The 288,358-nt window shown below is 43.2% G+C and overlaps 1 protein-coding gene and 2 pseudogenes across 3 annotated transcripts; 1 reads left to right on the top strand and 2 right to left on the bottom strand.

Moving 5' to 3' along the window:
* Nucleotides 1-97,127: 97,127 nt before the first annotated feature.
* Nucleotides 97,128-103,783, bottom strand: LOC131822128 (large ribosomal subunit protein eL32-like; annotated as a pseudogene).
* Nucleotides 103,784-149,748: 45,965 nt separating this feature from the next.
* ADGRG2 (adhesion G protein-coupled receptor G2) lies at nt 149,749-288,098 on the top strand. 3 transcript variants are annotated; one of them, XM_059157978.1, is made up of 30 exons: nt 149,749-149,899; nt 199,752-199,798; nt 213,149-213,267; nt 240,270-240,305; nt 242,882-242,920; nt 243,040-243,063; nt 245,069-245,107; nt 247,009-247,050; nt 249,255-249,308; nt 252,776-252,828; nt 253,902-253,957; nt 256,743-256,782; nt 257,251-257,288; nt 258,568-258,662; nt 259,175-259,241; nt 265,621-265,726; nt 265,820-266,003; nt 267,695-267,866; nt 268,050-268,206; nt 269,081-269,224; nt 270,213-270,335; nt 270,985-271,030; nt 271,151-271,254; nt 272,788-272,909; nt 274,486-274,754; nt 277,396-277,495; nt 278,041-278,324; nt 280,609-280,710; nt 282,300-282,452; nt 286,349-288,098. In XM_059157978.1, the coding sequence occupies exons 3-30, from the start codon at nt 213,150-213,152 to the stop codon at nt 286,531-286,533; spliced, it is 2,952 nt and encodes a 983-aa protein (XP_059013961.1). In that variant the 5' UTR covers nt 149,749-149,899; nt 199,752-199,798; nt 213,149; the 3' UTR covers nt 286,534-288,098. The 3 variants fall into 3 exon arrangements, with proteins under 3 accessions (XP_059013961.1, XP_059013959.1, XP_059013960.1); XM_059157976.1 differs by having other exon boundaries at nt 265,621-266,003; XM_059157977.1 differs by lacking the exon at nt 247,009-247,050 and having other exon boundaries at nt 265,621-266,003.
* On the bottom strand, nt 273,074-273,182 carry LOC131822444 (U4 spliceosomal RNA; annotated as a pseudogene).
* Nucleotides 288,099-288,358: the final 260 nt, after the last annotated feature.

Raw genomic sequence — 288,358 nt, 5'->3', positions numbered from 1 at the left:
TTTATTGAAGAAACTCTCTTTTCCCCATTGCGTTTTCTTGAATCCTCTGTCATAAATTAATTGCAACTTCTTTTTTGAGATTATTTAAATATAGTAAAGTGCATAAATCTTTTTTTTAAAGATTTTATTTATTTATTTGAAAGAGGGAGAGAGAGCACAAGTGAGCAGAGGGGTAGAGGGAGAGGGAGAAGCAGGCTCCCTGCAGAGCAGGGAGCCCGATGCAGGGCTCAATCCTAGGACCCTGGGATCATGACCAGAGCTGAAGGCAGACACCCAATGACTGAGCCATCCAGGCATCCCTAAACTGCACAGATCTTAAAAGTACAGCTCAATGAGTCTGTACATTTATATGTACCTGTGGAACTACTACCAAAATTAAGATCTAGAAAGTCCAGCATCCTTGAAGTCTCCCTCATGCCCCTATCCAGAAGCAAACCACTATTCTGATTTCTATCGTCATAGATTAGTTTTGCCTGTTCTTGTAGTCCCTATGAATGGAATCATATAGAATGTGCTCTTTCTTACCTGGCTTCTTTCCTTTTGTTCAGTGTCTATGCGATTGCTCCACATTGTTAAATGTCCTCTGCTTCTAAATTTGATTTGACCTGGGTTGAAATTAAAATAGTATCAGGCTTATATTAACTTGGTTACTTATTTGCAAAATGAAGTACACAACAAGTATGTCTTAGGGTTTGGGTGATAATCAAATTTATATGTAGCTGTATCCATTTTAGTTTTGTGATTTGACCAATAACAGATAATAAATATAATTGGAAACATTACAGTAGCAGAATCAAAGCCTGCTGTGGTTCTATCAACAGAAACCAAATGTTATCTTGGGAAAGCTTTTCCATTAGGTTACTGGGCATGAGTTTTGTGGACTGCGTTGCCCCTTTTACTGAGAGAAAAGGATTTCGTATCCCCACTCAGAGCGCCATCGAGACAAATGTAGTTATAGCTAACGCTCAGTCAACTCATGAGAAAGATATTATTTTCCACAGATCTCTGTGATCTGTGTGGTTTGGATCTGCTGAAGGGATAGGCTCCCCAAAGCCTCATTCATGCATCTGAGCCTGCCCCACCAAGTCTTGGTCCTGTCATCTGGACCTCCTCTCTAGCTGGAGGAGGAAGGATCCTCAGCTGCCAAGTAGAGTTCCATCCTGGACACACATCTGAGACATCAAGGAATTTAAGCAGCTCCAGAAGGAATCTGTAATTAATTATGTTTCACAAATTGCCTTTAGTGTGGGACCAGCTCTTTTCAGGCCCTGGGCGAGGCACAATGTGTGTGACCTTGGCAGGTTTACTGGACTAAGTTACACATACATGGGGGGGGGGCACCAATGTCATTTGGAAGAACCCCACTTTTTGCAGGAGAAGAGAGCTTAACCAGCCAGGGCACTTGGCAGCAGTGTCACACCCTCCTCGGCACAATCAGCTCCATCTTTTAGTCATCCCCAGTGTGGAAAATTTGGCTGCCTATTGAAAACGATGGAATTAATGATTCTCTTGTGCTCTGTTGAACTGGGATAGACTTCTTACATTTCTGTTCCACCACAGACTAGCATCTTCCCTTAATAAATCACAGGCTCTATTCTGTGGGCTGGGAGCCAAAAGTGGGTATGGCTGCATGGAGGACTGGCTTTACGGATAGGCAGGTAGCCATCTACAAACATGGCGGAGGGGCTAAGCGCCCAGACTCTGGAGTCAGGCTGCCTGGGTTCAACTGTCTCCACCAGTTACTTGCTGTGTGACCTCAGGCAAGTACTTAATAACCCTTCTAAGCTTCAGTTTCCCTATTTGTAAAATGGGGATTATTTTACCTAAGTCATGGAGTTGTGAGAACAAAATAAAATAGTCATTATAACACACTCAGGAAAGCCTACATTTCAGTACACATTACTTAACATAATAGGAGTAACTCTGAGTCCAAACATTCAAATACAAAAACATCATTTTATTATTTCTTTTAATTTAAATTCAATTTTGGGCACCCACGGGGTGGGGTGAAATTTGAACTCCATTATTGAGTCTTTTTTTCTTTTAAGATTTATTAATTTTTGAAAGAGAGCCAGCACGAGTGGGGTAAGAGGCAGAGAAGGAGAGAGAGAATCTTCAAACAGACTCCCTGCTGAGCCTGATCCCCAAGATCATGGCCTGAGCCGAAATCAAGAGTCAGCTGCTCAACCAACTGAGCCACTCGGGTGCCCCATTACTGAGTCTTTTCTATGCCAGAGCTGTGCAATTTTAAGGTCATTGCCCATTTTCCTCATAATGGACAGGGTCCTAGTTCCCTTAAAAGGGAAAAAAGTCTAGCAGTTCTGCTACTTCCCAGATACACCTGACTCATAGGACTTAGGCAAAGCTAGAACCCCTGCCCCTGGGACCCAGTGTCCCTGAGTGTGCCACAAGGCCTTGCCCTCCAAAGTCTTGTGATCTTTGAGGCATCAACAGAACAGCAGGGGCCATGTGATTCTTCCCCTCCCTCAGGGTTTCATAAGAGAACTTTCTAAGGTATTCTATGAAAACTACAACTATTCTCAACAGACCAAGTCCTTCTATTAAGTTCATAGACTATGCTACCTAAATAAGAGAGAGAATATTTTGCCTGTGTGATCATGAACTGAAGGAATTAATGAATCTGTTAAAAATGATAATTCTTTCATTTTCTTGTACAGTGTGCACAAGATGACCATGGTTTCACATGATGTGATCAACAAATGTAACTTGATTTTAGCTGAAAATAATTTTTTCTTGAATGTTTTAGATTTTTTTTATTTAAAAAAATTTTTTTAAAGATTTTATTTATTTGACAGAAAGAGCATGAGAGAGCGAGAGAGAGCACAAGTAGCGGGGAGCAGCAGAGAGATAGGGAGAAGCAGACTCCCCATTGAGCAAGAAGCTCAATGCAGGATTCGATCCCACGACCCAGGGATCATGATCTGAGCTGAAAGCAGATGCTTAACCAACTGAGCCACCCAGCCGCCCCCTTCTACTAATTTTTCGAGAAAATCCTCCATTGACTGAAGTATCTGATGACCCCCTCCCTCAGCTTCTATCATCCAAGCCTGAGGTATTGCAACTGTGAGCTCAGGCGTTCTTGTTTTCTGCGTCCACACAATAGTACAGGAGAAATAAATCGCCTCTAGGGCCGACTTCCAAACTCCCAACCTTGAAGTGACTGCAGATGGCACAGCCTCTGGTCTGAGAGGCTGAGTCATCATCTGCAGACACTCGAAGGGACAGCAGGAGGAGACCAGCCTAACACACGTGTTTTTGTAGATGAAGAAATGACTAAGTGACTCACCTGAGGTCATGTGACTGGTTAAGGTCATGGTCTAGGTTGGACCCAAGTACTTCTGGGCGGTGGTTTCTGTTTCCTTCACTGCCCAGTTCTGGGTTCTCGAGGTCCTTGCTATCCAGAGCATGGCCCGGGCGCACAGGCTTCTCCAGCAGCTCATCAGAAATGCGGACTCTTCAGACCAGTGTTGACGGAAAATAAACAGTTTGTAAAAGTAGAAAAAAAAAAAAAAAGAAAAGAAATGCGGACTCTTGGGGCACCTGGGTGGCTCAGTGGGTTAAGCCGCTGCCTTCGGCTCAGGTCATGATCTCAGGGTCCTGGGATCGAGTCCCTCTCTGCTCAGCAGGGGGCCTGCTTCCCTCTCTCTCTCTCTCTGCCTGCCTCTCTGTCTACTGTGATCTCTCCCTGTCAAATAAATAAATAAAATCTTTAAAAAAAAAGAAAAAGAAAGAAAGAAATGCGGACTCTTAAGCTCCCAGCAGACCACAAGCTGGTCCAACAGGACCAGAACCACAAAGCTTCTGGAGTTTGAGAAGCAGTGGTTTCAGGTTCACTGCTGATTTGAGGGCGAACGTCTTGTCTTCCAGCCACACAAGCTGGGGCCTTCACGGGCCAGGATGAAGTGACTGAGAAGTCCTGGGATGGAGACCCATATTGGGCTCCCAGCTCAGCGGGAAGCCTGCTTCTCCTTCTCCCACTCCCCCTGCTTGTGTTCCCCTCTGTCACTGGGTCTCTGTCAGATAAATAAATAAAATCCTAAAAAAAAAAAAAAAAAACCAAAAAAAAAAAGCCAAGAAGCAAACTGGCTATTCTCACCTCTGAGCCTTTGCACGTCTATTCCCTCAGGCTGGAAACCTCTCCAGATCCTCTCAGGGCTTGCTTCCACACGTGTTTCTGATATTAGGGCGACTATCACTCTCCCTGTCCGGTCGGCCTGGCTTGCTGGTTTGTGCGGTGGCAGAAACAGCTCCCACAAGATGGCTGCTCCCGCCCTGAGTTCCTGCTGTCCCTCTCTTCTTGGGCCTTTCAGCCCTGCTGCTCCTTTCCCTGCGGTGCTGCACTCTCCTTGGGATTTCACTCAACCCTGACCACACCTCTGCAAAGCCGTCCCTTCCTTCATCACCTCAATGTCTCCTAATTGAGCGTGGTTTTTGTTTCCGGCCAGGACCTTGTTGATGGGTGCATGGGGAGTGGGTGGGGCGGTTGGTTGGCCCCGGGCCGGGGTGGGGGGTGGGGGCCGGCTAGTGAAGCCCTCCCAGGTGATTCTGATTCACATTCTGCTTCCCTGCCTTCAGGGGCCATTCTTCCCAGCCCAGCTCCAGAAGAGGAAAGAATCCCAAGTCCGGAAGAAGCGGTGGGGGTGGGGTGGAAGGAAAGGAGAGGCTGGGCCAGAGAGAGGAGCAGTTATGAGAGCCAAGAATGCGGGGGACACCACCATTTTCCTTTCACTTCAGGGTCTTTGAAAGTCCTGACTAGTCTGGAAGCCAGTACTGGACAGCAAAGACAAAAACTAACCAATTTGTAATACCAACTTGGATGTGGCCGCTCATTAGACTACCACATATTCTGCCTTAGAAGAGAAAACAGTCCTTTTCCCCTCGCTGACTATTTCAACTAATAGGCCTATGCATTAGTCACTTTGCTAATGAGTAGTTTTACCCTGGCTCCCGGTGAACCAGGCCAGAGAGGGGCCCTGCAAACTCTTGGAACACCTCGTGAAAAGGCCTGTTCTTGTTGACCCATTAGCAGAGAGGTGAGACATACCAGGGACCAATGTTTATATATTGTAGCTATATTTGGAAATGTAATTTTTTTTTCTAAAAATCGCAATTGAGAAAAGTGAAGGATTTTATAATAATAGAATCAAAATAGTACATTCTAAGACCTAACGTGTGCTTATTTTTCATTGGTCTCTGCCATTTTCATAGTCCAGAAAAGCAAGCAAGGGAAAAAGTGTTTCAACATGTCCTCTCCATCAGCGGTTCTCAACCAAGGGCAACTGGGTCCCTCAGGGCACACTTGGAAATGTCTGGAGACAGTTCTGGCTATCACCAGAGATGCTGCTCAACACCCTGTAACAGAGAATGATCTAGTCCTAAATGTCAAGAGTGCTGAGGCTGAGAAACCCTTCTCTGCTTTCCAAATTACAGCTTTATTTGCAAAGAGTTTGGTGTTAAACAATCTTCATAACTTTGTCACACTCCACACTCCAGCAAGGTTAGGTACCCCTGGTTTACTGATATTACTATAAACCACTCATTAAATATCATTGCCTGAGAGTTTGTGAAGTTTGGAAAATGGCAAGTTTATTGCATTTTTAGTATATAATCGATGTTTTTCAAAATAGAAACCAGGCTAATTGGTCAGATGGAATAAAATCGTTTTGGCACACATGGAATTTTATTTTTAATTGTCTCTCTAATCAAAAGCATTTTCCCTTCAGATTGTGGTTCTCACTAAAGAGATGCCCATCCCGAAAGGAAGTGGTCTGAGGTTCCGAATACCCAGGACAAGGGCAGTAGAATTAGCTTCTTAGCCATTAGCCACTGCAAAGAACAGAGGAGAATCTTGGGCTATTTGGGAAGGATTTTACCAGACAAAAAGGTCTCAAGTGTCCTGTCTCCTTTCCACCCAAAATAGTTCTGGCCTAAATATGAGGTGCTCAAGGTGCCTTGGAGTAAGGAGGAAAAAATCTGTTCTGGGCATTGACCACCACCAACCATTGAGGTTTGCTGGTGAAAGAAGACGCCAAGAGTGCCTTACTTATACTGTTTGTCACTAAAGGACCTGGCAAGCTTGTAAAAAAAGCCCTTTTGTTCAGTCTTATTCTGCGCTGGAGAAGCAGGCTCAGGAGGAATCAGAGAGCTATCAAAGAAGCTAAAAGCCTTTCATGGCAAAGAAAGATCAGCCTGGAATTAAAATTAATGAAGATGTTGGAAGAGCAGAGACAAAAGTGCTGGAAGGATGCGGATAGAGAAACTATTTTAAGGTCAGTCTCCAAGAAGATGGAGAAAACAAATGTGGCCAGGTAGAAGGAAATGCCAACTTCTCCAAATTAATTATCCAAAAGATGGACTACATTTCTTGGAAAAAGTGACCCTATGCAAACTTGCAGTTCCAAATACCAGTCTTCTGAGTCGATTGTAAGAATCGGCTCAAGGGCCTCACGAATTCAGGAGTTTGAAGAGCACTTGAGAGTTTGCTGAAATTTCTCCTCTTCTCCAAAGGAATGTTCCTAGAAGCAGAAATTGCTCTGCTTAGGCTGACAACATTAAAATGATGAAGATCTCAGATAGGCCGAAACTGCAGGAATTTAACAAGGTTGTCCGAAGTGATGGATAGATAGTGGATGTAGCTCCTTCCAACGTTGTGCAACTTGGTTTTCTTGACCATCCAAGCTCAGCTCCCTGCCAGGTGAGGGTATGGGGGAGTGTGTGGCTGTCGTGGCTGACTCTGTACTATGAAGCCCGCCAGAAGGAGTCTATTCCACTGATGCTTTAAGAATGTTCTCATTTCGGGGCGCCTGGGGGGCTCAGTGGGTTAAAGCCTCTGCCTTCGGCTCAGGTCATGATCTCAGGGTCGTGGGATCGAGGCCCGCATCAGGCTCTCTGCTCAGCAGGGAGCCTGCTTTCTCCTCTCTCTGCCTGCCTCTCTGCCTACTTGTGATCTCTGTCTGTCAAATAAATAAATAAAAATCTTAAAAAAAAAAAAAAAAAAAGAATGTTCTCATTTCGGAGCCAATGAGGGCCCATGAGAAGATGATGGTGAGTTGGGGTCAAAACACCCCAGCAAAGCCAATGATAACACTACACAGTAAGTAACTAAAAATGTTAACAATCTTTGTTATGACATCTACTTTTTGAAGGTAAACCAATCAGGGATTTATCCTAATCAATGAGATGATAACAAAGGGTAGGGATTAAAACAGCAGAAAGTATTGAAGTAGTATTTGGAAGCACCAGAGTAAATCAAGAGGGAAAAGGAATTTAATACAGTAGAAACAATTCCAACAAGGATTAGCAATAAAGTAAAGATGGTTATGGCCCAACCAGAATAAAGCTAATGATAATAATCCCCAACACTTAGTTGTCCCTTACTCTGTGCTAGACATTCTAGGGGCTTTAATTGACGTTATCGTAGTGAATCTCTCTCACAGATCTATAAAGTAGGTATCATTATCCCATTTTTTAAAAGATTTTGTTTATTTATTTGATAGAAAGAGATCACAAGTAGGCAGAGCAGCAGGCAGAGAGAGATGGGGGGAAGCAGGCTCCCTGCTGAGCAGAGAGCCCGATTCGGGCCTCGATCCCAGGACCCTGAGATCATGACCTGAGCTGAAAGCAGAGGCTTGACCCACTGAGCCACCCAGGCACCCTCATTACCCCCATTTTGTAGATGAGCTTCCAAGATGCAAAGACTTGAAATAACATGCCCAGGTCTCTGTAACTACAAAGCAGCAGAGCTGGGATTTGAACCCTCATCTGTCTGACTCCAAAGTCCACGCTATTAAACACTGTATTCCACTGGCATAAATTTTCTGGCTATGTGGGGGAGTAGGAAGCCCCAGGGGAACAGCGGAAGTTTCATCACTTGGGTTTCCAGACTGAACAAAATATTAGTATGTGTGTCATAGGAAGTAATCTCTAATGGCTCAGGGTGGATTAAAATAATATCTGCAACTTCCATTTCTGAATGTTAAGAGCTCTTGATCCACAGCTCCCGCCATATTGGTGCAGCCTATACTGCCGTTTGCAGAGGACCCTCCCGCCATATTGGTGCAGTCTATACTGCCGTTTGCAGAGGACCTTCACACACACTCTCTCCCATCTGATGCTCACGGAAACCCTGTCAAGTAGGCAGGCCACATGCTACCACACCTCTTCTCAACGATACGATAGGCAGTCCCATCAGAAATGAAGTGTTGCCAAGTTACTTATCGTCAAAAGTATGTGGGAGGAGGGAGAAATGTGATTCCAAAAAAGTTGCTTATTTCAACCCTGAGCAGTTCATAATTTATTTCCACAGCAGTGTGATTGCTTCCTTTTCAACAAGGCTTTGACTCACTCGGAGGAATGTATTCCATTACAAGTCCGCTGGCTTAGGGCTTTACGTATAACCCTGTGGTTGCCATGACAACCGGGACTAACAAAATACAAACCATGAACTCTTTCAATACTGGTCACTAGCTCACTTCTAACAGTCCACTTCAGAACAGTGGAAGCTGATGGTGTTTCCGAGGGACTATATCTCCCCATCTCCATTCATTCTGGAGAGTTCCTCCTTCAAGTTTGAGCATAATCTCAAGACATTTGGGTTCAAGGGAAACTTGGATCTACGTTTTTTTTTGTCTCTGTGGCTAAAGAGTATCTGGAGAGCAGTGTCTTCAGTCATGTTATTCTATTCTTTAAAAACTTGCATTTCGAGGGACCTGGGTGGCTCAGAGGGTTAAAGCCTCTGCCTTTGGCTCAGGTCATGATCCCAGGGTCCTGGGATTGAGCCCCACATCGGCTCTCTGCTCAGCAGGGTGCCTGCTTCCCCTTCTCTCTCTGCCTGCCTTCTCTGCCTACTTGTGATTGCTATCTGTCAAATAAATAAATAAAATCTTAAAACAACAACAAACAAACAAACAAAACCTTGCATTTCTCATACCAAACCAATTTTAGCTTGGGTTGAGGGGGAAAAACGTAATATACTGTAGTTTCCTAGCAGCTTGGTATAGTACACTCCTACAGCATTTATTACTTAAGCACCCAGCTCTTATCAGAAGGTGTTTATTCACTAATACCAAAAGGCTATAAGACAATATGTTCAAATTTTGAAAAACAAGATAATTTCTAAGATAGCACTAAACCTTATTGGTTATGGCTAAATGGGAAATTGGAAGAAAGAGAGGTGGGGAAGTTTAATTTGAAGTAGTTCTTCTGAATTGTAGTGAACCTCTGTTTTTCCTCGCTCAGTAGCCATCCCCAACTCTTCTGACAACAATCTGACTCTCTTTGGGTAACCATCCTCTACCCCAAACTCAGTCATGTAATTCAGGTACAGCTGACCGCACCCCAGTTCCAGGAACGTACATGTAACAAAAGCCTGGCCAATCAGAATAATATGTTCCATTGAATATGGAGACTGGTTCAAGGAAAGGCACATGACCAAACTCAGGTCAATCTAAGCCAATAAGATTCAATTCCACAATTTTGTTTTGTTTTGTTTTTAAGATTTTAAGATTGTATTTTTAAGTAATCTCTGCACCTTAAGGGGGGCTCGAACTCAGCACCCAGAGATCAAGAGGTATTGACTCCACCAACTGAGCCAGTCAGGCGCTCCAACTGCACAATTTTTATTGGAGTTCTTGGGACAGAGGGATGTTCTGGAGTATGATTTATGAAAGCCTAGACTTACTGGCAACCTTCTTGCTACCAAGAACAGATGGTCACCTGAGAATGGAACCTACTCAGAGGGAAAAGAGAAGAGAGATGGAAAGAGTAAGACCCAATTTCCAATGATATTGTTTCAGCGCCTAAATCAAGCCTTGCCTGAAGTCTGTCTCTTGACTTTTTGGTTATTTGACCAACAAATTCCTTTTCTCCTCAACTTGAGCTTAATTGGATTTGTTATTTACAACCAAGAAAGTCTTGATCAATAGAGAAAAAGATCTGTATAATTTTAAATGCAATGATTAAAAAGAGAAAAAGATCTGTATAATTTTAAATGCAATGATTAAATCTAAGCTAAAAAGTGCAAGAGATCTCCAGGGACCCTGTTTCAGTGGTTAGATAATTAATGCCATTCTAATAAGCCTAATTAATTGCCCTGAAATCAGTCCCTTGGGGAAAGTTTATTTGCTTAAATATTTCAGAGATCTCCCCTTGCAATTTTATTTATGATTTTAATTTGTGCTCCCGAGAAATAGATTGCTCAGAAAGGATACATCTTGACTAAAACATATGGTGGGATTTTATTGCAGAAGGCACATGGTGTCTTTCCTAGCCTGACAAATAACGGGACATGCTAATATTCTCATCATGGACAATCCAGAACCTGCAAAAGAAAAAACTGAAGACATACTATTTTTGAGTCTTCAGCTTCAAGGCATTATTACATTTAATTAACTTTTGCTCCAGTAGGCACTGCATTTTTTTTTAAATTATAAAACATTTGGAGCTCCTGCCAAAAAAGACTTTAACAACATATAATTATTATCTTGTTTTCCTTTAAACATCTCCAAGAACCTTACAAATTTTCCTATTCATCATCATCATCTATTTTAGGGGGTTAATATAGTCACTTGAGTCGATTTCCTGGAGTATTAATAAAACACTAAATGTTACATTATGACAGGGATTCTCAACTCTAGCTGCCCAGTGGAATCACCTGGGGAGCTTTTCAAACGTAGTGATGGCATGGCCCCACCCTAGGCTAATTGAATTTAGAAATTTTTGGAGTAGGGTCCTGGCATCAGTATTTTTTAAAAGTTCCCCAGGTGATTTTCATGTCCAGCCAGAGTTGAAGACAACCGCATTATTGGAAATATTGACTACAATCTATGAGTTGTTTCAGTAAGGAAGCATTAAGTCAGGAATCCTTTGGAAACACCCTTAATTTCTCAAAATGGAATTTTAAAAAAATTATACATATACATATACACAGACACACATGAAATACACTATGTATGTTTGAGAACTCACTCACGCTCACTTATGTATATGGACGTACCTCTCACCAAACCTGTTCCTTCAAAGTTACCTTTCAGAATAATGTGCAAGAGGCCGACTTCCTTTCTTCAGGGTGAATTATCTCCATTGTTATCCTTGACTATTGTCTACTTGAAATTGCATAGCTCTGCAATTGTTTCTTGGTTGACTTTCCTTAAGAGACAGCTTATTTACTAATCGCCAACTCCACTTAGTAGCATTTGTGCTTAGAGGAAGCCTTGTGATTACTGCCCCAGGTGATATTATCATCTTGACTCTGAATAGTACATAGACCAGGAATGGACCCAAAGAAATTTTCAGTGTTCTATCTTGAGATAAGGGTGACAGGATGAAGCCAATCACAGAATCCCTTTCCCTTAATCAAAACAGAAAGTGATTTTTAAAAATAGCAAAATTTACCAACAGCAACCACAGAAGAAAAGTGGTATGACCTTGCCAAAATGAGAAACGGTTGCCAGAGGAAGAAACTGATAATGTGGGCTTTTTTTCTGACTCAGCCTTGTGCTGGAGCAGGCTCTAACTGGCTCACAAGAGCTGATAGTCCAATTTTCAGGGATTTGTCAAGCCAGGTATTAAACAGAACAATTATTAAAAATTAAATTATATACACTCACAATTAAATAATATTTTTAAAAATAAATATTTATTTTAAAAAACATTTTTAAATGAATAATATCTAAAACAACGATAGTAAATGCTCAAAAATCACCATTCTAATTATTTCATTTCATTTTCCTACTATCTATGCTTTTGAAGTTATTTCCATCGACTCTCTCCAAACAGCGGAAATGCTGTATAATGATGTGCTAAGCTATATAGCACTGTGCGATCCAATTCCACACCTAGTAATGTCATATTGGTAGCTTGAAGTTGGTTATGGTGGCAATATTTACACTATGGAAACTGGCATACAATATACATTGAGGATTTTTATTTTTGAGAGCCGGTTGTTAAATATTTACCACCACACCACTGCTCTTAATTTCACCCCCGCATCCACTGATGGTCACCTGAAGTGATAATGGGAAGGGGGGGGAAACACCAGTCGACAAAAACCCAAATTCTCATGCGTCACTCTCAGTTTGGAGAGAAGTGAATTGATGAGGAAAGTAAGAAACCATAGGAAAAAATGAGGGGAAAGAATGGAATATTTCATCAGGGACAGAAAAAAGCACCCTTGAGTGTGTTATTTACTACAGATTCATACAAAATTGGGGGCATAATTCCAAGCCTAAGGATACAACATATTAAGCATAGCTTATGTCTCTCAGTATGAGATCTAAATTCCTAGTGCAGAACACGAAGAAATTCTTTAAAGAGAGCTTGTGTTCCCCACCAAAGAGGGCACAGACCCCAGTTGAACTCTATCTCTGCCTCGATAGCCACATCATCAGTGCAGAGAGAAGCATATAGAACAGCTCATTTAGGCCTCAAACTGGAGCTGTAAGAGGAAGACAAATGAGTTTGAGGTAAGTTAGAATGGGATCAAGATTTCACTCATACATGTCAGAGAAAACAAAAGGTCCAGTCAGCTGCCAACATCAGGAGTGAGAAAATAAAAAGAAGGCCAAAAACCAAGATGAAATGCTAAAAACAGCAGATGTGGCTAAAAAGGGAGATGTCAGAGTAAAGAAAACAAGCTGAAGACCAGTACGATACTATTACAAGTTGAATAAGATAATTAGAAACAGCAAGAAAAATGGACACCAGGTGAAATATCACATTATTGACAAAAAAAGGTCAGTAATACAAATGTTAAAATTTTAGAATATTAGTAACTAAATAGAATTTGGTAACACCTGGATTAGGAGATTTGGATTAACATTACAAATGAGGCTCAGACAGACATCGGACCAACGAGACACCCTGAGGACCCAGCACTTACACAGTATTCTGACTGTGAGTGTGTAACTGGAATGTAAGGCGTCTTCTATTAAAAAAAAGAAAAAGTTCTGTATTTTTTTTAAAGTTTTATTTATTTATTTGACAGACAGAGATCACAAGTAGGTATAGAGGCAGGCAGAGAGAGAGGAGGAAGCAGGCTCCCTGCTGAGCAGAGAGCCCAATGCAGGGCTTGATCCCAGGACCTTGGGATCATGACCTGAACCAAAGGCAGAGGCTCTAACCCACTGAGCCACCCAGGTGCCCCAGTTCTGTATTCTTTTAAGATGTCAGTGTCATTAGAGACAAATGCTGAGGAACTTGTCCATATTAAAGGGGACTGAAGAGGATGACGACTGTTATGGTTGCCAATTTCAAACCAATATGACATTACTAGGCATGGCATTGGATTGCACAGTGCTATATAGCTTAGCACATCATTATACAGTATTTCTACTGTACAGAGACAGTTGATGGAAATAACCTCAAAAGCATAGATAGTAGGAAAATGAAGTGAAATCATTAGAATGGTTGATTTTTGAGTATTCACTATCTTTGTTTTAAACATTATTTATTTAGGGCGCCTGGATGGCTCAGTGGGTTAAGCCTCTGCCTTTGGCTCATTTCATAATCTCAGGGTCATGGGATCGAGCCCTGCATTGGACTCTACAGTGGGCCTGGAGTCTGCTTAAGATTCTCTCTCTTCCTCTGCCCCTCCCCCTGCTCTCTGCCCCTCTCTAAAAAAAAGAATAAACTAGATGAAGATTGGGTGTGAGGACTGGGCCTCCTCTGCCAAGGAAGCAGAGGACAGAGGACAGTGAGAGACGGAGGGCGGCATGGAGGGTGCTGAAGGGGCTGGCAGACCCTGAAGCCTTCGTGAGCCACATTAGGAAGTTGATCTTTATTCCAAAGGCCACGGGAAGCTGTTGACAGATTTTAAGAAGGAGAGCTTTCAACTCACGTCTCTAGTATACTTTCCTGCAAAGTTTTCCCCTGAGTAACAAAAGCAAAACTACCTGATTATGTCATAAGTGGAGGTGATGTGGCTCCCTCACTAATAACATAATTTCCCAGCCCATGGTTCTTGGAATGTGGTCCCTGGGAAACAGAGTATCCAATTCCCAGATAGAGAAGGGAGGGGAGAATGTATGGAGGAACCCTGAGGAAGTTAAGCTGGGCCACATGAGCTGCGTTGAGCTCAGCCACCCCAGTAACACAATGATCCATAAAGACATATTGGCCTTCTTTAAGCTTTGGATATATGTGAGAGAATGAGATCACTCCCTATGACTCTAGGGTCTTGTTATTTACAGCTGCAATGCTAACACTGGCACCATAGGCACTTTATAAAATATGGGTGGAGTATCCCCTGACCTCTGTTATATATTGCCTGGTCTATGAGCTGGTAGCCTCAATTGAGCACAGGTGAAAACAGATGGAAAATAAATTATCTTACAATTCTCAGTGTGTTTTCATTAACTTAGCATCTGTTGGAAAATTTATTCTGAGAATAGCATCAAGGGGCTGATCTACATAGTGGGCAGGGGCCAAGTGAGGCCTCTGAGAGATGGTTTCTCCATTGGCCAAGGAGCGCTTTGCCAAAGTTCTTAAGGCTATGAGATTGCCTTGACAACACTAAGTAAAACAAGACACTGAAGTTCTTTAAATTTACCATAAGTCACAAGTTACACTTGCTCTTAATTCTGGATCTTGGAAATATGTGTTCTCTGGTTGGTTTATTTTAACTTTTGTCTTGGCTGGGTGTGTGTGTGGTGGGAGGGTGTCTTCCATGCTGTTAATGGCAACTTAAAACACTTTTTGATTCTCCTTGTTCTAGATCTTCCCTTCTTCTTTCCTTGTCTGCTTTTACTATGATCTTCTTTGGGTTTTTTTATCTCTTTCCTTTGAGTCACCTGCTAGAATTTTGAGCTCTTATATACAGGGTTCCAGCTGGATAAGGTGAATGTATCACTGTCAACCACCAAACAATACACTTCATTGAAAATAATTCAGAGGCACCTGGATGGCTTAGTTGATTAAGCCTCTGCCTTGGGCTCGGGTCATGATCTCAGGGTCCTGGGATGAAGCCCCAAATGGGGCTCCTTGCTCAGTGGGGAGTCTGCGTCTCCTTCTCCCTCTGCCCCTGCCCCAGCTCATGCTCTTTCTCTTTCTCTCTCTTTCTGCCTCTCTCTCTCAAATAAATAAAGTCTTTACAAAAAATAATAATTCAATTCTACTACGTGCAAGGTATGCATTCTGACCTCAATGCAGCCTTTTGACTATATTAGTCACTCTACTTTCTTCTTTGGCTTCTCTGGCACCCATCTCTCTCTCTCCTCTTTTGGCATGGCCCCAGTGATTAACAGCCCAATACTCATTCAAACCCAAATATGATTAGTCTGAGCCAATCACGGTATTTCTATTGTTTTTTGACAATGAATGATTGCTTGAAGAACTTCTGTAGCCATTTTCCCTCCAGCCTAAGGAGGAAGCCAACACTATTCTTGACAAGTTACAGAGAAGTGAAGCTGGAGTCCCAGGGCACATGTCTGGAGCCCAGGCTAGTTCTTACATGACATAATTAGTTTTCTTATTGTTTAAGCTGATGTGAGCTAGGATGTTCTATTGCTTGTATCTAGAAACACACTTACTGATGTTCCTTCTTCATTCTTTCACCTTCCTTCATTAATTTTGCTTCTTTCCATTTAGCGTTTTGTGCTTGGTCCTCTTCTATTGTTCTCTGATCTCCATGTGTGAGCTCATCCATTTCTTTTGCTTCAACTACAGTTTACATGTTGATGGCCTCCAGATCTAAATTTCCAGCTTACCTTCTTTCTCAAGCTCCATATTTCTATTTTGTGCTGCTTGGGGTGAATAATAAAATCAATCTTGACTGCACTTCACAATTACTGTAGAACCTCAAACATGTATAGGTGTCCATGCCCATCCTTGACAATTTTGGTCCACTAGTTTTAGACCAAGCCCAGGGATATCCACTAGAACTTTCTGAGATATTGGAGATGTTCTACATCTGCACTAGCCAATATAGAAGCCACTAGTCAAATGTGTCCACTGAGCACTTGAAATGTGGCTGGTATGACTGAGGAACACAGTTTTTACATTTAATTAATTTTAATTAATTTAAATAGCCACACTGCTAGTGGCTACCATAAGGGACAGTGCAGCTAGCCCTTGAGAACCTGCTTGATTACATCTGGGAATCTTTGGGAACTTAAACGCAAAACAGCTTCTACTTCTGTCAGATACTGCTTCCACTCCACAAGCAATCCCTTTGTGATTTAGACCATGACCCACGGGAAGAGATAGATTTTATGTAATGACCCAGCGCGTACACACATACACTCTCACATGTACACACACTCACATATACATATATATCTACTTACGACTTGTGAGAAACTGATGCTTATTATACTACTCTAGTCTATCCAAGAACTGCTGGCCATGACCCACTAATGCACCAGGCCCCACAACTGGCCAATTGCTACCACCCCTGTGGCACTATCTTACCCCATGGGGTGCTTATCTTTCTACTTTAGGCATTGACATCTTTGCTGGGAGCCACTGCTGCTCAGCCAGACTCATCAGAGCTCCTGTGGCCCAGAGCTGTGGTCTGTAGCAGCGGAGGGGAGAATGCCTGTCTCCCTTCTGCAGTTCAGTCCGTTAAAAGGCTTCCAAAGCACGCCTCTGATATCTGAGTCCGTTAAAGCTTCTCGCTGAAGCATCTCTTTTGGCTTCCGTTTATAGCCCTCTAGCTCAAGAAGCTGTGTTTCCATTGGGACTTTGAAGGTAAGAAAATCTGAGTAACAGACATCAAGCTGTGCTCAGAATTGCTTCTCATCCTTCGGCTCTTGGAGTGTCTCTCCTGCCTGATGACCAAGGTTTCTCATTGGCTTAATTTTGTGTCCAAGACTGAGTTCTCTCTCAGGAGGCTCTTTGGCCCGCACACAACAGGCACCTGGTGGGCCAGACTCCCACCTCACCTGACTTGCAGAAATTTCCTCAGACTCCAAAATCTTGATTGGCGTTAAACAAAGAAGTGTGTTGTGGGACCACAGTTGGATCCGTTCAGTGTGGAGCTGAGGGAGCCTCAGAAAGGGATAGAGAGGAGAAGATAAGGAGGAGGTAACGCGTGAGTTCATCTCAAAAGAGAAGTAGAAGACAAACCGTAAGAGACTCTTAATCTCACAAAACAAACTGAGGGTTGCTGGGGGGAGGGGCGGTATGGACAGGGTGCTTGGGTGATGGACATTGGAGAAGGTATGTGCTATGGTGAGTGCTGTGAAGTGAGTAAACCTGGCGATTCACAAACTTGGACCCCTGGGGCTAATAATACATTATATGTTAATAAAAAAAACAAAAAATTTTTAAAAAGAGAGAAGGAGAAGTTTATAGGAAGAGAGGGACTTGCTGTGACATCCTTCTAGCTTTCAGGTCAAGTCAGCTTCTCTGCTCCCACAATGTTTTCTTCCTGCCTGGATGATAGACTTCTCACACTCTAGAGGGGTTGTTTCTGTCTAGAATTTGAGATCTTCAGGTACAAAGGTCATATTTTCTCATCTTTGTATCCTTACCAACCAACGTGAGGCTTTCCCTGTTGTAGGGATGGTCACTGAGAGAACAGTATTAGTCGGGATGGATGAGTGTAAAGTGTCAGGTGAATTTCCATGAGGGAGTGGAGCTTTGCTCCTAATTACTTCCAGAGGTTCCAGGCCAACCCCAGGTCCTCTTCTGCCTAAGTGCCCTAGAGAGAATGGACAGATGAGCCCTTCTGGAGACTTCCAAGGTAAACTTGAGATTATTAAGGGCACTTTCAAAAACCACCCCAGTGTCCAACTATGTCATTTGAACCCAGGAAGTTCAGCAAGGAGGCTCCATTTCCTGCACATGGAACTCAGAAGACCTTAGTATCCTGCTTCCAGTCCAGATCCAAACCCCAGTCAGACGTGCAGGCAAGGAATTGAAGCATTTCGGGTCTGAATGGGCCTTTGAGATGAAGTAGGAAGGTCCCCTCACCAAAACTTCACGAGAATCAGACTTGAAGCTCAAAAGCAGTTCTCCAATGGACTTCCTTTCTTTTTCTTCTTCTAGATTTCCATGGAAATCAGTAAGGAAGGAATGATTGATGTCCTGCTTCCTGCAAACGTTCATGTTCTCACCTCTTAGTAATATCCACTGGGAGCACTAACAGTGAGGAAACCCAGGAGGAGGAGGTGTGGGCAGAGCTGATGCTATTTTTAGGGGCTGAATCGGAATTCTGGAGGCGGTTCTGGAGGCGGCCGAGGACCCCAGTCTGTGCAGCTAGCCCAGTGCACAGAGCCTCTGCAGGACACCACGGCCTCGGGAACCGGAGCCCGTGGGCAGTTGGAAGCCCGAGCGTAGCTTGGAGAAGCGTGGAAGAGAAGCTTTGGCACCAAGACTGATTCTGGAAGAGCACACGGCCGACCCAGTCTTGCTTTGTGCTTTACTTCACTCCTCAAAAATTCTGCGGCTGACCATGGAGTTTGGAAGTAGCTAAATCCAGGGGGGAACAGGCATGTTGGCGTCGGAGCCTAACAGTGTTTGCCTTGCAGCTGCGCTGCCCTCATAGCACAGGTGTAGGGAGCATGATTAAGTGACCCCAGAAATGTGACCGCCCGGGGTGCGGTGCTCATTCTTTCACCCTGATGCAATTAGCTCAGGGCGTGGGTACTCTCCGCCTCACGTCCCTTTTCTCCTCCCCGCCCCCAAACACTGACTTTAAAACGCTGGTGTCCCTGTGAAAAATAGAGACGCAAGGAGACAGGTTTCACGCTGTTCTTGATGTGATTTGATCTGGTGCCTTTCAGAAGTCTGCCCCAAAAGCAGGAAGAAAGGCAGAAGGAACTTTTTGAAAGATCTTTCAACACCTTCATTGATCCAGATTTTGTGTGATTTGGCAGGCAACGCGGGGTAACGTGTTCCAGTGTTCTAACTTGCGCATAATTGCCAGATTAGCTATTGTTTGACTTGTACGATTATTAATGAAATGTGGAAAAGAAAGGGTGGTGCCTGCAGAGCCTGCGGGAATGTCTAGACATGAGGGTGGGGGTGGGGAGGTGGAGCACCCGGGGACGGGACACAAAATTTCCTTGACTTTGGTTTTTTTCAGACTCAGCATTTCTGCCTTAGCATAACAACACGTGGCCCAAGATATTGATAGGTGAGAGATCATTTTTTGTGTTGTTGTTACAGTGAAAAATTAAATTTTAGGCTACATGCGGGAGATGTTTCTCACCTGACTGTGCTAAAAGAAAAGATGCAATCGCTTTGGCTGTAAGGTTCACACACACACACACACACATCTGCGTGTATGTGCGTGCACACAAGTACACACTGATGCTTAGGTTTTGAAGAGTGTCTGCCGTGCCCGTCCGGCCAGGAGAAAGATGTTCAGGGTAACTTGGTTTTTGGAGGAAGAAGATTTTTGGTTCAGGGGAGCTTACGAATGTCATGCAAACCCTTCGTAACCTCGTGTCAGGGTCACATCAGGGTGGGTAGTGCCGCATCAGGGTTATCGGGTAAATAGCACTACAGACTTTGAGAACTGGGAGAAGCCACAATATATGGGATCATGAAGTCATTTTTATTCTTACTATCTTGGTGTCTTCACTGCAGAGCAAATTCCCCTCGCAGCCCACAGTGGGGAGAAGAAAGCTAAGAGAAGGAATTAGACAAACACGCGAGGATTTGGGGTGAGACCCCATAGGCAAAACCCAAAAAGAAACCACTTAGGTTGTGTGTTTAGTTGCTTTTGGTGTAAGTATAGATGTATAAAGTGTGTATTAGGATACTGTACGTAAAGGATCATTATGTGCATACACGAGACCACATAATTTTTCTCATCCTGGAAAGACTGATTTTTATGTATGCTGGGAAAAGGCTTTCCCTTTGATTTTATTCCAAGCAAGGCAAGCAGCAGCCTCCCCCAGTCTCTCAACCCTCCTTAGGGACAGACCCAAGTTAGAAGTGAGCACACAAGCCATGGCTTTCAGAAAACAGACTTGTTCTCAGGCTCCCCCACTCTCGCTGCCCCTGACCTGGCCACAGTATCTCAAATGCTCGGGCTTGTTTCATTCACTCGTTCAAGTCCATGAGTAGCATGCCCCTGGGACCCATGAGAGTGAGTTTGCATTTGGGACAGGTGGCACTGTCTAGAATGGGTGCCTGTCACAGGGAAGAACCCCAGGCAGTAGGGCAAGTGGAGGCAGCGTGAGGTACAGGATCCTGGGATAGAAGAAGGGGGTGTGTGGATCCACAGGGGCCCTGCGGTTGGGGTGGTGGGGGTTAATGGAGCCACAGTGTTTTAGAGCTAAAAGAGAACTATGAGGATATCTAAGCCCAACCCCTTTATATTACAGGTGAGGAAACTCGGGCTCAGAGAGATGAATTGATCTGTCCAAAGTTATGAGGCATGTAGCAACAGATATGAAGTTAGAATTTAGATTTCCTGTCTCCAGCCTGGCTGACTTCCTATTGTGATGAGATATTAAATGCACCAAAACCACAATAAGCTAATATTGAATTAATTGGTAATTCAAACGAACTGTTGTTTCTCGGCAGACAAAATGCCCTATTGTTCTTCATTAAGAAATCAGATAATTCTGATTCCTGACCTTTCCATATTTCTCTTATAGATCCTACCCTTTAATGTGGTTTTATTGTAATCATGCCAAATATCATGGACAGATACTGAATTTACCAGGTTAAATCCCTTCCTTATATACTAATTTGTTTTATAGGATCACAAACTCTTTTCTTTCTTTGTTTTAAATCACCAGACTTGCTCTGTGATTTAAGTAGATAAACTTCAAAAACACCTGGAGAAATTATTTCTGGTATTTCCAATTAAGACTTGAAAAGCCTGGAGGCCGGAAACTGTATGAAGAAGTCAGGTGGTTCTCCCAAGGCTTCCAGTATAGTTTTGGCATTTGTCCTACAAGAAGTCTTTGTTTGGACTGTATGAAATTTCATAACAGTTTTTTGTCATTAGGAAGGAGTGATTTGCTAAGAAATCAGACATGAAATTATTATTATTACTAGAAAGGGAGGGGATCAGAGGGGCAAAAAAAAAAAAACTTCTCCTTCTCTCTTTTTAAAAATTTTTTGTTTTTTTATTAACATATAATGTATTATTAGCCCCAGGGGTCCAAGTTTGTGAATCGCCAGGTTTACTCACTTCACAGCACTCACCATAGCACATACCTTCTCCAATGTCCATCACCCAAGCACCCTGTCCATACCGCCCCTCCCCCCAGCAACCCTCAGTTTGTTTTGTGAGATTAAGAGTCTCTTACGGTTTGTCTTCTACTTCTCTTTTGAGATGAACTCACGCGTTACCTCCTCCTTATCTTCTCCTCTCCACGCTGGGTGTGGAGCCTGACACAGGGCTTGATCCCATGACCCTGAGATCTTGACCTGAGTCAAAATCAAGAGTTGCATGCTTAACTGACTGAGCCACCTAGGCACCCCTAAAATTATTTTCTTAAATGATCTTGGTAGGTCCTTAAACTAGAACTGAGTTGATCTGATATCCAGCATGCTAGAGTCTGTGGCCTTTAATTTCAGAAATGGGTCCCTGACTTTCTAACAAGGTAGAAAGTGACAGCTACCTCCAGCCTAAGACTATCTTCCAAGGACAATTGTTAATCAGCCCTGGTAGAAACCTTTATAGATGTATCCTTGCAGGGCTGTGAATAGTCCCTATCTGTCATGCCATCCAACTCTGTTGTGGATATGAGAAGATAATGTGACCAGATACAGAAATCCCCATGCTAGATTAGGTCTAGTTGACAGTGATTCTGAAAAATCACATGTGATCTGGGGATATACCATGATTCTGGATTACATAAACTTAATCTCTAATAAGGAGCACACAGACACTAATTTTATATATTGTTTTAAAAGGTGGAATTTTGGATGAAATATATTGTGAATATGCTCTGTTTCTCTTCATTCTTCTCCTCACCTCCCCCAAATCTTGGTGCATTCAACTGACAGTAAGATGACAAGTCCTTAATTGTGGTATAGAGATGCAGCTGGTGTGAGTGGTGAGTTTGTGTCCTGCTACTTAGCTGAATTCATTTATTAGCTCGAACAGTTTATTTTGGTGGGATCTTTAGTGTTTTCTACAAATTAGATAATATATTCTATGAGCAGAAGTAATCTTACTTCCTCTTTTCCAATTTGGATGCTTTTCTTTCTTTTTCTTGACTAACTGCTCTGGCTAGAACTTCTGGTGCTATGTTGAATAGAAGTAGTAAAAGTGGGCATCTTTGTCTGATTTCAAATCTTAGAGGAAAAGTTTTCAGTCTTTCACCATTGAGTATGGTGTTCGCTGTGGGTTTTTCATATATGGCTTTTGTTATGTCAAGGTAGTTTCTTTCTATTCCTGGTTTGTTGCATATTTTTATCATAAAAGGGTATTGAATTTTGTCAAATGCTTTTTGGTCATGGATTGCAATAATCTTGTGGTTTTTTTAGTCCTTATCTTCATTCTATTAATGTGGTATATTGCATCAATCAATTTCTGTATATTGAACCATCCTTGCTCTCAAGTAATAAATTCCCGCTAGTCACGGTGTATAATCTTTTAAATATGCTGCTGTATTCGCTTTGTTAATATTTTGTGGAGAAGTTTTGCATCGATGTTCATAAGGGATATTGTTCTGTAGTTATCTTTTCTTGTAGAATCCTTGTTTAGCTTTAGTATCACATTAATGCTGGCCTCAAAGAATGAATTAGGGAGTGTTTCCTCCTTTTCAATTTTTTGGGAAAAGTTTGAGAAGAATTGGTATTATTTCTTCTTAAAATATTTGATAGAATTCACCAATGAAGCCAACAGATCCAGGGCTTTTCTTGGACGAGATTTTTGATTACTGATTCAATCTCCCTACTAGAAATTTTCTATTTCTTTATGATTTAGTCTTGGTAGGTTTTGTGTTTCTGGGAATTTATTCATCCTTCTAAGTTACCAAATTTGTTGGCATTCAATTGTTCACAATATTCTCATAACCCTTTTTATTTCTGTAGAATCAGTAGTAACATCCCATTTTTATGTCCAGTTTTAGTCCTCTCTCTTTTTTAATTAGTCCATCTATCTAAAAGGTTGTTGATTTTGTTGATCTTTACAAAGAACCAACTTTTGTTTTTTCTGGTTTTTCTCCATTATTTTTTATTCTCTATTTCATCTACCTCTGCTCTAATCTTTATTATTTCCTTCCTTCTGCTGCTTTTAATTTAGGTTTGTTCTTTGATTTTGTAGTTATTTAAATTGTAAATCCAGTTGCTGATTCAAGATATTTCTTGTGGTTTTTTTTTTACATATTTATTTATTTATTTATTTGAGAGAGAGCACTGGGAGGGGGAGAGGGAGAAAGAAAGGGAGAGAATCTCAAGCAGACTCCCCGCTGAGCACAGAGCCCGACACAGGGCTCCATTCCATGACCCTGAGATCATGACCCCAGCTGAAATCAAGAGTCAGACGCTTAACCAACTGAGCCACCCAGGTGCCCTCAGATTTTTTTTTTTTTTTTCCTTAAGCAGACTCCATGACCAATGTGGGGCTTGAACTCACGACCCTGAGATCAGGAGTTGCATGCTCTATTGACTGAGCTAGCCAGGCGCTCCAAGATCTTTCTTGGTTTTTAATGCAATTGTTTATAGCTATATATTTCCCCTTTAGGACTGCTTTTACTGCATTCCGTAAGTTTTGCTATGTTGTGTATTTGTTTTCATTTGTGTCTAAGTATTTTTCTATTTCGTTTGTGATTTCTCCTCTCATCCATCTGTTGTTTAAGCATGTTTATTTATTAGTTTGTTTATTTGAGAAAGAGAAAGAGCATGAGCAGGCTGAGGGATAGAGGAAGAAGCAGACTCCCCACTGAGCAGGGAACCTGATATGGGCCTCGAGATCATGACCTGAGTGAAAGGTAGACGCTTAGCCAACTGAGCCACCCAGGTGTCCTTAGCATGTGTTGCTTAATTTCCTACAGATCTATAAATTTTCCAGTTTTTCTTCTGTTATTAACTTCTAATTTCATACTATTGTGTTTAGAGAAGCTATGATATGGTATGATATCTATCTTTTTAAATCTGTTGAGACTTAGTTTGTGGGCTAACATATGGTCTATCCTGGAGAATGTGCTACATGCACTGATATGTGTATGCTATCATTATTGGGTACAATATTCTGTTTATGTCTTTTAGATCTAGTTGACTTATATCCTCCATTTCCTTATTTTTCTTTTGTCTGGTTGTTCTACCCATTATTGAGAGTGAACACTGAAGTCTCTATTATTATTATTTTAAAGATTTTATTTATTCATTTGACAGACAGAGATCACAAGTAGGCAGAGAGGCAGGCAGAGAGAGAGAGGAAGGGAAGCAGGCTCCCCGCCGAGCAGAGAACCCAATGCGGGGCTTGATCCCACGACCCTGAGACTATAACCTGGCCGAAAGCAGAGGCTTTAACCCACTGAGATACCCAGGTGCCCCTCTAACTATTATTATAGAAATATTTCTCCCATAAATTCTGTCAATTTTTGCTTCTTCTATTTTGTTGATCTTTCATTAGGTATGTAAATGTTTATGATTATTATATCTTATTCTTAAATTAGAACTTTTATTAATCCATAATGTCCTTCTTTGTCTTTTGCAACCTTTTTTTTTTCATTTAAAATCTATTTTATTTGGGGCGCCTGGGTGGCTCAGTGGATTGGGCCACTGCCTTCGGCTCGGGTCATGATCTCGGAGTCCTGGGATCGAGCCCCGCATGGGGCTCTCTGCTCAGCAGAGGGCCTGCTTCCCTTCCTCTCTCTCTGCCTGCCTCTCTGCCTGCTTGTGATTTCTCTCTGTCAAATAAATAAATAAAATCTTTAAAAAAATCTATTTTATTTGATATTAGTATAGTTAACCCTATTCTCTTTTGGTTACCTTTTGCATGGAATATCTTTTTTCATCCTTTAACTTTCAATCTATTTGTGTTTGGGAATCTGGAGTGAGTCTCTATAGTTGGATCATATGTTTCTATCCATTCTGTCAATCTCTTTCTTTTTTATTGTTGTTGTTGTTAGAGAAATATTGATTTTAATTCAACATAAGGTAAACTCCAGGCATCTGTTATCTTCCAGCCTAGAAATTAGCAAAACTGTTGCAACAAGGCACAATTTTCTCCTACATTTGTTATATGATTCCAGTTACAAAAAAAGTATGAAAATGTTAAAACATAAAAACAGAAGTCTGTGATTTAAAAAAAAATATATATATATATATATACACACACACATATATATATATATAATTCCCCCCAAACCTGTCAATGTTACTCCTTATTCTACAAAATAGAACCAGTAAGAAGAGTAAAAGGTGTTAAAAACCATGACAACAGCATTTCTTTTTTAAAAAAAGATTTATTTATGAGCAGTATGAGGCAGTATGATATTAAGGGCCAATAAAATGGTAAAGAGGTGGCCCGACAATGTTTTAAAATACGGAACTTGAATTGGACTGAAGGGTGGGATTCAGGAAGGCATCAAGATGATGGTGTAAGGGGGTGGGATTATGGACATTGGGGAGGGTATGTGCTTTGGTGAGTGCTGTGAAGTGTGTAAACCTGGTGATTCACAGACCTGTACCCCTGGGGATAAAAATATATGTTTATAAAAAATAAAAAATTAAAAAACAAAACAAAAAAAAAGATGATGGTGTATTCTAGGCAAAAGTGAGGATGAAACCTGATAGGGAATTAGTATTTATTGTGTGTGATGTGTCAGACACACCCGCCATCTCTTTTAGAGTACTAAGATATCAAAGTAGAAGTAGGTACTCATATTCTCATTTTACAGATGAGAAAATTGGTGTTCAGGAAGGTTGAGAGACCTGCCCAAGCTCATATGGTTAATGAGTGACTCTCATGGTTAATTAGTAACTGACCAGGGAGTGAGAATTCACTTAATTCGTGCACCTTCCACTTTACCATCCTATGGAGAGTAATAGCACCAACCAAATCTAGAAGTGAGAACTGGTCATCACTCTGGAGTCAAGTAAATAGGGTTGGCTGGACGAAAGGGCAAGTGTAGAGAAGTCACATAATAAAAAACTTCAAATACCAGGCTTGAAGTTTAGACTTTTTTTTATGGATAAAAGAGAAGTACTGGCAGTTGAGGGTAAAGAATTTTTAGTTTCTTTCCAAAAGATGATGTATAAATATGGGATGACAGTAAAAAGTAAATTCCTTGAAATCACAGATGTCTTTTTGCACTAAATTAATGTGCCAAGGGTCATATCTTCACAGTTAGTCAACAAGTAAGGGATAATAGATTACACTCACCAAGAGCCTTTCATCTTCTGTTTATCTCTTAAGAAAACCTAAATCTATTTTTCTTTGTCTGAACACTTCATTTTCCTCCCCCAAACACAACTTCTGTTTTATAGATCGTTCTTGTTCTATTCTTCTTTTTGGCTTTATAAAATGAACATCTGGAATTTTCCTGGACTGTTATATTCTTGAAATAAAATTCTATTAAAAGATTTGTTGCGGTTCAAAGGAAAATTTATTATTTTGTTTGGTGTGCTTTTGAGTTGGTGGAACACTTACCGCTGTCATATGTAAATTTAGCCTTTGGATCCCAACTGAAGCCCTTCGACTGACAAATATAATCTTATTGGAACAAGGAAAACTCATCAAGCGTTTATGTGGAAATGCTTTCTTTACTGTAAGTAGTAAATTGGGTGGGTATTATCATTTTCGAGATGAATTACTGGGAAAAGTATTAGTCCATCTAGAAATGACAATTCTTTAAAAGTCCCATCTTCCATTAAAATGACTGAAATGCTTGCTCTTGCAAAAGGGCCTGATAAGAAATGTCCCAGAATTGCATTTGGTTGGTGGAATTGCCTAGTACTTTAGGAGGAAGTCTGATTTTTCTATGTGAAGCATCTCACACAGAGCCCAGTACACAGCGGGACCCAAATACTAATTTCTACCTTTTCCCCTGTGGGTGCGAAAGACTCACCATAAGGTCCAAATGTGTCCTAGTGGCTTATATTTTCAGGTGGTTCTTTTTTCTGATTAAAAAAATCAAGATGTAATTTATATATAATAAAATGCATAGTAGTACATAGTACATAGATTAGGGCTTTTTCCCTATTATATTCACCCATGTAACCAACACCCAGCACAAGATAAAGAAAATTCCTCTTCACTTTCTTATATCTCTATCACCCCAGATTAGTTTTGTTTCTTCTAGAATTTCATAGAAATAGAATTGTACCACGGATACTCTTGCGACCGGGTTTTTTCACTCAGGATAGTGTCTGTAAGATTCATCCATGTTATGATGCTGGGTAGAATTTCACTGTATTTGTTTATCCATTTTCCTGTTGATGGACATATGGCTGTTTCTAGTTTGGGGCTATTATGATTAAGGTTACTATGATCACTCTTGTACAAATATTTCTGGGAATACATGTTTATATTTCTGTTGAATAAATACCTAGCGGAGGAATTGCTGAGTCACAGTATAGATGTGCATTAAAATGTACTGAGGGCACTGGGTGGCTCAGTGGGTTAAGCCTCTGCCTTCGGCTCAGGTGATGATCTCAGGGTCCTGAGATCGAGTCCCACATCCAGCTCTCTACTCAGCGGGGAGCCTGCTTCCTCCTCTCTCTCTGCCTGCCTCTCTGCCCGCTTGTGATCTCTCTCTGCCAAATAAATAAATAAAATCTTTAAAAAAAAATTAAAAAATAAAATGTACTGGAACTGTAGTTTTCCAAAGTGCTTTATCATTCTCTACTCCCAAGAGCAGGTTATGAGAGTTCCAATTGTTCCACAGCCTTGTCAACACTTAGTAATATCATTCCTTTTCATTGTAGCCATTCTAGCAGGTGGTTGCCAGCAGGTTTTGACACAAAGACTAACTAAGTCTATGTGAGTGGGGTGAGCAAAAATATCAAGTTTTTCCGTTGGTACCTGAGTTTCTCTAAAAGAAGGAACCGTCTTTGGGGTATGGAGTTTCATGTGAGCCTATCTTTTCATTCCTTTATAAATTGTAAGGGACAGAGTGACATGAGCTGGCAGCCAAAACTAGTGTGACCATATGTCCAAGTATCTTCAGAACATCACTGACTTATTCTATGGCCGTGGGGTAATTAGTAATAGCATCATCTTTGACTTTTAAGTGTCCTGCTTTGGACCATTGTTTAACATGGTTGCTCTAGCTCAGCAGTTCTTAGCCCTGACTGCAGATTTATTTATTTATTTATTTATTTATTTATTTATTCATTTGACAGAGATCACTAGTAGGTAGAGCAGCACGCAGAGAGAGAGGGGGAAGCAGGCTCCCTGCCAAGCAGAGAGCCCGATGCGGGGCTTGATCCCAGGACCCTGAGATCATGACCTGAGCTGAAGGCAGAGGCTTAACCCATTGAGCCACCCAGGTGCCCCTTGACCAAATAAAGATTTAATCTTTAAATCACCCAAGGAGCTTTACCAAATCCTGATGCCCCAGTCCCTTGTCTAGAGAGTCTGGTTCATTGTCAGCTACAGAGGCCCTGGGAATCACAAAAGCTCTCAAGTGATTCCAGTGGGAGGCCAAGGCTGAGAATCATCACTCCTCTAGCTACAAGCCAGGAAACTAAGGGCCTATTGGTGAAGAAATTGCACTTTTGGGAAAACCAGTCAAATAAAGGCTAACATCAAACAGTGCCTCTTTGTTTCTGTAACATTCCCAACATTTGGATCTGAAGGAAAGGAATATTGCAAAATTCAACTTTATATTCAAAAAAATATTTAAATAGCAAATAATCTTTATAAAAATAACATACTAGCTATAATCTTCTGTATAGCATGACATTTTCATGGAAATTTATGGAGTTAGAAATTCTACTTAGGCATTTTTATTAGAGGCATTTGTATAGTAATACTAAGATCACCAACTTAGGCGGGTTTCTCCTTTATTTGGCAAAGCAAAGATAAAATGGGACTGATCTTTTGTTTTCGATGCATTGTTGACATCTCCAAGACACGCCAATGTGGGTCTGTATCTTTACTAGGGACACTATGAAGAGATTCGGGTAGGAATGGCTAAGAGTCACATTGACAAAAGGGCCTCTTGTTTTTGCCACCTGAAGGACGTCCATTAACTTAACTTATTTATGATAAACTGCTTCAGGCACAATTCTGAAAGACTACTCTGACTCCAGTGCTCTATGGCTCTCACTCCAGTCCTGCCTGGTTTCCCCACATGTAGGGTCCATTGTTTCTACTCTTTATTAGAACAGCTTACTGTCCCTGCCAATGCTGATGTCTTTGAGAGAGATTTGAAGAAACATAGCCCGCCTCTCTGGGATTCAGCATCAAGTAACCATGACAGCTAGTTTTTGTTTTTGCTTTTTTCTTTTTTTTTTTTAAGTGAGCTCTGTGCCCAGTGTGGGATTTGAACTCACCACCCCCAGATCAAGAGTCACATGTTCTACAGATTAAGCCAGCCAGAAACCCCATGACTTCTAGTTAAACCTCAACTTTATGTCTTGGTTCTGGTAACTGGGCTTCTGCCTGTGCCTAAGACCCATCCCCCCAATTCCTGCAGTCAGGGCGCCTGGATACCATGTGCCAAACCCTCATGCCCCCATGCTCCCATCTTGTATCTCAGTCATTCTAGCATGCAAGCCCACTTCTGGCCCCATGGCTAGCACGAGTCCTGAATGAGTCCTTCTCTCAGCCAAACGCCTGCCTCTCAGATTCCTCCAGAAGGCCAGAAGGCCATCCCTAGAACTAGGTCTGACTGGGCAGTGCCTGCCCCAACACAGTGGTCGTGTCTGGCTTCACACCCTGGCTTTTCTCCCCCTGTCCTGTCTCCATGCACCCTCTGAGCCATGCATGACTGTGATCTGAGAAAAGACAGCATCCATATGTACATCTTGTCTGTCAGTTCTCACCCTTACCTCCCTTGTCCCATGGCTACTACTGTCTCCATCTCCTAATACACCAGCATCTTCACACACCAACGGTGGCCTGGCATCTGACAAGTCTAAGTGCTTAAGGCCAGACACTCTCTACTTCGGGTAAGTGTCCAGCAAAAGAAACGAGAATGAAACAAAGATTGTTTCTTGCAGAAGCTTATTCCTAAACTAAAAACATCAACAGGCATTGGGATTTTGAAAAGTAATGCATCTTTTTGTTTGTTTGTGTGTGTGTTTTTTTTTTTTTTTTTTTTTTTTTTTTTGTAGAGACGTCAGAAAGTACATGGGGCACCTGGGTGGCTCAGTCCGTTAAACATCTGCCTTTGGCTCAGGTCATGATCCAGGGACCTGGCGTGGAGCCCCGCATTAGGGCCCCCTACTCGGTGAGGAGTGTGCTTCCCCTCTCCCTCTGCTCCTCCTTCCCACTCGTATTCTCTCTCTCTAATAAATAAATAAAATCTTATTTTAAAAGATTTTATTTATTTATGTGACAGAGAGAGATACTGAGAGAGACGGAACACAAGCAGAGGGAAGAGGGAGAGGGAAAAGCAGGCTCTCTGCTGAGCAGGGAGCCGGATGCGTAGCTCGAACCCAGGACCCTGGGATCATGACTTGAGCTGAAGGTAGACGCTTAACGACTGAGCCACCCAGGCGCCCCTAAATAAATAAAATCTTAAAAAAAGAAAAAAGAAAGAAAGAAAGTAGAGAAACACCCTGAGATAATCTCTATCACTATTTTTGGTACATTAGAGACCTATCCTTTCATTCTGTTTGCTTTCTCTTTTATATACACCAATAAACACATAGACATTACATCTGAAGGTACATATATATTTGAATCACACTGTACATGTCACTTGTTATTTTTTAACTTAATACTACTTCTTAAATCTTTTTAGCAAATTCCTTTAAAAGATAATTTTTAGGGGCACCCAGCTGGCTCAGTGAGGGACACATGTAACTCTTGATCTTGGGGTTGTGAATTTGAGCCCCACATTGGGTGTAGAGATAACTTAAAAAATAAAATAAAATCTTTTTTAAAAAAGATCATTTTTAGTGGCCAGATATATCCCATCACATGGACATGTTATATTTAATTGCTTCTCTATTTGGGAGATGGACTGTTTTCATTTTTTTGATATTGTAAACAGTGATGTGACAAACCTCTTTGGACAAAAGTACATTTTCTCATGCCTTGCTGATGGTGTTATTAGAATGAATTTCAAGAAATGGAATTTCTGGATTAAAGGTGATGCGTAGGTTTAAGGCTTTTGGCCCACTAGTGCCAAATATCAGAAAGGATTGTCTAGCTCCCATCAGAAGCATTGGCGGCTCATCACATGTTTTCATACCAATGGGTAGTAACATTTAAAAAGTTTTTTTGACAGTTACGTACTTCTAAACACATGTGTCAGCTAAAAGAATTGAGAGTAAGATATTGCTTTAAAACAACAATATGATAAATGTGTAATAGGAACAGAGACTTTCATATTCATAGTACTGAAATGACATTCTTTTATGCCTGTGACCCATTCTCTTGAGGGCTTCAATTTTCGAATCTGGATGAATTACATAATTCCTTGGACATAACTTTTGATTTTCTATAAACCTACTTTTTTTTTTTAATAAATCTACTTTTTATAAGAAAATCACCAAACCCATTGAGACAGACTCAGATAGTTAGGTGAACCATTTTACCATTTTATTGGGGCACCTGCATGGCTCAGTCCGTTAAGCGTCTTGCTTTCAGCTCAGGTCATGATCCCAGAGGCTTGGGATCGAGGCCCTGCATCGGGCTCCCTGCTCAGCAGGGAGCCTGTTTCTCCCTCTCCCTCTGCCGCTCCCCCTGCTTGTGCTCTCTCTCTCTGATAAATAAGTAAATAAAATCTTAAAAAATAAAACAACCATTTTACCCACGTGAGCCCTTACCTAATTTTCTTGCTATTATAATTAGATTTGAAAAAATTATGATTAGACAGTAGGCTACGTCCAAGCTCATTGGAGGGCTTGAAGCCGCTTTCAAAGACTTTTCACGTACTAAAAACTGGTCATCTTTCGCTTAGTTTGGCTGGCCGAGGAATTCTGGCTGGCGGCCACAGGAAATATTCACATTGTGGAAAGGATCTGAAGGAAGAAAGGAAAAGAAGCGGCAGTTAATTGTGGGATACATGAGTAAGCTTCACTTTACGGATTTACTCTGAAGTGGAAAATTCAAAAAACACAGGAAACCCTAGGGATGAAGTAGGAGAAAACTATCAGTAGGCGGAACAATTTTCCTCAAAGACAAGAATTCCTTGCTATAGGAACTGCCATGAGAACCACCCAAATGTTGAACGTAGGATGCGTCTGAGAAGGTCCTCTTCGCTCTGGGTGGTCTTCTCAATAAAAACAAACTAGGTGTGTGGCCAGAGATGCTCAGGGGGGCTGAGATTTTGGTACTGAGACAGACCAGAGAAAAATGCTTCAGATGCGATATGACAGTATTTCTCCTGAGATTATGGAAGTTATTTTTTGAGGGAATGATTTGTTTTCATTTAACACCACAAACGAGTATGTTAGGGCTTGGACATCAAAATGGGATTTAGGATTCCTTACCCTGGTTTGCCATTAGTCTTTTTTGGCGATATTAGGCAACTAATTTTGCTCTTTTTTCAGGTTCTGTAAAATGCTAAAACACAAATAAAGATCCCAAGAAGATTTTTACAAATACCTTACTGGCAGAGGACATGTGTGATGCACCAAACAGCTGAAACTTGGCTTATTGAAAACATCTGATGACTGACTCTCAAAATGAGAAAAATGATTCTGCTTTTATATTTAAACAACCTTTGTCCCACACCCTGGCTAAAGCAATTCAATACCATTTCTTAAGACTATAAAAGCTGTTGCATTTATCAAATGACTTTCTTTCTTTCTTTTTAAGATTTTATTTATTTGACAGAGAGAGACACAGCGAGAGAGGGAACACAAGCAGGGGAAAGGGGAAAGGGAGAAGCAGGCTCCCCAATGAGCAGGGAGCCCAGTGCGGCAGGGCTCGATCCCAGAACCCTGGGATCATGATCTGAGCCTGAGGCAGATGCTTAACGGCTGAACCACCCAGGTGCCCCATGGCTTTCTGACATCCATTTTTAACCTATGACAAGTGCCTTACTTGGCAGGCCCTCAGCTGTGTCCCTAGGGAATGGTATGCCAGAGTCATTTGAGAGTAAATATTTTGAGGTATTAGCACCCTCAAAGAGTTTTTATTAACGAGGTGCTTATGTATAGTACCATTTTAAGACGCTCTGAATGTCGCTTTAGCCTTCAGAATTAGAACCCAGTTATAGTGGGCGTTAGAACCCCATTAGAACCCAATGCTATAGTGGGGGTAGAACCAAAATTTGCCTCATTTGCAGGGAAATAATGCCCTAGCATATTTTCTCCATGTGGCTCCTGGAGGGAGATGGTTTGACTCAATTTTAGTATATGTGCTGCCGAAGCGAGCACGGGACATGGTTTGACTCAAAGCAGAATCCCATAGCTGTGCAAAAATAGTATTCGTTATATAGGGTACATTATATAGGGTACACATTGTGCTGGTGGCCCGGCATTCATTATCACACTGAGTGTGTACCATGCCCTGCAAGGTAGTAGTTATTACTCTCATTTGAAACACAAGGAAACTGATGCCACGAAAAAGGCAGGAAATTGACCCGGGGTCCCATGAGTGCCAGGGCTGGAACAGGTATGCATCGGTATCCATCCGAGCACTGAGGAAGCAGCGTGGGTCACAGCTGAGAGTGGGTCACAGCTGTGACCCATGCTGCTTCCTCAGTGTTCAGATGAACACCGATGCGTACATGGTGCTCTGTATCACAGGGAGCTAGTTGTTCTGTTTTTATTTTTTTTTATTTTTTTTAAAGATTTTATTTAATTATTTGACAGACAGAAATTACAAGTAGGCAGAGAGGCAGGCAGAGAGAGAGAGGAGGAAGCAGACTCCCTGCTGAGCAGAGAGCCCAACTCGGGGCTCGATCCCAGGACCCCGGGATCATGACCTGAGCAGAAGGCAGAAGCTTTAACCCACTGATCCACCCAGGCGCCCCTGCTTTTTTTTTTTTTTTTTTTTTTAATATTTTATTTATTTATTTGAGAGAGAGAGAGAGAGCACAAGCAGGGGAAGAGGCAGGGAAATAGAGAGAAGCAGACTCCCCACTGAGCGGGGAGCCCAACATGGGGCTCGATCCCAGGATGCTGGGCTAGTCACCTGAGCCAAAGGCAGATGCCTAATGAACTGAGCCACCCAGGTGTCCCTTACTGTCCTGCCTTTAAAGCCAGAAGTGCAATTGTTCTGATCCTGATGTGCCCTCATCCTTCCAATGACATGAACCAACCGTCAAGAATGAGCAACCAGAGTGTGGCTGGTGAATGGGCTATCTCCTATTGGGCCGTATGGTAGATAAAACAAGTGGCTCCCCAAGGAGGTTCATATTGCAATTCCCAGAGCTTGTGAGTATGTTACGTTGCCTGGCAAAGGGGAATTAGTGGTGAGGTGGAATTAAGGTTGCTATCAGCTGACCTTACAGTGGGGGAGTCAGAAGAGGGATTCTCCTTTATTTCTATAAACTTTATAAATAAACTTTATTTCTATAAACTTTATAAATAAAGTTATATTGGAACTCAACCACGCCCATTTATTCACATGTGGCCCGTGGCTGCGACAGTAACAGAGTTGCGTGGCCACTGCTGAGAGCCCTAGGCCAGCAGAGTCTGAAATATTTGTTGGCCCTGTGCAGAAAGACACCCCAATCTAGAGTACAGTTACAAATACAGCGCTGTAACTCTGATACAACTTAGGTACAAAAAATGTGCAAAATTAAAAAAAAAAAAAGTACCAAACTGCTTTGAGAAAAACAGCAAGTCTTCCTATGCTTTTTTGGGTTGATAGTCTGAATTCGCTCTTGAACAGAGAATAGGGCAAATTCCTAGTTAATAGAAGGTCCTGATCAGTTTCATGCTAGTGAGTTGACATTCCAAGGTGCACCCTACTATAGAAAGGTCAAACTGCCCGAATGTGAAGTCAAGGAACAAAAAATCTTGTGGGAGAGGACATTTAGGTTGTTGAGGTAGGTAAGACTTTAATTTTAATTCTTGTCTTTCCCCTTAGGGAAAAAAAAAAAAAACACACAACAGAATAATTTCCAGCCTAAAAAAAGGTTGTTTTTCCGTTCTTTTCTTAAATCCCTCCTTTCTGCTCTCAGCTGGGGAACTCCTCTCGGATTGGCAGCACGTCCAGGCCAAGAGGCCGCCGGGCCAGTGCTCCCTGCGCCGCCTGCCATCAGCCTGCCGTTCCCAATTAACTTCAGCTGGGCCACTGCCTATTTGGGTCAACCCCCTTCTGAAATGGGTGACAGAGGTTAGACACTGTTGGAATACTGTCGTCGCCTTGAACTTGACTATAGAACAACTTTTCCATTCATGCTTGGCAATGGTTCTTTTACTGCAGTGTTAGAATATTATTTTGGCACATGTCTCATTTCTACTAAATGCCTCTTTTTCACATCTTCAGCCATGGATCCTAACTAACGTTTGTTTGGAATGTTTGTGGAAATCTGTTTTCTTAAAATGCTTCAACTTTTTATCATGGGAAACATCAGCCATTTATCAGAGTAGATAGAACAGCCTAATGAACCCCTTCGCTAGCTGCCCTCGCCGTGACATTGACTCCTGGCCAGTCTTGTTTCGTCCTCTACACCCACCTACTTCCTCTTCGCCTAAATTTTTGGAAGCAAATCCCAAAGATAATATTGTTTCATCCATAAATATTCCAGTATGTATTTCAGCAAGATAAGGACTTTTTTTAGACAGAGTATAAGGGTATAATAATACCATTATTCAAAAAAATTTTTTTTAAATATATGTAATCTTCTCATCGCTTTTTAAAGATTTTATTTATTTATTTGACAGACAGAGATCACAAGTAGGCAGAGAGGCAGGCAGAGAGAGAGAGGAGGAAGCAGGCTCCCTGCTGAGCAGAGAGCCCGATGTGGGACTCAATCCCAGGACCCTGGGATCATGACCTGAGCGGAAGGCAGAGGCTTGAACCCACTGAGCCACCCAGGTGCCCCCCATTACCAGTTTTTAAAAAAGATTTTATTTATTTATGAGAGAGAGAGAAAGCATGAGAGGGAGGTGGGGAGGGGCAGGGAGGCGGAGGGTGAGGAGCAGACTCCCTGCTGAGCGGGGAGCCCAAGGTGGGGCTCCAGTCCCACCGCAACAAGACCATGACCTGACCTGAAGGCAGACATTTAACCATCTGAGCCACCCAGGCGCCCCACCATTCACTTCCTAAAATTATTTAGCACTAATTTCTTTTTTTTTTTTTAAGATTTTATTTATTTATTTGACAGAGAGAAATCACAAGTAGACGGAGAGGCAGGCAGAGAGAGAGAGAGGGAAGCAGGCTCCCCGCTGAGCAGAGAGCCCGATGCGGGACTCGATCCCAGGACCCTGAGATCATGACCTGAGCCGAAGGCAGCGGCTTAACCCACTGAGCCACCCAGGCGCCCCTAGCACTAATTTCTTATCAAATGTCCAGTCAATATTCAAGGAAATAGTTTTGTTTGTTTGTTTTAATTATCTTACCCTTGACTATTTTGAGTGGGTTGTGATTTTTATTTCCCTCGAGGCAGGCCACGATGAAAGTGGCAAAAACAATTAACATGAATTCACACACATCATCTTAAACCCACGGGTCCCCACACAAACAAACCCCAAAGACCAGCTAACCTTCTTCAATTCTGGAATTAGGTTTCCAGAGGGGGCAAGGAAGGTGGGTTGGAGGAAGGTAGCCACTGTACTTAACTTGAACTCTGACCAGCTGCATGCAGATAAAATGTGGATGATACCTTTGGCTTCTTTCGTGACTTTCTTCGTTTTATACCAGGGAAGTTCTATGGAGTGTTTGTAGATTTCCTTCCTACTCACATGCTAGCTTGTCTCATAAACCTTAAAACGTATTTCCAACACTGTGAAATCCTTTACTGTCCATCCTTGAAGACAAATGGCCTGCTGTCACTTGCTCAGGCAGGGGTGTGAGCAAGGAGGTATGGAGTGACATTCTGTTTATCACTGGTGTTTCTGGGGGGACTCACAGTGTTTAAGAAATGTGTGTGGTGACACAATGGAAAACAATGATTTTCTCACAAATGGAAACAATAATGATCCAAATTTCCTTTTTTTATTTTCAGTCTCTCTTGCCGAAGAGAGTCTGTTCTTTCCATTTAGGCCGGGTTCATGAATGCCTACATCTGTTCTGCTTCTGTGGGGCTGGGGCTGGGGTTGGTAAGAGAGGGAGGCTGGACAGGTGTGTGTGTGTGTGTGTGTGTGTGTGTGTGTGTGTGTGACTGCTTTATTTAAGCCTGCCATGTTCATACTTTTTTTTAACAGCTTTATCAAAATATAATTGACATACCATACAATTCACCCATTTAAAGTATTCAGTTCAATGTTTTTTTTTTTGTACATTCACAGAACTGTGTAAGCTTCACCACAATCTAATTTTAGAAAGTTTTCATCCTCGTCCAAAAGGATCTAAGCACCCATTAGTGGTCAACTTCCCCCAACCCCAATCCCATGATCCAGTCAGCCACTAATCTTTCTGTCTATACAGATCTGCCCATTCTGGACCTTTCATGATTGATGCTTTTTTAGTTTTCATGGTTCAACTTTTAGGTCTCTTTGGAAACTGGGGACTTACACTTTCCATTGATGGCTAACATGTAGCCTTTACCACCCCAAATCTACACTGAAGTGTGAAAAGGAAACTAAGAAAGCAGAATGCTAATTATATTTCCAGGGGAAAATAGAAATATGATATGTTTAATAGAAGCTGCTAGATTGCCCCCTCCCCTTGGCATAGTCTTAACAAATTTCTCACCAAACAGGGAACCAATGTGAAATGCTTTCACACAGATCTGGGTTTGCATATGAGGTTTTGCCTTCAGCTCCCCAAACTGGGTAATATTATCCAGGGTTTTCCTGAAATTCAACATAAATAGAAGACAAATGTAACAGTATTCTCATGCAAGAATATGAGGCTTTTTAAACATTTGAAGAGCGGATTAAGAATAATAGATGATATTAGATAACCAAGCATAACATAAGAACGGGCCAAAAGTAATCGTTTGGAAGTGGATGGAAATAAACATTAACCCCAGATAATGGGTCTTCTGACTTGTGTATGCATGTGTTTAATTTCCCTCCTTTAAAAACCCTGCCTTAATCTCTTTCTATTTATTCTATTTCCTCTAATATTTCTGTTCAGTGCCCCCAGAATATTCAAGAGAAGCGTACAAATTAAAATGTCAGTATCTCTAAAGAGTTTTGAAGAGCTTACCATTTTCCAAAAGACCCGAAAAGAAGGCTACAGATCCACAGATAAGTGTCTCAGAATAATTTCCAAAAACAAATGTGCAATTGGTCTTCTTACTAAAATGGACCCCGCACCAGAGCTCTTCAACATACTGTGACTTAGCCACATACTGTCCAAAAAAGAGATGGCATGATGTCTCAATCTTAACTACGTTTATAAAAATCACTTGCAGGGTTTGGAGTTTCTGTCTTTGCACTGTAAGACGTGAAGAGCAAAACAAAAATCCCCAAACACCTCGTTGTTGTTGTTGTTGTTGTTGTTGTTTTTAAGATTTTATTTATTTATTGGACAGACAGAGATCACAAGTAGGCAGAGAGGCAGGCAGAGAGAGAGGGGGAAGCAGGCTCCCCGCCGAGTAGAGAGCCCGACGCGGGGCTCCATCCCAGGACCCTGAGATCATGACCTGAGCTGAAGGCAGAGGCTTTAACCCACTGAGCCACCCAGGCGCCCCTGTTATGTGTTTTAAATGACTTTGGCCAACTGAACCCTTTGGAGCCTCATTCTCTGGGCTTGAAGTGTTGGTCACTACAACAGCACTCATGGAGAATGTTAATACAAACCTTAGATAAATAATGACAGGTAGGAGACAAAATTCACAGTCCCATGTCTTGTTCCACTGCTTAGCTTATACTGAAAACGATGCTGGGATCTTTTTTTCTCCTCAAGGAAGGAAACTTGTTTTCTGTTCCTGGGCTTCATGGTTATTTCCTCTCTTCCACTGTTGGAGCCCAACAGAGCCAACCCTTACATCAGAGGCATCTGTTTGCACTAGGAAACTTTTGCTAAAATACGACTGGCCCTATAAGGTTGTTGCAAGAAGCTCTGGGTTACTCACTAGGTTTTAAAAAGCTGTATTTTGAGCTTTGGGAGGAAAAGTGTTGTGTGAGTGTGCTCTGTCTGGGAAGGTGGGTTAACCTTCAGGCAGACAGAACCCTTCCTTGGGAAAGACAGGGGACATGAGAGGCAAGAGCTCCCGTTCATAGACCGTCAGAGGCTTTCTCGGCTCATTCTCTAAGCTCTTCGGATCCTTTTAATTTTGGTTACTTAGCAGGGCCAATATCCCCCATAGTTAGGGGCAGGGAGCTGTATTTCTAACACAAAATGGTCGTGTTAGGAAACATGGAACAGATACAGATTGTAAATAAAGTCCTGTATTGATGCAAAAACTTCTGACTTTTACCCATCTGGATCACTCGAAGACATAGGTCTAGGACTCCCTCCTGAACCATGGAAAACACTCCTCTTCCTATGGCCAAGGTCATCTTTCAATATATAGGAGACCCTTCCTGGGGCTGCTTGACTATGACATTAGTGGATGTAGAATTTACAACTGCTTCACTAGTCAGAAGTCTTCGACCCCTATTTCACTGAATTAAGAATTCTACTAAGCTCCCATGTGATAAAATCAAAAAAGTCGACATTAGGAGATGCCTGAGTGGCTCAGTCGGTTAAGTGTCTGACTTTGGATCAGGACATGATCTCAGGGTCCTGGGATCGAGCCCCATGTCAAGCCCCAAAGCCCCACACTGAGCCCACTGTTGAGCTCTGCGCTCAGCAGGGAGTCTGCTTCTCCCTCGTCCTTCTGCCTTCCCCCTGCTTGTGCTCTCTCTCTCAAAAATAAATAAAACATTTAAAAAGGTCAATGTCAGGTTGTCCTAAGGGAGACATGTTTGCTGTTGTAAACCCCAGGAGGAAAGCCTTCCCAGCCACAATTCCTTCATTTATTCCACAAATATCTACCAACCTCTTTCTGTGTACCAGGAGCTATTTTGGGTGCTCGGAATATGGAAATGAGTAAGACCAGCAAAGACCCCTACCCTCACAGAGCTCCTATTCTAATGGGAAGAAAGGACACACATAATAAATGGTTTTGCCCAGCAAAAACCCAGCCCTGGGATGGGGGCAGAGCAGAAGGACCCCAGATCTCTGAATGACTGGAGCAGAACCACCCCACTGGCCAGACTGTTCACTTCGACGTTCTTCAAGCCATGTTCTTAATGGAGTTTCTTGTTTCTAGTCTTTGGCAATACCCTAACACCATAAGTGAACAAATAACGTAAAACATGACAATTTAGATGTGATAAATGTAAGGGAGAAAAATAAAAGAGTAATGAGGACAGAGGACGCCAAGATGGAAACTGAGGCAGAATTCCCTGAGATGACATGGGTACGAAGGAGCTGAGATAATCCACCTGGGGGAGGGGGTTCCCAGCAGGAAAGAGAGCGAGTGAGTGTAGAAACCTGGAGGCGAGATGATGTCTGGCATATTCAAGGAAATGAAAGGAGGTTAGGGTTAGGACTTTGCCTTTTAATCTAAGTGGGAAGGCGAGCCACTGGAGGGCTCAAGTAGAGATATGATGTGGCTTCTGTTTTAACAGGATCCTTCCAGCTATGCTCTAGGAGATCGAGAGGGAAAGTGGGAGCCGCTACAAAGCTTTTGTCATGATCTGGTTGAAAATTGCAGGTGGCTGGGTTCAGGGTGGCAGCTGTGGGCGGGGGGGGGGGGGGAATGGTTGGGTCTGGCTTCTATTTTGAAGGTAGAGCCCATGGAAGCTGCTGATGCAACAGCCATGGGCTCTAAGAGAAAAAGAGTCGGGAGTGATGCTCATGTTTCTGGGTCGTCAAATTAGCAGAAGGGAGTGGTCACTTACTGAATTGGGGAAGACAGTGAAAATGAGGCTCAAGGGGGAGAGTGAGGGTTAGTTAAGCAAAGGTTAGTTCGTTTGTTAAGTTTGAGGTGCCTCTTAGACATCCAAATAGAGATGCCAGGTAGGCACAGATGGATATGTAAATCTAGAAGGAAGGGGGGGGGGATGCGTCAGCACACAGGTGATCTTTAAAGCCAAGAACTGGATGAAACCCCTAGGGGAGGGAGGGTGAATGGAGAAGTGGTTGGAGGATAGAGACGCGGGGCCCTCCAGTGTTTACAGTTTGGGGAGCTGAAAGGGAACCAGCAGAGGTGACTGAGACAGAGGAGGAAAGCCAAGAGAGTTTGGCATCCTGGAAGCTGCTTGAAAAGAGTATTTCAAGAAGATTATTTGGGGCTCCTGGCTGGTTCGGTTGGTATACTGCACCACTCTTGATCTGGGGGTTGTGCATTCGACCCCCAGATTGGGTGTAGAGATCACTTAAAAATTAAGAAAAAAATCTTAAAAAAAAAAAAAAAGAATGAGAGAGAAACGACCAGGAGAAAGAGCCAGGCTTCTATGAGAACAGAACAGAATCGGGAGGCCACAGAGAGGAGAGGTCCACGTGCAGGGCAAACACACCCCATCTCTCGCCACTTCTCGAGGCACATTTGTCAGCCAATGCCTGAAGCCACTCAGAGATGTGTCTCAACCTTTTTCCTTTCCTTTCTCTGTTGCGTTTCCATCACCAGTGATGCTAAAGAGGAAAGCAAAGCAGGCAGCCAGAGTGGAAAAGATCACGGAAACAAATGAACCAATAAAGCCATGAACTTCCAAGTGCCTTATTTAGGTGATTTCTATTAGTCCTTTAATGGGAAATGTGCAAATATCCAGCATGGGGATTACTTCTGATTAGCTGTGGCTATCATTTTCCCTAAGTATTTCCACCGACCAAAGCAAGGTTTTGAAGCAACCTGGCTTTTTGGAGGGGGGAATCTCTTTCGGGTTTGTATCCTACCACTTGACTGCTTTTATGCACACAGTCCAGAAGTGTATCTCGATGTTTCTCCCAGCCATTCCATAGTGTAAACATTGTCATCTTATAGTGTCAAAGGGAATGAAATTTATGAACACAAAGCCTTAATTTTTTTTTTCGAATGATCACTAAATAGCACATTGGTTTAGCCTTTACATCCTCAGCGTAATTTTTGCTCAGCTGTTGACCTCTCAGACATAATGAAAGAGATGGCAGAAATGCAGGCTATGAAATCATCTTAATCACAATGTTTTCATAACAAGCAGCGACCTAAATGATTTCCCAATAGCTTATTGTCAAAAGACAATAAAAACAAAACAAAACAGGGGACAATCAACCCAGAACACTGAAGGTTTCTTTTAAAAAATAAAACAAACTGCAGAATTTGTTTGTTGAAATTGGGTTTGGTTAATAATACTTAGTGGCCTCTTTTATTGTAACAGTTTTTTGAACTCAGCATAAACACAGAGTGATTTATGAAATCGTCTGACTTGGGCAACCTCAAGAAACTCGAGTAGTCTTTTCAGGAATAACAATGCTATGAGGGTATCTTGTTTTGTTTTGTTTTGTTTTTCTTACAGCATAGAATTGTTTTATTTTGCATTATTAAGATGTTTGCAATCTGCATGGGTACTAAAATGACACTTGAGTAACTACATTTATGAGGAAATCTGGGATGTCTTACTGATCTAAACCAAGTAAATGGCTTAAAACTATTTTTTTCTTTTTTTTTTTTTAAGATTTATTTACTTATTTGACAAAGAAAGAGATCACAAGCAGGCAGACAGGCAAGCAGAGAAAGAGAGGGAAGCAGGCTCCCCACTGAACAGAGAACACGATTCGGAGCTCGATCCCAGGACCTTGAGATCATGACCTGAGCTGAAGGCAGAGGCTCAACCCACTAGCCACCCAGGCGCCCCAAAACTATTTTGTCTATTGATGGCTTGTTCTTTTTCCATGTCTCACCCCTTTTGCTCTTGCTTTGTCTGGTCATGTCAACTCAAGAGGTATACGTACAGCCTGCATTTTTAGTGAGTCTAAGAACTGTTTTCACTACCCTTTGAAGCCGGAAAAGTGCATTCGCTATGAAATACACTGTTTCCTCTCTCTTTTGGAAATAAAGCCATTTAAAGAGCCATGGAACTTTGTCTTTTTCTTGCATCTTTATCTTGGTGATGATATGAAAACAAGATCTTTGCTATCGATTTTTAAGACAGGATATCGGTTCGCTTTCTAGCCACCAATATGAAAAAATCCAATTAGAAACAGCTTTAACTGGGGGTGCCTGGATGGTTCAGTTGGTGGAGCATATGACTCTTGAACTCCAAGTTGTGAGTTTAAGCCCCACTTTGGGTATAGAGATTACTTAAAATCTTTTTTTTTTTTTTAAGATTTTATTTATTTATTTGACAGAGAGAGAGATCACAAGTAGGCAGAGGGAGAGAGAGAGAAGCAGTCTCTCTGCTGAGCAAAGAGCCCGGCACGGGGCTCCATCCCAGGACACTGAGATCATGACCTGAGTCAAAGGCAGTGGCTTAATCCACTGAGCCACCCAGGCACCCCTAGATTACTTAAAATCTTTAGGGAAAAAATGAAACAGCTTAAAGCAGCACTTCTCAAACCTTAGCGTGGCTAGGAATCACCGGGGTCTACATATTCTGATTTAGTAGGTCTGTCTGCATTTCTAACAAGTCCCAAGCACGTTGAGGCTACTAATAATCATACCGTAAGTTGAGGACCAGGGGCTTAAACAGTAAGCACCTTTATTATCTCATATTTTCTTTCCAGCCACATACACTTCTCCAGGCTAAGTTTCAACCTCTGGCCAGTGTGGCAGAGGAGAGCCCTCCCCTCCAGGCGAGTAATTAATACCAACAGTAACATGGCTTCCAATGGATTAATTTTCTACCTCTCCAAACCAATGTCCATATGTGAACACAGGGTTTTAGCCACATAATCCAGTCTTGAGAACTGGCCTAGTTTTCGAGGGAGGGTGGCCTCATAGAACATGGAGATGGATAGTCACTTTAACATTTCAGAAAGAGACTGTAAATATCTAAGATTACTGATCACTAGATTTCATAATCTTAGATTTCAAATGACCAAAGAAGAAACATCTGTGTTCTCGCCACAGGGAGTAGCACCAGCCCTCTTTCTTAGTCTCGAAACTCCTTCCTCCTGTGACTCTCCCTGATACACGCACTCGCTCATTCATCAAACATGTATTAAATTCCCACTACACTACCCAAACAAACTATTCTTCATTTTCTCCTAAAAGCCCTACTGCTAAGTGAAAAATCCATGAAATAAAAAATATTTCCATTAATTTCAATTTCAACTTCCGTTAATTTCTGTTAATTTCATGAGATAGCCTATCCTGATTCCCAGATACTGAAACAATTTTTGCAGATAGAAAAATATATCGATTGAACAGTGAAAACCTGTAAAAATGAAACTTAATAACAATTTCACAATAAATAAATCTGAACTCATAACATAAGGGAGGTTCAAGAAGGTTTCCAAAGGAAACGAGAAGAGCTGTGAGTGGTCCTGGTGGGAGGTGTGTGAAGGAGCCCTTCTTTGGAAGGGTGAAGAGTGGTGACTGACTTCGAGGCAGACATTCAATACTCGAGTCAGATGTGCACGTTGCTAATTTTCACTTACTTGAGGCTTGGACACAGAAGACTTCTGACATGGATGGCCTGCATAACTACAGAAGATAGTGGGATCTCTGGATTGAAAAAAGACCAAATGGAAGTTCACCTGTCTTTTCGTAGTTTAACAATGGCAGTCGAAAATCAGATTGAGGGGACGCCTGGGTGGCTCAGTGGGTTAAGCCTCTGCCTTCAGCTCAGGTCATGACCCTGAGATCATGACCTGCATTGGGTTCTCTGCTCAGTAGGGAGCCTGCTTCCCCCTCTCTCTCTCTGCCTCCCTCTCTGCCTACTTGTGATCTCTCTCTGTCAAATAAATACATAAAATCTTAAAAAAAAAAAAAAAAAAAAGAAAAGAAAAGAAAAAGAAAAAGAAAATCAGATTGATTCTCTGTCCACCATATAAGATGTCTCAAGTTCCTCAAGCATGTCATGATGACTTCTCGGGGCACGACATAATTTCATAGAACATGCAACTGATTGAGAATTTATCTTCTTGTGATTTCCAAACACCATACACAGCAGAGTGAGCTCTGCCTTTTCATCTGACACCCACCACTAGCTGCTGGTTACCAAGTTAGCTTGCTGGGTTATACTTAATCTCTGCATTGTGTCTTTCTTTTATTTCCTACTTTGCATGCCCTCGGGCACTACATTGGTCCAGCTCTGCTTCTTGGCTCATGTGAACTCCTCATCTGCCCTTCTAAAAGGTCTCCCTGCTTATAGGTGGTATTCATGGTGATTAGGAGCAAGAGTGGAGGCGCGGTGTAGGCAAAGTGGTAAAGGGGCTCAAAACATATGGACTTCCAGTTTTCCAATAATGAAGTCATGGGGATGTAATGTGCAGCATGGTGACTATGATTAACAATACTATACCGTATATTTGAAAATTGCTGCGGCACCTAGATGGCTCAGTCAGTTAAGCGTCTGTCTGCCTTCAGCTCAGGTCACCATCCCAGGGTCCTGAGATGGACCCCGGTATCAGGCTCTCTGCTCAGCATGGAGCCTGCTTCTCCTCCTGCTTCTGCCCTTTCCCCTGGTCCATGCTCGCTCTCTCTCTCTCTCTCAAATTAATAAAATCTTGAAAAAAATTGCTAAGAGACTAAATCTTAAAAGACATCCTAACAAGAAAAAAACTGTTACCATGTGTAGTGGGGATGTCAACTAGACTTATTGTGCTGACCATTTCAGAATATATACAAATATCGAATCATTCTGTTGTCCACCTGAAACTCATCTAAGGTCATTTGTCAAGTAGATCTCAGTTCAAAACCAGAAGACCAAAGGCTCTGGAGCCAGACTGCCTGTGTTCCAATTCTTTGTCTGCAGCAGTTTCCTGGCTGTGTGGCCTCAAAAGAGTTACTTAATCTTTTCTGTTCTTCACTTTCCTCACCTACGCAGTGAGCCGATAAGACCTACATCAAAGGGTTATTGTGAGATTTTCTTGGAGTTAATAAAGAGAAAGTACTCTGAACAGAGCAGGCCATGGCACACAGTGAGCTCTCATTAAGTCTGTTATTTTAGCTTCCCTCTCCCCTACTAACCATCCTTGATGCTGCAGAATTATCTTCCCAAATCATCTCAGTAACTGCTACCGTGTATTGAGCATTATGTGCCAGACACTAGGCACTTTGTAGATAATACCCATTTAATCCTTGCACATTGTCCCTAGTTCACAGGTGAAACTAAAACTCAGGGGACCCTGGCACTAGGATATGCACACCAAAAAAAAAAATTAGAATCTTAGTAGTTAAAAAAAAAAATGATGTGGGGGTATATGGACGAGTTCTTTCGTTTGGCCTAGTCTTATCTGGTAAGCTCTTGCTAAAAAATGGTATATAACAAGTGATCCATAATTTCCAATGGTTTGCTATGAAAACATTTATTGTTTCTGGCTTGGGCATCTGTAGATTGGCTATGGTTCTGCTGGGCTCATGGCTCTGGAGTATAGACTACGTCATGTCTACTCCTGTATCTCCTCGTTGTGGGGGCAGCAGCTCCCTGGGTGTATTCTTTTCATGGAGGATAACAGAAGTACAAGCGCACAAGCCAACCATCTAGCACACTGAAACCCTTTACTTAATGTCACATATGCTGACATTTTATTAGCCAAAGCAAGTCATGTGGCAAAGCCCAAAGCCTTTGGGGGCAGGCAAGAACCATTTTGCTACTCTCCTGGGAAGCACAGTAAGGTTACTTGGGCGGGGGGGAGAATCAAGAATAATTATCCAGGGGCGCCTGGGTGGCTCAGTGGGTTAAGCCGCTGCCTTTGGCTCAGGTCATGATCTCAGGGTCCTGGGATCGAGTCCCGCATCGGGCTCTCTGCTCAGCAGGGAGCCTGCTTCCCTCTCTCTCTCTGCCTGCCTCTCCAACTACTTGTGATTTCTGTCAAATAAATAAAATAAAATCTTTAAAAAAAAAAGAATAATTATCCAACCTAACACATACATACATAATACATTTATTTATTTGTTCATTTACTTATTTACTTATATTTGAGGGAGAGAGAGAGTATGCACCCATGAGCAGGGATTGGGGAGTCGGGAGGAGCAGAGCTCTGAAAAGAGAGAGGGAGAATTTTAAGCAAGCTCCACACCCAGCATGGAGCCTGTCACAGGGATTGACCCCACGACCCAGAGATCATGACCCGAGACAAAATCCAGAGCTGGACGCTTAACTGGTTGAGCCACGCAGGCACCCCCACAACCTAGCACACTGGGGTAGCATCAGACTCATTCCTGGTGCTGAAGGGCATAGAAAAATATTGACCACTTAATTTTTAGCATGCTTGTCGCATAGCAGGTGTTCGATGAATTTGTGTTGGATGAATGGCTGGGTAGGTAAAAGGAAGGAAGGGGTGAGGGAGGAAGGGAGGAGCAGAAGAGGGGAGGAGCGAGCGAGAGAGGGAGGAAGTTGAGAGCCAGTTGCTGGTTATAATTCAGAAGAAGCCATAAAAGAAAGAAGCTAGAGATGGTGCATACAAGATTGTTCTGGCCCTTTGGGTCTACCTGGGGTTATCACCTGTGGATAATGAGATTTTGTGGCCCATATGCTTCCTAGTACTGGGAGATGGGTTCACAAACCTGGTACTTGGAAATTTGACTATTGTCATACCAATACATTAAACATAACTATTTTTCCCTTATTCTTCCTCAATACTTATCAAAGCTCTTGAAAGTAACAGCACGCTCCAACTTGCCCAAAGAAGCCAAGAAAGAGGCTTTTCTCCGGGAGTGGTCAGACTTTTACAAGGGGAGAAGGGCGGAGGCACGGGTGGGGCTAAGTAGTAATGTGACGAAGGGCAAGGGAGAACTAAGACAGGCTCAGGGGTTGACTTTCCCACCAGGAAATTCCCCCTCCAGAGCCCGGTGCGGCTGACTGTGTACAAGAGCAATGCCGGCTGCACCTCCGGGATTTGACCAAGCTCCCTAGAACAGGGCTCCAGCCTCTTTCTCCCTCTCCCTTCTCTCAGCTCTCCTACTCAGAAGGAATTACTAGCTAACACCGCCTCCTCCAGGGAGCCTTCAGTGATTTAAAAGGAAACTGCTCCTCCTTTGATTCCATGTTCACATTCATCTGTGTTTCTCTTATAGGACTTTGCTTGCTCTGTCTTTTGGTGGTGTTCTTTCTGTCTTTGCCCTGCCCTTCCATTCAAATCTATGAACTGGAGACCTAGGTCTGACTCATCTGTGTATCCCCTCCACTCCCACCCAGTGGCTGCCCGAACCCCCAGTATGAATGCATTGAGTTACGGGGGAGATAACACCCCATTCTCCTCTTTCAGGGTCTCTGCTCTGTGGGAGAGGCTGTACATTATGGGGGTTAAAAGTGCAATCTCCAGAGTTCCGGGTAGGAATCTCAGTGCTTCCATTTCTTGGTTGTGGCCTTGCACAATTTACTGACCCTCTGTGCCTCCACACCCTCATCTGTAATATGGGATTGGGCGGGGGATTTGCAATGAGTTTGCAAATGTAGAGGACTAGAACAGGGCCTAGCACATGGCAAATTCTCAGTTCACCCCACTGGGGACAGTTACACAAAATTTTACTTTTTGAAATCTAGTTCAGTTTCAGCTCAGCTCATGAATGAAAAGCTTAAGCAGAGAGTTAACAAGTGCTTGGTATGCATCTCGTCATGCTGACTTTGGGGTTCCTACTGGAAGCCAATGACCCGCTGTCCCTTTGTCCAGTGGGCTTGGCATAGCTGCGAATCTGTGAGCAGAACTGGGAGTGTGTCTTCTCCCTTTATTTTACTTTTGCCCTCACTCGAATGTTTTCAGATCTTGTAAATTTGCTTATGTACTTTCTGCCAAGTGCACATTAAGATGTGTCTACTGTGAAAAAGAAAAAACAAAAAAAAATCCCAAAAAACAAAAACAGTCTGCAGTGTGGCTTGAAAGCGCTTCTTCTCACTGCTAGCTGCACATTACAATCATCTGGGGAGATTTAAAAAATCTTACTGCCCAGGCTGTTCCCCAGATTAGTAAGATCAGATTCTCCTGGCATGGGGCCCAGGCATCTGACCTTGTTAGGGCTCCCCTGGTAATTCCAGTGTGCACCCAAAGGTGAGGCCTTGAAGGGAATTCTCTAACAGGTAGCCTGGCTTTTCAGACACTAAACTGAAGGTCACCAACTATTAAAACACAACCACCACCACCACCACAACAACAAAACATCACTAACGAACTCATGTAGACTTTCTACACCCCATAATATTGCAAGTAGAACTACAAAAGGTCCGTTTTCTTCTTCACCACGCTTTGTGGCAAACACTGAAGTGTCCCCAATGTGCAAACACACTTGGAGGCTCTGCTCATTCTCCCCTTCCCTCCCTCTGCACTTTCTGGACATGAATTTTGGTTTCTTTTCTCAAATGGCCTGGGGATGGTGAAGAGATTATCCCAAGAGTATGAGGCAATTCTGTTCATGGTGTTTGTTCCCTGCTGTTCTTTTTCTAGGAAATCCACTTGTGTTCTAAGAAGATGATTACACTCACCTCTGCCCCTCAAGCGAGTCACTGAAAAGCTGAGCCAAGGCCAAAGCTTCTCCAAAACAGTTTTGGAGAGATTCAGAGGCATAACATAAACACACAGCCTCTAAGTCCTAAAGACTCTTATGAACGATTGCTAATGTCATTCACTTCATGTAAAGGCATATTTATATCACCGCAATGCCTCACTTATCTGGCTTCTCAACGAAGGAGGACATTCATATCCCATAGTTTCCACAAAATTGAAGCTAATTCTTTTGGGTGCCCAAATCCTTCATTTTTGACCTGGCTGTTTTCTTTAATTAGAGATTTAATTATTTCATCCAGGGGTGTCTGTATCATCTCAGACTTCTACTCACCGTGACCCAGCCTGAACACATCTTCCTCTTGAAGCAAACGCTACCTCCATCCTCTTCGGTCACAGCTGGAGGCGCCACCAACCACCCAGCACCTCAGGGACCAGCCTCCACAGCTTGCTCACTGCAGTCAGTTCCCGGGGCCTGCACATTTTGTCCCCTGAGTGTCCCCCTCCCTCATCGCTCTCTCTAGAACCACTGCCCCATTTCCAGAGCTCACCACCGCCACTGCCAGGACTACTGGAAAAGTCCCATCTCCATTGTGCACGTTCATGATGGTCTATTTAAAATATGCTTCTGTTTGGGGTGCATCGGTGGCTCAGTGGGTTAAAGCCTCTGCCTTTGGCTCAGGTCGTGATCCCAGGGTCCTGGGATCGCGCCCCGCATTGGGCTTTCTGCTCAGCAGGGAGCCTGCTTCCCATCCTCTCTCTCTGCCTACCTGTGACCTCTGTCAGTCAAATAAATAAATAACATCTTTTTTAAAAAAAATTGTTTAAAAAATTAAAAAAAAATATGCATCTGCTCATGTCAAACTCTTGCTGGAGAATCTTCCAATGGCTTCCAACTACCTGCAGGATAAAGACCAAGCTTGGGAAGACAGGCTTTTCCTCTGACCTTCCCTGACTCTTTACTGAAGCTCTGCTCAGGCTTCTGCACACAGGAGCTTCAGGGCCTTGCCCGTCCTGTTCCCAGACCTAGAAAACCTTTTGTCCTTCTCTTTGCCAGCTCAGTTCCAGCTCTCCCTTTAGGGTACAGCTGGGCCTCGAGTCCCTTCTTTCAGGAACTCCTCCTTCTTCCCTGCCTATACTTACTGGCTGAAATAGATGCCCCTCTGCAGAGGTCCCAGAATGCCCTGTACATATGATGGGGTCAAGGTGAAGAACACGTTCACGTGTTCAATCACGTGGTGATATTGTTCAGTGTCCACTCACATTTTCCTCCCCCTGCTTGGCTCTCAATGGCCACTGATATTATCAAGACCATCTTTGGGCATGATTTTAGCTGCCCCATAACTCCCCTGATGTTCAAGATAGCAGCTTCCAATCTGCAGTAGCCTGGGAAATTGGATAACCAGGCTTACTAGAAATTGTAGATCCGGGAAAAAAAAAGTCAAATGCCGGAGATAGTGGTTGTCACCAGGCTCTCTGTTAATGCTTTGTGCTTTGTTCCTGAAACCAGTGATTTTCAAACGTAAGCATGCATCACAATCACCCAGAGAGCTTATTAAAACACAAATCACTGGGCCTGGGCTCAGAGTTTCTGATTCAGTAGGTCTGGGATAGGGGCCAACAATTCTTATTCCTACCAAGTTCCTAGGAGAGGCTGCTGGTCCTGGTCTGGGGACCACAAAGCCTTCCACTGCAATAATAAGACTGTTTTTGAGGGGCACCTGGGTGGTCAGTCAATTAAATGTCTGACTTTTGCTTTTGGCTCGGGTCATAATCTCAGGATCATGAGATGGAGCCCTATGTCAGGCTCTGTGCTCATGGTAGAGTCTGTCTGGGATTCTCTCCCTTTCCCTCTTCCTCCGCCTCTGCTTCTTCGCCTACACACTCGTGCGTGCCCCCCCCCCATAAATAAATAAATAGACAGACAGATAAATACTTTGTTTTTGAAGACTTTGTTAGGGGGCCCGTCAACAGTTTTAGGAAAATAAAACTAAATTCTTCCCACTGGTATATCATTCCAGATGAGAACAGATTGGGGGCTTTCTGGATGGTCATTTCTGCAATCAGAATGAGCCAAATCAATTCCTTGGGGACATCAATTTTCAGTGTCCAGTGCAGTTGTTTCTCTCCCAGATGCTTTGTGGGGCACAACCCCCCAGTTACCAGCACTAGGCAGGAGCTCAGGAAGCTTTCGGAGTCATGACCAGCCAGTGCGCCCAAGCTTTTTGGAGCTGGAAGATGCCTTAGAGATCAGTGACAATGACTGGCCTCCTGGTGCCTTTTGAGAGATAAAAGAGCTAAGGTACAGCCATATGAAATGTCTGAGGTCACACAGCTGGTGAGGGCAGAGCTGGGCCCAGGATCTGGGATGCCAGTCCCTAAAGTAGCAGTTCTCAACTTTATGGGTATATTAGAATCCCCTGGGGAGGTTTTAAATGTACACATGCCCATGCCCCACTCCACACCAATTAAATCAGAAAGTCTCAGAGGTAGGACCCAGGCATTGACTTTCCCCCCCACCCAAAGCCTCCATGGTATAATTCTAATATACTAGTAGCTGAGAACTACTGTCCAAAAGCAGTATCAGAGTCTCCTGGAGGACTGGCTAAATCAAAGATTGCCAGACCCCATCCCCAGAGCACCTCATGCAGTAGGTCTGGGGTCCAAGAATTTGCATGCCTAACGAGCTCCCCAGTGCTGCTGCTGCTGCTGGTCTGTCCTCTAGGCTATGATGTGGTCAGCTCATTTACCCAGTCCCAAGAACAAAGGCCTGTGGCTGTCCCAGCTTTCAGTACCTATCCGTCTGCTCACCATTCTTGAATTTCTTTCTCTTGAAAGGCTAATTTCAACAACTGTTTGTTGCAGATTTTGACCTGATTTTACCCATTGATCTGGGTGAAGAGGAGAAACTGTATTTGCTCTAAGCTGCTCATCCTTCTGTTTAGTGGAAGAAGAATGACCTTGCTCATTCTGAACACAGTATATCAATTTAAAGACCTTCACCAACCTCCTCCAGACCCGCAAGTGTGCACACATATTCTCCTCTGAGTTCTGTATATATGAATGAGAACATGACAATTTCATTTTCCTGAAAACACCCACTCAATTTCAAATTAATGACTAGATTCCACATTATACTTGAAAGGTCTCCTAGAGGTTTGCCAAACCAAATACAGAAGCATGGCAACCACATCATGTTCCTCCAATGGTTGTACTTTTCAAATCCAAGGAATGGCAAATTTGTGCACGATGAATCTTCACTAGCCCGTTTGAACTAAGAACCTGGGAATCCAACCTCCAGAGCTTCAGACACTGGAGATATGAATGGAGATGTGACCGAGGCAAAGGCAAAGGACATGATGATTTTTCCTTGCTTGGAGTGATGACTGTGAGAACAAGATTATGTCCACAGCAAGGACAGCAAGATTATGTCCACAGCAAGGAGGTTGAGGGAAATGGGCCACGCTTCTGAAAAGGTGGGCTATGGTAGAGAAATGCTCCCAACTTGAAGCATTGAGTGGGTCACAAGCCAGTGGAAGATCTTTATGCCATCTTGGTGCAGTGTCCGAAACTCCGGCCCCTTGCCTCAGTGAGGGGGGACATTGTGTTTCTGTGGACTACAGGCTGCAAAGGACACGGCCTAGGAGTCAGACCCTGGTTGAAACTCCCTTCTTGGGACACCTGGGTGGCTCAGTTGGTTAAGCAGCTGCCTTCAGCTCAGGTCATCATCCCAGCATCATGGGATTGAGTCCCACATCGGGCTCCTTGCTCCGCAGGGAGCCTGCTTCTCCCTCTGACTCTGCCTGCCACTCTGTCTGCCTGTGCTTGCTCTCGCTCGCTCTCTCTCTGACAAATAAATAAATAAAATCTTTAAAAAAAAAAAAAAACTCCCTTCTTGCCACAAATCACTTGTGAACTTGAACATGTTCTCACTTCTCACCTTGAAAATGGGCCCCTAGTTATAGGTTTGTTGTGACGGTTTAAGCATAATGCATATATAGCGCACAGTACAGTGCCTGGCACATGACAGGAGCTCAAGAGGCAGTAGTTTTTAATTGCATCAAAATCAAGTGCAGATTGAAGTTGGAAATACATCAGATTGGCAAGATATATCACTGGGATAGCTATTTCCCCCCTCATAATTCAGACAGTCTGAAGAACACATATAAATGTATTGGAAAGATTAAAAACAGACCATTTGGAGACTTGGATTACTGTTCCAGCTCCGACTTGAGCAGGCCATGTGACCTTGGCAAATCTGTCACTTCTGTTTCCTCATCTGGAAGAGGGAGAGCTGCAGCCTATGCCTTCCAAGGCCTCCTCCACTGCAACATTACATAGGTATTTATGAGGTCATCAAAATGGCTCAAAAGATCAACCAGTCCTTAAAGTGGCATTTTCTGAACTTACTTGATAAGAATCACTTGGGATACTTCTGAACATATAGATTTCTAGGCCTTTCCCTAGCACTGTGCTCTCCAAAATTGCAGCCACTAGCCATATATGCCTACTAAGCACTTTAAATGTGGCTGGTCTGAACTGAGATGGGTCCTAAGTATAAAATACACATAGAAATTTAAGATTTAGTATTTAAAAAAATGTAAAACATTTCAATAATTTTTTATTGCTCACATGTTGAAATGACATTTTGAATATATAAGATATTTATATTTTAAATAATAAAATATATCTTTAAAATTAATAAGTATATTCAAGTAAAATAAAGTCTATTTCAAATATATATTTAAATAAAATACATTACTAAAATTAACTATATTATCCTTTAGGTAATATAAAATACATCCTTGAAATTAATTTCACCTACTTCTCTCCATTTTTTTAAAGATTTTATTTATTTATTTGACAGACAGAGATCACAAGTAGGCAGAGAGGCAGGCACAGAGAGAGGGGGAAGCAGGCTCCCCGCTGAGCAGAGAGCCCGATGCCGGGCTCGATCCCAGGACCCTGGGATCATGATGTAAGCCGAAGGCAGAGGCTTTAACCCACTGAGCCACCCAGGTGCCCCCTCTCCATTTTTTAAAGTGTGGTGACTAGGACATGTAAAATCACATATGTCACTTGCATAATATTGCTATTCAATAGCACTGTCCTAGGGATAAGAATTCAGAATGTCTACTAAAGCTGATATAATCTATAATTTTAACATTGATTTAACATTTTATTAATTTTAACATTAATTTTAACATGACCTGGGTGATACTTTGGTGCATCACTATTTGGAAAACGCTCTTTTCTGGAGCCAAAACAAACCTCACAGCTTTAGGCAAACCTCACAGCTTTAAGAATTCATAGGCATTAGATGGCTGAAGAAATCATCTTGGACTAGGATCAATCTGGGTCGATCTCACTTTTTTCCACTTTGCTTTTAAGAACTCTGCCAGCGCTGTGGTCTTGCCATGGAAATTACTATACCTAATTCCTGAGAGTGGAGGAAAGTCATACTGAAGAGGTTCGAAAAAGGAGCCTTTCCCCCCTCCCCCACCCAGTGTTGAAAAAGGAGTCTTTCTACCTTGTTGTATGGTTTTTCTGCTCCTGGCTGCTGTAAGGAAATTTCAGCAGCCCAGGAGGGTCTTGTCTTTGGGTCCATATCCGGTGAGAGCTAGGTGGCAAATAGCCCAACTGGGAGATTATGAAAATAATGTCTCATATCTCTAAACTTTGAATGCAAGCTCCTGTCAGCCATGACTCCGTGCTTAGAAGTCTGGCCCCTGAGGGGGGGGAGTTGGAGAAACAGAAGTCATGGTTGCCTGGGTGGCTCAGTGGGTTAAGCCGCTGCCTTCGGCTCAGGTCATGATCTCAGGGTCCTGGGATCAAGTCCCGCATCGGGCTCTCTGTTCAGCAGGGAGCCTGCTTCCCTCTCTCTCTCTCTCTCTCTGCCTGCCTCTCCATCTACTTGTGATTTCTCTCTGTCAAATAAATACATAAAATCTTAAAAAAAAGAAAAAAGAAAAAAGAAAAAAAGAAGTCATGCAGGGCTAGAGCTTCCCCTCCAGGGGAAGAAAGGTGGGGTCTGTGTTCACCTAAGGCATGGATGGTCCTTCCCCACTCCTGGGTGACCATTCAGCACGTGCCATCTCGCTCTCAGCTACACTGGGCACCTGACACATCATGGGGGGATCCGAGGGGTAATGTCACTTCTCCTCCCCAACTTGTCTCATGTTTGTCTCTTGCTGACACACAAGAGCACCCTGACAAGCCTCTACTTCTCTCCGTTTACAAGAACTGTGGATTATTAAACTCCGCCCAACACTAAATAAAAACACTGTAAGCAAAATAGAGAAATTTCCAAATTTTGACAATTTGACACCAACAGAAGTCCCCATACAGAGTTCACACGGAATGAACTGTGGACAGAAAGAAAGCGATCTCGGATGGAAGGCTGGAGATAAAAGAAGAGAAAATGAGCAAATTAAGTAGCAGATGTGTGAGTAATCTAAAACATCACTGTGTACAAGTGCAGTATCTTAAGGTTAAAAAAAGAGAGTCATAATATCTAATTAAGAGTAACATGTAAATCAGGTAGATGGCGATGTTCAGATGCTAAGTTCTTGTGTTTTTAAACAGGAAGGCAAAGATATTAATGTAAATAGTGATGTTATTTTTGCATATCGAAATTCACAGGGTGACCAGTAAAGCAATGGAAGTTGTAAGGACACCTGGGTGGCTCAGTGAGTTAAGAGGTTAAGTGTTTGACTCTTGATTTCAGCTCAGGTCATGATCTTAGTGTCCTGGGATGGAGCCCCCCACCCCCCACCATCCGCCCCTAAGCGCTCTCTCAAATAAATAAATAAAATCTAAAAAAATCTTTTGTAAAAGTCCTATTAGAATTGGCTGCTTTACAAAATAGATCCAAAATCATAAAATGGCCAAAACACAACAGAAATGTATTTCATGCTCACGGGACAGTACTAAGCAGGCAGAAAATGTCCCTGGAGTGGCTCTTCCTCCACAGAGATCTGTTTTCTGGGCTGTCTATCCTTTTCCATGGGTTTGTATCACACCATCCTTCTTCTTCTTTTTTTTTTTTTTTTAATACAGAAAACTTTTTTTTTTTTTAAGATTTTATTTATTTATTTGACAGAGAAAGATCACAAGTGGGCAGAAAGGCAGGCAGAGAGAGAGATAGAGAGAGGAGGAAGCAGGCTCCCTGTTGAGCAGAGAGCGGGATGCGGGACTCGATCCCAGGACCCCGAGATCATGACCTGAGCCGAAGGCAGAGGCTTAACCCACTGAGCCACCCAGGTGCCCTTATCAAACCATCATAATTACTGCAGGTCTCAAATAGTTCTTGATAATGGTAAGATGAGCTCCTACTCTTAGTTCTGTTTTATTTAGCAGTGTTTTGACTATTTTTGCTTCTCTGATCATCAACAAATATTTTAGCTGGTACAGTTCCATGAACATGCCTTTTGGGATCAGCCTGTGTATTTACTTCTTATAATATTGAATTTGCTTCTCCATAAACATGGTATTTCTCCTCAATAATTTGGACTTCCCTTGCTTATTGACAATGCAGAATTTTTACTTTCTCACGAAAGACCTCTATTTTGTCATGTTTATTTTATGATGTGTTATACTTTTAGAAACAACAATTTTCTTTTTATGTTTTCTATTGATTGCTATTATATATAAATACAATTGCTTTTTGTAGGTTGTTTTTATACAGCAAAACTGCTAAAAAAAAACTCTAATTAGTTCTAGATTTTGTGGAGTTTTCTGGGGAAACCATAACATCACCTTCCATAGTAGCTAACCGTAGATAATTCTAAAATGGAAAACTTAAGAAATAGAAATAATAGCATTTTATACAAGGATATATATTATTAGAAGAAACATATAAAAAAATTTGAATGGCGTTGCCTTTAAGAAGCAGAAAACAGGATTGGGAGGAAGGGGCAGGTAGCCTCAGCGTTTCAGTTTAAGACTAATTATGCTACTGTATTTTTCAAAACAACATACGTAAAAATTTAAATGAAATAATAAGTTCTATGTTAGTTATCTTGATAGGATTTTTGCATTAGCCAGGTGTATGCATTTGTCAAAATTCAGTGAATGTACAGTTTTAAATTTGTATATTTCCTTGTAAATACATCTTACATCAAAAGAAAAAGTTGGTAAACAAATACTGAATTTGAATTAACAGCATGTGTGCTGATGTCTGTAGTTTACTTTGAAATCCTTCCAAAAATAAGATGGATCGGGACGCCTGGGTGGCTCAGTTGGTTAAGCAGCTGCCTTCGGCTCAGGTCGTGATCCCGGGGTCCTGGGATCGAGTCCCGCGTTGGGATCCTTGCTTGGCGGGGAGCCTGCTTCTCCCTCTGCCTCTGCCTGCCTCTCTGTCTGCCTGTGCTCACTTGCTCTCTCTCCCTCTGTCTCTGACAAATAAATAAATAAAATCTTAAAAAAAAAAAAAAAAAAAAAAAAAAAGATGGATCAAGGAATGGGCTGAAAGCTGGGCAAATAGGTCATAAAACAAGTAGTCTAAAATGTTGACGGTAGGGGAGCCTGGGTGGCTCCGTGGGTTAAGCCTCTGCTTTTGGCTTAAATCATGATCTCAGGGTCCTGGGATCAAGCCCCCTGCTCGGTGGGGAGCCTGTTTCCCCCCCTGCCTCTTCCTGCCTCTCTCCCTACTTGTGATTTCTCTCTCTCTGTCAAGTGGGTAAATAAAATCTTTTTAAAAAATAAATAAATAGATAAATAATAAAATAAAATGTTGACGGTAGACTCGAGGAGGCAGGTATCCAGGGGTTCTCTGTAAAATTCTTTCATTCTTGCGATGTGTTTCAAAAGTTTTATAATAAAATATTGGAACAAATTTTTTTAGATTCAGTCCTAAAAACAAATTCAAGAAAGAATGTTCTGTCTGCTGTACCAGCTAGGTAAACTTTAATCTGGAAATGCTGATAGCTTTCCAGAAGAATTCTATAGCCATTTGACCCACAGACGACTGGTCAAATGAATGAGGGCAGTGACACGAGAAAAGTGAGGGCAGGCTGATATTTCTTGTTGGCCTTCTTACTCGTTTCCCTATGGGGTATGTGTGTGGTTTAATGTTCAATATTTAATGTCTCTTAACAAGCTTTGTCCACTGGTTATGAATACCCCTCTTGTCACATGTTCATCTCTCTTAGTTCCAAGTGAATCATAAACTCATCCAAGCTATAGTTTGTAATCTCCAGGGTCACATACCCAGAGTGGTTCATCAACAGGGGCAAGCAGCTCTCTGGAATAAGAGATCTAGGATGAGAGTAACCTGCATTGTCTGGGGAATTGAATCATGCAATTTTCATCACAGTGGCTCTTAGGGTTTGGATGCAGTCTGGTTGTTCTGTAGATAAAGAAACTGAGGGCAAGAGAGATTGAGCAACGTATCCAGAGCTATTTAGCTTGTTGGCATGGTTATCTTTGGGTCTTTTCTTCTTTAGGCTCATTTTAAACTATTCAATAAGAGGCTTATAGGATGTGAATGCACCTATACTTGAATTAACACCCACCCTGTTCCCAAAGAGGCACTTGATTTGAAAGGGACTATGGGAGACGGAAGGGACTATGAGACCCCATCTGGCCCGTTTGTGGGGTGAAGCAGAAGCAGGAGAACATAAGCGATGGAATGTTCCCCCATACTCACTTTACAACCTCAGTGAACAGTATCTGTGGTAAAAGGACTAATGCATGCTACATTGCAGATGAACCTCAAGCACCTTATATGAAGAATTCACACACAAAAAGGTCACTTATAGCATGATTCTATTTATATGAAATGTCCCCAATAGGCAAATCCATGGAGACAAAAAGCAGATTAGAGGTTGCCGAGGACTGGGGAGAAGGTGACCGGGAATGACTGCTTACTGGGTACGGGGTTTTAGTTTTAGTTTTTTTATTTTTAGATTATTTATTTATTTATTTGACAGACAGAGATCACAAGTAGACAGAGAGGCAGGCAAGGCGGGGTGGGGGGGAAGCAGGCCCCCTGCCGAGCAGGGAGCCCGATGTGGGGCTCCATCCCAGCACCCTGAGATCATGACCCAAGCAGAAGGCAGAGGCTTTAACCCACTGAGCCACCCAGGCGCCCCTCGGGGTTTTATTTTGAGGGAATGAAAATGTTTGGGAACTAGCTAGAGGTGGTGATTATACAATGCTGTGAATGTACTAAATTCCGCTGAATTGCTCGCTTCACAGTGGTTCATTTTACGTTATGTCAGTTTCGCCTCAATAAGAAATGGCTCTAGCAAGAGGGAAAAAGCAAATGTGGCAAAACATTCACCATTGATGGATCTAGGTACAGGCCATCAGGAGCTCATTGTACGATTCTAGCAACTTTTCTTTTAGGTTTAAAATTTTTCAAAATAAAAAAACTGATAAAAAATATCTCTGGGAGACTAAGAAATAATTTAGTGAGATTGTTAAATTGAGGTCAGTAGCTGCAATTTGAAATTCATGCAGTTTTATATCTATCATTTGATCACTGGCCTGTCAAAATAGGAACAACTATTACTCCTTGGCCAGGAAAGTTTCTAGCAGCGAAAATTATTAATGTTTTTAAAAAGATTTATTTATTTATTTGAGAGAGAGAGAGAGAGCATGATGAGGAGCGGCAGAGGGAGAGGGAGAGAGAAACTCGAGCAGACTTGAGAAACTGAGCTTGGAGCCCAACTTGGGGCTCGATCCCATGATCCTGAGATTATGAGCTGAGACAAACCAAGAGTTGCACGCTTAACTGACTGCACCACCCAGATGTCCCCAAAATTACTTTTTAGGAGAGTCACAAGCCAACATTGTTTAATGTGGGAACCTATTAAGATACCAATTCCTGACATCAGTGTCTAAAAAAAGTTTATTCTGTGCCTCTGAACAGGGAGTAGTAACACGTGGTTTAATTGGAAGATCTGAGCTTCTGAAACTAGGTTGTGTACATTCTGGCTTTGTCACCATCAGACGAGGCTTACCCATCTACTGATAGCTAAAAGCAAAAGGGAGCAAGCTGACTGGAAATGTCACAGGAGAAACATTAGGGGCACAGGGGACCGTCCTGACCCTTGCAGAGTGTTCCGAGACTCAAGCAGTAATGCAGAAAGGATAACCTTATAATTTCCCAATGTCACCCCATCCTGTAATTTCATAATGATGAGAGAGGATGGCTCGTTTGCCTTCATTGCACGGCGGGTCAAACGGAGTTCCTGTCTCCCTGGTTTCTCACAGGCCCACGACCTAACTCTAAATCCCCCACCCACCCACCTCTGAGGCCTGAGACAGCAAACTGACCTGTTCACATAGGTGAGAGCCTACCGTTTCTCTAACTAAAATACTCCAAAAAAAAGTGCACAAAGACCTGTGGGGCTGCCCAGCAATGCGAATATACTTAACACTACTGAAACGTACACTTACTTGTAGTTAAGAGGGTAAGCTTAATGTTATGGGCTTCTTACCAGAATACTAAAAGACACGTAAGACCCAAGTGTCATTTTTCATGCAGCAAACTTCAGAATTACTTTCCTTTTGTTTAAAATGAAAGTACCCTGTCACTCAACCCCGATGCCCACTCCAGATGAAACACAATCTGCTCCTATGGAGGGAAAAAATTAAAACCCTAGAAAAACACTCAGGCTTCTGCACATTGTTTGTTGAGGAAGAAAAATGGACATAAGAATGGGTTAATGGCAGGACATTAAAAATAGAAAAGAACTATTGATTTGAAGGTGTTACCTCAAGAGATAAGTACCAGTAAATATTGGAGAGCAGTGGTCTACATACTTCAGATGATGATGGGAACTAATCTATTCTCCTTAGGGTTTGCTCATGCTCTTGAGAGGCAATTTATTGTTTATCTAGATGTAGCTTTGGAAATAAATCATTAAAGGGAAGGAAGAGGTTCAGTTCATAAATATAACTTTAATAGGGTGACAGACAAGAGCACTCTACTTAAATGAGGTTTTTTTTTTTTTGCAGAAATTTTGCATTTTCCCAGAATTTTTATCAAGCACACCAGAACAAATTCATGTCCAATCAACAAGGCCTAATGAGACCTTTAATATCTGTCTAGCACAAGCTCATGGTTGGGATTATAGAACTGTGCTGACCCACTCACTAGCCACTATAAACACAGGCTCTTAAATTGAGATGTGCCATAAGTGTACTATAATCACTGGATGGCAAAGACTTAATATGAAAAAAAGACCATACAATATTTCATTAATAATTTTTGTCTTGATTACATGTCAAAATGATAATATTTTGGACACATTGGGTTAAATAAAATATATTAGTGAATTAAGTTTACTGTTTGATTTTGCTTTTCTAATGTGGCTACTAAAAAACAAAATTACATTATGTGTTCAGCATCATATTTCTAGTGGACACCACTGTAAAGACCATTTGAATTTTCTTATTTTTTTATTTAAAGATTTTATTTATTTACTTGACAGACAGAGATCACAAGTAGGCAGAGAGGCAGGCAGAGAGAGAGAGGAGGAAGCAAGCTCCCCACGGAGCAGAGAGCCTGATGTGGGGCTCGATCCCAGGACCCTGGGATCATGACCTGAGCTGGAGGCAGACGCTTAACCCGCTGAGCCACCCAGGCGCACTCACATTTGAATTTTCTATCCCATTGTCTCACTCTTAAAATATGTCTGTGTGTCAGATATAATCTATCCATGGGAAAACAATATATTCCGGTTATCAAAGTAATGTATGCTCTCTTTTAAAAGGTGGAATGGGGCGCCTGGTCGGCTCAGTCGGTTAAACAACAGACTCTAGGTTTCAGCTCAGGTCATGACCTTGGGGTCATGGGGTGGAATCCTGCATTGGGCTCTGCACTCAGCGCAGAGTTTGCTTGTCCCTCTCCCTCAGCTCTTCCCTGGCTCTCTCTCTTTCTCTTTTTCTCAAATAAATAAATAAATAGAATCTTTTAAAAATAAATAAATAAAAAGTAGAATATGTAAGAACCACTAAGAAAGGACTACCCAGAGATAAACATTCTTCCTTCTGGTTTTTTTTTTTTTTTTTTAAGATTTTATTCATCCTTTTGACAGAGATCACAAGTAGGCAGAGAGGCAGGCAGAGAGAGAGAGACAGGGAAGCAGGCTCCCTGCTGAGTAGAGAGCCCGTTGCAGGACTCGATCCCAGGACCCTGAGATCATGGGGTTAAGCAGAGGATTAACCCACTGAGCCACCCAGGCGCCCATCTTCTCTCTATTAATTAAGATACTTAAGCCTGACTTTTATGAACATAATCGTAATTTATATTAAACATTCCACTGGTAATAGTGTTGGCACTGGAGCTGATTGGGATGGGCCACTAGAAATTGCTTTTGTTTCTCAGAAATTGTTTCCCAAAGGATTTCTCCTCCATTTAGATTAATTGGGGTGGAGTAAGAAATGCAAAAGTGTAATTCGTTGTACTTGGCCTTACTCATCTCAGAGATAGCTCGGAAATGACTGTATCCGTTACCTGATGAAGAGTGATCTCTGGGCGCCTGAGTGGCTCAGTGGGTTAAGCCGCTGCCTTCAGCTCAGGTCATGATCTCAGGGTCCTGGGATCGAGTCCCAAATCGGGCTCTCTGCTGAGCAGAGAGCCTGCTTCCTCCTCTCTCTCTCTCTGCCTGCCTCTCTGCCTACTTGTGATCTCTCTCTGTCAAATAAATAAATAAAATCTTTAAAAAAAAAAAAAAAGAGTGATTTCTGACCAAAAAAGGGATCTCTGGCTAAAAAATTGCTGAGGATCAGAGAAAAATTACACTGATCATCAGCACATCCACAGGACTGAGTGGAAGAAGTAAGGATCTTAAATAACACTTGACTTGGTAAAATGATGGCTGAGTTTTGTTTTTTGTTTTTTGTTTTTTGTTTTTTTTTGAATGCAGGGATTACGATTTTTAAAAATCCATCATTGTCTAGCTAGCAGTTGGTTAGCACGGAACTTTCCCCCTTCAGTTTCAGCTGAGATGTCACTACTGCATGGTCAGATATGAAAGTGAGCAAGGGAGCAAAACCCCGCAGGCAGAAGCTACAGGGGAAGTGTTCAGGTTCTGCTCCTGCAGCACTGGGACCCTCCGCCAGAAGGAGGTTATCAAAAGGGATTGGGATGAGGAGAGGGAAGGGGATGTGTGAAGAAGACGACTCTTGCTTGTGCTTTGGGGATGGAAGAATCACACCCTCCTTCATTTTTAACCTGGATCGTGAGAGACTTTCAGAGGGCTGCTTGGGAGCTTTGGAAAAGGTTTCCTCAGAGATATGGAGAAATGGGGCCCACATGCCACCTAAGGAAGCCGAGGGGAGGGCTAGAGCCCGGGCTGTCTAGGACACCGGAGAAGGGCTAGTCTACTGCACCAGCAACCAGCTGTGGAAGGGCTGCCGTGTTGGACAAGTTTGAAATCCAGACTTGTCGGGACGTCTGCGTGGCTCTCAGTTAAGTGTCTGTCTTCCGCTCAGGTCATGATCCTGGGGTCCCGGGATTGAGCCCCTCATTGAGCTCCCTGTTCAGCAGGGAGTCTGCTTCTACCTCAGCCTGCTGCTCCCCTTGCCTGTGCTCTCTCTCTGACAGACAAATAAATAAATAAAATCTTGAAAGGAAGGAAGGAAGGAATCCAGACTTGTCAAGTCAAGGGATATAGGAGTGTGTCTCTGGGATCTGATGAGTGCCTTATGGCTCTTCTTAGGTCCTATCCATTGGGATGCCCTAGAGGGAAGAGAGCAGTTTTTCAGCTCCTCAGGAGAAAGGGTGAAAGAAATCCCTTCAGCTATTGCAGAGGCTGACTGTTGCCTTTTAGCCAAATGATTTGTAAACTCTTTGTCCAAAATCATTTATGTATATGATATAACCAATATACTGAACAAGACTGACTCTTGTAATTTGCTTATTACATGACCCTTTTTCCAGTTCAAAAGCTCCTTTCTCTCCTCAGGCCCCAGATCCAGTCAGTCGGCCCGTGTCCCCCTGCGTGTTTCTTCCTGTTGATCTTTCCTGCAACTGTACTCTTTATAGGCTTCCCCCATCAGAGCTCTGGTGCTGGAGTAGTTCCCGGATAATCCTTCCTTGTCCCCTTGCTTCCACCCACGGCTCCACCACCCCAGGGCTCCCATGTCACTTAACACATCCAACACACCACTGCCAGTCTTGTTTTCCTAACTGCACACCTCTGATCACATGGCTTTCCTACTTGAAAACTTTAATTGCGGGGTGCCTGGGTGGCTCTGTAAGTGAAGTGTTGGACTCTTGATTTTAGCTCAGGTTGTGATCTCAAAATCAGAAGATCAAGCCCCTCATCTGCTTCTGCACTGGACGTGGAGCCTGCTTAAGACTCTCTCCTTTCCAGGGTTCCTGGGTGGCTCAGTTGGTTAAGCGACTGCCTTCAGCTCGGGTCATGATCCTGGAGTCCCAGGATCGAGTCCCGCATCGGGCTCTCAGCTCCACGGGGAGTCGGCTTCTCCTCTCTCATGCTCTCTCCCTCCAATGGATTAAAAAAAAAAAAAAGAGTCTCCCCTTTCCTTTCCCTCTGCTCCCCCCAAATAAACAAACTCCAAAACCTAAAATGTCATGGTTTGTAACCCCAGAACAACATTGTACCCAGGGAGCAGGGATATGGTGTGGAAGCGGATTAGACTGTGGGGGACTTCAACACTGTACACACACACCTTTCCTAAGCCATTCTACGGCACCTGTCCTCCTCTCCATATCTCCGTCCACCTGTAAAAAGTTACCAACAGGAATATGTTAGCTATGTGACTGGTGGAGAAGCAGAATCAACCAAGGCTGTATTAGTTAAAGGTAGCAATGGTTTTATAATAAATAAGCCTTGAACACTCACTGGATTTATTTCTCACACTCATCACGATCTACTAGGAGTGCTGTAGGGGACCCTTCCGCGACCCGGACTCCTGATACGCTGTGGCTCTGCCCTCCTCATCTGTGAGGTGGACATAGTGAGACTATTTTTGCAAAGGGCTGTTTTCTTGGTTGAGACGTGAGTGCAGGCTGGTTCCTAGGAGCCCTTGCACATCTCCTCCCCTCTTCGCTTTGTTAGGAGCTCCCTGGTAGGTCAAGTTAACTCTGTTGACAACTTGTCAACTCATCTTCCTGGAACAGTTCTGGGCATTTTGAAACGGGAAGTTAACCTTTAGAATCTTTTCACCTTGCCATTCATTTTTTTCTCCTCCTACTTCTGGCTTGTCTTATATCCCCCCCTTTCAGGGTATGGAGGCTCTTGCACTCAGTCTGATCAGAGTAGGAAAAACTTTAATACCTTCAGTATCTCCCTCCCCACATACTTCCTCTTCCTCTGTACTACTCCCACTCTAACACCCAAAGGATGAGATTAAAAAAAAAACAAAAAAAAAAACCTAAGATATTCTCTAAATGCTGTCTGTACCATGGTAGGCGATTTCTATAGGTAGAAGCTCCTCAGAACTCACTAGAAAGAAAAACCTTTACTGGAGTGATTTCAGGCACGGAAACAGATGAAGGGGGAGATACCTGGGAAGGTGGACACCTGCCAGGTGGGTGGATGACAGCTCTGCCCCTCATTCCTTCCTACCTTTCACCTAATGCAGAGAAATTAGTTTAAGTAGACCCCTTTCTCATGATAAAACCACTGCCTTAATTTTGGACCTAAGAATATTTCAGAATAAATGCAAAAAAAAATTTTATAGAAAGAAGAATTTTAGGGGCGCCTGGGTGGCTCAGTGGGTTAAAGCCTCTGCCTTCGGCTCAAGTCATGATCCCAGGGTCCTGGGATCGAGCCCCACATCAGGCTTTCTGCTCAGGAGGGCAGAGAGAGCTCCTGTGCTCTCTCTCTGCCTGCCTCTCTGCCTACTTGTGATCTCTGTCTGTCAAATAAATAAATACAATCTTTTTAAAAAATAAAAAAGTTAAAAAAAGAAAGAAGAATTTTAGAGAACATTTATTCCAGGGATGCTCAGATGGGTATCATTCATTCATTCATGTGTCCAGGGCTAACCTTGTGGAAGTTTTTTGTGTTTTTGTTTGTTTTTCAGAGACAGAGAGACAATGAAGACAGAGAGACATGAGAAATGCACAGAGAGGCAGAGGTGGAGGGAAAAGCAGGCTCCTCACGGAGCAGGGAGCCAGATATGGGACTTAATCCTGCAACCCAAGCTGAAGGCTTGGGTTAAACGTCTGTTTAACCGACTGAGCCACCCAGGCACCCTTGTTGTGGAAGTTTTAAAAGAAGGGCGCCTGGGTGGCTCAGTCAGTTGAGTGCCTGACTCTTGGTTTCAGCTCAATCCATGATCTCAGGGTAGTGCGATGAAGCCCTGCATCTGGCTTCACACTCAATACAGAGTCTGCTTGTCCCTCTCCCTCTATTCCTCCCCGCTCTCAAACAAACAAACAAACAAATAAATAAAATCTTAAAAGAAAAAAAAAAGATAGCCACAAATTCTTTTCACTCTCCTCTTAAAGTGGTGGGGTCTAATTCTCCCCTTCTACCGTCTTGAATCTGGGCTGGTTTTACTCAGAAGCAATAGAATGTATCGGAAGTGATGTTATAGGACTTTCAAGTCATTGTCAGAAGAGGCCTCGAATCTTCTCCCTAGTTATCCCTGAATGGCCGCTCTCCAGGTACTCAGCCAGCACGGTGTGAGAAGCCCAGACCACATGGAGAGGCCAGATGTAGGTACTCCAATAGATCCCTAGTTGCTCTCTCAGCTGACGGCCAGGATCACGTGCCAGACCTGTGAACGAGCCATGGTGGATGTCCAGCCCAGCTGAGGCTCTGATCACTGTGGGCACACAGATATCCGAATGTACTCATGTGCGAGACCTCAGTGAGGACCATTCCGCTGAGCCTTCCCAGAACTCCTGACCCACAAATTGGTGAGCAAAATGAAATGCTTGTGTTCAACCGCTAAATTTGGGAGTAATTTGTTACGAAGCAATTGAGAGCTGGAATATTTGTCATGTTCATTTTTCTCTTCTAATCTTGTCTTTTAAAAAGACGCAGTTTTGTTTCCAGCAAAGACTACAAGGCTTCTGACCCCATAACATGTTCATATCCTTTCAAAACTTTCTTCCTCAAGAGAAAGAGAAGAGGCAGGTTCCAGCTGATGATCCAAAAACACAGTCCTTGATTTCAAATTTTTACCTTTCTTCCAATGTCTCTAAGTAGTGACCATGAAGTAAGTCAAGACCCTTGTATTCTTTTAGAAGTCATACTTTGGGGATAGGAAAGGAACACCTAATTTCAATGGAATAAAACAGTGTTTGAATGACCTAGCAAAACATGTTGTAAAAGAAGCCAATTAGTTTTTCATTGAGCGACCCACCTAAAGTGTTAAATTTTTTGGCACATTTTGAGCATACCAGACCTGTAGTGAAGCAGAGTGTATCTTGCCAGCAGAGAAATTTCTCTTAAGAGTAAGAATTTTCTTGGGGCAGGTTCCTGGTTGGCTCAGTGGGTTAAGCCTCTGTCTTAGGCTCAGGTCATGATCCCAGGGTCCTGGGATAGAGCCCTGCATCGGGCTCTCTGCTCATCATGGAGCCTGCTTCCCCCTCTCTGCCTGCCTCTCTACCTACTTGTGATCTCTCTGTCAAATAAATAAATAAAATTAAAAAAAAAAAAAAAGAATTTTCTTGGGGCATCTGGTTGGCTCAGTCAGTTAAGCATCTGCCTTCGGCTCAGGTCATGATCCCAGGGTCCCAGGATTGAGTACTGAGGCGGGCTCCTTGCTTAGCAGGAGCTCTCCCTTTGCAGCTCCCCCTGCTTTTGTGCTCTCTCTCTGTGTCAAATAAATAAATAAATAAAATCTTTTTAAAAAAAGAGTAAGAATTTTATAGATTGATGGGGCCTAGAACTTGTATATAACAATCAGGGAAACAAAATGAGAGAAAACATAGTATCTTTTGAAGTTCCAATATTTATAATTGGCTGCTAAATTTCCTCCCAAAAATGCTCTTCATTGTGCTTTTTTTCAAAGTAAGTCTGACCCAAAGCAAAGGATATTGACAAAAGAGTTCAATGAAAGAAAAGAACAGAACATGAAACCTCGCAGCAGAAATTTTCATGCAAGAGAATAAAATAGAAAAAAACATGGCCATTTAAATGTGAGAATTTACAAATATGGGAACTAGATCCTACCCCAATTAAGACACAGGATTCTTCATGTTGTTTCTAGTACAATGACATGGATTCAGAAATTGTTATTTCATTAATTAAAACTATAGGTGTCTTCCCATAATTGATATGTATTTATTGTCAGGCATTATGCTAGAGACCAGCATAAATTCTATCCTCAAGAAACATATAGTCTATGGGGCACCTGGCTGGCTCAGTTGGAGGAGCATGTCAATCTTGATCTTGGGGTTGTGAATTCAAGCCCAATGTTGGGTGTAGAGATTACTTAGGGAAAGAAAGAAAAAGGAAGGAAGGAAAGTAGGAAGGAAGGAAAGAAGACAGAAAGTCTATTGGGTGAAATGGCACGTTAAAAAAAATCATGTGTTTAATATGCATAAAATGTTTGGAACATTGTCAGCCAGGCACATGGTAAGTATCATGTACCTGCTAAATAAGTAAATATCCATTCATTTGTTTATTCAGTTGATATTTATCTATTTGTCTATCCACCTATCTATTTATTTTGAGACTGACATCATGAGGTTTATTACAAGAGGTTTCTCCATGAAATTGTGGAGATGAATGCTTATTTTTCTTTACTTTTAATACTTTCTTTTTATCACTGGTTGAAGCAAATTGATTATGACATGGTTTTTAATTGAAGTATAACTGATCAACAGATATTTATTGATACAAGATACAGGGGATAGAGTGGTCCATGAGTTTACATTCAGACCAGAGGACAGATAAGGAACAAACAGCAAGCAGGGCATCCCAAAAGTGTTCCTTAAAGACTCAGGAAGCAAGTGAAGGCTGCTGGCCCCAGTGGCCCCAGGCTAGGCCAGCCAGGCTCAGGCTAGATGGACTCAGCAGCATTTATCCTAAGCCAACGTGAAAAATCTAATGTGTAGCATCAAACTTGGGAGAGGCTTGAAGACCAGCAAGGCAATCAAATCTGTCCCCAAATTCCACACTGGATCAGAGGAAAAGTCCAGGTGCAGAGACATGCACTGGACATCATGCACTGGCCCTCACACGAGAGAGCGAGAGCACAGTGTAGTTGGACTGGAAGACAAGGCATAGCCCTTGAGGCTCTGGTACTCTGGTGGCAGAAGTGGCGTCTGCCATCCATAGCGCAGTCTGCACCAAGACATGCTGGAGCTCAAGGCAGAGCAAGAATTCGGTGTACTTCAAATGATTGCCTTTCGATATTAAGGCAACAGTCATTCAGTCGGGGAGCAGAGCTGGCACCAAGATCATTGTTTTCATTTCCATTGTCTATTTGGTTGGAATCGGACCAATGTATATTTTGATGGTTATAAAAGTAGTCACATGCAGAGATCTGAGTTAAGTGGTACGGTATTTCTGATTTCCATTGGCAATACTATTGCCCTTATAGATTGTTGTTGGGAGCACTTATCCAGTTGGCTTATCTTTTTACTTGGCTCTGAGCTCAAAGGATCCCAGAATAGGAGTGTCTGCTGACTGCCCTGGTGTGAATGGCCAAGAGCTATTGTGTGTGCACACATGTATAAAAATGTATCTGTGTGTGTGTGTGTACGTGTGTATGTCCCTCCTCTTGAACAAGGCGGGTTCTGACACGTTTGGAAATGCAGCAGAAGGACTGGTCTTATGAGGATCATGTAGGTCTTACCACTTGTGAGTTTAGAACTCAATGATTTTTATATGGCCTTTTCCCTTTTTCTTCAAACCCTAGGGCCTAGATTTTGGAGTCCGCACACATGATACAGCCATTCCTCTGTTCCTTAATGGGTGTGAGATCCTGGACAGGTTACTTAATCCTGCTAAATGGTGGTTTCTTGGTCTGTAAAACGGGAATAATGACATTTAGCTCGTAAAATGGTTGTGAACATAAAATAGCATATTGACAGCAATTGATGTGATTCCTGGGTCATAGTAAGCACCGAGTGAGTGGGAGCTCTTACTGTTAGAATTAAAGGTACTGAGCAAGGGCAATGCACAGCCAGATGCCACCAGAACTACAGTTTATGGGGTGCCTGGGTGGCTCAAACCGGTTAAGTGTCTGCCTTTGGCTCGGGTCATGATCCCAGGGTCCTGAAATCCAGTCCCTCATCGGGCTCCCTGCTTGGTGGGGAGCCTGATTCTCCCTCTCCCTCTGCCTGCTGCTCCTCCTGCTTGTGCTCTGTCAAATAAATAAACAAAATCTTAAAAAAAAAAAAAAGTGAACTACAGTTTATGCTCATTTTACATGATGGGCCAAGTCCATAAATAATTAAAATATTGAGCAGGCTGCAGACTTAACTAAACCAACCCACTTAAAATGGTCCATCACTCGCTACTTCCCAAGATACTCAAGAGCTAGTGCATTCTCTTCCGGACAAACAGATGGCCTTCCCGCATCTTTAAAACAGGCAGAACGATTTTGTGGACCCAAGCTGAGCAAGCTTAAAAACCCCCAGCATTTCTTATTTCTAAATAAATTAATAATTCAAAACAAACTTTCTAAATAACAAACTTCCATTTCGTTAAAAACAAGAGTCCACTAATGGAGGCCTCTAAATTTAGCCACCACTCCAGATGTACTGTCAGTGGGTTTTTACTGTCTCCCTCATGATGCAGACGGACAGCCAGGCATGGGCAGCGCTGGGTGGTGTCAGCTGAAGCCTGGCCCCAGTGAAGAGCCACCTTCTTCCTGGGTGATAGATTCTAACACTGTTATAGTGGACTTTTAATCCATTAATTAGCAATGAAAAAATAAGAGGGCTATGTTCTGGCGTTAATAGTTTTAAACATGGGCGGCTGGGTGGCTCAGTGGGTTAAGCCTCTGCCTTCCGCTCAGGTCATGATCCCGGGGTCCTGGGATCGACCCTCTTATCGGGCTCCCTACTCAGCTCCCCTGCTCCACAGGGAGCCTGCTTCCCCAACCCCTCTGCCTGCCTACTTGTGACCTCTCTCTGTCAAATAAATAAATAAAATCTTTTTTTAAAAAAAATTGTTTCAAACAGCCTAATGAGATATAGTAGGACGCCTTCCAAACTTGATGAGGTCAGTCGCTGATGGGAGTAACCATAAAAATTATTCAGCACAGCTGAGATGACCCAACCGTTCTTTTCTGAGCTACTTATGAATCCTGAAACTGAATTTCATTTGGAGTTTTTCGGTTTGTTTTCCTTTTGGATTTAGAATGGGAAATGCTTCTAACGCTCTCAGAGCAGAAAGTCTTTATTTTTCTTTCTTTTCCGCCCTCCCACTGTCTGACATCAACAGGTTCCACTCAGGCTTGTCCAAGGAAGTGTGTGTTTTGGTTAATTGTTAGATCAATGATCAGGTTTCCATTTCTACACTTGGAGGGGAAAAAAGGTAGTTACTATATACTGCTTTACAAATGTGTTGCCTTTCCTCCTTCTTTTCCCTCTCCACCAAATACTACTCCAATATGGCAATTCAGAGAAGTCTTAGAACATCCCTGTCCTGCTGTTTGCTCCATCTGTGGAGCAAAAACCATTTAAAATGAGGAAGTTTTGCCCGTGCCTGAATGTTAGCCTGTATGTTTCAGCCAGCTTGGAAGGTGGGCAAGGCATATGCAGGAAGGCAAGAGTGAGCTGGAGAGAGCCCCAAATGGTTTAAATGCAAAATAACAAGATTTAGAACTTTGGGTTAGGATCAAGACCGGCAACCATTAAACTACAAATCTTTGCTCCTGGGGCACCTGGGTGGCTCAGTCAGTTAGGCATTTAGGCATCCAACTCTTGATTTCGGCTCAGGTCATTCACTGGGTCCTGGGATCAAGCCCCATGTTGGGCTCAGCAGGGAATCTGTTTCTCTCTCTCTGTGTCTCTCTATTTTCCTCTACCCCAACCACTGCCCTCTTTCTCTCTCTCAAATAAATAAATATATCTTAAAAAAAAAAATCTTGCTCCCACAGCCTATAGGAGCAAAGCATATAAGGGTGGGCTGAGAAGGGCCACTTATGTGCTTAGTGGACATGTGGACCAGCAGGCACTGTATCACTGTCTAGGCCAGCCTGTGGCAAGATGGTAGATCCGGCTCCATTTCTTTTTATTTTAACTATTGAAAATATATTCTGTAGTCTAGGGCCAGCTATATAATTTGCTAGACCTAGGGCAAAATAAAATGAAGGGCCCTTATTCAAAAAGCAGGAAAAAAGTATTGTTTAGGTCCTGAAACATAAAAATCTGTCCTCTGCTCAACAGTGCTTTTTGTTTTTTTTTTTTTCTCTCTCTCAGTTTAGTTTCTTTTTTTTTTTTTTTTAAGATTTTATTTATTTATTTGACAGAGAGAGATGACAAGCAGGCAGAGAGGCAGGCAGAGAGAGAGGAGGAAGCAGGCTCCCTGCTGAGCAGAGAGCCCGATTTGGGACTCGATCCCAGGACCCTGGGATCATGACCCGAGCCGAAGACAGCGGCCCAACCCACCGAGCCACCCAGGCGTCCCTCAGTTTAGTTTCTATTTAATGTCACACTAAACTCCCACAGGCACCTGGCGCTCTCGTTCTGTGATGGGGCACATGTGCTCCAGCTGGCTGCCAGGTGCGCCTCCCATCAGCCACTAGAGCCACGTTCAGTGTCCCAGCCCCAGCCAGGGAGTCAGTACCCCTTCCGATAGCCTGTGACAGACTCCCCAAGGGATTGCAACTTCCATATGCAGAGCAGCTAGAGGCTCACACTTAACCAACTGTCTGCTGATCCCACCAGAGTGCTGCCAGCCCATGGCTGGGTCAGCTCCCACCATGCCCCACCTGAGACTCCATGGGGGAGGCATGTGGCCAACCCGCCCCCTACCTTGACATTCCTGCACCTGTGCCAGGTAGAACAAGCATCTCCTCTCCCCACTTTCCCGCCAAGTCCCCTATCCCACTCGACCCACGCCATTCTACCCCCCCTCCCCACTGTGCTACCTGGACATGGTCTGTGTTAGAGGGTGGTAGTGGTCGCAGGGCAGAAAGGAGAGGCCAGATAGGGCTGGGCTCCAATGGGTGGAGGACTGGGGTTGGTCAAGAACCCACTGGGAGGGGTGTCTGGGTGGCTCAGTGGGTTAAGCCTCTGCCTTCAGCTCAGGTCATGACCCCAGAGTCCTGGGATCAAGCCCCACATCGGGCTCTCTGCTCAGCAGGGAGCCTGCTTCCCCCACTCTCTCTGCCTGCCTCTCTGCCTACTTGTGATCTCTCTCTGTCAAATAAATAAACAAACAAACAAACAAACAAATAAATAAATAAATAAAAGAACCCATTGGGAAAGGTGGGAAGGTGGCACGAGGCTGACTCAAGGTGGACCAGTCTCCAAACCCTGGCACCCCACATCCTCCACTGTCCCACAGGACTTCACTTACAAAACAGAAATTCAAAGATAGAAGTATTAAGAATGTCAATGTGTCAACAGTAGAACATGAAGCCCCAGTCAGGGCCCTTCGGCGCACAGGGCCTGGTGTGATCAGGCACCTCCGGAGCCCTCTGGGCTGCAGTCTCCAAACACGTTCCCTGAGGAGGTCCTCCAGGGGTGACACTAACAGATTCTCTTGAAGCCCCTGGCTCATCAGCTAGCAGCCAGAGCTGAAATTCAGAGTTGAAAATTTTGGGTCCCAGCACAGTTCCATTTTCTTTATACTTATTTATATGTTTCGACTGTTTTTGACTTTCTACTTAAGTGGGTTTTTGCTTGCTTAATGAAGAATAAATTCTCAGCAGATATGGACTGTATCCTTCACAGTAGCATTTTGTAAGTCTGCACACCCCAAATTCATACTTTGGGTCTAAAACTACCTGGCAAGAGTGAAGGGAAAGAAAATCATACACTGACAGATTCTCAAATGTTTTGAATCCTCTTCATGCAGAATTTTCTAGACCATAATTAACACTTTTCATAGGCCTTTGAAATGGAGAGCTCTGGCTTTTGATTTCATTGGTTCACAGAAAATTTTGACAACTCAAAACCTCCAGCACATTTGCTGATTTCCCAGCCCAGTATTCCATGGTGGAGCGGCACTAGGACCCTGGTGGCTGCTACTTTTACTTCTGTCTCTACCCCCCCACCCCCATCTATATCCACAAATCTCCCCCACACCCTCCTCAGTCTCAGGGCACAGCCCCTAGCAGGTTCTCAAATACCACCATTCTCTCAGTCATCATCGAAGGCATTTTAAAAGCATCGATCAAATTCTGTGGTAAGTAAATTATGGAATAAAATAAACCCGATGTTGTTTACCGACTGCCTGGCTCTTCTCGAGCATTTGACAGTCGATTGTCCTAGCTTTCAAAGACAATGAACTTGACAGAAAGAGAACATTTATCATTTGAAACATGACATCACATTGCAGAGAGCGCGTCTGGAATACAGTTAAGACAAAATACATTCATTTCCTGCCTTGTAAAAGTCATTTGAGCTCAGCAATATTATACATATTTTCTGGAAATTCGTTTAATTAACACCAACGTGGTCATGAAGTGCTTGATGTAATTTTGTAAAATCATCATGGAAGTAGGGTGCGCTCCTTCACTTATATATCTGCTCATAATTTAGAACCAAAGAGGGTCGTACAGCCTTGGGGAGCTATCCCTAATCCGACGTTTCTCTATCATTGTATGTGTCACTCAGGTGTAGCCGCCCATTTTTTCTGAACCTCAGTTTCCTTATCTGTAAAACAAAGGTAAGACTTACCCATCTTGCAGTTATTTTCAAGATGTAAGGAAAAAATACAGTGAAGGCACACTGCAAACTCTAAAATCCACTTCAAATGTAAATGATTCTCCTTGCCCAAGGTCACATAGGGTGCTTACATCAAACTAGATCAGATCGGAAGAGCCTGACTCTGGGTCCCATGCTCTTGACATTCCGTTTACAGAGATCCTGAGCCATGAAGAGGGAAGTTCCGTCTATCCATCTGTTTCTCCATTGTTTGTCCATCCATTCATCCATTCATCCATCATCCAGCCATCCAGCCATCCATTCATTCATCCGTCTGAACCACAAATACTTACTGAATGTTCCTGCTCTCGTGGGCTTTACCAGGTCTTACAGAGTGAAACATGAAGATACAATATGGATATGAAGAAAAATAAATGGGGGTGAAGGGATATAGTGGGATGCATGTGCAATGTCAAATGGGAAAGCAGAGAAGGCTCAGTGAGCTGGTAATATCTGGGCGATGATCTGAAGTGGGTGAGGGAGTAAGCCCTGCACGTGTGTCTGCAGGAGGGATGTTCCTTGCTGAGCGTGTTCTATGTGAGATGGAAGGAGAGCTAGCTAGGAGGCCTAGGAGAGCAACTCCACTGGTCCGTCTAGGAGACCAGAAACCTCTGATATTTACCCACACTGCTTATTCCGGGGGCCCTGGCAAACAGAGCCCAAGGCAAGGCTGAAATGCTAAGGCTTTCACAGGAGGAATAATCCAGGGCAGCCAAAGTGAGGACAGAGAAGCGCGAGACTCAACCACGAGATGATACCCGGTGGCACCCGCTTCCCAACAAACTACAGGAGAGACACGGCTGGCTCCTTTAGGGGAGGAAGCGACATGGAAGAAGCATGCCTCTTTACAGTCCAGCAGAGGGGATGCAGATGGGGAACTTATCTGTTGACTCTCTGCCACTTCTTATCTCCCCGCCAGGTCCACGTTCGTCCACGGACATTAACCTCCCTGCCCTTCTATATTAAAAATCATATAAATTTTAGGATTATTTGCTCCAGCTCTTTGAAATACCGGTGGAATTTTGATTGGAATGGCATTAAAAGTATAGATTGCTCTAGGCAGTACAGACATTTTAACAATGTTTATTCTTCTGATCCAAGAGCATGGAATGGTCTTTCATCTTTTTGTGTCTTCTTCAATTTCTTTCATGAGTGTTCTGTAGTTCCTCAAGTACAGTTTCTTTACCTCTTTGGTTAGGTTTATTCCCAGGTATCTTATGGTTCTTGGTGCTATAGTCAATGGAATCGATTCTCTAATTTCCCTTTCTGTATTTTCTTTGTTAGTGTATAAGAAAGCCAATGATTTCTGTACATTGACTTTGTATCCTGCCACATCGCTGAATTGCTGTATGAGTTCTAGTAGTTTGGGGGTGGAGTCTTTTGGGTTTTCCATATAAAGAATCATGTCATCTCTGAAGAGAGAGAGTTTGTTTGACTTCTTCATTGCCAATTTGGATACCTTTTATTTCTCTCTGTTGTCTGATTGCTGTTGCTAGGACTTCTAATACTATGTTGAACAAGAGTGGTGAGAGTGGGCATCCTTGCCGTGTTCCTGATCTCAACGGGAAGGCTGCAAGCTTTTTCCCATTGAGGATGATATTTGCTGTGGGTCTTTCATAGATAGATTTTATGAAGTTCAGAAATGTTCCCTCTATACTAAAATTTGTATGCAATCAGAAGAGACCCCGAATCATTAAGGAAATGTTGAAAAACAAAAATAAAACTGGGGGCATCACATTACCTGATTTCAAGCTTTACTACAAAGCTGTGATCACCAAGACAGCATGGTACTGGCATAAAAACAGACACATAGACCAGTGGAACAGAATAGAGAGCCCAGATATGGACCCTCAACTCTATGGTCAAATAATCTTCGACAAAACAGGAAAAAATATACAGTGGAAAAAAGACAGTCTCTTCAATAAATGGTGCTGGGAAAACTGGACAGCTATATGTAGAAGAATGAAACTCGACCATTCCCTTACACCGTACACAAAGATAAACTCAAAATGGATAAAAGACCTCAACGTGAGACAGGAATCCATCAGAATCCTAGAGGAGAACATAGGCAGTAATCTCTTTGATATCAACCACAGCAACTTCTTTAAAGATATGTCTCCAAAGGCAAAGGAAACAAAAGCAAAAATGAACTTTTGGGACTTCATCAAGATCAAAAGCTTCTGCACAGCAAAGGAAACAGTCAACAAAACAAAGAAGCAACCCACGAAATGGAAGAAGATATTTGCAAATGACAGTACAGACAAAAGGTTGATATCCAGGATCTATAAAGAACTCCTCAAACTCAACACACACAAAACAGACAATCATATAAAAGGATGGGCAGAAGATATGAACAGACACTTCTCCAGTGAAGACATACAAATGGCTATCAGACACATGAAAAAATGTTCATCATCACTAGCCATCAGGGAGATTCAAATTAAAACCACATTGAGATAGCACCTTATACCAGTTAGAATGGCCAAAATTAGCAAGACAGGAAACAACATGTGTTGGAGAGGATGTGGAGAAAGGGGAACCCTCTTACACTGTTGGTGGGAATGCAAGTTGGTGCAGCCACTTTGGAAAACAGTGTGGAGATGAAGAAATTAAAAACAGAGCTTCCCTATGACCCTAGGGCCCTAGTGAAAAGAAAGGCCATCTGTACTTCTGTTTATAGCAGCAATGGCCACGGTTGCCCAACTGTGGAAAGAACCAAGATGCCCTTCAATGGACGAGTGGATAAGGAAGATGTGGTTCATATACACTATGGAGTATTATGTCTCCATCAGAAAGAATGAATACTTTTGTATCAACATGGACGGGACTGGAAGAGATTATGCTGAGTGAAATAAGTCAAGCAGAGAGAGTCAATTATCATATGGTTTCACTTATTTGTGGAGCATAACAAATAGCATGGAGGACAAGGGGAGATGGAGAGGAGAAGGGAGTTGGGGGAAATTGGAAGGGGAAGTGAACCATGGGAGACTATGGACTCTGAAAAACAATCTGAGGGTTTTGAAGGAGTGGGGGGTGGGAGGTTGGGGGAACCAGGTGGTGGGTATTAGAGAGGGCACGGATTGCATGGAGCACTGGATGTGGTGTAAAAACAATGAATACTGTTACACTGAAAAGAAATTTTAAAAATAATCATATAAAATCTGTGCATTTTATTATATGTAAAAATAGAGTATTTCCCACAAACAAACAAAAACAAAAAACAGTCTGTTTCTTCAGCCTGGGTCCACATACAAAGTCGATGTGCAGAAGAGCCAGCAAGGAAGAAACTGTTGCTGATCTACGCAACCGAACTTCTAGAATCAGTTTTTATTGCAGGATAACCGAGTCTCTCTTGACCCATGCAGGGAATCACTACCCCATCAACACATTCAAGGAGAGAAGTCTTTTAGTAAAGGAATCAGTTTGACTTTATTAAATCGAGTGTTTCTCGAACTATTTTGACTATTGGATCCTCTTGTCACAATCTGTATTATCTTATTCAACGAGATTGGGAAACATACTCTTTTCTAGAATAATTAAAAATATTCCTAGCTCTTAGCAGTTTGGGGTATGAATGATGTCACATGAACATTTATGCTCAAATTATGGACTCCTAGCATATCACCAAGCACCCCCCACCAATCCCTCTAATTTCCCCCAGGACTTCATGAGACAAGCATCTTACAGGTATTCAAGAAACGTCCACATTCTTCTAAGCCATGCTTGCCGTCGAATATCTAGTTCCTAACAGTTGCCAAGTAGGTTCCCTTTTCTCTTCTGGGAACTGCATTCTCCATTAGTGGCTACTCTAGGCCCTGTAGTGCCAGTGCAGAGTAGGGCTGGAGGAACATGAGCCCTTCTTGGGCCCAGCATGACAAGAGAGTGTCTAATGAATGGAGTCCCTTCAGCTCTAGGCCCGACTCCTTTATTTCTAAGTTCTCAGATGCTCATCAGATAAGGCACAGGGTAGAGACCAGCCCAAGGGTCTGTGTCCCTTTGCCCCTCTTTCCTGGGTATTTTCTTCCTCTTTTTGCCCCCAAATGAAAGGCACCTTAAATCGACTCGAGTAAGATCAGGATGGCAGGAGTCGGTAGATCTACTGACACTGACTCCTGGTTTGGGGCTCAGCAGGGACACCTTCCTTCATATGAGGACCCTTCATGCCTCCGCTCTAGCTCCTCAGGAAGTCCAGTCCATAGTAATGTTGGGAGTTGAAAGCCACAACTCTGTTGTCACAGGGGCATTGAAGCTTGGCGATGGTTCTCATATCCAACCAAACCAGTAGGCTGAGGAGGTGAACAATGTTCCCAGGCAATAGCTCAGAAGGGACCAGAGGACTTTTTACAGTATTTGAGTATCCAGACTCACCTACAAGGAAATCTCTGGACTTCCTCCCACCACAGAAGCCATGTTGGAATTCTCAGCCTCATCCTACTAAGTCCTTGTGGGAAAGAAAGACTTCAGGTCGGCAGTGCTGAGTCTATGATGGAGAGAAAGGGATATGGATGGGAAAGGTGAGGAGGGGAACGAAGGGGGACTAACCCTGATTCTGAAAACAGCTTGAGATTTTAAATGCAACTGGAAATCAAACCTGGAGGCAAATTCACTAAATGATTGATGAGTGAATTCAGTAATTAAATCAACTTAGTTCCTTTTAATATGATTTTCCCTCGAGAATAATCAAGGAAACTCTAAAAAAAGTGTTTGCCAAAGTGATCTCATATTTAATTATCCCTAATTCTACGCCATGCACAGAGGAAGAGAAGGAAAACAGAGGCTTTGACTTTATGGCTTCTATTTATCCAATGAGGTGGCCGGATTCACTGCCTGGGAGGAGAGGAACCATTGTCTTGCCTATACTGAGGTAAATTTTGTGGCTGTTTTGATTATAATTTTTGACCCAGCTTCAAAATTTCTTCTCTATGGAACTTACTCGAAAGAACTTGGCCCAAGGCATCTGGAGTGATGAAAGTTTTTTATAGGCATGCTTCTTAAGCAAACAAAAGTTACTGCTTTCACTGGCAAAGCATTGCCTTTGTGACAGTGGATGAGGTCTTTCTCAAAGGCAGAAGTGGGAAAAACGGGGCATTGTGGATTAGACTACCCTCTCAGACATGTAGGGGTGGCTGATTGAGTCCGTGGGGGGTAGGCGAGTGGTGAGAACTCTTAGGGTAAGTCCTTTCCATTGAACACTTCCCAGAAGAGATTGCCCTTTGGCAGAATGTCACATGCACTTGCTTCTCACTCTAGATCTCAATTTCCTCATTCTTGAAGATTTCTACAGAAGAAATCCATCTCCTGCTTTCACTTGCTCTCCACAACCCCCCCTTAAATGGGTGCTCCAGAAGAAGCAGAGGCGAGCCAGCCAAGGACACTTTGTTCTGACACCTCCTACCTCCTGCACCCTCATACAATACTCATTAGTCAGTCTGCCTTTGAATTTCTGTCTGAAGGTGGGCAGAAGTACACTGAACCCATCTCATATGCCTGAGTGAGCTGATCATTTTCTGTTATTGTGGTTAACTCATCAGGCTGGCATTTGTGATAAGAAGTAGAAAACCATGGAAGACCGCAGACATTAGAAAGTTATTCTTTGATTGCCTGGAATGGCTGTTTTTCTTTAAGTATGCATTGTTTATTTGAAAAAAAATTTTTTTTAAGATTTCATTTACTTATTTGACAGACAGAGATCACAAGCAGGCAGAGAGGCAGGCAGAGAGAGAGAGGGAAGCAGGCTCCCCGCTGAACAGAGAGCCCAACGTGGGGCTCGATCCCAGGACCCCGGGACCACGATCCGAGCCGAAGGCCAAGGCCCCAACCCACTGAGCCACCCAGGTGCCCCTGTTTATTTGAAAATATTTACCTAAATCTCCTAACTCTAGATACTATTTGACCACACTTGGTGCCCTTCCAAACTGGTATCCAACCAGAAAAGCTTAAATTCCTACTTTATTATTTAGTAAGGTAGTTACCTTGGGCACCTTACTAAACTTTTCTGTGCCATCTATAAAATGGGGACAATAAATCACCTACCTCATAGGGTTAGGAATTAAGTGGGTTAATGCATATAGAAAGCTATAAATAGTGCTGGCACATAGAACATAAATGTTAGATAGTATTTTCTGTTATATGTTAGATAGTATTGTTAGATAGTATCTAAATATTAGATAGTAATTGTAGATAGTAAATGTTATGTTAGATAATGTAATGTTATCCGTAATGTTATGTTAGATAGTATTTTCCGTAAATGTTAGATAGTATTTTCATTCAAATGTCTTGAAATTAATTTAAGCCCCATGTTGGGTGTAGAGATTACTTAAAAATGGAATCTTACAGGCACCTGGATGGCTCAGTCATTAAGCATCTGCCTTCAGCTCAGGTCATGATCCCAGGGTCCTGGGATCAAACCCTGCATGGGGCTCCCTGCTCAGTGGGAAGCCTGCTTCTCCCTCTCCCATTCCCTCTGATTGTGTTCCCTCTCTCGCTGTCTCTCTCTCGGTCAAATAAATAGAATCTTTTAAAAAAAAATCTTGGGGAAAAAGAAGTAGAATGTTTCCCACATAACCCAGGGAAGCCATAAGATAAGCACCATGAGGGGGGTCTCTGTATAGGAGCAAGTTAGCATATGGGACCTCAGTCTCTTACTATGCAAATCAAAGCTAATTCTTGGGAACTCAAATGTGCAAATTAAATCAGAATTTCAGTGCTCTGAAATATTTCTAGAAGAGTGTGAGCCATACATAGACTCAATATAAATGACAGTCGTTGCTTCCACTTCTTTATTTGGCTAGTGATATCTTTTCCATTAAATTAACTGATCTCAGTTGTAGTGAATTTCTTACAAACTCTATAGATTTTTATAGTCCAGCTCTTGGCAAACACTGTTGTAGAAATGGACATGGATGTGGATGTCAGCAACTAAGTCTGGATTCAGTAAATACTCAGCAAAGGAAGAAGAGATGATAATAGAGGAGTCACCGTGAAGGAAGTTTAAAGACATGCAAAGTTGGACCTCACTCCGATCTCCAGGTGTGGGCCACTGACTGGAATTTTTTTCTTAAAGATTTATTTATTTGAGGGAGGAGGGGTGTGGGAGGAGGGAGAAGGACAAGCAGACTCTGTGCTGATAGCGGAACCCGATGCCGATGCCAGGGCTCAGTCCCATGACCCTGAGATCATGACCTGAGCCAAAACCAAGAGTTGGACGCTTAACAGACTGCGCCATCCAGGTGCTCCTGGAATTGTTTTTCTTTTCTTTCTTTCTTTTTTTTTTTTAAGATTTCATTTATTTATTTGACAGACAGAGATTACAAGTAGGCAGAGAAGCAGGCAGAGGGGAGGGGGGAAGCAGGCTCCCTGCTGAGAAAGGAGCCTGATGCGGGGCTCCATCCCAGGACCCTGGGATCACGACCTGAGCCAAAGGCAGAGGCCTTAACCCACTGAGCCACCCAGGTAGGTGCCCCTGGAATTGCTTTTCTTTCTTTTTTTTTTTTTAATTTTATTTATTTATTTGACAGAGAGAGATGACAAGCAGGCAGAGAGGCAGGCAGAGAGAGAGGAGGAAGCAGGCTCCCTGCTGAGAAAGGAGCCTGATGCGGGGCTCGATCCCAGGACTCTGAGATCATGACCTGAGCCTAAGGCAGCGGCTTAACCCACTGAGCCACCCAGGCGCCACCTGGAATTGTTTTTCAATGTTAAATGTTGGCAAATACATCTTCTGTGTCCCATCTTCTAGTTCAGTGCGACGCGACGCTGGCTTATGTATTAGAATCACCTGGAGAACTTTAAAAACCAGCAGATGTACAGAATACAGAAATTATGATTGAGTTTGTTTGGCAGCAGGCCCCAGATGTTTTTAACCCCCCAAGTGACTCTAATGTGCAGCCCCAGTTGGAAAATATTGTTCCTTCTGAGAGTCAACAGTGACAATACCAGTGATACCTTCTGCGTCGCTGTCTCCTCCAGTGTGGTCAGAGGAAAGGTCCTGAGTAGTTTCTATGAAGTCTGTCTGCTTTGTTCAAGAAAGGCTCCAAACACTGGCTCAGCTGTTTTTTATCTGGTACATTTTCTCTCATACCTATAACCTCAGAATATTCCAGTCTATTTTAAGCCTTCCTGTGGTTTCTAAAGCACAATACTTTCCAAACTGAAGATACCATTTCAAATCTCATGACTATGTTTCAATCTAGAGAAGAGCTAAACAGAACTACCCTGATTTGTAATGGGACATTTTGTTGTTAATATAAAAAGGCACATAAAAATGCATCAAACTATAAAGCCCTTCATAAAAGAGCAAAATTGTTTCTTATGTTGCTAAAGCCTTTGGTGTAAATGCAGGAAGGTAGGAAAGAACCATGAAATAATCACTGTATTTGGACAGTGGAACATGTAAATTTGAATTTCTGGCCCAGCCAGTTCTTAGCTGCAAGTCCTTGCCCTCTCTGGGCAGATGTTTCATGAAAGATGGGAGCATCAGTAGACCTCATAGATTTTGTAGATTAAAGGAGTTAGTGTAAATGGTGCTTGGCAAGTACTGAATCCTCAGTAAACAGCTGTTCCGCTCCTGTATTAGCCAGCTAATGCTATGATGCTGCTGCGTAACAGACAAGCCCCTCCCCTGATCATAGTGGCTTACTAAAACGACAGGTATTGTTCCCTCTCATGTGTCTATGGGCCAGTAATGGAAGTTCTGCTTAAGGCTATGGCTCAGATTGAGGCCTGTTCCACATGTGTCTTATTCTGAAATCCACAGCTTCCAGGGGCACGCCCTTCTCAGGGAGATAACAGAAGTTCAAGAGAAGTCTGGCAGAAATTTGCAATGCCTTACGCGTCTTGGATCAGAACCCATTCATGATCACCTCCGTCCACTTGCCCTTAGCCAGAGCAAGTTGTATGGCCAAACTCAAAGTCAATGGGACAGAGAAGCATAATCTACCGAGTGAAGTATACCACGGCAAAGGGAATAAAAGGAAGAATTGTGAATCAACAATACATTCTACCCCACTTCCTTTCTTTTCTGCAGGGTGCCAGCAGAGGAGAAAAGAGGGGGAAGGAAGTATAGTTGGTTCCCATAGGAACTCTGTCTTGTACCTGATTTGTGAGAGCTTGTCTGGTCTCCTTTGCAGAGATGGTCCAGCATTCACCCAAGGGAAGAAAAGCCATTCTCTGGCGCAGCTGCCTCCTAACGCCTCCCTGCCTCCAAGTGCTTGTGATGGGGGATAAACTCTTCAGAGGCAGTCTAGAATTCGCCAGAAGCCTTTTCAAATATTGCTTGAGTCAACACATCTAAATTGATGTAGGAAGATAAACAGAGGAGTGTATGATGAAATTCAGCAAAATAGACCATACTATATACCAGACGTCAAAATAGCCCCGTCTTTGTTGTAAATCAAGCCCTTTTCTTTACCCTTTCAATATCTCTGTAATGTTTAGGCACCATCTCTGAGTACCTGCTCTAAATGACACAATCACTTTTCCGATATATAATGGCGGTAGGCTAAGTGTCCTTTGTTTGAATTCTAACATTTCATTTGGATTTCAAAACTGGGCGACTAGGCAGCTCCACCTCTCTTATCTAACCAGAGGTTCTGGCCAAACATGTAGTGTGGTTAATAGCGTTACCAGATATGCCCTTGGGAATTCACTAATTGTAGAAGGATTTTAGTGAATAACTCAAAAGGGTTTAACCAAACATAGTTGTTATAACTGAGGATAATTCAGAATGTATTTCAAGATATTGAAACTGTAGGAAAGTCACCCCCCCCCCCGAAGAACTTTGTTAAGGGATATTTAGTAACAGCGGTGTGAGCAGAGGGTGCTGGGTAGGGCTGAGTCGCACCATTACAATCTCAGACAAACTACAAAACTGCCATTCTCCAGGAATGGCTTCCGGACCACGAACATCAGAATCACCTTGGGCTGTTTGTAAAAGTGCAGATTCCCAGGTAAACCCCCGGACTTAATGAATCAGAATCTGTAGTTGTAAGTGCAAGGCCCAAGAATCTCCATGTCTATGCATGCCCAGGCTTTTGTATAACATCAGATGTAGACAGGATGTCTTTGATTCCAAATATCAGTTATGGAAAATGTGAGGTTTTTATAATACCAGATTAATCACTCTCACAGATGAACACAGCCAAAGGATTTTCCCCATTATTATTATTATTACCAAGCTTTTTTAAAAAACCAAGTCTGTTAAAACTTTCAACGAGGATGCTACTATAAGAAGATTTTTGTGTTTTTTTAAAAATACAACCTAAGCACTAGAAACCTTATTTTTCCCTATGACCTATATTTTGATAATAGAAGAATCATTTTCCTCATGTTTTCTCAAATACTGATGGCTTACAAAACTTATACAAACACTGTTGGATGAAAGAAAAGCAAATTAAGGTAATATTATTGTGAAAGATAGGAGAAGGTTTTATCTGTGTGCTAAATATGGCACTTTTTTTCCTAAAGGATAAACGATAAACTGCCTTTTTATAGTGCTTTAGACACAAGAATTATCTATAGTGAAGGTTGTATAACCACCCAAGTCAGAATTATCCTTCGTTTTCCACTTGGTAAATGCATTTTTTATTTTTCTCTGTATGTATGAGATCATAAAAATCATTAGCTGCTCCAATAAATGAATGAAACGAGAGGATGACTTTGAGCAGCAAGAGAAATCTAGAAATCACAAGTAAGAACAACTCGATGGACTCCTTTCTCCCTTTTCTACCTTCTTCCACCTCCTCTTTATTGCCTTTAAGGTTCAAGACCTTCATCTTGATGGCTTCCCACTTCCAACTGTGTAGAAAATGAATTTGAACCATTTGGAAGATTCTGAAAGCTTCTTACTGCAATCACTGAACACAAAGATGCAAAAAAGTATAGAAACATTCATTTCCCAGATTAAGAATGTTACTGGTATATTGAAAAACAAAAACAAAAACAAAACCCTCTTCCATTATCTCACCTTTAGTCCAATTAGCACATACGAGTCATTCTATTCTAGAAGACTCTGGTACCCATTGCTCAGAGAGGGAACAATCCAGAAAAGAAATGCAAAAGGGACATTTTTAGCACCTTCTGTGAAATTTCAGGACTAATTTCAGAACTGCAGTAGTGAAGATCATTATAAGGCTCATGCATTTAAGCCTTGGGCTTGGAGGTTTTTCACTTCATTTTATGACCAGTAAAGATATTTTTTGAGTAGCAAAGGAAAAATCATGTTACCTCCAAAGTGATTTCAAGGGGAAAAAGATCTTCCCTGAGCAATGGGGCTGAAATGTCAAGGGGTCAAATACTTTCATCAAGCACTTATTGCTATTTTGAACTTTCCTAAACTATTTGCCTCGATGTATCCTCTAGCATTTTTCAGAGAGGTCAAGGGTTTAAGAGGCCCTGTGGTTTAAGCTAACATTTCTTGGTTTACAAACAGATCTCATGTCAAAGGTTGAGTGTGCTCTAGCTGAACATAAAAGGGCCACATCTGTTTGGCTACCCGGTGATTTCACCTGCAGCATTCAGCCAATTGGGATATTATTACAGTGCTCCTGAAGTAAGGATCTGATTGTAACCTGACTCTATTTTCTCTTGATAGCAATTAATACTCTGAAAATAGAATGAGTACCAATAAAGTGACACTGGAACCATTCAGACAGGTCACAAACTCTGCTTTAATGGCAAAAGGTATTAAGAATCATTTCTAGTTTTGGTACACATCTCCGCATAACTAAATACCATCTAACTATCAGATTTCTCCACCAGTGTCTTGATGTCTTTGATGTCTGTCTGTATTTCTCTTTCTTTCTTTCTTTCTTTCTTTCCTTCCTTCCTTCCTTCCTTCCTTCTTTCAATATTTATTTATATATTTGACAGAGAGAGAGAGAGAGATCATAAGTAGGCAGAGAGGCAGGTGGGGGGAGGGAGGAAGCAGGCTCCCCACTGAGCAGAGAGCCGGATGTGGGGCTCAATCCCAGGACCCTGGGATCATGACCTGAGCTGAAGCCAGATGCTTAACACACTGAGCCACCCAGGTGCCCTTGATGCCTCTTTTTTGTTGTTGTTGTTTTTGTTTGTTTGTTTTTGTTTTAAGATGTATTTATTTATTTATGTATGAGAGAGAGAGAGACAGAGAGAATGTGTATGCACAGGATAGAGGAGCAGAGAGAGAGGGAGACAAGGAATCTCAAGCAGACTCCCTGCTGAGTACAGAGCCCAAAGTGGGGCTCGGTCTAAGGACCCTGAGAAAATGACCTCAACCAAAATCAAAATCAAGAGTCTGATGCTTAACTGACTCACCCATCCAGGCACCCCAATACCTGTTTATAAAATAAACCCTGCACCTTGAATTTGGCAGACGCAGATACCTTACTTAATCAAAACAGTGTAAGATTTTTACCCTAATGTATTCATTTTAGAAAAGCTACTGCCCAAAGCACTCTGGACTTGAGCGCACAACTGTGACTGGAATAGATAGGGCACAACTCCTAACCCTTGTAATATGCTCTTGATCAATATTTGTTGAATAAATGGGAAAAAAAGAAAAGTGTGCTTTTAGACTGCACTAGGGCAGCAATTTGCATGCACACAGGTATACACACACACACAGACATATAACGGAGACGCAAACTTTTTTGGCCATTGTGGGAATGAACGAGAATTCTTTAAGATATAAAGCCAAGGGGCACCTGGGTGGCTCAGTGGGTTGAGCCTCTGCCTTCGGCTCAGGTCATGATCTCAGGGTCCTGGGATCGAGTCCCGCATCGGGCTCTCTGCTCAGCGGGGAGCCTGCTTCCCCCTCTCTCTCTGCCTGTCTCTCTGCCTACTTGTGATCTCTGTCAAATAAATAAATAAAATCTTTTAAAAATATATATAAAACCAAGTTCTAAATAGGGACACATCAGGTGATATTTAATTATTACGACAGCACTTCAAAAACCCCAGTGGCTTTCTGAATCTACTGGAGCACTTGTCCTCATCTGTCCTCATCGTGAGGCACAGACACTTGATCTCTGGTGTAAAATCTTTGAGGGCAGACACCTTGTCTTGCATCATCTTTTAAGTTTTCACAGCACCTAATTTGGGGCAGTGGCTCTGAGTACACTTGAACATTGGTTGACCTGGACAGTACAGGGTTTTAGAAAATCAGACACTAAAAATAAAATCCAGGGTTGTAGTATATTAGTGTAGTATACAGCAATCATCAGTGTGGGGCATTCAGCTTTGCAAAGCATTTTCTTTTTTTTTTTTTAATTTTTTAAAAGTTTTTATTTATTTATTTGACAGAGATCACAAGTAGGCAGAGAGAGAGAGAGAGAGAGGAAGAGAAGCAGACTCCCCGCTGAGCAGAGAGCCCGATGTGGGGCTTGATCCCAGGATCCCAGGATCATGGCCTGAGCCAAAGGCAGAGGCTTTAACCCACTGAGCCACCCAGGTGCCCCTGCAAAGCATTTTCCATCACTTCTGTTCTCAATCAAGCCCTCATGGACTGGGAGGGTGGGTAAAAACAATACATTTGCTAAAAACAAAACAAAACAACAACAAAAAACAATACATTTGCTATCCTCTGATGTTGTAGGCACACATGACTGTGTTGTCACACCACCAAACCATGGGACTGACTTAAAGCAGACAACTGATCAGCTGGTTTCAGAACCACATGGAGAGAACCCAGTGGTAGGTTATGTGGCCATGATCCATGTTGGGCATTTTGCAGTTAATCGAGCTGAATGGGACTAAAACAGTAGGTAACCTTCATCAAGCAGTTTTACTGTGCCAGCTAGTATTCTTTCAGACTCCCTCTACAGTCTTCATTATCTCCATTTTTCAGGTGAGCAAACTGAGGTTAAATGACTTATGTCGTCTTAAGTCAAGGTGAGACAGTTAGAGATGAAGCAATGCTAGGGTCTGAAACCAGGTGATGTGGTACCTCAAGTTTCTCTACCTAAGATAAAGTAGCAGAAAGGGAGCTACTACATTTTGTTTTTTAATAAAAGTAAGGGAAATGGTGAACTATGAAATTACAATTCAAAGAAAGTCAGGCACACCTGGATGGTTCATTCCGTTAAGCGTCTGACTCTTCAGCCCAGGTCTTGACCTCAGTGTTGTAAGTTCGAGCCCTGCATTGGGCTGCACGCGGGGTGTGGAGCCTGTTTAAAAACAAAAATAAAATTGAAACAAAGAAAGTCACCTACAGATCTCCCCTATTAGAGTAATGAAAAAACTGAACGTTCTAGATCTGCCAAGACACTGGAATGACTTGGGTGAAAATTGTGAAGTTGTATTATTTCTGTCTTGGGTCTACAAGATCTTGGCAAATGAACGTAATCCAAGAGAGAGATTCAGTCGGAACCATTTGCTTTTCCCTCTCTGCAGACCCCACATTCTTTAAGTGACAAGAAAGATCTAAAAGGGAGCGGACTCCACAAAACTAAATAGTGGATGTCAATCTGAATGTGGCCAGTCCTCTGGAATTGCCTGAAACTCTCCAATGAATAGGAACGGGAATTTTCTTCCTGCCAGCTAGTCCTCCACCAGCTGATGCCCTATCCCCAGTCTCTCTTAGCCAGTGTGCTTCTAGGAGCTGGATGGAGCACCCTTAAAGAAATGGGGCTCCTCTACCTCACTACTTCCAGTTATTAATATTAATCAACAAATTTGGGGAAGTTTCTGTAATCTGTAAAACATGGGCCAATTATAAGAGAGAAATTGAGAGAAAGACCGAGAGAGTGAGAGAGAGAGAAGATATAAAGTGACCTTGAAGGTCCTTGGGAGTGTATCGCCATTAGAAAGGCTTTTAAAAACCAATCACTAATTCAATATGATTAATTCTTTTAAAGCAGCTTGTAGAGTGTTTCCTGAGCAGCACTGGAGGTCACTTCAAACGAAGTAAATAAACCACAGCTCTTGTGCTGACATTTTAAAGAGAAAAAAACAATTGCTAAAAATGTCCATCCAATTTCCAGTACTTATTCCAGTCCTTAGAAACAGGGAATGTGTTTATTGATCTAAAGTAGCTCAAACAGTATTTTCTTTATTCAAACAGATTTAGCCAGAGGGAAATTCAAGAGTTTGTCTCACAAGAGAGAAAGAGGAGAGAAGGATTCTTCAGGTGAGAAGCTGTTGTGTCTCTACCATAGGAGCAGCCCGCTTCAAAGGGATAACGGGTGTTCTAATTGCAGCCAAGCCAGTTTGCCTCTAATCACAATTAGTGCAGTTTTAGGTCCTTGAGACTCAAAGTAGATCTGGAATTTGAAACACCAGCATCATGTGGACACGCGTCCTAAACGTAGACTCTCAGGCCACACCCCAGACCTAAATGAATCAGAATCTGCATTTTAACAAGACGTTCCACGATCCCCATCCATATTAGTGTTCGAGAAGCTCTGGTGGAGGCAAACACGAATGGTTATTGACACATTTGATAGAGAAGAGAGCTGGTTAAGCAAAGGAGAAAATGCTACGGGATGAAAGCACCATTCTTCAAAGATGTATTGGCAGTGATAAACTTGCTGGCAGTCCACTAATCCAGCCTTGAAGTAGAAACCACAGGGCCCAATGGATGAACACAAAAGCCGCGTGTGAGCTTGTTAAGTGATATCCAAAATGCCAAGTGGAGGCGGACTTCAAAGGACAAATCTTAATCTAATTATTATACAGAAATGATTTAAAAGCATTTTTAACGGCTACGGTTACCAGCCACACGGAGCTTGCCAAGGCGGTAGGAACCCTAAGGACTACAATGGATTTGCTCTCGGAGGGACAGAGTTTGGGGAAATTGAGCTAGAGTGAACAGCGAGTTTCTGCCAGCCTAGGCAAAGATGCCATCTCAGAAGACTGATGTGACACATCTGGACCAGCTTTGGCAGCCACGGTGCAAAACTGTTCTGGGGGCGGGGGGAGGCTGTGTGAAAACATTCACACCCACAGCATAATTGGGATAATTTCCCTCCACTCGTCTTTGTTTGGTATCAAGAGGCCCCATTTCATTTCTCTCTTTGGAGAGTTTTGTTCAACTGCCCTGTACGAGAAAATTGTTCTTCCCCCCTTGCCATGTGCGCTCCCCTCCAACACCCAATTGCTTATTTCAAGAGGTTTTATCTGGAATTGGCGAGAAGAGACTCCTCCTGAAGGATGAAGCAGGGCAGGCACTGGCTGAGGCTGCACAAATACTGCATGGACAAAGGAGGAGCACCCGGTGGCTCGGTCCGTTAAGCGTGGGGCTCTTGATGTCACCCGGGATCGTGGGCGCCGGGTCGGGGGATGGAGCTCAGCGTCTGCCCGCGAGGCGTCTGCGGACACCTTCTCCCTCTGCCCCGCCCCCTGCCTGCTCACGCATGCGCACACGTGTGCTCTCCTCTCGAATCTTTTAAAAAATAATAAAAATAAACATAGACAAAGGACCCATATCTCCAACCCTTCAGTTGACCATACAGGCTTGCCAACTAGAAAATCCTCCACAGGGGACTCCTTTTTGCCTCCGGCAAACTCAGCCCAAACCTCTGCAGCAAATTCACTTTAGATTTTTTTATGAAAGAGAAAGCGTGAGTGTTTTAAAACCAAGGGGGAAAAAATATTTTCCTTCCCTGAAGTAAATACACATTTTGTTCTTTGGAAAACACTGAGCACTTTTTTAAAAAAATTCCTGACTATAGTGACACTTTGCTTGTCTTTTCAGGCCATTTTAGAACAAGGGTTTAAAATAAAATGGACTACACGAGGCAATACTTTTTTTTAAATGCTGAAACTGGTGTCTGGTTTTGCGGGGTTGATGGAGACGGGCTTAGGCTTGAGAAATACAAACCCAACTTTCATTCTAGTCCAGGGACGACCTCGAAGAGGCAAACAAAAAGTGCCTCAAGGTAATTCATTGGCGCCAACCTGGGATCTTCGTGATGCAAAGGTAATTGTCGTTACTCCATTTACCTGCTGGAGTACCCTTTGCATTTGAGGAGCAAAGAAGTGATAGTGTTACCATGTTTGCAAAACTATGAGGGAAACGCAGATGAATAATTTATAGCCACCTTCACAGCAAAGAGCACATTTGTGGGAGCATCTGGAGGCTGCTGTTTGCACAGTCGGTTAACAATTCACAAGGTATGGTAGATTGCCTCCGGGAGGGTCCCCAGGGATCCCCCGATATTGTGCAATCCTTTTCCCTGGAGTGGTGGCCTGCCTGAGCAGTGACTTGCTTCTGATGAACAGAGGAGTGCTAGACGGATGATGACTTGAGACTTGGTGGTAAAGGGCAGTGAGGCCTCTCTCTCTGCCTCCTCTCTCTCCCCCTCTCTCCCTCATTCACCATCACCATTACCATTATCCGCTGGCTCTGGGGCTGCCAGGTGTGAGCGGCCCTGGGGAGAGGTCTGCGCAACTGGCCAACTGCCTGGTAAGTGTTTTTGGAAGGGGCTGCTCTGGCCTCCTCAAGTCTCAGATGCCTGTTGTCCCAGCTGACAACTCGAGGGTAGCCTTGTGGGAGACCATGAGCCGGAACCATCCAGCCAAACGATCCATTGGCTGATTCTTTACTCACAGGAACTGTGAGATTATAAATGTTCACTGTTTTAAGATGCTAACTTTTGGGGTGACTGGCTACACAGCGGTGCATAACTAACACACAGGGGTGTTAGGTTTAGGGTTTTTTCTAGATGATTCAGCTTGTAATTTATTGAGAAACTAGCACAGGCCAGACACTGCCTAAGCAGAGGTTAAAGATCCACTGAACATAAGAAACCTATATTAAGGGCGCCTGGGTGGCTCAGTGGGTTAAGCCGCTGCCTTCGGCTCAGGTCATGATCTCAGGGTCCTGGGATCGAGGCCCGCATCGGGCTCTTTGCTCAGCGGGGAGCCTGCTTCCCTCTCTCTCTCTGCCTGCCTCTCTGTCTACTTGTGATCTCTGTCTGTCAAATAAATAAATAAAATCTTAAAAAAAAAAAAAAGAAACCTATATTAAGGCACTCTTGGTTTCTGGGCATTATATACAAGCATACAGAGAAGGATTTTACCCTTGGAAATGTGTGTTCATGGTAGTCATCTTTGGAAATTCAACCTACCACCTATGGTTACTACTATCAATTTGCTATTTATATATTCATGGCTCAATAAATACTCATAGATTGAATGCTTCTCTATAAATTGTGCCCACTTATGTGCTTTGAAAATGGAGATGACACTACAAGCCTCTGTCCCTGCCGTGGACTGAATACTTGTGTCTTTAACTGCCCCCCACCCTCCCCGATTAATATAGTGAAACCTAACTGCCAAGATGATGCTATAAGGAGACAGGGCCGTAGGAGGCAATTAGGTCACGAGGGTGGGAGCCCTGGTGCATGGGATTAATGCCATTATAAAAGAGACCCCAGAGAGCTCCTTAACCTCTTCTACCGTGGGAGGGCACAGGGAGAAGACAGCCGTTATGACCTAGGAAGTGGGTTCTCACCAGATACCGAATCTGCTGGCACCTTGAGGTCAGACTTCCCAGCCTCCAGAACTGTACGAAATAAATTCCTGCTGTTTATAAGCCACCCCGTCTAGTCTATCGTGTTATAGCAGCCTGAATGGATCAAGACACTCCTTTACTTCATATATCCACTCAATCACTAGGTCTTTCCAAATTCTCCTTTCTGAGCATCATTCATGTTCTTTCCTCTTTGCCGTCTCTTTTCCACTGTTTTAAATCAGACCATTTCATGAGCAGCAGTGTCTTACTTTCTTGGTACTTCTGCCTCTAGTCTTACTGCCTTCCTCTCACACTCTCCCCACACTGCCAACAAAGGCATTTTTCTAATATTCAAATCCTATTCTGTTTTCATCCTTCTTAGAACCGCTAGATAGTTCTTAAATTTTTGTATGGATTTGTGAGAGCTCCCTGTCCTGATATCTGCTTTTATCTCCCACCATTTCTCCTGTTGCCCTTTATACTCCAGGAATATGGAATGATTTATAATTTCCTGAATGTGTTCATCAGGCCTCTGTGTTTTAGTCCATGCTATTTCTATTGCCTAGAACATTGGTTTGTCTACTGTTAGTGGAGAACTCTCATTCCCTACTACTGAGCTTCCTTTCCATGCAAAGGGACTTTTTAAAAATATGTTTTGTTTGTTTATTTGAGAGAGACACAAGCTGGGGTTGGGCAGAAGGACAGGGAAGAGCAGGGAGCAGGGGGCCTGACATGGGGCTCGATCCCAGACCCTGAGATCATGACCTGAGCCAAAGTCAGATGCTTAACAGACTGAGCCACCCAGGGGCCCCTCCGTGTGAAGGAACTTCTATTAGTATAACACTCCTGCTCTCTCCACCCCTGGGGTTGGGGAGGGGTTATTTACCTGATTAATGAATTTGGGAAGGAGGAATTGAACTGACCCAAGCCAATCTGGCCTTTTTTTGTTTTGTTTTGTTTTGTTTTAAAGATTCTATTTGTTTGACAGAGAGAGATCACAAGTAGGCAGAGAGGCAGGCAGAGAGAGAGGGGGAAGCAGGCTCCCTGTTGAGCAGAAAGCCCGATGCCAGGCTGCATCTCATGACCTGAGCTGAAGGCAGAGGCTTAGTCCTCTGAGCCACCCAGGTGCCCCCAATCAGGCCATTCTTTAGTGGTCAGGTTCTTTTGGTTCTAGCTGAGAAAAGTAGGAAGGTGAAATATACATCACTGCCACCACAACTTAGCTACTATGTGGCCTATTATAATAAAAGCAAGTCTTGGGACACCTAAGTGGCTCTGTCGGTTAAGTGTCTGCCTTTGATTCAGGTGATGATCTCAGGGTGGTGGAATCGAGCCCTGAGTTGGGCTCCCTGCTGGGCAGGGAATCTGTTCTCCCTTTTCCTCCACTTGTGCTCTCTCTCTCTCAAACAAATAAATAAAATCTTTATTTTAAAAAAGTCTTACACCAGATCCTAGCAGATGTATATGTATCAGCAAGTAGACACAAAAACAGTCATGCCTCCTGTTCTTGTAAACTTGTGCGGAAGTTCCATTCTCGGTCCTTGCGCATTCCAACAAGCACCTCACAGGAAAGACTCACTCTTAAGATGAACAACAAAATTCTGATGACGGGACTGGCCAGTCCTACGGTTTATCTCCAACTGAGTTCTCCGTGAAAAAGTGGGCATAGAACCAAGGAGGCTTTAGACCCAGGGCACTGTTCTAACAATATCAGACTGCTCGGCTTGCCAGATTCTTATACCTCATTTGTGCAAAAGCAGAAAAGCAGTTGGGTCAGTATCATCTTTCTAATCTGTCATATAAATATCTACAATCAGTCCTTTCATTGATGAAAAATTATTTCTAATGTATTTGTTAACAAATCCTCTGGATATAGCTTTAGATAACAATATTTGTAGTACTTAAACCTGTTCGGAATGTGCATTCCTGATTAGGTGTTTAAATGTAACCAGCCACCTCTAGGGATTACAGTTCATTTATGCATCTCTCTGTTTATACCATATAGACAATAGTGGACATGCTTCATCCAATCACTACTTCTTGGAAGCAAGCTGCCCCAAGGGAGCACCTATTCTCTTCCAAACTCCAGAGGCAAGCTCTGTCCCTGCAGCGACCAGGGTCTGCCTTGGTCCAGGGATGCTGGGTGGGTGGGTCCGTCTAATTCCGGTATTCAGCACTGGGAAGGCTGTTTGTTGGCAGGTGTAAGCCACATTCTCCAACATCCATTGTGCCAGGGATAAAGTTAATATTTTGGTCTTTAACTGCCAACTTCTTTGTCTTACTTTACAAGGAATTCATATCTCGAGTTGGGGAAAATTATTGACTGGGCCCTTTCAAACACTCTAACTCCAAACTGACACGCTCTTGGCCCCCTCTGAGAAGCCTTTCATGAGTCGTCTGGGGAGACCTATGAACTCCTGCCTATTGACGTCTGACAGAAACCTGCTACAGGGTAGGTACTCAGTGAATGTTTGTTTAATGAATGAGTCATTGTTAGCGGGTCAGGCTCCTCAAGAGGCTTTTTAAGAGGATTGGTCAATGGTTGTGACCTCATTAACAACCTGCTTGAAACAACTGAGATAGCCAACCTCCGATGATTCAGACAAACACAAAGAATTTCCTAGAAACAATGTCTCCCACAACTTTAGGCTTTGTTGATTTAACATTTGTTTCCATATTTGTCTTTTCCATTATTCATTGAATACCAACTATATATATTTTTTCACCTGCAAAATGTAGATACAGCATGTGAACTTCACCATTTATTCAATTGTGCATGGGGCCTGGACGAGGATGAGGCCCGTGAGGCACTCACCTCAGGAGGAAAATTTAAGGGAGAGGGGAGGAGACACCAAAAAATTCAATAATCAAGAAAAATAGCATTTTAATGTAATAATCTTAAGAAATCAAAATTAACGCAAAAAATCCATGATGATTACTAAAATATTTGTTTGTTTGTCTACTTATTTAGTTGTTTTAGACATTGCACGTGCATGAGTGGGGAGTGGTGTGGAGAGGGGAGAGGGAGAGAAAGAATCTTAAGCAGGTTCCCCGCCCAGTGCAGAGCCAGATGTAGGACTCGGTCTCACAACCTTGAGATCATGACCTGAGTTGAAATCAAGAGTCAGACCCTCAGTCAACCGAGCCACGTAGGCATCCTAAAATATCAATATTTTAAAGACTGGATCACTACTTCTGACCATTCCTTTTGCCTCAGGCTCCAACATAGCTCGTCAGGGCATTGCTACTGACCTTGATTTTAATTTTTCAAAAAACATTGCTTTAAAGTATTATCCATCTTGATTGTTGAGGCTTTTTTTTTTTTTTTTTTTTTTGAGCCCTCTTAAATTTTGCACTGTGGGTGAGTGCCTCCATCTCCTCACCTAAGCCCTGGTCCTGTCACATACATTGAGTGAATGTCTGTCCTTTGCTAGATACACACTGTCAGGACGTAGCAGCCTTTTCTTTCAAGGAGCTCACAGCTTCATTTGGAAAAACAAGAGAGTAAGCAGAAATTAATTCGGACTGTGTGAAAGTGTTGGGACAGAGCTACACAATGCAAGCAATGAGATCAGATGCGATCATACGTACAAAAATCCCAGCATTTCATCCCAAGCTAGATGCCCTGGGTTCAAGCCCTGCGTCTGCTGGCTATAACTAGCCACGTAATCTTGCACAACCTATCCTCGAACTTCTCTGTCCTTTGCTTTCCTCATTTGTAAGAGCGAGAATAATAATCATGCCTACTTTCTAGGGTTGTGGGGACGAACTAAGCTAAGCCACCTTGAGAATGGAGTCTTGAGAATGGAACCTGGCATGTGATGAGAAGTCAACCTTATTAGCTATAACTAGAAAAGGCTCGTTTTGCAGCATGGAGAAGCTGTAACAGTTAAAAATTAAAGCACAGTCTCTTCTAGGCAAGCTGGTAGGGATTATGGTGATTTTTATCTTTGTCTGACTGATCACTTACTGTCCCAAGCCACTTTTCGTTAGTGCCAGGCGAGCAGGAAAAGCTTCTTTCATCTTTGGCAGTTATTCCAAATTCAGTAGACTGTGACTGGATAATTTGGAAAGTTAATGGACAACTCCCGGCTCAAGTACAAATATACAAGTCCTCATCATTTTTTCCCCTGAGCCTTTGATACAAAGAACAACAGGTGGACGCTGTAATATTCCCCCCCTTAGAATATACAAGGAGAGGCGTCTGGGTGGCTCAGTGGGTTAAGCCTCTGCCTTCGGCTCAGGTCATGATCTCAGGGTCCTGGGATCGAGCCTGGCATCGGGCTCTCTGCTCAGCAGGGGGGTCTGCTCCCCCCACCCCCGCCTCTCTGCCTACTTGTGATCTCTCTCTGTCAAATAAATGAATAAAATCTCTTAAAAAATATATCTACAAAGAGTGTTTTATTCACATTGTTTCAGAGGGAGACTGATACGAGCCCTTTGAGGTGGGTAGAAATGGCTTTCTAGCACCTTACAAAATCCTGTGAACAGAAGCACACAGTGAAACTGGGAAGAACACTTCTACTTTTTATTGAACTGAAGAAGTACAAGAAGATAATTTGCTTTTTCAGCTTATCAAGACTCCACAACCTCTAGTTTGGGCCAACTGGATGTTCTGAGGAGGTCTAAAAGGACACAATTTCTGCTTCCCAAATTTTTTACTATAAACCTGTCTACTCTGGTGTTGTAAAAAGGTCCCACTATCTAAAAAGTACTTCTGTTTTCCCAATTATCTAAAAATCTACATATGGACTGAGTGATAGATAAGGTTTATGAATTGTTATTCATTTTATTAACTGTGATAATAGCATTGTGGGGTATAAGACAATCTTTTCCTTCCTTCCTTCCTTCCTTCCTTCCTTCCTTCCGAGATGCACTTTAAAGTGAAAGGACGAGAGATTTGCTTTAGAGAAAACTTGGTGGAAAAAGAAAAGGTGTGGGGTACTGGATAAAACAAGATTAGCTAAATATTGGTTGTTGAATCTGGGGTAAGTACAAAGTGATCACTTGTAGTCTCCACTTGTATGTAGTTTTGGAAATTTTCCCAATAAAAAGCACATTTTTCTGTTTTTAGGCACTTTGCCAGCTGGGCAACAGGCTGGCACTCTCTTCCTCAAAGGTGTAAGGTGGTTTCTCCTGACTGTCCACAGGTGTGGCTTCTCCTGACTGTCCACAGGTGTGGCTGAGATAAAGACCCCTCCGCCCAGGAAGCGCCCAGCCAGGCCCTGGGCAGAGGGCGGGGCTCTCAGAGTGGCCAGAATTCCTGCGCGGGTAACCTACCAGGGCCCCCCACCCCGCCCCCGCCCCCAGTAGTTTCCAGAGCCTGCTCTGTCCACCGACAGCAGGCTGGGAGTGCCAGGGAGTTAAGGCACCCCGCTCCCCCTAAGCGACCTTCCACCCATGATTGACAGAAGTTGGTGTATGACTTACTCCAGCTCCTTGACCCGTGGGCGACAGAACTCTGAGATGCATGTTCTCCGCCATTTCCCAGAGTTCCCTGGAGCGAGAGTAAACTCTGGTTGCCCATAGCGCTAACTGGTGTGATAACGCACACTCTGTTGAAGCCCTTCCCTTACATTTTCACTTCTTCGCTCCTTTACCTATATTTCCTGGGCTCATCTCCCAAATAAACGACTTACACTGAAGTTCTTGTCTTAGAATTTGCTGCCAGGGGAACCCAAAATAAGATATCTAGAAAGATAAGGCCTGAGAAACATCCACTGGATCAAACAGTCCGTTTGATTGGTGACTTGAATGAGGTATTTGCAAAGGAATAGAGGGGGGCCTGATGCCGCATTTCAGGGAGGTGAGGAATGAATGGGAGAGGAATGGTGAAGAAAGCAAGCCAGAAGCTAAGCTACCAACAGAAGATGCATAGTCATGACATTGTTTCAGTTCAATATGATTTCATGCCCCTCCCTAACAGGACTCTCCTAGTTTGGGGGCTGTTCTTTCTCCCACTCTGTCTTGTATTGGAGAGTGGTCGTGCCTGGCTGCCCCAGGAGAAGTTAACAGGCCAGCTCCCTCCCCCTGATGGAGGCTAGACCTAGGCTAGATCATGGAATACCCTCACCCAGGTCTTTGAAACCTCTAAGAATTTGAAGACTGGTTAGGGACCACTCAGTGTTAACCAGGGTTTTCCAAGCCTTCTTTTTGTCTCCCAAATCCTTGCAACAAATTAACTTTTGTTCAAGATTGCCAGAGGCAGTCTCCACCGCCAAGAATCCTGATTAATACAAGAGGGCTCTAAGTAAAGATTTGGCACAGTGAGAGCAATTTGTTCCTACTCTGATTTTTTCTTTTTTTATGATTTATAATCTAAAGCTAGTTTTGTTGTACTTTAGTGTTTTTCTCTTTTTTCCAGCTTTATTGAGAGATGATTGACATGTAATGTTGTGTGAATATATATAGTGAAATGATGATCATAATAAGGTTAGTTAACACAACTGTCACCTCTCCCAATTATCTTTTGTGTTGTCTGTATGTGTGTGTCTGTGTCTGGTGAGAATATTTGTGATTTACTCTTAGCAACTTTTAAGTATATAATACAGTATTATTAACTATAGTCACTAGGCTCTGATTAGAACCCCAGAAATTATTCATCTTATACCTGTAAGTTTGTACCCCTTGACCAACATCTCCCCATTTCTCCCACCCTTTGTAGCCCTTGGCAACCACCATGCTCTACTATTTCTGTGAGGTCAGCTTTTTTAGATTCCACACGTAAGTAAAGTCATACAGTATGTGTCTTTCATTGTCTGTCTACATTTCACTTAGCATAATGACCTCAAGGTCCATCCGTGTTGTCACAAATCATAGTATTTCATATATAAAGATAGATATAGATATAATCACATCTTTACCCATTCACCATCCATCAGTGGACACTCAGGTTATTTCCAAGTCTTGGTTTTTATTAACAATGTTGCCTGAACATGGGGTGCAGATATCTCTTTGAGATAGTGATTTAATTTCCTTTAGATAGATACCGAAATGTCAGATTGCTGGGTCATAGGGTAGTTAATTTTTTTTTTTTTTTAAATTTCTTGAGGAGCCTCCATATTGTTTGCCAGAGTGGCTCAACGAATTTACATTCCTACCAGTATTGCAAGAGGGTTCCCTCTTCATATCCTGGAAACGCTGTTATCTCTGGTCTTTTTGATAATAGTCATTCTGACATGTGTGAGGTAATATCTCATTGTGGCTTTGATTTGCATTTCCCTGATGATTTGTGATGTTGAGCATCTTTTCATGTACCTGGCTTCTTTGGGAAAATATCTGTTTGGGTATTTTGCCCATTTTTAAATCAGATTATTTGTTTTTTTATGCAATTGAATTGTATGAATTCCTTATATATTTTGCATGTTGACCCCTTATCAGATGTTTTGCAAATATTTTCTCCCATTCCACAGGTTGTCTTACCATTTTGTTGCTTCTTTCTTTCTTTTTTTTTTTTTTTAAGATTTTATTTATTTGGGGCACCTGAGTGGCTCAGTGGGTTAAAGCCTCTGCCTCCGGCTCAGGTCATGATCTCGGGGTCCTGGAATTGAGCCCCACGTCGGGCTCTCTGCTCGGCAGGGGGCGTACTTCCTCCTCTCTCTCTCTACACCTGCCTCTGCCTCTGCCTACTTGTGATCTGTCTTTCAAAGAAATAAATAAAATCTTTTTAAAAAAGATTTTATTTATTTATTTAACAGAGAGAGAGGGAGATCTCAAGTAGGCAGAGAGGCAGGCAGAGAGAGAGAGAGGAAGGGAAGCAGGCCCCCAGCCGAGCAGAGAGCCCGATGCGGGGCTTGATCCCAGGACCCTGAGATCAGGACTTGAGCTGAAGGCAGAGGCTTAACCCACTGAGCCACCCAGGAACCCCTATTTCTTTTGTTGTGCAGAAGTTTTATAGTTTGATATAGTCCCACTTGTTTATTTTTGTTTTTTATCCTCTTGTTTTGTTGCCTATAGTTTTGGTGTTCTATCCAAAAAGTTCCTTGCTAAGGCCTATGTCAAGGAGCTTTTCCCCTATGTTTTCTTCTAGGAGTTTTATGGTTTCAGGTCTTACATTTAAGTCCTTAATCCATTTTAAATTAGTTTTTGTGTATGGCATAAGATAGGGGTATAATTTCATTCTTTTGCATGTGAATATCCAGTTTTCCCAACACCACTTATTGAAGAGACTACTCAGATTTTTTTTCTTTTTCTTTTTTAAAGATTTTATTTATTTATTTGATACAGAGAGAGAAAAAGAGAGAGCACCAGCAGGCGAAGTGTCAGGCAGAGGGAGAGGGTGAAGCAGACTTCCCACTGAGCAGGGAGCCCGATGTGGGACTCAATCCCAGGACACTGGGATCATGACCTGAGCTGAAGGCAGACGCTTAACGACTGAGCTACCCAGGCCCCCTTCTATTTAATTTTTCATATGATGGCTGAAGTTCACGGAACCGACTTCATAATCCACTACTGGACTCCAGTGTGCCATTCGAAAACACTGAATGAGGAACTGTGTGCTCATGTGCTTTGAGAGTTGGAGTGAAGAGGGGTGATGTGGGAGTGCCTGGCTTCAGACACAGGCAGAGATGAAGGCTGTATCAGTCCTCTCGGGCTTCTGTAACAAAGTACCGCAGACTGGGTAGCTTAAACTACAGAAGTTTATTTTCTCACAGTTCTGGAGGCTGAAAGTCCAAGATCAAGGTGCCAACGGGGCTGTTTTCTGCCAAGACCTTTCTCCTTGGCTTGCGGATGACTGCCATCTTGCTGTCTATTCATAGGGTTGCCCATTTGGTACCTCTTCCTCTTATGATGATACCAGTCATAAGAGAGGAGGGCCCCACCCTAACAGCATCATTTAAACTTAATCACCTCCTTAAAGACCTTAACTACAGTTTAATATCGTCACATTCTGAGGTACAAGTGATTGGGATTTTAACAGGCATTAACTGGGGACCCAATTCAACGCATAACAGAGAGAGGACAGGAGGGCATGAGCCTCGATGGTCTTCAAGGTAATGGTGAGGCTGTGAGTGTTGGAGGAGGAGGGTGGCTCTTGTTGGCAGCACTCAGAGTTTGGGGGCCCCTCTTCTCTCCCACTCTTTGAGATTTAGAGGCCAGCAATGTACTTGTCCTTGGCTTATCACTATCTGGTCTCCATTTCAAGCTGGACGTGTTTTGTTGTATTGTTGTTTTAAGATAGTAGAAGCATGAATGTGTTTATGTGCTGGCATAAGGAGCCTATGAGAATTTTTAAAAATTGCTTTTTTGGAGGATTTTAATGATTTTATTAACACAAATGTGACATGCACAGAAGTTGTCTGTTTATTCATTTTCTTCACTGAGCTGCTGGCGTTGGGACTGGTGACTCTGATGGCCAGCTGGGCTACTCTTTCACAATGGCTTTGTGGTTCTTACAGGAGACACTGTGAGCAATCTCCGCACATTGAGATTTGTCACACACCGATGGCACCTCAAGCTCCTTGACATGGTGGACTAGGGACTTCCAGAAGCCACTGGGCCTCATGTGCTTTCTTTCTTGTCACTCCCATAACCACTTTTGGGCATCGAGATCTGGCCCTTGACTCTTTTGCGTACCCTGTTGTCGATGCCTCTGTGTTTTCATCTGTTGCACTTGATTTTGACACATTGGTCACGGTGGTGCCAGATGAACTTCTTGGTCCTCTTTTTTATACACACACACACACACACACACACACATATTAAAGATTTTATTTATTTATTTATTTGACAGACAGAGATCACAAGTAGGCAGAGAGGCAGGCAGAGAGAAAGGGGGAAGCAGGCTCCCTGCTGAGCAGAGAGCCAGATGCGGGACTCGATCCCAGGACCCTGAGATCATGACCTGAGCCGAAGGCAGAGGCTTTAACCCACTGAGCCACCCAGGCGCCCCTTGGTCCTCTTTTTTAATGATCTTGGGCTTCACCAGCAGTCTGAGGGCAGCCATGATGCTGAATAGGAGACGGCTGCCATCTCTGTAGGCAGTGCCAAAGAAGACAAAAATTACTTTTCTTTGTTAGCTATTCAAGCTACAGCAAATGAAACAATTTGGGGATTGGGAGATGAAGGGAAACAAAAATTCAGGGAGGAGAAATTGTACCATAAAGCTGGAGATGCTGATGGCTGTGCCCCAAATCTTTTGGTTCTTATATATTTAATAAGTACCTATGAGATACAGTGTACCTTTATGTTTAGGCAGAGGGGAAGAAGTGAATGCAATTAAAGCCATAATTGCGGGTGCCTGGGTGGCTCAGTGGGTTAAAGCCTCTGCCTTCAGCTCAGGTTGTGATGGGATGGAGCCCCACATCAGGCTCTCTGCTCAGCAGGGAGCCTACTTCCCTTCCTCTCTCTCTGCCTGCCTCTCTGCCTACTTGTGATCTCTGTCAAATAAATAAATAAAACCCTTAAAAAAAACATAATTGCAGTAATAGTTGAATGGGAAAAAATGCATTATTTTGACTTTGTGCAAAGCAACAATACAAAACTTAATATGTGCGTGGTAATGGTTTTTAGACTAAAGAAAAGATGAGAGCATAAATACGTTACAAATAAATTACTGCTTTAGAGTGAAAAGAAGTTGATTAGGTTCAAGTAGCAGATTCTGAATTTAGACTCTAAATGTATACGCTTGCGTATATTCATATCTAACAAAATCCTCACAGTTGCACTTGGCTTATAGATCAATTTTTGATTCAAGGTTCACTTCCAAATGAGAACTGCAAGTTCTTTTGCAACTGGACAGGGAGGCTGTCTGGTCTCAATAAGCTATTTTGAGAACATTTGAAGACCAGAACAGCATTTTTTTTTTGCAAACATTAATTTGCCACATCATACAAAATTATTCCTCTTGGACCACCTGTATCAGGATGGTACCATCTCAATTTTCCAGATATGAAATAGCTCAGTTCTCTCCCTGAGGCTGTGTAAAAGCACCAGTGGCCCAAGCTGACGCCAAATTAAGCAGTCCACTGGTTCTCATCCAACACAGCTAAACCAGATGGGCCGCTTCAGCGACTTCCAGGCCAATTCCATCTATTTTTCAACCCACATTTAATAGATTTGTGCATCGCCTGCCTTTTAGGAGGGAGAAAAAGAGCACATTTTAAATACCTCCCTCTTGTAACTATAAAATAAGACCTCCAAGTTCATAGAAAATGGAAAAGAAATAAAAATGAAATATAGGGCATTCATAACCCTGCTTTAAGGCTCTAACATATTTTTTTCCAAAATCTGGAAGGCATTTTTTTTAAAGATTTTATTTATTTATTTGACAGACAGAGATCACAAGTAGGCAGAGAGGCAGGCAGAGAGAGGAGGAAGCAGGCTCGGGGCTGAGCAGAGAGCCCCATGCGATGCGGGGCTCGATCCCAGGACCCCAGGATCATAACCTGAGCCGAAGCAGAGGCTTTAACCCACTATAATGAAAATCGTCTTCTATATACACAGATTCTTTTCATCCTTCATTACTTAAGATTATATCTAACACGATTCCTATTCCACTTAAAACTCTTCCCGAGCATTACTTTCATGGCTACTAGATATTTCTTTGTATGAATCCAGTAGAAAGAGGGAGACAGCTCCCTCTTTCTTAAGCTGAGAAGGTAGTCCAAAAACAAGCCAAGGTAGATGAGTGATATGTCAAAAGGCCAAGCTAGTCATCAGGACAAGAGCCTAAGAGAAGGTACAAAGCTGGTGGTTGATAAGCCATGGTGAAGAATGTCGGGGAGGAGAGAATTTGTTCTACTTCTCTCAGAATCTCTCTCTCTCTCTTTTTCTTTTTAAGATTTTTAATTATTTGTCAGAGAGAGAGAGAGAGATTGAGCACAAAGAGGGGGAATGGCAGGCAAAGGGAGAAGCAGGCTCCCCGCTGAGCAAGGAGCCCAATGCAGGGCTCCATCCCAGGACCCCAGGATCCCGACCAAAGCCAAAGGCAGATGCTTAACCGACTGAGCCACCCAGGCACCCCTTCTCTCTTGGAATCTCAAGCTGTGTTGCTGAAGCCACTTTATCACACCAAATGCTTTCTTCTCTAGGATCAATTATTTTTCAGGGGCTGTATGATCTCTCCCTACAAGCTGGCTTATGTTGGCATCCTCTTTCTCCCTACCACGTCTTCCTGTGGGCTTGAGTTAATGCTTTTTCTGCTCCAGTACCCATGAGTATGAGTAAATTCAGACCTATACTCCAAGGATGGGAACATGCCACATATTTGCATTTCTGTTCTGGCCCAGCCAGGGTCTCTGCTGCAATGATTTAGCTGTTTTCCTGGAAAGGGAGTTTAGAGCATTTCATGATTATAAATAATACTGTAATAGCATCTTTTTTTTTTTAAGATTTTATTTATTTATTTGAGAGAGAATGAGTGAGATAGAGCATGAGAGAGAAGGTCAGAGGGAGAAGCAGACTCTCCAAGGAGCCGGGAGCCCGATGCGGGACTCAATCCTGGAAGTTCGGGATCATGACCTGAGCCGAAGGCAGTCGCTCAACCAACTGAGCCACCCAGGCGCCCCTGTAATAGCATCTTTTTGCATTAATCTCTGGTAGTCACCCACATCTCAGGTAATTTCTTTCAGGAAGATTCCTAAAAGTGGAATCACACAGTCCAAAGGTATAAACTTTATTTTTTTTTAGAGAGATAGAGGGAGAGTGCACGTGCACATGAGCAGGGGTTAGGGGAGTGGGGCAGAGAGAGAGAGAGAGAGAGAGAGAATCTTAAGCAGAACCCCATGCCCAGCTTAGAGCCTGCTCCAGGGCTCCATCTCGCCACCCTGAGATCATGATCTGAGCTGAAATCAAGAGTTGGACACTTAACCAACTGAGCCACCAAGGCACCCCCAAAGGAATAAACATCTTAAAGGGTCTTGATACATAACACTAATTGCTTTCCACCAAGGTGGTTCTAGCATTCACTCCCACCTGCCACATGGGAGAGAAGAAAAGGCACATCTTGGGAATACGTTCCTGTGTTTCTTAGGGTAGGAAGTGTGGTGGCTGTACTGACTTACAGGCAGAAGCCTTGGTTTAAATTCTGACTTGCCAACTATGTGACCTTGGTGGGTCACTCACTAAGACCTGGTTTCTTCATATGTTTACCAGGACTTATGACACCTTCCCAGAGACGATTGGAATGAATATGTGAGAAGCTGCACACAGAAGGCTTCATTGACATCCCCTTTCAGCTCCCCTTGGAGACTAATCCTGGAACAGAATGAGAGTTTAGAATTTAATGGCCAATAATGGTCTAATGGACAACATTTCCCAGCCACCTTCGCCAGAGCTAGGTAAGTGAGAACAGTTCTCTTCCTTCCTTTCCTCTTTTTTTTTTTTTTTTTGTGACTGACCAGGCATGGAGGCTGGAAGTGGGGGCTTACCCAGAACCCCCAGACAACACGGCCCCAACACTGCCGGCCCTGCTTCCCAGATGTGGAGGGCCTTGCCAACCCACCTTGGTAGCATAATAAGCCACATGGCGAATGCAAAACTTTGGACTAATATTTCTATTTTACAAATAATTCCACAGTTTTGAATTCAGCCGAACACCACACTTGCCAACAATAGCAGAGTAAGAATACAATTCAGCACCTCATTAATCCCAACATTATTACGTGTGTGGTTTTCATTTCACATTAATATTTATTTATCTCAAAAGAAAGCCAGAACCAAGTTAGGCATGTTATAGTCATCCAGCCTTAAGGTCAGGAAGGTACTGGAGGAAGGGAAGAGACAGGAGTTTCTGGGGGAAGCAAAAACTACAGCTGACTTTAGTCCATGTCCTGTTGGGTAACGCTCATTGATCTTTTTTTTTTTTTTTTTTTTAAAGATTTTTTATTCATTTATTTGACAGACGGAGATCACAAGTAGGCAGAGAAGCAGGCAGAGAGAGAGGAGGAAGCAGGATCCCTGCTGAGCAGAAAGCCCGATGTGGGACTCGATCCCAGGACCCTGAGATCATGACCTGAGCCGAAGGCAGCGGCTTTAACCCACTGAGCCACCCAGGTGCCCCTCATTGATCATTTTTAAGGCCTTAAAAAATTAGGTGAATTTTTGGACCAATTAAACTAAAATTATGAGCTGCTTGAACAAATTTAGAGTAGCCTCTAAGCCTTCGAATCTACCTACCTATTCATTCCCAACAAGTACAACTTCAAATTATGATAGCTTGTTAGTAGCATCTTAGCTCTAGAGTGGATCTCAGGCACAACCTCCTGGTTTTTCAGATAAGGAAGCTGAGGTTCTGAGAAGTTCCCTGACTTGTTCAATGTCACTTGAGCTCTTACAGGCAGAGCCAGGTTACAGCCGAGGCCTGTTACATTGCTCAGTCCAACATAACACACTCCTTCCTTCTGTCTCTGCATCTGTGAAATATTTATTATTACAGTTCCTATTGTGACTTCAAAACAGAAGAGCGATTGGAAAATCAGGGGTTTAATTTTTCTGGAATTAAAGTTAATTCCGGTATAAGAAACTGCAGTAGGACTCACTCAGTAGAGCATGCAACTCTTTTTTTTTTTTTTTTTAAAGATTTTATTTATTTATTTGACAGAGAGAAATCACAAGTAGATGGAGAGGCAGGTAGAGAGAGAGGAAGGGAAGCAGGTTCCCTGCTGAGCAGAGAGCCCGATGTGGGACTCAATCCCGGGACCCTGAGATCATGACCTGAGCCAAAGGCAGCGGCTTAACCCACTGAGCCACCCAGGCGCCCGCATGCAACTCTTGATCCCATGTCGGGTGTATAGCCTACAGGAAGGAAAAAAAAGGAAGGAGGGAGGGAAGGCAGGAAGGAACTACAGTAGGGCATTCACGTGCAGCGTTTCCTTCTAAGAGAACTGATAGGAGCCCTGTATCTGGAATGAGAGAACTGGGGGAGGGGAGGGAAAGCTGTTGCTAATCTATTTACAGAAAATGCATAAATGCAAAAAGTACTTGGAAGTTCTCTTAAGTAGGATAAAGATACAAATATAATACCCAGCTGACTGTTCTCACCTTCCCTTAAGCTTTCTGATTCTACAAATATTTAGAATCTGTGAGCAGGATAGGTCAGCAGAGCCCCCTACACATTTAAGGGTTTGTGGGTCAGAGGCTAGGGAGAGGTATGGGCCAGATAATGAGAGGGGTTTGGATTTTGTTGTTCCTACTCAGAACATGGGGTAATAGTAGAGGACTTGGAGCAGGGGGAGCAGTACATCTGTCCATTGCTTTAGGATGAAGGAAGATCTAGGAGCAATGTGGGGTAACAAAGGGGGAGAAGAGATTGCAAGCTGGAACCAGTTGGCAGATGTATAAAACCATCAAAGAGAGAAGCAGGAAAGACAACTAGGAATTATCTTAGTTTGGGATCCTTCCAGAAGCAGACCCGGAGGATTCAAGTACCAATAGTTTCTTTGAGAGGTGATTCCAGGGAACACTGGTTGAGGAGAGGAGAAACAGGGAAAGAAACGAAGACAGTAATGGGTGTGATAGCAAGCCAGTTTCTAGTGTGGGTGCCTAGAGGTCAATCAAACTGTGAAACTCTGGAAGACAGAAGAGAGCACGCATCAGACTTTTACCCTCAAGGAACCAGAAAGGTGAAGGATTTACTCACCAATTCCCCAACCGCCCTTGCTTTAGAACTGCTTCCAGAAACACTAACTGGGGCTTGCCTTGCCTATAAGCCCAATGTACTCTAACAAAAAAGATGCTCTCAGGAACAGAGTCACTGGAATCCATGGGGGAAGGGTCAATGTCAAGGGAACATGGGTAGAGCACTAACAGTCTGATATGCAGACACTTGTTTCTCTCTGGAGCTACTCAAGCAGTCCTGGATCCTGTCAACAGGACTTAGTACTCTAGGAGTAACTGGGTGGGAAGACCTCTAACCCTACCTCTGAGCACCTTGTGCATTGTTGCCTGTGCCCAGTTAGAGTTTTTAACCAATGCCCCTTTTAAAATTCTCCTCCACAGTACAAATTTACTTGAGGAACCAATGATGAGTGTGCTATGCATCTTTTAGGCAATTATATTTTTAAAACACTTCTCTAATGAGATTATAGAAGACTGGGAATTATAGTAATGAAAGTATTAGGCATGTGATACCCAAGGTAGGAAAGAAAAACATATGAACTCAACTTGTCTTAACTTACTTCAGTGAAGCTGGCAACAAGCAAGCTATCCATCTCCATCATTTACTAGAATTAATTCGAAGTCCGTCTAGGGTTCAATCCAGAATAGACATTTGCCAGGACTTCAAATTGGAAGCCATTTGAAATTAAAACCAGCGTGACATATTTTCTTTTCAGAACTACATGACTCAAAATTGAAGAAATTTGAGGAATTTCTGGAAAATTCCATAATGGGTTAATGATGATTTCCTTCAAGAAGAGAGAAGCAACTTTCTTAGAGAAATGGTAAGTTGCTTACATTTGCGAACCTTAAAACTGATCTTTTTGTCCTCTTTCAGTTAGTTTATTTAAGGGGATAGGGGTGGGAAAGTGCTAACAGCTCCCAGGGTAGATTTTTGAGTGCTGAGGTCCACCCAGTGAACTCCAAGTAACCAACCCTTGAAAATACATTTACATCATGGAAATAGAAACGCCAAACCCCAGATGGCTTTCATGGGAAGGAATAAACGTAAAGCCCAGGATGAAAACGTAGCATCTCTGGGTGAGACAACTTTTCCTTCATTTTCCTTTGCCCCTTTGCTTTGATCACAGACCCTTGCGTACCTCAGGATTTGGTCTAGAAGGCAGGAGGCAGCTCCGGTTACTTGTACACCCAGTTGGAGGTGCTAAGGGGCTGACCCAGATCGGGGCGAATCCATTTCCTTGAAACCAGTGGATACTCATGGAGCCCCTAGTAAGAGCAGGAAACCCAGTCAGAGCTTATGCATTTTGTAAATATGTCTCCCCTGGAAGACCTTAGAATCTGGTAGGTAGGGGAAATTAGACTCCCAGATAAGAGGAGGATTAAATGCTTCCCCCCTGCTTCAATTTCCCTTCATACTTCTAATGGTTTAAATGATCATAACAACAATTATAACAGGAACCCATTTGCAGATCACGCTCAGTAGTCTAGACTCTATGAGGTAATTATCCTATTTTAGAGATGTAGAAACCAAGGCATTGGCTCAAGTTCACACAGCCAGTTAGTGGTGGAGCTGGGATTCAAATCCAAGCAATCTGGGGTCAGAGTCCACATTCTTAACAACTGTACTATCTACCACACAGCAATTTTTTAATATTAAATTGTTCGTGTACACAGCTGTTTCCCAGTTACTCCAGAAAATTCTATGAGGTAAGAGACTTGTGTTTTTATTCTTGTGTTCTAGCACTTGGCACAGAGTCTGGTCCTGGAAGATGCTCGATAAATACTTATTAAAGAATGAATGAATGATCTGGAAGCACAGGTGAGACTGTGGCTGTTTAGAGAAGGAAAAAAATGACATTTACTCACAGGTATGAAGGAAGGCGGCACAGAAGAAGTAGCATTTAGTCTACCTCAACTGGTCAGTAGGACCCAGGGTGGTGGAGAGATATTTTTCAATTCTATGAGGAAAATGCAGAGCTTTGGTCACTTGGGAAGTAACTGGCTGGTTGGAGGGTCTGAGGCGCGTGACCTAACAGGCCTGCTCTCTGGAAGGAATGGAGATCCCATTGCCAAGTACCTAGAGCCATGGGTCGGTCTGCCATGTTGGACGCAGAGATTTCTTAAAAAAAAAAAAGCCTGATTTAGGGATTTACAACTCTGTAAGGTTGATACAGGGGGTGGGGGGGATTATTGGGGTTCCGCTTGGTTGTTTACCACTCCGGTGCCAAATGTGGATTGTGTGAGCTCCTGTGGAGAGCTGATTCTCAGTGTTAAATGGCTGGCCGTGTGTGCGTAGGAAGCGGCAGGGAAAGGAACTGGAAAATCCCAGGCACAGAACATAGGCTACCTAGTTCCTAGTTTGAATTCCCTATTTGACGACATCCCAGCTTGGCGGGATCCGTAAACCCAGGCGGGGTAGCTGGAGAGAACTAGAGGCACTTACTCAGAATCTTAAAATCTTCACCTCCATGGTGCCACTGTCCGACAGCATCCCCCCCCCCCACCATCCACAGCAGCCCTTTCAGACCTTCACAGCACCCTTTGAGTTGTCTACACCGGCAGGTGACATCCCCACACAGCTCAGGGAATACAGACGCCCAGCAGAAAGCCCTCTCCTTCAAGCTTCCCTCCCAAGTCCCACACATTCCCTCTCTCCCCCCCTCGCAGCCTTCCCTCCATTTCTGACAGGGGATGTCCGCCTTCCATCCACCTGGGCAGGGGTACCCCCCCTTCCGGTGCTTCAGTCACCGGATTCTCCTGAATTTTCAACCCCCACAGCTCCCCCTGCCTTTTCTTGTCTAGGGTTAAACACTTTCCAATCAAACCCTCTTATCAATCCCTTTCTTAGCTCACCACCGCCCATTTGTTTCCTTCTCACCTGCCATCCATTATTCAAATCACTGGGCTTTTTCTTCTGTCCCCTGCAAGCACTCACCCTAAGGCCGTGAAGGGCCTCCTGGCCAAACCCAATTCACACACCGTTGGACCGTTGGCAACTGCCTCCTTTTTAGAGCTCTCTCCTCCCTGGACTCTCCTCCTGTCCCTCCAGATCTTGGCTTGCTCCTTCTTTGTCTTCTTCATGGGCTTCCTGTGGTGGCCTCCTCTCTCCTTAAATGTTGCTGTTCCCGAGGGCCCTGCACCTAGTCTTCTCTCCATAGATCTTGAGTCCATTCCCAAGATTTCAACTACCAGCCATATTTATGTTTTGTTTTGTTTTGTCTTGTCTTTAACCACCACCCATAGTTAAGGGGCTCGCTCTCTGGAAATCTATATTCTCCTGCCTGGAACACTCTCCTGAAGTCCAGACCCATGGAGTCCAGATCCATCTGGACAGTCTCCATGGATATACCCATGCTCAGCATGTCTGACATTGAACTGAACTTCCACAAAATTCTCTCTCTCTCCTTCTCAGTCTCCCTTCTTGAGGAATAGTGCTAGTGCCCAGCCAGTACCCCAGGCCAGAAAACCCAGAAACCTGGCAGTCTTTCTTGATGACTCCCTCTCTTTCCCACCTACGTACATTGAGCCACCAATGTCTAGAGGGTCTACCGGTCCCCTCTGTCATTTTGACCCCCCCATTCTCCATAGCTTCTTTTCTGGCCTGGATCCCAGCATTGATCATCAAGCCAGCTGTCAAGGACTCTTGGAAATGGACATCTGGTTATATCATCCCTCTGCTTTCTATCTTTATGTGGTCCCAGATGGCCCTCACGATGAAATCCAAACCTCTCACGATGACCTCTGAGGCCTCTCGTCTCTGCGCAGCCCAAAGAGGCCACACTTGCCTGCTTCCCTCCTCACTCCCCTGCCATTGTTTCTACCTGAAATGCTCTCACTCCCCATTCTTCCAACTTGATATCCTCTGAGAAGTCTTCTCCAGCCTTTCTCCCCTCCCCCTTCCCAACTACGCCGTCCTGCCTACAGCATCCATGCCCGTTTCCAGGGTGATACTCAGTACCCCGCACAGTTCCCTTGTCTGTCCTCCACCATCGGTCTATGTGTAACTTGACTTTCTTAACTTGTGTACTGTAGCGGCAAGTACAACACTTGACACATACCCCATTGTTAGATCCATGCAAGAAAAATCCCAGACACCGCCGTGCCTGGACACCACTGTCAGGAGGAATCCAGGGCTCAGCCTGGCACAGTGCGCTCTGTGACCGAAAACATTTACTCTCATGACTCATCCCTGGTCAGGCTCCAGGGAAATGCTTCTGCACACCTCTCACCCCACGTTCTTCACATAAAAGCCATCTGTGTCCCACTGCTGGAAGAGTTCGTGGTTGTGCAGCAATCTACCTAGAAGAACAGCTATAGCATTGGAGTACAGAGAAGATTTCAGTTGTGGAAGTGCTTGGATAAGAGAAAACCCAAGTACAATCCATGAATGTACTAGATCCTTTCGTAACGAGGTATCTCTCCCAGTACTCATCCCAGGCATCCACTTGTCCCCTTCCCTTCTTGTCACAACTTGGAGTTCCAAAGATACTCATGAATTACTGGTTGTACACAGTGGCTGGCAGACATTTTGCAATATTGAACAATTCATTAATCTTAACTTTGTGTGTGTGCGTGTGTGTGTGCACGCGCGCGTGTGTGTATAGACAGATGAAAAATGTGTGAAGCATGAATCATACTGAGTCCTTATATTAGCAAGGCTGAATTGCACTTTCTTTGTGGAGCACTCTGCTCTTTAGAAAAACCATTATTTTATTATTATCCTCAAAGCACTTAGTTGCAATGACTTCTAAATAATTCCGTTCATGTGCTGGTTTGTTATTAGTACATTTTTTAAAAAATCTTATTTATTTGACAGAGAAAGACACAGCAAGAGAGAGAACACAAGCAGAAGGAGTGGGAGAGGGAGAAGCAGGCTTCCTGCTGAGTGGCAGGAAGCCCGATGTAACGGCTCAAAGCGGGGCTTGATGCAGGGCTCGATCCCAGGACACTGGGATCATGACCTGAGCCGAAGGCAGATGCTTAACTGAGCCACCCAGGCACCCCTTCTGTTAGTACATTGTAATGTGCATGTGGTTAATGTGCATGTGGTTAATGTGCAATGTGTTGATATTAATAAATTTAAGAGTTTTTAGAGAATGGAGAAACAATAAAATCTGGTAAGTTTCTTAATGTTCTTTTAAAACATCTTCAACATGAATCTTTTTGAATCTGAAAGAAAACAAAGAAACAATTTCAATAATGAACTACAGCTTGTTACATTTTCTAGTAGTGACGAAAATCACAAACAGCCTGAAACATCCTTAGATACCGTGCAAGAATCCCAAGTTCAAAGTAAAATAATTTGTAATTCTACAATTAAAAACCAGCCTGATGGGACGCCTGGGTAGCTCAGTTGGTTAAACATCTGCCTTAGGCTCAGATCATGATCACTGGGATAGAGTCCAGCTTCCAACCACTTCTTTGTGGAGCTGCACTGCTGCACTGCTGCACTCACACCCTCCCCCCTCGGCTTGTGCTCTCTCTCTGTGGCAAATAAATAAATAAAATCTTCAAAACAAAAAAAACAGCTTGACTATTTCAACAAAAAATACCAGTAGCCTATTATTTCTAATGACATAAATGTTAGATGCAAATGGACTCAAAGTTGTATCACTAAAATCTGAAAGTGCCAAACCTGTGTTTTTGTCAAAATGGCAATCATACTCTATTCAAACTCTTGGTTCAGGGAAAAAGTTCGTCATTATCAATGAGGAAAATTTTGAAATAATATCAAGAATTATTCCCTAAATAAAGCTTTTGAAATAGCAAAAGTGTCCCCCAAATAGTCTATAAAAATAGCAAAAAAGCAAATGAAAAACATCTGGGAAACACCATCAGAATTTTAAACAATGTCACTGCGTAGTTAAAAGTAATCAAGCTTTTTCAGGAAGGAAACTTTTATGAGAACCTCAAGGAAAGAATAATATTGATATGAGCATATCAATGCAATCAAGGCTCCAAGCTCTTCTTATTATAAAACTGATCTAATAAAATGAGGAAATAATTCTCAAGAAAACATATGAAACAGAGACACAAATCTCAATAATCATATAAGAAAAAAAAATCATCTAAGATTCTCCAACTATTTTGCATAAAAGTATTTTAATAATGTATTTAAATTATGAAATTCAAGTCTGAATAGAGTTTAATGTGTTTTGTTGATATTATAGAACCAAAAGGAGTAATAATATTAAACTCCATTGTTGGTGCTCCCAAAGAATGATTTAAATGACAACTATTTACCAAAAAAAGCTTATTGCCTGATAAAAAGAAAGGAGCTTCAGCTAAAATTTTAAGAAACTTTCTAGATATTTTAATTTGGAAGTAAGTCACTGCATTCAGTTATCTTTGGATGATGCAATAAAAACGTAAATCGGTAAAATCTGGCTAATTTTGTATGGCCTACAAACTACAGAAGAAAAATATTTTGTAACACATGAAAATCACATAAAATTCAAATTCCAGTGTTTATAAATAAAGTTTTATTGGAACCCAGCCACACCCATTTATTTACATGTTATCCAAGGCTGTTTTCCCGCTACAAAGCAGAGCCGAATACTTACTACTGATGCTCTGTGTCCTACAAAGCCTAAAATATTTAACATTTGGCTCAGTACAGAAGAAGCTTAACAACCTCTGAAGCAGAACATTTAAAATCCTTTCTCCATAAATTTTATAATGTACTACCATACCAAAAATAATAATTGAAAAGAATTAAATGAAATAGCTGAAAATCTGGGGTGCCTGGCTGGCTCAGTTGGTGGAGCGTGCTACTCTTAATCTCAGGGTTGTGAGTTCAAGCCCCATGTTGGATATAGAGATTACTTAAAAATAAAAATTGGGGGTGCCTGGGTGACTCAGTCCTTTAAGTGTCTGCCTTTGGTTCTGGTCATGGTCCTGAGGTTCTAGGATTGAGTCCCGCATTGGGCTCCCCGCTCAGTGGGGAGCCTGCTTCTCTCTCTCCTACTTCCCCTGCTTGTGTTCTCTGTCTCTCTCTCTCTTTCAAATAAATAAATAAATTCCTTAGAAATAAATAATAAAAATAAAAATTGGGGCACCTGGGTGGCTCAGTCAGTTAAGCGTCCAACTCTTTTTTTTTTTTTTTTAAAGATTTTATTTATTATTTATTTGACAGAGAGAGAGAAATCACAAGTAGGCAGAGAGTCAGGCAGAGAGAGAGAGAGAGAAGCAGGCTCCCGCTGAGCAAAGAGCCCGATGCGGGGCTCGATCCCAGGACACTGAGATCATGACCTGAGCCGAAGGCAGTGGCTTAATCCACTGAGCCACCCAGGCGCCCAAGTGTCCAACTCTTAATTTTAGCTCAGATCATGACCTCAGTGTTGTGAGATCAAGCCCCTCATCGTGTCAGGCTCCCAGCTTAGCAGGGAGTCTGCTTTAAGATTCTGTCTCTCGGGGTGCCTGGGTGGCTCAGTGGGTTAAAGCCTCTGCTTTCGGCTCAGGTCATGATCCCAGGGTCCTGGGATCGAGCTCCGCGTCCTGGGATCGAGCCCCGCGTCGGGCTCTCTGCTCAGCAGGAAGCCTGTTTCCTCCTCTCTCTCTGCCTGCCTCTCCCTCTCCCTTTGCCTCCCCATTCTGTGTTCCTGTTTTTGTTCTCCTTAAAATAAAACCAAAGCTTTAAAAATAAATAAATTTTTAAAATTAAAATTAATATATAAATTTTCTTTAATCAGCTGAAAATCTGGAAATTGAAGTAATGAACATGAGAATATTTGGATCTCCTGAAGCAGTCTGTAGGATTAGAAGCTGTAAAAGCAGTTTGGAGACAATATCTAGCCTTGTACAGTCACTTTCATAGAAATTATTAAATAGGATTAACTAAATATTTGGAAAATATAACATTTTTGGGCACCTGGGTGGCTCAGTGGGTTAAGCCGCAGCCTTCGGCTCAGGTCATGATCTCGGGGTCCTGGGATGGAGTCCTGCATCGGGCTCTCTGCTCTGCAGAGAGCCTGCTTCCCTCTCTCTCTCTCTCTGCCTGCCTCTCTGTCTACTTGTGATCTCTGTCTGTCAAATAAATAAATAAAATTTTAAAAAAAAGTATTAAAAGAAGTGGATGATATTATTAGAAGTGGAGAATAAGAACATACCTTTTGAAACTAAGCAATGATGAATTCCAAGAAGTAATAGTATTCATTTGCCTTAAAAATTATTTAAAAATTGATTTGTTGCTCAATGACAAACATGAAGGAAAAAAAACACATAATATTTGAAATCAAAAATTTGACCAAACGATGTTTGTGAATGTCTTTGGATTGAAGGAGAACAAAATTTTTAAAAATAAAACAACCAGGGCGCCTGGGTGGCTCAGTGGGTTAAGCCTCTGCCTTCGGCTCAGGTCATGATCTCAGGGTCCTGGGATCGAGCCCCACAGCGGGCTTTCTGCTCAGCGGGGAACCTGCTTCCCCCTCTCTCCACCTGCCTCTCTGCCTACTTGTGATCTCTGTCTGTCAACTAAATAAAATCTTCAAAAAATAAAATAAAACAACCAATTTTATATAAAATTACAATAAGTGATTTTCAGGACTTAGTCATGAAGATAAGAAAGACGCTGAATCTACAAAATTCTCAAACAGAACAATAAGAGGCAGGAAGTCTTCCAATGTCAATGCTATAGGTTCAGCAGAAGCTGAAAGAAGCATCAGCACTATGAAAAATATGATATTAAGGTAAATTATCTATGAATTGAGACTACAAGCTACCTAATGACTCTCAAGTTAATGGCGTAGCTGTTAGCAGAATTTGATGTTTCTCCCTGCACCAAATCACCACTCCCTTGGAGGGATTATTTGGCAGTAACAGACCATGTGAAACAAAAGATGACATAAAGATTTTCTAAATCTCAACAAATAACAGAAATCGTTAAAACTATTTGACAAATGATTTTTTAAAAAGATTTATTTATTTGAGAGAGAGTGAGCGAGGGAGCGCTTGATCGACGGAGGGGCAGAGAGAGAGGATCTCTAACAGACTCCCCACTTCCTGCAGAGCCCGACACTGGGGCTCCCTCTCGCCACCCCGAGATCACCATCGGAGCCAAAATCAAGAGCCAGATGCTCAACCAACCAAGCTCCTCAGGTGCCCCTTGATGAATGATTTAGAAAGCAGTTTTATAATATATAGAGTTAGAGAATAAGAGGATTATATGAAGTTAATTTTTGATTAATATATAGTATGTATCAATATATCCAAATGTCTCTATCTCCATCTACAGATGTTGTATTTCTGTATCTGCATCTCTATATTACATACCTGTTGTTAAGTATTCTGACCATTGCCCTTGGGCATGACTCACATTTCACGCTGGTGTTCTGTCCTGGCTTCACCTTTTGGATGGCATACATGGAATTGACTTCCCAGCTCTGACCTTGGCTCCGGGCAGGAACTATTCTGGTTCTCCCCAGCAGCTGGCTGCACTGCCTCAGACTGCCTTGAGTCACACCCCTTTTAATTCAGCCCAGGCCTGGGGAAGCTTCCTTCCCTGGCACAGCCAGTGGCGAGCGTTCCCACTTATCTTGCCTCTGTCCGTCTCAGCACGGCCTGGGTAGTTCAAGGGAGACCGTTCACTCCCGTTCTGCATCTATCAACTTGCTGCCCGGGAAGCAGCCAAACTCCTGGCTAATATGCTCTTTTCCCTAGGGCCATTTTTATTTCATGTCTTGACTTCAGTTGCAGAAGGAAAAGCTTTATTCCTTTGCAGAAGAATTTCAGGCATCAGAGGCAGCTGGGGAAGAATTTTGGGAGCTGAAGAATTTCGAACACTAATGTTTTATGAGTCCTTCTGCAAATCAAAAGAGAAAAAACTTGGACTTTTAACATACGATTTTTCCAGAGGGGGAAAGAGAAGTTCCCTGCCTTCTTTGGTTTCTGTTTTATCACTGAATGGATCATGTGAGTACACAGGCTTAGATGAGATGAAGTTACTGTCTGATACATCACTTGTTATGTTATAAGATATAAAGTTATGAAGTTTAATAGTAAAAGACAACTCATGGATGCCTGGGCGGTTCGGTTGATTAAGCATCTGCCTTCGGCTCAGGTCATGATCTCTGGAGCCTGGGATCCAGCCCTGCATTTGGCTCCTCGCTCAGCTGGAAGCCTGCTTCTCCCTCTCTCCCTGCCCCTCCCTCTGCTTGTGCTCTCGCACACGTGCTCTCGCCCTATAAAACAAAAAGATAAAATATTAAGGAAAAAAAGAGAGCTTAAAAAGATATCTGTGTAAGCCAGTTCTCAGAATCATGTTCAAGAGGTCTTAGATCTTTTTTTTTTTTTTTTAAGTAAGCTCTATCCCAACATGGGGCTCAAACTCAGAACCCTAAGATCAAGAGTTGCGTGCTGTACCCACTGATCCAGCCAGGCACCGCAGGTGGTTTTAAATCTTTTTTTTTTTTTTTTTTAAGATTTTATTTATTCATTTGCCAGAGAGAGACACAGTGAGAAAGGGAACAGAAGCAGGAGGACTGGAAGAGGGAGAAGCAGGCTTCCCACCAAACAGGGAGCCCCGTGCGGGTCTTGATCCCAGGACCTCGGAATCATGACCTGAGCAGAAGAGAGATGCTTAATGAGCCACCCACGTGCCCCAGAAGGTTTTAAATCTTAACATCGATTGATCAACTGAATTTGATGATGAATTTGATGCTACCTCTATGCCAGGCATTGTATTAAGAATTACACACTCGGGGCGCCTGGGTGGCTCAGTGAATTAAGCCTCTGCCTTCGGCTCAGGTCATGATCTCAGGGTCCTGGAATGGAGCCCCACTTCAGGCTCTCTGCTTAGCAGGGAGCCTGCTTCCCCCCCTTCTCTCTCTGCCTGCCTCTCTGCCTACTTGTGAGCTCTGTCTGTCAAATAAATAAAGAAAAATCTTTATTAAAAAAAAAAAAAAGAATTACACAAGCACTGGAGTGGAGTGCCGCTGCCTCCCTTGCCAATGACAGCCTCTGTCAGTCATCCCCTCGCCCGACTCCAGCTCTCACTGGGAGCTGGAAATACCACTTGTTTTCCTCTTCTTTCCAGCCCAGGAGTCCTAAGAGCTTCCCACTGCTGCTGATCTCTGTGTGTCCTGACAGCAAGAGCTGGTTCCTTCAACCCTGTCCACACATACAGAAATAGTGTCTTCCTTGAATTATCTCCACAGATTCCAGCCCAGTGCGCTTTCTGTTTCCTGCTGGAACTCTAATACGTTAAATCTGCCAAAGATCCTGGTCCATTTAATTTCTTTCCTTAATACCTTCTTCTAAATGCTATGTTTTTGTTTGTTTTGAAATGGCTGTTTGGCTTTGTTTGAAGAGAACTAGCTAGTCTTACGCATGGAGTTACCTGTTTCTCAGGTGGGCACAGATTCATTTGACCTTCGACTGTAGAAACCGTCTCCTAGGGGCGCCTGGGTGGTTTAAAGCCTCTGCCTTCAGGTCGAGTCATGATCTCGGGGTCCTGGGATCGAGCTCTACATCGGGCTCTCTGCTCGGCGGCGAGCCTGCTTCCTCCTCTCTCCCTCTCTGCCTACTTGTGATCTCTGTCAAATAAATAAATAAAATCTTTAAAAGAAAAGAAAAGAATGATAAAACACAGCTGTTAATTTTATAGATATTAGGCTACATTAGAGAGGGGATCTCAAAGTCCCAAAGAAAATCTAAGACCTCAAAATCCTATCTGCTGATTTCTGCCTGAAACTTTGGGATAGAATCTCCTTTTAGGTTAAACTCTCAATGCCTGTTGAAATGCAAATACCATCATGGGAAGGTGGTAGTTTGTACTAGATCGGGCTGCAAGTAACAGAAAACCCAAAATAGCAGTGCTCAAACACAGGAGTTTACTTTTACCTCATATATAATACTTTTTGAAGGAGGTAGTTCTTTTTTTTTTTTTTAAAGATTTTTAAATTTATTCATTAAAGAGAGAGAGAGAGAGCACAAGCAGGTGTTTAGGGTCAGAGGGAGAGGGAGAAGCAGACTCCCTGCTAAGCGGGGAGCTAGACTTGGGGCTCCATCCCCGGACTCTGGGATCATGACCTGAGCTTAATCAACTGAGCCACCCAGGAGCCTAAAGTAGGTAGTTCAATGTTGGGAAGGAAGTCCCGTGGTCATCAAAAACCCAGTCTCCTTTAGTCTTTTTACTTCACCATCTTAAGCACTGCATTCTGCCTCCAAGTTCCACTCAGGGTCCAAGATGGTTGCTGGAACTCAAGCCTTATATGCACCTGCGTGGCTCAGTCAGCTAAAGCATCTGCCTTCAGCTCAGGTCATGATCCCCTGCTCCGTAGGAAGTCTGCTTCTCCCTCTCCCTCTGCTGCTCCTTCTGCTTGTGCTTTCTCTCTGGCTCTCTCTCAAGTAAATAAATAAATCTTTAAAAAATAAAAAATAAAAATAAAAAAGATAAAATTCACAAAGCATACAGTTCACCTATTAACGTGTAAAACTCCTTGTTTTTATATATTCACAGAATTGTGCAACGGTTCACCATTATAAATTTTAGAACATATCATCACAGTAAAAACTAAACTGCATCCCCACTAGCAATTAGTTCCCATTTTCCCTCCCTGCTTCTCTCAGCTCTAAACAACCACTAATCTACTTTCTGTCTCTATAGATATGGCTATTCTAGACATTTTGGATAAATGAAAATATGCAATATACAGTATGTAGTCCTTTACGACTGACTTTTTTCACTTAGCGTCATGTTTTCAGGGATCATCCATGTTGTAGCATGTCCTAATCCCCTGTACCTTTTCAAGGCCAAGTAATGCTTTATCCACTCATTTTGTTTATCCACTCATCGGTTGATAGACATCTGGGCCCTTTCTACTTTGGGGCTATTATTAATAATGCTGCTATAAACATTCATGTGCAATTTTTTGTGTGGATTTATGTTTTCATTTCTCTTAGGTGTATACCAAAGAGTAAAACTGCCTGATCATATGATGACTCTACATGAAACTTATTGAGAAACTGCTGCACTAGTTTTCCCAAAACAGCTGCGCCATTTGCCATTCCCACTGGTGGTATAGGAGAGTTCCAGTTACTCGGTATTCTACTCACCATTATTATTATCTATTCTATTAAGTTCAGCCATCCTATGTGAGTGTGAAATGGTATCTCATTGGGGTTTCAATTTCCATTTCCTTGGTGACTAAGGATGATGGGCAAATTTTTATGTGCTTATCATTGGTCATTTGTAATTCTTTAGAAAGATGTCTATTCAGATCATTGGCCCATATTTTAATTGGGTTATCTTTTTATTATTGGGTTTAATATTTTTCTATATTTGGGGCACCTGGGTGGCTCAGTGGATTAAAGCCTCTGCCTTCGGCTCAGGTCATGATCCCAGCGTCCTGGGATCAAGCCCCAGATTGGGCTCTCTGCTAAGTGGGGACCCTCCGTCCCCCTCGCTCTCTGCCTGCCTCTCTGCCTGCTTGTGATCACTATCAAATAAATAATTTTTTTTGAAAAAGTGTTTTCTGTATCTTCTAGATACAAATCTCTTGTCAGATTGAGGGGACCAGGATTTGCCACCCCAAAATATGCATCTTTGACATACTGATTATTTGGGGCTGATTATTTTTGAGAGACTGCAGACCCAGGAGAACATCTGGAATCAGAGTGGAAGTTGCCTTGTTTTCTTTTTTCAAAGATTTTATTTATTTATTTGACAGAGAGAGAGCACGAGTGAGAGCGCTCAAACTGGGGGTGGGGGGGAGGCAGGCCGGGGCGGGGTGGGGTGGGGTGGGGGGGGGAGGCAGGCAGAGGGAGAGGGGGAAGCAGGCTCCCTGCTGAGCAGAAAGCCCAATACGGGGGTGGATCTGGGGACTCTGGGATCCTGACCTGAATGGAAGGCGAACACTTAACTTTAGTATATGTGCTGCCGAAGCGAGCACAAGGCGAACACTTAACTGACTGAGCCACCCTGGGGCCCTGGAAATTGCCCATTTATTTATTTATTTATTTATTTATTAAAAATATTTTATTTATTTATTTGACAGAGAGAGAGATCACAAGTAGGCAGAGAGGCAGGCAGAGAGAGAGAGGGAAGCAGGCCCCCGCTGAGCAGAGAGCCCGATGCGGGGCTCAATCCCAGGACTCTGAGATCATGACCGGAGCCGAAGGCAGTGGCTTAACCCACTGAGCCACCCAGGTGCCCCGAAATTGCCCTTTTATAAGAAACATTTACATGTATCGGGGAAATCTCCATCTGTAAGGGTGTTTCCTTCTCTGTATGAAGAAGAGGATGACTAAATCCCTAGAAACTCTTATCAGTGGACAAGGTAAGGACTTGGGTCTGCATAACAACCTTACCCTTGTTTACTGTGCTTTTTCTGGTCACCTCCCATTACCAGGTCTTCCCACTGACAGCCCTCCCCCACCAACATCTTTTGTCTTTAGCTGAACATGTTATTTATTTTAAGATGGTTGCTCCGGCCATTTCTGGGAGTTACTCAGTTGTCTTGGGTTTCTCCTATGTGTACAGGAGGCATAAATGTTATTAAATGTCTGTTTGTTTTTCTCCTGTTAATCTATTTTTTATTACAGAGGGGGTCTCAGCCCTCTGTAGAAGGGTAGAGGGAAAATTATTTTTCCTCCCCTACACAAATATTTTCTATTGCTCTGTTGTTGTCTTATTATTTTCTTTCTTTCCTTTTTTGTTTTTAAGATTTTTTTATTTGTATTTGAGAGAGAGAGAGAGCATGAGCAGGGAGAGAAGCAGAAGGAGAAGCAGGCTCCCCACAGAGCAGGGAGCCCAAAGAGGGACTTGATCCCAGGACTCTGGGATCATGACCTGAGCTGAAGGCAGACACTTAACTGACTGAGCCACCCAGATACTCCTCAATTTGTTCTTCTGTTGCTTTTGCTTTTAGTATTATAACTAAGCCATTGCTTAATCTAAGATCAGAAAGATTTAGGCCTATGAATTCTTCCCGAGTTTTATGGTTTTTGCTCTTATATTTATGTCTTCCATCGTTTTCAGTTAGTTTTTGTATATGTTGCAGAGTAGGGATACAACTTAATTCTTTTGCATGCAGGTATCCAGCAGTCTTGGCACCACTGATTGAAAAGACTATCCTTTTTTTTTTTTTTTTAAGATTTTATTTATTTATTTGACAGAGATCACAAGTAGGCAGAGAGGCAGACCCGGGTGGGAGGTGAGCAGGCTCCCTGCTGAGCAGAGAGGCCCACGAGGGGACTCGATCCCAGGACCTTGAGATCATGACCTGAGCCGAAGGCAGAGGCTTAACCCACTGAGCCACCCAGGCTCCTGTGAAAAGACTATTCTTGCCCTGTTGAATTATTTTGGCACCTTTATTGAAAATCAGTTGACTATAAATGTGAAATTTATTTCTGGTCTCAAATTAATTCTATTCCATGAATCTATACATCTGTCCTTATGCCAGCACCACACTATCTTGATTAATGAAGCTTCGTAGTAGGTTTTGAAATTGGTAAGTTTGAGTGTAAATTCGTTGTTCTTTTGTTTCTTATGCTTTTTCAAGATGGTGTTATCTATTCTGAGTCCCTTTCATGTTCATATGAATTTTAGGAACAGCTTGTCAATTTCTGTAAAAAAGACAGCTTAGATTTTGATAAGAGTGCATTGAATCTGTTTGGGAACTACGACCATCATAACAATATTAGTTCTTCTGAATAAGGATAGCTGCCCATTTATTTGGGTCTTTAACTTCTTTTGACAATGTTTTGTATTTTAGAATATAAATTTTGAATCTTTAATTTTATTCCTGTGTTTTATTCTATTTGATGCTATTGTAAAAGAAGTTTCTTATTAAATTTCATTTTCTGAATGAAATCTTTTTAAAAGATTTTATTTATTTATTTGACAGACAGAGATCACAAGTGGGTAGACAGACAAGCAGAAAGATTGGGGGTGGGAACCAGGCTCCCTGCTGAGCAGAGAGCCCGATTCGGGGCTCGATCCCAGGACCCTGGAACCACAACCCGAGCTGAAGGCAGAGGCTTAACCCACTGAGTCAACCAGGTGCCCCTGATTGTTCATTGTAAGTATACAGAATTACAACTCATTCAGGGTGCCTGGGAGTGTCAGTTGTTAAGTGTCTGCCTTTGGCTCAGGTCGTGGTCTCGAGGTCCTGGGATTAAGCCCCGTGTGGGGCTCCCTGGTCAGCGGGAAGCCCACTTCTCCCTCTCCCACTCCCCCTGCATGTGTTCCCTCTCTCGCTGTGTCTCTCTCTGTCAAATAGATAAATAAAGTATCAAAAAAAAAATACAACTTATTTTTGTATATTGATTTTATATTATGAAACCTTTTAAAAATTTTTCATTTATTATTTATTTATTTATTTTTAAGATTTTATTTATTTATTTGACAGAGATCACAAATAGGCAGAGAGGCAGGCAGAGAGAGAGGAGGAAGCACATCCCCGCTTGATCAGAGAGCTCAATGCATGGCTCTATCCAAGGCCCCTGAGACTATGACCTGAGCGGAAGGCAGAGGCTTAACCCACTGAGCCACCCAGGTGCCCCCATTTGATTTATTTTTTAAAGGCAAAGTTCTTTTTTTTTTTTTTTAAAGATTTATTTATTTATTTGAGAAAGAAAAATCACTCAAGGAGGGGGAGGAGCAGAGGGGAAGAGAGAGAGAGAGAATCTTAAGCAGACTCCCCGCTGACCGTGGAGCAGATGTGGGGCTTTGATCCCATGACCCTGAGATGATAACTTGAGCCGAAACCAAGTCACATGCTTAACAGACTGAGCCACCCAGAGGCCCCAAAACTTTTTTTTTTTTTAAGATTTTACTTTATTTTTGTATTTCTTTCTTGTTTGTCATTGTTCTTTGGTATGTTTTAAGTAAACTCTACCCCAGATACTGGGCTCAAGCTCAATCTCATGATCCTGAAATTGAGAGTTTCATGCTGTAATGACTGAGCCAGCCAGGCACCCCATATCCTAAAATCCTTTTAACTGGTTTATGGGTTCTAGCAGATTATAGAGGATTATTTGGAATTTTCTATATGTACGGTCATGTTTCTGTAAATAGAGATGGTTTACTACCTCTTTCCTGGTCTGGCTGCCTTTTATTTTTATTTATTCATTTATTTTGTCTAAATTTCCATGGCTAGAACCTCCAGCGCAATGTTGAAGTATTGAGAGCAGACATCCTTGTCTGGTGCCTGATTTTAGGGGATGCCATTAAGTATAATGTTAACTGGATTTTCCACAGATGCTCTTTATCAGACTGAGAACATTCCCTTATATTCCTAGTTTGTTGAATGCTTGTATCATGAAGAGGTGTTGAATGATTTTGATGATTTTTCTGCCTCTTTTGAGATCATTATGTGGTTGCTTGTCATTATTTTATTAATATATTGGGTTAGGATAATTAATTTTTTATTTTTTTTTTTTTTATTTTTTATTTTTTTTTTTTTTTAAAGATTTTATTTATTCATTTGACAGAGAGAAATTACAAGTAAGCAGAGAGGCAGGCAGAGAGAGGAGGAAGCAGGCTCCCTGCTGAGCAGAGAGCCCGATGCGGGACTCGATCCCAGGACCCTGAGATCATGACCTGAGCCGAAGGCAGCGGCTTAACCCACTGAGCCACCCAGGCGCCCAGGATAATTAATTTTTTAAAAAAGATTTTATTTCTTTGACAAAGAGCACAAGTAGGGGAACAGCGGGCAGAGGGAGAGGGAGTAGCAGGCTCCCCACTGAGCAAGGAGCCTGACATGGGGCTCCATCCCAGGACCCTAGGATCATGACCTGAGCAGAAGGGAGACCTCTAACCAACTGGGTCATCCACGTAACCCAGAGTAATTAATTTTTGCATGTTAATGAACCTGCGTTCCTGTGATAAACTGCTCCTTGTTGTGGTAATATAATACTTTTTTTATGTTGCTGGATTTGTATTTTTTTATTTTTATGTCTGTATTTATGATAGATAAGTACTCTGTACATTTTTTTCCTTATGATATCTTAGTTTAATTTTGTTATCAGGGTAATTCTGGCTTCATATAATGAGTTGGGAATTTTTTGGAAGAGTGGGTGAAGAATTGGTATCAGTTACTCTCTCAGTTCTTGGTAGAATTCACCAGTGAAACCATCTGGTCCTGGATTTTTCTTTGTGGGTAGGGTTTTTGTGTTTGATTTTTTTGTTTCATTTTATTTTACTTATTCAGCCTCATGTTGTGAGTGGCTTAAATTTTTTATTTCTTCTTTAAGCTGAAATGTAATTGACATCTACTTCTTGAGTCAGTTTAAGCAGTTTGTGTCTTTCTACAAATTTGTCCATTTTACTTACGTTATTAATTTGTTGGTATATAATTGTTTACAGTATTCCTTTATAATCATCCTTATTTATTTAAAGTCAATATAATGTCCCCCTCTTATTTCTGATTTCCTTAATTTTATTTTATTTTATTATTATTATTTTTAGCAATTTGATATATTTTTAGAAGATTTTATTTCTTTATTTGACAGAGAGAGACAGCAAGAGAGGAACACAAGTAGGGAGAGTGAGAGAGGGAGAAGCAGGCTGCCCACTGAGCAGGGAGCCTGATGTGGGGTTCTATCACAGGCCCCTAGGGTCATGACCTCAGCTGAAGGCAGATGCTTAACGACTGAGCAACCCAGGAGCCCCATGATTTTAGTAATTTGAGTCTCTTTTTTTCTTGGTCTATATAACTAAAGATTAGTCAGCTTTTGTTGATCTTGTCAAAGAACAAACTTTTATTTTCTCTATTCTTTTATTTTATTAATTCATGCCCTAACATTTGTTATTTCAATGTTTTCTTTTATAGATGAAAAAACTGTGACTCTAAGAGACAAAGAGCTTTGTCCTAAAATATTAACCCTGGTTAATATAATAATATAACCCTGGGTGGCTCAGTCAGTTGAGTGTCTGCCTTCAGTTCAGGTCATGATCCCAGGGTCCTGGGATAGAGCCCCAAATTGGGCTCCCTGCAAAGCAGGGAGCCTGCTTTTCCCTCTCCCTCTGCTGCTCCTCCTGCTTGTGCTCTCTGGATATCTCTCTCTCTCTCTCTGTCAAAACACAGAAAATCTTAAAAAAAGGAAAAGAAAAGAAAAGAAATTAACTCATACATTTTATCCTTCCTTTTAAACATAAGTTTTAAGCTTTGGAAGAATAAAATGCATCAAGTATCAAGGTTCAAGATGCACCATTAAGGGTTTTCATGTAACTCTGTCCACCATAGTTAATTAACCTTGTATGAATGAGTGTGTTAGAGAGTGGCTAGTTGGTCGCTAAATCTAGATCCTCTCCCTCCTGTGTACCTAGGTAGAATACATTTCCCAGCCTCCCTGCAGTTAGGTGGCTATATAACTCTAGCGTAGCCAATAAAATGCAAGCTAAAAGACAAATGCACCATTCAGACCTGTCCCAGAAATACCCAATCTCTTCTCTCCTTTCCTACCATCTGCAGGGTGGATGTTTGCCCTCAGGGCATTCTTGAAAGCCCCAGATTGAAGATGGTAGAGTCTTTCTTACTAGTTGTGTCTACTTTATTCAATAATACTCAAGAGACATGTAACCAAGTTCCTTGGGGATTTTTGTTATAAAGAAAGAATTGAAATTTTCTAGAATTCAATCTAGAATTTCGATGACTCTAAACACTGTAGATGCAAAGTCCTCACACTTGAGTCTGCTGTAGTTGCTGTGTACCTGAATCTTTAAAATCTGCATGGTGTTAGGAGGTTTAAAGGGCTGTCATATATTATCTCATTTAATCCTAAAAACATTCTTAGAATATAGCATCAATGAAAATGGCAAATGTGTATGTGCTGGTCACCTTCTTATCCCCAGCATCTCCCACAGTATCTGGCACATTACCTACTCAGTAAATACTTGCTGAATGAATGGATAGGCAAACTTGAGTAGGCTGAGAGCATGGAAAGAGAGGTTTACAAGAACCCATCAGCAATTTAAACTACAGTTCTTATGTCTAGAGCAATATTGAATGTAAAACATTAGTGCCTGGTACATGTAGGCATTCAATAATATAAATTATTTATATATATATATATATATATATATATATATATATATAATATGTATGTGTTACATATTTCATACATTCTATATTATATATAATAATATTAAATAGTTTAATATAGCATAATTTTACTAAATTATTTACATAAATATATGTTTCTCATCATAATTGGCATTAGAATAACTTTAGAGTATAGCTAGAGTAAGCCTGACAAATACATAGAATCCAATAAGAGGCACTTCAGTGTTTCAGCCTTCTGAGCTAGGATAACATTTGGTAGAAGAGTGAAGCTGTAACTAGATTGGGTAAATCCAATCAGATGCATCTCAGATTTTCTATGACTTATCAGATGAAAAAGGTAAAAGCAGTAACAAATATAAGTAACCCTTGACTTGCATTTACTCAGGGGATTCTGAGAGCAAAACTAACCACACTTATGGAATCTGAACTTGGAGTTGCCCATTGAGATAGCCACTATGAAAAACTATGTGTGTAGCAAGAGGCACCGTAAGGCAGCTTGGGTTGTAAGAAAGATGCCTCTGAATGTCTGTAGCTCCAATTCTCACATTCTGATAAAATTTCAGTCAACTGAGAAGGTAACCTCAAAATTCACTTGGGGAGTAATTCTACATTGCTTGTTACCATGTAATTGTCTTCTTCTTTTTCTTTCTTTCTTTTTTTTTTTTTTTAAGATTTTATTTATTTATTTGATGGACAGCGATCACAAATAGGCAGAGAGGCAGGCAGAGAGAGAGAGAGAGGGAAGCAGGCTCCCTGCAGAGCAGAGAGCCCGATGCGGGACTCCATCCCAGGATCCCGAGATCATGACCTGAGCTGAAGGCAGTCGCCCAACCAACTGAGCCACCCAGGCGCCCCATACTTGTATCCTTATATACTTGTCTCCTCGTCTTTAACCCAGGGTTTCTCCCCCTTGGCACTGTTGATACTTTGTACTGTGGGACTCTTCCTTGTGAGGGACTATCCTACACATTGTAGGATTATTTAGCAACATTCCTACTCCTTGCCCACTAGATGCCAGCAGAACTTCTCCTCTGTCCCGGTTGTCACCAAAAAGATATATATATTTCTGGACATTGGCAAATGTGCCCTGGGAGGCAAAAATCACCCTTTACTGAGAACCACTGCTTTAACCCTAAGAAGATTTATGGTTAAGTATAGGGATAGATGAATAAATCAAACCCATAGTATTAGTATTTTTGCATTATGTGTGGGAGTTCTCCGTATGTATCTACTTGGCAATGTTTAAGGTAATTTTGAATATTTAATTATATAATAGATTAGCTTTTATGTTTCTAATTTAAAGTATGCACAGGAGAAATTGATTCAGGCTTGAGATGATCAGCTTACCAAGTTTGCAAACAGTGTTAGTGATGAGATGGTGGAATACAGGTAAGGTTCAGTGGGGTGGAGTCTGGAGCTGATGACCAAGAAAGAATTCTCAAGATGTCTTTGGTGCAAAATGGTGGTTTATTAAAACATAGGAGCAGGACCCATGGGCAGAAAGAGCTGCTGCCCCAGGGTTGTGAGAAGTAGAGCTGATTATATACTTGGGAGTTGGGGAAGATAAGGAAAAGGGAGGTTTCAAAAGGATTTTTGTATGTTAAAGAAGGCTCACAGGATACAGGAGGCCTTGCTATTGTCAAGTTAAGTTGTTTACCCCCTTGTAAGGCATGAATAATAAGATGGTTGGGAGCTTCCAGGAGGAACAGTACAGGCAGCTCAATCAAGTATCTGTCAATGGGCTGCAGATTATAAGGACATTAAACTGTATCTACATTCTTTTCTGGAAGGAAGGCCCTTGATAGAAATGCTTTGTTCTTGTAAATTGCTAAGATTTGTGTAAACTGAGGGAGCCCCATGTCTTGTAGGATTGTGATCTCTATAAGTTAACTATTTGTCGGGGTGCCTAGATGGCTCAGTGAGTTAAGCCTCTGCCATGAGCTCAGGTCATGATCTCAGGGTCCTGGGATTGAGCCCCAAGTTGGGCTCTCTGCTCAGCAGGGAACCTGCTTCCCACCACACCCCCACCCACCCACCCCCACCTCTCTGCCTACTTGTGATCTCTTTCTCTCTGACAAATAAATAAATAAATAAATAAAACATTAAAAAAAAAAAGTTAAACTATTTGCTTTTCCTTTAAGACACCCAGGAGTGGGGCACCTGGGTGGCTCAATGGGTTAAGCCTCTGCCATGAGCTCAGGTCATGATCGCAGGGTCCTGGGATCAAGCCCCACATCGGGCTCTCTGCTCAGCAGGGAACCTGCTTCCTCCTCTCTCTCTGCCTGCCTCTCTGCGTACTTGTGATTTCTGTCAAATAAATAAATAAAATCTTAAAAAAAAAAAAAAAAAGACACCCAGGAGTGCCTGAGGAATGTCACATATATCCCATCTTGGGGGTACGAGGTTGTGGGATGTCAGCTTCTGCTGTCCTCAGCTTGCCTTCTGTTTCCTCATCAGTAGAACATTTGAAAGGACTTACTTAGAAGTTTTTTTATTACATTTATTAGAATCAGTGGCATTCATGAGGAACTTGTTTGGTAGGAAACAACTGATGCACTTAAACAGAAAATAAAATATGTTAGATGTATAAAATTGGTTTAAAAGTATTTAAAAGGACTTCATTAATGAATTGTAAAAGTACTTGTAAAATTATTGATAAAATGCCGCTATATTTATAAAGAAAACAAGATTTGTAAGTTGAACTTAAAAGCTTAAGAAAGGGGCACCTCGGGGCACCTGGGTGGCTCAGTGGGTTAAGCCTCTGCCTTCGGCTCAGGTCATGATCCCAGGGTCCTGGGATCGAGCCCCACATCGGGCTTTCTGCTCTGCAGGTAGCCTGCTTCCTCCTCTCTCTCTGCCTGCCTCTCTGCCTACTTGCGATCTCTGTCAGATAAATAAAGAAAAAATCTTTAAAAAAGAAAAAAGAAAGGGGCACCTGGGTGGCTCAGTGGGCTAAAGCCTCTGCCTTTGGCTCAGGTCAAGATCCCAGGGTTCTGGGATCAAGTTCCACATCAGGCTCTCTGCTCAACAGGGAACCTGCTTCCTCCTCCTCCTCTGCCTGCCTCTCTGCCTACTTATGATCAGTCTGTCAAATAAATAAATAAATAAATAAATATTTAAAAGCTTAAGAAAGATGTTAAGTTTTAAATTTTGTTAATTTAATGTGAATGGAATATTAGTTCCAAGAACCAAATTAGCCTCTGAATAATATTTTCTGTGTGCAAAAGCCATCCTTGAGGACACACCTCCTTCTCACACTGACAGCGAGAAGTTAGTTGCCTCATAAGGGGTGCGACGGATGCTTTTACACATGGTCCCTGGTGGCTCTAAGGAACAGTCTTATGTCCTTGTAAGGACCTATTTAGAAACTGTGCCTGCTCCCCTTCCCCCAGGGGATTTACTTGGAGACACGTCCCAGAAACCAACTTCAGGTAACAAAGCCCAGATACAAAGGCTCAGTGGGTTAAAGCTTCTGCCTTCGGCTCAGGTCTTGATCCAGGGAGTCTGCTTCCCGGGCCCCCCCCCCCCCCCCCCGCCTACTTGTGATTTCTCTTTCTGTCAAATAAATAAAATCTTTTAAAAAAGAAAGAAAGAAAGAAAGAAAAGCAGAAGGAAATGTAGATAAAATTAAATTTCCTTAAAATCTGCAGCCCCATTGACAAATACTTGATATAGGCAGTTTAACATTCCTCTAGGAAGCTCCCAGCAGTCTTAATGACAATGCCTTGCTAGAGGGAAAAACAACCTGAACTTGACAATAACTATGCGTCCAGAGTCCTGTGTGTCATCTTTAGCATATGAAAGTACTTTTGGAAAGTTCCCTCTGTCTTCACCTCCCCCAACTCCGAAGTATACAATAGCCATTCCTCACAACCCCAGTGCCCCTCTTTCTGCCAATGGATCCTGTCCCTGTTTTGCACCAGACATCTCAAGAATTCTTTCTTGCCTGTCGGCTCCGGACCCCAACACTCCAAACCACATCAGTAATCATTTTGCAATATACAGATGTGCGTCTTAAACTTACACAACGTTATGTATCGATTATATCTCAATAAAGCTGGAAAAATGTAAAAATAAAGTTTACAAAAGTAGCACTGACAAGGGAACAGAAGGCTGGCTGAGGACAAAGCGAAAGCTGACACCCTCCAACCTTCCCCTACCCCCACTCCCGGGTGGGACAACCGTGACATTCTTTAGGAATCTTCCACCCATCTTACTGTTAATAGCTTGCTAGAGGGCAAAACGACCTTGGCATTGGCACAAAAGGAGTCTGGTATCGGGTATCTGGTAGGTCCTCTTTAGCATATGAAAGTTCTGTTGAAACCTCCCTTTTCCTTACCTCCCCCACCCCCATGGTGCACAACCTGTCACCCCTCACAACCCCGGGGCAGCAGCTCTTTCTGCCCACGGGTCCTGTTCAGAACCACCATTTTGCACCAAAGATTCTTTCTTGGTCTTCGGCTGCGGACCTCACCCCACCGAACCTCACCTATATTCTAAAACTTCATCAGCACAACCAATTGTCAAGAGCGCTGTATTTATAATTAAAATTGCTGGTTTAATTTGAAAGATGTGTATATGTTGTGCTATAAAAAAAAGAAAGTTCTGACTCAATAGGTTTGGAGTGGGGCCTGAGATTCAGCATTTCAAGTAAGTCCCCCAGTGACAGTGCCAACAATACTGCTCCCAGAACCACACTTTAAGAAGCAAGAAGTCAGAGGATTGGGCATTAGAATTCTGTTCTCTAAAAACGAGGTAAAGGGGAGCAAATATTGCCATCCCAAGATAGCCCTCCTTGCCAAATTGATCATTTTAAGAAACTGCAAACACAGGAGAAACTCGGAAAACCCAGTAGGAGCTATCCGTAAGAGATATCTACATTTATCTCCATTTGAATGGAGGGAAACCTCCGTTTGTAAGGATGTTCCCTCCCCTTCCCAGGAAGAGGAGGTTTACTCTCCATCTCTAAAAATTGTTATTGATGCAGAAAACAATGATTTAGATCTGCATAACAATCTAACCCTTGTTTATTGTGCTTTCCTGGTAACCTCTCTTAACTGATTCTCCACCCCCAAAATCTCCTTTAAGCCTTAGCAGAAGATGGTGTTAAGGTGATGGCTTTGGGTCTTTTGGGGGAGTTATTCAGCTTCCCAGGTCTGTCCTGTAGTTACAGGAGGTATACACGCTATTAAACTTCTGGTTTTTTCTTGTTAATGTACCTTATTGATGAAGTTCTAGAACCTAGGTGAGGTTCGGTGGGCTGAGGTCCGGAGCCGATGACCAAGAAAGAATTCTTGAGACATCTTTGGTGCAAAATGGTGGTTTATTAAAGCCCGGGGACAGGAACCATGGGCAGGAAGAGCTGCTGCCCTGGGTTGTGAGGGTCGGCATGTTATATACCTTGCGGTTGGGGGAAGGTGAGGGGATGGGAGGTTTCAACAGAGTTTTCACATGTTAAGGAGGGCCTGCAAGGTGCGGGGGGGGGGGGGGGGGGAGGCCTTGCCCTATGGCCTGATCAATGTCGTCTTTAGGTCAGGCATTAACATCAAGATAGTTGGGAGATTCTTGGTGGGGTGTTATGATCCTGCTATCATTTACATTCCCTTCTACCTCAGCCTCCTCCAGTTTATGATGGGAGGGAGACATTAGGACTTCAGGAACTGAGAGTTATTTGCCTCTGGAAATTTGTGCTATTGATAAGGTAACCTTCCTGTTTAGGTCTCTAGGACATCTGTAGAGCAAGGGAGATTCCTGTTCTGCAGGATTGCGATCCCTGCAAGTTAACTATCATTTTATGGTGGTCAGGGGTGCCTGAGGAATGCTACACATATGGAGGGGGGGCAGGTGGAGAGGGGGTGCAAGGCACCAGCTCTTGCTCTGTCTTCAGCCAGCCTCCTGCTCCCTCATCATTATGGCAATTCAGTTGTTAGACTGGCCAAGGAACCAGAAGGGAAGAAGGGGAAACTTTTCTGCTCCTACCGAGGACTTGCCTTAACTCGTAAGTCTATACCAAAAGGATCTCTGCCCTTGTAAGTGAGGGCAAAGGAATGAAGAGGGTCTTAGTTGGTGACCTTCATTCCCAGGGGTGCCCACAAAGGCTCCCTTCCTTCATCAGAGGCGTGAGTATCAGCAGCCAATCTCAACTCTCTTCTGTTGGACCAAGATTGCTAAATATTAACACTTTTAGGTCCTGAACTTTGAGTGTTCCAGAATAGAACAGGGGTAGGGGGTTAGGCCAGCAGGAAAAAATAGGGGGTTTCTCTTCTACCCACAGAACATCAAGGTCTTTGCTTCTCAGTGTTTGACTTCTCTTGCTACTTATTAGGTTCTAACAGGATACCTGGAGATGAGCAATGAGGAAGTCAAGGCTCGCTTTTGGGAAGGTCAGAGGCCCATCCTGGCAGCACTCCACGATCAAACCGGACAGGCCCAAGATGGCAGAAGCCGTGGCAGGAAACGCCCGATCAAATTAGGAAGAGAAAGCGTGAAACCCTGCTTACCAACCCAACTGATAAAACTTCCATCCCCTAGTTAACACAGTCAATAAAAGAGAGAAACTCAAGCCTCAGGGTGTGCCCTTCCCAGATCTCCAGAGAGTGCTTTAGACTTTAATAAACTTTCCCACTCATGTACTCATCTTCTCTGCTGCGTGTCTCTCCCCAAATTCATTCTTATTGATGAAGTTCTAGAATATAGGTGAGGTTCGGTGGGGTGAGGTTCACAGTCGATGACCAAGAAAGAATTCTTGAGACATCTTTCGTGCAAAATGGTGGTTCTGGACAGGACCCGTGGTCAGAAAGAACTGCTGCCCTGGGGTTGTGAGGGGTGGCAGGTTGTGTACCATGGGGGTGGGGGAAGTAAGGAAAAGGGAGGTTTCGACAGAACTTTCATATGCTAAAGAGGACCTAACAGATACCTATACCAGAGGCCTTGCCATTGCCAAGGTCGTTTTGCCTTCTAACAAGGTACTAGCATTAAGATGGGTGGGAGATTCCTAAAGAATGTCACATATGTCCCACCCAGGATGGGGGGGGGGGTTGCAAGGTGTCAGCCTTTTGCTTCATCCTCAGCCAGCCTTCTGTTCCCTCATCATTATGACAAGACCAGGAAACTTCGGGGCTCCTGGGAGGCTCAGTTGGTTGAGTGACTGCCTTCGGCTCTGGTCATGGTCCTGGAGTCCTAGAATCGAGTCCCACTTCAGGCTTCCAGCTCCACGGGCAGTCTGCTTCTCCCTCTGACCTTCTCCCCTCTCATTGAAGCAGACTCCCCGTGGAGCTGGGAGCCTGAAGCGGGACTCCATTCTAGGACTCCAGGACCATGACCAGAGCCGAAGGCAGTCACTCAACCAGCTGAGCCTGGACCCAGGCTCCCCAGGATCTCCCTAGTTTACTGGACAACCGTTGTGTCATGCAAATGTAAAAAAAAAAAAAAAAATGGATCTGGCTCTGCAAATTCATGTTCAATAAAAATATCTAACAACCTCCTAGGCAAGAAACAAAAAAGTCAAAGTGAAGTGTTAGAAGAATCAGGAAGTAACTTGATCAGGAGCTTATAAAACGAGACTGATTTGGTGAAGTCTCAGGTGCCCAATGCCAGATTCACTGAATGCAGGTTTAGGGTTGTGCTGATTTTTGAATCTGTTGGAGAATATGGGGGACTCAGTCCAGAAAACACAAAATCTACTTTTATGTTATTTTATTTTAAGATTTATTTATATATTTGGGAATGGGAGAGCATGACTGGGGGGAGGGGCAGAGAGGGAGAAAGAGAGAGAAAGAGAGAGAAGGAGACTCCCCAGTGAGCAGATAGCCCATCACTGGGCTCGATCCCACAACCTTGACATCATGACCTAAGCCAAAATAAAAAATCGAACACTTAACCGACTGAGGCATCCAGGCGTCCCTGAATAAACTGCTTTTAAACAAAATATGCCAAATACAGTAGTTTTAAAAAACAATCCTAGTTATGTGAAATGCATTTTTACTTGTCTGAACTGAAAAAGGACTGTGTGGCTATCGTGGGCATTGAAGATAAGCAGTGCTGAAATAGATTCTATTTAGTTTATCAAAAAAAAAAAACCCATAAGACGTAGTTATGGGTATAATAAAACATACTTGTATTTTACATCTTTAATAATGAGTGACTTTGAGACTACATTCTTACCTTAGTTAAAGAACAGACAAAGACTAAAACATTAATTCTAGGTCTAGAAAAAACTTGAGAAGCTGGGATGAAAATAGAATGATCTACCTTGAGAATTTTTTTCTTTTAAGATTTTATTTATTTATTTGACAGAGAGAGAGATCACAAGCAGGCAGAGAGGCAGGCAGAGAGAGAGGAGGAAGCAGGCTCCCTGCTGAGCAGAAAGCCCAATGCGGGGCTCGATCCCAAGACCCTGAGATCATGACCTGAGCTGAAGGCAGAGGCTTAACCCACTGAGCTACCCAGGCGCCCCTACCTTGAGAATTTTTAGTAGAAATATGAGTAATAACCAACGTTGATTGAACGTTTGCTTCGTGCTGAGTAGTCTACTAAATCCTGAACACCTATACTTCTCAGGTTGTAATGTACATAAGAAGTTTTCGAGGGCCTGATTAAAATATAGATTCTACTTTGGTAGGTTTGGGGAGGAACCAGACGTATTGCATCTAGGAGGTATGGAAGTGATACACATACCACTGGCTGGGTTCAGGTACCATGCTTTGAACAGGGAGGTTCTAGCTGGATCATCTCACTTAATTCTCACAGTAACCCTACAGGGCACTCACTAAAAGACACTAAAGAGGATTTGAATTAAAAGTGATTTACATTATTTTGAGGAAAAAAGGTTCATGGCTTTGTTTCCAAAGACGAAGCAGGATCAAAAGGAGCCTCAGAAACCCAGAAGCATGTAAAGGGTAGAGGATATACTGGGTCTTTGCAAAATTCTAATCTCTACTGAGGAAAAAAAAAAAAAAAAAAAAAGAACAAGGAAAAGGAAAGGAACAAAAAGTACTTTGGTTGGGTCCAGTAAAATTGTGTGAAAATCTCAAGAAATTTCACTTCTACCCCAGAGAGCATAGGATCACCAATTTTGGAGATTCTGGGTTCCCTAAGAAAAGTTGGCAATATTCATGAAATGACTCATCCGTTCACTCAAACAAAATTTGTTCATCACCCGCCATGTGCTAGGTCCCAGATCCCGAGAGTACAGCGATGAACATGACAGAGACAGCAGTTACATCTGAGAAGGGTGCTGCCCATCCTAACGCTGTAGAGCTCGACTTTAAGAGAAGGCACGTGACATAGGCTTAGCCAATCATAACACTTCATCCTCCCTACCATACAGTGGTCCAAGCCAGGCCAATGAGAACCTGTCCCTGGCGTTATTATCTGCCAAACCGGAAGTTCTCTTTCTTCTCTGTGATTGTTACCTGGGCTGATGATACGCTGGAAGGGTCTAGCCATGCCTCATGCCGCTTAGTATGGAAGAAGTCCTGTGCAGAAAGATTGGAACTAACTATTGAGAGAGGGAGAGAACGAAAGGGAAAGAGAAAGAGAGGGGGGAAATCTGATGACATAATTCGAATTCCTGTATGCAGAATCAACTCCACCTCTGTCTATCCCAGATATGCGAGCTGATAGATTCCCTTTTCTTTTTCCTTTTTTCCCCTTTTCTTACTTAAGCTGATTTGAGTCAAGTTTCTATCATTTGCAACCAAGAGAGAGCCCTGACTCAGACTTACAGACTCATTATATGAACAAGTACATAAACCTCACAGTTCGTCTAATACTGTGACTCTCAAAGTGGGGTCCCTGAACCAGAACCTTGGGGCCACTGACAACAGGTTAGAGATACAAATCCTGGAATTCTACCCCCACCCCAACCTCCTCAATCAGTAAGTGTGAAGGGAGAGTCCAGCCATCAGTTTTAATAGGCCCTCCAGATAATTTTGATCCGTACTGAAATCTGAAAAACTCTGTCCTAATACGTCTCTTGCCATGAGATGGGAAAAGAGAAGCTCAGAAATGAGAGGTAACTTGCTAAAGATTATCAAACTATTTAAAAGTGGTCTTAGACCCTCATAGTAATCCAAGGGCTATAGAGTTTGGAAAAGGAAGGTCACTTGGAGTTTTGAGGGAAGTAACACATGGATTGGCAAATAGGAGGGGGAAAATATTTTGGGTCAAATAATACAGTACGGTTGGAAACACTTGCTGTGTGTTTCCACAGGAGTTTGGAGAATATTTTACTCATCTTGGCTCCCCAGCTGAGCCAACAACAATGTGTTAAAGCTCCATGGCCAATGGCAGGAATCCAGGAGAGTCCTTTTTATGTGCCAGCAAAGAGGAATTTCTTAGAAAAGCTACAGAAATTACGCTACTATCACATTTCGCGTTGTGGAGTGAGGGAATGAAGAAGATGAAGCAAAAAACAAGGGACGACAGTTTTTCCCCAGTCCCACCTCTCCAGATGGGAGAAAAGGGTTTTATCGTTGTTCTGGCCCAGGCAGAAGTTCCTCGGAGGGAAACTGGGCACCTAACCTGGTGACTTGGAGAACAACTTGCGTTTCTTGAACTTTCTTTTTCAGGTGGAGGGAGAGATCAACAGTGTCCACAGTGTCCCTGGAAACTCTATTTAGTACCTTACTTTCCGATGATTTGTCCAGCCTGCCCTGGGGACTTGGTCTATCCAGAGGCAAACCTAAGAGAAGAAAGGCCTTGGCACCAATGTTTCTGAAGCCTTTCTTAGTTTCTCCTTTGCTACTCGTGAGTAGACAGATGGTCATGGAAGGTAGCAGAGCAAAGGATCAAGGGAGATTGCTGGTACTACTAATTGTAGAGAGGACAAGCTTTTATAGTCACTATATACTTTTCCTTTGGTACATCTACTCGGCTAAGGCCAATGCCCTCTAGGAAGATACCTGTTAAAAAAAAAAAAAAGCATCACCTCCTCTCATATAAACCCGTGATTCACACATTCATTCCTCCATCTGTTCGCTTGTTCATTCATTATTTGTTGGATGCAACCACGTGTCAGACACGTGCTAGGCACTGGAGACACAGCAACAGAAATAGTAACAAGCCAAGATGAAACATCCTTGACCTTATGGAGCTTGCTTTCTGTTTTTTGGGGGGAGACAGTTAATAAACAACACAAGAAAGTAACATAAGTTGGTTGGCAAGGCATCTGGGTGGCTCAGTGGGTTAAGCCTCTGCCTTCGTCTCAGGTCATGATCTCAGGGTTCGGGAATCGAGTCTCTCATCGGGCTCTCTGCTCAGCAAGTAGCCCGCCTCTCTGCCTACTTGTGATCTCTCTCTCTCTGTCAAATAAATAAATAAAATATTAAAAAAAAAAAAAAAAGAAGTTGGTTGGCAATTAGGGCTATGGAGAAAAAAAATAAAGCAGGGAAAGGGCAGAGAGAGAGAGAGAGAGAGAGAGAGCTGGGTGTGGTGAAAGAGGAAATTAAAAAATGTAAATAAATAAGGTAGTCAGGGAAGGCCTCACTGGAATCCAGTGTGGTCTTTGTCATCAGTCCTCGGGAAAGGCCTCTTGAAGCTGGAAAAGAACCTAAGAAAAAGATTTAAACTACTAATTAAGAAATAACGGCGAGCGGCACCTTGCTGCTTCTGTCCATGGAGCATGTGATTCTTGATCTTAGGGTTGTAAGTTCAAGCCCCACATTGGGTGTAGAGATGACTTGAGAATCTTAAAAGAAGAGAAAGAAAAGAAATAACTACTGATAACTACTGTGGTATAGACAAATGTCACCAAATATTCCATACAGTTAGGCTGGAGTCATAGGACTAATACTGGTCAATGAATTTTGAGCATCAATGACATGATCACTTCTGGGCTGTGGCATTTAAAAGCCCAGGTGCCTCCTTTCCCCTCTTCTTCCCTGCCTCTGCCATCTTGGTGACACATGTTCCTGACGGTTTCCCTTGAAATGGAGGAGGGTATCCTGTCCTGCCTCAGACTTCACATGAGGGAGAAATAGACCTTTATGAAGTTAAGCCATCGAATTTAGGGTTGTCGCTGCAGCCCGGCCCAACTTCACCTGACAAACACATCTACTACACACAGATTCAGTGGTGAACACTCTAGGAGAAAAAAGAAATACCAGGGCATGCTCTTAAGGAACTTCTATTCCAACTGGCAACTATAACTGCAACTTAGCTTAAAAGTTCAAGGCCATGAGTCATCAGAGCTTAATGAATGGTGCAAACAATGAGGATTTGGGCATTCAGGGGAGGGAAGGACAGCTGAAGCTGCCTGGCACCCTGGGGATGGGCAAATAATTGTAGAATCCATAGAAGGGAGGGCAGAGGAGGCTTTGAAGAACTTGCTCTTGAGAGAAGAGTAGGATTCAAAGAAACAGAGCATGAGGAAAGACAATTTAGGGGAGAAGTAGAGCAAGTGCAAAGAAAAAGTTATGGAAATGGGGCAAGGCACATTCTAGTCGGAGTGTGCAGGGATTCTAATCAGAACTGAGGATTCACATAGAAGACCAAGGTTGAGGAAAGAGCCCAACTGGGCTATGAATGACCAGTGAAGGATTCTGAGCTGGATTCTGCAGATGGTAGGGAATGCTGCGGACTGGTTTAAGAAGTCATTTGGACTGTTCACAGTTGAGACAAAGGAGAGTCTGTTAGGATGTTCCATAGATTGCATGTAGCTATGGGAGGTCTGAAACAGGGAAAGGAGGTGTAGTGTCTTCTTCAGAGTGAGGTCCGTGGACAAGCAGCATCAGCATTGCTTAGTAGAAGTGCAAACTCTCAGGTCCCACCCCAGACCTACTGAAATAGAATTTGCATTTTGACAAAATCCTCAAGCGATGCTTGCACATTAAAGTTGGAGGAACAATAGTTTGGCCGACAGCAGCTGATGGTCCGCCCTCAACCCATTCTTCTCTTCGCCTAGTTTCTTTAAGGCATTCATCCGTCCTCCATGCAGCTCATGTGATTCAGGGTACACGGATCCTACCCCCAGCTGTAGAGTTAGTCTTGTGGATCTACTCCTTGGTTCTCTAAGTGTCCTTCCCGGCATCATTTGGGAACTCGTTAGAAATGTACAATCGGAGAAGTAAAATCTCAGGCCCCACCCAAGATTACTGAATCAGAAATCCTGGGGCTGTCAGCCCTGCAATCTGTATTTTGGTAAACTCTCCAGGTGATTCTGATTCAGGCTTATATTTCAGAACCGCTTGTCCTCACCAGTCATGCGGATCACATTCCCGACGGGAGTGATTGTTTCCTGAATTCAGGCTTAAGCCAATCAGTTTCTGACATTCTTCCGGCAGCTGAATCTGTCCAGAGACGGTCATATGACCTAAGCTGGCTCCATCCAACTAAAGAGAAGGCTATTTATGTTGTTGTTTTGTTTCTTGTTCTTGTTTTTTCCTCTCCTTCCTTCCCTTACCCCTCCTGATGGGCACGAGTGAGGTAGCCCGTTGTCTTCTTTGCTGCTGACTGCCAACATACAACCACGAGAGAAACCAGGCTGAGGGCAGAGCTCAAAGGATCACAGCGAAGAGGAGCCAGAATCCTTGCACTGTGCATCTGATCTTCCTGTTTCCTGAAATAACACATTTTCTTATAGTTTAGTCCAGTTGGATTTGTGGTTTCTTGTACTGATGGCCAAAAACGTTATAACTACAGGTGAGGTCAAGGAAGTATGGGGCCAATAGGCATACCAAAAATATTCTAGGATGAAGGATGTATTTACTTACAATTTTTTATTTTTGTATTTACTTACAATTTTTACAATTTATTTACAATTTTTTTTTTCCACTAAGTTCCCCAAAACTAGATCCAGGTAGATTAACTGTTGTAACTTGGGAAAAGCAACTTGGGACAAATAAAATGGAGGATTACTTCATGCAGAGGATCCCCAACTGGCGAATTGGCTACAAATAAATAGTCATTTTTCTTTTAATTTTTAATTTTAATTTTTTAAAAAAGATTTTACTTATTTATTTGACAGAGAGATCACAAGTAGGCAGAGAGGCAGGCAGAGGGGAGGAGGAAGCAGGCTCCCCGCTGAGCAGAGAGCCCGACCTGAGCCGAAGGCAGAGGCTTTAACCCACTGAGCCACCCAGGTGCCCCAAACAGTTATTTTTAAATGAGAGGGGGACTTAAGGTGTCTTCTTAGGTGAAATTTAAAAAAAAAAAAAAAAAAAAAAAAAAGGAGTAATATACAAGAAGAGCCTGAAACATATCGTGGTTCCAGAAAGGAAGAAAGTGCTCAAAAAAGGAATGGATACAGGAGCCGACCTGAAAGAGCTGAAAAGTGATCGATAAGCCAAGAGAGTTTGACAACAAAATGGTAACATTGGATTATAACCTGAAGGCTAAAATAATTATCTATGAGTCCATAGTGATATAAATAAATTGAATAATTGAATACATAAAGTAACGGGAGAGAAGGCATAGCTCTGCCCTATAGAAGAATCCCAACCTGTACCCCTGGGGATAAAAATATATTATATGTTTATAAAAAATAAAAAAAAATAAAGGGGGAAAAAAAAGAATCCCAATGAATGCATGTAGAAGCTATGGGGGAAAGAGGAAGATACCATGAGCACACCACAGTGGTCACTCTAGCGAACATGACCCACAGATGGATGCTAACATTAATAAGAGAAGGTTTGAGGAAAAACAGGGTATTGGCACAGTCTCAAAGTATCTTCCCCAAGAGGGAACATGGACATGTAAGACAGACTAGGGGGCTCTAGGGGTGTGTCTGTCCTGAGTTTTCTCCTGAAATATGCCCTGTGGTTTCAGAGACAGGTAAACCAGAGGCTCGGTTTAAAATTGCGTGGCTGGCAGGCACCTTGCTGACTCAGGCTTGATCTCGGGCTTGGGGGTTCGAGCCCCATGTTGGGTGTAGGGATAACTTAAAAATAAAACTGTTAAGAAAGAAAGAAATTGCACAGCCAGGACCTCATGCGTTCTTCCAAGAAACAAACAGGGCCATCTTTGTTCAGAGAACTTTAGTCACGGCTGAGCCGAAGGTGGCCTGGCCCAGAGACTTGTTCCCTGTGTCACTTCGGAAGAGATGGGCTCATCCCCCGCCCCTCGGTCTCTACCCCAAGGCCCCGGATTGCTCATTGTCACCAGGGTTGTGGTGAGTTACACAAGCTAATGCCAGCGTGCAGATCTACTGGGATGCGTTTAGTTTCCTCTTGATTCTGGGATTATTTGTGTTGGCACAGGGCCATCCTCAGCTCTTCCTAAGTTGGGACACATTCTCAGAAAGGGCTGGTCCCACCATCCTCATCTTGCTAGAGGCCAAAGTCTGGTTTCATTTTTCATTAAACTGCTATTTGTAACTTTCATCGAACAGAATGACAACATGTCCAACTGTCTTCATTCAGTATTTTCACAGAAGAGAGCCTTTTGCCTCCCATGAGAACATGTGATTTATTTATCTCCTCCATTGTGCAATCGGTTCACCATCATGACAACTAACGCAATGTTCTAGAGAAAAATTTTGCTGTATCACATGGTGACATCACTCACATCGGCAGTGATTGGCTTTTCACCTAGATCCACCAAAGCCTGCACTACAGGGATGGAGTAGTGGGACCAGGGGCTTCTCTGCTTTGACTGTGAGTGCCTAGGGGGCTGGGATCACGTCTTGCTCACCTTCATCTGCCCAGGGGTCAGCCATGGTAGGTATGGTAGTATTTCTACCTCTCCACTTCCTGGGTCCTTAAGGGACTACATGCCCAGCCTTTTGTGCCTGGGGTCAGCTCTGAGAGTGGTTCCAGCTGATGAGTAGGGAGCAGAAGCGTTGCAGATCAAGCCTGGGCTGAAGCTTGTGGTCCAGGAGCAATTTCCCTTCTAACTGAGCAACCAGGAACATTTAAGAGAAGGCCCCTCAGTCAGCTTCTGTTCCTGAGCAACTGTGGTAAGTAGAGCTCTCCTTTCTAACTTATAATGAACATGTAGCATGAGTAAGACATAAATGGTTGTGTGGACTGTGGAGATTTTGAGTTGTTTGTTACTGCAGCAAAACGTAGGCTATGCTCACTGACACTGTAGGCCTAAAATAGATATTTGTTACTGAATGGATGAATGATTTAAGCCAGAAAGGCCTTCTGAACAGTGGTAGCTCTAGAATTTCTAGAAAGGAGAAATTCAGTCCTGGTAATCAGGTGACACTTGTGTGGGAAGTAGGGACCATGCTGGCTAGAGGACTTTTCATGTTTCGTTCATAGAGTACACTGGTTTTGTTAGATGCTGTTTATTTGGGGTGTTGGAATGTTGATGAGGTTATGAGGAGCCCAAAATACCCCAAAGCAGTCCTTGGCACTATCACTAGAGTTTAGACTGAACTTGTCACCTCCTATGTGTTTTACAGATGGGGAAACTGAGACCCAGACTCAGTGTGGTGTCATTTCCTGATTCTCTATCTAGTGCCTTTTTTTTTTTTTAAAGATTTTATTTATTTATTTGACAGAGAGAGATCACAAGTAGGGGGAGATGTAGGCAGAGAGAGGAGGCTCCCCAGAGAGCAGAGAGCAGAGAGCCCTATGTGGGGCTCGATCCCAGGACCCTGGGATCATGACCCGAGCCGAAGGCAGAGACTTAACCCACTGAGCCGCCCAGGCACCCCTCTACCTAGTGCTTTTGCCACCCCATCATTGTACCTTTTGTACCTGGCCTTTAGATAGCAGGAGCTTGAGAGTCACACTCTGACTGATTCTCCTCCTGGCTCTACCACTTACTAGCTGTGGGTCTTGGGAGAGGCTGCTTATTCTCTCTGTGCCTCAGTTTCTTCAGCTGGACAATCCTGAGTGGGTTGCCATGAAGATTTGGTAACAAAGTATAGACTAGGGAAGGACCTGACGTGCCTGGCATGTAGCAAGTATAATAATGTTTATCCCCATCAAGGCCATTATTGTCGTTGTGGTTTCTCATCCCACCGTCTTGACTTACCCCCAAGTCCCATGTTCTCTTTGTGCTCATTTCCCTTGGAAAATAATAAATTTGTTAGAGACCATTGTGTGGTATCTTTGTAGACTATTTGGCCCCAGGGGAAGTTGCAATTGAATTTTTTTTAAATAAAGATTTTATTTATTTATTTGACAGAGATCACAAGCAGGCAGGGGGGCAGGCAGAGAGAGAGAGAGGAGGAAGCAGGCTCCCTGCTGAGCAGAGAGCCCGATGCGAGGCTCGATCCGAGGACCCTGGGATCATGACCGGAGCCGAAGACGGAGGCTTTCACTCACTGAGCCACCCAGACACCTCTGCAGCTGAAGTTCTAAGGAGAGAACTGGGCCTTGAGCCCTGGTGAGCTGTCCCTTTCTTCCTTCCACCTCCCTCTGCCGAGAGCCCCTACTCCGGGGTCCACCAGAGGGAGGGGATGAGGAGGACGAGGCCTTGCGTCCTCCCTACTCAGGCTCTGCCGTGTTTCCAAATCGCCCACTCTCCAGTCGCTGGGACGGCAGCCTCTGGGTTGTGCTCCCGTAGATTTAAGATTGGACTGCAGATCCTGGGCACCCTCAGCCTTCCTCCATGTCACCAGACAGTGCCTGCGGAGGTGTGTGACCAGGGTCCTTCTCACGGAAAGGGCAGAGTGCCCCTTGGCTGGAGCGCCGGCCACCTCTTTAGTCCCAGACTCTTTCTTCTTCCTTCGGTCAGGATGGCAGAGTTATATTGACCTGACAGCGTGTGCCAAGGGGAATAGAATTTCGGCTGAAAGTGCATCAAAATCTGAATTTTAATTTCAGGCAAAGAAGTCTCTTCTCTCATTTTTGTGTTTTAGACATACTTCCTTCGAGTATCCTTTTTTTTTTTTTTTTTAAAACAGCAAGGTTGTTTAAAGGAAAAGCATATTTATTCTGGCATCACACTTAACTTTAGAAATTTAAGCATCTTTTAAATTTAACATCTTTTAAGATGATCTTTTAATAATATCATCTTTAATATGAGACAGAATTGAAGTCCTTTCTTTTTTTTTTTTTTTTTTAAAGATTTTATTTATTTATTTGACAGAGAGAAATCACAAGTAGATGGAGAGGCAGGCAGAGAGAGAGAGAGGGAAGCAGGCTCCCTGCTGAGCAGAGAGCCCGACAAGGGACTCGATCCCAGGACCCAGAGATCATGACATGAGCCGAAGGCAGCAGCTTAACCCACTGAGCCACCCAGGCGCCCTGAAGTCCTTTCTTGAAGTAAAACCTACATAGGGAAAGTGCGCATATCACAGGCGAGCAGCTCGATGAATTTCCACAAACCTAATACATCTATGGAAGTTAACACTGAAATAAAGAAACAGGACATCACCTTCTTATCCCCCTTGTAACTTCCGCCAGTCATTAACTTCTCCAAGACCGCTAATCTGATTGTTGGTTTGGCCTGTTTTACACTTTGCATAAATGGAATCACATTGTGTGCATGCTTTCATGTCTGATTTCCTTTGCTCAGTATCGTTTATGAATTCCATCTGTCCTCAATGGTTCATGCTTTCTCCTCGCTGTTTGTCATTCCGTTTTGTGACTACACCACCGCAAAGTTTTCAATCCATTCTACTGCTGATGGACATTTGAGTAGCTTTCACTCTAGGGCTGTTAGAAAGACCCTGCTTTGAACACTCTGGTTCATATCCTTTGGCAAACATACGCACTCCTTTCTGTTGGTTATACACCTAAGAAGGGCAATTGCCGGCCATGGGGTTAGTTGTATGCCCAGTTTCAATCCATTCTGCCAAATAGTAGTATATGAGATTTTTGGCGGCTCTGCATAATATGAAGTCTATTTTCTAGTAAGTCGAAGATATACAAGTGTTAAGTTAATGCAAACAGAAACAATTAAGTCCTTTGGCATATCATTAAACCCGTTTATTGAAACTGTTTCCCCCTTACCATAATTGTGCCTTCAACTTGTTATGTAACCTGGATGAGCTTCCTGACCTCTACTCTCTCTTAATCCAACCAGTCAAAAGTCTCTCTCAAAACACTCTCCATTCATTTATCCACCTAGAATGTTGTGAGTGTTAATAAGCCGGAGTTTGCAAAACAAATTCAACCCCTCCCGCAAAGCTGAGTCCCTCTTAACCTGGGGTTGTGTTTAACAGGGCAGAGTCAGTCAGGATGTGTTCTGCAGACCTGCATTTTATAAACACCTTCTCCAGAGCTGTGGATGCAATTCAGACTAGAATCTTGTTTTGGTGGTAAAGAACAATGGAATATTCTCCTGCGGGTTTTAACAAAGGAGAATGGTGCCTTTAAAGTGATAAAGCGTGGGCGCCTGGGTAGCTCAGTGGGTTAAGCCGCTGCCTTTGGCTCAGGTCATGATCTCAGGGTCCTGGGATCGAGTCCCACATCGGGCTCTCTGCTCAGCGGGGAGCCTGCTTCCTCCTCTCTCTCTCTGCCTGCCTCTCTGCCTACTTGTGATCTCTCTCTGTCAAATAAATAAATAAAATCTTAAAAAAAAAAAGTGATAAAGCGTTTTGCAAATATAGGAACTATTTGACTATAAAGGGTAGGGTGGAAGTGAATGGTTGGACAGCAGTGGAAGGAAGCAGGGAGGGAATTCAGAGTGCTTATCCCCCCCTCCAAGTCTCTGTCTCTACAAGTAATTAGAATTGTACAACCGTGTCCAGGCCCTTAGTCCTCCATTTTCCCATCTGTAACATGGGGGTACTTCGACAAGCTGGTTAGGTGAGTTGTAAGTCCTATCTAGATTTAGTTCTTAACTCTGTGAACGTGCACAGGGAGAAGATGCTAACAGAAAAGACAGAAGGGACCAGAGACAACTCACTCCATACTCTCCAGCACACACGCACACACTCAGCAAGTAGAGTGCTGGGGATCCCAGTTTTTAGGTACCCGGTGTAACCTGTCATTCACCAAATAGCCGTGGACCTAAAATTTTTCCCAGAAAATTTTCCTTTTACGGGATCTCTCCGAATCCCCCTCCAGTGGTTCGACATTATGATCTCTGCATTGGGAATACTGTGGCAGAGGGGAGACCTGGGGCTCCCATCCATCACAGTGCACGGTGCCGAAAACAGTGAACCAGGCATTTGGGTACCAGGGCGACCCCTAAAGGTGAGAGGATAGGTTTGGAGGTTTGGGGGGTCTCCAAGGAGCGCGCCGGACCCGCCGCGGGGCACCCGAGGGTCGCGCGGTCCGGGGAGTCCCGAAGCGTCGCGGGGGCCTCTGCAGGGGTGGGGTGGACCGCCCAGCCCGCGGGCCGCGATTCTCTCCCCGCCCCCCTGCCCCGAGCTCCCTGTCCGGCTTCGGCCGGCCGCGCCACTGGCTCACACCCTCCTCCCCTCGGCGCCCCGCCCGCTCCCCACCTCCGAGTCCAGCCTCCGCGCCCAGCCTCGCCGCCGCCGAGCGCCGGACGCGCCACGCCGCGCTGGGCTGCTGGAGAGCAGGCGGGCGAGCGGTCCCGGAGCGACGGGGGCGGCGCCCAGCCCGCGGGAAGGGGGAGGGACGCGGCCGGAGGGAAAAGGAGGGCCGGAGGGCGCCAGCGGCCAGCGGGTCGGCCGGGATTGGCAGGTAAGCGCGCAGCGCCGGGATGAGGCTGTTCCCCCGGGCTGCTGAGACCCAGCCCGGGAGCCGGTGGCGGGCGCGGGCGGCTCGGGCGGAGCGCCTGGACCTGGAGGGCGACGGGACAGCGGGGCGAACGCTCCCTCCGCCCCGCTGCGGCTCTGAGTCGGAGCCAGGGCCGCCCTGTGAGGCAGAGGCCGAGCCCCGGGGGCCGGCACCCCGACCGTGGGAGAGTGCGCGCCACGGGAGAGGGGGCTCCGGCGACGCGTTCTCGGAGGGGTGAGGGGGACGGCGTGTGTATCCAAAAGCTTCAAGCGGACTCCAACTCTCCCCGCCCCTCCGGGAGACGGACTCCCGCGTCTCGTTTGCGCGGACGGCCCTCGAAACCGGACCCTTGGGGGACTCCGTTTACCGCTCCGGCCGTGGGGTGCGTTGGAGCTTGCGGAGCGCGAACGCGCCGCGGGCCCCAGACGGCTCGGCTCGGCGCTGTCTGGCGGGACCCAGAGCAGGTGGCGGGGGCCGGGGGCGCGGCCAGATGGAGCTGCAGCTCGAAGCCTGGGGGTGAGCATGGGGAGCAAGGAGGAGGCTGGAGGTCTCGGGCGAGCTTTTTCCGGCTGGGACTCGCCCTTTCGAGACTCCAGAACTATATACAAGGTGAGGAGGAGACGGGCTTTGCCCGCGTCAGATGAGGCAGGAGGCAGAGGTTTTCCGTGGCTGCCTGGATAGTGACACTTCTTAGTTTGTACTCTCCACGAATCCCTTGGGAATCTTGCTAAACTGCAGATTCTGATTCGGTAGATCTGGGGTGGGACCGGACAGCCTGCATTTCTAACAAGCCCCCACGTGATGCTGATGCTTGGGCTCCATGGAACACATTTTCTACGGTAGGCACAGCAGAAGTACTTTTTTCAGCCAACAGGCTGAAAACCTAAGAAAGTGAGAGACAGGGGGAAGAGGTCCTAAGACTTTAGCAGTCCCAGCTCCACCCCAAACACACACATGAAAATGATAGCTACGCGTTAAGAAGCTAAGTGCTTTACTTTTCTTATTAACTTACTATCCAGATACATTATCTGTTGGTCGAGCTGGCTTCGTGGGCATACAACCTGTATTTTGGTCTTCACGCTTTGCTGTCACTGTTGAAATTCTTACTCATTTTTTGAGCGGGGGCTTCGCATTTTCATTCTGCCCTGGGGCTCACAAATTATGTAGTGAATCCTAATAGTCCCCGTTGGCGGAAGTAGCACTTGTTTCTTTGATCAGGGTTAGGAGCTGGTGGGTGATGGAGAGTGAAGGTTTATTAAGCCGAAGTCTAGCCGAATGTTGCTGTTCCTCCCGTCTTTCTTCCTTTCTCTTTGGCTATTTGAAAGAGATAAGCCTGGGAGTGTAACCTCAGTTATACATGGTATGCCAATATGTATTGCTTTATTAATATGAATAATTAATGGTTTATTAAGAGCTTTGTTATTAATAGGCAATACAGTTTTAAGTTCGACCTCATAATAATTTGTAAATTAAGTGACAAAATACGTGTTATTCCCAAAATATTTGGGGAGACCTGTTTTAGTGTCTCAGAGTTTTGCTTAGTTAAGATCTGAAACGAGCTGGACATTGCTTGGTTTGGCTGCTTTCACATCTCAAATGCAAATCTAGAAAACAAAAAGTGGCCAAATTTTGTAGCTGTTCAGGGGTATTGTTTTACAGGGCCTCAGCCTGATGCCAGGCCCTGATCGGATTCCCACCGCTTTTACATTCCCACATCCCTGCAAGGTGACTTTCCTTACAAGGGGGATAGAGCAGATTCTGCTATAGACAAACACTGAAGGAACGCAGCGTGTTTTCCGTGTGAGTAATTCTTGCCCACAGACTCCAGGTGTGTTTGATTTTCTAGAAAAAAAAAAAAAAAAAAGGTTGGAAACACAGAAAAGAAAAAGAAGCTGAACTTTAATTATGGATATGATTTTGTTCAGGGGGAGAAAACATCTTGAGAACTGGAATTTCATTGGCAGGTTGGGCAGGGAAAAGAGAGCTGCTGTGTTTTTAGTACCATGAACAGCCTTCCAGAAATGGCAAAGCAAGTTTGCTCAGGTGTTAGGGAGCCGGTTAAGAAGCTGCTTTTGTGTGGCCTACGTGTTGGTTCCAGGGGCTCTGGTGTGGTTGTGGCGTGTCTGAGTCTGACTTAGGACTCCGAGGGGGACATCACTATGTAGGTTCCTGGTGCTTTCACTGCTCACAAGAAACTGACAAACACATTTTTCCATTTTGCTGCCTGAGAGTGCCAAGTCCCTTTCAGATACTCCCTACAAGTTGGGAAGAGCACCCTTAACCAAAAAAAAAAAAAAGGGTGGGCAGAGAATGTGTTTCTGTGATGTTAATAATTTGGAAGCTAGAAAAGAGAATCTGCCTTTAGCCAAAACCTAGGAACTGGTTTTGAGGCCTTGCTGAGAAAGGCCTTCCCTACCCCAAGATCGAGGGCAAAAAATTCTTTTAAAATGTGTATGGTGGGGCGCCTGGGTGGCTCAGTGGGTTAAAGTCTCTGCCTTCGGCTCAGGTCATGATCCCGGGGTCCTGGGGTCCTGGGATCGAGCCCCGCATAGGGCTCTCTGCTCAGCGGGGAGCCTGCTTTCTCCACTCTCTGCCTGCCTCTCTGCCTACTTGTGATCTCTGTCTGTCAAATAAACAAATAAAATCTTAAAAATAAATAAATAAAATGTGTATGGTTTTTAAAATATGTGGGTCTTTAATCCACATGGAACTTGTTTTGGGAACATGGTATGAGGTGGGGGGGCACTGGAAATTAAGAAATGGGCTCAACATTTGGTAAAAATTAAAATAAATTCTCTCAATCAAATAAGAGTCTCTGAACACTCTGTTCCATTTTATAAATTACTTAATTAATTCTTGAGTTGACTCCATGTTTTTGAGATTGAGGCATAATTTACGTATAATAATATTCAGGGGCGCCTGGGTGGCTCAGTGGATTAAACCGCTGCCTTCGGCTCAGGTCATGATCTCAGGGTCCTGGGATCGAGACCCACATCGGGCTCTCTGCTCAGCGGGAAGCCTGCTTCCTCCTCTCTCTCTGCCTGCCTCTCTGCCTACTTGTGATCTCTGTCAAATAAATAAATAAAATCCTTAAAAAAAATAATATTCATCATCTTTGTGTACAGTTTTAAAAGTTTTGACAGGTTCATATGGCCATCTAATGAGCACCATAGCAAGACAGAAGAATTTGGTCACTCCAGAAAATTCCTTTTTGACCCCTCTGTAGTCAGCCGCCTCCACCATACTCAGCCCCTGGCAACCATTGATTTACTTTCTGTTGCTGTAACTTTATCTTTTCCAGAATGCCCAGCGACTGGATTCATAAATGATGTGGCCTTCTGAGCGTGGCTTCTTTCACCTCATGTAATGCATTTGAGATTTCTCAGTGTCCCGTGAATCAGTAATTTGCCTTTTTATTGCTGAGTACTATTCCACAGTTTATCCATTCCCTGACTTTCTGTGCTTATGGATAGGGCCACTGTGAACGTTCACAGACAGCTTCCTGTGTGAACATACACTTTCATTCAGGTAAATACCTCCAAATAGGATTGCCACTGGGTTATATGGTAAATCTAACTTTGTAAGAAATGGCCAGACTTTCCCCAAGCGGCTACACGCCAGCGTGCCGCCACCGGCCAATGTATGAGAGGTCCAGCTGCGTGGGCTGCTCCCCGTCGGCACTTGGTATAGTCAGTTTGATTTTTGTCTTAGCCGTTCCAGTGGGTTTGTGGTGGCCGCGCTCTGTGGTTTCAGTTTGCACTTCCCTAATGACTAGGGATGTTGAGCATCTTTTCATGTGCTTTTTGGTCATTTGTATATCTTATGAAATGTCTGTTTTTCTAGATTGTATTGGCTGAGTGAGTCACAAGAGCTCTGCATATATCATATATCTGGATACAGGTCAGATATCTATTGCAAACATTTTCTTTAAGTCTGTGGCTTGCTTTTGCATTTTCTTTTTGTGATGTGAGAACTCTTAACTTGAGAGCTATCCTCTTAAATTTTTAAGTGTATAGTAGAGGATTGTTCACTATAGTTGTCATGGCAAGCGGCTGATCTAGTAGAATGGATTCATTGTGCATAGCTGAAGCTTTATGCCCATTGAATGCTAACTTCCTATTTCCCCCTCCCCTAGCCCCTGGCAACCACCATCCTACCCTTTGTTTTTATGAGTTTGAATATTTTATTTGACTTATACATCATAAAAGTGGAATTAATGATGTTTTTTGACGAGTGTAAGATTTCTTTTTTTTTTTTAAATAAGAATAGCTTTGATCTTTTTTTTTTGAAGATTTTATTTATTTATTTGACAGGTAGAGATCACAAGTAGGCAGAGAGGCAGGCAGAGAGAGGAGGAAGCAGGCTCCCTGCTGAGCAGAGAGTCCGATGCGGGACTCATTCCCAGGACCCTGAGATTATGACCTGAGCCCAAGGCAGAGGCTTAACCCATTGAGCCACCCAGGTGCCCCAGAGTAGAAGATTTCAATTTGATAAAGTCTAATTTATCAGGTTTTGTTCCTTCTATAGATAGCAGTTTTAGTAACCTGATAAATCTTTGTCTACTTCACCTTTACCAGGATTTTTTCTGGACATTTTATTGTTTTATCTTTTTATGGCTTTATTTCGGTTAACTTTTGTGTGGGTCAAGATTCACTTTTGTTCATATAGATAGCCAGTCCTTCCAATATGATTTGTTGAAAAGACCATACTTTACTCCTTGTATTCCCTTGGTCCCTTTGTCAAAAATTAATTGACTGTACATGTGTGGGTTTGTTTGTTTATGTATTTATTTTAGAGACGGGGTAGGGGGGGAGGGGATGTGGTGTGATAGAGAGGGGAGGAGAGAGAGGGAGAGAGAGAAGAGCATTTTAAGTGGCCTCCACGCCCAGTGCAGCCTGACCTGGGGCTCGATCTCACAACTCTGAGATCATGACCTGAGCCCAAATCAAGAGTCGGACGCTTAACTGACTGAGCCACCCAGGCGCCCCTGTGTGCATTTATTTTTGAATTCTGTTCTGTTCCATTCATCTGTATGTCTGGCCTCATGCCTATACTACATTGTAGGTCTTACACATTCTTGCAAGGTGAATTCCTAGATTGTTTTGTGGGTATACTTTTTATTGCTTTTAGAAATTGTTATCATTGGGCGCCTGGGTGGCTCAGTGGGTTAAGCCGCTGCCTTCAGCTCAGGTCATGATCTCAGGGTCCTGGGATCGAGTCCCGCATCGGGCTCTCTGCTCAGCCTGCTTCTCTCTCTCTCTCTCTCTCTCTCTGCTACTTGTGGTCTCTGTCAAATAAATAAATAAAATCTTTAAAAAAAAAAAGAAATTGTTATCATTTATTCCCATTTCATTTTACACTTCCAGTACTCTTGTATAGAAAGGTTATTTATTTTTTCGTAGGTGCATCCATATTCAAGCCATGCTACTGAATTTTTATTAGTTCAAAGTTCTTCTAGTGAGTTTTCTTGGATTTCTAAGGTAGACAATCAAACTTTCTGGAAATGAAACAATACAGGCATTTCCCCTCCCCACTCTCCATATTTTCTTTCATTTTACTTGCTTGCCTTAGTGGCTAGGCTTCCTTCTAGGGCACTGTTGAGGAGTATCTGATTTGGGTGGGAATGAGTCTGATGCTTTCCTACTGGGTATTGTGCTTGCTCTAATGTTCTGGTCCTTATTCTTACTATCGTCAGGAAGTTTCTTTGCATTTGGAGCTTCTAAACGTCTCAAGTTTCATTTTAAAATTTCGTAGTCTGCTTAGATTCTTTTTTTCCATTGAAAAAGCCTAACAGTTTAGAGGTGAGTCACTCTTCCCAGCTTCTACAGAGGGTCATATTTTGGTCTCCCTGGAGGAGAAGGTTAAAGTGTAATACAAAAGTCAGTTGTTTCATTTAGACTATGAAGATACTACCTTTGGAGCTTTTTATAATGTCCTCATTTGGGAGGATGCCAGGTACAGCAAGAAAGGGAGAAAATAAAGGGACAGATTATATAACCTGCTTATGAATAAATAAGCTAACTTTTGGTAGTGTTTTCAAACTTTCTTGCTTGCCATCCATAGTGAGAAGTACATTTTACATCTCAACCTAGTATGAACGTACCTATATAAGACTGAAATAGGATCTTACAAAGTCTTATGCATTTTGGCTTTGTGCAGTGTACTCTGACAGTTTCATTTTTCTTCCGTCTGTTCTATTTCATCTAAAAATGATGATCATTTCCCTGTAAAGGGATGCAACCACTCTTTCATAAAACACTGGTTTATAAACCTTCCCTTTAGTGTCTAAGACCCCCGACTGCTGCCCGGTGTCCTAGACAGATTTATTTCATATCAGGTCCTGCTGTGCTGCAAAGTGAGACATTTCACTGTTGAATTACTGTGTCGCCTCTAAACCAGCATCCACCCTTGACCCCAAAGAACAGCTTGCAAATGCAGCCTCTGGAAATCCACTGCCCCAAACCCTCTAATAATAACCTCCACCACACTTCAAATAAGACCCCGGTTCCTCACTGTAGCCTCCGAGGCCCTATGTGGCCTTCACCCCCATTCTCACACTTCCCCCAAACATACGGGCGCGTTTGCTGTGCTGCCCTTACAGAGCACCATTTCGTCAAATGTTCATATAACTTGTTGCCATCCTTCCAAAACAACATTCCCTGCTAACCGCTGTGAATGGTCTGTGAATGGCCATCCCCACATCCTGCTTTTGTTTTCTGCCCAATGACTTGTTATCTGCAATTGTGTCATTTAATTATTGGTTCACGGATTCCTTGTCTTCTTTCCCCTGCTGGAATATAAATTCCCAGAGAGCGAGGATTTTGTGTGTCTTGCTCAGTGCTGTGTTCTCAGGACCTAGAATGGGGGATATGGTAGGTGCTCAGTAAGTATTGGTCAACCGGATGAATGAGGCTGCCTGGAATCTAGAAGAAATCAGGACACTAATCCTAAGCGCATTTCAATGTACTCTCTGCTTTTCTGTTCCATTTTAGTATAGCACTTTCTGTTGGTTAAGGATGGAGTAGATTCTAATATAAGCTGTTCGTTAATCAACAGACATCTGGTGTCTACTGCATTTCTGATTCTTTGATGGTAATAAGGATAGCTAATAGCTAATACTTAATGAGCAGGCACTGGTCTTCCTGCTTTACACATATTCCCTCATTTAATCCTTCCAACTTGAGGCACGTGCTGCTATCATTTTTACGGATGAGGAAACCGAGGCACAGAGGTTAAGTAACTTGGCCAAGGACATACAAAAGGTAACTAATGGATGTAGGCTTTGAACACCAACCATGTGATTTCAGAGCCTACACAGTGCTCATGGCAACAGGGAGCATACACAGTTCCTAACTTTTATCAACACGTCATGTTTATGGCCTTTATTCTCTTATGGAGCCTTCCCCCCCACCCCCTAAAGATTTTTATTTATTTATTTGACAGACAGAGATCACAAGTAGGCAGAGAGGGGTGGGGGAAGCGGACTCCCTGCTGAGCAGACCCAGCCTCCTTAGATCCTCCGCCTGAACTCCCAACATGCCCACTTTTCGTACAAATGCTAATACTCCTGGTGCTCCCCACTGGTGCTGTGAAACCGAATGAAACGTGCCTGGTGTGTCAGAGACTGGCTGCTTTTCTGGGCTCTGGACCTCTTACCCTCTTTGCCTTCTCAAGGACATATTCTTCCCCTCTCCCCTTTTAAAAGCTTTTTATGTGGAAGGGCACCGGGCTGGCTGAGTCAGTAGAGTAGAGCACTCGACTCTTAATCTTCAAGGTCATGAGTTCAAGCCCCACTTCGAGTGTGGCACCTACTTAAATAAATCAAAGCTTTTTATTTGGAAATAATTTCAAACCTTGTAGTCAGTTGCAAAAGTAAAAATTGTACAGCAAACAGCCATATGCCCCTTGTCCAGATTCCTCCCTTCTTACCCAGTTGCTCTCTCCTCTGCACTCCTGCATGCCCACATCCCCTGTCTGAGCTGTTTGGTGGTGTTAAATGCAGCGTGGCCTTCACTCCTAAGCCCTTCGGAATGGGTTTCTGAAGAATAAGAATATTTGCTTACATAAGCACAGCGCTGCTGTCAACTTTGGTAAATTTAACATGGATATTATGCTGTTACCTAATCTGCTATTTGTTTTGCCTGTTTGTTTACCTAATCTGCTATTTGTCTTCCAAGTTAGACAATAGACAGGATAACATCCTTTACAGCATTTTTTTCCTTCTGGCACAGGATTTGTCCGAGGGGTGTTCACAGTGGTCTCCTCTCTTAGCATCCTTTAGTCTAGAATGTTTCCACAGCCTTTCTTTTTCTTTGTCTTTTATGACATTGGCGGTGTGGGGAAGGAAAAGTAATTTTTCCTCCACAAAACCCCCCTTCCCTCCAATACAAGACAGATTAACAAGAGAAAAACAAAGAACTTGAATAACGTGCACCTGGGACAGCTGAGTAACTGTGAAATGGCCCAAGTCACCACCTTAAGCACCATCTCCAACTAAGGCCCAGAGGAAATCTGGGGGCAGAGGTTGGAGAGGCGGTTGTGGAAGGTGAGTAGGCAAAGCCCAGTAAACAGGAGTAGGACTGTGATGCAGATTTAAGTCCTGCCTTCTCTGTTGGGGAGAGATCCTGGAGATTTAGATTCACCCCCTCTTCCTGGGGCAGAGAGGAAGACACCTTTAAAGATGGACATTTCCCTTATACATGTAAATGTCTCCTATAAAAGGGTAATGTTGGTGGGTTTTCTGAGCTTCTCTTGCATCTGCTTTTCTTAGAAATAATCAGTTTAAAATAATCCTTAGGCCAAAGAAGCCGTTTTGGGGGTGGCAAATGCTTCTCCCCTTCAGCATTTAGGATGCATGCAGACCACTTCCTGTCTTTTTAAGAAACATTGGTCAATTTGGGTTTGTTTGAGGTTTCTTTTTTTTTTTTTTTTTTAAATTAAGATTATTTATTTATTTATTTGAGAGAGAGCGTGAGCAAGGAGAAGGTCAGAGGGAGAAACAGACTCCCCATGGAGCTGGGAGCCTGATGTGGGACTCTATCCCCGGACTCCGGGATCATGACCTGGGCTGAAGGCAGTCGTCCAACCAACTGAGCCACCCAGGCGTCCCTGTTTGATGTTTCTTGTGATTAGATACAGATTATGCATCTTGAGTGAGAATACTGCATAGGTGATATTGTGTCCTCAGGGTATCACATCTGGAGGCCCACAGTCCCCAGAATCTGGTGCCTAAATGGGGTATCTCGATGGAATGGCGTCTGACCAATGTGGGGCCACAATCAGGTGGAGGCCAATGGGGCAGGAGGTGAAAGGGTTCACCTGAGGCAGGACGAAGGAGATAGAAGTTTACTGGTTACACCCAGGGGGTGGCGGGCAGGACAGCAGAGGGGAGGCTGTCTGCAGTGAGGCACTGGGTGGGGCTGTTTTTAAAGGGGGAAGATGAGGAGGTATGGCCACATATGGAACCTTCCCCTCTTCTGGGAACTGTGCCTAGTTGTAAGTAGCCCACTGGCTAGTTAGGGCCTAAGGGTATTTTGAGGTATGTGGCCTGATGGGCCTGTTGTATGCAGTGAGGGCGTCACTGTGGCCCTCTCTGCATCCTGTTGCTCAAGCCTCTTTGCCTAAAAGTGGCCTCCACACAGATGTCCCTCTTCCTTGTTGGCGATGTTAATTTTGATCACCTGGTCAAGGTGTTGTCTAATTTCTCCAGTGTGTGGTTACTCTTAGTGAGTCATCTAGGGGAAGACACAGATAGCCCGCTTCTCATCAGTATTTCTCTCTAGATTCAGCATTCAGTGGTGATTTTTGCCTGATCCAGTCCTTAATGTGAGTTTCCAACTCCGGTATTCTCTCCATATTTACCAGTTGGCCCTCACCAAGACCCCTTCCTCTCTTCCCCATTTATTTTTTTATTCATGTATTTATTATTGGTATGGACTCCAGAATTCCTATTTTTTCAGTGGTTTATAATTCATTACTGTACTTAATTGTTTTTGTTCTCATGTTGGGAAGGACGTAATTCTTAATCCTGTCCTCCTCATTCTTCCCTGCTTCAGTGCACCCCTCCCTCTTGTCTGGATCATTTCTACTAGCTCACAGTCATGTTCTAATAAAGAATATCTCTTTTGTCTCCGCAGCCCCCTCCTGTCGTCCCCTCATTACTGGTCACCCCTTCTCAGAGGAGCCTCTTAAAAGACTGTACATACTTCATCAGCACACATTCATCCCCTGTCTGATCTAATCAGGGACCTGTCCTGATTCTCAGTGGACGCCATGTTGCCAAATATGGCAGCCGCCATTTCTCTGACTGACTGTCCTTGACTCTGCAGCAGCATTTGACAAGTCGGTCATCCCCTCCTTCCATGAACACCTCCTCCTTGTGGCTTCCATTGTTCTACACTGTTTTGTACTACACTTTCTACTCTATCTGGTAACTTATTCTAAGCCTTCATTTCAGACTCTTCCTCTGCTCAACCTACAAAGGCTGGTGTCCCTCTAGGGCCGGGGACTCCTTTTCTTCTCTTTACAGCCTCTCCTTAGATGACCCCACCAGTCTCATGGCTTTGCATTTCATCCAGGTGCCAGTGCCTGCAGCCATGACCTTTCCTACCACTCAAGGTTCACTGATCCATACTTTTAAAAACGTTGTATATACTCTTCCCCTCTCCCAACTTCATTGACGTATAATTGCCGAATAGGAGTTGTGCATGTTTAAGGTGTATAATTTGCTGTTTTGTTGTAGGTATACATTGTGAAGTAATCACCACACTCAAGTTAACTAACATCCAGCACCACACACCTTTGTTTTAGTGTGTGTGTGAAGTTAGGATCTACCCTTTTAGCAGACTTCAAGTATACAATACATAGTGTTATCTGGAGTCACCACGCTGTACACTGGACTCCAGAACTCATTCATTTACACTGATTTTAGAACGTGAACTCCAGCCTCCTTAGCACGGCATTCATCCCGCACTAACCTCTGTGAGATTAAAATGTAGAGTCGATCTCATGGTCTCAGAAAATATCTGAGATTTTTATACTAGCTCAAAAATATCATTGAGAAATATTACAAAACAATGATGATAAATTGACCAGTTCTAAGAATGTTGAAAGTTTTGGAGGTAACTTAAAACACAAAAAGGCTCAGAAATGAGAAATGGGAGCTGTAGAAATGAAAAAGGGGGAAGAAAGCACAGAAAAAGTCATGCCTTAAACACCTTGTGTTTTTGAAATATTAAAATTTAAAAAAAAATCTTGAAACAAAAAGACTTTCTAATTCACATGGATATCTAATTGGAGTCTTGAACTCCATGTTTCCTCAAACTCCGCCTCTCCAAAGCAAAATCCTGATTCTCTGCCACCGCCCCCTGCCCCCAGCGCCCCAGACCAAACCTGATTCTCTTCCTCATGTCTTTCTGTGGCACCACCATCCACCCACTTGCCCAAGCCCCAAGCCTACAAATTTCATGCTCCACATCCAAAGCGCATCAGCAAATCTTGTCAATTTGGCTCCCAAAGTATATCCCAGGTGTTCCGGCTTCTCTGTGCCTTCACTCTGTGTCTGCCACTAGCTTGTTCTTGGATAATTGCAGTGGCCTCCTATAATCCATTTTCCATACAGCAGCTAGAGAATCTTTTCAGAAGCATTAATTGGATGTCACTCCCTTACTGTTGACCTGTATGTGTTGAAGACCACTATCCTCCCATCAAGCTCCTTTTGGTCTTTTGTACTAACTGTTGGCCCTGGAATGTTCTCTTTGTCCCCTCCCCAATCTTTTTCTATGGCTGGTTTCTCATCATTTGTATCTCAGTTTAAATATCACCTATGATCACTTGATCTAGAATAGCCAACATGTTACCCTCTGTATCCTTCTCATCTTACTTTATTTATTTATTTTTTTAAAGATTTTATTTGTTTATTTGACAGAGATCACAAGTAGGCAGAGAGGCAGGCAGAGAGAGAGGAGGAAGCAGGCTCCCTGCTGAGCAGAGAGCCCGATGTGGGGCTCAATCCCAGGACACTGGGATCATGACCTGAGCAGAGGCAGAGGCTTTAACCCACTGAGCCACCCAGGCACCCCTCATCTTACTTTAATTCTCAACATTGCACTTTATCATTCTATTTGTTTTCTTATTTGTGTATTTATTGTTCCCCCTTCCCTCTCCTTCTCTCCTTCAGCTAGAATGTGAGCAGGAACGACACTTTATCTGTAGTGCCTAGAACAGTATTTGGTATATAGTAGGTATTCAATAAATATTTGATGCATGAATGATACATTTAAATTGCCTAACATAATTTCCAGCACTTTGAAGACACAAAATGTTCTTTTTCTAACATGAGTGTCAACTTCTTCTGGGGCTAAGTCCAGAAGCTTCTGGTGAGAACAGTGATTTGATAAACAGATGCATATGTGTTAGGATCCTAATTATTAGAGATTCCAGACAAAGGGGAATTACATTTTACCAAGGAGGGGGGAAAAAACAGTGCTAGAATTCCAGGAATCAACAATGTCACATTTTTCAATGTGGGACTTTCCTGGCCTTCCTCACTGTAAGACTGGATCTCAGATTTTTAAGTTGACATGTTTGGGGTGCCTCAGTAGCCCAGTCAGTTAAGCATCTGACTCTTGATTTTAGCTCAGGTCATGATCTCAGGGTGGTGAGACAGAGCCCCGTGTTGGGCTCTGCGCTCAGTGTGGAATCTGCTGGAGAGTCTCCCTCTCCCTCCCCTTCCTCTCTCTCTTTCTCTCTCTCTCAAATAATAAATAAAACAGATCTTTGAAGAATTGACATGTTTACCTTGGCATTTAGACCTGTGAATTTTCTAAACTCTCTGGATATTCATGAATTGAATATGTGGGAGACGGAGAGAAAGATTGGGAAGATAATGTGCTGAAGTAGTTTCCCTTTTAGGCATTGTTTGAAGATTAGCTGTGGGTCTTTTGTAAACCCTTGTAGTTTGTAAACTCTTGTAGTTCTGTATGGTACTAAAGGTTCCAGGAAAAATCAGTACAAATGAACTCTACTAGTGATTTTGTTATACAGATGATTAAATTTTTGTTAGAATGTATCACATATTTTAGGCTATTTGGAGAAACCATTACCCTTGACCCAGTAGGATATACATTTTTTTTTTCTTAAAGGATTTTATTTATTTATTTGACAGACAGAGATCACAAGTAGGCAGAGAGGCAGGCAGAGAGAGAGAGAGGAGGAAGCAGGCTCCCTGCTGAGCAGAGAGCCTGATGTGGGGCTCGATCCCAGGACCCTGGGATCATGACCTGAGCCGAAGGCAGAGGCTTTAACCAAACGCTGAGCCACCCAGGCACCCCTAGGATTTACATTCTTTAAGTGAATCAATGCTCATTGTACTCATTGTTCATACATGAGTCTGCAGCTGTGTACCGTTAGTCACTCTTGTGATATTTGTCACCTATGCATCATTATTAGTCATTTTCTTTGACTAATCAGCATCCTTCTTTAGTGAGAGGAGACAGTGTGTCAGGTACCATTTCATGGATATGGATATATTGGGTCTTACCTTTTTTTTTTTTTTGACTCATTTGTGAAAATGGATTAAGTGTATATGCATATATTTTTAATGTATTATTATTTTTAAAGATTTATTTAATTTAGAGAGAGAGAACAAGAGAGGACACAAACAAGGGGAGGGCCAGAGAGAGAGAATCTCAAGCAGACTCCCCGCTGAGTATAGAGCTGGATGCGGGATTTGATCGCACAGCCCTGAGATCATAACCTGAACTGAAGTCAAGAGTTGGCCACTAAACTGACTGAGCCACCCAGGCACCCTTACATATATTTTTAAAATTCAACTTTTAATTGAAATACACATTATACGTATTATAAATGAGCAGCTCAGTGACTTTTCACAAACCGCACGCACCTGCTACCAGCCCCCCACATGAAGAATTAGTACATGAGCAGCAACTGAAACCTTCCATTTCTCCTTCTGGTCACTACCTCCCCAAATTAACTGCTCTTCTCATTCAGATGTTACAGATTGATTTTGCCCATTCTCCAATTTCATATATATGGTACCACCCGGAACATCTGACTGTCTTCACTCAGTGATTGTGAGATTCATCCGTATTGTTGTGTGCATTCAAGTTGCCGTGTTCTGTTACGACTGTACCACGATTTATCCTTTCTGCTGTCAGTGGACTATTGGCTTGTTTGGTCTTAGGCTTTTATAAATAGTGCTGTGAGAAACACTCTTGGACATATCTTTTGATGAACACATGTGTGCATTACTATCTAGTAAATACCGTAGGGGAGGAAAATAGTTTCCTGTCTATACTTTCAGATTCTTGGCTGAGACCTCCCCTGCTCCTCACTGGAATAAAAGACAGATTAACAGGAGAAAAACAAATTTAGTAACATGTATACCTCCTGCCTGCGTGGCAGAGACACAGGAAAACTGAGTAACTCCCCCAAATTGTGCAAGACATCATCTTAAATGCCATCTCCAGCTAAAGACAAAAGAAGATGTTGGGGTGGTGGGGAGTCAGTTAATGGGGGGTTACCAGGAAAACCACAATAGACAAGGGTAAGGTTGTTACGCAGTTCTAAGTCCTTACCTTCTCCCTTGATAAGAGCTTCTAGAGATTGGGGTATATTCTTGGTACTGGAAGGGAAACTCTCTTATAAACTGATAATGCCTTTATAAATGTAGATGTGTCTTACAAAAGGGTAACTTGGGTTTTCAGAACGCCTCCTGTGTCTGCTGTTTCTTAAAAATAATCAGCCTCAAGGTAATCCTTATGCCAAACAGGCAGATTTTGGGGTGTCCTATTCTGCTTCCCTTAAATACATAAAAGAATGCTTTAAATACATAGTTAACCCTTGAACAGTGTGGTTTTTTGAACTGTGCATGTCCACTTAATATGTGGGTTTTTTACAATATAGTACTGCAAATGTGTTTTCCTTTTGATTTTCTTTCCCTTTTTTTCCCCCAAAGATTTTATTTATTTATTTGAGAGAGAGAGAGAGAGAGTGAGAGAGCATGAACAGGGGGAGAGGTAGAGGGAGAAGGAGAAGCAGGCTCCCCACCGAGCAGGGAGCCCAACATGGGCTCAGTCCCAGGATTCTGGGATCATGACCCCGGCTGAAGGCAGATGCTTAATTTGCTGGGTCTCTCAGGTGCCCTGATTTTCTTTTCGTTTTTTTTAAAGATTGATTTATTTATCTAAGAAAGCGGGAGCGGGGGAGGGGCGCCATGGGGAAGAGAGAGAGAGAGAGAGAGAGAATCTCCAGCAGACTGCTGGCTGGGCTCACAGCCTGACACAGGGCTCGATCCTACAACCCTGAACTCATGATCTGGACTGAAATCAAGAGCTGGAGGCTTAACCAACTGAGCCACCCAGACATACCACCACCCCCTTATCATTTTCTTAATTTTTTTTCTCAGCCCACTTTATTGTAAGAATATAGTATATAATACAATATAGCATACAAAATATGTGTTAATTGACCGTTTATGTTATCGGTAAAGTTTTGGATCAACAGCTAGCTATTAGTCATTAAATTTTGGGAGAGTCAAAAATTATATGCAGACTATGAGCTGTGTGTGTGGTGGGGAGGGGAGGGCCAGGCATTATTCAAGGGGCAACTGTTTCTAATAATTTTCACAGTTGTCAATTATTTTTTCCTCTGCATGCTGTTAGGATTAGTAGCCACCTTTGGACATACACGTCTGTATCCGTATACAATATTGAAGCTTTTTATTTGTAACTTGAATTCAGTTTTAGCATCAGTTGTTTTTCTTCTTCTTTTTTTTTTTTTCTAAGAAGCCTATTTCTGTGCTCACTTATTCCTTAACTATCTATATGCAATGTCATTTAAAAAAATATCCTAAGAATTTTTGGCGTGCTCTTTCTTTTCCTAACACACACACACACACACACACACACACACACACATTTTGAAATGGAAAACACTCCTGAAACTGTTGAACATGTTTTGCAGATGTTGAGGCAAAGGTTTACACACCTGAATAGACTTGGAATGGTACAGGCTTATTAAGCACTGATTCCTAATTTTGTGAAGAATAAAAAAGGAAGGAAGAGCAGAAAGAAGTAATTGAAAGTTTTTGGAAAACTAAAGTTTGCTTTATTTCGTTGCGATTACACCCAGGTCGGCAGGTTTTGCCCCTAGTTTCTTCCACTGTCCGAAGTTGCATTAACAACAGATCTGAAGTTTATTCCACAAATTGGAGAGAGTGAATATACACTGAAGGCACTTACCTTCCACTTGATTTTGGTGAGAGACACAGACATTGAATGGGCTCTGTACGGAGAACAGTTAGCGAACAGTGTTATTTGTAGCAGTGCTTTCCAAATATACAAACTAATCACCTGCAAATGCCGATTCTGTAGCTCTGGGAGGACCACAGTGAATAGCAAGGCTTTGGAGCACAGTTGGGGATTATGTGGAACCTTTGTCCATTGCCCATTTGCAGATGATGAACATCCTGGCCCAAGTGCCTCTCTGCTAGTCCTTCCAGTGCTGGCCCGAGAACCAGCTCTGCGCAGTCCCTTTCAGAGGGGGCAAAGCCAGTGCTCTTTGAATGCTGCTTTTATCCTCCAGTAGAAATTAACCTCCCTCATCTAGTCTCTTCTCAAATGTTCCAGACACCCGAAGAGAAACTGCTGAATGCCTCAAACACACGCCAAACTTAAAGACACACACACACACACACACACACACACACACGTACGCACACTCGAAATCCTGGCTACCGACCTGAAGAAAGGTGTGAAGCAGGGCAGGCATAAAACCAAGCTCTTCTCTCCTGCCTTCAACATCTCGTACTTCCTTGTTCGTTCCCCAGAGACCGGGTGTCCATGTCGACATCCCCGGCCCCCCAACTGCTTCGGTGCACAGCAGCCTCCTTCCAGACAGCAGCTGTGCGTCTCCCTGCCCCAAGTGCACTCTGCCTGCCCCTGGGGTTGTGGGGGGTCGTTGGGAGAGCCAGGGAATTAACACTCCCCATCCCACCCCTGGAGCCACCTTCCACCCCTGCCTGATGACAGTCGTAGATAAACAGTCCAGCTCCTTTGCCCGCAGGTGGGATAACGGAGACAGAAGGGTGTTCTCCACCGGCCCCCTGAGTTTGCCAGGATTGAGGTTCAGTTGACCCGGTCGGTAACGGGGTGGGTACTGCACCCGTATTCGCTGGATTCCTGCTCCCGTCTCCCTTCCCCATTCTCCTGTTCACTGGGATCACATCCTAAATCAACTAACTACATGCCCTTGAATCCTTCCGCAGTCACCTCCTGGAGGAACCCCAACTATGGCAAGGTTCTTCGAGGCCAGCAGTCAGGAAGTACTTTCGTTTGTTTTAATAAAACTCCCATTACAAGAAGACCGCATGGGAGCCCCATGGGGTTCACTCAAGGAGGTTTCACCAGGGTCTAGTTCTTTTGTTGGCCTGACACTAACCATTTCCATGGCTGGAAATACACCCGATCATGGAGAGAAAGGGTCTGTGTTTCTGGGCTGGTGGGGATCATGTCTGCTGAGCTCTTGACTACATCATATGGCCCCCACAAACCTCATCCTGGCTGTATCCTCCTCCACGCTCCTCTCCCTGCGATATTCTGTTGTGGGCTCGCTCTCCAGTCCCTTGGACAAGAAACTCTTTCTTGGACCTTCCTTTTACCGTGAGGTTGTTAAGTTCCGGATGTTAAATTTCAAGGATGTACCCACACCTGTTTCTCAAGCTTTGCATCAAGGATCTGTGTTCCTTCTAGCCACGCCTTCAGCTGCCCCACCCCACCTTCCCCAGAACTGGGTTTGGGTCTGAGCCTTGGTGTAATTCAAGACCACAAGGTATGCGATAACCCGGCCTTTCCCCCTCAAGACCTTGTAAGCAGAATCTCCGTGACTCGTTGCCTGGTTGGAACTCACAATGTGCTGGGATGCTCAGGAGGGTAGCCTGACTGCCGCTCTGGACTGGATTTCGCACAATCTTGCTGTACCTCTGCCAGGGGCTGCTGCCTACCAGGGGAACACCCATGTATTTGTTTGGGTCTCTTGGGGGGTTCCCTTGGTCCTTTAGATTTTTTTTTTTAAAGATTTTATTTATTTATTTGTCAGAGAGAGAGAGAGATCGAGAGCGTGAGCGAGCGAGCGTGCTCCCACAAGCAGGCAGAGCAACAGGCAGAGGCAGAGAGAGAAGCAGGCTCCCTGCTGAGCAAGGAGCCCCATGCGGGACTCGATCCCAGAACCCTGGAATCATGACCCGAGCTGAACGCAACGGCTTAACCGACTGAGCCACTCAGGTGTCCCGGTCCTTTAGATTTGATATTTTAAGGGTACATGCTATATCAACGGGGCTAGCTTTGTTTATTTAAGTAATTTTTAAGATTTTTTTTTAATTAAAAAAATTTTTAAAATTTTTTTATTATGTTCAGGTAGCCAACATAGAGTACATCATTAGTTTTTGTTGTAGTGTTCAGTGATTCATGACTTGCATGTAACACCCAGTGCGCATCACCACATGGGCCCTCCTTAATGCCCAGTTGCCCCATCCCACGCACCCCCTTCTGTAATCCTCAGTTTGATTCTAGAGACTCTCATGGTTTCTCTCCCTCTCTGATTTCTATCTATTTTTAAGATTTTTATTTATTTGAGAGAGAGACAGAGGGAAGAACAAGAACAGGGGGAGGAGAGGGAGAAGCAGGCTCCTCAGGAGCAGGGAACCTGACGTGGGGCTCGATCCCGGGACCTTGGCATCACAACCTGAGCCAAAGCAGACGGACGCCTAACTCACTGAGCCACTCGGGAGCAGGGCTCCCTTCAATGTAAACGTTTGTGAAAACATCAAGGAAGGATGGCTAGGCGACTACTTCCCTGTGACTTTAGGCTCTCTTCCTGGCTTGCCAACTGCCACTTTCTTGCTGTACCCTCACGTGGTGGGGGAGGTGGAAGTTTGAGAGAAACGAGAGATCCTTCTCTCATAAAGCCACACCCAACTGGGTTAGGGCCCCACCCTTATGAGTTCATTTAACATAATTATCTCCTAAAGAGCCTATCTTCAGATACAGTCATGGGGGTGGGTGGGGGTTGGGGGGTAGGGGAGGAGGGGGGTGGTTAGGGCTTCAACAGAAGAATTTTGAAGGTACACAGTCCGGTTCCTAGCAAAAACTGTGCCCAGCTCCGCCCATCCCCCGCCACCTCAGCATTTCTCCTGTTCATCTCAAAGGATCCTGAAATTCCACAATTTGGGAGTCTTTCTTTGGTTTAAAGAATTGTTAAAATGTAAATGGACATAGCACTTGATTTATGAGCTTTGCTGTGAAGTCTTCTAAGAGCAGGTAGGGGCTCAAAAAGTATGAGGTCACTGGACACCTGTAGACGAGGGATGGGCCCCACCGAGAGGACAGAAAGGGTACTAAAAACGAACTTGGTTTTCTCCAAGCAGTGTCTGTCCATTGATTTTTGCCAAGGCTTGTTCAAGTCCTCAGAATTATTTTCTTATCAGTTCCTGTAAAATAACCTTAAGATAAGAGAATTGAGTATTTGATCCTGCTTTCTTGGATGTGTGAGTGATTTGATAGATACTGCCTTTTATTTATTTATATATATATATTTTTTAAATTTAGAGAGAGAGAGCAAGAGAGAGAGAGAGAGAGAGAGAGAGAGAAAGTTTGTGAGGAGGGGCCTGAGAAGCAGAGGGAGAGAGAGAGAAAGAGAACGTTATGTAGTCTACTTCCTCAGTGTGGAGCTAGCCTTAGGGCTCAACACAGGGCTCGATCTCACAACCTTGAGATCATGGCCTGAGCCAAAGTCTAGCATCATTTGCCTAACTGACTGAGCTACTGAGGCGCCCCAAAAGACACTGTCTTTTTTTTTTTTTTTTTTTTTAAAGATTATTTATTTATTTATTCCACAGACAGAGATCACAAGTAGGCAGAGAGGCAGGCAGAGAGAGAGAGGAGGAAGCAGGCTCCCCACAGAGCAGAGAGCCTGACGCGGGGCTCGATCCCAGAACCCTGGGATCATGACCCGAGCCGAAGGCAGAGGCTTTAACCCACTGAGCCACCCAGGTGCCCCAAGACACTGTCTTTTAAAGAAGGAGTTCTATTGACTCTGTGCAAAGGGAGAGGTGGAAGTACAGCTTGGCATTGGCTTATCCAGCCTTCTATCAACACGGACGTTCTATTAGCCAGAAAATTATGTCTGATGACAATAGATGTTTTCATAAGGCCTCTTAGGTGCTCCTGGAGTCTAAAGTACTTTTTGAGTTATTGAGGATTAAATTATGTATGGGATGATTGTCATATTAACTGTGGTTTTGATGATCTTTGTTAATGTTTGTTACTAAATGGTAATCCTTTATTTATTTCTAAAAAGATTTTATTTATTTATTTATTTAAGAGAGTGAGAAAGCATGAGGGCAGAGGGAGAAGCAGGCTTCCCGCAGAACAGGGAGCCCAATGTGGGGATCGATCCCAGGGTCCTGGGATCGTGACCCGAGCTGAAGGCAGACAATTAACCCACTGAGCCACCCAGACGGCCCTAAATGGTAACCCTTCTTGTGGGTTACTGCTGGGGTCAGCTGCTTATGGAAAATTGGCTCAGGTCCTCGAACACTGTGTATATCAGTCAAGCACATGGCTGTGACTGCTATGTGGCCTTTGCTCCTCTGGGAACCCACTGAGGGCGGGTCAGTTCTCATTCAATTCTGCTGAGGAAACTGCATAGTTTGAACCTATTCTCCTTTGAACCTATTCCATCAATGGTGTCATCAGGGGGTCCTCAACCCTGGCCATCCACTGGTCTCAAAAAAGCGCACAGAGGTCAGCACTATCCTGAAATTGGTGTTTATCTTCTCATATATTATCTCACACTTATCCTACGTAGGTATACTTCCCTAAACAAAAGAGAATGCTACTTGTGTGCTTTTAAGCTTTATTTTTTAAAAAATGTTTTATTTATTTATTTGGTAGAGACACAGCAAGAGAGGGAACACAAGTGTGGGGCGTGGGGTGGGAGAGGGAGAAGCAAGCCTCTCGCCGACCAGGGAATCCGACACAGGGCTCGATCCCAAGACCCCAGGATTAGGACCTGATCTGAAGGCAGATGCTTAACAAAGCGCCCCACTTTTAAACTTTATATGACTGGTATCTTTTTACTGACCCATTCTCTGCAGTTTTCATTTTCAAACAACATGTTTTGTGAGCTATATCTTCGTTGTTACGTGTAGCTCTAGGTCATTTCTGTTTCTCTGCTCTATGTTATTCCGTTATGTAAATATGTATTTATACATATTCTATTGTATGTATTATACATATTCTGTTGATGGTTATTTAGGTTGTTTCAGATTTTGTTATTAAAAATGAAGCTGCTGGGGCGCCTGGGTGGCTCAGTGGGTTAAAGCCTCTGCCTTCGGCTCAGGTCATGATCTTGGGGTCCTGGGATCGAGCCCCGCGTTGGGCTCTCTGCTCAGCGGGGAACCTGCTTCCTCCTCTCTCTCTGCCTGCCTCTCTGCCTACTTGTGATCCCTCTCTGTCAAATAAATGAATAAAATATTAAAAAAAAATGAACAGCCTTGGGGGCGCCTGGGTGGCTCAGTGGGTTACGCAGCTGCCTTCGGCTCAGGTCATGATCTCAGGGTCCTGGGATCGAGTCCCGCATCGGGCTCTCTGCTCAGCAGGGAGCCTGCTTCCTCCTCTCTATCTCTGCCTGCCTCTCTGCCTACTTGTGGTCTCTCTCTGTCAAATAAATAAATAAAATCTTTAAAAAAAAAATGAACAGCCTTGAACATATTTCCTTGTATTGATATATGAATGTTTCTCTAGACTTTATATCTAGAAATGGAAGTGCTGGATGGTAGGATATATGCCTCGTCACCTGTACTAGATATTACCAGATTACTTTCCTAAGCAACAGAATCCTTGCCAACACTTAGCATAGTTAGACTTTTGAATATTGCTAAGATGGTAGGTACGATATTGTATGTCTTTTGGTTTTGATTTGCATTTCTTTTTTTAAAATATTTTATTTATTTCTTTGACCAAGAGAGAGAAAGAGAGAGAAAGAATAAGCAGAGGGAGAAGGAGCCCGTTATGGGGCTCGATCCCAGAACCCTGGGATCATGACCTGAGCTTTGAAGGTAGATGCTTAGCCAACGGAGCCACCCAGGTGCCCCCTTGATTTGCATTTCTTGAGTACCGTTGTTCACTGGCTGTTTCAGCTTCATCTTTATGAAATTCTGGTTCCAGTTTTTTGCCTGTGTTCTATCAGGTTGTTAGTACTCTTTGTATTGATCTGTACACAGTCTTTATTCTGGGAATTAATTTTTTGTGATATGTGTAATTGACAGTGACCCCCAGGCTGTGGCTTATTTTGTCACTTTTTATGGTGTGTTCTGATAAAGTTCTTACTTTTAATGTAGTTTCTGCTTTTTTTTTCTTTTATGATTTGCTCTTTTTTTTTTTTTTGAGATTTTATTTATTTATTTGACAGATCACAAGCAAGCAGAGAGGCAGGCAGAGGGAAAGGAGGGAAGCAGGCTCCCTGCTGAGCAGAGAGCCGGATGCGGGACTCGATCCCAGGACCCTGAGATCATGACCTGAGCCGAAGGCAGCTGCGTAACCCACTGAGCCACCCAGGCGCCCCTGATTTGCTCTTTCTGTGTTCCTCTCCTGAATATCTAAATATATTGTTCTGTATTGTCTACTGAAAGTTTTAAATGTTGGCTTTTACACTGCATTGTCTAATTGAAATTGAGGGACGAATCTGGATTGTTCTTCATTTGGAAAACTAGTTGTCCCAGGATCCTTGCCCTCCTGAGCTGCTTTTACCCTCGCACTTCCTTTATTAACCAAGTGCCCTTATATGTGTGAATCTGCTTCTGGGTTTGCCCAAATTTGCCTTCCCCGCTGTATTTGTCTAATTGTGAGAGAATACTACACTGCCTTGATTGCTACAGCTTTCTAATGAGTCTTAGTGTCTGGTAGGTGAAGGCTTCCTTTCTTGTTCTTTGTTAAGTCGTCTTGGGCATGCTTTTATGTATACACCTTAGAATCACCATAGAGTTCCATGAAGAACCTCATTAAGATGTGAGTGAAACTGCCTTGAATTTGTAGCATTATACATTTAAAAAAAAATTTTATCTTTTTTTTTTAAAGATTTTATTCATTTATTTGATAGAGAGAGACACAGCGAGAGAGGGAACACAAGCATGGGAGCAGCAGAGGGAGAGGGAGAAGCAGGCTTCCTGCCTTCCAGGGAGCCCGACGTGGGGCTCGATCCTAGGACCCTGGGATCATGACCTGAGCTCAAGGCAGGCACTGAGCCACCCAGGCGCCCAAGATTTTATCTTTAAGTCATCTCCACACCCAAATTGGGGCTCAGACTTACAGCCCTGAGATCAAGAGTCACAGGTCCTTCTGACTGAGCCGGCCACATGCCTCTGTGGCATTAGACATTTTTTCCAAAATTACTTTGACATAATCTCATCTGCACCTTGCAACCACTTGGGAGGTAGGTTAATATTACCCCCATTTCTCAGAAGAGGAAACATACTACAGAAATTAAATGCCTTCGCCACAGCTCACAAAGGTTGTGAACAGCAGAGCCAGGCCTTTTTTTTTTTTAACTTTTTCTTTTTGTCTCCCCTTTTTTGGTTGAGAAATAATTCATATACTATAAAATTCACCCTTTTAAAGTGTATCATTCAATGATACTTTTTTTTTTATCATTCAGTGAACTTTTTTAAAGTTCTGTTTTGTTAAGTAACTTCTACACCCAACATGGGGCTCGAACTCACGGCTCTTGAGATCGAGTCGCATGCTCTTCCTACTGAGCCAGCCAGGTCCCTGCAATTCAGTCTTTTTAAAGTGTATTCACAGGGTTGTGTAACTATCACCACGATCTAATTCCAGAACATTTTCATTACCTTAAAGAGAAGCCCTGACTCATTAGCAGGCACTCTCCATACCACCGCCCCCCCCCCCCCCCCCCCCCCCCCGCCACCAATTCTGCCGCCTCAGCCCCTGGCAATCACTCATCTACTTTCTGTCTCTAAGGATTTGCCTATTCTGGACATTTCAGATGAGTGGAGTCATGCAGCGTATGGCCTTCTGTGTCTGGCTTCTTTCGCTTCGCAGCATGTTTTCGAGGGTCCTCCCTGTCATGAATCAGAACCTCATTCCTCGTTCTTTTCCTTCTTCAGTTTTTCCTTTCCTCATTCTCATCATCATCATCATCATCATCATCATCTTCTTCTTTTTTTAAAAGATTTTATTTATTTATTTGACAGAGATCACAAGTAGGCAGAGCAGCAGGCAGAGAGAGGGGGAAGCAGGCTCCCCGCTGAGCAGAGAGCCCGACGCGGGGCTCTATCCCAGGACCCTGCGATCATGACCTGAGCCGAAGGCAGAGGCTTTAACCCACTGAGCCCCCCAGGCGCCCCATCTGATTCTCATCTTCTTTCCTTTTTCTTTCTATTCCTTTCCTTCATTCCTTCAGTCCTTCAGCCAAGTCTTTTGACTCTGGGTGCAGCTCCTTTCACAGTTGCCATATTAAACCAATCAGTACGTGGAAATTTATTTCTTCAAGAAGTTAAAGGCCACAGTGAAGTGATTACTCATGAGCCGAACAGTAGAGTCCTTTAGCCTCCCCGGGTGCTTGCAGGGTGCGCCAGAGTAGGGGATCAGCGGCAGAGCTCTTTTAGAAGCATCTTGCCAGTTTGTTTGCTCTTTGCCAGGCCAGACTTTCGCTAAACAGCGTGTCTGGGCAGCTGAATACCGTTCGGGTCGTGAGCTGTGCACAAGACATGCACACTTGGTTTGGGCGCTGCGCAGTAGCACTTTCTTCTCGAGAACATCGGGTAGCGCCTTCAGTGCTGCCGTAAAGCCTGGTTAGAAATTCAGGCATGAAGCGCCTCATGCAAATTATCCTCTCTGTAGGGGTGCTAGGGTAGCTCAGTGGGTTAAGTTTCTGCCTTCGGCTCGGGTCATGATCTCAGGGTCCTGGGACTGAGCCCTGCATCGGGATCTCTGCTCAGCAGGGAGCCTGCTTCCCTTTCCCTCTCTGCCTGCCTCTGCCTACTTGTGATCTCTGTCAAATAAATAAATAAAATCTTAAAAAAAAAAAAAATCCTCTGTGTAGAAACGTGCCTGTTCAGTGAAGCGGCATTTTGCTGCTAACTGGAACCATGAGCTTGAACTGAACTATGAAGAACAAGCAGAACAGATGACAGCACCACTTGCCAAGACCTGAGCCAAGCTAAGGACAAATGTGTGTGTTTCCCTGCACGGTCCGCTGAAGCGATTGCTCACTGCTCCCGAGACGGCTCTCCGTGAGCAACTGACATGCATTTGCTAGGGTTGGGGGAGAGGAGGGTTTACACACACACACACACACACACACACACTCACAATCAGTTGAGCTCCAACAAACCTCCAGCTATTCTCTTAACTAAACCTAAGTCAAGCCAAGAATTCATTCAGATTTTAACTAGCTGTTTTGGAGATCCTTCTGGAAGGCTTCAGTTCCTCCAAATGTTCACAACCCACAAAATTGGTTTTGGAAGTACAGGTTTCTCGGGCTGTCCGAAAGCAGAGCATCCCCGTGAAACCTTTTATATGTCGAAGTGGTGTAAAGCCAAAAGGGGAGAAGCAGCTAGCGCGACAGAAAGTGAAGTGGTGGAATCCTGTTATTTCCTTTTGCCTGCGAGGAACAGCAAACGGGTTGGAGTTGAGTTACCGTAGTTTTTCTTCCCCTAGGCTTTCAGATATTCTTTGTTTCTTTTTTTTCACTTGCCGTGGATTTTCCCTTTCCCCCAATAATATGTCCAACTTCAAAATCGCTGTGTTCCTTCATCCATGCTTTCTTTCAACAAATACTGATAAAGTCCTACTATATGCCAGGCACTGGGGACTCAACAGTGAGCCAAGCAGACAAAACCTCTGCCTTCAACAAAGCTTATTTTCTAGTGGGGGAAGCAGATAATAAATAAGTAAAATAGACATTATGTTAGATGGTGGAGGAAAATGAATCAGAAAAGAGGCACAAGGAGCATGAGGGATTGCAATTGTAAATAGCATTTCTCTAGATCAGGGGTTGGCTACTTATAATGGCCTGTGGCCCTCTACGTGTTTCTGTAAATAAAGTTTTATTGGCACCAGCCACACTCATTCATTTACGGCTTGTCGTGACTGCTCTCTTGCTACAGGAGTAGAGTTCAGTAGTTGCAAATAGAGACCAGATGGACTGAAAAGCTGAAAATATTTACTATCTGGCCCTTTGCAGAAAAGATGCTATTTTTATATATTACAACTTTTTAGAATTCATGTCCATGGTGTGCTCCTTAGCTTCCAAACATTTTCACAAACACTGCCTCATCTGTGCGTTGCACTGGTGACGTGAGGTGCGTGTCAGTAGCTTTGTTTGTGGGTGACTGACCCATGCTTGGGGAGGTTACCGCAGTTGTCAGGTGGTGGTGGTTGACTCTAAAAGCTGGTGCTTTTTCTGGCTTAATTTCCTGCTCCTGATGATAAACATGACCTAGGTTCTCAACACCAGGAGCTTCCTCGCTTACAAAACACAGAAAGGTGATACAGAAAGGGCCTGAAGAGTGAGGGCTCTGCAGATTGGCCGTCCAGATTCAGATCCTCACTCTACAACATCTCTGTGGCCGTTACCTACCTATTTTAGATTTTATTTTTGACAGAGCTTGAGAGCGCAATCAGGGGGAGTGGAAGAGGGAGAAGCAGGCTCCCCACTGAGCAGGGAGCCCGATGCGGGCTTGATCCCAGGGTCCCAGGAACATGACCTGAGCCGAAGGCAGACGCTTAACCAACTGAGCCACCCAGGCACCCCTCAGGCAAGTTATTTAACTTCTCTGTGCTTTGCCTCAGTTTCCTTTTCTATAAAGCAGTTATAATTAATTGTATGCCTTCTGGGTGGCATGGTGATACCTCCCGGTTTGCCTGAAGCAGCCCTGATTTAGGCCTGTTTTTCTCTGCGTTAATAGCATCTCCTTTTCCTCGTCAGCAGTGTGGACAGTAAATTATGTATGTTCCCTTACTAGGATTGCTGCAGGGATTGAGTTAGTACCGATACAGCACTTAGGATCCTGCATTCACTAGACATCGGCTGTCGTGTATCTTAGCGCCATAACAACCCATCACTTCATTTTCCTCTGACTCGCTTGGCTCCCTTAGGTCCAGGCTGATTCAGGTCAGAAGTAATGCTGCCTGTCTGGGGAGATCACCACGCAGGGAGTCTGCTCCCAGGGCCCCGAGAATTCTGTCTGCAGCGCTCAGCCCCCAGTGGGGGCTCCAGGCATCTTCTGCAGGCCACCTCTCAAAAACTGTCTTCCCCTGCCGCATCCACTTTATACCCCTCCCTGGCTTTGATTTTCTACTTGAGACTTACTTCTAATAACTTGTAGATTTAAATGAACAGTTAATAATGTTTTTAGTGTAGTTTCGTTTTGCTGTTACTGGGGTAAGACCCCCCCCCCCGAAATACACTATTCCTGGTTTTTTTTTTTTTTTTTTTTTTTTTTTAAGATTTTATTTATTTATTTGACAGAGAGAGGGAGACAATGAGAGAGGGAACACAAGCAGTGGGAGTGGGAGAGGGAGAAGCAGACTTTCGGCTGAGCAGGGAGCCCGATGAGGGACTTGATCCCAGGACGCTGGGATCATGACCCGAGCTGAAGGCAGATGCTTAACTGATGGAGCCACCCAGGTGCTCTGACTTTCTTTATAATATGGAGCAAGTTGCACATTCTCTTGCTGTCCCCATCTCCTCTAGGACTGTGATCCATCTGCTGTATTGGTTCGCAGTGCTCTTTGAAACCTGTCATTGTTGCATATATTTGTCTATTTCCATTTTTATTTGTTGGAGTGCCCCACTGGCATGTAAGTTCCAGAAGGGCATAGTTGTATCTGCCTTGCTTACTGGTGTGTTCCTAGTGTGTCAGGGAGTGCCTGGCATGTGATACTCACTAAATATTTGTTGAATGGGAAGGCTCCTGAGGAGGGCCTCGCACGCTTGCCCTCCGTGCGGTGTGGCTGTCCTCCACCAGCATCAGGGTGGGGACGACCCCATGGGCTGCGCAAGAGTGAGGACCCCCACAGTGACCCTGGCCCCTCAAGTACACTTCTCTTCTAGTCTCCGAATGTCTTTAGCGAATGACAAAGTCCACAATTCGACCATCGGAGTGGGTTTAAAGTGCCAGTGCCTTTGGAGCCGGGCAGCCCGTTAGGCTTTCACACTCGGGGTGGAGAGTGGATGTCGACTAGGTTCTGGGGGTGGCTGGAGCGGAGGGACTGGGCGGGGTGGGATGGTCTGGGAGGGAAGCGTGCAGACAGGGCAGCGGGCCCACCGCTGACAGTCTCTTCTGGAGAAGCACATGTGGTTTCCCCCAAGCCCAGGCATGTGACGCAATTCGTGGGGTGCCGACACACCCCAGCAGTTACAGCCCGTTCGCACACTGAGAGCTGATATTCTTGAGTACGTGCTGTGAGCTGGGTTCTACGCTGAGCGCTTTTCCTGTACTTACTCTTGGATACGAGGACTTCAGGACACAAATACAGTGGTTATCCCTGGTTTACGGGTAAGGAATCCGAGGTAGAGAGCCGTTGCATATCAGTGACCACTGCGTCCTGCGACTTGAGATAGGCTGACATTAAATACTGACCATTCTTCTCATGATGCAGTGAAAGCATCTTGCTGTCTCCCTGTTCCTCCCTTTTTTCTGCAGTATCCTACATGTGAAAATGCTTTGTCAAGTTTGTCCGTAATTTGGCATTATTACTATAGAATAACTAAAGGCAGTTTTTAATACTTCTGAACGTGAGTTTTAACAGCATACACGTTTTTACTTGCATGAGCATACTACCTCTTTATTCAGGCAAGATCATTTTTATATCAAGTGTTACTTTTCAATCCATATTTTTTGAAAGATTTTATTTATTTATTTTAGAGAGAGAATGAGCATGGGGAGGGTAGGAACAGAGGGAGAGGGAGAAGCAGACTCCCTGCTGAGCAGGGAGCCCCATGTGGGGCTCAATCCCAGGACCATGGGATCATGACCTGAGCTGAAGGTAGACATTTAATGACTGAGTCACCCAGGTGCCCCTCAATCTATATTTCTAATTATAATGACGGTAACTACTCTTTATTGAACCATTGTTATGTGTTAGGGGTTGTTTTAGCTGTGTTTTTTTTTTTTTTTTTTTTTTAAGACATATGTACTTAGGGGGCGCCTGGGTGGCTCAGTGGGTTAAGCCTCTGCCTTTGGCTCGGGTCATGATCCCAGGGTGCTGGGATCGAGCCCCACATCGGGCTCTCTGCTCGGCGGGGGGTCTGCTTCCTCCTTTCTCTCTGCCTGCCTCTCTGCCTACTTGTGATCTGTCAAATAAATAAATAAAAAATCTTTTAAAAAAACTTATTAAAAAAAAAAGACATGTGTACTTAGAACGTGAGCACAGGAACAGGAGTACAGAGGGAGAGAGAAGGAGACTGTCAAGCAGATGCAGCGCTTGCTCTCCCCACCCTGAAATCAGGACCCGAGAGGAGTGAGACCAGGAGCTCCCTTGCTGTTGTTTATGTGTTTACACATTTATGTGTCCCAACAAGTGTGAGATGGGCACTACTGGTAGTCTCTCCATTGTACAGATGTGGAAACTGAGGTGTACAGAGAGACTGACGGACTTGCCTGTTCTAGGGGCAGCAGGTGGCATCTCGAGAATTCAAAGGCAGGGGCTCATGTCCCTTGAAACGACTGCCATTTACTTCATGAGTGAGCATGGTTACCTTTTTTCACTATGGTTGACATTTCTTGACAGTTTACAGGGAGTTAGTAAGTTAGTGAATATTCCTGATGAAGCCCAGCAGCTATAACCTGACTTTGCCGTTTTGGTCCATTTCCTTTCAACCTGACCCTTTCCAAGAAGAACCTGGGAGACTGTCTGAAATACTGTTTTGTATTCACCCTGAACTATTTTTACTGTAAGATTTTCCATCCACCTCCGAGACTAACCTGTGTGACTGTTACACTTCAGATGAGAGAAATAATGTTTGCTTTTTCCCTCTGCATCGTATTCATCACTTTGTTGAGTCACTACTTTTACCAGTAGGTTTTTGGCATTCCATACGTTGACGAGCGAAGTGTGGATTATTGGTCAATGTCTGGATGCAGAAGGACTTGGAGTTGTTTTCTTGGGGGAGTGACCTTTCTGCAGTTAAGTTTACCCACCCCTCCTAAGAGTTCGAGGTCAATTGGGGAGCCTGGGTGGCTCAGTTGTTAAGCATCTGCCTTTAGCTCAGGTCATGATCCTGGGGTCCTGGGATCAAGCCCTACATCAGGCTCCCTGCTCTCCGGGGAACCTGCTTCTTCCTCTCCCAGTCCCCCTGCTTATGTTCCTTCTCTCCCGGTTTCTGTCAAATAAATAAATAAATACATAAATACATAAATCTAAAAAAAACAAAAACAAAAAACTTAAAAAAAAAGGAGTTCGAGGTCAAGCTAGATGGCACATCTGTTACCACACTGCTTTCTCTGCAGTGTATTAAAGTGACTTACAGACCTTTTAACCAGTGGGCTCAGTTCATCTCATAGTTAATGGAGACTTTGGGGGTCTCTCTGGTGCTAGGTGATTAGCTTTGAAAGTCGCTTCATTCATGACTTATGCTCCCATTTTCCCCAAATATCTGGGGAGTTTAGACTCGTACTGCAAGGGAAAAAAAGTAATACTCTCACTTGGAACACCTCAGTTTTGGAAAAATAATTAAAAAAATACTGTGAAGCCACCCATGCTGCATCAGTGCTGGAGGGTCATTTGGGAAAAGGCAGTGTTCAGACACTTGTGGGAGGTAGGATTTTTATGGGCTATTTGTGTGTCCACTTTCGCAGTCTAGAGAGGACTCCGTCGGGGCTGTCAATGAAAACCATTGAACCTGTCAAGTTGTTTGCCAGCTCTCCTGGAAAAACACCCCGACAAATCACAGCACTGGGTGGGTCAGAGAGGATAGTACTAAAAAAAGAAGAAAATGGATGGCTGCTCTGGTGTGAGGCCAGGGCTTGGTGCCACAGCCAAGTTCACTGGTGAGAGAGGAGTTTCCACCGTCGCCGGCTTTCCCCGCCCTGTCTTACACCATCCAGTCTGCAAAAATAACTCCACTTCCGGAGGAGCCAAGTAGTCATTTGAGGGCCCCATGAGCAAAAGGTAGTGTTGATGCTTTGAGAGACATCCTGATGAGGGAGGAAACAAAATAAAACTAGAAGGCCAGTCTCAAATGGGAGATTTTCCTGGATGGACAAGAGCTGCTTGGAATGGCATTGACTTCCAGTTTCTTTCTTTCTTTCTTTCTTTTTTTTTTTTTAATTTTATTTATTTATTTGACAGACAGAGATGACAAGTAGGCAGAGCAGCAGGCTCCCCGCTGAGCAGAGAGCCCAGTGTGGGGCTCGATCCCAGGACCCTGAGATCATGACCTGAGTCGAAGGCAGAGGCTTTAACCCACTGAGCCACCCTGTGCCCTGACTTCCAGTTTCTAAGGAGCAGCTGAGCACACCTGTACTATAGGCAAGGCCCCTCCTTGGGAATCTCTTCCCCATCCCTCTCCTTTTGCTCTCTCTACGTCAACAGGATGTTCCCATTTCAACGCTCCTGTATTGTCCATGCCTAACCCCGCTGGGCCCTCCCCAATCATTGGTGCCTGTGGTATCCCTAGTCACCATTGAAGCTGACGTGATCAGATGAGTCACACTTAACCTGTTGGTGACCATAGTAGTTGACATTAGTGTTCTGTCATGGGTTGCAAGGCCTTACAAAAGAGTCCTTGAGAGGTGGTGTTTCAGACAGCAGTTAAGAACTAAGAACTTTTAGGGTAGGAGAGGAGTCCTGCTCCAGGCAGTATTTTACACGCCTTCCAGGTCACCGTCATCTTCAGTCTCTCTGATGTGTACATCTTGGCGTCCTCACAGCAGTGTTCTGTGACTGCGAGCATGTGGTATGACACCATGGATCCATGCGGAGGAGCTGACTGGAGATGTTCCTTCCCTTCTCAGATCATGTCCTTTCCCTGTGCAAACACACGCTAGCCTCCATTTTGAAGAGTCTTAACTGGAAGCCACAACCAACTGTGATGATGTGATCAGCTGTCCAAGGCTGCTGAAAGCACAGGTGGAGGGCTGATGGCTGGGTTTGGTGAGGTGGAGGTCATGGGCCACCTTCCTAGGAGCGGACCAGAAGCCTGACTGAAATCCATTCAAGAGAGGCTGGAGGAGAGAAGTGGAGAGACTGAGTATGGCCCCTAAGTGGGTTCTGTTTAAGGTCTAGCTTAGGAAAATCTTTGCTTCCTCAAAGGATTAAAAAAATTTTTTTTTAAATTTTTGAATAATCTCTATACCCAATGTGGGGCTTGAACTCACAACCCTGAGATCAAGAGTTGCATGCTCTACCGACTGAGTCAGCCAGGTGCCCCAACCTTGAAGGATTCTTTTGTTTACTTCTCTTCATGGGTAAGAATTTAGAGAGCAATATGATTGATTTCTTTTTTTTCTATCTGGGCACCAAAGAGCCACCATTTGTGGTTTGATAATACAAAGAGGAAGGGCTTAGGACCTAGTTATCTGTTTTCTAGTTCCCCTCCTAGGTTGACATCCTTTTTCTGATTTTTTTTTTAAGATTTTATTTATTGAGAAAGAGAGAGCAAGCCAGAGAGAAAGCGGGGGAGGGAGAGGGACCATCAGACTCTGCAACGAGCATGAAGCCCAAGGAGGGGCTCTATCCCAGGACGCTGAGATCATGACCCAACCTGAAATCAAGAGTTGGATGCCCAACCAATTGAGCCACACAGGCACCCCCTCCTTCTCTGATTCATATATTTTCCTTGAAACTGCTGTTCTTTGTGGGGGGTAGGGCAGACAGAGTATCATTTTGTCATCTGTGGTCTTGGTTGTTAATTACCTCTTGGCCTCTGGCACAAGTAGGGTCTCTAAATAAAAATATTACTAGAGGGGCGCCTGGGTGGCTCAGTGGGTTAAAGCGTCTGCCTTCGGCTCAGGTCATGATCCCAGGGTCCTGGGACTGAGCCCTGAGTCGGGCTCTCTGCTCCGCAGGGAGCCTGCTTCCTCCCCTCTCTCTCTCTGCCTGCCTCTCTGCCTACTTGTGATCTCTCTCTCCTTGTCAAATAAATAAAATCTTAAAAAAAAAAAAAAAAAATATATATATATATATATATATATATATATATATATATATAAAACTAGAGATTCTAAGACACAAGCCCAATGTGAAATTCTTTCTCTGCCTTTCCAGAGACCTCCTGGGTTTGTGTAACCCCGGAGGACAGGTGCAAGGACAGAATTTTAAGATGCCAGGGGTCAGGGGACAAGGCCAGAAGGCAAGAGCAGAAAAGAAGGGCTCCAGAACTGGTTTCCTGCTCTTCCCACATCAGTGTATGCGCCCTCCCTGGTGGCGTTAGGAAGTGTTGGTTCTCAGATCTGCCCCTCACATTTGGACTTGCCCTTCCTCCCCTTGCCTTTGCCCCTCCTCATACTTACCCATCGCTTGACTGTAAACTCATTATTTTTGAAGATTTATTATTTACTTCAGAGAGAGAGCATGGATGAGTGGGAGGAGGGGCAGAAGGAGACGGGCAGCAGACCCCCCCACCATGCGTGGAGCCCAATGAGGGGCTTGATCTTAGGACCCTGAGATCACCACCTGAGTTTAAACCAAGAGTCAGATGCTTCACCAACTGAGCCACCCAGGTGCCCCGAAGCTCATCTTTTTAGTGCTGGTTCCTGGTTAATTCTACCCACTCTGGTTTTTTCACTCTGTGCCCCTGCCCCCAGTTAGGCCTTGACTGTCTACTTTGCTGTTTTTTGTTGTTATTGATACCTTAACTCATTTCACAGGGACTGATGTGAGGGGAAGGGCTGGGGATTGATGTTAGCCCTGTAGAAGTTGGATGTGAGCACAGAAGCCAAAAGCACTTAGAGGAAGCCTCCTATACCCTTGTAAGCTAGCAGCAGTGGAGCCGGGAGGGGGGCTGTGGATGGGACTAGGAGAGGGGCTGGGGTAGGAAGGCACACTGGGCCAGATGTACAGAAGGCCGAGGAACTGGGTTCTAGTCCACACTTGGCCGCTTACTAACTCCTAGCCTCTCTTGCCTCAACTGAAACCAAGCCTGTGCCTTCCACTGGCTCACGCTTAATAGCCAGTCCAGACATGAGGCCCGTCAATGCTCCTTTCCAGATACTTCTCAGATATGTCAGTTTCATCACCACCACCACCTTCCTTGGCCAAACTAGCATCTCTGAGATCAGATACAACCATCCCTTCCTCATCGGTATAGAGCCGGACCAACTACCACCCTTGGGCCAGATCTCACTAGTCCCTTGATTTTGAAACTAAATATTTGTGTAATTATTTTGAATCTTCCTCCTTTTCTGATCTCTTAATTCCGTTTGTGTGTGTGTGTGTATTTATGACATAAATCTGTAGTTTCCATTTCCTTGATTATGCATCTTACTTTGGACTTTTGTTTTATTGGATTGTTCAGACCTTCAGAACAGTGTTGGAGATGGAGAGCAGAAATCCCAAACTGGAACTCCCACTTCCACTCTGCCCCCCGTAATCCATTTTCCACTCAAAAGCCACAACAATCTTGTCAAAATGTGAACATAGCATTCTCAGTTTAAAATCCTTAAGTGGGGACGCCTGGGTGGCTCAGTTGGTTAAGCAGCTGCCTTCGGCTCAGGTCATGATCCCAGCGTCCTGGGATCGAGTCCCACATCGGGCGCCTTGCTCCGCGGGGAGCCTGCTTCTCCCTCTGACTCTGCCTTCCACTCTGTCTGCCTGTGCTCGCTCTCACTCGCTCTCTCTCTGACAAATAAATAAATAAAATCTTAAAAAAAAAAAAAATCCTTAAGTGCCTTTCCATTGCTCTGAGAACGAGACACGAATCCTCACCTTGGCCACCAAGAGCCACTCGAAGCTGAGTGCTGCCTGCTCCTTCAGCCTCATCCCTGAGTGCGCCCTCGGCCCTTTGTGTCCTGGCCTCTCTGACATGGTCTTAGTTCCTCGCATGGGTTGTATTCTCTCCAGCCACAGTGCCTTTGCACACACTGCTTTTACTTAAATGTTCATTTCCTGCCTCTTTTCTGGGTTAAGTCCTCCCACTTATCCTTCGGGTTTTAGCATCACTTCCTCAGGGAAGCCTTCCTGACCCCCTAGGTCAAATCCCACTGTCTTCACTCAGAGAGCCACAGGCTTTTCTTGGTGGCACTTACCACAATTGCAGTTTTGCATTTCTTGGTGTTAATTTTTTTTTTTTTTAAGAGTTTGTTTATTTATTTGACAGACAGAGAGCACAAGTAGGCAGAGAGGCAGACAGAGAAAGAGAGGGGGAGGCAGGCTTCCCGCTGAGCAGGGAGCCCAATGCGGGGCTCTATCCCAGGACTCCAGGATCATGACCTGAGCGGAAGGCAGAGGCTTTAACCCACTGAGCCACCCAGACGCCCCCTTGGTGTTAATTTTTGGTATCACATCTTTGTTTCCCTACTGGACAGTACACTTCTTGAAGGCAGGACTTAACTTAACTTTGCAGTGTACCCCACTACCTAGCATGGGGTTAGGAGTTTGCCTGGCATCTACTCCATAAACGTCTATGGGTCAGTTGGAATAATGTATGTAAAAGCAGCTTCCTTATCATGAACCACTGTACAGATGGAAGGGGTTATTACTATTAGCAGATGGAAGGAGCAAAACTAATTCTCTCTAAATGGGAAGGCTCTATAGACAGTTTTAGAACATAGGAAGGGAAATACTGCAAGAAGTTTGAGGCAGCAATATTCCTCTGTTCTGCCAAGAGCAGCATTAAGAAATTAAGAAAAATCTTAGGAATCTGTACCGGAGGGTCTGCTTCCAATTTACACTCATGGATGGAAACCATTAAACTTCCCATCCACCTGACATTTTGGTGCTCAATTCAGAAGTACATTCACGCATGCACCTAGAGAAGAAAAGAACTCCAGGGAATCCTAAGGGAGAGAGTTCCATTGAAAACATCTCTCTCTCTCTCTCTCTTTCAAACACACACACGCGTGCGCGCGCTCACACACACACACGAATATTCATCCAACCTGACATCTAATTTGACCTTTCTAAACATTAATGTTGTAACCACAAACAAATGGTAGGTTCCAGGCCCACAGGGAAAAGTAAGCTTTTAAAAAGTCTGAAAAAACATCATTCAGGGGAAAAATAAGTTAGAAAGGGAATAAAGTGCACACTATAAATATGGAAGTGGAAAAAAAAGCATTTTAAGAAATGACCTTCTGGCTTCTGGGTTGTACTGAGTGCTTTGATGTCATTAGCAAGATGATCCTATTGATTGTCTTTTATTCTTATAGTAAACAAATGGAAATCTAAGCATTTTACCACTCACAACGCGGTGTTTCCTGTAGTTATAAATATATTTTCTGCTTACTTAGCCTAAGCAGCCATCTGGGAGAAGGGGTCTTGGGCTATGCCCTGTAACTGTTGCGTGTCTGGCTTGAAAGGTCCTTGTTCTTGTTCTCTTTCTTTTTTTCCTTCCTTCCTTCTTTCCTTAAAGATATTCATGAATTTATTAGAGAGAGAGAGCAAGGGGAGGGGCAGAGGGGGAAGGAGAGGGACAAGCAGACTCCATGCTGATCCGTGGAGCCCAACATGGGGCTCGATCCCACAACCCTGAGATCATGACCTGAGCCGAAACCAAGAGTCGGATGCCCAACACACTGAGCTACCCAGCGCCCTGAAATGTCCAGTTTCTTATGACACTTCCACTCTGGTGGGTAGAGGGGAGGGCTAAAACTGAACCTCCATAGCCCATTCAACAGGTCACAGTGACAGATGACTCCTGCAGGGAGATTATCATCATCAAGTGTTCAGAGATGGGCTGGAGGCTCTGCCAAGGGTCTGCCTTATGGCCTGCTGGTCCCTAGAAACATCTTGCTGAATCACTTTCTGAGAGAGTGGGGCCATCAACCTTGCAGGGTCTGTGGAGTCGGCTTGGTGGGCTTCAAAAGGAGTGAGTTAGAGGAAAAAAGGAGGCAGGCTGTGAATTAGAACTAGCCCAGGCCAGTGGATAGTACCAATGGGTCCAAAATGGGTACTTTGTAGTACTTGTATCAGGAAAAGAAGAAAGCAAGAAGCGTGGGGGGAAATGATGAAAGGAAGGAAGGGTAGAGAAAGTAAAGAAAGAATGAAGAGGAAGGAGAGGAAGAGAGGATAGGTACATAAATTAGCTTTTCCTGTGTAACAAAATGCCCCCAAATTTGGTGGCTCAATAGAGCCAGGTTTCAGGAGCAGCAAGACAGCGCAAACTTCTATGCTCAAGCACTTTTCAAGCTCTTGCTTGTATCACATTTGCTAATATCCCATTGGGCATAGCAAGTGGCAAGGCCAGCCCACGTTCAGGGGCTGAAGCAAAAGACTCCACCTTTTGATAGCCGGACCTGTGAAGTCACTTTGCAAATGGACAAGCGTACTAGGATAGCAAGAATGCACGGCTAGTTTTATAACCTACCACCAAAGGGAAGGACTAGAAATTTCTTTTGTGGCCATAGTTGGCAGAGAAACAGCAGCATAGAGGTTGAGTGTGAGGCTCTTGCATTGGATTGAAAAATGATATTAATGAATCACCAGGTTCCCATTTTCCACACTTTATATGTCAATTAGGGCTGGATAATGTAAATTCTTACTCCTTTCCAGTGGGAACAATGAAATCTTTATGGGCAAAAAGTTTCTTTGTCTTTTACTCCCCAAAATTGGACTAAGGAACAGTTATGTGTTTAGTGCATCTCAAGTGGCAAATATTTTTGGAAACAGAAAGATTTTAATGCACTAGACTTTATTTCTAGCCCTAGTGTAGTATCAAGTATACAACAACTTAACAAAGGAGAAATTGATGTGATACTTTTCTTAGTTGCTTGGTGGAATCCCTCCTACAGGCAAATTATTTTGTTTTTATCCTCATTTATGTATGTTTTTGTTGTATTTTATTTCATTACTGAAAATACAATATCAAAACATAGTTTAAGTAGAGAAAAATGCCCAGCATTTATCACTACCCAGTGGGAAGAGAAGTTAAGAGACAATATCAGGTATGACAACTGGGATTGATTTAAGGCTGTGATAGTTACCTAATTTCAGTTTTCATGGTGACATGTTTTCAAAGAAAGGGATTACATGAAATGCGTAGATTGCTCTAGGCGCCATAGACATTTTCACAATATTTGTTCTTGCAATCCATGAGCACCGAATATTTTTCTATTTCTTTGGGTCTTCCTCAATTTCATGAGTATTCTATAGTTCTCTGAGTATAGATTCTTTGCCTCTTTGGTTAGGTTTATTCCTAGGTATCTTATGGTTTTGGGTGCAATTGTAAATGGGATCCACTCCTTAATTTCTCTTTCTTCTGTCTTGCTGTTGGTGTATAGAAATCCAATTGATTTCTGTGCATTGATTTTATATCCTGACACTTTACTGAATTCCTGTATGAGTTCTAGCAGTTTTGGAGTGGAGTCTTTTGGGTTTTCCACGCAAAGTATCATGTCATCTGCAGAGAGTGAGAGTTTGACTTCTTTGCTGATTCGGATGCCTTTTATTTCTTTTTGTTGTTTGATTGCTGAGGCTAGGACTTGTAGTACTATGTTGAATAGCAATGGTGAATAGTGGACATCCCTGCCGTGTTCCTGAACTTAGGGGAAAAGCTCTCAGTTTTCCCTCCTTTGAGAATGATACTCGCTGTGGTTTTTTGATGATATTGAGGTATGTACCCCCATCCCTATACTTTGAACAGTTTTGATCAAGAAAGGATGCTGTATTTTCATCAAATGCTTTTTCAGCATCTATTGAGAGTATCATATGGTTCTTGTTCTCTTATTAATGTATTATATCACATTGATTGATTGATTTGCAGGTGTCAAACCAACCTTGCAGTCCAGGAATAAATCCCACTTAGTCATGGTGAATAATCCTTTTATTTTTTTTTAAGATTTTATTTATTTATATGACAGACAGAGATCACAAGTAGGTACAGAGGCAGACAGAGAGTGGGGGGAAAGCAGGCTTCCCACTGAGCAGAGAGCGTGATGCGGGGCTCCATCCCAGGACCTTGAGATCATGGCCTGAGCCAAAGGCAGAGGCTTAACCCACTGAGCCACCCAGGTGCCCCAAATAATCCTTTTAATGTACTGTTGGATTCTATTAGCTAGTATTTTGGTGAGAATTTACACATCTCTGTTCATCAAGGATATTGGTCTGTCATTCTCCTTTTTGGTGGGGTCTTTGTCTGGTTTTGGGATCAATGTAATGCTTGCCTCATAAAATGAGTTTGGAAAATTTCCTTCCATTTCTATTTTTTGGAACAGTTTCAGGAGAATAGGAATTAGTTCTTCTTTAAATGTTTGGTAGAATTCCACCGGGAAGCCGTCTGGCCCTGGGCTCTTGTTTGTTGGAACATTTTTTTAAAAAAAGATTTTATTTATTTATTTGACAGAGGGAGATCACAAGTAGGCAGAGAGAAGAGAAGGGAAGCAGGCTCCCTGCCGAGCAGAGAGCCTGATGCGGGGCTCGATCCCAGGACCCTGAAATCATGACCTGAGCTGAAGACAGAGGATTTAATCCACTGAGCCATCCAGGCACCCGTGTTGGAACATTTTTGATGACTGCTTCAGACTCCTTACTGGTTATGGGTCTGTTCAGGTTTTCTATTTTTTCCTGGTTCAGTTTTGGTAGTTTATACATCTCTAGGAATGCATCCAATTCTTCCAGATTGTCAAATTTGCTAGCATATAGTTGCTCATAATATGTTCTTAATAATTGTTTGTATTTCTTTGGTGTTGGTTGTAATCTCTCCTCTTTCATTCCTGATTTATTTGGGTCCTTTCTCTTTTCTTTTTGAAAGTCTGGCTAGGGGTTTGTCAATCTTATTAATTCTTTCAAAGAACCAGCTCCTGGTTTTGTTGATTTATTCTACTGTTCTTTTGGTTTCTATTTCATTGATTTCTGCTCTGATCTTTATTATTTTCTGCTAGGTTTAGGCTTTTTTTGCTGTTCTTTCTCCAGCTCCTTTAGGTATAGGGATAGATTGTGTACTTGAGACCTTTCTTGTTTCTTGAGAAAAGCTTGTATTGCTATATACTTTCCTCAGGACTGCCTTTGCTGTGTCCCACAGATTTCGAACAGTTGTGTTTTCATTATCATTTGTTTCCATGAATTTTTTCAATTCTTTAATTTCCTGGTTGACCCATTCATTCTTTAGTTGGATGCTCTTTAGCCTCCATGTACTTTGATTCTTTCCAACTTTCCTCTTGTGATTGAGTTCTAGCTTCAGAGCATTGTGATCTGAAAATATGCAGGGAATCATCCCAGTCTTTGGGTACCGGTTGAGACCTGATTTGTGACCCAGGATGTGATCTGTTCTGGAGAATGTTCCATGTGCACTAGAGAAGAATGTGTATTCTGTTGCTTTGGGATGGAATGTTCTGAATGTATCTGTGATGTCCCTCTGGTCCAGTATGTCATTTAAGGCCTTTATTTTTTTGTTGATCTTTTGCTTGGATGATATGTCCATTTCAGTGAGGGGGTGTTAAAGTCCCCTACTATTATTGTATTATTGTTGATGTGTTTCTTTGATTTTGTTATTAATTGGTTTATATAGTTGGCTGCTCCCACTTTAGGGGCATAGATATTTAAAATGGTTAGATCTTGTTGGACAGACCCTTTAAGTATGTTATAGTGTCCTTCCTCATCTCTTATTATAGTCTTTGGCTTAAAATCTAATTTATCTGATATAAGCATTGCCACCCCAGCTTTCTTTTGATGTCCATTAGTATGGTAAATTGTTTTCCACCCCCTCACCTTAAATCTGGAGATGTCTTTGGGTCTAAAATGAGTTTCTTGTAGACCTCATATTGATGGATTTTATTTTTTTACCCATTCTAAAACCTTGTGTCTTTTGATTGGGGCATTTAGCCCATTTACATTCAGGGTAACTATTGAAAAGCTATGAATCTAGTGTCATTGTATTGCCTGTAAGGTGGCTGTTAATGCATATTGTCTCTGTTCCTTTCTGGTCTACTACTTTTAGGCTTTCTCCTTGCTTAGAGGACCCCTTTCTCCTTGCTTAGAGGGTGCAGTATTTCCTATTGGGCTGGTTTGGTGTTTGCAAATTCTTTTAATTTTTTTTTTTTTATCTCCTTCTATTTTCAGTGATAGCCTAGCTGGATATAGTATTCTTGGTTGCATATTTTTCTCATTTAGTACTCTGAATGTATCATGCTAGTTCTTTCTGGCCTGCCAGGTCTCTGTCAATAAGTCTGCTGCCAATCTAATATTTCTACCATTGTATGTTATAGACTTCTTGTCCTGAGCTGCTTTCAGGATTTTCTCTTTGTTGCAAAGACTTATAAGTTTTACTGTTAGATAACGGGGTATGGATCTACTTTTACTGATTTTTTTTGGTGGGGGGTTCTCTGTGCCTCCTGCATTTTGATGCTCGTTTCATTTGCCATATTTGGGAAATTCTCTACTAGAATTTGCTCCAGTACCTTCTGCCCCTCTCTCTCTTTCTTCTACTGGGATCCCAATTATTCTGAATATTGTTTTGTCTTATGGTATCACTTATCTCTCGAGTTCTCCCCTCATGGCCCAGTAGTTGTTTATCTCTTGCTCAGCTTCCTTATTCTCTGTCATGTGGTCTTCTATATTATAAATTCTCTCTTCTGCTTCATTTGTCCTAGCAGTTTGAGCCTCCAGTTTTTTATTGTACCTCATTAATAGCTTTTTTGATTTCAGCTTTGTTAGATTTTAGTTCTTTTATTTCTCCAGAAAGGTATTTTATTTGTCCAGAAAGGGTTTCTCTAATATCTCCCATGCCTTTTACAACCCTACTAGCTAGCACCTTGAGAATCGTCATTCTGAACTCTAGTTCTGACATATTACCAATGTCCATATTGATTAGGTCCCTAGTCATTGGTACTGCCTCTTGTTCTTTTTTTTGTGTTGAGTTTTTCTGCCTTGTCATTTTATCCAGGTAAGAATATATGAAAGAGAGAATAAAATACTAAAAGGGTGGCAAGGACCCAGAAAAATGTATGCTAACCAAATCAGAAGAGACCCAAAACCGGGGGGAAAAAAGGGAGGGGAAAAGATATTAAAAAAAATTATATGTGTGTGTATATATGTGTGTGTGTGTGTGTGTGTGTGTGTGTGTGTGTGTATGTATGTATAACACACACACACACACACACACACACACATATAGGTGCGTAGAACAGAGCCACCCACTTGATTTTGGGTGTATTCTGGTCTCTTAGAAGAAACTACCTCCCAAAATTTTAAAGAAAGAAAAACTTATATACATACAAAAACAAAGTTGAACATGATAAAGGGATGGAATATGACTGTAAAGATGAAAATTAAAAAGAAACTCTAAACAAGGAATTGATAAGTTGGTTGGAAAAAGAAAAAAAAAAGACGAGAGAATGTGCTCAGGCTGGAGAGTAGAACAAAGCCATGTGCCAGATTTAAGATATATTTTGATCTATTAGGAGAAATTGTATCCCAAAATTTTTTAGGGAAAAAAAAAACTATATAAAAAACAAGTTTAAATATAATGAAGAGATAAAATATGACTGTAACAATAAAGGTTAAAAAGTTTTTTTAGAAAGGTATTGTTAAGATAAACCAGTTAGAAAATGTTAAAAGAGGAAAGAGGGATAATTAAAAAATAGAATAAGAAAAAAATTAAATTTAAAAAAAATTAACTTTGCACGAATAAAGGACCCTGGGGGGAAAGCCATGAATTCTGTGCATTGCTTTCCCCTAGCTCTGGAGTTCCACTGTTTTCCTTGATAAGTGAGGTTGGTCTTGGCTGGATGTTCTTGTTGATCATCTGGGGTAGGATCTGTTGCCATGATTCTGAAATGTCTTTGCCCAAGGCGGAATTGCGCCATGCCACCCTTGCCAGGGGCCAGACTGAGTAATCTGCTCGGATTCGCTCTTGGAGAGTTTTTGTTCCCTGAACGCTTTCCCTATGGCTTTGGAGGCTGGAAATGAAGATGGTGGCCTTCCAGTCTCTCGGCCAGAGGAACCAAGAGCTTGGGGCCCCACTCTGCAGTGCGCCCTCAGAGAAGAACAGTCAGTCCCTCCTGTCTCCCTGGTCTCCAGCCACACTCCAAGCTCACCTGGCCTGTAACCGAGCATTTCTGTCTCTGGCACACAGCCCCGTTTGGAGTCTCCAAGCCCAGCAATTTCTTGCCACACTGCTCCTCCCCAAGATGGAAGGTGCATCTCCCCAGATCTACCACTTGTGGGGTCCCTGCTTAAAGAGCAGTGGCCTGGCTGTGCCTTAGATCACGGTTTAAGGTAACCCCAAGCTGAGAGCTCACTTCTCGGCTCCATCTCTGTAGCTGGCTTCCCCACTCTGATACCTGGCAGCTCTGCCACACTCACAAACCTCTCATCCTTCTGTGACCCTGTGGGTCCTGAGACCACACTGTCCCCGCAAGGGCTCCACTCCTGCTTAGCCTCTGCAGTGATGTCCCTCAGCGGAGCTGACTTCTAAAAGTTCGGATTTTGTGCTCTGCTGCTCTACTGCTTGCCAGGATCTGGCCCCTCCCCCCACAGTCTATCTTCCTGTGGCTTTGGATTCCCTTCTTTGCATATCCTACCTTCTGGAAAGTGGTCGATTTTTTGTTCTTAGAGTTATTGCTCTTCTTCTCTTCTATCTCCTGTTGAGTTTGTAGGTGTTCAGAATGGTTTGATAACTAGCTGACCTCCTGGGACCTGATGTCATTTCAATCTGCTACTCCTCTGCCATCTTGCTTCTTACCAAGTTCCCTTTTGAAACACCTTTACTCCACCATGTCTGGTGGAGGTCTGTGGGCTTGTCCCTCAGCAGGTTGGGTCTGGTTATCGGGGAGTCATTCCAAGATGGGTCTTTCATCATGTGGTCTTCAGTACTGTTTCTCCAGCTCTGGACAGAGGTAACCATCCACATTCTAGGCCCTGGGATAGTTGGGCAAGTGTCAAGCTAGGTAAGGGGAGAGAAGGAAAAGAGGGAAAACCGTAGGATGAAGGAGAGAGAGATGTATGTATGGGTATACATCAGAGACACTGTGGGTTTGGTTCCAGACCCCCACAACAAAGCAAGTCAAATGAAGTTTTTGGTTTCCCAGCACATATGGACATTATATTTCTACTCTAGTGTATTCTATTAAGTATACATTGGCGTTATGTCTTAAGAAACAATGTGTATACCTAATTCCACAATACTTTATTGCAAAAAATGCTAACCATCATGTGAGCCTTCAGCAACTTTTAATCCCTGATCACTATAAAAAATACAATAATAGTGAACAAGTTTGAAATATTATGGAAATTACCAAAATGGGACATAAAGACACAAAGTGAGCAGACGCAGTTGGGAAAATGATGCCGAGAGACCTGCTTGCTGCAGGGTTGCCACAACCCTTCCATGTGTTGAAAAACAAAAAACAAGGGTGCCTGGGTGGCTCAGTGGGTTAAGCCACTGCCTTCGGCTCAGGTCATGATCTCAGGGTCCTGGGATTGAGCCCCACATTGGGCTCTTTGCTCAGCAGGGAGCCTGCTTCCCCCTCTCTCTCTGCCTGCCTCTCTGCCTACTTGTGATCTCTGCCTGTCAAATAAATAAATAAAAAATCTAAAACAACAACAACAAAACCAAAAAACAAAACCCACCACAACAAAGCCAAAAAAACCACAAAAAATTCCCACCAAACCCCATTGTATCTCTGAAGCACAATAAAGAGAAGTGCAATAAAACGAGTTACGCTGGTAGAAGGGATGAGCAGAAGAGAACATTTGGGGAGAGAGGAGGAGAGAAAAGAAAGCTCTAGCACTGCAGAGAAAAGTGGCCCAGTGCTAACGGTTGCAGGAGGCCCACCAGGTACTTTTCCAAGCCAGGTTTGTTCTGTCTCACCATGAGGCCTCACCGCAGGGACTATGAGGTCATCTTTTTAGATGTTTCAGAAAGCAATTCCAAAAGTGCTCTCATAGTCACTTCTACAATAGAACAGTGATCAATACGAGGACATTCTTCCTCCTGCTTATCTTACGTCTAGGGTTATGGTTTAAGCCACCTTTTCGACATCCTCTCTGCCCATGATAGAGCTGGAGAACACCTCGCCGCCATTTTCTTTCTGTGAGGGCCCGGTGTACTTAGCAGCTGTTTTTATAATCCACCACAACCTCCACGTGGATGTGCAGTATGACTTTTCTGCAGCCTGGCCAGATTATATTTTTAATACGTTCCATTGCTTTTCTCTCCATCTCTCCTGGTCCTTCCTGGCCATCCTCTCCGCTTCGCTCTTCATGCTTCACCCACATCCAGTGGGTTCCAAGTCCTGCCCACTCCATGCCGGTTATTGGCTCTGTGTCTTGGTTTAAGCTATTTTTTCTCTGGAATGCTCTTTGCCATTTCATCACATAAAGGGCATTGTGTATCCTTTGGGATACAGCGTGACTGCTACCTCCTTGAGGAAATGCTCCTGGATCCATTTCCCTGCACTGGTTTACTGCCCTTCCTCAGAGCTCCTGCAGTGTCTGTGACAGAGCCCACAGCTGTTCATATGGCACTTCCAGAAAACTCGACATTCTGGATTCAGGCTCTGTTGACTCTCTTGGCCACAGCGCAGGCTGCACAGCCATACGGATTGGCCCTGTTATGGGCATTTAGGAGGCGTTCAGTAAATGTTCACTGAATGAAGTATCTTTAGAGTTTCCCAAAGCCAAATGGTGGCATCCAGAATGGAACACATAAGTCTATGTAGCTAAAGATCTTATTAGGTTGGGTCTGACTAGCAATGGGGCCACCAGAAAGTTCTAGAATCACTCCTGTTTGTTCCTTGAGGGCAATGTGTACTACTCTACAGTCAAGAACTTGTATATCCCTGACTTTCTCCTGTATATGCCCACAAGCCTAACCTTCACCATCATCTCTATCCACGCAATTTGCTTTTCCTACTAGCATGGAGAAGGTTCTCTTTGTTTCTTTCTGCCCTTGTTCCCAAATTATCAAAGCCTCTTTGTTCTCTGGTTGTTTCTTCCATGGTAGTGTGAACACCAGGAACTGTCGGCCACTCTGCCCCTCAGTCTGGGCCACTCGTTAATCATTAGGCTTCAGATATAGTGCTGAGTCTTTCAGGATGCTGTATGTCATCAGCATTTGCTTTTTGTTTTATTTTTTTGATTTTTTGGTCTTTTTTTTAAAATTAATTTTTGGACCAGCATTGTATAAACCCAGAGGGCAGGAGTATAACTGCCTGGGGCTGGCTGGCCATTACCTGTGTACTTGGCCTGTTCTGCTGATTATTCCCAGGATGCTTGGGCCCTGTGGCCAGCACCGGGGCCTCTGAGGAGTGTCCAAGCACAAGAGTCCTGGTTCTTGGGGAGCAAGGCTTGAACTGCACACAGAGACCATTTACTTCCCACCCAAACCACTTGTACAGTCTCCTTGCCCCGCCCCCCCTCTGGTATTACCCTGGCTTTTAGCCAGCTTGATAAATAGAGGAAATTGGATGCCTTTCCAGCCTTCCTGATGTCATGGTTTGGGGCAGTCTGCAACTGGGGGAGGTTTCAGTTAATCCTAGCAATTGGTGAATTTGCTATTCTCCTCTGAGCAATTTCTCTGTTCTGTGCCATGTCTTACATAAGTCGATACAGTTCCTTTTGCGACTTGCCCTTTCCTTTCAATGATGTAAGAAGCCCAAACATTGGAGTCACTAATGTTTTGTTCCTGGAGGCCTGTGCTCTTTGGGTCCTGATTCCTGTTTAATTTCTGTGGGAGATAAAGGATGGTGCGTGTGTGGTGACCGTGCCCAGGAGGGACCCCAGGGGCTGGAGCTCTCTCATTAAGTGTAGGCCTCTCTGTCCATCAGGCATTGCACATCATTGCTTTTGACATTCCTTTCCACAACTTGCTCAAGTGAGTTCTTGCTCCCCAGCTGGGAAGCTGGTTTCTTGGCTCTGTGAACAGAAGGCTTTGTGCTTTAGTTGGGGCCTTTCTAATTGGATTAGGGCAGGGCCAGGGGAGATGGCCTCCCGCTGAGCCAGGGATGGCTTTACCTCCTAGTTGGTTTCCTTCTGACCTCAACTTGGGCTCTTTTTGGAGAACCTGGATGGCTTGGCCCTCTTTCTGACTTCTGCTTTTCTTTGCTAGAGCAAATATATTTAATTGCACAAGTAAATACACAGATATGTGTCTTGTGTTCTCTTGGGCTTAATATCCAACCCCCCACCCCCAACCTCCAACCACCCCGGCTCTCGCTTTTTGTGGACACTGGTGGATTTCCTTCCAGGCTTTTTTGTGTGCATTCTTACTTGTCATTGTATACACTGGCATGCATATGTACAGCTTTGCTTGTTTCTTAACAGATCTTACTATACGTATTAATAAGAAACTTGATTTTTTTCTTTTGGCTTACATGTATTCACAATCTCTATGTCAGTACATGTAGATCAACTTCATTTTCTTAAGCATTGCATAATGGTCCATAATATGGATGGATCATCATCATTTATTTAACTATTCATCTATCGATGGAGACTTGGGCTTTTTTCCCCAGTCACACAAAGCTGCAATTACAGCTTTTTTGGTGTGTATTTCTGTGGGGACACAACTTCTGGAATAATTTCTGGATCAAAAGGTATGCACACCTAACATTTCAAAACCCAAACTATTCTCTCAAGGTTGAGGTTTCTGTTCTGTTCTGTTCTTTTCTTTCTTCTTCTTTTTAAAGATTTTATTTATTTATTTGACAGAGCAAGTGTGAGAGCATGAGCAGAGGGAGCGGCAGAGAGAGGGAGAAACAGACTCCCCACTGAGCAGGGAGCCTGATGTGGGTCTTGATCCCAGAACCCCGGAATCATGACCTGGGCTGAAGGCAGATGCTTAACCAACTGACCCTCCCGGGTACCCCAAAGCTGATGTTTCCACCAACAGTGTATGTGAGTGTTCATTTCCCCACATGCTCTACAGCTTTGGATATTAGTAGCCTTTAACATTTCTTTATCCAGTGGGCAAAACAAATTTCATTGTGGTTTGACTTCTTTTTCTACCTGAAAGTACTCCAAAGGAGCAAAGAGAGCCTCGTGTTGTTTATTAATAAACTTGGTGACCAGGAACCATGAAGTGTGCTTCATTGTGGCTGTCAGGTTTTGAAAAAGAAATGTATTTGAGGTGTGAAATTTCATCAAAAATCCCTAGGTAGAAAATCTTTGTTTGCACAAATATGAACTGAAATTATTTCCATACTCAAGTCACAATCAATTTGTATCTTTGATAATTTGGATGTTTTTCAGTTGTTAATCCTACATTCGTTCCACATTGAGCTTTGGGCCATGTGTTTGTGATTTGTTCATCCTAGGACAGGACAACTTGGTTGGCCTTCATTTTTGTCTTCTTTAAACATTGGTTAATGAAGTTTTTCTGACATATCAGGCTTTATTAAGAACTTTTAAAAAGATTTTATGTTTAAGTACTTTCTACACCCAATGTGGGGATTAAGCTTACAACCCCAAAATCAAGAGTCACATACTCCAACTGGGCCACTCAGATGTCCCAAGAACTTTTTTTTTTTTTTTTTTGTAAAGAACTTATGAGGGTGTCTAAGTGGCTCAGTGGGTTGAGCGTCTGCCTTCTTCTCAGGTCATGGTCCCAGGGTCCTGGGATCAGGCCCTATGTCCCAGCTCCCTGCTCAGGAGGGAGTCAGCTCTTGACTCTCCCTCTGCCTCCCTCCTCATGTTCTGTCTCATGCTCTCTCTGAAATAAATAATCTTAAAAAAAAAAAAAAGGACCTATCATGATCAGTAGAAACTCATCATGACTTATTTCTTCTTTGAATTCATATCTTAGATTCCTCCTTGAGAACTGACCTTCTGTCTATTGACTGAAGCCAAAAGTAGGTCATTTGGTTCCAAAATCAACTATGGACTGTTTTCTTTCGCAAGTCTTGATTTGAAAATCGTTACGTCTGTATTTCACATTAGGGGATACCATTGTGTGATGGGACTGTCCTCTTCGAGTCAATAGCTATGCCAGTGTTTCGGTTTCGAAGTAAAGCACAGTGGAATATTCTGAAAAATCCAAGTCGGGTTGTCAGCAATGTGCTCCTCCTCCGGTGGGCAGGGTCTTCCCTTTCACCGGTATGCACCCGCCTTGACCCTCACTCTTGTCATGCCGGTACCCCCACCATCCCCTTGCAACTCTGAGCCAAACTTAACACTCATTAGAGTTATTTATTTGTCCCCTCTGTGGAGAAAGAATTCTGCCTCTGGTTTTAGGGGCATAAGAGACATAAATGACCCGATTGTTGCTATCAAGGTGTTTAGGTTCTAGGGAAGTTAAGTCCCAAAACCATGTAGAAGTGTCTAACAAAGCATGGTCTCTCAAATGGTCTCCCTCGTCCCCAGATCCGATCATTGCACTGTCCAGTGTCGCTGCCGTGCTGTGAGCGCGCTCTGAGACTGAGCAGTGGTACACGCTCCTAAAACACCAACACCGTCAGCCCTGACACCGGCTTCAGACTGGTCTTCTGGTTAAAATGAGTTCCTGAGGAGCAGGGTTTGCTTACTCCATTTCTGTTCTTATCTCTGCTTCCACGTTCAAGTCCTCGTACCTAGCAGGGGGGTCTGCGGGCCACAGTCAACAGGCTGATAGTAGCTTGAAGCATTATGGTACCAAGAAGGGCCACTTTCCATTAATCTAATTTTCTTTTTCTCATTTTCAGATTTGTACAGAGTCTCTCCATCTTCTCTTTTGAATTTCCTGCTGCAGGTGAGTGAGGCTTTTTTTTTTTACATGATAATGTAACAACATGTTTGGTTGTCGCCCCTCCCCATCTCTTTCTTTCAAATCCCTATCCCCTTAACCATTGTATGTTTTGTTTCATTTTGTGTTGAGCTCCTCACAACTATTGGAGCCTTCTTTCTTCTTTAGACATTTTCTTTTCCTTGGCGATACTATCATGGACCCATTTCTTCTTGCTAATCCAATTGTTTAAGAACTTTCAGAAATGGTTACACATTTTGAAGTGCAGTAAAATCTGGGGAAGGAAAGTGATCGTTTCCAGAGAACTCTTTGGGATTTGGTTTCACTCTTCCTCTTTCCTTCTTTCTCCCTCGACTGGCTTCCCTGTCTCCCAACAGCTTTTCTCATGCTTTGAAATGGACTATTTAACTCTCTTTCTCTCCCCTCTCTCTCTCTCTTTTTTTAAAATCACATTTGGGTTCTTTTTTTAAAAGATTTTATTTATTCATTTGAGAGAGAGAGAGCGAGCACAAGCAGGGGGAGTGGCAGACAGGGGAAGAGGGAAAAGCAGGCTTCCTGCTGAGCAGAGAGCCTGACAGGGCTCGATCCCAGGACTCTGGAATCATGACCTGAGCCAAAGGCAGACGCTTAATTGACTGAGCCACCCAGGCGCCCCTGAGTGGTCTCTTTTTTACCTAAAATGCTGTGCCTGTGCAGCTTCCAAAGGCTGCTCCTAACCATATTTCTGCTCCCAACTCTTCTTCTACACAGAAATTTTTAAACCACTGCTAACTTATCCTTCCTCTTTCCTTTGAGACTCATAAATATTGGCTATTTCTGGACTTAACTGGTATAAACAATAGAAATCTTGTAACCAATGCAAGTAGTTCTTGCAATTAATACAAATGATAAGAATCCTATCATAATTTAAATGATAAATGACAACATAGTTATTAAGTTAGATGTCGACACGTTGTTATTATTATTATAGGTAAGGTTAAAATATCAGAGCAGTGTCACGCAGCTAGTAAATGGTCAAGCTGGGACTTGAAGCAAGAGTTGACATGGTGCAGGCACCTGGGTGGCTCAGTGGGTTAAAGCCTCTGCATCGGGCTCTCTGCTCAGCGGGGAGCCTGCTTCCTCCTCTCTCTCTGCCTGCCTCTCTGCCTACTTGTGATCTCTCCCTCTCTCTGTCAAATAAATAAAATCTTAAAAAAAAAAAATAGAGTTGACATGATGCAATGACAAAAGCAAGGAAGGGCACAGAATATTGGTGGGCAGTTTGCTTTTCTTTATACCTCACTTTTCATCAAATATGATCTTCTAATTTCACAAACGATGCACTTCTGCCTCATCCCTGTCCCCATCCCCCAGGGTAGATCACCACCTCGAGGATGCTTTTAAGGAGTTTCCTATTTTTCTCCTCTACATATTGATGGAATTATCCTGCAGCAAGAGATTCCAGACCAAATCAATTAAAAAAAATCTTTTTTGAGTGCTTGCTGTGGGTGGAGTTGCATGCTGCTGGCTAGGGGTGAGGCGGAGACCAAGTCCATAGAGGCGAGGATACTGTGTTCCTGTGCCTTGGTTTTGTTTTTAGGCCGAGTTGAGTCTCGTGGACCATGAAGTTAAAAAGCTAAAAAAAAGTCACTATTTATTTGGCTACACCAATGACCAGTGAATCTAAGGACATAGTGGCTGTAAGTTCTCGAGGGCAGGAAAGATACCTGTCTTGTTCATTGTATCCTAAGTTCCAAGTATAGTACCTTGCATGTAACACAACCTCAACACAGTTTCATCAACTAGGTGAATAAATGTGGGAAATAATTCTCAAATCTGTTTACATTTAGCACCAGAGTATACTGTAATCTTGTCTTATAATTCTGCTTGTAAGAACACCTAACACTTGCTGACTATACTAAGATCTTCATTATAGTACTTTCTTTCATTTCTGCAGAACCCTATGAGGTAGATGCTCTCGTGACCTCCAATGTTTAGATGATCCAGAGAGCGTAAGGAACAGATGAAAGTTACACTGTAAGTGGTAGAGCCTAGGTTTGAAGGCAGGCAGATGGCTCTACCAGGCATGTTCTTATCCAGCATATTGACCATGCACTGGGAAAGGAGCCTGAAGAATGAGGGGAGAGACGAAGCGGGCTTTCGCTTGGCCTTGAGTATTCACACACTGGGGAATTAAGAGGCTGGTTGATTGCAGGTAGGACAGGAGAGGAGTTTGGACATGAGTGATGGAGTTGGAAAATATCAGCCCTTCCACAGAGTTTTGTGAGTATTTGTTTACTTTGAGTGCATGATTTATTTCTAATCTTGCACATCTGATATTGATTCTCTTGTTTTATTGAATAAAGCTTTCCCCACCCCTGCATTAGAAAGCACTTAATGCTTATTAAGAAAATCATTTTGCCCTGCAAAGACCAAACAAATCAGGTCCTTCCATTTGCTTCCAGAGACATGAAAGCTTCATATTACCGTCATGCTGGATGGTTCCCTGTTGACCTGACCTTGTGCTATGACAAATGATACACAAAGCTGCCATTTTGGAGTTCATATGCAGCACTTACCACTTAACCCAGTTTGTCTTGTCGTTAGGACATGGGCTTTTGGGGCGTATGAGACGTCATTCTCTTACTACAGCACTGCTGGCTTTAGTTCTTGGTGACTTCATCTTCAAAAAATTTTGTTGCTGAGGTTCGGAATGGTTCCTTTTGTCCTATATTTATTCACATTACCCCCGTTTACAAGATTTGAAATTGCTGCTAGACATTTCTGTGGGCATTCCAGAGACTTCTGTAGTTTCATTTGATTTATAAAATGGGTAAAATGTGAGGATTTTACTTGTCAGGTTTTGGCACCATGGTTATCCTAGCTGGTAAAAATGAGTTAGGTTGTGCTCTCTTTCTCTATTCTTGGAGTTTTTGTGAGATTGGAATGCCTGTTTTTTAAATATTTGATGGAATCACCAGTGAAAACATCTGGGACTGGACTTCCCTGTGTCTTTGGGAAAATTTTTGAGACTTTTAATGATTATGCATCCATTCCTGTTCAGGATTTCTTCTTGATTCCTTTTTGGTTAAGTTTTATGTTTTGCATAGGGATTTGCCCATTTCTATCAAGATTTTCAAAATTATTGAATAAAGTTATCCCTAAGATCCTTTTATCTTGTATGCTTATAGCATTTTCATTTATGTTGCTTTTTAAATTCTTTCCATTGGTTAATTGCTGGGACTCTCTCTCTTTTCCTCCCCCTTCCCCTCCCCCTCCCCTCCTCTTAGTTTTGCCAGAATTGTCTCTCCAAAGAACACCCTTGACTATGTTAATAACTTTTATTTTGTTTTTTTCTATATCCTTATTTTATGCTTTTGTCTTTATTATTTCCTTTTTATTTTTGTAAAGATTTTATTTATCTTGAGAGAGAGAATGAGTAGGGGTGGGGTTGGGTGAGTAGGGGCAGGTTGGGTGAGTAGGGGTGGGTTGGGTGAGTAGGGGCAGAGATGGAGGGAGAGAATCTCTAGCACACTCCCTGCTGAGTGTGGAACCCGACACGGGGCTCCATCCATCGTATGACCCTGAGATAATGACCGGAGCTAAAATCAAGAGTCCATTGCTTACCCAGGCACTCCTAAAAGATTTTATTTTTAACTCATCTCTACACCCAGTGTGGGGCTCAAACCCACAACTCCAAGATCAAGAGTTATATGCTCTACTGACTGAGCCAGCCAGGTACTCCTCTAATGTGTGCATTTAAAACATAAATTTCGGGCGCCTGGGTGGCTCAGTGGGTTAAGCTGCTGCCTTTGGCTCAGGTCATGATCTCAGGGTCCTGGGATCGAGTCCCGCATCGGGCTCTCTGCTCAGCGGGGAGCCTGCTTCCTCCTCTCTCTCTGCCTGCCTCTCTGTCTACTGTGATCTCTCTCTGTCAAATAAATAAATAAAATCTTTGGGCGCCTGGGTGGCTCAGTGGGTTAAGCCGCTGCCTTCGGCTCAGGTCATGATCTCAGGGTCCTGGGATCGAGTCCCGCATCGGGCTCTCTGCTCAGCAGGAGCCTGCTTCCTCCTCTCTCTCTCTGCCTGCCTCTCTGCCTACTTGTGATCTCTCTCTGTAAAATAAATAAATAAAATCTTAAAAAAAAAAAAAAATCTTAAAAAAAAAATAAAACATAAATTTCACTCTAAAGATCTTTAGTTCTATCCTACATGCTTTGAAATACAGTCTTTATTATTGATAAGTCAAACATGTTTTAATATATGTTATGACTTCTTCTAAATGTAAATTGTTAAATAACAATTTACCTTTTTATTGTGGTTAAATTATCTTGTGGTCAGAGAACATGCTCCTTTTTCCTTCTCTAATTCTGTAAAAGATTTTTGAGACTTGTTGTATGATTTGGTTTTAATAAGCACTCCCAAGTGGAATGGAGGGTTTATGCCTGATCTCTAGGTCAGGTTGGTTAAATGTGTCATTCAAATATTCTATATCCTTAGTGACTTTCTTATTGAATTTTACCAGTTGATGATAGAGATATTAATTTGTCATCTTCCTGTTGAACTTAACCTTTTATGAATGAACCATTATATTTACAGGTAATGCTTTTTGCTTTATTTGTATAATAATATATATATATATATAATATAAGTATAATTTGTCTGATATTAGTATAAACATATTTTCTTTTGATTAGTATTGACATTGCATATCTTTCCCATCCTTTTTAAAAAGTGTATAAAAATTATTTTAATTAACATTAATGTATTATTTGCCCCAGGGGTACAGGTCTGTGAATTGTCAGGCTTACACATTTCACAGCACTCACCATAGCACATACCCTCCCCAATGTCCATAACCCAGCCGCTTTCTCTATGGCCCCCTCCCCCCAGCAACCCTCAGTTTGTTTTGTGAGATTAAGAGTCTCTTAAGGTTTGTCTCCCTCTTGATCCCATCTTGTTTCATTTTTTCCCTCTCTACTCCCCAAACCCCCCATCCTGCCTCTCAAATTCCTCATATCAGGTAGATCATATGATAATTGTCTTTCTCGGATTGACTTATTTCGTACAGTGTAATACCCTCTAGTTCTATTCATGTTGTTGCAAATGGCATGATATCATTTCTTTTGATGGCTGCATAGTATTCCATTGTATGTATATGTGTGTGTGTATATATATACATACACATATACACACACACACACATATACACCCCATCTTCTTTATTCATTCATCTGTTGATGGACATCTAGGTTCTTTCCATAGTTTGGCTATTTTGGAGATTGCTTCTATAAACATTTGGGTGCACATGCCCCTTTGGATCACTACATTTGTATCTTCAGGGTAAATACCCAGTCATGCGATTGCTGTGTCATAGGGTACCTCTATTTTCAACTTTTTGAGGAACTAAGATCAAAAGCTTTTGGACAGCAAAGGAAACAATCAACAAAACCAAAAGACAACTGACAGAATGGGAGAAGATATTTGCAAATAACATATCAGATAAAGGGCTAGTATCCAAAATCTTTAAAGAACTTACCAAACTCAACACCCAAAGAACAAATAATCCAATCAAGAAATGGGCATAAGATATGAACAGACATTTCAGCAAAGAAGACATCCAGATGGCCAATAGACACATGAAAAAGTGCTCAACATCACTCGGCATCAGGAAAATACAAATCAAAACCACAGTGAGATACCACCTCACACCAGTCAGAATGGCTAAACTTAACAAGTCAGGAAATGACAGATGTTGGCGAGGATGTGGAGAAAGGGGAACCCTCCTACACTGTTGGTGGGAATGCAAGCTGGTGCAGCTACTCTTTCCCATCCTTTTACTTTCAAACTTACTGTATCATTATGTTCTAGGTGTGTCTTTATAAATAGCATATTTGGATTTTGCTTTTTTTTTTTTCCAGTCTGATGATCGTTGCCTTTTTATTGAATCATTTAGTCCGTTTATATTTAATGAATCATTTATTCATGTGTGTTTACATTTACCACCTTCTATTCTTCCTAATCATTTTTGTTTCTTTTTCTCCCTTTTGGAGCCTCCTTTCAAATTGACTGAATATTCTAAACACCCTCCCCCTCCACTTATTAGGAAGTTATATATCCCACTTCTATTTTTTAGTAGCTGCTATAAAAATCACAATGTCTACCCAAATTTTCAATGTCTATAGATAATCCATATTAGACTCCTCTAATATAAGGACTTTGGAAGACTTTAATTTCTTAATTTCGTTTCCTAATTGAGATATATATATATCTATTTCCTATATTATATAATATATATGTAAATAATATAGTTGTCATTTTTGTTATATCTCACTTATCCTTGCAAGATATTATTATTAATGTTTTATGTAATCAACATTCATTTGTTATGCTAAATAAAATAATTCAGTCCAAGCAAGACAATTATATGATCTCACTCATGTGGAATTTAAGAAACAAAACAGGATCGTAAGGGGAAGAGAGGAAAAAATAAAACAAGATGAAATCAGAGAGGGAGAGAAAGCATGAGAGACTCTTAATAGGAAACAAACTGGGGGTTTCTAGAGTCTTCGGGATGGGGTAACTGGGTGATAGGCATTAAGGATGGCACATGATGTAATGAGCACTGGGTGTTCTATGCAACTGATGAGTAACTGAACTCTATATCTGACACTAATGATATACTATATATTAATTGAATTTAAATAAAATTAGATAATTAAAAAAAAACATTAGTTTGAATTTACCAGTATAGAGTGCCACCCTTAGCTCTGGCAGTTGGGGCCTTTGGCCTGTGTCTCATGGTTTAGAGGTCCTCTCTCTGGCCTTTCTCTAGTCATACCCTTCTCTAAGGGTGAAAAGTTTGTGACACAAAGAAATGATGCCCACCTGGAACCTGCCTCACTCTGCCCCCAACCCTTACTCCTAGATCTTGCTATGGGGCCCTGGGACCCTGTAATTCCCTACTCAGGCATTGTGTGCCTATTTCCAGGACCTGAGCAGGCCTCTTCCCCACAGGCAAGTCATGCTGCAGGTGTCTTCACCTTTAGACCTAAACGATGACCAAGGGGTAGCTGCTTGCAGGGAGAGAGGGTGGTTTGGATGTACAGGCTGGGCTGTCCACATGCTTGTGCACAAAATGTCTTGTATTTTGAGATGGAGTCTTAGTGGAAGAATAAGGGCAAATTGTATCTCCTTTTATTTATTTATTTTTTTATTTAAAACATTTTTGGGTACCCCTGGGCCTCCTTTTAAACTCTTAACCTGTATATCACAAATGTTAAGGATAGGACTGGTCACAGGCGAATCACTTTCTTTGTTCTTCATTCCTTTTTGCATCTCAGAGCTTACATCTTTTGCCTGAGTACATCTTTCAGGATTTTCTTAGGGAGGATTTGCAGTTAGTGAACAATATCACAGTTTTTGTATGTCTTCTGGCTTCCACTGTTGATTCTGAGAAGATAGCTATTAGTCTATCATGTGCTTCTTTGAATGTTAACTGTCTTGCTCTCTCTGGCTACTTGTAAGGTTTTCTCTTTGTCTTTGGTTTTCTTCAGTTTCACTATTTTGTGTCTAGGTGTAGATTTCCTCTTATTTATTGTAGAGAGTCTTTAGGTTTCTTAAATCTGTGTATAGATGGTTTTCACCAGTTTGGGGTCATTCAGTCATTCCATTTCAAACCTGACACTTTCTTCCTTTTTGAATTAAAAAAAATATTTTAAAAAAAAATTTATTTGTTAAAGAGGGAGAGAGAGAGGAAGAGCAGAAGCAGCAGCAGCAGCAGGCAGAGGGAGAAGCAGGCTCCTTGCTGAGCAGGGAGCCCAGTGCGGGGCTCAATTCCAGGACCCTGGAATCATGACCTGAGCTGAAGGCAGACGCTTAACCGACTGAGCCACCTGGGCATCCCTCCTTCTTGAAATTTTTTTTCTTTCAAGATTTATTTATTTATTTATTTGACAGACAGATATTACAAGTAGGCACAGAGGCAGGCAGAGAGAGAGAGTGGGAAGCAGGCTCCCTGCTGAGCAGAGAGCCCAATGTGTAGGGTTCGATCCCAGGACCCTGGGATCATGACCTGAGCTGAAGGCAGAGTCTTTAACCCACTGAGCAACCCAGGTGCCCCCTCCTTTTTGAATTTTAAGTGTATGTTAGACCTTGTATTTTTTTTTTCTCCATGTCTCTGAACTTTTCTTTTGTATTTATATCTGGGGCTTACATTTACTTCCATTAGGCCCATTACCTCAGGCATAAGTGGTTCCTTTGTTTATATTACCTCCCTGAGTTCCTGCTTTACTTTACCTTTGGCCTGGTGATTCTTTTCTATCTTGTCATCTCTTTGATATATGTAAGAAAATGTTCTTAATATTTCACTTGCAATTTTTGATTGTCTTCAGCAGAAGGTTTGGTCTGAATAACTGAACCCAACATATTCTTGGAACACTGAAGAAATTTTTTTTTCTGAGGTGTTTGCATTATCAGGGTCTTTTAGTAGAGTTCAAGTAAAATTTAATTATGCAAAAAATTTAATTATGCTTTTACTAACAGTTTCTGGATTCCTTTTTTAGAATAGTCAAACACATGGCCAGAGATTCCAGGGGGGGGAAAAGAAGCAACCTTGGGATTGTCTGACTTCTTTGACAGTTGAATGATCTAAGTCAATTGTTTCATTTGCACTGAGAACCTCTTCAGTACCTCCTTTTTAAATTTCCCCTTGTGCAAGTCTGGTTAACCAACACTTAGACTCAATGTAAATGTCTCAAAATCATAGAGTTTTCTATGAGACTGAGGGAACAATTACCACACCTTATTACTTTGGTCAAAAATATCTATCATTGCATATATCCCAGCTGCTCTGGTATAATCAAATTATGCCAGTTAATCAGAGGTAATAGATAATAACCTTTACCCAGACCTGCCCTGAAGTGATACCACGCTATTATCCCCCCTTTTAAATTATTCTTTAATTCTGTATTTAGATAATGATAAATTTATTGTGTATTGCCATTCAAGTTTGCACTGATGACCTATGTGTCTTTAAAAATATGGTAAGTGATAGCATATTTAAAGAAATTGAAGAGATCTAGAACAACTTCTTGGAGGGTTACAAGCAAGGCCATGGACTACAGTCGTGTTGCTTGTGTGCCATACAACCCCAGAGGCTGCCAGGTACATCAGAGTTCACAACCGTAAAAGGGGGCCCAGAGCCATGATGAACCTTGGGAAAATCTTCTGCGAGTGGTTGTGTAGCATCAAGGGCTAGGCTTTACTGTTCAAAGGCTTGCAGATGGTTTTCTTTGTAATTGATGTGATTTTACCAACCATCCTCAGCACCTTGGAAATTTGCTAAGAATCAGTGGCTGTTTAAGTCCTCTTTCTTGATAACCTGGTGAGCATTGAGCTAACCCAAGTTACCCTGGAAGGTGAGGAAAATTTCCAGCTCAGAAAGGTAGAAATGAATTTCATGGATAATGAATAAGGCTTTCAACAAAATCCACTGACCTCTCTCTTTGATCAGTGATGGTAGGACTTTAAGGCTTAGCAGGATGTCCTCTAGCTTATATAGAAGCAGTGGGAGCTGCATTATTTTAAATACCATAAAACTTCTCCTATTAGGAAATATATATTCAGTCTTTTTTTTTTAAAGATTTTATTTATTTATTTATTTAAGATTTTATTTATTTATTTGACAGAGATCACAAGTAGGCAGAGAGGCAGGCAGAGAGAGAGATGGTAGGAGGCTCCCCGCTGAGCAGAGAGCCCGATGCGGGGCTCAATCCCAGGACCCTGAGATCATGACCTGAGCTGAAGGCAGAGGCTTAACCCACTGAGCCACCCAGGCGCCCTATTTATTTATCTGAGAGAGACAGTGAGAGAACATGAGAGGGGAGAAGGTCAGAGGGAGAAGCAGACTCCCCATGGAACTGGGACCCCAATGCAGTCTCGATCCCGGGACTCCACGATCATGACCTGAGTCCAAGGCAGTCGCCCAACCAGCTGAGCCACCCAGGCACCCCTCAGTCTTAAGGAAAGACACGTCAGGCTTGATAACCTAAAGGTCAGTGGTGCCTGGTTTGTAGTAAGTCCTTCTTGATCCATACTCTCTTTCCAGGATGACTGCTTGCATCGCCCTTCATTCTGGCCTTTCCTCCTCTCATTTGGGAGTTGAGTACAAGCTCTCTTCAGTGAAAAGGCATGGTTTATTTTGATCAGAGGCCCAAGTTACAGCACATAATAACCAGTCACTGTATACTGTGACTAATTTAACTTTGACCATATCTTATATGCTACTCAGGAAGTCTTGCCCTAGGAGTTAGCAAAGCTTAAGAATGAGTTTGTAGAAATTTCGGTATTATGTAATAGCATTTTGAATTTGGTGATTTATTTCACCTGATGGACTTAGAGGTTTACTCCTAAGGAGACACATTCTCAGGAGGCCAGTACTGTGGCCTGGTAGAAAGAGTAGGAGTCCCACCACACAGCCAAATGACCTTGACCCATCTCTTGGAGCACGTTGGACCTCTTCCTTCATGTGTAGAATGAGGGTTTGAAGCTGGGTGAATTCTGAGTTCCTTTTCAAAGCTAAACTGCTCTGATACTCTTTCCAGATCTAAAAATTAGGGATGTATACAGTCAGTCTTCTAAATCAGTTCTGCAAATTCCAGGTAGAGTCAAGGCGTTTGTATAGGAGAGAGGTTTATTTTGTTTGTTTGTTTGTTTGGTTTTTGTTTTTGTTTGTAGAGGTCTGGTTCACTAGATATAGATTTAACAAAAAAAATAACAGTGCTTTTGGAGGGGGAACTCAGTTCAGAAATAAAAAAATAGATTGAGTTTTAAACTTTTAAATGAAACTTCTTGTGGCATACACTCACTTGTATAATAAGATGAGTTTCAGGAACCAAACACACCTGTGGAACCGGCACACAGAATGTTACCTGTACCTCAGAAACCCCTTCGTGCCCCCTTCTAATTATTATTATTATTCTTAAAGATTTTATTTGATCCCAGGACCCTGAAATCACGACCTGAGCTGAAGGCAGAAGCCTAACCCACTGAGCCACCCAGGCGCCACCCCCTTCCAAGGATAACCACTCTCCCTACTCTTCACTCCATTGATTGGTTTTATCTGCTTTTATACCTCGTATGAATGGAATTCTGTGCACTATGCTTTCTTTCATATTGGCTGCTTTCTCTGACTTTATGTCTCGGAGATTCATCAATATTGTGGTATGTAGCTGTAGCAGACGCTTACATTTTCCTCCAGAGACATTGTTACATCTTTGCATTCTGGTTTGAGTGACTCATTTGGGAGGGTCAATAATCCGCCATTATGAACAGAGAATAAAAGTGCTGAAGAGGAGAGCCAAACCAGAGGCATGTGATAACTTATTAACGTAGTGTATTATTAATATATAATACAGTTTATTGATTGAGAAAAAAGAAGCCCTCTTTGGAAGAAGAAGGACTTACCTCCTGCCTAAGACATTATCAGGACACATCCAAGGAAAGAATTCCCAGGTGATGGTACTGGTGATGGCTGTTAAGTTATAGGATCCTTAAAGTTTGCCAGTTTTTCCTTGAGGTTGAGAAATTGTGTTTTATCCCCATCTTCCTGTGCCCTTGTCCCCATAGTCCCTGCTCTGTTCTACCCTGCACGTGCTGGGTGCAAAAGACTGTCACCAAAGGAGGGAAGAGTACAGCTAGCGTTCACAGTGGCTTCACAGGGCTTACTCACCACAGCAACACACTCTGGTTGGTGCTGTTGTCACGGTTTGCTAGATGGGGAATCCTGGCCATTGGAAAGAACTTGTCCCAAGTCACTCAGACATTGCACGGCAGAGCCAGAACCTGGCAGCGCCTGCTCGCTCGTCTTCGTCACTGGGCATGCGCACTTGATCATTCTGAGGCTGGCAGAAGCCGCAGTGATGGCTGGGTTCGTGGGTGCTCTGTGGTCAGGAGTTCTGCCAGCTGAAAACATACAGCCTGGTCTGCCTTGGCCGCTCGCCCTGGGGCTCTGCAGGGGGAGCCTGCTTCGTGGGATCTCCCTTCCCCATGCTTGTGCCTGCGCCCGTGGGCTGATTGTGATTTCCTGGCTGGCTTGTCCTCCCTTGGCATCCCGTGCCAGCCGCTGCTGCTGGTGCTAACTGCCTGTCCTGGGGCTCTGTTGGCCAGTTCTCCACCGTGAGAGGAACAGACAGCTTCAGGATTTGCCATTCTGTCTGGGTTCCGGGCTCCCTCCTTATTTTTTTTTAATTGCCTCTCAAGAAATATTTGTTGGATGAATGAACCCATGAATGGCAAATGGGGCTTTGAAATTCAGTTTTGATGTGAACTTTGCTTTTTAAAAAATGTTGACTCTGTTGTCCTGACCACTCAAGATCAAGCAATGATAATGGATTTGTGTGTGATAAAGAGGAAATTCTTCTGCAGAATAAGACAGAAACAGGAGTAGAATGATTTATGGGATTCTCTGACGCCTTCTGATTCTTAGCATAGTTTTGAACCAGGCTTTATATAGTGGTAATAATTATATGTGCAGCGTTCACGGTTTTCATTTCTTCTCTTGATATTTTGCATTTATTGATGTTTTCCGTAAATTCACAGGGACCACCTTGCTTATCTTTTTATTTATTTATTTATTAAAATTATTTATTTATTTGATAGCAAGAGAGAGATCACAAGTAGGCAGAGACGGGCAGAGTATGGGGGGGTGAGCAGAAAGCCCGATTCAGCCCTCTATCTCAGGACCCTGAGATCATGACCGAGCCGAAGGCAGAGGCCCAACCCATGGAGCCACCCAGGCGCCCCCTTGCTTATCTTTTTAAAAAATGTAATTTTAAGTGAAGTATAGTTGACATACAGCATTACATTAGGTTCAGGCGTACAACAAAGCAGTTTGACAATTCTGTATGTTAATGCTCACCACGATAAGCATAGTTGCCATCAGATGTCAGATGAATTTAATGCCATCTTCCTGACTGTAGTTTTGATGCCGTACTTTTCATCCCTGTGACTTACTTGTTTTGTAACTGGAAGTTTGTACCTCTTAATCCCTGCCACCTGTTTTGCCTGTCTCCTCTTTGGGCAACCGCTAATTCGTTCTTTGTATATGTGAGTCTGTTTCTGTTTTTTTTGTTTTTTTTTTTTAAATAATTTTCAATGTAATATGATACCCCACTGGGTGGTCCTCCCATAATAAACAGAGGTTTTGCTTTTAGTAAACACCCGTGTCCCATCTGGCATTGCCAGTTCTCTGGAACCAGAGTAATTTAAAGGAAGCAGGAGTGCAGGTTGCCTTGGTAAAGTGACTGACCTCTTGGGTTTTGCTGTGTTGTGATTATGGCGTGCCATGATGATATGTTTGCCCTTATTTTATTCCAGGATGTTTTTCTATGGCAGACAGTGTGGCCATGTTGGCAGACCTGAAGAAGTTTTACCGCTGTTCAAGATATTTCTTATCATCATTTGTCTTCATGTTATCCTGGTTACATCCTTAGAAGGTAAGGTGCCTGCGTTTTGTCTTGTCTTGTGTTTTTTTCATTCTTTCCCCTGTTTTATCTCTGTGTACAGGTATTTATTTAGAATTTTTTTTTTAACACTGTGAAATAAACATAACACAAAACTTATACCATTTTAACTGTTGAACTGCTGGCATTAAATATATCCCCAATTTTGTACAACTATCACCACTACCCATTTCTAGGATATTTCATCATCTCAAATAGAAACTCTGTACATGTTAAACAGTAGTTCCCCGTTCCTTTTTCCCCCTAGTCCGTGGTATACTCTCTGCTTTCTGTCTTTATGAATTTGCCATTCCAGGTACCTCATATAAGTGGAATCATACAGTATTTGTCCTTTTGTGTCTGGCTTCTTTCACTTAGCATGTTTTTAGGGTTCATCCATGTTACAGTATCTATCAGCATTTCATTCCTTTTTTAGGCTGAATAATACTCCGTTGAGTATAGAGACCGCATTTTGTTTATCCATTCAGTGTTGAAAAACGTTTAAGGTATTTCCACCTTTTGGCTATTGTAAATAATGCTGCTGTGGATATTGGTGTACAAGTACAAGTTCAAGTCCGTGCTTTCAGTTCTTTTGGGCACATATGCCTGGGAGTGGAATTGCTAGATCACATGGTGACTCTGTGGTTAACTTCTTGAGGATCTGCCGCACTGTTTCCCACAATGGCAGCACCATTTTATATCCTACCAGTAGGGCACAAGCATTCCAGTTTCTCACCAAGACGACTTCTTCTTCTTCTTCTTCTTCTTCTTTTTTAAAGATTTTATTTATTGGGATGCCTGGGCGGCTCCGCTGGTTGGACGACTGCCTTCGGCTCAGGTCATGATCCCGGAGTCCCGGGATCGAGTCCCGTGTCGGGCTCCCAGCTCCACGGGGAGTCTGCTTCTCCCTTGCTCATGCTTTCCCTCACGGTCTCTCTCTCAAATAAATAATAAATAAATAAATAAAATCTTTAAATAAAATCTTTAAAGATTTTATTTATTTATTTGACAAACAGAGATCACAAGTAGGCAGAGAGGCAGGCAGAGAGAGGGGGAAGCAGGCTTCCTGCTGAGCAGAGAGCCCAATGGGGGACTCCATTCCAAGAACCTGGGATCATGACCTGAGTTGAGGGCAGAGGCTTTAACTCACTGAGCCACCCAGGTACCCCTCTCCAAGACTTCTTATTTTCAGTTGTTTTGATAATGGGTGTGAATTGGTACCTTGTAGTGGTTTTGATTTACATTTCCTTAATGTTTAGTGTTGTGGAGCATCTTTCATGGACTTATTGGACATGTTTGTCTTTTTTTTTAGAGATGTGTCTACTCAAACCTTTGGCCTATTTTCGAATTGGGTTGTTTGGGTGTTTTTGTTGAGTTTAAGAGTTATTTATATATTCTGGATATATTAAATCCTTTACCAGATAATGTGATTTGCAAATATTTTCTCCAATTCTGTGTTGTCTTTTCACTATCTTAATAGTGCGCTTTGACGCACCAAAGTTTTTGTTTGAAGAAGTCCAATTTATCTGTTTTTACTTTTTTGCCTGTGCTTTTCCTGTCTTATCCAAAAAACCATTGCCAAATCTGATGTCATGAAGACTTTCCCACGTTTTCTTCAAAGAGTTTTAGAGTTTTAGCTCTTGTGGTCAGGTACTTTGATGCATTTTGAGTTCATTTTTGTATATGGTGTGAGGTAAGGGCCCAGCATCATTTTTTTATTTTTAAATATTTTATTCATTTATTTGACAGACAGAGATCACAAGCAGACAGAGAGGCAGGCAGAGAGAGAGGAGGGAAGCAGACTCCCTGCTAAGCAGAGAGCCTGATGTAGGGCTTAATCCCAAGACCCTGAGATCATGACCTGAGCCAAAGGCAGAGGCTTTAACCCACTGAGCCACCCAGGCGCCCCCCAGCATCATTATTTTACGTGTGGACATCCACTTTTCACAGTGTTATTTGTTGAAAAGACTATCCTTTCGCCATTGAGTCGTCTTGGCACCTTTGTCAGAAATCAATTAACCACATATGTGAGGGTCTGTTTCTGGTGTTTATTTGTTTTTAAAAGCATCCATTGAAGGTACTTCTGCATGGAAGCGTTAAGGGAGGTAGAGAATCAGCCAAATGAAGTAGCATGGTTTTCACAAGAGAGGATCTTTAGAACGAAATACAGAGAAAAGTTAGGAAGACAGCAAAAAGGCCAGATATTCTGGCAGCAAAATCTCTAGATACCAACTGCCAAAAAAAAAATACAATGCTATCCAAAGGGTAAGAATCCTCACCAGGAATGTTATTTAAGAAGAATTATCAAGGACACACAGAGAAATGCCTTTCTTACTTGGAGGAGAGTGGCAGGATCAAGGAATCTTTGGATAAAGCAAATACCTACTGACAGTCAGCAATGATATGTAAAGAAAACAGACACACATGAACTAAATGGAAAACTTCCCAACAGGTTAAAACCCAGTTGACAGTCCTTCAAAAAGCAGGCACCAGGGCCTGTCAAGAAGCCACAATACTTTACAAAAAGAAGTGGTAAGAGTCAAATGTGTCCTGACTGCTTATGATGGGCTGGATCCCTCCTGCTTTACACATACTCACTCTCTTCAGCTTCTCAACCACATCTGTGAAGGAGAGGTCCTAAAGTTAGCCTCATTTCCCAGGTCGAGAAACTGAGTCTCAGATAAGTAAGTTGTTTAAGGCAGTGGCTGACTGGAATTTGTAGCCAGCTTTGAATTTTGTGGTCATAACCTGCAAACCAGAGTTCTCAAGCTCTGAAAACATCAGTTCTCAAAATATAAGAATCCCCTGGAGGGCTTGTTAAAACACAGATTTCTGGGTCCCTCTCCGAGAGGATTCATTAGGTATAGGGCTGGACCTGAGAATGGACATTTCTAAGAAGCTCCCAGGTGCTATTGTGACGGACCCGGAGACTACACTTTGAAGACCACTACCTGTAGTGGTCTTCAAAGACCACAGTGGGCAGAAGGCAGAAGTAGGGAGAGAAAACTTCTCTAGATAACTATCACGGGGTGTAGAGTCTGCTGTGGTTCTGTGATGTTACTGTCAACTGTGCTCGCACGTCATCTTCTTGGGGCATGAAAACATCACTGTGGGATCAGCAGAGCAGAAATCAAATGACTAAATGTCTCCAGGGGCATGATGGGTTGGGAAGTGGTGGAGTCAGACTAGATACTAGATCTTCAGTCTCACGTTCCAGTACATTTTCCACCGCGGGGGTAGCTGAGGAAGGAAAGTGAAACATAAGGGGAAAAAAGTCATCAAAATAAAGCAGCTCGGGAGAAATAAGTCTTTGTGAAAAAATATATTTAAGAGCGATGAAAATGGGGCAGGTAAACCTGAAAGTGCCTGCGTGCTGATGGCTCCCATGTCCCTCTGATTGCAGATGATCTGTGCCTATACGACGGAGCGTGGCCTGTCCTTGGAACAAGCCAGAAGTGCCAGGGAGTTAACACTCCAAGAGAATGAGGGATGAGAGTCGGTGTTGACCTATGCCAGCTTCCTCGTCCCTTGATGGGCTGTGTTCTACTCACCTAGTAGATAGTTGGGTTGTGCCCCACTTGCCCACCAGTAGTAATCCACTCGTTAATGTACCCATTATTGGCTTTACTCGCTTCCCTATCTTACTTCCCTACTTCCTCCCTCTGCTTTCTGGGGTCTCCCCACTTGGAACCAAATGAACTGTCCAAGGCCCAGCCCAATATTGCTACCTCTATAAAACCTGCCCTGATCTCTTCAGAGGAAAGAAATTTCTCTCCCCGGGGCTCCTTTTTCTCTTTATCCATGTCTTTTTATTCTTGAACCCTTCTGTTACAGCGTTAGGCATTTCCTTTGCATCACAAGTCCTTTCAGCACATTGTCAGTGCCAGGTGAGAAGGCAGAAGGAGGGTTTGTGAGGCGGATGGGAAACGAATGGGGGGAAACGTAATGAGGACAGGGAACTTGCTCTGGGCCACACCCTGCAAAGTGCTTGCTGTATAGCATCTCATTTAATCCTCACAAAAACGCATCATGATAGATAATTTTAGTCTCAGTTTACAATGAAGAAATGGAGGGTCAAAGAGATGAAGTAATTTGTGCAGAGTCACACAGCTCAGAGGATTCCCTTCAGCACATAGCTTGCTCTGTTCATACTCGACCAGGCTGCCTGGTAGGTGTCTGAAGACTGAATGAACAGGTCACTGAGGCGAGGGGAGAATATAGAGAAGGAGCCGGGCTGTGCTGCTAGAGAACAGACATTCCCCCAGACTCTGGGGGATCTGGACTGCAAACACAGTAGCTTTACCCTGGAAGCCTGAGAGATGACTCAGTAGCTCTTGACGGTAAGGAGAGGTAGGTCTGACACTCTTGTTAGGCCACTGGCCAACAGAGAGAACTCTTAGACCTTAATACTTTCAGTTGTATAATTTGGCAATGCGTGAGGGAATCATTCTTGGTCTACCAGAAGCCCACATGAGCTTTGATTGGTGACTGTACTTCTCTCTAGCCTCTAGCTCTCCTGGCCCGTACCAATGCCTTTTTTCTTTACCTTTTTTAAGATTTTGTTTATTTATTTATTTGACAGACAGAGATCACAAGTAGGCAGAGAGGCAGGCGAGAGAGAGGAGGAAGCAGGCTCCCTGCTGAGCAGAGAGCCGTATGCGGGGCTCGATCCCAGGACCCTGGGATCATGACCTGAGCTGAAGGTAGAGGCTTTAACCCACTGAGCCACCCAGGCCCCCCCCCCTTTTTTTTTTTGGCTTTGAAGGAGGTCTTCTTTTAGGTACAACTATTTTCCAGAGCGTGAGATGACACAATAGTGGAAGATGGTTATAATTTCATCCTTGTAGAGTTGTCTTCCCCATTTGGAAACAATTACACATTTGAGCCAGTTTGGTGAGCTCATGAGCTATAATCCCCCAACCTTCTCTCTGGTCTGGACCTAGATCTTTCTGTGCCGCAGGCATTTCCAGTGATAGACTCCTCTATAATTCCTGTCTCCCAAGGCCTCACTCTCTTGTTTCCTCTTACACTCTCCTGCTTTGTCCATCCAAGTCTTTGTTCTTCGTTGTGCAGTGCATGGTAAAGCAGTAGAAGGGTAGACTGTAACACTCCTGAAAGACAGGGAACCTGTCTTGTGTGACTTTGTCCTCCAGTACCAAACCACGTGTGCACTCTTTCTCTCTCAACTTTCTGTCTGTGCAAATGAAATTATGAATACCATGACACTGACCTGATGCTCAGCCAGTCTTACAGCCTCCCCAATTCCCACTACCCCCACACAGGCATGAGGTCACTGCTAGTAGACCCTGACTCTTTCCCTGACAGATCAAAGTGCTGACGGGAAATGGTAGAGGCTCTGAGTAGGTTGAGGAGGAAACTGAAAGCAGAGGACATTGTGTCCCACTTAGCACTTAGAACTCCTGGTCAGAACTCACAGCAGCCTGTACATCAACAGGGAGGCCATGGTACAGATGAAAGATGGTGGCATAGTGTGTCTAGGCAGAGAGAAGACTGGAGATGGTGTCTTTTTCAAGTCTTTCTTGTCTCTTGTGGGCAGAGGATGGATTCTGAGTGGCCCTCGCGCTCCTTGTGGGTGACTGTGTTGTGAGCTAGGAGCAGGGACATGGCTGCAAAAGTGATGGTGTGGACAATTTAGACTAGGGGTCTGATGAAGGATGTGACAGACACTCAGAGTTGAGAACTGAGGAGACCTGGGTCAGCAAGAGAGGGACCCCCAGGCCAGGGTGGGCTACTGAGAGCATAGACCATGGGGGCCAGTGGGCATAGTCTTTAGCGGTGGATGCCCGCTGGATGCTCAGGAACCCCACAGGGGGAGGGAGATCTCTGGAGAGGCCATTGAGAACCCAGTGTTCAACACAGGGTGGGCTCACAGAGCTGGACCCCTTCTCCCCGCTGCTAGAAGGAAACTAGCGCCCCATTCCCAACCTGGAAGCCATCTTGACTACCAGATGGAAGACGAGGCAAAACAGAGATGGTGCATTTATCCAAAAGACATTGATTTAGCTGGAGATCGTTTCAGAGCAAATGAAAGAGCCACCTTAAATCATTGGGTCTAGGGATCCCTTTCCTGTACCTCTGGAGTGGAGGCTGCAAAATAACGTGGAAGCTCAGGTAGTTTATTTTTAATGTGTTTGTTTATTGTTGCTATTCTTTGTACATCTAAATTCTATTTATAAATTTTAAACTAACTCTAAAACGAATACATATTAAGATGTGTTAGGACATTATGCTAGGGATTGTTGAAGGTGATCATCATAACCTGAATTCCACTCCTCCTCCTGGTTTTATCTTTTCAGGTATGAAGAAATACTTAGTCAGGTCCTTGAGGGTAAGGGGGACAACCCTTTCCTCTCTGTATCCTCCATAGTCCAGCACATAGTAATTGCTCAATAAACTGGTTGTTTGACTCGCTTTGATTTTTGAGTCTAGTGTAAAGCCTAGAGATACTCTAAAATGCAGGTCTCTGCCTTCAGCTTACTTACATCACCAGCAATACTCTCATCTGGACCCAGTGATTTCTTATATAACATATGTTACTCCTCTGACATTTTGCATAGACCTCAATGAAGTGGCTGTCGGTTGGCTAGATTACCTTTAAAGAATGGCTTCCTCGCCTCCATATGATGAAGGGGCTCAGCTGATTGCCTGTTAGGATTCCTTCACACACTCACATTCTGTGAGTTCAATTACCTAGCAGGGAGAGTCTTCGGATTCCTAATTCATTGTCCTGGGTGACCAGAGATCCTTGGGGTCTGCTTCAAATGAGAACCACTCTTCTTTGCCATTCCATTTTACGACTGCTCTCCTATTAAAAAAAATTTTTTTTTAAATTTCTTTATTTATTTTGGGGGGGCGTGGAGAGAGAGAGAGAGAAGGAGAGAGATCCTCTAGCAGACTCCCTGCTGAGTGCAGAGCCCGATGCGGGGCTCTGTCCCAGGACCCTGAGATCCTGACCTGAGCTGAACTCGTTGGAGGCTTAACCAACTGAGCCATCTAGGCGCCCCTCCTATTCAAAATTCTTAATGTGAAATTGGAAACAATTGAAAATACTTTTTTAAACCACTTTTTTTTTTTTTTTAACATAATGTGATTTCAGAGGCTCTTCAAGTTACAGAGAAGCCAGTGTATCTCTTTGTTTGCTAAATTGATAAAAGTTCCAGAAGTGGCTTTTGCTGACTGGTGAATCAACGGGTCACTGGTCTATCCTTGCCTTGCCCTTCATGGAAAAGTCCAGTGCCTCTTGTTAGGATCCAGTAGCAACAGCTCATAGGACTGAGCATGAATAACAGCAGTGGCAGCAGCAACCCAGCTGGATATTTGTGTAGGTCTTCATGGCTTACAGAGTGCCTGCGCGTAGATCATCTCCCTGTGTCCCCACTGGGGTAGGCGAGGAATATTGTATTATCCCCCACTTTGCTGATGAGAAGATTGAAGCTTAAAGCAATGGAGTAACTTTCAAAGTTACTCAGCAAGATAAAGTATCAAGCTCCTGAAAGCAGCTCACCAGATCTCTGTCCTCTATTCCAGCCCGTACAATGTGCTTGCTTTTGGCCAATTGACTCTGTTGTAGCCAAAATCCTTTAACAATGGTGATTTTAATCATAAGGAATGTCTTTTTGGAGCAGGGGTTGGCAAACATTTTCCACGAAGGCCAGATAATAAATATTTTTGGATTCATCGGCCATACACAGTCTCTGTGGCAACTACTCAGCTCTGTTGGGGTAGGCAAAGCGGCCATCGGCAATATGTAAATAGGTGTGGCTTGGCACCAATACAGCTTCTGCTACAGACTCGGTTGGAGGGCAGGCTTTGGCCCATGGGCTGTAGTTTACAGATCCCCGATCTAGACCCAACAGAAGCGGTGCAGCACATACTACTGATCATTTATATGACAACCATTCCTTGCTTTTTACTTTTTTGGCCAAGCCCTGGCTTCATAGGGTGCTTACCCCTTTCCACATGACTCAGGAGTAAATCCTAATTATTCTAAGCCAACTATGGAAATGCTGTTCTTGCCAGTTTGATTTATTATTTTTTTTAAAGATTTATTTATTTATTTGAGAGAGAGTGAGAGAGCATGAGCGAGGAGAAGGTCCGAGAGAGAAGCAGACTCCCCGTGGAGCTGGGAGCCTGATGTGGGACTCGATTCCGGGACTCCGGGATCATGACCTGAGCCAAAGGCAGTCGTCCAACCAACTGAGCCACCCAGGCGTCCCTGCCAGTTTGATTTAAGAGTGGCCATGTGACTCCCTTTTGACCAATAAAGACACATGGGAAAAGCTGCTGGGGGACTTTAAGGAAAAATTTCTCCACTCTATAGGTGAGACTCAAGGAGAAACAGTTCTTCCTCTGTACCTGCTCTGTCCCATATGATCGCACTAGGTGGCACATGTGGCTGTTAAACTTAAATTAATCAAAATGAAATGAAATGAAAAATTCAGTTCCTCAGTCACACTAGCCCCATTTTAAGTGCTCAGTGGTCACAGGGGGCTAGTGGTTGCTGAACTGGACAATACAGATGTAGAATATTTCCATCATGGCAGAAAGTTCTGCTGTATAGGGCCATATCTCGACATTTATATCTCTGGATTTGATGCCTGGAACAGTGGTAACCATCTTTTTTTTTTTTTTTTTTTTTTTAAAGATTTTATTTATTTATTTGACAGAGATCACAAGTAGGCAGGGAGAGAGAGGAAGGGAAGCAGGCTCCCCGCCGAGCAGAGAGCCCGACACGGGGCTCGATCCCAGGACCCTGGGATCATGGCCCGAGCTGAAGGTTGAGGCTTTAACCCACTGAGCCACCCAGGCGCCCCAGTGGTAGCCATCTTAAAAACACTGAAAGGAGGTAGCGAGTACCAGTGGAAAATGAGAATAACCCGAGATTTTGAAGCCGTTGAGTCCCTGGAGGAAAGAACAGAAGGATTGGAAGGACCTGGTGGGGGGAGTGACTGGAGGGCTCAGTCATTAACCACCTGCCTTCAGCTCAGGTCATGATCCCAGGGTCCCCGGGATCGAGCCCTGCATCAGGCTCCCTGCTCAGTGGGAAGCCTGCTTCTCCTTCTCCCTCTGCCCCCTGCTTGTGTTCCCTCTCTCACTGTGTCTCTCTCTGTCAAGTAAATAAAATCTTTAAAAAAAAAAAAAAAAAGAAGGAAAGGACCTGGGTCTCCCCAAGCTGTGGGACCACTCCTAGAACTGTCTGATTTTGGATTTCTTGTTAAGTGGTCTCAATGAATGTCCTTAATGTTTATGATACTTTCAAACGGGTATTCTCTGACTTGCCTCAGAAAGCATTCTAATGAATATAAGAGTTAACTTTACAAAGGTTTACAGTTCCTTCTTAAAAAAAAAACCAGGGGGTTTAGGTGTTCTTGACTCCTGCACAGTCAAAAATGCACTATAATTTTGACTACCCAGAAGCTTCACTACTAAAAGCCTACTGTTGACCAGAAGCCTTACCGATCACGTACACAGTTGATCAATGCATATTTTGTATGTTACATACATTATCCACTCCATTTTTATGATAAAATAAGCTAGAGAAAGGAAAATATTATTAAGAAAATCATAAGGGGGACGCCTGGGTGGCTCAGTCAGTTAAGCGTCTGTCTTTGGCTCAGGTCATGATCCCGGAGTTCTGGCATCAAGTCCTGTATTGGGCTCCCTGCTAGGTGGGAAGACTGCCCCTCCCTCTGTCTGCCACTCCCCATGCTTGTTCTCTCCTCTCTCTCTGACAAATAAATAAATAAAATCTTTAAAGAAAGAAGTCATAAGGAAGAGAAAATACATTTGCAGTACTGGCTCTATTTATTGAAGGCACCCGTGTGTAAGTGGACCCATTCAGTTCAAAACCATGTTTAAGGGTCAGTCATGTTACCCGTCATGTCGTTATAAATGCTTCATATGTTACCTTAGTGGATCTGTAGCAACAGTCAAATGTTAATCCCTTACTTCCTCGATGAGGGAACTGAGGCTTTGCACAGTTTGAGTTACTTCCAGGTTTACACAGCTGGAAAGTGGAGGTGGTGGGATTCTAGAACTTGTGTCCTTAACCACTTCCTCAGTGTTTAGTTCCTGAAGCTGTTGAAAACGATTTTTCTGCAACTTGGACTAAAACTTAGCCATATTCATTTATCCTGAGATGGATTTGTACCCCCAAAAGACCAGATAAAGATTGAGGGATATCTGAAGAGTAAAAGCAGTAGCTTCACTGATTTAGTCTATTAGGGAGTAAGTTGATAGTCCAAGAGAATATGCTCTTGTGGGCGCCTGGGTGACTCAGTTGGTTAAGCATCTGTCTTCAGCTCAGGTCATGATCCCAGGGTCTTGGGATCGAGCCCCGCATCGGGCTCCCTGCCCAGCAGGAAGCTTCCTCCCTCCCCCACTTCCCCTGCTTGTGTTCTCTCTCTTTCGGTGTCTGTCAAATAAATTAAAAAAAAAACAAAAAACAAAAAAAAACCCACGCTGTTGAAATGTACCTTGATGCAGGCATATCTTTACTCAAGGAAATCATAAGAAACACATTGATCTTGGCAAGAAGTCTTGTGTTCATAAGATCACAGTGCTGTAAAAAAGCATCAGTATAAATCGCAGATGCTTTTGCGGTGACGTCTGTGGCAATTGTGTTATTTTCTTTTAGGAGTATACAAAGCTGAAAGGAGAAGTTACTCTCTTGTTTTTGTAGTTCATAATAGTGTAAAATTTTGTTAAAAGAAGAGAAGTGGGAAATATGAAATGGGCAGTAGTCTTGCTTTGGTGAATAAATTAGAATTGCTTATAATTATCTCACTAAATGAATGAGTAAGAACTGAGCACGTGGCTCTTCTTATACTGTGTTGTATTATACCTATATAGTCTTCTCCTAATATAATACATGACTTGTTATTACACTGGTTTGGGTCCACAGTAAGGTCTAACATTTTGGGTTTTAGTGGGCAGACAGGAGAGGATGTATCTGAGTTAGCAAAAAATTTTCAGTTATAGGATATTTTCGAAGTAGAATTTTGAAACTTTCAAGCGAGTTGCATAACATCACTAGACTATAAACTCTGTTTGAGGCCGGGGGCTTTGTGTTATTCTCTGCTGTAACCCCAGTCCCTGACATACACAGTAGGCCTTAAGAAATTGTAACAAATGGTGGTGCCTGGGTGGCACAGTCAGTCAGGTGTCGGACTCCTCATTTCTGTTTAGGTCGTGATCTCGGGGTCTTTGAGGTCAAGCCTTGCATTGTGCTCCGCGCTTAGCTTAAAACTCCCCCGCCTCTCCTGCGCGTGCTCTCTCTCTCAAATAAAATGAATAAATCGTTAAAAATAATTGTAACAAATGAATAAACTTTGGGCAAATCCCTTCATGTTTTTGAGCTTGCTTTCTCACTTACAGCCCGCAGTGGATGGACTAGTTTGGTTTCTAGTCTTTTCCTTACCCATGATATATTTTATAATTCTTTTCTTCCAATGAACTCCCAACTCCTAAAATATACTGTCTTTCAAGTGATTTATTTAAGAAAGAAATTTTTGGGTTGCCTGGGTGGCTCAGTTGGTTAAGCATCTGCCTTCAGCTCAGGTCAGGATTCTAGGGTCCTGGAATGGAGTCCTGCATTGGGCTCCCTGCTCAGGGGGAACTTGCTTCTCTCTCTGCCTGCCACTCCCCCTGCTAGTTCTCACTCAAGCTCTCTCTCTCTCTCTCTCTGACAAATAAATAAAAGAAAAAAAATTTTCCCCATTTTTGTGTTGAGCAAAGACATATATAATCGTATCCAGTTTTTGTGATCAGCAGTAGACAAGCAATATGGATATAATTTTGGAAAAAAATCACACTCTGGTTTTCTCATGCGGCCTATTGTGGATAAGTAAACAGTTTTTGAAATAGTTTTATATAGTCCAAGTGACTACCTAGGCCCAGTTTCTAGATTTACAAAATTGTACTAGGTCATTCTTCAAGTCTCCTTCGCCTCTGAGATGGGTTTCTATGAACTTCTGTTTTGTGACGTGTAATGCAGAGATGGAACCCCATGATCTTTCTAGAAGATGCCTTCCTATGGTCCTAAGCTGTGGAAAGTTGACAGTGTTATAATAGATAGTCCTGCTAATTAAGCATTAGTGAATAGATAAGAATGTTTTATGGTTAGGTGGAAATCACATATGTGCAAATTTTGGACAAAAACCAGCTTCACGATTTTTTAAAAAAGATTTTGTTAATTTATTTGAGAAAGAGAGCCAGGGTTGGGGAGGGGCAGAAGAAGGGGGAGAAGCAGACTGTGCTGAGCACAGAGCCCGACCCTGTGTTCCATCCCATGACCCTGAGATCATGACCTGAGCCCAAATCAAAAGTTGGAGGCTCAACCCAGCTTCGTGATTTTTTAAGTTCCCCTCTGTGAGTTATTGATCTGTTGTTTGCATTAAGGGGAAAAAAACCCCAACTAGATTATTACATAAAAGTGAACTTTATCCAAGAGCACAGAATCATAAAATCTGTATTAGTAACAATTATGATTTATTGATGAACTATGATAAAATACTTTATAAATGTAACTTTGTGCAAAGTAATCACCCCCATTTTACCGATGCACAAATACAAGTAGGGAAATGTTAAAAACTTATTTAAGGCAGAGCCAGGATTTGAACGCAATTAAGTCTCCCTCAAGAACCCAGTCTCTCTCTGCCTCTCTCTTCTTTTAAAGATTTTATTTATTTATTTATTTATTTGACACAGAGAGTGAGTGAGCAGAAGGAGGGGGACTGGCAGGCAGACAGAGAGGGAGAAGCAGGCTTCCTGTTGAGAAAGGAGCCCCATGCGGGACTCGATCCCATGCACGTGAGATCATGCCCTGAGCCAAAGGCAGATGCTTAACGACTGAGCCACCCAGGCGTCCCAGGAGCCCAGTCTCTTAATCACATTCAAAGCTTGGTTAAGGAGGCATGCTCATTCATCCATTGGAAATAAAGGGACATGGGCACTTTATTCATATGGAGGAGATTACCGCCAAATCAGTCTTTCAAAGCTCATGACAAGCCACAGAAAATATATGGTGAGGACGTTAGAACACGAGCCATTAATATACACAGGCCAAAAGCCCTGCTGAGAGATTTCTATCCAGGAGTGCTACAGCAAAGGGTAAGGTTTACACAGCCTCAAAATAGAGGCAACTCAAAAATACAACTTTTTTTTTTCTTTGATTTAAAAAAAAATTCCTTAAGTAATTTCTCCGCCCAACATGGGGCTTGAACTCACTATCTGGAGATCAAGAGTTGCATGCTCCACCAACTAAGCTACCCAGGTGCCCCCAAAATGCAGCTTTTCTAACGTAGGTCACAACAGGAATATCCATACTTCCAGCCTTTGTTGGTGGCTTTTACTAGTATGTAGCTGTTTATAGAGATGATTTGTCATATGGGAGTCCTACTCTTGAGTGTGATGAAAAAATCAAAATATGGAGGTTCGTTGGGAGCAAAAACTAGGGAGGCGAGGCACAAAGAAGGGAATTCATTGATTTAGCTGCAAAGTGGCAGGGACTCTTCCTCCTCCAATTCCTCTTGATTCCTTGATTTTTGACTTGTCAATATCATGGCAAAGGAAAAGAAAATAGTGGTTGGGGAGAGTAATTTTAGCATTAATTTTGTCCCATCATTAGTTTAATGGATATTAATTACTCCACAGCACTCAAATTAAATCAATGTGGCAGAGACTGGCTGGCAGCTCACCAAACTTTAATTTTTTTTTTTCTTCGTTACCACACAGCTAGACTCCATCACCCAGCCTCCCTTGCCATGAGTTCTGGTTAATAGGTGTCAGAAACAGTGTTTGCCACTTCCAGGCTTAGCCATAAAACTCTCCCAACCCGATCTCCCTCACTCTCCCTTCTCCTGTTTGCCGGCTGGCTATTGCTGTCCAGAGCAGACTTGGAAAATTTTCATGTCGACATGGCAGTGCCTCTGTCTTCCTGGGCCCGAATGACTGCGTAGAGTAGATGCCCCATCTCTGCCCTACCCTTCTCTCTACTCTAGGTGGCCGATTGGACTTTACACATGGAAAAGAAACTTCTATTTTTTTGAGGCCCTGAGATTTTAGAATTTAATTAGTGCAGCAGTTTGCCTTACCTTAACTAATACATCTGTGACCCTGCTCGCCAGGGTTGTTGGTACATCTCGTCCTGCCATTGGAAGGAGTGGGGTAGGCATCTCTACCCCACATTGGTGGAGTGGGGTAGGCATCTCTTCTTTCAAAATTCCTTTTTTTTAAAAAAACATTTTATTTATTGGAGAAGCAGGCTCCCCACTGAGCAGGGAGCCCGATGTGGGGCTTCATCCAGGACCCTGAGATCGTGACCTGAGTTGATGGCAGACGCTTAACCAACTGAACCACCCAGGTGCCCCTTCTTTCTTGAGATCATTTAAGAACCCAGGTCCGAGCTGGGGGAGGGGTGATGGTCGCTACTGAGAGAGTACTTCGAGTGCGAGAGGCCCACCAGAGCCATCCACTTCCTTTGCTCCAACCTGGGCCGCTGGGACTTTAACAGTTCGGCATATGGTGAAAACTACAGGTTCTGGATTTTCTGGGGTCAGATCTTACCTGTACCATTTATTAACTCTGACTCTAACATGGTGTTTACTCACTGTGGTTCAGTCTCCTTATCTGTAAAGTAGCAGTATCTCTCAAGAATCACTTGCAGATGGCGCATCTGCATGGCTCAGTGGGTTAAGCCTCTGCCTTCGGCTTGGGTCATGATCTCAGGGTCCTGGGATCTAGCCCTGCATCCGGCTCTCTGCTCAGCAGGGAGCCTGCTTCCCCCTCTCTGTTCCTCTGCCTGCTACTCGGCCTACTTTCGATCTCTCTCTGTCAAATAAATAAATAAAATCTTAAAAAAAAAAAAAAGAATGACTCGCAGATTAAAGGAGGTGATGCCTGCGGAAATGCCTGTAATGCATCTGACACGGTGTGGGAACTCTGGTAATACCGGCCGGTATCCCTAGAGACCAACACAGTGATGGAGATTTTTCCAGCAATGGCAGGGTTCTGTTTCTGTGCTGCCCTATACAGTAGCTACCAACACCGTGGGGCTGTTGAGTACTTGAAACATGACTGAGGAACTGGATTTTAATTTTATTTAACTTGAATTAACGTAAATTTAAGTAACCACGTGTGGCTAGTGGCTATGGTAGTGAACCGTGCAGCTTAGGCCATTTGTTCTAATTGCTTCGGAATTTTTCTCCTGTATATGGAGTAAGTCACGGTTCAGTCACAGGAGGAGAGTCACTAGGGAGGGACACACACACACACACACACACTCTCTCTCTCTCTCTAAGGAATTTGTCACAGGGATTTGACCTTATACAACCACGGGAGCTGGCCGAGCGGCCTCTGTAAAGCTGTTGTCTTCACATCTGGTGCCAGAACTTGCCATGGGTGGGCAGCAGGGAGGCAGGAAGAAGGGTGACAATGGGAACAGGTTGGAACCCATGGGCGTGAGTTGTAGCCATGAAACAGACTGAAACTTACACCTGTTCTTGTTACCTGTGACCTTGGTGGTATGGCTCTCCCGCAGAAGCTGGGCGCTTAGCACGAAATTAAAAGTCCACCCCACCCAGTAGTCGAAGCTGAAGCAGATGTGGGGGGGTGGGGGGTGGCTGGAGCAGTTGCAGGCTGGCAGCGCCTTCACACGGATGCAGGGAGGCCCCTGCTGCTCCTCTTCTGTCCACGTGTCCCACAGGAAGCGCTCTCACAAACTACGCTCTCCAGAAACCTACAGAAAAGGGAATTCTGGGAATTACAACTTAGCCTCGCCATGATGCTCCATTACTGAGACACCACACATACTGGAACGCTAACGAGCTCAATTTTGTATCTGTTAATAGTTCTAAGTAAAACATGATGCTAACATCTCCCAAGGCTCTATTTAATTGTTTCTGCTCTGCAGCTGGCCCGAAGATATTCCGAAGAGCCTTACAGCCAGCCAACATTATTATCTTTGAGTAGAAAGTGTATGAGTATTATTTTTTAAAGATTTTATTTTATTTATTTGATGGAGAGAGAGAGAGATCACAAGCAGGCAGACAGGCAGGCAGAGAGAGAGGAGGAAGCAGGCTCCCTGCTGAGCAGAGAGCCTGATGCAGGGCTCGATCCCAGGACCCTGGGATCATGACCTGAGCTGAAGACAGAAGCTTAACCCACTGAGCCACCCAGACCCCACTGAGCCACCCAGACGCCCTGAGTATGAGTATTTTTAAAAAGTTTTTCTTTCCACTTTTCTGTGGTTTAGAATTTTCTCCACATAAACCCACATTATTATTGTTATAATTAGAAAAGAAACTAATGTTAATTTTTAGAAGCCTGTCAGTCACTCCTGGGGAGACCGGGCATCCCACTAGAGGGCACTCTAATAATATCACAATTGGATGTACCCTTCACTTTGGGCCTGAAACTGTGCGGGGTCTAGACTTTGTGCAAGAACTTAAGAAACCGGGGCGCCTGGGTGGTTTAGTGGGTTAAAGCCTCTGCCTTTGGCTCAGGTCATGATCCCAGGGTCCTGGGATCGAGCCCTGCATCGGGCTCTCTGCTCAGCAGGGAGCCTGCTTCCTCCTCTCTCTGCCTGCCTCTCTGCCTACTTGTGATTTCTCTCTGTCAAATAAATAAATAAAATCTTAAAAAAAGAACTTAAGAAACCAAAGATACAGTCACCTGATCTCCTGAAACCCTTTGACTTCTGCTGCTTTCCTTACATTTCCAAAGAGATTCCAAGGGTATTTGATAATCAGAAGCAAAGGGTAGAAAACGGAAAGAAAGTGAAGTGGAGCTCTTGCTCAACAGAAGGGAGAAACCACTTTTAGAAAGGTCACTAGGAAAACGAGGAACAGAGCACACAATCCTGTTAATTACAGACATGAGCAGGTTTTTCTGTGTGCTCTCCTCATACATACCGATGAAGTATGTCCTATTGTGATTATTGTCATCCCTGTTTTCCAGAGGGGAAGCTGAAGTGCGGGTGGGTTAATGATGTTGTCCAGAGTTACATAGTGGTAGATTACAAAAGTTGTGCAGAATTAACAAGTGGTGGCTTTGGACTTAGGTCATCTGGGCTTCACAGTCTATGTTCGTTCGTGACCTACTTACCACACTTGAGGGATTCAGGGCAAAGTCACATGGACTGCTGGGGTTGACTCCTGTTTCCCCCACACCCCGACATCCAGGGGAACCCCCCCATCCTCTCGTCTTACCTTAGAATGTCTGTTGAACCTCTTTTCATGCCAGCTTCCCAAGCACAAGTTCAGGTCCTCATCGCGTCCTGCCTGGCCAGTCTCCTGCAGCAGCATCCTCTCCGGCCGCAGTATTTATTTCATGGCTGTGTAAAACAATACATATTGTTCTGTGGTAGGGGCTGGGGAGAGTGGGGAGGGTGTTTTGCACCCAAGTCCTTCTTTTAGCCTCTGTACCCCCAGAGAACGTAAACTAAGATGCTAAGTGGATCGCTGCTCGATTGTGAGCTGGCATAGAGCGGTGTGATAAAGGAGACTAGGGGCGCCTGGGTGCCTCAGTTGATTAAGCATCTTCCTTTGGCTTGGGTTGTGATCCTCAGGGTCTTGGGATTGAGTCTCTTGGGGGGTGTCCCTGCTCAGCAGGGAGTCTGCTTCTCCCTCTCCCTCTGCTGCTCCCCCGCTTGTGCTCTCAACACCCCACACCCCCGTCAAATAAATAAACAAAATCATTAAAAAAAAATTTTTTTTAAGAGGAGACTAGAAAGGGCGCCTGGGTGGCTCAGTGGGTTAAGCCGCTGCCTTCAGCTCAGGTCATGATCTCAGAGTCCTGGGATCGAGTCCCGCATCGGGCTCTCTGCTCAGCGGAGAGCCTGCTTCCCTCTCTCTCTGCCTGCCTCTCCATCTACTTGTGATTTCTCTCTGTCAAATAAATAAATAAAATTTAAAAAAAAAAAAAAAAAAAAAAAAAAAAAAAAGAGGAGACTAGAAAAAACTCTGTACCCTAGCCAGTAGCGCCCCCACCCTGCATTTCCAGGTACTTCTGCACTTAAAACTACAAGAAACTCTTGCTAACCCATAAATTAGAGTTGCTTTGGCGCGAAAGAGTATGTCCATGGCTCACAGTAGAATTACTCTAGGCGGGAGTGGGAATCAGGGAGGAGAAGGGCAGCCAAGCAAATGTTGCTTTCCTTAAGCCGCATCTCTCCTGGGAATAAGTGGAGATAAGCGTTGAACATGCATTCTCTCCCGGGACAGTATTTGCCCCCAGGGGAGTGAACATAGGCTTTCGGAGGCTTAAAAAAAGTCCTTTTTTTTTTTTTTTTTAAAGATTTTATTTTATTTTATTTGACAGAGAGAGATCACAGGTAGGTAGAGAGGCTGGCAGAGAGAGAGAGAGGGAAGCAGGCTCCCTGCTGAGCAGAGAGCCCCATGTGGGACTCGATCCCACGACTCTGAGATCATGACCTGAGCCGAAGGCAGCGGCTTAACCCACTGAGCCACCCGGGCGCCCCTAAAAAAAAGTCTTAACCGATTACACAGGGCTGGGACTATGATGAGGCGAGTGAAGGGTCTGGAGCACAAATAGGAGATGCCCTCTCTTAGCGCCGCCTGTGTGAGTGTGCACAAATAGAAAAACACATACATACATAAATGTGTACATACTCGTTAGATGGAATGAGAAAGAGATTGAAAGGGTCAGGCAAACAGGGAAATATGTGGGAATTTTAAATTGAGTGGTCTGGATCAGCTTCTCAGCGAAGCTGATGAGCAGAATTCCAAGGAAGCACCAGGGCACAAACCAGGGGGCTCCTGGGAGGACAAGTGTTCCAGGCACAGGGAACAGTAAGTGCGAAGTGTGGATATGGCCCGAGTATTGGCAGAATAGCAGGGAGTGCCCTGTGGCTGAGTGAGGGGACAGTCAGAGTCAGAGATGAGGTCCGGCTAGAAGGGCATCTGTTCCATGGGAATGCGCGGAGACTCCGTGAAGAAGCCAGGGTGCACTGTCCGTCTCAGAAGCGTTCACTAAAGGCCAAGGCCCATCAAGAACTGCTGATTGTTTGCACTTGGGGAAGTTCCACCAGCTCGCAGCTGAAGTCTTCTCTAATGATGTCATTATTAATCGTTTAATAAAAACGTATGTCAGAGACCTTCCTGAGCAGTGTGACGTGAGATGGTCACAGCTCGAGTAAACACTTTGGGCTGTGCCAAAGGAGAAATGTTTTCGTTCGTTTTGTTGGTTATGTAGTAAACTCTGAAAATACAGTTCTTGGAAGAGTATCTGTTGTTCCAAGCCCTGAAGAGCCAATGTAATAACAAAACAATATTGTTTTGTTTGGGGTTCCCATATAGGAGTGCCTAGGCGTGGCGCCTAGTTTTGAATCCTCTCTCTATGGAATAGTAATTCAATCCAGGGAATGAAGGCCACCAGATTACAAGTTTCAGCTGGGTCTAGAATATTCCTGCAAGGGGGACTGGTCGTATCTGTTTCAGATGCACTCATCAGAGATTAAGCCTTAATCTTTCCCATTCAACTTGGGGCACGTGTGTTGGAAGGAAATCTTCATTCGTGTTCCTATAGTCACAGGTCTGAGACAAGCAGCCGCCTCCCATTTTAAGTTGTACGGGCCCCCACGGCATCCAAGAGTCGGCAGAAAATTGAAAACATCAGAAACGGTCAGCCGTGACCTCGCCTGACTTGCATGCAGGTCGTTTGCTGGGAAGGTGATTTCAGGAATCAGGAGTGAAGGAACAGGAGGAAGACATTAGAAGAAATAGAAAAGCCAATAAAGGGTATGTAACTGAGGTCATGGTTGTAGGCAGTGAAAGCTCAGGGTCATTGAATTTTTTATGTTGTTCATGATGTGTATTCGAATGGCCATTTTAGCACACATTTGTAAGATCTGTCTGCTGTGATTGGTAATTATGATTACTATTCCAAACTTCAGATTCTGAATAATAATTGTCCAAGAAATACTTTCAAATCTTTCCTTCATAGATCTGCCTCAGGGCTCTCAGATCCATTCCCTGTCTTTCCTCTGCTGTGCCTTGTACCCCAGGGTCCTGACTCCTTGCACTATTTATGTTAAATTCCTGCTGTTGTACTACCTACCACTCAGTGGGTTCCAGACTGATCCCTGACTGATGGAGACTCCTTAATGATGTCATCAGTCAGTCTCAAAATATTTTTTTTTAAAGATTTTATTTATTTCTTTGATAGAGATCACAAGTAGGCAGAGAGGCAGGCAGAGAGAGAGAGGAGGAAGCAGGCTCCCCACTGAGCAGAGAGCCCGATGTGGGGCTCGATCCCAGGACCCTGAGACCATGACCTGAGCCAAAGGCAGAGGCTTTAACCCACTGAGCCACCCAGGTGCCCCTCAAAATATATTTTTTTTTAAGATTTTATTTATTTGAGAGAGAGAGCGTGAGAGCATGAGAGTGGGGAGAGTCAGAGGGAGAAGCAGACTCCCTGCCAAGCAGAGAGCCTGACTCCAGCAGATACTTAAGTGACTGAGCCACCCAGGTGCCCCAGTCCCAGAATATTTTTGAACATTTACCAGATTCAGGGCCCTGGACTGTCGGATTCCTAGAGGATAATAAAGCATCAAGCCGCTTAGCGTCTAGTTGGGAAAATGAGATATACAGTAGAAAAGTTAAGTAGCAGTGCCAGATAGTGTGTGTTTGACAAGTGGCAGTGAGTGGTGTAGTCAAGGAATAAACCTTAAGATAAAAAGGAGAGAGCCACCTCCACTGACTTTTGTGGCCAGAGCATGCTCTAAGGGGCCAGAGGGCTGACCCAAGGAGGTTATCTTCTAAAACTCCCAATTTGGAAGAGGTGAAAATTTGGAATTCCATTTGAAATCATCTGATTTCTAAATGTTGGTAAGTAATTCAAACTTTCAAAAAATTTAGTGTGATTTCCACTTACCTGGCCAGTGGGATAGAGCTTGCCTGGCAGCTAAACTGGAGTCGTGAGCCAGTGGTATGCATGTGTTGAATGGATTACTGCAGTGGGCAAGGAGGTGAATGTCAAGAACATTAAAGATCCTTTCCAATGAGAAGATTCTGGAGTTCTAATATTTCACTCACATAGGAGGTTATCAAGGCCTGGGCTTAGAAGGGGACAGCGGCCATGGGAAGAAGGGTCAGATAAGAGAGCAATTAGGGAATATTAATAATACCCCACATTTATATACTAATTTATGGTCCAGAGAGTTTGTGTTTGGAAGCAGGATAGAATAGAGATTCAGGGTTGGCTCTGAAATTGGACTGGCTGCGTTCAAATGTCAGCTGTACAGTGAGTTCCTGAAGGGGCCCAGGGCTCCTTGCCCAGACTGTTTCTCAAGCACTCAAATGGATTGATGGTGATGAATTCACGTATCTCATGGAGTTGTAGGCTCATTAAATAATAAGTGCATATTGAGGCATTAAGGCTGGCTCATAGGAAGCACCAGCCACTGCTTATCACATGGACACCATCTCGCTTTAGTCCCTTGCAATAGCCCCATGTTACCGGGAAAAGAGTACTGGGCGGGGCGGGGGGGGGAGTCAGGTAAGGATCCAAGAGTGAGCGCGTGATTTATACACTCAGCTTTACCGCTGAGACGAACTCTAGGTTTCCAGGCCCTTCACGTGCGGGATTTCCTCCCCCCTCCCAACAGAGGGTGGTTTCTTGCAGCTCATACTTTCTTTTTCAAAAAGATTTTATTTATTTATTTAACAGGGAGAGAGAGAGAGAGACAGCAAGAGAGGGAACACAAGCAGGGGGAGTGGAAGAGGGAGAAGCAGTATTCCCTATGAGCAGGGAGCCCAAGGTGGGGCTGCATCCTGGGATCATGGCAGATGCTTAACGACTGAGCCACCCAGGTGCCCTACATATTCTTTCTTTCTTTCTTTCTTTCTTTCTTTTTTTTTTTAAAGATTGTATTTATTTAGTTGAGAGAGAGACAGTGAGAGAGAGCGTGAGAGTGGAGAAGGTCAAAGGGAGAAGCAGACTCCCTGTGGAGCTGGGAGCCTTATGTAGGACTTGATTCCAGGACTCCGGGATCATGACCTGAGCCAAAGGCTGTTGCCTAAGCACCTGAGCCACCCAGGTGCCCTGCATATTTTCTATAATAATAATTTAAAAAAACAGTTGGATTTCTGAGTAGGGTAGGAAGAATAATGGCTCCTCAATGATGTCCCTGTCCTAATGCCTAGGATCTGCAAGGATCTTACCTTACGTAACAAAAGGGACTTTGCAGGTGTGATGGAAGTTAAGTAGTGTGAGATTATCATGGATTACCTGGGTGGGTAGGATCTAATCCTGGGAGTTCTTAAAAGTGGAAGAAGGCGGCAGAGGAGTGAAAGAGAAGGATGCCCCAGGTGAAGGAGTAGCCCCTAACACCCCATCCCACCGTTGCTGTCTTTGAAGATGGAAGAATGAGGCATGAACAAAGAAATGTGGGAAGCTTCTAGAATCTGGGAATGGCTCTCAATTTCCAGCGAGCAAGTAAATGAGTTACCTTGGTCCTACAATTGCAAGGAACTGAATTCTGTAGTGACCCAGATAAGCAGGACTCAGTCCCTCCTAGAGCCTCCAGAAAGGAATGCAGCCTGTTGATACCTTGATTTTCATCTGGTGAGACCCATATTGGACTCCTGACACGGAACTCTAACATCACACATTTGTGTTGTCTTAAACCACTAAGCTCATGGTGATATGTTACAGCAGCAACAGGAAACTAATACACGGAGATTTCCATCTTAAATTATTTGGCAGAAGTTACCAATAACACCATCAAATTCAAGAACTCAAAAGGTATGGAAATGATGCCTGGTGATAAAGGAGTTCTGGGATATATGGAGTTGGAGAGGCAAAGACAGTAAGGCGTTCACTTGGCAGTGCTTAGACCACACTTGGCCTCATGGGATTGGGGTTGAGGAAAGAAAGTGCCAGGGAGGTGACGGAGGATAATAGACTATTGAAGGGTTTGGTTTCTTGAGATTCCAGTTCCTGTCTTTGGCTTTCATTGTAAGCATATGCATGGACATCATAATTGGAATATATGTACTTGGTTTAAAAAAAAAAAATCACTAGAGTCATACTGAGTAAATTTTATAGACAGATCATAATAATTTTATTTATTAATTTTAAAAAAAGATTTATTTATTTGAGAGAGAGAGGGAGCACGGCGGGGAAGAGCAGAGGGCAAGGGAGAGAGAGAAATTCAAGCAGACTCCCCACTGAGCGTGGAGCCCCAACTGGATCCCACAACCCTGGGATCATGACCTGAGCAGACACCAAGAGTGGGACATTCAACTGATGAGCCGCCCAGGCGCCCCCAAGAATTTTATTTATTGACTTAAATGAGAGCTTAATAAATGAATAATGCTTTAAAATGTGCTCTTTGTAATTTTCCAAAGGAAAATCTGAAAAATTTAAATGTTTTTCTTTTCTTTGTTTATGAATCCTTGTAACAATGGAAATGTTTTGTCTCCTAAGAATGGCATGGAGCTCAAGTATATGACTCAGTGGAAATGACGACCACCTCTTTGGTTGTAACAAATGGGAAGTGAGTTAGGAGAGAGCCCAAGAGAAACAGGCTGATAGTCAGGAAAATGCAAGGCCTATGGGGGCGTCTCTATTTTGGACTAGAAGGCGTGATGTGGAGGATTGTAATGAGAGACAGAAAAAAGTGAATAAAATGTTAGTCACTAAGCAGACAGGCCCTTAGGGAAAAAAAAATGCTAAAAGAAAAAAAAGGACAAAAAGAGTTTAAAAATCTCTGGCTTTTATTAGCCAGATTTCCTCCCTTCATCAGTGTAGATCGTTGCTGGGAGCCCTGCACGGTTCCAAGATGGAAGAGGCCAGCTCTGCCTGCGGGTCAGGGGATTTGGCAATGAAGGAGGCTGGAACCATTGGCAGCTATGGTCAGCCCCTGGGCAAAATTGTAGAGGCAGCAGTATAAGCCTCTGCTGGCCTCAGACATCAGTCTCCACCCTGCTTTCCTGTTACCGAACTCTTCTCAGGGCCCTCATGCTCTTCCCGGCCCGTGGCACATTCCCGGCCCACTCCACCTCCCTTGCCCACACTGGTACGTGTCCTTCTCAGAGGAGCCCATACTTGAATGTTGATTCTTCCCAGTACTTTTCAGCATGGCCCAGTATGGTAGGTCTTTACTACATGATTAGAAGAATTCAGCCAACTGGAGGTAATTCATACCAAGGTGTGAACAAGTGATTTCCCCTTAGTGCTCCCAAGAGTATTTAAAAAATTAAGCTCTTGTTAACTCGACAGACTGTTTAAAGATTTTATTTATTTATTTGACAGACAGAGATCACAAGTAGGCAGAGAGGCAGGCAGAGAGGAGGAAGCAGGCTCCCCACTGAACAGAGAGCCTGATGCGGGGCTTGATTCCAGGACCCTGGGATCATGAACCGAGCCGAAGGCAGAGGCTTTAACCCACTGAGCCACTCGACTGACTCTTTAATTGGTGGAATATTAAAGTAGCCTGAGGGAGATGCTGAAGGACAGAGAAATAAGAGGAGGCGCTTCCAATTCAATTGAGGCATCGAGGCACTGACCACTCTGCATACGCTTGCCTTGTTGGCTGCAGCACAGTTGGGAACTTGAACACTCAATCGGTCTTGCTTTTAAGCTCGTGTGTTTTCATGATCCCAGTACCCTACCACCACTTCGGAAAAATAGGCTTGTGGAGCCTACCAGATATGTTTCACTGTGCAATTTTAGTTTCCAAACATACGTATTCTTTATTTTTTTTAAAAGATTTTATTTATTTACTTGACAGAGATCACAGGTAGGCAGAGAGGCAGGTGGAGGGCTGGGGGGAGAAGGCTCCCTGCTGAGCAGAGAGCCCGATTCAGGGCTCGATCCCAGGACCTTGGGATCATGACCTGAGCTGAAGATAGATGCTTAACCCACTGAGCCACCCAGCCCCCCCCCTTTTTTTAAAGATCAATTTATTTCTCTTAGCGAGAGCACTTTTGAGCTGGGCAGAGGGACAAGGAGAGAGAATCTCAAGCAGTCACTCTACTGAGTGGGCACGGGGCTTGATCCCACAACTCCAAGATCATGACCGGAGCCGAAATCAAGAGTCAGACGCCCAGCTTACTGAGCCACCCCAGCATCCCCCAAACATACATATTATTTTTAAAATTGTATTTCAAGATACCTCTATAGAAATAATCTTTCCTCCCTCTGTAATTAAAAAAATTTAAAACTTTCAAGGTAATACCACACATGGACGAGAGTTCGGGAGAGCAGCGTTCATGGCTGCAGAGGGCTGTCTGAATTGGTTTGTTTCCTATAGGGCATTTTGGCAGCCAAAATCAAGGAATTTCTTTTTTTTTTTTTTAATTTTTAAATTTTTTATTAACACATAAAATCAAGGAATTTCTGAGGGACACAGCCAAGGATGTGTTGCAAAAATTTAGCCAAAAATATATTTTTTAAAGATTTTATTTATTTATTTGACAGAGGAAAACACCAAGAGAGGGAACACAAACAGGGGAGAGGTAGAGGGAGAAGCAGACTCCCGGCCAAGCAGAGAGCCCGATTTGGGGCTCAATCCCAGCACCCTGGGGTTATGACCTGAGCTGAAGTCAGATGCTTAACAACTGAGCCACCTGGGTGCCCCTAGCCAAAAGTATTTATTTCAACATTGTTGATAATCATGGAAAACTGTACCACTAAAATGAAATTTGTGGTATAAATTAATGGTATATCCAGTCACTAAAGTGCTATACAGTGACCACAAGTTAAGTATTGTGGAAAATTGTTTAATGATAGAGAAGAATGTTCAGGATATACTGTCAAGAGAAAAATTGGGATACAAATCATTGATGTGATATGAACTTTCTCATACATATAAACACATATATATACACATATATTCATAAATCTATATACATATGTAGATGTACATATAAACATAGAGCAAAGCATATATGCCAAAATATTAATGTTGTTTATATTTGGGTGGTGAAATTATAGGTAGTTTTAATTTTCTTTTTTGTTTATTATCTGTAATTTATCTCGGGTTGTGCTAGTAAGTGTGTGTTGTTTTTCAGAGAGGAAAAAATAGAATTCCTTTTAAGGGGATCTGAACATCCTCTGAAAGTAGGTAACAGCAGTTCTTGTAGTTTATAAACGCAGAGGCATCCTAAGAAAGAAGTAGCGGCTTGCTAGGCGTAACAGGAAGGCTGTGCAGATAGGCATACAAGGAAGCACAGTTAATGGAAGTTTCATTTATGCATATATATCTTTAAAAAAAAAGATTTTATTTATTTATTTGACAGAGATGACAAGCAGGCAGAGAGGCAGGCAGAGAGAGGAGGAAGCAGGCTCCCTGCTGAGCAGAGAGCCCGATGCGGGCTTCGATCCCAGGACCCTGGAATCATGACCTGAGCTGAAGGCAGAGGCTTTAACCCACCAAGCCACCCAGGCGCCCCTATACCTTTACTTTCACAGATTGTTTTTCGAAAAAGATTTTTTTTTAAAACTTTTTTGTTTTGGAGAGGCGGAGAGCCCAAGAGGAGAGGAGCAGAGGGAGAGGGAGAGAGAGCGTCTTAAGCAGACTCCCTGCTGAGGGGGTTGGGATTGATCCCACTACCCTGAGATCATGACCTGAGTGGAAACACAGTTCGACGCTTCACTGACTGAACCATCTGGGCGCCCCTTTACTTGTACAAATTTTAATGAATACCAGCCAACAACTGAAGTTCTCAGTCATCATTTTCAGTTTCAAATATACAAAATCATTATATGACAGAATACAGAGAGCACTGTCAAAGGTTAAACTGGAAGAATTGCTTCACCAGAGATGTATGTGTCTGGAGAGAATTGAGTCGAGTACTGACAACAGGCCTTTGGAAATAATTGTAAAGTCATACAGTGCCCTCTTTTGGTAGCTATTTGCGATTCGTTTTCCATTTGCTCCTGTTCAAGCTGTTCATCTACAAATTCATGCACAAACTAAACTAACTTTAAATCACCTTTTTCCTCAACAGATAATGCTGATAATTCCAGTCTGTTATCACCATCTGGTAAGACTGTTATTTCACGACTTTGGGGAATTTCAGGAAAATAGCCTCAATGTTCCTCACGCAATAGGGCATGAGGTCAGGTCCAGCAAAATTGCTTTTCTCCATGCAGGTTGTTTTAATTCTGTCATTAAACCTACACCTGAAAAGTCAATAGCGAACACAGACAAGAGGACAGGCAAATTGGTGCCCCCACATATATGGACAAAGCTGAGGAATAAATTGTGGGTTTTCGTTTGGGGAACTGCTTAAGTTCTTCAACGTTATTTTTAGTATTCTTGTTCATAGGTCTCCCGTAGAGTATTAAGAACATAAACCTGCCCAGTGTTCCTGTATATTTGAGGCATGAGATGTTCTCTTCAGTATACTTCCTCAGGCACTTCTGAACAAATACTTTTCAAAGGACTTCTGAGGGCTTAGCCCTCCTGAGAATGGGAAGGCAATCAAGAGAAATTTTTCACTAGGACCCTATTGGCAGGAACCAGGACTAGAACCCACATTCACGACTGCTAGCTGGAACCAGAACCGGAAGTCAGGGATAAAGTGGTCTAGCCCCATATGGTGAGAGCTGATGGGACAGTGAAGCCCCAGTAACTTACCCAAGGTCACACAACTCCCTGCCCCCATCAGGCACAGGCAGCACGTGGCTTTTTTGCCGCCTCCTTCTGTGTTCTTTCTGGTATACCGTATATTGTAGAATGATCTTTTATGGTAAGGAGCCAGTCCATTCACATTCTATCCTTAGTTGTATGAAAATGAGCTGCTGCTGTTAATTCATTTAAATGAAATTAGTTACAATAGCTATTAACTTCTTGTGGACATACCACATGCTTAGGAGTCTCCGGACATCTCGTTCAGCTTCCAGTCTTGCAGTATAGGAATTACTATATCCACATTCTAGATGAGGAAACTGAGGGTCAGAGAGGATAAAACTTGCTCATGTTCACACATTCTGTGGAAGCAAACTACTCATGTTTGAGCTTGGATACCACCCTCCACATCCCATTGCTTAGCTGTGTGACTTTGGGCAAGTTTCTTCACTTTTCTGGGCCTCCGTTGCTTCATGTATAAATCGGGGAATGTAATAGTATCTGCTTCGTAAGTAGTCATGAAGGTGAAAGGAGATGACCTATGCACCTGGCCCAGAGTAAACCCGCAAGAAGTAATAACGATCATTATTCTGAGTGATAAGGGGATGGGGTGAAGATTCAGACCAGGACTGCAAGCCTCCGAAGCCCAAGCTTTTTGGACTGTGCCAATTTGCCCCCTTGCTGTTAAAGGTTCCTAGGGTGCAATGAACCACTGTATTTTTCTCCTAGTACAGTAGCCATCATCTGACTTAATGATGGTAATATCTTAGCAAAATCCTGTTTGCATGGAAATAGAGGATATGGAGATTTGGAGGCACCCACCGATTTCAGTCAAAGCCTGGGTCCTGGGTTCCCCGGGGGAGAGCCACACTAACCGGAACGGAACAGCCGGAACACATCCAGGGACTGGCAGGGGCTTGTGCTTTCTAGGCCTCTTCTCACCACTCATCACCTTTCAGAAGAGCGGATACTCATTCACTAAAAAACCAGCTTTGGCCAGTTATTTTGTTTTGTCCCAACAGCAAAGGATTCCATACCCACACTTTGAATCTTATTGCTCAGAAACCGTCTTATTTCTTGAGAAATATCCTTGGTGATTAAAAAAAAAAGTCAATGACAAACTATGAAAGCAATAATGTAAGACAGGGTGTGTGTGTTTCAGCCAATGCATGAGCAGTCTAAGACAGGCCAGCCAAGTGCCTTGACACACCCAAATGTGGTCCTTAACCCACTGAATATATCAGTCTGCCTCCTGCAGCAGAGCTTGTGTTACTTGTAAAATGTTTGCATTTACTTTTCCTGTGTATATGTAGAAGTCAAGCCATAGGACCTTTTTAATACTTAAACATGCAAAGTGTGTGTAGTAGATTGACCTCTTAGCGTAAGTGTATTTACTCCATGGGAAATTTAGAACTTGATTGTCTTAATAGCAGCCATATTTTAAAATAACTTACCAGGAAAATGTGTTAGGTGGTACTGTACTGAGTGATAGCAAAGTTTTTTGTTTTTTGTTTTTTAAATCCATTCACAATGGGAAGAGTGCCAGGCATTACTAAAACAGAGTGGAGCCAACATGCTCATATATTTCACAATTGTAGTTTGACAATTATTCAAAGTATAAAATGTTTTCTTGAATTCTCTGGCTGAAAAAATTTGGAAGTGGTATGTCACATATTTTGCTGTGGTTCCAAAACTTATTTCCGTAATATTCCATAGGTAGGAGCAGGCTTTGAGGGATGAGTCTCAAGTTCTTTGTCTGTAAAATGAGACAGATGTGTTTATTTCATTCCTTGGGGTTCTTTCTCTGCAATTCTCTGGTTAAGTGTATAGTCTCTGAGAGATTATGGGGCTTGGAGATTCATATTGGTCTGATAGCATGTTGTCTACTTCTTTTCATAATTCTATCTAAAAAGTTTTAACTCTTTAGAATTCAATAAATAATTGTTTCAAAATATTAATTTGAAAATTTTTTGTTTTTTCTTCTTGCAGTTGAATCGTCTTTTGTTGGTTTTGTCCCCTACACCAATGGTACTCCAGGCAAGATTTTGAAAAAAAAAAAAATTCAAACCTAGTTTTAGCCCAATTTGTTAAGTTTTGGATTTAATTATGCCTTTTATTGGTTCCTTCCCCCTCCCTCGGGACAAAAGAGGTTGAAACTACAAGCCTAAATGGTAAGAATTTTTCTGAAGCAAGTGAAAATTGATAACCCTTAATATGGATATAAGTATAATGAGTGGTGTCGAAGGTTTTCGTATTCAAATACGCTGAAGGAAAAACACCCCAAATCAAATCCCCGAATCTGTTGACTCTGGAGAGTACCCTGAAGTTCTTGGTTAAATGAAAACATTCTTATGGAAGGAGTCCAGCCCCCCACCACGCTAACTGCTCTGTGAAAAAGAAGAAATGCTGATCCCATTCTGAGTACCCTATTTCTCTTGCTTTCCAACACAATGCCAGCACATTTTATATGACAGATTGTTTAAATATGGAAAGCACATCCAGTGACTTCAGTGATTCGGCATGGAGTGTTCAAAGATCACCTTTTTTTTTTTTTTTTTAAAGATTTTATTTATTTATTTGACAGAATCACAAGTAGGCAGAGAGGTAGGCAGAGAGAGAGAGAAGAGGAAGCAGACTCCCTGCTAAGCAGAGAGCCCGATGTGGGGCTCGATCCCAGAACTCTGGGATCATGACCTGAGCCGAAGGCAGAGGCTTTAACCCACTGAGCCACCCAAGCACCCCTATAGATGATTTTATCAATTCTTAAGTAGCACGACATAAAGAGAAAAACCCAGCTTCTTCGTCACGCCAGAGAAGTGGGCTGTGTCTGAGGGAGGCGGACCGGGCGCGTTCTCAGCGGTCCCCTCTGTGGGTAGGCGGCCTTCAGCTTTGTGCAGCTCAAACCTAACCCTTTCCACAGCCCCTTACTTAGTTAAAATAAAAATCTCTTGGTGGTTAAGGAGCCAATGGATCCTAGATGAAGTTCACACCGATCAAGACTGGTTTAAATTCATATTTGGTTTAATGGGACGGGCTAGATATTACTGTTTTTATATTGAATTACTTTGTAAAGATTTGCTTTTTTATTTATTTCACAGAGACACAGCAAGAGGGGGAACACAAGCAGGGGGAGTGGGAGAGGGGGAAGCAGGCTTCCTGCTGAGCAGGAAGCCCCATATGGGGCTCCATCCCAGGACCTGGGGATCATGACCTGAGCCGAAGGCAGATGCTTAACAGACTGAGCCACCCAGGCACCCCTACATTTAATTACTTTTTAAAGTGAAAGAACATCTTCAAAATAGCTTTGGCCGTAGTTTTTAGATCCATTGTATGTGGATTTTTAAGTGTGGTAATATGTACCTTTCCCCCTTAAGGTTTCATCCAGAATAATAAATGACACCATGATTTCTATTTAAAGAAATAGCAGTTAGAATAGATTTTCAATGGAATTTTAAGGGAAATAAGATCAAAATGAGGTTTTTTTTCCCCTAAAAGTCAGTTAAATATAATGTTTAAGAAGTTTAATTTTAAGCCAAAGCTACTTAAAGATTGCTTTGTAGGAGTGTACCATCAGGCATCCATCCGCAGGGCTGTATATTAAAGTTGGTATTAACTGGAAATATATCCCTTAGGGACTTGCACTATAATGGAATGTAAAAGGGATAACCTATTAAACAACATAAATGAATTTATTTAAATCTAATAATCATAGCAGTGTTGCTGTGTTTTAGACACATCACCTGTGTTTGGGAAACACATTTTAAAAGAATGAATACTTGGGGCACCTGGGTGGCTCAGTGGGTTAAGCCACTGCCTTCGGCTCAGGTCATGATCTCAGCGTCCTGGGATCCAGCCCCACATCGGAGACTCTGCTCAGCAGGGAGCCTGCTTCCCTCTGCCTCTCTGCCTGCTTGTGATCTCTCTCCCTCTGTCAAATAAATAAATAAAATCTTTAAAGAAAAAAAAAAGAATGAATACTTGTGTCTGGGGTTTGGAGAATGGTTAGTGTGTGGCGGGATGGGCAGCAAATACATTTGATAGTGTCAGCTGGCTTTCGCAAAACTCTCTAGCTTCTCTAGGATTTGGGGAAAAGTGAAATGTTTAAGGAATCTAGAAGATGTATGTGTTCATTAAGCATATCAATAATTAAGCTTAATTTTCATTACTTTATTTCAGATGCTACTTCGAGTGTATTATCCACTTTAAACAAAACAGGTAATATCAAGTTCTTTCTAAATATAATAGCTTGTCCTCTGCCTTCTTGGGTTTCTCACTTGTGTGGTCAGCCTTCTGGGTTGTTAAATGTTGTCTCCTTGCCTACTTCCTGTGTCTTCAATTGTTGATTTATTACTCATTTCACTTTGATAGTGTCATTCTGGTGTTATCATTTTCCTGAACTCCCTCCGTTTAAAATAACTTTAAAAAATTGTAATAGTAATGTATCTTAGCTCATAACAAATGGAGAATATAGAAAAATATAGTGAAAAAAATAGAAATCATCTCTAATATTACTTTTCTAAGACTGTTACTGTTAATCATTTGGTATATTTCCATTCATGATCATCTATACATATGCAGTGTGTGTGTGTGTGTCTGTCTGTCTTTTACACAATAGTCATAGTATATATAGATTTTTATGTTTTGCCCTTTTGATTTCATATTAAATTATAAGTATTTTCCACTGTCCATTACTATTAATGACTTGATAATATTCCATTGTGTACCATATGTTGAACATTCTTAAAGCTGTTTATACTTTTTTAATAGAAATTGTTGCAATGAACATCCTTGTGCCAACATTTTGCATTCATTCCCGATTTCCATAGGAAGCATTCTAAGGATTGGATGTAGTGGGTTAGCAGTTGGCGAGTATTTTAAGGTCCTTATTAGATACACTGCTCAGTTACCCTCTTGAAAGCTTGTACCCAGCAACGTTCCTGTCAGCAGTGAATGAGGATATCCGTGTCACCGTACCTTTGCTGAGAGCTGAGACTATCTCACATATTATCAGAGCTTTCAATTCAGTAGGTTCTGTTTTACATTCTCGATTAGAGAGGTTGAACATTTTTCCCCAAAAGCACTTTGTTTCTAGAACTGGAAGTTCATATCACAGATGTGTTTTGTTTGCTCTGGGTAGGACAGTATCGGGGCAAACCAAATACTATACGATAATGCAAAATACTGTCAGCATCCGTAATTACCACCAGCCATTACCCATGAGTCGGTCACACACTAAAACGGGAACTCATCAGTCACACATAACACAATCGAGGTTTCAGAAGCTGGTAGTGTAACGTTATCATTCTTAAGTGCTTCTCCAAGATCTGAGCTTTGTGTTCTCTTCAGAATTTGCCACTCACCCAGGCAGACAGACCTTTGCAAATCTGTGCCCCGATCGCAGCCTCTTCTAATTGGCCATCCTTAGGGCCAGGATTTCTAAACCTGGTTCTCTGTTATCTGAGAAATGAACCCAACATACTCTGGGGAAGCCATTTCTAAGGTTTGCTTCTTCAGAGCGTGTTCCTATTGGCCTGCGGTTTGAACAATTTTGTCCTGGTTCTGCTGTGACCTTATTGTACAACCGTAGTCGAGTGTTTCAGCCTCTTTGAGAATAATTATATCTATGGATGTAATAGCGGTAATATTATGTTAGCTCCTAGAGAAAATAGCAGGACATTTTCTTGATTATAGAGTATGCAGTATTTTAGGTCTTATGTTTCCATTAAGTTTTATTCTGAACCACCTTTTCTTTGCAACCTGTCACCTGAAGGTCCTGAGAGTGGCTTAATTCTACATATCTGAAGTGTAACTGCACATTAATTTGTCTAGCAGCAGCATGTGGAAACCGCAGTAGAATGGCACAAACAGTGGGGTGCGTAATGGGTGGGAGAGAACTGGGTAAACATGGGAATCCAAAGCCCACACCCACCCTAGTTCAATGCTATAGGATCTGGGTACGTGATTTCCCTTTATTCTGCTGCCGGGAAAAGCCATAGTGGCCAAAATGTGTCAACAGTATGATTTTCTTAGCACTTCACTAAAATGCTACTCATGGCAAATTGTTTTTTAAAAACAAGCAACAGTTCTGCTCTAATATTTAAATTGCTTCTTTGCAGAAAAAACTAAAATCACTATAGTAAAAACCTTCAATGCATCAGGTATGATTTATTATCAATATCAAGACTTTTTTCTTTTTTATAAGTAAAGTAAAGTAAAGTAAAAAACAAATGGCTGGTTTTTATGTTTTCTTTCTCTTTTTTCCTACCTTTTAAAATGAAATCTGTTCTTAATGAATAGATGTTTATGCACTGGGTACCTGAAAGTTGTACTAAGTGTCTAGGCTATATACTCACAATGTTACACAGTGCCCACCCTTCAGAATCTTCTAGTTTGGGGAGAGATAAGGCAGATAAAGAGATAACACCAACATGTATGCAGATAAAGGCAAATCATAACACAGGTATTTCTGACATGGTTAAGAAGCATGGGAAATAAAAGGGCTGGTGCTAGTGGTTATTGATGGGATGTAATTTATGAGGGAAGGTTTCTTAGAGGAGTCAACCTCAAACTCTTTTGAAATCAAATAAAGGGATGTACTTTCAAGTACCTTGTGCAAGAGTAGGAATACGCGATTTGCTTAACAAAGGCTTCTGGTTGATTTAAAATAGGGGTTGGCAAACTGTGGTCTGCGGGGCAAATACGGCCCACTGCCCGTTTTTGTAAATAAAGTTTTATTGGGACACTGCCATGCCCGTTTGTTTACATGTTATCTATGGCTACTTTTCTGGTACAATGAACAGGAGAGTCGAGTAGTTGTGACAGAGACTATATGGCCCACAAAACCTAAAATATTTATTTTTGACCCTTTATAAAGTTTTCTTACTCATGATTTAAAGGATGACCTATGGTCATGTACTCGGGGGAAATTACAGATAAGCCCTAAGAATGGGAAAGAAAATTCTCAGGGTTCTTGAGCAGCAAAAGACACACATCGCTGGAAACAAAGGTGCTAAAAATTTAGAGAAAGATGAGAGATGGAAGGTAACACTGAGTGAACAGTAGACCAAGGATTGTAGAGAACATTTAAAGCATTACTACCCACCATCTAAAGCAGGTATATTCAAAATGAAATTTCTATTTTGGCGTGGGTAACATTGCTATGAAACAATATGCAATTCTATATGTAGGGTACCTTGTGGCACCTAAATTCAGTTTGTTCACAGAATCAAAACTCTTAATTGAAGCATGATACCTCTACAGCAGACGTCACCCAGATTGTTCTGGCAGAAACCTAATTTTAGTTTGTGTCCAAACTCGTTCTCTTAAGAAAAAAAATTATGCACTCCTAAAGTACAATGGAAATAAAATAGCAGTCGGGCATTGCATACATAACTCTGACCAAGCCAGACCTAACAGGGACAGCAAAATATTCCTTAATGTAACAGTCTTTTCCCCTTGGCACTTTGCTTAATGTGTTATCAGCATTTGCCCCTCATTTACTATAGATTTCATATACTTCACCACAAGGATGAAATTAAGGCAAGATTTTTAGGGGAGTAAGCCTGGAGCTCTCTTCAAGTCCAAAGAAGAGATGCACTTCTCTTTTCACCAAAGGGTGCAGTGTTTTTTAGGTGACTATGTATGAAGTTTTTGGTTCTAACATGGCTTATTTCATCTCCCATTCGTCTCTCCCTCCTTTGTATGCCTGTGTGGTCTCTTGTCCTGGCCTTCCCTCCATTTTGCCCTCACTATAACTTTTTTATTTACCGGCCACCATCACTTACTCGATAGCACACTCGTGGAGGGCAGGGTCTGTATCTGCAGCCTTCCAAAACCTGTAGAAGATGGTGGTTGTTGAGCAAATAGTTTTGAATTTTGTGGTTTTTGCCTAGGTGCAATGACATCATGACACTGCTGTTATTTCTTAATATATTTGCATAAGGAAATAAGAGCAGCATTAGAGCGTTCAAGGACTCCCCTACCCAGGAAAGGAAGGAGGATCTATGAGTAAGGGCTATTGCATTTAAAGTCTCTATGCTCGATTTGCCTTCATACTGTTCTTTTTATGTCAGGCGGGAGAGGGCTTAATTGGGAATAGGACAACAAAAATTTTGAGGGAGAAGTAGGGAATTAGACAGTGACATACTAAGGAGTAGTAAAGAGTCAAGCTGTATAGCTGGGCAGCTACGAAATGAAAAGTCTCTTGTTGCACTAGTCTTTGTGGAATTCATCCAGCCAATGATACCCAACTTAAAATATTTTTGGTCCACATTTGATGCCTAAATTTGTGAATTCTCTTGACAATGTAGGATGTAAGTGTAGGTGTTGACATGTTTAACCGGCTGGGTTGTTTTCTTTGCAGGAGTCAAACCCCAGAGAAATATCTGCAATTTGTCGTCTATTTGCAATGACTCAGGTTAGTTCTTGTGTACATGACATATTACCAGATAAATGAGCTCCAGAGAGAGAAAAGGTTTGTTTTTCTCCTGTTGAGGATGTGATGCGTATCTCTCTGATCTCTCTCTTTTCACGTTGCCTGGCTAGTAAGAAGTCCCAAATGAAAACAAAAGCGCATTTTAGAACTGCCTGAAATGATCTTCCTGTTGCGTAGTGAGATGGCGATGGATTTCCTTAATATGAGAACATGAAGCTCTACACCAAATAGTTTTCGCCATAGCTTTAAATCCATAACTAATATCCTTAGAGTTGATCTGTGAATATTAACTAGTAATGAACTTAATTATTGAAAGCCACTTCTGGTATATAAATCCCTCAAGTTTTTCCATAGGCCCTTAAGTATTATAGCTGAGAAAGAGGGTGTTGTCTTTTGCTAAAAGTAAAATAAACCGCTGTACCAGAATGTTGAAAACCTCACGTACACCTAGTTTAATTGGATGCTAATTCCAGTAGTGCCCAGAGTGTACTTTGCCATCCTTAGCCCAGACTGTGCCCACTATTTTTTGAATTGAAGATGGAAATCTCTTGAGAACACACTGTTTCTGAAATGGGAATATTTTCCCTTCTGCCATGGGCCAGAAGGAATGAAACAGCCATTTTTCTCACATTGGTTTGGTTCTCTGGGTTTCTTTCCTTATTAAAACCAATGAAAGCAGATGTGAAAAACATAAAAACATGGTGTGGCAGGTCAGAGCTGGATCACGGGAAGAGAGAGGAGGAAGGTAGTGATGTATTTTGTAATTAAAGTCTTAAAAAATAATCCTTATAGGAATATTTCCCGTTTCTTCTGTTCCTTTTGTTCTGTTTCCTTTAATAATTTGTTTTAAAAGCATAGGAAACAACTTCAAGGAAAAGAAGTCAAGGTTGGATAGTATTAGAAAAGAAGAAAACTTTGTATTCAAAGAATGGTCCCCAAAACTTTTCTGCTTGTGTGAATGTGAGATTTACGTATATGAACTTTCTGCTGATAGAATGCACCAGGTAGAGTGTAGTAGGCAGATGTTAGCTGGCTTTGATTAAATGGAAAAAAGACTGGTTAGATATATTTCACTTTCACATATGTTGTAATTCTTCTTCTTCTTCCCTCCCTCTTTTCTTACCCTTCTCTTACTGAATTCTCCGAAATTTCATTATTTGTACGCTTCATCTGTGTTTTGGACTGGTGACTAATGTCTAGTTTAGTGTTGTGTCTACATGATGTTTGATAACTTTGAAAATTGAACATTTAGTTAAAAAAAAAAAAAAGGTCATCTTGAATAACAGATGCCAGGAAGCTGGTTGGAGTAATGTTTTCCCCAATTAAGTGACTGAATTGACCATTTGTTTTAGTGCCTGGTGAAAACAACGTCATCAGGGAACCAACTCTTTTGGCACCAGAAATCCCATGGTATCCTGCCAGAAACTAGAAACCTTCACTTCTCTCAGGTTCCAATCTGAGATCATGAAGGGAAACAACGGAGGCTCGTGACAAAACTGGGAGCTGACCAGGCAAACTTAGGCTGAGGGTCCAAAGCTTCCCAGTTCCTCTGCTACCTCTGGGCTCTGAAATTCAGCGTGCGTTCCTTAAGACTGAAGGATGAACTTGGAGAGCCAAGGGGGGTGAGGGAGAGAAACTGTGGGTGTCGGCATGCACTCACTAAATACATTTTTAATAGCTAAGGGGTTCTGCCCCCAAATTTAGAAGTAATTCTATGCATATGTCAAGTATCTTTACTTTTAATAATTGTATGCTGCATTAATTGAGATTTCGGTATCAATATGCCAAAGTTGAGGTTCTCAGTAGGGAAGTTGCTAAAAGAGAGAAATCCTGTAAGTTACTGGGCCAGTGGCTTTATAGGCCATTTTAAGTGGAGTGGACCATTGGGTTCTTGGCTGTGGGCATCAGTGGTACTTTGAGTTGCTGTAAGAGATGACTGAGAAGGCATTTAAGCCTCCAGCTCAGGAGTTGACAGACGACTGCCCATAGTCTAAATAATGCCTGCCACCTGTTTTTGTAAATAAAGTTTTATTGGGACATAGCCATGTCATTTATGTACTTGTTGTTTGGCGTCTCATGCTACAACTGCAAAGTTGAGTAGTTCTGACAGAACGTATGGCCCACAAAACCTTAAATGTCTGATCGCATACCAGAAAAATGGCTGACACCTGCCCTAGTTTGTATGACCTCTTTGCCTTCCGCTCAAGAGGCCGGTTTTCTGTCTCTGTAGATTATGAACTGCACACAGTGTACTTGTGTTAAGCAGTCTCTATTTTCTTTCTCTTTCTTTTTTTCTTTCTTTCTTCCTTCCTTCCTTCCTTCCGTTCTTTCTTTCTTCATTTATTTATTTTTTTATTGACTCGGAGCCCCTCCAAGTATACCCTGTAGGAAACAGGTTGACTGAAATTGAGTTCTGTATTTTCCCGAAGTGCACATTTTAAGAACAGAGTTTTCTGGCATTTCTGGGATGAAAGACACAGTGAGTTGTTCAACTGAAGAAAGGATTTTCCCTGCATACTATTCAGGTTTCAAAAGCAAAATCTTAACTTTGTTCTTGGGGAGAGATTGCACTTGGTAAGAAAAAGGGGTGCACAGGTGGCTTATCTGTTAAGCTGCTGCCTTTGGCTCAGGTCATGGCCCCTGGGTGCTGGGATCGAGCCCCGCATCGGGCTCCCCGCTCAGGGGGAAGCCTGCTTCTCCCTCACACACTCCTGCATGTGTTTTCTCTCTTGCTGTGTCTCTCTCTGTCAAATAAATAAATAAGATCTTAAAAAAAAAAAAAAAAAAAACCCAAAGTCAAATGACAAGGAATAATTAGACTATTATACAGCTGCTTAATTTCTGAGAAACGCTTTTTCTCTCCCTCCTTTTTGTATGTAACTACAACCAGAAAACCCCAAAAGATTATTTTTTAAAGATTTTATTTTATTCATTTGAGAGAAGACAAACAGAGTACAAGCACAAGCAGGGGCAGAGGGAGAGGGAGAAGACTCCCTACCGAGCAGGGAGCCTGGGTGCAAGGCTCCATCCAAGGACCCTGGGATCATGACCTGAGCCAAAGGAAGAAGCTTAACTAACTGAGTCACCCTGGCGCCCCCCAAAGTATTCTGTATGTTAGAGCCAGTTCCCTAAGTTAGCATCTTTATGGGAAACGAGGCTCTGATGAGCAGCATGTAGGATTAAAATTTCTTGACCAGGAGACAAGGTTTTTCTCTTTCCACATTCCCACACAGAATTTATTGTTCACATTTTCTGAAAATTGTACTGATGGTCATTGAGTATGGTTCTGACAGAAAAGATGGTAAATGTGAGTAACTGCGAAGAATTTGACAAACCATTTATTAGTTTGATTATTCATTGTTAATCTGATAGTCTTTTCCTGTGTTGTATTAACCCTTAAGCTTTAAGGATGCAAGTCTCAAGTTTTTGTTTTGCAAATTTATTTTTAGCATTCTTTAGAGGTGAAATAATGTTTCCATATGAAGAAAGCAATGGTACCCAGGTAGGTTTTAAAAGATTTTTTTTTTTAATTGTTAAAATTTTTAAAATTTAATTTTAAAAAGCAAGTGCTTGTGCATGTAAAGATTTGTTTAAGGTTCAGATTATTCGTGGTATTTGGCATATTTACTTTTAGGACCAAATTTAAATAAAAACGTGTTGTTGAGTCACTAGCTTTGTCAAGAGGGTTTGACTTCATAATAATCATGGTACTTTGTTAATAAGCATATTTCAATTTTCACTAAGCTTGCTGCTGAATGTTTATATGATGGAATCCTATTGCCTTTAAAAATTTTTTTAAATTATAGTAGAAACTTCTGGCAATAAGAAATATATTGAATCTAAGAGGTCTTATGAATCTGATTCTGTTCCAGCCCACAGGGGATTTAGTGACAGTAGTGTCAGTCTTCCCATGACCTGGATCAGGTCAGAGGATTCCAGCCAAATGTGGTTTGTTCTTTTAGTGATTATTTCCTGAGCACCCACTATGTACCAGGTGAGGAAGAAGGTGCTAGAAATGCAGTGGAGTCTGCTACCAAGTTCCCTCTTTACAAGTTCCTTACTTTACATCTGGGAACTTTTATTTTATTTTATTTTTTAAAGATTTTATTTATTTATTTGTCAGAGAGAGCGAGCACAGGCAGACAGAGAGGCAGGCAGAGGCAGAGGGAGAAGCAGGCTCCCTGCTGAGCAAGGAGCCCGATGCGGGACTATAGTCCAGGACACTGGGATCATGACCTGAGCCCAAGGCAGCTGTTTAACCAATTGAGCCACCCAGGCATCCCTGTCTGGGACTTTTTAATGTGGAGAGCTTTAATGTGTTCTTTTGGGGGAACCCTTGAAATCATGAAATCAGTGAGCACATTGGACTTGCTGATTCAGAATATTTTTTAAAGGAAATATAAAAACAGAAACTAGCTCAGTCGATAGGATTTGATCTTTGGTTAGCATTCTGTTTTAGGGTGTATTTCTTTGGGTGGTCAATGAAACTGAAGAACAACTTCTTGTTAGAGAGTGTAAAAAAAAAACCCCACAACAGTATTTGTTACATTCTTAATGATTTTGTGCCCCTAACAGAATCAAAATGCGGCTAATGGCACCTTATCGGGCATCTTGTCTCTAAGGGAATCGAGGTGAGTAATCTGCTGCTTGATTTAAAAGTTAAAACATCAGCCACGGAAAGATGCTTGTTGAGTGGTCTTTGCTTTTGGAAACCGAGAAGGGGAAATAGACCCAAAGCTTATAAAGAATTGGTTCTTGACTTCTTAGCAGAGAGATGGTAGTCACCCATCATCAAATAGCCCTGTGAGTCTCTTCTCCTTGACACTCGTGGATATGTTAAGAGGTCAGTTTGAATTGGTATTTGAGCTTTAATATGATTTGGTAGAAAGGCTGGAAGAGGAGTTCAAGGTGGGATGCCGTGCGATCCATCTGTTCGTGCTTTCATCAAGCCTCAGTCATTCAAAAGTCAGAGAGAGAGAGGTCTTCGTGAAGTAGGTACCAGCTGCCAGGTTCAAGCATGGACAGTGAGAAATACATTACAAATACAGGTGCTCCCAGTCAGACACGAGGTCAAAATATCAGTCTAGGCCTGGAGTCAGTCTTACCTGAGCGACACTGGGAGCGGAAACATCATGTCTTCACCCCCGCGCTTGGAAGCAGCATCGGAGATAAAATCTACCTGCTCTCAACCTTGCTACTACCCCTCAAATGAGGTTTACATCAAATTTTGAACTAAATCCAAAATGTCCGGGGAGTATCTGTGATGATATTGAACTAGGTCAAAAACAAAACAAACACAAAACAAAACAAAAAAGAACACTCTTTAAGGGTCATCCTTTCAATTAGCATTTTGACCTGGCTGCTTCCCCTGGGTTAGCGGTGCGGAGGTGGAGGGGAGCCTTATATCTCTTCTATCTGATCTCTGGGAGCTATCAGACATCTGTAGGGCTCCTCTAGTGAGAGTGGTGAGAGCTGGGATGGACAGGAGTGGTGTTTCTGTCCTTTATTCCTATTTTTTGAACTCCTAATAAAAACGTAGCTTTCCTAGCTATTCAGAGTATATGTATGAAATAAAAAGCAGAAAATCTCAATGTCCTAGAAGCATCCTAAACTTTGAAAGCAAGAGAGCACGAGAGGGAGGAGAATCAGAGGGAGACGCGGACTCCCCAGTGAGCAGAAAGCCTGGTGCTGGACTCCAGGATTGTGACCTGAGCTGAAGGGAGACACTTAATTGACTGAGCCACCCAGGCGCCCCAAGATACATTTTTTTAAACTCACAAATTTATAAATAGAACACAAATTTGCATATTTACAATTCATCTGAATTATTAGATTTGAAATACAGAGGAATTCATTTAAAGCCACAAAGCATTTGTTGGGTACCTACTATGTGTGTGGCCTTTGGGATAAACCCAACTCTCAGGATGGAAAACTGTTCTAGAACAATGGTTCACTATCCTGGCTGCATATTAAAATCACCTGGGGGAGCTTTTAAAAATCCTGATGTCCAGGCACACTATAACAATTAGATCAGTATTTGGGGGCTGGGACACAGAAGTTGATACTTTTGAATGCCCCCTGGTGGTTCTAGCCTGAGGCCAATTTTTAGAACCAGGAGTCTAGAGTCTGGTAGGATAGACCTAGGATGCAAACAAATAATGATACAGTACAATCCCTACAATGAATGCGATATGTCTAGGGCACTGAAGGATGTTCTACATTTCTAAATATAGAGCAGGCAGAGTGGATGGACTTGAACCCAGGGACCAGGGAGATCCCCGGAAAGGTAGCTTCTGAGCACAGTTAAGGAGGAGCGGCTCCTGCCAAATAGAAAAGCTAGCTGACTACTTATTGTTGTCACAATTGTTCTCTTCTTTCCTCTAGACCTTCCATGGAACCACCTAGAACTATTGCCCATTCCTTGGAGCTGGGTTTTTTAGCCTTGGCACTATTGTCATTTTGGACCCGATCGTCCTCTAGTATGCAGGGCTGTGTTTGCACTGTAGGATCTGTAACAGATCCATGACCTCTACCCACTAGGTGCCAGTAACACCCAGCCCCCAACAATCAAAAACATCTCCAGATATTGCCTAATGTCCTCTGTGGGGCAGAGTCTGTCTCCTCCCCGCCCCGCTCCCCCCAATTGAGAATGGTTGCCTTAGAGTGAATTCTCCTCCTCCTCCTCTTCCTCTTCATTTATTTGAGAGAGAAGGGCAGAGGAGGGAGAAGCAGGCTCCCCCTTAGCAGGAAGCCTGGCATAGCCCATCCCAGGACCTCAAAATCATGACCCTAGTTGAAGGTAGATGCTTAACTTACGGAGCCACCCAGGCACTCCTAGAGTGAATTCTTTAACTAGGTTTCTTTTGTCCTAACCTCTCGTGAAACTCTTCCACATTGAAGAAATAAAGGTGTTGTTTGAGAGGGATTGGAGGAAAAGAATGAGGGAGATTCTGGAAGAGGAGTGGTGAGGAAGGGAATGAGGGCTGGAGAGTGCTAGAGGGCGGTGGGGTCAGGTGGAAAGGGAGTGAGGAAGCAATCAGGGGTGCAGGGCCCCATGGTGAGTGGTGAGCCCCTCTCAGAAATTTCGCCTTGGGCTGGCTCTCCCTTGGGCCCTCTGCCAGAAGAAGCTGCCTGGGGGTTGCAGGAGCCTAATGAATAACAAGATCGTTCAACCATAATTTATATATTGCTGTTGGCTAGAACTGATACAGCTTCTGTCTGGTTAGTTTCCCTTGTCATATAAATAATTTATTTTTCTCACATAGGAATCTCTTAGTATACCCAGTGTTTCTTCAAAGTGAACACTGGAAACAGTAAATACCATAGGCTTAATTTAATTGCTAGAAATCTAACTTGTTTTGAATTTAACGTCACCAGTGATCTCCTTCATGTCAATTTCTCTCGTTTTATTAACAGACGATCAGAGCTAAACAAAATCCTGCAAACCTTAAGTGAGGTAATCAGAAAACATTCTATGCCTTGTTTATCATTACTATTTCTGTTTGGGGGAAAGCATGCAGTTGTGCGTTCCTGAGGAGAAATGTATTCAAACTTCCCCAAATCTGTCACAGAGAAAGATTGACTAGACTAATTCCATTGCCCCAGAAATCTGAACTGGATGGATCCAGAGTCAGAGCTGGAAATAACCATGGGTGGATGTTACAGGGAAAGTTTCCTAAAACGAAGGCCCCAGAATGAGCTCCCTTGTGTGGTAGTGAGTTCTTGACGGTAGCAGGATGCACGCAAACCTTGTTTGCCCCAGTAACTTTGACAGTTGGGCGGAAATCCGACAGCAATTGTGAATTGGATGATCCCTAGGGGTTATTGCGATTCTACGGTTCTGTGAGGCTGTGATAAGTGCTGGGTTGTTTGGTCTGACATTTGCAACTATCAAAGGAACCTGTATATACATTTTTTTTTCCAGACTTATTTTACCGTGTGTGCCACAGCAGAGGCCCAAAGGTCAGTCATTTTTAATACTTTTATCCATATTATTTCGCTACTCATGAGAAATAAGGTATTGAGGGGTTTTAAACGTGTTCCTCTAAAATAAATAATATTTAAAAAGTAAATACATACATAATCATACATTTTGGATATATGTTTTTGGCCTCTGAAACACTCATCGCTCTGTCACATGCATCTTCCCGTTTCTTTGTGGATTGCAGAGGGGTGGGTGGGATTGGGCCATTTGCCTCTGATGCTGTGATGCTAAGAACTGTCAGTATCCTTAGCCCCAAGGGCCACCAGTATAACCAAGAAATGGCTCCCAGTGGTCCAGTCTGGTGAAGGCGAGACAGAGAAGAGGGAACATAATATGGTGCTTGGACTAAGGAGAGAAGGGAGGAAAGATGGGAATGCGGGAGAAGAGAAGAAAATTAAAAAGAGGTGCAGGGGTGAATCAGAGATTGCCGGACAGTTATTTGAGGTTGCACAGATGATCCTGTTACATTGTGTCCATCAGCTGGCCTGGCTGCATAAGCTAATGGCTCACATGGGTCAGTAATGTCGTCACCTGAATCCTGAGCGTTCTGTGATAGCACAGGTCCCAGAAAGTGACAGTTTCTGCTCATCAAGCTGTTCGTTGGTACAGATAATGGCAATTCCTCATAAAGCTGCAGATTGAATCCCTATCTACTAAATATATATATATATATACATATATATATGTATATATATATATATATTGAGTTCATGTCATTTACCACTTTTGGTTATTTGCAACATTAACATTTTTTCGTGTAAAGCAAGACTAAAGAAAAAAAAGCGATAATGTCTTAAATTGCTAGTTATCAGATGATCTAGATTGAATTGCCAGAGAGGTTTTGGATTTAAGAGACCTCGATGTTCATCCAGGCTGGTATGTGACAGGGCTCTCATGATGGAAATTTAAACACCCATAGATAATTGATAAGTAGCCAGCTAGGGGTAAGAATCTAGATGTTAAGATGCTTGTCTTTGCAGGCAAGTTGCACCCCTGCCAGTTCCTGGTTCCTGCAGGCAAAATGAATCAACAGTTGTGTGTGGTCACAGGGTCTCTGGTTTGCAACCTCTGCAACCGTAAACCTCTATAAATGTCTCATGATCAAAGTTGTGGATGTTTGCAAGGTCATTGGGGTGTCACCAAGTTCACAGCATCAGTGTCTCCTTTCCTCACTCCCAAGTTTGAAAAAGCATTTACAAATCTGTAGGTAGATTTCCAGTTTAGTAACATTCCAATTATCTATATTTCTCTTCATAGCACATTAAATTGTACATTCACAATAAAAATGAATAAAACAATGAACATATGTGCTGTAATGGTTGCTTTGAAAAGTGCAAAGATTCATCCGATGGGTAAGTTGTCTCTATCTTTATTGCTGTGTTCTTTTTCACATGACTTTGATGTGTTCTTCTTAAAACTGAAAATATAATAAGTAAATTTAGGTATGTGATAGCTTTCTGTTTTGACTCGGACAGTTTTTAGTGAGCTCTAAAAGGTGATTCTCTCCCCCCCCCCCCACCAGTAAAGTTTCAGTATACTGTATTTGAAAATAAGATAGAAAAAAAACCCTACTGAGAGGGACTTCTGTCTGGAGTGTTTGATGCATTGCTGCTGGATGTGATTACTTCAGATTTCTTAGGAGCTGCTGAAGAGTGATCGCTATAAATATTTTTGAGCACCTGTTATGTACATGTATGATTGTCAGTATAATAGTATCCAGGGTTTCTTTTTTTAATCACCTATTTTAGACAAGGCTTTATAAAATGCAGCCACTGTAGAAACCATAATACTTGATGGATCTGAGCTTCTGCCTTGCCTTGTTCTTGACCATGTATTTTCTTCTTTCTTTTACTGCTGTCTCCAGAACAGTGCTGCTGTTCTGTCAGGATACCATGCCCTTCCTCGCCGGAAGAGTTAGGAAAACTGCAGTGGTATGTAGCAAACAGGCTGAGCTTTTTCCTAAAAGCAATAATGTTAATAATAATAACGATAATATTTAATCGCCATGTTGGCTAAGGAATTCTGGAATTTTGACCGTGAAGAAGGGTTTTCAGTTTTAGGGGAAATGCAGTTTTTTGTTGTATCAAGTTTCCACTTGGACCATTACTTTGAAATAATGGTTTGCAATCTTGGTTGCACATCAGAATCTCCTGGGGAGTATTAGAAATATTCTGGCCACCTCCCTCCAACCTTCCAGCCTCACCAACTGAATGTCCTCTTATTTTTAAATTCTTCCAGTGTGGTAGTTGAGAAAGGGCAACTCAGTGGTGTTTTAATTTGCACTTCTCTTATGAGGACTATTTGAACATTTTTCATGTATTTGGGGGTCATTTTTGTATCTTTCTTGTTAATTGTGCGTTCATGTCTTTCCCACTTTTTCTACTGGATATATATTTTTTAAGGTTTTATTTATTTATTTGATAGAGAGTGCACATAAGTAGGCAGAGCGGCTGGCAGAGGGAGAGGGAGAAGTGGTCTTCCCGTGGTGTGGGGAATGTGATGTGGGGCTCGATCCCAGGACCCTTGGGATCATGACCTGAGCCAAAGGCAGAGGCTTTAACCCACTGAGCCACCCAGGCGCCCCTGATTTTTTTTTTTTTTTAACATTTTATTTATTTGATAGAGAGAGAGCAGGTAGAGGAGCAGAGAGAGGGAGGCAGAGAGAGAACATCCAGCACATTCCCACTGAGCACAAAGCCCAACACAGGACCCCATCTCACGACCCCAAGATCCTGACCTGAGCCAAAAGCAGGAATGGATGTTTATAACCCACCGTACCACCCAGGCGCCCCTGATCACCTGATCAGTTTTTAAGAGTCCTTTATATAGTGGGGATATTAACCCTTTGTGGTATATGTTGTAAATATTTTCTCCCAGTTTGTCAGTTATCTTTTGATTTCATGTTTTTGTCACGCGAATTAAATTTTTTTAAAAAATGTAGTTAAGGGGCTCCTGCCTGGTGGTTTAGTTGGTAAAGCATCTGCCTTCCATTCAGGTCATGATCTTGGGCTCTTGGGATCCAGTCCTGCACCCCAAGCTCCCAGCTTGGCAGGGAGCCTGCTTCTGCCTCTTCCTCTGTCTACCTGCCACACCCCCTGCTTGTGCTCAAATGAATAAATAAAATCTTTTTTAAAAATTGTAGTTAGGGGCGGCTGGGCGGCTCAGTGGGTTAAAACCTCTGCCTTTGGCTCAGGTCATGGTCCCAGAGTCCTGGGATCGAGCCCTGCATCAGGCTCTCTGCTCAGCACAGAGCTTCTCTCTGCCTGCCTCTCTGCCTACTTGTGATCTCTGTCCGTCAAATAAGTAAATAAAATCTTAAAAAAAAAAATTGTAGTTAAATTTGCCAGTCTTTTCTTTTACTGCCTGTGGATTTGAAGTCTTTGTTAGAAAGCCTTTTCCAATGCCCAGGTTATAGGGGAATTCACCCTTGAGTTTTTCTAGTATTTATTTGGTTTCTTTCTTTCTTTCCCCCCTTTTTTTTTTTATATTAGATACACTTAGAATTTATTCTTATGTGTGGGAAGAAGTATGGATTTAACTTAATCCTTTCCAAAATGTCTAGCCAGGGGTCCTGCACCATTTATTAAAAGTCTGTCTTTTCCTCAGTGATTTGAGATGCCATCTTTGGAATATGTTAAACGTTGATAGCTATTTGGTTCCAATTCCAGACATTAGATGTTAACATCGAGGGAAGCTGAGTAAGGGGTATAAGGAACTCTGTGTTATTTTTTGCAGGGTTTCTATAAGCCTCAAATTAATTCCATTGAAGAATTTTTTGAAAATCCCGATTTCCAGTCTCCCACCCTCAGCGATTCTGATTTATTTGGTCTGGAACACAGTCCAGGGATCAAGGGTTTTAAAAGCCCCCTCAGCGATTCTAATGTGCAACCAATGTTGACAATGACTGCCTTAAACTCAGCCCTGTGATGGACGGAAGCTGGGAGGCAGATGACCCCAAAGTCATGGGTGACGTCATCACGGGTGTATATAAATATACACAGAAAAAACTCGGAAGTGAATAAATGAGAATAGTCACAGGGGTTCTCAGTGACTGGCCTAGGTACTGTCATCATGGGGGATATTTTGCTTACTATTCCTTTTTTTTTTCTTTGTAGCATTTTCTGTACTTTCTTACAATTGGGTAAAATTTGTATTTGGACAAAAGGACATACATTTTCCAATGTAAACCTTTTCATATGGGAACAAAAGGCTAACTGTAGCCTGTCTGCCCGGTGTGGGCTGTATTTCTGGGATATAGTAAGACATTGGACTCAAGGAATAGCTAAAGAACTCTAGTTTAGGATTTATAACACTTTCTATAATAAAAAGTAAAGAATATGTAAGTTTTAGCTTAAAATGCACCATGAAGCTGGAGGTTTGAGGCCCATTCGAGAGATGGAATTTCTAGAAGTACCAGATCAGATGAAGAACAGACCGCTGGGGGTTGTCCATTCAAATTGCTGTGAGGAAGAAGCCGCAGGACACAGAGAAGGAGGCAGAGCACAAGCTCATTGTCTGGCTAGGGCTCTGTCCTCATGTCACTGTGTATCCAGCGGTTGCTTCTTTATCCGTAGAAATAAACCTCAGGTTCCTCCTCTGGAAAATGAGGACGTGAGCCCAGTCAGCAGTTGTCAGAGGTTACTGTGCGTGTCGGTCACAGAGGATCTTGTTAAAATTCTGGTCCAGGAGGTCTGGGAAAGACCTGAGGTGCTGTATTTCTAACAAGTCCCCAGGTGAAGCCAGTGCTGCTGGTTCAGGGACCTAACTGCGTAGTGGGGTCGAGCCCACAGAGCAGTGCTTCTCAGCCCCGGATGCTCATTGGAATCATTCGAGGAGTTTGAAAAACGCCCCTGCCTGCTTCCCACTCTCGGAAATGGTGATGTTATTATTGGTCTGGGGTATAGCCCAGGTTTGTGGATTTTTTTCAGGATTCCTCGATGGGTTGATTTTTTTTTTTTTTTTTTTTTTTTTTTTTTTTTTTTTGAGAGCAACTGAGAGCATGGGGGTGGGGGAGGGGAGCAGAGAGGGAGAAGCAGACTCCCTGTTGAACACAGAGCCTGATGTAGGGCTTGATCTCACAACCCTGAGATCATGCCCTGAGCCGAAGGCAGGCGCGTAGCCAACTGAGCCACCCAGGTGCCCCATTTTTAAATTTTTAACAAGATTTTATTTATTTGAGAGCAAGCACACAAGCAGGGGGAGGGGCAGAGGGAGAGGGAGAAGCAGACTACCCTCTGAGTGGGGAGCCTGTCATGGGGCTCAAGCTGAGGACCCCGAGATCACGACCTGAGTGTAAGGCAGACATTTAACTGACTGAGCCACTTTGGGCCCTTTTAAAACCTACTGATATGTCAAGGTGGCCTTCCTGGGTGCTGGAAGTGCTCTCTCTTCATCTGGGTGGTGACGATATGGGTGTATATGTGTAAGAATTCTTTAAGGCAAGCACAGTCTATCGGACGGAGGCTGCATGTTGGAGGAGAAGCGCGTAGCAGCAAACACGGATACCCGCAACCCCCCTGGAGAGTCCACCCGAGTGGGCTGGGGAAGGGAGCCCCACCCCGGGGCTGCAGGCTCTGAGGTTCCTAACGCGTAGTGGGCATTGCCCGCCGCCGTTCCCCCCCCTCCCCACCCCGTGCCTCTCTCCACGGAGCCAGGACTTTGAGTAGCCCAAGTGCCAAGAGCATCAGAGAGAGAGGGTAGCCTCTTCCTGGCAGATCCCGGTGAATGGGACTGCTCGTGCCGGGGGGATCGGGTTGCTGCAGACCCCCAGACATAAGAAGAAAATGTCATTTATACTCTGCAAAGCACCTTTGCCATGACTTGGCCCAGTGAGTGGCTGCAGTATACGGTTCAGAGAATGGAGTCTCAGGGAACTGGGGTGGGTCACCTAGAGGACTAATGAGAGCCAGAGCCTCAGCCAAGGCTTCTTGACTCCTCAGTTCTGTGTCTGTCTGGCGCCCTTTCGTCCATACTGCCTCCCCTTAACCTCAGGCTGTGTTGAGAGGCCTCCTGCAGGTGTCGGGCCAGACTAGACTGAGCCAGCATTTCTTGTTACGGGTAGGACCCACCTCGGGTTCCTCAACACAGTATTCCTGCCTCTCACCCCAGAGAAGCTCTGAGGACACGTTCTAGTGGGTGCTCCTAAGTCATCACCTAAAACTAGATCTGTCAGAGGCTTCCCTAGGTAATAGTTTGTGGCCCCCTCTGGTTGCTCCCCCCCCCCCCCACCCTCCAGGACTGGTGGATCTGGAGAGTATATGAGTTCTTCTCAACCTTGCATGCCATGAAAATATATGGGCCTGGGGGCCTCACCCCTGCACCAAGACCAGCTGAAGCAGCCGCTGAGGAGTAGGCCACGGAAATCTCTGTATATTTTTTAAAGTCATCTGGGTTTTCTCAGGTATGGCCTAGGTTGAGAACCACTGAGCTAAAGCAGTACTGAGGCATAGCTGATTTATAAGCTGCGGACCCTATGGCCCCTGCTTAATTCTTGTGTTTTTTTTGTTTTGTTTTGTTTTTAAAGATTTATTTATTTATTTATTTGACAGAGAGAGAGAGAGAGAGAGAGAGAGAGGAGAGGGAACACAAGCAAGGGGAGTGGAAGAGGGAGAAGCAGGCTTCCCACTGAGCAGGGAGCCTGATGTAGGCTCGTTCAGGGACCCTGGGATCATGACCTGAGCTGACGGCAGACACTTAATGACTGAGCCACCCTGGCACCCCCTTAATCCATTTTTTAATCAATGAACATTTCCTGGCCACTCACTATGTGCCAGTTAGCCTCACGCTGCACTATAGTGGTATAAGATCAATTCAGACAGATTCCTCTATTCATCGGCTTCACAAAAGTTTATGTATTATTAACTTCAGTTCAAGACTTTCTTGAAACGAGGGGCGCCTGGGTGGCTCAGTGGGTTAAGCCTCTGCCTTCGACTTGGGTCATGATCTCAGGGTCCTGGGATCGAGCCCCACATCAGGCTCTCTGCTCAGCAGGGAGCCTGTTTCCTCTTTTCTCTCTGCCTGCCTCTCTGCCTGCTTGTGATTTCCGTCTGTCAAATAAATAAATAAATAATCTTAAAAAAAAAAAAAGATTTTCTTGAAACAAATCAGTAGGTCAAAGGAAAAAAAAAAGGCAGTGTGATTTACCTATCCCAGCTAATATCACACTGCATGTGAGTGAGCTAAATTAGAGGTTTCATGGCAAAGAAAGACTTACTTGTGACTCACTAGGACCAGTATGAGAACTTGCTGAAATAAAAAAGTCCATTATCCAAATCAATAATTATTATTTTTGCACATTTTTCTAATATGGGTCAATACACAGAAGATTGTAAGTATAATCTACAGAATTAATGTACTTTGCAAAAACTACGGGAAAAATCTGAAAAACATTTTACGGTTATTGGTAAATTTGGAGCTGGCTTTTCAATTTATGCCATACCCTTTTGTACCCTGTGTTAATACTGAATTGACATAAGCGTTTGTGAATTTATTATAGACAGATACGGTTTTGAAATGGAGATGCTTTCACTTCAGAGTAAACTCAATTGTTCTAAAAATGATGAGTCAGTTTTATTAATGTAGATTCAAATAGTCAAGGAAAATGATATTTTGGTATTTAAGTTTTTAGGAAAATTTTTTAAAGATTTTATTTATTTACTTGACAGAAAGCACAAGCAGGGGGAACAGCGAGGGAGAGAGGGAGAAGCAGGCTCCCTGCTGAGCAGGGAGCCCAATGTAGGGCTCGATCCCAGGACCCTGGGATCATTAGCGGAGCAGAAGACAGACCCTTAATGACTAAGCCACCCGGGCACCTAGTTTTTAGAAAACTTTCCAGTATGTTAAGAACAGTTTGGGCGCGTGATTCTATTTTTTTGAGAATACATTTTGTAAAATCTTAAAAAAAAAAAATAAATAAACCCTAAGACAGGTTCCTAATACATGAACATCAACTAGGTTGGTGATAGCATGTAAGAGCTCCCCTCCCCCAGAAGCACACAGAAGTGTTGTTACAAGATCTCTTCAGCTGAGTGATAAGTAATAAAGGATAAGAGCCTGAGAGCAGTGGTGAATGAGTCATCCAGAACTGGAAATTCATAAAACAGCATCCCTCCTGGCTAATTCCTCTCTCAGGGACGAAGTGGTGGACGCGGGCCAGTGGCAAGGGCGCACAGAAAGTATGCTGGGCAGAGGCTGGGAGTGGCAGGTCCCTGAAAAAGCCAAGTCCCCTTGGTGGTGTCGGATGGTTGCTAGAGGAGATCAGCCTCTCACTCTTCTGTCTCTCATGTGCCTCTCTCTGATTCTTTCTTTCAGTGACCTGCAGGATCCCGTTGAATGTCTTGCTGGTCATCCTGATGGCTCACCATTTTCTTCTAGCAATTCCATCCCTGTTGTTCCTCAGGCCACCATTCTGTCCCAGGTCTCCAGTGCCTTCTCTTTTCGTGAACCTCTAAATCATCCACCTCTAACCCAGAGCCCTCCAACACAAGTGATTCACCTTCCTTCTCCCCAGCCTTCAGCTCCCCTAGCTTCGAGCTCTGCCATGGATACGCCTCCCAGTTCTGGAACTATCTCTTCTCCTACGCCCCAAACTGATCTTTCCCAGACACTGCCACCTGTGAAATCCTCACTTTCTTCTCCCACCGCATCTGCCCCTGTGGATGTCATCACGGCCACCTCCCCTCCTGACAAGACAGGTCAGTATGACGGAGCCAGGCTGCTGCTGTTTGTTACAATCTGGCTTCCGCAAACGCAGGAGCTAGCCTGCCTAGTCAAGATACCTGTAATAAGACCAGGTTGACCCTTTCTTTTTATGAAGTCTGCTTGATTTTGAGAGCTTTCCTACAGACATTCATAGAACATAGATATGGCTGAGTTTGATTGTTTTGAGCAAGAGAGTGGAGAAATAGCTCTGAGGCAAACATACCCCGTTTTATTGAGACGAGTTAGTTGACAGGTTTGTTTCTTCCACAAAAGGTTATGAGGTCAGTTTCCAACATTCTGAAGAGGAAAATTTTGAACTTTATTTACTGTTTTTTAAAGATTTTATTTATTTATCTGATAGACAGCGAGGGAGGGAACACAAGCAGGGGTAATGGGAGAGAGAGAGAAGCAGGTTTCCCACTGAGCAGGGAGCCTGATGCGGGGCTCAATCCCAGGACCCCGGAATCCTGATCTGAGCCGAAGACAGATGCTTAACCAATTGAGCCACCCAGTCACCCCTCTTCTATTTTTTTAAAGATTTTATTTTTACATAATGTCTACATCCAATGTGGGGTTTTAACTCGTGACCCTGAGATCAAGACTCACATGCTTTTTTATTTTTTTTAAATTAAATTAAATTTAATTTAATTTTAAGATTTTATTTATTTATTTGACACAGAGAGAGAGAGGAGATCACAAGCAGGCAGAGAGGCAGCCAGAGAGAGAGGGGGAAGCAGGCTCCCCACTGAGCAGAGAGCCCGATGCAGGGCTCAATCTCAGGACCCTGAGATCATGACCTAAGCTGAAGGCAGCCCCTCGCATGCTTTTTTAGACTGAGCCACCCGGGTGCCTCAGTTGGGTTTTTTGAAGTATAATTTACATACAATAAAATGCATCCAGATCTGTGGATAGATGAAATTTTTATAGTTCCACGAGGTTGGATTAAACACCCAGACCCGCTCAACCACCATCATGATACGTAACATTTTCACCACCCCCAAAGTTCCTTCATGTTCCTTTGTAGTCAACTCCTATCCACTACCCCCAGCCCCTGGCCACCACTGACTGATCTGTTTTATTTTCCTATACTTTTGATTTTTCTAAAATGTCTTATGAACAGAATCATACAACATGCAGCCTTTTGGGTCTGGCTGCTTTCAGTTGACATAATATATTGGAGAATTGGAGATCTGTCTACATTGTTGCAATTATCAGTTTTAATTACTGAATAATAGTCCATTGTATGGAGGGATCACAGTTTGTTTATCCTTTCTTTCTTTTTTTTTTTTTTAAGATTTTATTTATTTATTTGACATTCAGAGATCACAAGTAGCAGAGAGGCAGGCAGAGAGAGAGGAGGAAGCAGGCTACCTGCTGAGCAGAGAGTCCGATGTGGGGCTCGATCCCAGGACTCTGGGATCATGATCTGAGCCGAAGGCAGAGGTTTTAACCCACTGAGCCACCCAGGCGCCCCTATCCATTCTTCAGTTAGTAGACACTTGGGTTGTTTCCAGCTTGGGGGGGTATAATGAAAAGCCTCTATAAACATTCACAAACAAGTCTTCTTGAGACATGTTTTTCTTTCCCTGGGGCAAATACCTAGGAGTCGTGGAGTCTGTTGTCTTTCTTTATTAGCGATTTTTCCAGTACATGTTCATAAAATGATTTGGCTTCTCTGTCGCAGAAATGGTTTATACCAGCAGCATCAGTGTTTCTGATCTTGAGAGTCAAGTGTCCCAGATGGAAAAGACTCTGTCCTTGGGTAGCTTGGAGCCTAACCTCGCAGGAGAAATGATAAACCATGTCAGCAAACTCCTTCATTCCCCACCTGCCTTGCTGGCTCCTCTGGCCCAGAGGTAGGTATTAGCAAACTGATGTGCTCAGGAGAGGGGACCCTCTAACGACAGTGATACTTCTTATCAGGATTAATTACAGCCAAGAAAAGATTCATAATGTTTTGTTACATTGCTACTGCATATTCTGCTTCCAGCGGGGAAGACAAAGTGGGAGTGTTGAATCTGAACCACTTGTCTTTACAGATTGCTAAAAATAGTAGATGACATTGGCTTACAGCTGAATTTTTCCACCAAGACCATAACTCTCACCTCCCCTTCCTTGGCTCTGGCTGTAATCAGAGTGAATGCTAGTAATTTCGACACAACTACCTTCGCTGCCCAAGACCCTGCAAATCTTCAGGTACATCCTAATCCTTTGTGAAAAAACCCTTTTCTTGTCTATGATTGTAACCTCCATGTACTTCGTGCTGGAGGCAATTACTGCTTCTAGTCAGGGGTGATACTCAAAATACTTAACATCTAGAACAGTGCGGCACCGCAGAATCAGAAACAGGACATTGGTCTTGGCTGAAGCAGGATCTGAGAGGTCCTTGGGCCCAGTGTTAACCTTCTGGCACCTAGACTATGGAAGTTTTGCAGGGAGGTGGGGGGCTCAGGTGGGGAGAAGTGTCCAGTAGAGGGTAGTGGGCAGTTGCAAGAGAGCAGGGACATACCAACCAATTTCAGTATTTTAACAAGCATTTGGACTGCACTGGTGTCAGTAGCAGAGCTGAGTATCAGTCCTGCTTCTAGCGTTTTCTATCCACCTATTAGAGGGATTGGGGCTGGCAATGCCCAAGTCAGACCAAGTCTTGCCCTTTTTGCCTTTTAACTTAATTTGTATAGTTCTCCCTTTTCAAGTTTAGTGCATGTGGTTCTACAAAGACTTTGCCCTAACAGGCGGCCAGTTGATGTGTGTCTGCAGTTACGGTTTTCAGCACCTGCCCTCCACCCCAGCCCCAGGTTTGTTGAGCTATAATTGACACAGAACATCCTACACTTTCCGATGGTTTCCATATATCTTTAAAATGTTCCCTTTCCTGCTCTGAGGACTTGTCTCTCTATTATACATCCTCTCCAGTTTCATAGCAATCAGAGAGACGATAACCGATTTGACAGAGGTTACCACAAATAAATGCCTTTACAGGATCCTCCTCCTTAATTAGTCCTTACGTTTTCCATCTATTCATTATACTAGCCCCAGGCATTTTTATTATCTCTTACTTGATTTTCAGGTTTCTCTGGAAACCCGCCCTCCTGAGAACAGTATTGGTGTTATTACACTGCCATCATCACTGATGAGTAATTTACCAGCTAATGATGTGGAGCTCGCTTCCAGGATTCAGTTTAACTTCTTTGAAACACCTGCCCTGTTTCAGGTAAGGTTAATGCTAACTGCTTTGGGTTTAGGTTTTATTTTGGAAGGGGGCAGTTTCGTTTCTTTTCATTCTCCACGAAAGCGGCAATTTATTTTATTTATCTCAGAGGATTATTTGTTTATTTGAGAGAGAGAGAGAGAGAGCGTGCAATGGGCCAGGGGGCCAAGGGGGAAGGAGAGAAAAACTCTCCGCAGACTCCCCGCTGAGCACAGAGTCCAACACAGGGCTCCATCTCCTGACTCTGAGATCATGACTTGACCGGAAACCAGGAGTCAGATGCTTAACCACTCGCCATCACCCAAGTGCCCTTCCAGTTTGTTTTTAAACAGAACCTAAGGATAAATAAGGCTAACTAATGTTAGCCTGCTACTGTGCACTCAGAAATGTTAACTTTTTTTTTTTTTTAAAGATTTTATTTATTTATTTGACAGACAGAGACCACAAGTAGGCAGAGTGGCAGGCAGAGATAAAGAGGAGGAAGCAAGCTCCCTGCTGAGCAGAGAGTCCATGCGGGGCTCCATCCCAGGACCCTGAGATCATGACCTGAGCTGAAGGCAGAGGCTTAACCCACTGAGCCACCCAGGCCCCCCGGAAATGTTAACTTTAATCCTCCCAACGACCCTGTGAGGGAGGAAGTATTCAACCACTATGCCAACTTTGCAGATAAGGGCAAGGAAGTGCAGAGAGCTTAACTTGCTTGAGAACACACAGTTTAAGCAGCTTCATGTTCGATTCTCTTGACAGTTCCTGAGGGTCCTGTTCTGTCGGTCTGTGAAATTTCCGTCAGTAGCTAGAGCACGGTATGGCGGAGCAGGCTCTGTTTCCAATCGTGGTCCCACCAAGGAGTAAAGGGACTTTCCCAGGGGTTACTCCCTGACCCTCAATTTCAATTTCTCACCTGGATTATAAAATCAACCGTGTGAACTTCCTGTTCTTCAGGGTCCCTTCCTGCTCTAAAAGCCATCTTGTTGATTCTTTGGTGTGCTAGGACCCTGCCCTGGAGAACCTCTCTCTGATCAGCTACGTCATATCGTCCAGCGTGGCAAACCTGACGGTCAAGAACTTGGCAAGAAACGTGACGGTCACCTTAAAGCACATCACCCCAAGCCAGGTGTGGGAGGCCCATCTGGTCTCTCCTTGGACCACATGCGCTTGCGCAAACCACATCTGTCAGACTTGGCCTGAAAGAAGGAGATGGAGTGGAATCTCACACTAGGTTAAGGGCAGCGTGTGAGGCTAGGATCATAGGGTCGCTCTGCTGGGTTTTAGCCTGCCTAATAACTGATCACCTCATTCCCAAGAAGGTGCAGCACAAAAGCCAGCTACTGTCTAGTTTAGTGCATTAAGATCTGCGGCTACAGGTCTGATTCTCACCCCCAAAGGGAAAACATCTCTCATTTCCGTTTAGATTGAACAGTATCTGTGACCATACTACTCAACGTCTGGTCTGCAGGCCTGTACCTTCACCATCAGCTGGGCACTTGTGAGAAATGCCCACTTTGAGGCCCCATGCTGATCCCTGGAATCAGAACGTGCATTTCAGCAAGGCCTCAAGGTGGTTCCTGTGCACAACGGCTGAGTTTAAGGAGTGCTGACCTATGAGGGATGCACTTGCTGCTAGGGACTAGAATACAATAAGAATTCTCCCAGTATCAAGAATGAGATTCTGCAATTTGAAAATTTCATACTGTTTTTCCAATTGCTTTTCAGTTTTTTCAGTTCCATGAATTGATTATTTGTCACTTATCTTTCCACGGCAGGATGACTTAACCGTGAGATGTGTATTTTGGGACTTGGGCAGAAATGGTAGGTACCAGTCGTACCTTTTTCAGTCTCGAGTGGGCGGGGGTGGAGAAGAGGAAGAAGGGGCAATCATTGAGACCATGGCCTCGCTGACGGGACAGATACTCTTCCCAATACCACCAGGTGGCCGAGGAGGCTGGTCGTCGGATGGCTGCTCTGTGAAAGACAGGAAGCAGAACGAGACCGTCTGTACGTGCAGCCACCTTACAAGCTTTGGCGTCCTACTGGTAATGACCCATGCTACATGGCTTTTGACTCTGGGTCTGCGGGGCAGCCAGGCGTCCCGACATGATGTCTAATGTGATGGATGAATTTGATCAGCAGATAGGATATTGTAGCAAACTTACAAAACAATGAAATTACTCCTCCAATGAGCAAATGCACTTGAAAGATAACTTGGAGTGCTGGGATGGCTCAGTCAGTTTAGTGTCTGCTCTCAGGTCAGGTCATGATTCCAGGGTCCTAGGATCAAGCCTCGGGCGTGTCAGCCTCCCTGCTCAGCGGGGAGCCTGCTTCTCCCTCTGTGGCTCCCCCTGCTTGTGCTCTCTTTCTCTCTGTCTCTCTCTCAAGTAAATAAAATCTTTAAGAAAAGAAAAAGAAAGATAGTATTTGACAGTGGAATGTTTGTTTTCCCCCCAGTCTATTTTTACACATAAATTTTCCTCTTTTAAATAACAGCGCCTAGGGGATTCAGATTAAAATGGGTAAGAAAAATTGTTTAGTTTGCATTGCCCTTTAAACCCTCCTTTTTTTTTTTTTTTTAAAGATTTTATTTATTTATTTGAGAGAGAGAAAGAGAGAGAGCTGGAGCGGGCAGGAGAGGGAGAAGCAGGCTCCCTGCCCAGCAGGGAGCCCGACACAGGACTGGATCTAAGACCCTGAGATCATGACCAGAGCCAGGCAGATGTTTCACCAACTGAGCCACCCAGGCACCGCAGTTTAAATTTTTCATAAAGGGCGTCTGGGTGGCTCAGTCATGCCTTTGGCTCTGGTCATGATCCCAGGGTCCTGGGATTGAGCCCCGCATCCGGCTCCCTGTTTGGCAAGAAGCCTGCTTCTCCCTCTCCCCCTCCCCCTGCTTATGTTCCCTTGCTTGCTGTGTCTCTGTCAAATAAACAAAATCTTTAAAAACATTGCTTTTTTCATAAAAAGCTCTGTCCTCAGTTTTCTTATGTAATCTCTCCAACAGTCCTATGAGACAGGCGGAATGGGGTGTTGTTACTGTTATAGGAAGCTGGAATTAAGACTTTGGATGGCCAGTGTCCTAGTAATAGAACTAAGAAGTGTAAGAGTCTGAAGCCAAATTCAGGTCATTAGGCTCCTAGCCCAGTGCTTTCACAGTGCATCGTAAGCAGCCGCCTCACTGACCGGACGGATTCTCTTCCCAACACTGACAGCTGGCCAAGGAGGCTGGTCGGGTGGCTGCTCTGGGAAAGTGGAATGAAACCGGCTGTACCTCTCACATACATGGGCTGTGGAGTCCACCAGACCAGAATTTGGGGCCCGGCTCCTCCATTTCATACTTGGGTGCCCTTGGGCAAATTATTGACCCTCTCTGGGCCTCGGTTTCACTATTTTTATGTGATGATAATAATTGGGTCTACCTTGTAGGTTTGTTGACTAAACTATGGATGGGCACTTCGAATACTCTAATAATATTATTATTACTGGTTATTATTGGTTTATAATAATAAATGTAAACCATGGCTCTTTAATGTATTGAAAATATTTGGTCTTGAAAGCAGTGTTTTATTTTGCAGGATCTATCTCGGACATCCTTGCCACCTTCTCAGATGATGGCTCTGACGTTTATCACCTATATTGGTTGTGGGCTTTCATCAATTTTTCTGTCAGTTACTCTGGTAACCTACTTAGCCTTTGAGTGAGTATCCACACAAGACACTTGGGGTGTAGGATGCAGTACCCATCTCCACTGCCAAAATGTATTATGTGTGCTCCTTGGCTTACCATCCAGTGGTGCCACCTGTATGCGAAACTTCGTGGGACTTTTTGGTTAAAATGCTTACTTCCTTCTACTAGTTTGTACACTTAGTGAAGGCAGAGATTGTCTTTTTTTTTTTTTTTTTTTTTTAATTAGCAATAATCACGCCTCGGATAAACCTCATTGGCTACGATACTGCCACTGTGCAAAGCTTTTTTTAAAAAAAGATTTTATTTATTTATTTGACAGAGAGACCACAAGTAGGCAGAGAGGCAGGCAGAGAGAGGAAGGGAAGCAGGCTCCCTGCTGAGCAGAGAGCCCGATGCAGGGCTCGATCCCAGGACCCTGGGATCATGACCTGAGCCGAAGGCAGAGGCTTTAACCCACTGAGCCACCCAGGTGCCCCAGAGGTTGTGTCTTAATCATCTTTTTACCCTAGAATGATGCCTGCTGCCTAGCTGACATCAGGTGTAAAATGAAAGATGGAGGCAGACCTTGAAACTCAAGAGCTTCTCATCTGATGATAGACCATAGCTTTGCCTACAGCATAAGAGCTCTCAAGTTACTGAGTTTCTAAGTCATACTGAGTAAACAAAAGATTAAAAACAGTAGCAGGTATGAGGATGAAGAAGAATAAGAGGCATAAGACCTCCCTGAAAAAGATCGATATTTCATGAGTGCAGTTTTGTAAGTCCAACCAGAATGCATTACAAATAATGGCATCTTCTTCTTGGCTTACATGAAGGGTCCCTTTGGTCATTTTGGAATGTGGGGGGGTGTGTGGGGGGCGGATTCCAACAAATTCTGTTGGGAAAAAAAGAAAATAGGCACTTTCAATACATTAACTAAATTAAAGAGTATGTAAGTTCTGGGGTTTGGATTTTGGACACTGCTTAGGAAATGTAGAAATTGACTTGCAGTGCCAAACTGAGGGTTAATAGGATTAATGAGACTAAATGAACATCAGGCCAGCCATGACTCAGAATGATTTTACCAGGTCCAATTTCTCACACATAGACATGCACATGTCATCAGTTCGCTCTGATTTCCTCTGCCTCTTTCATTTAGCTATAGTTTAAACTCTTCTTTCCATGATCTCATTTTAACTAATAGCATAATAGCGGATCTGGTTCGGTTTTGAAGATCTGAATGTAGGAGAAGCAACAGCAGTGCTTTTCAAAGTCATTTGGGGAGAAATGAGGGTGGGCACTCGATCGATTCCACTACAAATTACTTAAAAGGATGGGTCAGCCGTCAGCACGTGAAAGGTTCTCCGGAACTGTGAATAGAGATTTTCCATATTGTTAGGACAGCAGATACTCTGTTTCGGGTTTTCCTTTGTTGCTCTTTGGGTTGCTGAGTTTTAATGCCTGCCCCCAGCCCCACCGGGACACACACAGGGAGGAAATTGAGGCATACAGACCTTGACCAAAGAACACAAATACATTTCTTAGATATGCTCACATAAGGCTTGTCAGATTGCGGTGCTAATTCTTTTCTTGTCCTCTCCTTTTAGGAAGCTTCGGAGGGATTATCCTTCCAAAATCCTCATCCAGCTGTGTGCGGCTCTGCTCCTACTGAACCTGGTGTTCCTCTTGGACTCGTGGATAGCTCTGTACGACATGCGAGGCCTCTGCATCTCCGTGGCTGTGTTTCTGCACTATTTTCTGTTGGTCTCATTCACCTGGATGGGCCTGGAAGCATTCCACATGTATCTGGCCCTTGTGAAAGTGTTTAATACTTACATCCGGAAATACATCCTCAAATTCTGCATTGTTGGTTGGGGTATGTATAATTTGGCTTGCACATTGCCTGGGCTTTCTCCAAAGCTCTTGCTGTGCTATTCTGGTTTTTCATCAGGTAGAGACAATAGTAAAGCAGGTCCTACTTAGCAGGTTTCTTAAACAGCTGCATTGTCCTTAAATGGTGCCCTGCCCAAAGGGCAACCTTGTCCAGTCTCTCTCTCTTTTTTCTTTTTCAGGATTTGTCTATTTGTTTTAGAGGGGCGGGCAGAGGGAGAGGGAGAGAGAACCTTGAGCAGACTCTGTGCTGAGTGCAGAGCCCAGTGTGGGTCTCGATGTCATAACCCTGACAGGTAATCTAACCTGTGCTTGAACACTTCTGTTATTAGGGAGCTCATTATCTTTGTTAAAAAAAGAAAAAATTCAACTGGCTAAATTTTACAGATCTTATTAGCTCTATTCAGGGAATTCATGAATCAATAGCATCCAGTTTAGCAGACAGAAAGGAGCTGTACAGGGGCACCTGGGTGGCTCAGTGGGTTAAAGCCTCTGCCTTCGGCTCAGGCCATGATCCCAGGGTCTTGGGATCAAGCCCTGCATGGGGGAGGGGTGTCTCTGCTCAGCAGGGAGCCTGCTTCCTCCTCTCTCTTTGCATGACTCTGCCTATTTGTGATCTCTGTCAAACAAATAAAATAAATAAATAAAATCTTAAAAAAAAAAAGGAGTTGTACAAAAGGAAAGATGTTGACAGGCAAAAGGAAACAGGAATAACCAAGTTATGCTAGGCAAAAAAGCAAGTTTGTTATGGCCAGGTTCCTTTCCTTTAGGGGATGACAGAAGTGTCCATCAGGCAGATTACCTAACTAGCGCTAATAATGTGATTCCCGGTTTAAGATTCCATTTCTGGGAGAGCTGAAATTGTAATTAAGTCAAGTCTCAGTTTCATGACCCGGGGCTTGCCATAAGTGACTCAATTCTAGGTCTGTTGTCTGGTTTTTAATACCTTACGAAGCAGCCAATAACCATTTTCTAAAGCCCTACAGCTCTGATTTCCCATTAAGTTCACTTGGCTCTCCGGCGGCACTCACCCAGTGGTCTTATTTTTGCTTTGTGAGGCAAAAAAATAATAAGCTGATTCCTCTCTGCGAATGAGCCCTTTCGATAATCTACAAGTAGTATAGAACACTGTGAAAAATGCCCTGTTTTTCCATGTATTTTCATATAAGTAACCCCATGAAAGAGAAGCCTGTGAAGTTACCACAAGGCAGTTTATTGCTAACACCAGGTAAGGAAACCAGCTTAAAGTGATGACGTGGTTTACCCAATTCACATAGTTTGAGAGCAGCCCTGCTGGGCTTTCTGATTTCTCATGCGTGTCCTTTCCACTGAATTAGAGCCGCCATCCCTCCGTGTCTTCTTTCTCAGGCTAAATATTCCTTCAGCTGTTCTCTACACAGCAGTACCGCAGACCCTTTACCACCCTTGTCACCCACCTGTCATTATATCTCTGTCAAGAATAACAGAACATCTTTCCAGAGAGATGAGTCGCTTCTTCCTAGAAAAATCAAGCACCGCTTCTGACATTGGGCATGGATTCAGTCTTTGTGGAATATCAAACGGCCACATTCTCGGTCCTGGACAAGTTCCACGACCCCAGGATTTTCTTTTTAGGAAAGTGTTTCACTTAGGAAGTCATCGTATATTAGTGTCTCTGTAAGGTACAAATACAAAAGAATTCAATGAAATATTATGTTACACTGTACCAGGTGCCCCAACTTATGAGGAAGAATTGTTTTTTTATTTCCCAGACACTTGAGATTGGATGTCAGGCTGGTCTTTATGCCCAGAGTGTGAGCTGTCTGCATGGAGTCGGCTGAGGGGTGATGGGATGGGGGTGAAAGGGATTCCTTCCCAACCCAATGCCATTTTAAACTGGGAAGAGCCTTCTCATTGTGCTGCTGCTTTGTGGAAGCACCAGTAAGCCCTTGAAAGAGCCAGTATGGCGGCAGTCAGCACCCCCAGATCAACCGGGTCTGCTCCCCAGTCCGTCAGTGGGTTCCAGATAATCAGTGAAGGATTTGGGGTTCATAATGGAAGATTTGCCAGGAGTGGCTGATAACCCTACTCTGTTGTTTACATTTCCGAGTCTTTTACTTTGCTGGCCATCTGAGCCTCAAAATTACATTCCAGGTGTGTGTAAGTTAAGGGTAACTCGAGCTACTGTAGCCGACCAAAAACAACAACAACAAAAAACCTCAGAAGAAGATAATTTCTCACACACAGTCCAGTTAGCAGGACCAGAGAGGTCTGTGGTCTCGAGGTTAGTCAGGATCCAAGGTATTGGAAACTCTCCCTCAGGACAGGGCTTCCAAAGTTGCCATGAATTTGAGAGAAGAAAGAGTGGAGGATCTCCTATAGGAAGTTTCTGTGGGACAAGCATAGAGGTAGAGCAGAGCACTTTTGTCAATATCTCATTGGCCATAACCTGGTAACGTGGCCACATACACCGAGCTGCAAAGCAGGCTGGGAGAGGTCCAGCCGCGTGCCAAGGAGAAGGAGAAGCAGGGTTTGCCGAACAGCTCACCAGTCTGCTACCTGAAGAAAATAGAACGTGATCTCCAGTCTTTCTTTTCAACACCTTGGTTACTAGAACTCCGTGTGACTGATGTTTTCCCATCCCCCAGGGGTACCAGCTGTGGTCGTGACCATCGTCTTGGCTATATCCCCAAGTAACTATGGCCTCGGATCCTATGGGAAATTCCCCAATGGCTCACCTGATGACTTGTGAGTACAAAGCCCCTGAGGGAATGTTAAGTGAACTGGAAAACAGAATTCTCCAAGAAAGTGGAGTATGTAATCGGCGTATCGACTCCAACTCTCATCCTAATAAAATCCAGTCTTCTCAGTTATGTGTGTAATGAGATAAGCTAGTCAGAAATGCCACGCTCCTACTTAAGTATAAAAAAAACGAATTGGAAGTATTTTGAAAATACTTTTCTAAGCCTCTGATAAAAAGGAAATACTAGCTACCAGTAAAGACTCATGGATAGAGTTGCTAAGATTTAAAGGGGATAAAATCCTGAATGTTTCCAAAGAATAAGTTTTAAATACTTCTAATCACCAAGCGTCCTAAAATAAACTCCTCGTGTTTTGTTTTTTTTTTCCTTTGAGCTTTAAGTGGTGGTTGGAGGGCAGGCGGTTTTATCTTTTTTTTTTCTCTTATACTTTTAGGAGATGTCTCAGTAAAACGATAAAGATTCATTGTATCATTTTGAACCATATTTCAGCACTGTAATATGTTCCCCATTGTTTTTCCCCCCAAATTCCAGTTGCTGGATCAACAGCAATGCTGTATTCTATATTACAGTTGTGGGATATTTCTGTGTGATATTTTTGCTGAACGTCAGCATGTTCATCGTGGTCCTGGTTCAGCTCTGTCGAATTAAAAAGAAGAAACAACTGGGAGCCCAGCGGAAAACCAGTATTCAAGACCTCAGGAGCGTTGCCGGCCTTACGTTTTTACTGGGCATTACTTGGGGTTTTGCCTTCTTCGCCTGGGGACCAGTTAACGTCACTTTCATGTATCTCTTCGCCATCTTTAACACCTTACAAGGTGAGCTCTACAGCGCCAGCCGGGCATGAATGATCCCAGTCGAGCTGACAATGTCTAAGAGTTAGAGTATCTTTGAAGTGGCTCATTTCGGAGCTTAAGACTTGTTGAAAACAGATTCATCTCCGGAAAAGGGGGCTTGGAGATCCTTGGAAGAAACGGGTACTTTTTTCCTCCTCCTCCATAACCACAAATGTCCCAGTGACTTCTGGCTGCGCCTGCCTTCTAGATCTGTTTGATGTGAAGACAATGAGAAACCTGAAGTCAAAAGATAGAGCCAAGTGGCCACAGCCAGGCCCAGTGACTCTTATTAACTGTATAAAAGATTTGTCAGCACTAATTAATTTTCAATGGAGGTATTTGGGCATTAAATGCTAAGCAGGCTAATAGGTTTACATAACAATAACGATAATTCATGTCCCTTGGTTTCCTTTTTTTTTTTTTTTTAAAGATTTTTATTTATTTATTTGACAGAGAGAGATCACAAGTAGGCAGAGAGGCAGGCAGAGAGAGAAGGAGAAGCAAAATCCCTGCTGAGCAGAGAGCCCGATGCGGGGCTCGATCCCAGGACCCTGAGATCATGACCTGAGCCGAAGGCAGCGGCTCAACCCACTGAGCCACCCCGGCGCCCTCCCTTGGTTTCCTTTTATTCCAAATCTGCTGGGATGCCTTTCCATTCATCCTGGTCTCCCTGTTTCATCTTTTCCTTCCTGTTGTTCTTAGCTCCTAGCTCCCACAGGGTCCTCCCCGCCCACCCAGCAGTTCTTTCTGGCAGTAGATGGTTTTGCCGGTTTTCAAAGAAATCCCAAGCTGAGATTGAATTCAAATGCCTCATTTGGAGGAAGCCATTTAATATACTTGTTGGTTACATGGTTTGTTAGATTTTTTTAAAAAAAGATTTTGTGTATTTAGAGATTTATTTATTATTTGAGAGAGAGAGAGAGAGAGAGAGAGGAGGGGCTGAGGATCAAGATCAAGATCCCAGGCGCCCCTGTTAATTTTAACTCACAATGTATCAGTTCCTGAACTAGTATATCCAGGTGTTCTACATAGTATTAAACAATAGTATATCCAGGTGTTCTACTACATAGTATTAAACAGGAAAGTTTTATGTGCCATAATGGCGTGCTAAAAGAAAAAAAGAAATATGCCCAAATCACACTAATCACAAACACAAAAGCAAGGTACCTATCCTCATATTTGTTGCGGAAACCGATCCGGCTCTTCATTTCCCCCAGAATGTCTTCTCATTTGAATAGGAATAAATGAAAGGAATGCGTCCCTTCATTTACAAAAGGGAACTGAAGCCTAATTCACTGGGCTTTGGGGTTTAGGAAAGCTGAGTGTAGGTTCTGAGTTGGGACTTAGGTAGGCCCATCTGGATCGCTCTCATACCTGCCATTTTTCCTCTTCTGCAGCCAACGGGCTGCCCAAGGGTGGCCGATAAAGAGGGGTGAGCGGTAGTCAAGATGGCAGGTTCCAGGATGGGCACGTGTAGTGTACTGGAAGGAAACCTGACCCTTAAAAGGAAGATTTTACAAGATCGATTGGGGTTTCAGGAGAGGGAGAGTTCAGAAGTCGCCCCTTCATTCGGTAAATATTTATGGGCAAAAGCCTTGAGCCGTGGTAGTAGCTTGGGGCCCTGTGTTGCAGGACCAGGAAGAAGGTGGGTTAGGAGGAGGCAGAACCCGAGTCCTTCTTCACATCTGTAGTGTTGCTCTCTTTGTGGCCAGGACACCAGTGGGAAATTTCCTTGAACAGATTAGAGGGAGCCTGGAAGGCAGACAAGGGCATCACTGTGGGGCACCGGGCTTGGGAGGACGAGGGAAGGGCCCAGGCAAAGGACTCTGCTGAGGGCCGGAGAAGAGGAACTGGGGCTTTGAGAGCAAGGAGGATGTGGCACTTGACAGGGCATGAAGACGGAACATAAATATGGAAGCGTGAGAAGGAGGAGTCTAGGTCTGAGCTGGCATCCTGAGGGGAGTGGAGGACTTGTACTTGGAAAGATCGAGAATGCCAAGGATAGGATATGAGAGGAGAGACCGTTGAATTTCGGAAACAGGGAGTTACCGTTCCTCTCATAAGTTTTTATCTTACAAAGAGAGTCTCTTCAGGGTGCCTTCCAATAGCAGACTTTCTAAACGCTTTGAACTTTTTTTTTTTTTTTTCCAATTTGCAAAATTTCACTTTGCCTATGGCTGCCAAAGATTTTATCTTTGTGCAAAGGAAGCTCAGGTCTCAGTCTGGGATTACATTACAGGTTGGTTTGTTTATTTCTCCTCCATAGGATTTTTCATATTCATCTTTTACTGCGTAGCAAAAGAGAACGTCAGAAAGCAATGGAGGCGGTATCTTTGTTGTGGAAAGTTACGGCTGGCTGAAAATTCTGGTAAAGATTGACCTTTTTCTCCCTTAAATCTTGAGGAAAAGATAGAAGTTAAGATCTAAAGCAATCCATGCCAGAGGGCTGTCGGATCAGGAAATCAATGAACGGATTCCAATTGTGAACATTAGGGGAAAAAGCTGTGGTGAATTAAAAAGTAATTGCTTATAATCTGGGAATTTTGTGAACAGTAGGATTAACGGGCTCATTGGTTCTTAAATGAAACGAGAGGTCAATTTTTCCTTTTGAGCTCAGGTTTTCCGTTTCTCCGAAGTCATTTGTCTTATTTCCCTTTAGAACTTGGTAAGCATTGGCTCAACCTGGGGGGGGGGGGGTGAAACAGGTGATGAGGACTCTGGAGAGCATGTGTCCGGGATGAGCTCTCAGCACGTGTGGAAGGGCTAAGTCACTATGGCGTACCCCTGAAACTAATAGTGCACTATATGTCAACGAACTGGACTTAAAAGCATTAAAAGAATTCTATAATTCTTTAATAGAGCATATTAGTTTCTTATTTGAAAAGACCAAAAAAAAAAAAACCACCTTTGGCTCAAATGTTTTTTTCTACAGGTCCTGGTTGTCTGTTGCTTAATTTGTTAGTGGGCCAGACGTCGTGTAGGAGTTTTAGCATACCTTGGTTATTTTGAAGTTATTTTCAGGCGTGCCCTGTGTTGCAGAGCAAATGGCTCCTTTTCAAGAAGATAAGAAAACTGAAGTACTGTTTGAAAATATAAATTCCTTTTACATGAATGCCACCTTTACCGTACAGCAGAGGCCTGCTGGCAGTAGATTTGCCCTCAGAAAATGGCAATACATATAGTCTGGTCCTGTTAAGTCATATAAGAGCCACCCATCGCCACAACACAGTTCTTGTGTTCCTTTTTTAAAGATTTTATTTATTCCTTTGAGAGAGAGAGTCAGAGCACACACGCAGGGCGAGCTGTACAGGGAGAGGGAGAAGCAGACTCCCCACTGAGCAGGGAGCCTGATGCAGGACTCCATCCCAGAACCCCGGGATCATGACCCAAGCTGAAGGCAGATGCTTAACCCCCTGAGCCAGGCAGGCAGGAGCCCCATCTTGTGTTCTTCTTCTTTTTTTTAAAGATTTTATTTATTTATTTGATAGACAGAGATCACAAGTAGGCAGAGAGGCAGGCAGAGAGAGATGGGGAAGCAGGCTCCCCGCTGAGCAGAGAGCCTGATGCCGGGGCTGGATCCCAGGATCCTAGGATCATGATCTGAGCCGAAGGCAGAGGCTTTAACCCACTGAGCCACCAGGCACCCCTAATCTTGTGTTCTTCTTAAGACCATCCTCAGCTCTGGGGCAGTGCCTAATTCAGCGGCTATCTATAGACACAATCAAATCAGCGTGGCCTGAATGTAGGCTACTTTTAACTAGATGGTCCTTTAGAGGACAAAAAGGTAAATAGTCTGACATGCACACACATTTGATCACACAATTAGTGAAGTGTGTGACTCCTTTGTAAGAAGAGGCAGTGAGATGGGTTGCGAGAACGAGTTCCACTGTGATCTGTCTCTTGCATTTGAGCTTCAACATTCCGCCCTATTTCTCTGAAATGCTTATTCTGCTGTAGACTGGAGTAAAACTGCTACTAATGGTTTAAAGAAGCAGACTGTAAACCAAGGAGTGTCCAGCTCTTCAAATTCCTTACAGTCAAACAGTAACTCCACGCACTCCACCACGCTGCTGGTGAATACCGATTGCTCGGGCCTTGCGAGCGGGAACGGTACGTATCCCTCAACGTAGTACTTCTCAAACCAGTGTTTGTTTTATTAAAGTAGTTTTCTCCTTTCGAGGCATTTTTGCTAAGCAGAGAGAAAAAGTACCTATGACGAGTGGATCGAAATGCGGCTCCCTTACGGAACAGAAAGTTTACTAACTCAGATGTATTCAGTTGAGAGCAAATACCGGAAAAGCAGTTTTTTTTAAGGTTTAGTTTTTCATGATGGGACTTCATGATGACCTAAAATGTTTCACGTTGCAAACCCTAATTTAAGGGCTGCCCAGAAACCTCAGTGCTGTGCTCCTGCTGTATAAGCTGTACAGAACATAGTTAAGACCATATTGATTTTTTTAAAAAAGATTTTCTTTATTTATTTGACAGAGAGATATCATAAGTAGGCAGAGAGGCAGGCAGAGAGAGAGAAGGGGGGGAAGCAGGCTCCCCGCTGAGCAGAGAGCCTGATATGGGACTCGATCCCAGGACCCTGAGATCATGACCCGAGACGAAGGCAGCAGCTTAACCCACTGAGCCACCCAGGTGCCCGAGACCATATTGATTTTTTTTTTAAAAGATTATTTATTTATTTATTTGACAGAGAGAGAGAGATCACAAGTAGGCAGAGAGGCAGGCAGAGAGAGAGAGAGGAGGAAGCAGGCTTCCTGCTGAGCAGAGAGCCCGACACGGGACTCGATCCCAGGACCCTGAGATCACCTAGGCGCCCCCATATTGATTTTTATAGTACATCTGGAATCATACATATTTTCAATACTTTTAAACCTTCCTATTTTTTGCTTGTTGTGTTTGTCCATTCTTTTCCACAGCATGGCTGCCTGGTGGCAGTGCCCAGATCCCTATTAATGTATCAAACACTGCCAGGATGAATTGAGGCCAGTTCCCGGAACCATGTGTGTCGCCAGTATATGAATAGGTTTTTGCTGCAACGCCTCCTTATACTAATTCTGACATTTCTAGCTGAAACTTCCATTATATTTTCTTTCTTTCATACACTGGGGCTGTCCATTACTCATAAAGGCTTATGTACTTCATTCGTCTTTGGCTTCTTAATACATCTTTAGCATTTTCATAAAAACATCTATTTCTGCTCATATACTGTCGCCTTCCCTGGAGAATTTGCCTTTATTCATTGTGTTAGGATATTAATTATTTAATCAATTTAATTTAATATAATTATTTTAATTATATTCTAATCTCCTAAAGATGGGAGGCCCTGCTGGTTTATAGAGAATTTTAAAAGTTCAATAGGATCCCTCTAAGTCGAGGTTTCTCAACCTTGGCACAGATGACATTTGGAGCTAGGTAACTGTTTGGTTTTGGGAGGGGGGAAGCCTGTCCCATGCGGTTGGGGGTTGGGGGGATGTTTAGCAACATCCCTGGTTTCCACCCACCAGATACCAGGCATACCTGCCCCCTCACCTCCAGCTGTGACAACCAAAAATGTCTTCAGACATTGTGAAATGTCCCCTGAGGGGTAAAATCACCCACCTCCCCTTCACTGAGAACCATTATTGTAGAAGATGGAAAACACCTACCATTTGGCCTTAGCTCCTTACTGCAGTTGTCAGGGTAAGAGCTCTGAGTTCTAGGACAAATGGCTCAATGGGGAATGACTAAGTAAAGAGAGCAGAGGCAGTAGTGATTAAGACTGGCTGGTAAGTTAGCATGAAAAAGCAAGTTCAAAGCCGAGAACTCAGAGGTGTGAGGTAAGCCATCCTGAATCCTCACAATTACAACATGTTGGAAAGCCTGTTGGCTTGGACAGAAGTGTTTGGTGCTCTTAAAGCCAGAGTTTTCCATATTCTAGAAACAACTCACCGATGAAGCCTCACTTGCCTAGCCTGTGTTGCCATATTTCGGGCAGTCAGATTTGATAGAAGCAATACATTTTTGTGCAGCTGTTTGACACGGCTGATTTGACACAGCTGTTTTTGGTGGCCGACAGTGAGGGTGGGGGTAGATTTTTCGCCACCGGAACGGCCGAGTTTTTAATACCATGTAGCAAGCTCATCAGATGGGCATCCCTGACTCCTCGGGCTGCACACCAGGATCTGCGGTGGATGAGGGATACGATGGGCCACTCCAAAAAAGAAGGTGGAAGCTTAATGGTTTATTTCACCAGGTCAGATCGTCCCTGCAGGAATATGTCCTCAAACCAAAATGCCTAAAGCAGGACAGCTGGCCTCAGATGGTCACACGCCCTATTTGGGCTGTGTTGACCATATCCATCACCTAGTTTGTGCGAATGTCACCTATCTGATTTTTTTTTTTTTTTAAGATTTTATTTATTTATTTGACAGACAGAGATCACAAGCAGGCAGACAGGCAGGCAGAGAGAGGGAGAGGAGGAAGCAGGCTCCCTGCAGAGCAGAGAGCCCGATGCGGGACTCGATCCCAGGACCCTGAGATCATGACCTGAGCCGAAGGCAGCGGCTCAACCCACTGAGCCACCCAGGCGCCCCGTCACCTATCTGATTTTGCGTGAGCGGCTATCTCATTCCGCACGGCGGGGTGGGGAGGCGTCCACAAGCTCACATTTTGAAAGAAACGTGTTGACTCCATCAGTTCTGAGCCACACAAAACCTTGTACAAAACACTTGATTCCTGAAACCTTAGTTTCATTGTCTGTGGAATGGGGATAATAAAAGCACCCAGTGCGCAATGTCATGAGATAATACTTACATGGTTCTCAACACTGTTAGTCATGATTGTGATGATTATAGCATGAACTAAAAAATGGACTTATTCAGCTTTCTGTTTTTAAGATTTATTTACTTATTTTAGAGAGAGGGAGATCGTACAAGTGGAAGGGACAGAGCCAGAGGGAGAAAGAATCTCAAGCAGATTGCACTGAGCATAGAGTCTGACACGGGACTCGATCTCAGAACCCTGAGATCACAGCCTGAGCCGAAACCATGAGTCAGTCACTCAACTGACTACACCACCCAGGCGTCCCGGTATTTGGTTTTCTACGTTGTCTTCTAGTAGGATAATGTTCAGGAGGATAGTGCCAAGTAGCCGGAGGGTCTTAGCAGCTATGGTTTCGCGCTTACTGCACACACAGAGTTAAGAGCCTGCTTGCAATGTGGGAGGCCCAGGTCAAAACTACAATGTCTCCAGGATGTCCAGCTGCACCCTGGCTTGGACTCTGAGGTTGTAGTAAATTGGTCATTTCCTCGTGGGAATCAGGCCTGACCTGATTTAGTCAGAGGGACTGATTTAGTCTACCAGAGCTAGTTTTGTCTTGCCCATGACTATTTTTGCTCTCAGTCTCTGGTACAAAGTTTTATTTTATAGAAATATATTTTTTTAAGATTTTATTTATTTATTTGAGAGAGAGAGAGAGAGAGAGAGACAGTGAGAGCATGAGCGAGGAGAAGGTGAGAGGGAGAAGCAGACTCCCCGTGGAGCTGGGAACCCTAGGCAGGACTTGATCCTGGGACCCCGGGATCATGACCTGAGCTGAAGGCAGTTGCTTAACCAGCTGAGCCACCCAGGCACCCTATTTTATAGGAATCTTAAGGAACCAAGAACTTCATAAGGGGACATATGGGATCTCTGTTAACCTTAATCTTTTGGGGGAGACCAGAATATTACATTAGGTCATGCTGTTCAGAAGCTACTACTTCTTATGATTAACCAGAGTTAGGAAATTGGCCTTTTCCAATCAAATATATTATTTTCCTTCATATTTGACCATTTCATTAAAAAAAAATTGCCATAGAGAACAGGTTTCTAACACATTCTCTAGTTTCTATACAACATAATATTATATATTTAAAAAAGAAAACACGTACTTCAGAGCAAAGGGATTTAACTGTGTTTATTTTTTAATTGCTTTTTGTGGATACTTTGTGATACTAGATTTGTTTTTCCTTCTATAGGGAATGCTTCAACGGAGAAGAATGGTGTTTCTTTCAGTGTTCAGAATGGAGATGTGTGCCTTCATGATTTCACTGGAAAACAGCACATGTTTACTGAGAAAGAAGATGTGTGCAACGGTAAAAGCCGTATCGCTCTCAGAAGGACTTCAAAGCGGGGAAGTTTACACTTTATTGAGCAAATGTGATTCCTTTTTCTAAAAACAAAGCATGATGCTTGACAGTGTGAAAATGTCCAATTTTACCTTTTACACAATGTGAGATGTGTGAAAATCAACTAATTTTATACTCAGCAACCTCTGGAGGAACATATGCTAATTGAGGGCAATGGTTATTGGAAGAGGAAACCCAAGACATTATCCATGGTTTTTAGACATTTGCCATCTGGTTTTTAACCTTCATTTTAAAAGAAGGTTGGGTTTAAACAATACAGTAAGAATAAGACTCGTTTAAAATCAAAGTAGTTCATTTCTAGCCGTATTCTAAAGAGGCCGAGTCATCTATGATAAGGTCCGATAAAGCAACTGTTGACTTCAGCCTGTTGGTGAGTTCAGTTGTGCATGCCTTTGTTGTAAATAAGCTAAATTCTAGTGACCCCCATGTCAAATATCTTCTACATTTCTTGTATTTATTTTCTACTGTGTAAATTAATTTCTTTGTAGAATCGTGGTTGTGTTATTGTGTCTAATGTGATAATTCAGAAAATCCTTGCTGGTTCAGTGAATTCTAAAGCTCCTTTTGGAGATTATATGGGATGTGAAATACGGAAGCTTCACTGAAATCAAGAAATAATGGTGCCAGCCCAACTGGAAAAAATGACAGTGCCACAATTAGCTCATTAGTGCCTTTGAGCAAGTTGGAAAAATGTGCCCCCACTCCCCGGGCAGACACAGCCCCGAGTGCTCATGGTTTGGCAGACAAAGTGGGGGGGCATATTTTAGCCCCATGTATCCTCTTGGGTGCACCATTGTGTAGGGCACCAAGTGTACAACAAACGTGGCAGCCAATCCCAGTGCCCATCTCCTGACCTCATTCCTAGTCAGCAGATTATGGAACCTGCACCAAGATGTTTCACCTAGTACCTTGGCCACAGAGAAGGATGGAACCGTGATCTAGACCATCTGTCAGGAAAATTGTGAATGTGGAGGAGATCCGTACACCGCCACTTCTCACATCCCCAGAGCCTTTCAGACAAGGGGAGGAGAGTAGGATTGATTCCCTTTTAAAGGAGAGGTAGATGAAGAAAAAAAAATCCTATTGCTGTTCTTTAAAAGGCAACTGCATAGTACTTTAGTTGTCATGACTGGTACTTTCTGGGCCAGCCAGACTTACGATTATTTTTTAAAAGGTGTCAAGTCTTGAAGAATGTATAGTGACAAGGGGGAGCAGCTGTTGGGAGCGTGAACTATCCTGCAATGCTATTGTTTCCGTATGTATCAAACCCTGATTGCTCTTAGTTACAGAGGGTTTATCGTGCTTCCTGGCTATAGCGGCCTGAGCTACGCCTCAGGAGTGTCCTGATGAGGAACCTTGCAAAACCCTGTAGTTAGGTCTTTCACTACAGTTCCCTCGCATATATTTCAAGGGAAGGTCGTAGCCCCAGCTAACCATAGTAATAATGTAATACACCTCTGTGAGTGCTGATTTGCCTTTGCAATATTTCTTCTCTGATTTATTTAATTGTCTTGTATTTATGTCAGAATCGACAAAAATGTTAAGATCGCCAAAATAAATTTGTAGTTCAGTCCTTCGAGTTTGAAAGCTTTCACTGAGAGAAGGCGATCGTGATCTCCTTCCCCGGCAGCGTGGCGTGTGAGTGGCCTGACACGGAGGAACGCGACGGGAACATCTTCTGGCAAACAGCAGACACACAGTGACTGTGAGGCTAGAGCAAGGTTCCTCCCCATGAGATCAGTTCCTGAGGTCTCTTTTTCATTTTTCCCGTACAGTCTTTCAAGCCTCCCTTTTTAACACATGTTGCCATCGGCCTTCGCAGCCCCGGATTTGGATCCC

The sequence above is a fragment of the Mustela lutreola genome, chromosome X (genome assembly GCF_030435805.1).
Source record: "Mustela lutreola isolate mMusLut2 chromosome X, mMusLut2.pri, whole genome shotgun sequence".
Classification (NCBI taxonomy): domain Eukaryota; kingdom Metazoa; phylum Chordata; class Mammalia; order Carnivora; family Mustelidae; genus Mustela; species Mustela lutreola.
The sequence above is the reverse complement of the archived record's forward strand: the minus strand, read 5'-3'. Positions and strand labels throughout refer to the sequence as shown.

What these genes read in the sequence shown, in the direction of transcription:
- ADGRG2 (XM_059157976.1), top strand. Translation starts at nt 213,150, where the DNA reads ATGTTTTTCTATGGCAGACAGTGTGGCCATGTTGGCAGACCTGAAGAA. An exon ending in GAGTTAGGAAAACTGCAGTG is followed by an intron (nt 259,242 to 265,620) that starts GTATGTAGCAAA and finishes TCTTTCTTTCAG; the next exon opens with TGACCTGCAGGATCCCGTTG. An exon ending in CATCTTTAACACCTTACAAG is followed by an intron (nt 278,325 to 280,608) that starts GTGAGCTCTACA and finishes TCTCCTCCATAG; the next exon opens with GATTTTTCATATTCATCTTT.